Below are 288,358 nucleotides of genomic sequence, written 5' to 3'. Positions count from 1 at the left end.
TGGGTACAGTCAGAAGTGGGGGAGGGTGAGAGAATTCACCAGAGCCAGAGCGGGGAGCAGAGCAGGCAGAAGGACCAAAGCACATCGCCGAGGGGAGCAGCAGGCGGCAGGAGAGGTCTGCGCGCCATGTGGGACCCTCCTCCGGTGGCCGGGGAGCAGCCGGGGATCGAACCGGCGCCGCAGAGGACGCGGGCAGCTTCTCAACCCAGCGCTCAACCGCTGCGCCACCGGGGAGGCCCTCTCATGGTAGTTTTGATTTGCATTTCCCTGATTGCAAGTGATGTTGAACATTTTTTCATATGCCTGTTGGCCATTTGCATTTCCTCTTCAGAGAAGTTTCTTTTTAGCTCTTCTGCCCATTTTTTGACTGGATTATTTTCTTTGTTGTTGTTGAGTCTCATCAGCTCTTTGCAGATTTTTGTGATCAGTCCTTTATCATCAGTGTTGTGTGCAAAAATGTTCTCCCAGTTGGTGGGGTTTCTCTTTGTTTTTGTTATTGTCTCTTTTGCTGTGCAGAAGCTCTTTAATTTGATGTAGTCCCAGATGTTTATCTTTGCCTTCACTATTGCTGCTTTGGGTGATGTGTCTGTAAAGATGTCTTTGATGTGAATATCACGTAGTGTTTCACCTATATTTCCTTCTATGTATTTTATGGTTTCAGCTCTTATGTCTAGTTCTTTAATCCATTTTGAGTTGATTTTTGTGTATGGTGTGAGGTAGTGGTCAAGCTTCATTCTTTTGCATGTAGCGACCCAGTTTTCCCAGCACCATTTATTGAACAAACTTTCTTTGCTCCTTTCCATAGTCTTTGCTCCTTTGTCAAAGATTAGTTGACCATAAATCTGTGGGTTTATTTCTGGATTTTCTATTTGATTCCATTGGTCTGTGTGTCTGTTCTTGTTCCAATACCATGCAGTTTTGATGATTATGGCTTTGTAGTAGAGTTTGAAGTCTGGGAGTGTGATGCCTCCATTCCCTTCTTTTTTTTTTCAGGAGAGCTTTGGCTATTCGGGGTTTTTTGTGATTCCATATGAATTTCATCAATAATTGTTCTATTTCTTTGAAGAATGCCATTGAGATTTTGATTGGAATAGCATTGAATCTGTATATTGCTTTTGGTAGGATGGCCATTTTAATAATGTTTATTCTTCCAATCCATGAGCAGGGGATGTCTTTCCATTTCTTTGTGTCTTCTTCTATTTCTTTTAACAGTGTTTTATAGTTTTCTTTGTATAGGTCCTTTACCTCTTTTGTTAGATTTATTCCCAAGTATTTGATTTTTTTTGTTTCGATAATAAAAGGGATTTTTTTTTGATTTCTTCTTCTTCAGATTTATTGTTTGTGTATAGGAAGGCTACTGACTTTTGCGTGTTGATTTTGTATCCTGCCACTTTACTGAACTGATTGATGAGTTGAATTAGTTTCTCTGTGGAGTTTTTTGGGTTCTCTATGTATATTATCATATCATCTGCATATAGTGATAGTTTGACTTCTTCTCTTCCTATTTGGATTCCTTGTATGTCTTTCTTTTGTCTTATTGCTCTGGCTAGGACTTCCAGTATTATATTGAAAAGCAGTGGTGAGAGTGGACATCCTTGTCTTGTTCCAGATCTTAATGGAATTGCTTTCAGCTTTTCACCATTGAGAATGATACTGGCTGTTGGCTTGTCATAGATGGCCTTTATGATGTTGAGGTATGTTCCTTGTATCCCAAGAATTTCAAGGGCTTTTATCATGAATGGGTGTTGCACTTTGTCAAAAGCTTTCTCAGCATCTATTGATATTATCATATGGTTTTTATATTTCTTTTTGTTGATGTGTTGGATAACGTTGATTGATTTTCGGATGTTGAACCATCCTTGTGTCCCTGGAATGAATCTTACTTGGTCGTGGTGAATTATCTTATGGATACATTGTTGGATTCTGATAGCTAAAATTTTATTGAGGATTTTTGCATCAGTGTTCATTAGGGAGATTGGCCTGTAGTTTTCCTTTTTTGGGTTGTCCTTGTTCAGTTTTGGTATTAGTGTAATGTTAGCTTCATAGAACGTGTTTGGTATTGTCCCTTCCTTCTCAATTTTTTGGAAGAGTTTGTGAAGGATAGGCACTAATTCGTCTCTGAATATTTGGTAGAATTCATTTGTAAATCCATCAGGTCCTGGGCTTTTGTTTTTGGGGAGGTTTTTGATTACCATTTCAATTTCGCTGCTTGTAATTGGTCTGTTTAGGTGTTCTATTTCTTCTTTATCTAGCTTTGGGTGAGTGTAGAGTTGTAGGAATTTGTCCGTCTCCTCTAGATTGTTGAACTTGTTTCCATATAACTGTTCATAGTAGTTACTGATTATTCTTTTGATTTCTGCTGTGTCCGTTGTGATTTCTCCTCTTTCATTTATGATGCTGTTTATTTGTGCTTTCTCCGTTTTTTCCTTTGTGAGCCTGGCTAGGGGTTTGTCTATTTTATTGATTTTTTCGAAGAACCAGCTCTTGGTTTCATTGATCTTTTGGATTGTTTTTTTAGTTTCAATTTCATTTATTTCTGCTTTGGTTTTTATTATTTCTTTTCTTCTACCGGTTTTGGGGTTTTTTTTGTTGTTCTTTTTCTAGATCTTTGAGCTTCGAGATTAAGTTGTTTCTTTGAGTTCTTTCTTGTTTCTTGATGTGAGCCTCTATTGCTATATATTTTCCTCTTATTACTGCTTTTGCTGCATCCCATACATTTAGGATATTGGTGTCCTCCTTGTCATTCAATTCAAAGAATTTTTTAATTTCTTCTTTGATCTCCTCATTAGTCCAGTGGTCTTCCAGTAGTGTGGTTTTTAATTTCCATGAGGTAGGAAAGTTCCTTGCCTTCTTTTTATGGTTTATTTCTAGTTTGATGCCTTCATGGTCAGAGAAGATGGTTGGTATGAATTCAATCTTGGTATATCTGTTGATGTTTGTCTTGTGCCCCAGTATGTGTCGATCCTGGAGAATGATCCGTGTGTGCTTGAGAAAAATGTGTACTCCGTTTTTTTGGGGTATAGTGTTCTATAGATATCTGTTAAGCCCAAATGCTGTAGGTCATTATTTAGAACTTTAGTTTCTTTGCTTATTTTTTGTCTTGTTCATCTATCCATTGTTGATAGTGGTGTGTTGAAGTCTCCCACTACGTATGTGTTTTCTCTGATGACAGCAGTTGTCTGATATATTTTGGTGCTCCTTCGTTTGGTGAGTATATGTTAATGAGTATTATTTCTTCTTGAAGTATTGTCCCCTTGATCATAATGTAGTGACCGTTGGGGTCTCTTTTTATTTTTTTGAGTTTGAAATCTGTTTTATCTGATATAAGTATAGCTGTTCCTGCTTTCTTTTTTGGTCCATTTGCTTGTAGGATTGTTTTCCAACCTTTATCTTTGAGTCTATTTTTATCTTTTGTAGCTAAATGTGTTTCCTGGAGACAGCAAAAGGTTGGGTTTTGTTTCTTAATCCAGGCTGCAACTCTGTGTCTTTTTATTGAAGAGTTTAGTCCATTTACATTTAGAGTTAATATTGATATGTTAGCATCTGTATTTGCCATTGTGTTTGTCTTTCCTTTGATTTTATTTATTTTTTCTTTGAATATCTTTTTTTTTTTTTTTTTTTTGGCCTTCTTTTGTTGTTATTCATTCCTCTGAGGTTCTGGCTTTAGGATTCCTTGTAGTATTTTTTGGAGTGGAGGTTTAGTCGTAATGAAATTCCGGAGTTTCTGTTTGTCTGGGAAGGTCCTTATTCTTTCTTCATATAGGAAGGAGAGCTTTGTGGGATAAAGTATTCTTGGTTGGCATCTGTTTTCTTGGAATCTGTTGACTATGTCCCTCCACTCTCTCCTTGCCCATAGTGTTTCTTCAGAGAAGTCTGATATCAGCCTGATTGGATTTCCTTTGAATGTTATCTGTTTCTTCCCTCTTGTCAGTTTCATTATTTTTTCCTTGTCCTGTACTCTTGGGAGCTTCACTATTATGTGTCTTGCTGTATTTTCCCTTTTGTCGTGGAAGTTTGGTTTTCTTCTTGCTTCTTGTATATATCAATTTTCAGCTCCTTCTTCACATTTGGGAAGTTCTCTTCAATTATCTCCTGGAATATTTTCTCTGTTCCTACATCTCTCTCCTCTCCTTCTGGTATTCCTATAACTCTTACATTTCCTTTCCTCATGGAGTCAGATTGTTCCCGAAGTCTGTCTTCATTCTTTTTCCTTCGTACTTCTCTTTCCTTTTCTGTTTTGGTTCTTTTTATTTCTGTGTCCTCAAGAGTACTTATTCGTTCTTCCATTTCATCTATTCTGCTTTCATTGCTTTTCCCAGAGTTCTTTAGTTCCTCCACTAATTCTTTGATCCCCTGCGTTTCTTTCGCTTCCCTCTTTAAGGACTCAATTTCATTCTTCTGAGCATTGTTTTCCTTTATGACTTCTGTCAGTTTTTTAATCACGGCAATTTTAAATTCTCTTTCTGGAAGGCTCAGAAGTTCTTCCAAGTTACTGTCGTTGCAATCTGGGGGGTGGTTTTCTTTTTGTGGTGTGCTTTTTTCCTGAGGAGTTGTTAGGTTGCGTGTGGTTCTTCTACTCCCTGCTGTCTTTTTTCTAATTTGTTGTATGCATTGGGACACTGTGTTGCTGGGACTGGCCGGCATCTTGGGTGAGCTTCTCCACTCCCCTCTGGCTCCTCCAGGGGCCATCTGTCTGTTTCAAGCAGACTTTACTGAAGAAAGGTCCCTGTTCTAAAATGCCGATGTGGGGACACACTCCCCTGTGTGCTTGGTCTGCCCCGGTGGTGGGTTCCCGCTCCCCCTCTGGGTTTGGACTGCAGGCCAGAAGGGGCCTGGCGTGGGCGAGCTTCCCCGCTCACCTCTGGCTCCTGAGGGAGCCTTCTGCAGGCAGTCTTTACTGAAGAAATGTCCCTGTTCTAAAATGGCGATGCGGGGCGCACTCCCTGCACGTCCGGTCTCGGGCACACTCTTCTGCACGCCCAGTCTGCCCCGGCTGTGAGTGCCCGCTCCCCCTGTGGGCTCAGACTACTGGTCGGAAGGGGCCTGGTGTGGGCTAACTTCCCAGCTGGCCACTGGGTCCTCCAGGAGCCTTCTGCTCGTTTCAAGTCGCTAGATGGCGCCAGAGATCTCTCCTAGAGCCCTTGGGGAGCTGATTTTTCCACCTCGTGGGACAGGGAACAGAGCGGGAATGGTAGGGTAAACCTCAAGGGCTTTGGGATGCTGTGTCTGCCTTGTGCCCCACCATCGTGGAGAACCTACGCCCTGAATTTCGTGCCCCGGGTCTCAGTTCCAAAGCCCTCAGGTCCAGGACGCGGGCTGTAGCCCAGTTCAGTGTCCGCAAGAATGGAGTCTTTTGCACCCAGCTCCCGTGCCTGGGTACCTGGTTCCTGATTACTCAGTGAGGGGCTTTCACCTCAGTGAGGGTCCCCAGTGTCTCCTCGCAAGCCTATGTCGCAGGTGCGGGGACCTGGGCAGCCGCGATCCGCGTTTGCTTTTTAAGAGCGCAGTGCTGCTTTTCCGCGCAAGCTTACTGGCCGGCCCTGGGCTGTGTGCGGGTCTTCTCCAGAGTCTCTTTGTTCTCTAATGGAGCCCGGAGCTGTCGCTCACCGCCTCGGCGAATCCTGCAGGCTTCTCCACAGCTCCCGTTCACGGGGTGTGGTGGCTGCAATAGCTCCTTTCCACTCCCAGTCCCACTTGCTGCATAGTTTGTTCTTGTTGGTCGTTTTAGTGTGTTTTTTTTCCTCCTCTCTGCTGGTCGGAGAGTGCTGACCCTGTGGTGGGGGAGGGGAGCAGGGTTCTGCGCTTTCCTCCCTTCTAGTCCTCTTTTTTGGCAACTTTCTTCTTTGGGTAGTTTGCTGGAGTCGTCCGTTTATCTTCCGTGTCCCAGTTCTCACTGGGACCTGCCGCTTTTCCTCCCTATTAACTTTTTTTAATGGGAGATCTTACTCGCAGCGTCTCCTCGCCGCCATGTTGCTCCGCCCCTCTATGTATATTTTTGAATAGATGTATACTTCAAGTCTCTAAACCACTAATATATATACACATTGGGGAAGTGGATTGTATAATACTTGCATTGATCATTCTAGGATGGTGATTAAGAGCATGGTCTCAACGGGTTCAAACCTGTCTCTCCTACATATTCACCATAGATTTGGAAGAGCTTCTTAGTTGCACTGAAAAATCATAATAACAATAGCATGTTCTTTAAGGGCCTATTGAAAAGAGTAAAGAAGTTCATGCAACAGCCTGACAGAATGACTGCTTTCATAGTGAAGTAAGTCAGAGGGAAAAAAAGATAAATATCAGACGGTTTTGCTTATCTGTGGAATATAAAGAAACTGAACAAAGGGTCAGGAAGAAAACAAAACTTGCAAGCTGACCACAGATCTGAGGCCTACAGTAGGGGAGGGAGTGAAGGGGCTAAATCGGGAGGGAAGAGCACAAGGTGCTGAGGTGATGGATCATGGGTGCTTTGGTGCTGGGAGAACTTTAGGGACAGCACCTGAGGGGAGAAATAAAATACATCCAAAAATGAACAATGATGTAAGAAAATAAATTTTAAAAGATTGTTATTATTTTTCATAGCTGATGAATGGGGAATTATACTCATATATAATTTTAAAATTTACTATGGAAAAGAGTCACAATGTATTCAATAGCATGCTGCGCGGAGATCCTGAATAACAGTAATAATAGCCACTATTGCTGATTTGTCCTACAATGCATCAGGGACTGTGCATTACCTAAGTGAACTCATGTGAACTGTTTAAGACACAGAATCAAGCTCACAATTATCTGGATACAAATAGTTCAATGTCTCAAGTCTTCTTGAAAATTTAGGTCCACCATTTCATTGCAGCTAACATTTCATCCTCACCCAAAAGTACATCCACATTGAATTTTTGTGGATGTATGTCCACAGTAATCTGGATATTTGGTGCATCCACTAAAAGGGGTCATCTGTAAAATTTTCATGCCAGCTTCTCCCAACTTAAACTCATTGAACTTGCCTCCCTCCCAAACTTCACATACTCCTCATGACACCTCCACCATCTTTATCCACAGAATGTTTCCTCTTTCCTTTCTTGTGAGTTAAAACTGGTGTTCCCCATAAAAATCACTTTCTGTGGAATTCTCCTAGTGGACCTGCCTATGAACTAAAATCATAAGGATTCTGAGATTCTGGAGATGATGCCTGTTAGATCCAACTTCACATAGAAGCTTCTTGACTTTTATTTCTCTGCTCTTGGGAGAAACTGACCCTGTTCTTCTAAAGTATACACAGTTAAAGGGTGCTAAAGGAAAAGAAGATAGGAGTGATTCTGTAGTCACACCGATTTGTAAGGAAATCATGGTCTTATTTTTTACTGTCTGTGTGACTTTGGGCAAATTAACCTTTATAACTTTCAGTTACAGTTGGGATGAAATTAATAGCTACTTTATAAGGTCACTGTAGGAGTGACGAGATGATCTTACAGTGCAAAGGCTGTGCTGGCATATAAGAAAATTTCTGTGTTGGTCATTATTATTATTTTTATAGCTGATATCATTTATTGAACATCTGGCACAGATTAGAGCTGGCAAAAGTTACTTACTATTTGTTGATTCGTGTTTCTTCATTTAAATGTTAATCTATTCATTTGGGAGTATGGGAGGATTTTTTTTTTAATATGAGAGATAACAGATTAAAGCATAAAAATCTATTAGAGGTGAAACAGAAAATATCAGATAAGAATAACAGAATATGAGCGAGAATGAAACTCATGTAAAGAGTAAAGAAACTCATGTAAATGTAAAGAAAGCAACCACTGCTAGCAGAAGAAATGGTTCATGGTTATAATAGCAAAGAAAGAGGTATTTTTGTGCAGTTTTTTTTTTTTTTTGTAGATTTGAAGGTGTGAGGACTACTGTAAGACAGCTTCCTTTCCTCTTGTTTTTTTTTTGGTGGTAAAAGGCAAAACCCTTGTTTCAAAAACATGTGTGGAGATAGTGTGTATACAGAACCTTGCTTTGTGTTAATGACACACACTAACCAGCGGGATGGCGAGCTGGGCTCCTAACTGGTGGCCCCTACACAGAGCGCCTTTTCATCTTTTATTTCTTGCTCCTTCTTTCCTTCCTTCCTTCCTTCTTTTTTTTCCCCAAAGACAAAGATTCATTTAATGATCGCATCAGCACACTGTCACTTACATTGTGAGAATTTCTGTTACATTTATGAATCAGTTTTTCTAATGAAAACATTTTCAAGAAGTATAATAACATGAAATAAAAGCTATATTTTTAATTCTGATACAATGTTGCCACATGTTTTTAAAGATAAATTTTTTTGGACTTAATTTATTTATTTCATATAATTCTTACATCATTTTTCATTTTTGCACAATGTATGCATTTTCATTTTGGTTATAGTCCCCATAAAATTCCCTCCCCCCTTATTTGGACCCTAATCCCTCCTCTCCCTTCCCCCCCTGTAGTGTGTCTCTGGTTTATAGTTGCTTGTTGATTTTGATTTTTTCTTTATTATAATTAGTCTTTTTCCTGGTCCATTATTTAGGTTTTCTAAATTCCTACTATGAGTGAGACCATCTGGTATTTTCCTTTTTCTTTCTGACTTATTTCACTGAGTGTGATCCCTTCCAGTTCCATCTATGTTGCTGCAAACTGCATGAGTTTATTTTTTTGATTGCTGAGTAATATTCCATTGTGTATATAGACCACATCTTCTTGATCCTGTCATCTATTTTGGGGCATTTGAGTTGTTTCCATATCTTAATAAAACAAAAAGCCAGAACTTGCAAAGTATGGCATCTTTTAGGAAGTCAGATAATTTTGTGTAGAGTAGGAGACTGAACTTATTAGCAAATATAATAGCATTGCCAGGGGGTATTGGCTTTGGGATTATTGATCATGAATATATGATACAAACAATCTTTCCAGTTATGTGATGTTCTTCAGCAATGAGAGGGCAGATGTTGAGGTCATTCAGGGTGAGTATGAGCACACAAGAATTGGGGATGCTAGTCTGAACTTGATAATAGCCATGGATCATGGATCTCTACTGAGGTCTTTACGATGGAAGGCTGGTAGGTAGAATAAAAGGAGAATCGGTAGGTTGGTGATCTTGACGAGGCTGAAAAATTATTGATATTGTGGTACTAGAGCAAATAAATTGGAAGAGAGGTAGGAGACCAATTTTATAATTTCATAGGTGTTGCAGTTTCTGGCAATGTCTAAATCCAGACTACAGGCAAGGTGAGTGAGATGTCAACCTTTATTATTGCAAAGCCCTGATTCAGAGTTGCTTGTCATTGCAGCAATAATTGACTAATAAAAAGGGTTATTTGAAGGGTTTGTACTTCCTCCACTGAAGACGTCTCTGGGACTTCAAGGAGCACAATTTAATAGCCACCAATCCAGGTAAAACTAACTGTTTAATGAAGTCACAGTCTCCGTTATTTTCAGTTCTTTCAGAGGTTAGAATTAAAATGTAAATATGTCACCTATGGGAGTCAGGCCTTCTGCATTGTTAACCATTCTTTCCTTTCTGTGTCTACCCTCAATACAGAGATAGATACTCTGGCATGAGTTTTAAATCAGGTAAATTTCTAAAGCAGGTTCTACCTCTTTCACGTACAGCTGTGCAAAATTGGGTCAAATTTTCCCCTCTAAGCTTCAGCTCTTAATTCAGATAAATAATTGTGAAGATTAAATTGACACAATTATCCAAAGCATTGGTCACACAATACGTCAGTGATTGCATTGACTGTACCACAAGTCAGTGTATCATAGTTTTTCAGAGCAAAGTCTGTAGTCTCCTGTGTGAGTTCCAGTGACATTCTTCATCACTTACCAGTAAGTAGATTAAAACCGAATTCTTTGATACTCACTTTCTTCATCTGCAAAATAAGACAATAATAGGGCTTGCCTCATTGAGTGGTAGTAAAGATTAAGTGAATTAAGTTTTGTGAGGCTGTTTATAGTTGTAACCAGAATGTACTAAATGCTAGGTATGCAGTGGATCTTATTGTTAATTCCCTTTTCTGCTTCTTCCTTAAAATCCTCAACTTGAGCATGCAGAAAGTTATATGAAGTGTTAATAAAAAATCTAACAACCAGTGGAGTAAATGGTTATTTCCTATTTTGTTTAGAGGCAATTTAAGGCAATTGTTTAGTGTCTAACACTACCAAGATTTAACTTGGATCAAATTACTTTTTAGAGAAAGTCCCTTTGGGCTGCTGAGCATGGTCTTGTTTAATGGGCTGAGCAGCTCTCTCGGGGAAAGGATGCTGTATCACCACTGCTGTGCGTTGGGAACTAAAAGTATCTTACTCATTTCTTTGCCCAGAAAACCTGGGCTAAGTTAGCAGGGCAGGCGAGGAATGGCTGGTGTGTGGTGGAGAATGGTTGGGGGCAAGCCTCAGAGGAACCAAGTACTTTTCCTTTTCTTTCTGTTCCCTCACCTCCTGCAGTTTTGGGATTAAGAGATAACTGCTTCTACTCCTCCTCCTTCCACTCTGAGCTCTTTCACTTTTTAGTGCCTTTGCCCTTGTTATTCACTTTACCTAGAATGTCCTTCCTCTCTGAAAAACTCATTTTTCTTTCTGTCTTCAATATCACCTCCTCTGTGAAACCATTCTGACGTTCCCAGGGTCATGATTCTCATGCTCCCAGAACTCTCTGTAAACCCCCACTGGTTAATTACAATTCCATCTCTTACAACAGGCCGATGTGTCTCCTGAAGGCAGATTATGTTCACTGACAACAGTGTTAAGAGCCTCTACATCAGGACCTGCAATGCTTAGTCTGAAATGAATAAATGAGAGAAAGAATGGAATTTATAGAAATGACAGTCACAGAATTATAGTCTCCAAGCATTTTAGGGTCCTATGGATCATAAGAAAGCTTTCCTTTTTTTTTTTTTTTAAGATTGATTTATTTATACAAGCACTGGGTACAGTCAGAAGCACGGGAGGGTGAGAGGATTCACCAGAGCCAGAGCAGGGAACAGAACAGTCAGACTGACGAAATACACTGCTGAGGGGAGCAGCGGGCGAGTCAGGAGAGGTCTGTGCGCCATGTGGGACCCTCGCCAGCGGCGGGGGATCGAACCAGCGCTGCAGAGGCTGCAGGCAGCTTCGCAACCCAGCGCTCAACCACTGCGCCACCAGGGGAGGCTCACAAGAAAGCTTTTGTACAGGGTGACTGATGACAGGACAAGGTTGTGCTTTACTTGGCATCTTGTATGTTAATGGGCAATGAAATTAGGTAGAAATCATCACTAGTTGTGATAGTCACACATGCAAATAAATGCCTTTTGGTCTAGCACCCACTTGAATTCACTTATTTAAGTTAACAACAGGCTTGTGAGTTCGTGGTTCAGGATCTAATCCAATCCCCTATTTTAAAATTAATAAATTTAAGACTCAAAGGTTAAGCTCTCACAACAAATCATTTCAATTAAAGATCAATTTTGTAACGATAGAGTTTTTCCTAAATAAGGAGAGCAACAATGGTTCGTATCCTAGAGAAAGGTTTACAGTTCAGGGGAATGTTCTTAGGCTCAGTCCCTTAGTCATGGACTTTACTTTCCATTTATGTTTGTGTGGAAATAGTCTGTGGAGTTAAGGCAATGCCTGAAGGTGGTAGAGTTTCAGATGATAAGTCACTATAAAAAAACAAAACAAAACAGAAGGAAAATGTATTTTCTAGAACTGAATTTATTTGGCCAATACTGGATCTTCAAGAAACACACCCACCAAGAATAGATAACATGTCGAGTTTCTTCCTGGACGTTAGGGAGCTTACTCCCTGATGGGACAAAGGGCATGCCAGATTCTTTTCTCTTTCTGATATGAGCTTTACTTACTTTTCTAATGATAAAAATGCCAGGATGGATACATTTCAAGGATGTGAACAGTTTAAAATGTTGCCTGTTTAAAAATTAAAATTAATTTGCCCTGTGAGTTGTGAATACCATTTTAGTAGTGTCCTGAATAATTCAGGAACAGCACAGTTTGTTTGGAGCTCACGCTGCAGCTTTTTGCTCTCTTGCTTGGGAAGCAGCCATGCAGAAATGCTTAGTGTGTGTAGAGTGAATTCTTCTGGGGTCTGCCTAGCATGGAATCTTAGGTGTATGGCTCAGGAAGGTGTTGCTTAAAAGATTTTCAGGAACAGCCTGGAAAGGGCATACGTATGAATCCCAAACTGTTGGCTTATTAGAAACCACTTGGTCTGAGATATGGATGAAGAAGTTACTTCTGGATCAGCCATCTCTACTTAAACCTTTTAATTGTCCTTGGAGACTCACAGGCTAATGTCTAAACTTCTTAGCACAAAATACAAACAACTCAGTTTTCTGGCTCCTGCCTCTTTTTCCACCTTCAGCTTATGTCCTGAATCTTGGGATCCAGCTATGCTGAGCCATTCTCAGTTTCTGGGGGAATCCTGCTAATTTTCAACTTCTAAATCTTTCTTTTGCGTGGAAGACATTTCCACTCATTCTTTCCCTCTTATAAGACCTTCTTCGATGTCCTTTTTGCTTCAGCTTAATTATCATGGCCTTGGGAAAGCCTTTCCTGAAACTCTGGGCTGCCTTAAGTCTTCTCTGTATTTACCCAATGCTGTGGCTTTCTTCTCTCACAGGACGTTTTCTTCATGGAGAATCTAACCATTGTCTACTTACAGACTTACAGTTCTTACTTCTTCTTTTGAATCAAAAGTACCGGGAACTGAAAGTTATTTTCTTCATCTGACTCATAGTAGACACTCTTTAAATGCCAGACAGATTTGTTACCCTCCGACTCAAATATCTTTATCCAAGCACCAGCATGGTATTGGAAATTCAATTATTAGAGAATTATTGCTTTTTTTCGATCAAGCATTGCTGCTTGTCTTCAAATGCCCCTGGTAAATGTATAGCATACCATGGAATGTCAGACCCAGAAGGGTCCCTGAAGATTTTTTAGGCAATATCTTTATTCATAAAGATGGAACTGAAGGTCCAGAGAAAATAAAAGACTCACGCATAATCACATAGCTTATTAGTGATAAATCCAGGATTAGAGCCAGGGAATTGTGACTGCAAATTTAATATCTCTCAGCATGTGGGGGTCAAATTCTCCCATGCCATTAATTGTGAGCTCTGGGAGTATGTGATGGTTGAGAATTAGGAAAAAAGTTACAGAAAAAGAAACACATTAAATGCTAAAGACATACTACAAATAATTTTCTTGGAAACAGCCCTTGGGGTCACACGTAACTACGGGCTGTGCGGTTTTGGCAAACTGCTTTCTCTCTTTGAAGTCACTCATTAATAAAACATTTATTCAGCTTTTTAATTTGTAACGTGGCACAATCATACTGACTCCGTTAGGGTTATGGTAAAGATTAAATAAGATAGGTTGCAATAATTGTGTGACAAAGAGAAAGTAATTAATAAATGTTCATTCCTTTCCCTGAATGTTAAGAAGGGGTGGAGAGGATGAAACCATTCAGGGAATTCTAGTACAGGAAGAATCATTAAGGGGCAGGTGAGACAGTTCCATGGGCCACCATCTTCTTCCTCATCCCCACCTAAGCAGTGTAAGCCAGAGACGACTCTTTTCCTTTGAGCACCCCATCTATTTTATTTTTATATTCCCCATACAATTGCAACCCCCTTATTTTGACCCCCATCCCTTCTTTCCCTGCCCCCATCCCCCATTGTGTCTCTGGTTCATAGTTGTTTGTTGACTTTTATTTTTTCTTTCTTATAGCTGTTCTTTTTCCTGGTCCCTTATTTAGGTTTTCTAGATTCCTGCTATGAGTGAGACCATCCGGTGTTTTTCTTTTTCTTTCTGGCTTATTTCGCTGCGCATGATCCCTTCCAGTGCCATCCATGTTGCTGCAAATTGCATGTGTTTATCTTTTTTGATCGCTGAGGAATGTTTCATGGTGTATATGTGCCACATCTTCTTGATCCAGTCATCTATTTTTGGGTATTTGTGTTGTTTCCATAGCTTAGCTATTGTAAGTAGTGTGAGCACCCCATCTTTTTGATCTCTGTCTCCCACCTACCTTAAACTCCAGACATTGAGCTTCACTTCATTTGCTAATTATATATAGCTATATACCACACCCTTTTATAACTCCTCCCTTGAACATTGTCTACCTTACTTGCAGTCTGAGCAGCTGTCATTAATCTGTCAAAAGTACTAGAGGTGTCATTTCCTAGTGACGCTTTCCTTTGACTGACATTTTTAGTGTTTTTGGTTCCTTTCACTATTTTCTCCCAAAGCAGTGCTTGTCTCCCCATTAAGACTATTCGATGTTGTATTATATTTGTCAATTTATTTAATTCTCAAATTAGAAGTATAAAAGACACGAACCACATCTATTTTTCTTTGTATTCTCAATCCTTAGCAATTTGCTGGCCATGAATAAATGCTCAATGAGTATTTAAGTCCTAAAAATTGTATCTAAGAAAAAATTAGTGCATGATTGGCCTAGTTAAAGAATACTTTTAACATTTATTTTAATTTTGAATATAAAGGGGAAATCAGTTCTTTTGGCTCTAGGTGTTTTTCCTTATTTATTTATTTTTTTAAAGATCTATCTATCTATGCATACAAGAACTGGGGCACAGGCCAGAAGTGTGGACGGGTGAGAGGATTCACCAGAGGCAGAGCGGGGAACAGAACAGTCAGACTGACTGAAATACACTGCTGAGGGGAGCAGTAGGCGAGGCAGGAGAGATCTGCTGTGCCATGTGGGTAGCTCCCTGGCCAGAGATCGAACTCGTGCTGCAGTGGCTGCAGACAGGACAGCCTCATAGGTTGCACCCTAACCCCCCACACCACAAGGGAGCCCTGTTTTTCCTTATTTTAATGACCACTTTCTTCCCCTATTTACTGATGCTTCTGACTGCTTTTAAGGACTTGAAATTAATTCTCTTATTCAGCCATTCAGATGCTTCCTTTTTTTCTTGTGCTTACAGATTATAAGGCTAATTATGCAATATTAATTCATAGTGTGTTTCTGCATAGTGTGTTTCTGTAGGGGCAAAGCGCACCCTCTTCACTGTTTTTAAGGTAACGTCCCAAGCAGGAGCCACATCCATGTGGGTTGGTTCTTTCTCATACATACCAAAATCTTTTAACGAGTCTCCATGAAATCTTCTAGGAAAGCCTCAATTCAAAATATCAAATGAGCAAAGCAGATTCCTGAAGTGATTTATTCATTTACCTTTCTTTAAAAATTGTGATCCCTGGGCCTCCCCTGGTGGCACAGCGGTTGAGCGCTGGGCTGCGAAGCTGTCCGCAGCCTCTGCAGTGCTGGTTCAATCCCCGGCTGCCAGACAAGGGTCCCACATGGCGCGCAGACCTCTCCTGCCGCCCGCTGCTACCCTCAGCAGTGTACTTCGTCACTCTGCCTGTTCTGCTCTCTGCTCTGGCTCTGGTGAGTTCTCTCACCCTCCTGCGCTTCTGACTGTACCCAGTGCTTGTATAAATAAATAACTAAATATTTAAAAAAAAATTGTGATCCCAATATGAACATGTATTTCTTGGGAAATCTTCCCATTTACATCAGTTTTCTTTCTTATAGAACTTGCCCCTTAAAGTTGTATTCAACTTGTGATGCAAACAGAATGTAAACAAACAAGGAATAAAAGAAGTGCAACTCTTGGATGAATTTATTCTTCGAACTGTCTTTGCACTCAATTCCTCTTGAGTCACCAAAGATAAAACACTTTATCTGTCATCCCTTTTTAGGAAACAGCGCTGTGAATCTGAACCTCTTTAATCCAAGTCACAGTCTGAAAGATGAAGTATTTTTGGTTATCTCTTAAAGATTTTGGAAGATGCCAGGATTGCATTTTTTGTCAGTTAAAAACGTGTTTCTTTCCATAGCTGTTAGACCAGTTTGCACTCACTCCCACCAACAGTGCAGGAGAGTTCCTCTTTCTCCACATCCTCGCCAACATTTGTTGTTGCTAGTTTTTTTTAATATGTGCCATTCTCACTGGTGTAAGATGGTATCTCAGTGTAGATTCCTCAGCCTGCTAAAGATAGAGCTTCCATATGATCCAGCAATTCCACTCCTAGGTATTTACCCAGAGGACACAGAAACATTAATTCAAAAGGGCACCTGCACCCCTATGTTTATAGATGACTAGTTTCATTTTTTAGTTGAGCTACTTGCTATCTAACATATATGGAATAACTGAAGAAAACTTTTCAGTTACTGCCCACTTCCTTCTTATACAAATACCTCATTTTTCAAAAGGAAGTCTCAGAAAGACTAAAAATATCGTGACTTTGCTTCTCTATAACTTTTTCATTAAAGGACTCTATTTGCTATAATTGTTTGTTAACTAGTCAACTAAGGCAAAAATCTAACATTTATTAGGATTTAGCAACTTGCTACTAACTATCACAGCTACTGTGCACGTTTAGTATATTATTTTGACTGCTTTAAAATGGAAAAAGTGGGTGTTTGGAGAGTTTGACTGATTAGTCTCAGGATGTGCACCACTGGCAGGCAGAGCCAGGATTCAAAGTCAGGTCAATGTGGCAGCCGTAAATACCATGTTCTTTCTGCAGCAAGATAGATTTCTACATCCTAGGGGATTGAAACTTTATCTCAAGCCTTCTTGTAATCCCTCTAACTAGCAGAGTGCCCTGCATGAAGTAGGTGTTCATTAATACTTTATTTGGATTGAATTGAACCAAATGATTAGTTTATACTATGGTTTGCTTTTCTGTTTTATTCCAGTTGTATGTTTTGATTTCCCCAATAACTACAAAGACTCATTTCCCAGGACTATTTGAAATCAGGTCATCCAGCTATTAAAAGTATTTTTTCTACCTTTCCAGAATGGTCATAAGAATTTTGCAAGAACTTTCTATTAAATTTATGAACTGTGTTAAATAGGAGCTTCATGTTCTAAATTTAAAAGTATTTGAGGTAATAACACACAGAATCTTGCTGAAGAATGATTAATCAAAACATATCATAATAATGATGTATCTCTTTTAAAATATCAAAAGGTCTGGTTATGACTTCTTGGAATTAATGGAATCCTATATATTTTTAAGGAGATTGATATTTAGGGAAGGCATGTATCTAACAAACCAGTTTTAACATTTTCTTTCTATACTGACACACCTCTGTAATTTTTAATGAAATTCTGTATGAAATATTACTGAGTCTTTTATAGTTTGTTTTTTCCAGAGTTAAGAAAAAAATTTCCTTTTCTTAAGCTATGACTGGCAACAATGGTAAATTACAGCTTTTTGTGAACAGAACTGAAATGTTCTCTTTCCCTGTCACTTTCAAAATATGAAAACTTTCAGTAAGTACTCTTATAGCTCGTGGCAATACCCTTGCTTGTATATTGTATATACACCCACTCTGCAATGCACATATGGTGCTGACCTCCACCTGTGTACTCATGGCACTAGACATTGACTGCTACTGCTTGTTTTTGAAAACCTCCACCAATTTGGCATCACCATGTGCAATGATCTCCTCCCTGCACTTACCATCACTCTATATCTAGCTCACTGTCAGTTTCCTTTCAGAGTCCCACTTCCTCCTGTTAAAAAACTAAATTCATCTGAGTAAATTCATCTGAGGTCTAATTCTCTTTATTAAACAATTCTGGAATAAGGCAGCATCCCGCCTAGCATATAGAAAGACTCTGCAAGTACTTTCACAAAATGAAAGGTTTTTATAGCAAAGAGAGGGTGGGAAAAGATTAGTAAAAATAAAAGATGATTTTTTCAGGCAAAGCTACTTTCACTTAAGGGAAGGCAGGCAGGCTTTATGCAGATTATCTCACTAGTACTAGCCAGGAAACTCAATAGTGATTGCTTTCAAATTCTGCACTTGGGAGCAGCTGAAACTGCAATTAGGTGAGGTATTAAGTATTGGTAGGCCCCAACATGACTCCATTTTGGGTCTCTTGTTTCTTTTTTTAATGATCCTAAGTTGCAATTGATATTTGCACTCGACCCTTTAAGGTGTGTTTTGATACCTCTGTCAGGGTTTATAACCCAGAGTGCCTTCCACATGTGTGATCTAGGTTTATGAATCAAAATCAACAAAAAACTATGAACCAGAGACACTTTTTGGGGGTGGGGGGCGGGAGGGGAAGGATTGGGGTCAGAATGGGGCGTTTGCAATTGTATGGGGGAATATAAAAATAAAATTTAATATTTAAAAAAAAAATAAAATAAATTGAATGAGAGTTTATGAAGTGCAAGTGTAGCTTCTTCCTTCATCATTGAAATGAATGAAATCAAAGACAAGCCTTCCTCAATGTAAATTACATTAGCTCCTGGGAGAAAAGAGGGGTACAGAGTCCCTAATGACTGTCCTCAGCCATAGATAGTAAACCAGCCAAATGGTCATGTCACTGCGAGGTTGGAATAAGTTTTAGAAAAATAGCAAAGGGGTGACCAAAAGTCTTTTTTACTTGAATGCTGTCAGGAGGCAGTAGTTGAAGTATTTCATCTTAAGACACAATTTGAAGGCTCATTCATTCTGTAACTATTTATGTGCATCTAGCTGGATGCCAGCTACAGTTCTAGATGTTGAGTATAGACTAGTGAATCAAGAAACAAGGTTGCTGCTCTTACTGGGCTTACATCTATTGGGGGAAAATAATAAATAAAAACAACATCTGATCATAATGTTAGGGGGAAAGGCTGTCCTAAAGCTGATTCCATACAGCTTTGTGGAATCCACCCCCACTCCAGACCAAAGCCATCAGGACATTGGGAAAGACAAATCCCATCACCACCAAAGGGAAGGTGCTGGAACCTGAGGGTGGGGTTAAGCACCCAGGTTTGGTATAAAACCAGACATGTGGGCTTTGGGGGGTGTTCCCTTTTTTGGCTCTCCGTCAGCTCGCGGCTCTTGGCCAGCTCTGAGAGTGCCATTGGGTTTCCAGGTCGGTGGATCGGGTAGGACGCATTAAAGACTTTATTTCCCTATTTTCTCCCTGAGTTGTACATTTCCTCAATTCCTTTTCCCTTGTAAATAAACCTTTTATTAACCTTTTGTGTATGCCTGCAGTGGAGTATTAAGTCCCTTTTAAGCGTGCGGTGAGGACCCACAGCCAGGCAACCTGTTTTATATCGGGGCTGCTCTGTAACAATAACACATGCTGTTCATAGAGCTAGGAAAGAGAGCAGGTTTCAGGAGGAGAACAGGTTTCAGGGAAGAGATGGAATCAGAATTTCTATTTTAGCCACATTAAGCTTAGGATGCTTATTTAGAAAACTATTGAAGGTGTCAGATTGGAAACTGAGGAAATAGCAGCTGTGAACTTAATGTTCAAGTCTGGAGTCTAGGGAGAAGTTAGCAGCGGAGAATAGATTTGCAGTTGTCTGCATATGATCTACACAGAGCCTTCACCCTGAGGGGAGGGTAGAAAAGAATAGCGGGTCTGTGAGAGAGGATGAGATGTTGAGCTAGATGTCCATGTTTTATGTTATGCTATGTGTACCTTTATTTTTCTTTTATTATTGTATATTTTTAGTTAAATGCTGCTGAAAAAATCTTTCCTGCTCCCAGCTGGGCTGTGACATTACATGGGAAGTGGTATCCTGTGATGCCAGAGGGGAGTAACAGTTACCCTTAGGAGAAACTGGGAAAGGAAGTGTCACCTCATTGGGAGGCAACCTTGAGAGCAGCATGAGGAAAAGCAACTCAGTGTCCAAGGAGAGAGAGAGAGAGAAAGAGAGAGAGAGAGAGAGAGAGAGAGAGAGGGGGCCTAGAGGGGATCTCTGGAGATACAGCACAATTTCTGGGTCCCTCCCACATTTATTTGGGGGTCGGATTCAGGGAAGGTGGGCAGGTCTGTTGAGGAATGTGTGGAGGGATGTGAGTGGTGGGGATGTGGACTGGGGATGCATAATATTCTGCCACAAGCTTGGGGAGAGTGAATAGGGGCTGTTGCTTGTGGGGCTCCATTGTTGCTGCTGATCAAAACATCCTATCTCTAGTCCCTGTTTATACTTACCTTCCTGTCAGAGTGGTCTAGCTGGTTATGCTATTCTGGCCATAATATCTGCCTGCTGTTTTCAGCAGATATCCTCATACCAAGACTTCTGTCCTGGTGAGAGGCTCCCTGACTGACTCTACATTTAGCTTAACTAGCAGCAACTTTGGATGCCAAGCAAAATCCCTAGAACAAGGGGGGCTGGAGGATCCACAGGAAAGAATTATTTGGCAGGTTGAGTTAGAAAAGGTATTTTCCAACTTCCCTTACCCTTCTGGAAATATTGTCTTTGGGACCATACTCAAAAGGAATGGGTATTATTCTATTAAAGGAGACCTAAGTGTACTTTTCAGTGTACATGTTGTTCATCCTGAAACCACACTTTTCAAATTGCTTTTTTGTTGTTCTTTCTGAATAAACTCATTCTGTTGGTGAAATGGCTGGCAGCAGATTTGCTTGGGGTCAGCAGGAGTGAGAAAGAGGATGATACCTAGGTGACTGATCTCAGTAACCTGGCTTTTGAAGAGGCAGAGTCTAACAGACGTTATACATTTTGCAGAACCTTTAAAAGCCATGAGGACATGCTGTCAGCAGCATTTGCATTCAAGGATGAAATAATACACTGAGAATTGAGTTTTGTATCGAACAGTCTAGACAGCTTTAACTCAGGGTCTGTCAAAGCCCATTATTGTTTTCTGCTATGATGCTTGGTGAGGGAAATCATCCAGGACGCTCTGCTATAAACCAACAAACACCTCAGAGTACTTACTCCATCAAAGCTAAAGAGTGACAAGAGAGAGGATTCATTGAAATGCTACTTCATTCTGTATTTACAACCAGACAACACACATCTGTGTGTTCACACACACTCACACTCCACACTGGTGAATGGTAAGCAGTTTAGCAGGCTATATAGCCTTAGTAATGTATATTTGTCTATACATTTTTTAGTTCATATATCAGCTTTACAGCTTTTCCCCAATACTTCTCATAACCAGTGTGTGAGAGAGACAGACAGAGGTTCTGTTTTGCAAATGGGGAGACTAACACTCAGAGAGGTGAAAAGATTTGTTCCATGTGTCATGGCTGGTAAGCAATTAAGCCTGCTCTTGCTTCCAGATCTCTGTTTATGGAGCTGAAATTGGAATCACGTCTTTGGACGCAATGTCTAGGACTTTTTACTTGAAATGTCGATGCACAGGGCAGGAATGAGGAAGCCCACACAGAAAACACCAGACAATGCCAGATGGCCCTGAACCGCTGAAACTGAGAAAAACAACCTTTTGCCGCCCTGCAAACCTTTTCCCCTCCCTGCAAACCCAGTTTCCCACCTGACCTCTCCTCATCCCAGACAAAAATGGGGCGTGACTTTACCGACCCCCACCTTGGGTCTGTGAACCTCTCTGGGGAGTGCAATAAAGTTCTCTGCCTGTGAGAAACTTGGTCTGGCACTCTTTCCTTTTAAGGCGCCAATCCTTTCAATACTATTACAGAGTGTCCATTTCTCAGTCTGTTATTCACTATGTATTTCCAAAAAAAAAGGTTCTTTTTAAGCATTTCTTCCCCCCTCCCCCATAATGACTTTCATTTCATCGTAAAGACATATCGCAAACAGATCTAAGAAATCATCTATCATCTTCCTGTTCCTGTAGCTGGACATCTTAAATCTTTTTTTATCGGCCTGCTGAACTGTTCCTTTTTCAGAAACATAGATATCCTTTCCTGGTATCCTGGTTTTTAACCATTGTGGCTTGCTGAATCAAAGCTGAATTTAACAGAAGTTCAATGTCATTTCTTTTTTTTTTTTAAGATTTATTTATTTATTTATACAAGCACTGGGTACAGTCAGAAGCGCGGGAGGGTGAGAGAATTCACCAGAGCCAGAGCGGGGAACAGAACGGGCAGACTGACGAAGCACACTGCTGAGGGAGCACCGGGCGGCAGGAGAGGTCTGCGCGCCATGTGGGACCCTTGCCCGGCGGCCGGGTATAGAACCAGTGCTCAACCGCTGCGCCACCAGGGAGGCCCTCAGTGTCATTTCTGTCAAGAATTAACTCATCTCAGGCTTGAGATATTGAACAAGCAACGGTCTAGCCTCATCTAAATACTGTGCATATGCTTTTCACCCAAGAAATTTCAGATTTCAGCAAGAGACCAGGCTCCTGAATAACCACGCTGATAGGGAACTGAGTGCACACAGACTTCATCTTGTAACGGAAGCCCAGAGTAACACCCTTGACCATGTTCTGTGCTTGATTACAGAGAGTGCAAACAGTCCCCACTCCCTTTCTATGTCCCCACCATTTGTCAACATGGAGCTGCTTCTTTTTCTGTCCAAGGAGATGGCTTATAACATTGATGTTCCTGAAGTCCCTCTGCAGGGTGCCCCTGGGCCCCTTCACAAATAAGGGTGTGACCCTTCAGGGAGATGTTGACATTTTCTGGAATGTCAAAGGTCTCATTGCTAAGAATGGTCTTCATTTTTGCAGTGGATGAGGCACCTCTTAAACATTTTCTTTTACATTGATTGGAATCTATTATTGTTATCATATCCATAGATAAGTACATAGATATATCTATATATGTCTGAAAATTATATAGTTGTAGAATTAAATTTTTTTTTGTCAGAAATGACAGTAACAGTACTTAAACTTACTTAAAAAGCAAGAGAAAACAACGTTTCATGTAACTAGGAAGACTGAGATGGTTAGTGTTTCTGTCAACCTCCCCTAGATCCAGGATTTCTAATAATTCTCTCTTCCTCCTCTCCCCTGTCCTTTCTTCTCTTCCCCTCCCTTTCTCTCCCCTGCACACCCCGCTTTTCCCTGCCTGCTTTCCTCTCTCCCTCCTGTTATCCCTCATTCTTCTCACCTTTTGCGGGATAAATGAATTAATCAGGCTTTTTGTACCACTAGCCTCTGTGGCTATCACCTGTGGCCTTGATCATGTGGACATAGACGACTCGGGAACATGGGCATAGGGTATACATGCCTGATTGTGGACAACTGGAGCATGGGTGTGCATGCATGTGTAAGTGTGTACACCTGAGCCTAGAGGTTAGTACAAAGCTGCTGCAGCAGCAGCAGGAGGATGAGTGGCATGACTACAGAAGAGGTGAGATCATGAGGTGATGCATGAGAGAGAATGCCAGAGAGACCAGAGAAAAAGCACAAAGATCATGGAGTCTGGGAGAATTAAGTGCCTGCCTGCCTCCCAACCCCCACTGCCCAGCCTGTGCCCACCTCCTTGCATGCCAGTCTCCCTGCTTGGTGTGCCTGTGTACTTGGTTCCCAGAGAGAACATTAGAGCTTGAAAAATCCACCAAGAACTCCGGGACTTTCTTTAAGTTTCTGCCTGAATTCATAGCAAACCTGCTCTGCGTGTGCTGGCACAAGACATTCCACCTCTCACCCCTTTATCTCTGTTTCCTTTTGTGTTGCCTGTATTTTTTAGACAGTCTCTGTAGTTGATATGATAGTTTTGGGAGCTTGAAATTTACCTGTCTCTCAGTGTTTACAAACTCATCAATAAGGAAACACTCTTTCATCTGTGTGAACATCCTCCCAAACACTGATTTATCTTGTTTGGGTCATGTTTCCTCTTATGAGCAAATCTTGTTTGAATAGGGTGCTCTGATTTAGTGACTGGGATAAGGTGTTCAATGCTGTGGGGATGGAAGTGCCTCTCTGTCATTTCCCCCCCTCACCAAGACTATAGAATTGGAGAGTATTGTTCTTTGAAAAGAAATTGGGTGCTGTTATTTCGTAGCATGATCCCTTCTAGCTCCATCCATGTTTCTGCGAATGGCATGAATTTATCTTTTTTGATTGGTGAGTAATGGTCCATTGTGTATGTGTACCACATTTTCAAAATATATAAACAAAAGAAAACAAAGCAGAAATTGAGTGCTGTTATCAAGAAGTGAATAAAGAATTCTGCACAGGAAACACCTAGATATTTTGCCATTCTAAGAAATTTCATAAAATAGTGTTCAGCAAAGGTAAGACAACACAGGGATGCCCTCATAAATCTTCTACTCTTTATTGTATTAAATCTGATTCATAAATTCTTTGGGGGGGGAGATTTGGTGACAAGGAGTTCTTCAAATACCCCTCTGGTGACACCACTAGCCATTCCTCTGATCTACTCCAGAAAAGAGAAAAGAGAAGGGCATTTGCACTCAGATTGGAGGTGTCTGCTGCGTGGCTGCTTGGCTTGGGTTGGTCCCTTCACCAGAGCACCGTTTTCCCTACTTGAAAACTAGGTGAGTAACACGTGTACTCTCTTTCCCTGAACATGGAAGTTGAGAACATTGATGAGAGTGCTTAGGATGAACACAGACCTGGCTTTAAGTTCCCTTTGTCTATTTGGGTAGTATAACCTGTTGGCACCCTGCCCAGGTCCCTTTGAATGAAACCTTTCTATCATTTTCATGTCTCTCTTCAGGCAGTGGTTGGCTGCTGCTGCTAACCGCCTGCATCTGTGACTGCTCCATGGATTACCACTTTGGCAAGTGCTGGAAGTTACCCCTACCTGGAGGGCCTTAGTAGGTGGCTGGTAGATTGGCCCAGCTCCCATGCTCTGGGTGGTATGACTCTGGGGTGAAATTGACTCTGCAGAGCTTCTCTGTTGGATCCAGGATTTGCGTGAAGTCCATTCCTTCCTTGTCTCTATCCTCTACCCTCTCCTGTTTTCCCCACTAAGTTACTAGTTTCTCTTGGGATCTCTTTTTTAATGAATTATTTTCACATGATTCTCATCTCAAGGAGCAGAAACTTCATCTAGGAAACTTATTAATATCTAACTTTAAAGAAAGAGACTTACTCACATGGAATCTCATTTTTTTCTCATCTGGGAAAACAAGATGGTAATATGATTATTGAATCATAGCAGTTATTCAATAAATGGTAACAGTGCTTTCTAATTCGTTGTGAGAACTTCTTGGAGTAACAAGTGCAGGCAGACATAACTTTATTTTAAGGTCCACCAGGGTAACCAGATTGATCCATTCAACCTGGTGCTAATTTCCGGTTCTCTCGGCTGAATATTTTCTACTTTTAAATTCCAGCTGCCATCTCTTCTAATCTGTTGCATGATTTCCCCACCTTCCCTTGCCCTGACCCTAGTGCCACTAGTTTCTCTCCAGCAGGTCCTCTGCTTCAGAAAGGGCCTCTTTGAGCTGTTTGTGGAAATAGTATTTGCTTCAGTGAGCAGGGATCTCTCTTCCCTCACGTCCAGATTAAGTGCTTGCTGCAGCTTCCTGGGTGAGCATTGACCAGGCAAATTTATTGCTGTAGATGAACTGTGTGGCAGAACAGCTGGGGATGGCAAGGCAGCAGAGACTCCCACTTGCACAAAGCATTCAAACCCTTTCGTACCAATTTGCTGCTACCAGTGGGGAAATTGTAATGAGAATGCAAGTCCTGGTTCAACACAGGAAGACTGAAGGGCTGGAGGAAGCCTTGTCTGATCGAACACTGTGTTGCTGCCCTGCTCAAGGTGGGAAGGTTAAGAGAATATGCTCTGTTCATTCAGCTCCACACCTTGGGTGCTAGATATACATGCTTGCTAGGGGCTTTGACAAGCCCTTTCTGTAGCTCAGTGTAAGAAGTGACAGATGCTAGCAAATATCAGGTGAAAAGAAAGTCTGTAGGTCTTGACAGCTGTGCGCTTACTATGTTGAAAAAGTATAGAAAGCAAAAGACTGGAGATCATGCAATATGATGACCCACTTTATACATGAAAGAATAGTGTCCATAGAGGAAAAGGTTGTGCCCCAAAGCCACACAGTTAGTGATAGGGGAGGGAATAGAATCTAAATCCAGACAAATAGGCAAATACTTTTTCCATTACACTCTTTCTAGGGTTTATTGCTGCTTTTTTTTTTTATCTGACTTCTAACTTTGTTTCTCTGTATTATGCATGTAAGAGACACAACCTGGTGTTTGTCTTTCTCTTTCTGATTTGTCTTGATGAACATAATCCTTTCCAATTCCATCCATATTGCTGCAAATGGCCACAATTTATATTTTTAATTGCTGAGTGGTGTTCCATTGCTTATATATACCACATCTTTCCAATATACTCATCTGTCTTTGTGCACTTAGGTTATTTCTATTGCTTGGTTATTGTAAATAGTTTGCAATGAAAACGGGAGTGCACATATCCCTTCGAATAGTGTCTTTGCATTTTTGGGTAGAGATCTAGTGTTGGGGGAAAGGATGTCCTAAGCTAATTCCATACAGGCTTTGTGGACTCCACCCCCACTCCAGACCAAAGCCATCAAGACATTGGTAAAGACAAATCCCATCACCACCAACGGGAAGGTGCTGGGACCAGAGGGTGGAGTTAGGCAGCCAGGTTTGGTATAAAAACCAGACACGTGGGTCTTGGGGGCTCTCTCGCTTCTTGCCTTCATGGCTCTTGGCTCACCGCCAGCTCTCAGAGTGCCATTTGGGATTCCATGTCAGCGGAATGGGTAGGATGCATTTAAGACTTTAACTCCCTCTTTTCTTCCTGAGTTGTACATTTCCTCATCTCCCCTTCCCTTGTAAATAAACCTTGTATCAACCTTTTGTGTGTGCCTGCAGTGGAGTATTAATAAGTCCCTTTTAAGTGAGTGGGTGAGGACCCACAGCCAGGTGACCCATTATATATCGGGGCTACCCTGTAACACTAGGAGTGGAATTGCTGGATCATACGGTAGATATATTTTTAATGTTTTGAAAAATCTCTATAGTGTTTTCCATGGGGGTTGGACTAGTTTACATTCCCAGCAGTGTGCAAGGGTTCTTTTTTCTCCACATCCCCAAAAACATAGATTTTTGAAATTTTTTTTGATATGGGCCATAATCACAAGGGTGAGGTGATACTTCATTGTGGTTTGAATTGCATTTCACTTATAATAAGTGATATTGGACAATTTTTTCTGTGCCTGTGGGACATCTAAATATCTTCTGTAGTAAAGTGTTTATTTAGGTCTTTGCCTATTTTTATTGGGTTGTCTGATTTTATTTATTTATTTATTTATTTATTTATTGGTTGTTGTATAAGTACTTTGTATATTTTGGAAATTAATCCCTAGTTGGATGTATGATGTACAAATATCTTCTCCCTATTTGTAAGTTGCCTTTTTGTTTTTGTAATGATTTTGTTTAAGGTACAAAAGCTTATTATTTTGATATGGCCCCTATTATTTATTTTTACTTTTCTTTCCTTCGCCATTGCATCTCCAAATATATCTTTATGATAAATGTCTTGTAGTATATACTCTATCTTTTAAGTATTTTATAGCTTAAGTTCTTACATCCATATCTTAATCCATTAAGATATCTTACATCCATATCTCAATCCAAACTAATCCAAAAATTAGTTTTTGTATATGAATCTAGTTTGTTTGTTTCCCCCCCATCCTCTAGCCTAAACTCCAGTTCTTTTACACACAGACACAGACACACACACACACATACATGAAGAGCAAATCTAAAAAAGAGTTTGGCATTAAAATTGTATCTGTCAGGTGGAAAAGAAAAGCTCCCTCAGTTTTTTGGAAGGAATAACTTTAAAAATACTTAAATGGCTAAGTTTACTTGGTGCAGTTAAGAATTAAAACTTGTTGATTTTAACATTGCTGTTACATCTGAAATAAACTTATGTAATGTTCTGGTAGTAAAAAAAAAAAATAAAAAATTGTATCTGCCATTGGACCCAGTAATTCCATTCCTAGGCATCTAACCAAAAATTTAATAACATTTATTTGAAAGGAAATTTGCATACCCATGTTTATTACAATGCTATTTTTTATAACTAAATTATGGCATTATGGGGCCTCCCTGGCAGCACAGGTGGTTGAGCACAGTGCTGTGAAGCTGTCCGCAGCCTCTGCAGCACGGGTTCAATTCCCAGCTGGCAGATGAGAATCCCACATGGAGAGGCAGACCTCTCCTGTCTCGCCCCCTGCTCCTCTCAGCAGTGTATTTCGTCAGTCTGCCTGTTTTGTTCCTGCTCTGTCTCTGGTGAATCCTCTGACCCTCTCGTGCATCTGACCTGTACCCTGGTTTTTGTATAATAAAATAAATCTTATAAATAAATAAATAAACAAACAAACAAATAAATAAAAAATAAAATAAAAAAGAGTTTGGCAGATTATATGGATTACAGCAGATATGTGAGAAGATGTAGGCCAGCTATTACTGATATGGTGCAATCTGGTTGATTCTAAAATACTGATCTGTTATTGCTGGTTGAATAGGAAAGATTACCACTTAGACTAAACCCATACCCACAAACGAGTTTCATGTGTAGTCTCAGACTGGAGATACAGTTTTAGTGGAAGGATGTATTTGTTGGTCTCAGGGATATTCCTTCATCTTTTCTAGACCTAAGTCTTATTATTAATAATATAGCTTTAACACCTCTATCACAGGGTTAAAAAGTGTGTTTCATGTTGTAAGCGCTTAATAAATGGCAACAATGTCACTGGATACTTCCCATTAATTATTAGTGTTTTTGTAGTGAGATGCAGCTAAAAAATGAAGACAAAAAATTCTTTCAGTTGCCAAGCAGAAGAATTAGTTCCTGGACTATTACATTGCTTGAGATGTATGAATTTGTCTATACATGAAGGCTCTTAAATTACTTGGTTGCTAACTCAATTGAAGTATTTATCTGTGTTAATATCATTATAGGAGTTGAATTTTAGATTAAATTTGGATTCCTATTGATTTAAATGCCTGAAAATAATGCATTATGATGTAATGCCAAAATAAAATTATCATCTTTCTAGAAGAATGACTGACACATGCCAGGCAATGCAATGAAAAGAAATAGGAATTGCCAAATTTCTCAGACTATATCATAAAAATTTAACTAAATAAAAATTTAGTTATATGTTCGAAGGACTGTCATTTAGGTGCCAAACTGCTCTCTCTCTCAAAAGTTGTTGGCTGACTCTCAAGAAAACTGGTTTTCAGTTATGAAAGAGAATAAAAATATGAGAACTATGCAAATGAAGCATCAATATACTTTTGTATGCCTGAAAACAACACTGGTAATTCCAAAGGCTTGAAAAGGACACTATCACGAGCACAGTTGATGAAAAATCCAAAATTGAACTCCAAACTTGAGTTCTAGGTAACTGAAGAAAAATACATGGATAGATAGAGATTATTGTTAAATTTGGAAAGGTGAATATTTACATGGTTTCCCTCCATCTCCCCAGCCTGTAATTAAGCGGTGTGACTTACAATAGACAACATATCAGAGCCTAGTGTGGTGAACAGTGGCTGATTAATTTAGCACATGTACATGGATTCCTATGAATTAAGCTATAGACTTATTCTATTGAGTTGCTATTTGATGCTTTGTGTTGTAGGTCTGAGTTTTGTTGGCATAAGGCTTAGTATTTTTTTCTCTAAAGAGATAACAAAGGTAGAGAGTTATTCACATTAACTAGCACTACAAATTTGTTTCTTGATCCTTTTGAATTTTTGTAGAATTGCAGAGATGTAAATGATGTTGCTAATATAAAGTTTATTTATTAATATAAAGTTTAAATAGTAATAAATGTTAGTCAGAAAATACAAGGAGTAACCTATTCAGAAGCTGCTGGGGTCCCTGGGCCTCCAAGCCCCCAGCAAGTCTTCACTCTGGGCTTCTCTCTCTCTTCTGTCATTCTTTCTCCAATTCTCTCTCCTGCCTCTACTTGGCTTGGTGAATATCTCAATACTGGGGCCATGTTGTAACATAACTTATAATACTGTAACAAAAAAGCAGGCACCGCATCAGGCAGGGCAATCCTAATGGTGGGGAGGGCACAAAAGCCTGAAAACCATTTACCCTACACTTGGAAATGAATTATAACTTTAATATTATGTTTACAACTTTAATAAGTATAATTATATTTTCATAGCTCCCTATAAAACTGGAAAGCATTTAAAAGAGTATCTGCAATGGACAGAGAATTCTTTCTCACTCTTCAGTATGAAATTAGGAAGGTCCTTAAGACTGGGATACTATTTTTTTCCAGTATGCCACCTCTATCTTCATTATGTTGTTTCTGCAATTCCAACTCATATGTGTGTGTGTGTGTGTGTGTGTGTGTGTGTGTGTATGTATGTTATTTACTAGCCCAGATCACACCACTGTAGTCTGCTCACATCTTTTTCAGTTGTATCAACAATAGAAGAGGCTTTGTCTTATTGAAGAGTCATGGGGTCTGCAGTATCAGACTTGTAGTCAGAGAGTTGATATTTTCATTCCCCCTCTTGTGTCTCTCTTGTGGGATAGTAGGACAACAATTTCACTTTTTATTTATGAAATGGGGTTAACTACACATGCTATGTGGCTATTCTGTGACGTTTGAAGTAAATAATTTATGTTAAAGCACACTGCTTGGCACATAATAGACTTCAAATAAATGCCAGCTCCTTTTCCATTATATCACTTTTTTCTGCTCATGATATAATAGATCAAAGTTCATAATTTACAGCAAGAATTCTTTTTTTTAAATATTTTTATTTATGCATCCAAGAAGTGGGGTAGCCAGACGGGCTAGCAGTGGGTAGGTGAGAGGATTCACCAGAGACAAAGTGGGGAGCAGAACAGGCGGATTGACTGAAACACACTGCTGAGGGGAACAGCAGGGGAGACAGGAGAGGTATGCTGCTGGGTCAGCTCCCTGGCTGGGATCAAATTCAGGCCCCAATGGCTGGCCATGGTTTGACAGCACTGAGACTTTAACCTTTGTGCCACCAGGGAGGCCCAGACTTCATAATTTCTGCTAATCTAATGGATGTGAGCTTGCACATATTTCCAGGTTTAATTTACATTTTCCTCAATCTGATTTACTTATTCAATTGTTGATTGGCAACTTGTATGTCTGTGAAATGCTGATTATATCTGTGGTCATTTTTATATAAAGCTGCTTATTTTTTGGACTTTATTAAGATATAATTGACAAAATATTATGTAATTTAACTTGTACAGTATGTTGACTTGACAAACTTGTATGTGCAAAACGATTTCCACTATGGTGCTAGTAAATATCTCCATCACTTCACATAATTACAATTTCTTTTTTGTAGTGAGAATATTTAAGTTCTATTCTCTGAGTAACTTTCAAGTATATAATATTATTAACTATAACCTCCCATGCCCTATATTATTGAATGGATCCCCAGAACTTCTTTCATTGTATAACTAGAACTTTGACCCTCTGATGCGCATCCTCCCATTACCCCCACCTCCCAACTCCTGGTAACTGCTTCCTGTTTCTATGAGTTTCGTTCTTTTAGATCCCACATATAAGCGATAACATTATCATTTCTCTTCCTCTGACTTAATTCACTAAGCAAAATGCCCCAAGTCGCAAATAGCACGATTTCCTTCTTTTTCATGGAAGAATATTTCGTAATCCATATATTGGACTGTTAGAAAAGTAATGATGCATTTTTGCTTGAAAAACAGGAAAAATCTGTCATGACTTTTCTGACAAACCAATATAATATGTAATATATGTAGTGGGATATTATACTCTCTCTCTCTCTCTCTCTCTCTTTCTCTCTCGCTCTCTTTATATATATATATATATATTTCAATATATATATGCCCTCTATATACACTTAATTTTATTAAATTGTCTATGTTATCTTGTAGCTCACTGAGTTTCCTTAAAACATCTGTTTTGAATTCTTTATCAGGTAAATTATAGGTCTCTTTGACTTCGGGTTCAGTTACTGGAAGAATCTTGTGATCATGTTGCTTGTATACTTCATGGTCCGTTGAATTAGGAGTCATCTCCAGTGTTTACTATCTTTGCCATAGAAATACCTAGTATCTGCCTTGCCAGAAATTCTGAAGAGTTTTCTCAGACCTTCAATGGATATATCTATTCCAAGCTTGTTGCTCCCTCTTGTGATAGAATTTTTAAAGCTTACATGTCTTCTGTGGATCTTGCAGTGTACCAGGCCCAGTGATGAAAGTTTCTCTTTTGTTTTCCCAAAGGCAAGGCTATGCCTAAGCTTGTGGTCTTTCCCTGTTACACAGATTCTGACCTTTCTGCTTGTGCTCACTTGCATCTCCTATAACTCTCCTTCAAGTGGTCCCACAGGTAGCTGATTGAGTGGGTGTCTGAGTGTTTGAGGCAAGTGGGAAGATAGAAGTGTCTGGGTCAGTGGAGGAATCCATTGGTGGGGATCTCCTAGCAGCTCATTTGTGGGGTTCTTGGTAGGGCCCACTACATAGCAGGGTCGATGTGTGATAGGGCCCTCTGAAAATTTTGTCTGATTTCTCCTACACTCTTTGGGCTTCTCAGTCATAGATCTTCTGATTCAATATTCTGGATGGACGAGAAAGAAATGATTCTGTCTGGTGAAAACTCCAGAGCTGGGAAAAGCAGGTGCCCATTCAAAAGCCTACCTTCCTAACCACAGGCTGAGGACCTTTTTCCCTGATCCTATGCTTTGCCTTCTTGGGAGAGGGTCACCTGGATAAAGTGTAACTGTTCCTCTTACTTTAGTGCATACAAAGTTGTATTCCACCCCCACCCCCCCATTGAATGCTGGATCGTCTCTGGAAACTGGATTTTTGCCAAAGAGATTCTCCTTCATGGGTGATTGTCTTAGTCTGTGTTTTCCAGGCATTGGTCCTCATTGGAGAGGCTCTAGATTTGGCTTAGGTCACTTCAAGGTAAACTCTCGGAATTGAGGTCTATGTGCCTATTACTTCATGGACAGGTGGGTGAGAATTCTCCAGGCTTCCTTGGTTTAAGACACTGAATTCCACACATCCCATAACTGTTGTTTTGTTTATAGATGCTAAATATTTGCTGTTGGTAGGAAGGAGGGCAAAAATGAGGGATTCTTTTGCTGCCCTGATGATGACACTCCCTGCTTAGCTTTTTCTTAACGATTCAAAGGAATTCTTTATATTAGATTCAATCACATGAATTGCCAATATTTGAGTATTTTTTACCTTAAATGTGACAATTTATATGGTTCAACCCTAATATATTCTGGATAAAGTAAATTTTTAAAATAAGTATATTATGCAAGTTTATGGTCATCTTTTTATTCATGTTTTCTTTTGATACAAAGATATGTTTTAAATTATAGTGTCATCAACTAATTTTTTATAGGAGGTAACATTAGTTTACAACATTACATAAGATTTAGAAGTATAGTATCATACCCCTCATGGCTATGTTACCACATCACACCCATCATCAAGGAAATGAAAGTCATAGTCCATTGTAACTCCTTCCCAGAGTGGTCTCCCACTCCCTCCCCATCTGGTAACCTCAGTACTACAGTCAGAGTTTTAGGGTTTGTTATTGATTTTTGTTTCATCTGTTTCTTTGGTTTATTTTTTCTCTCTATATTTTGTATGTTAGTGATACCATCCATGTATGTCTTTTTCTTTCTGATCTATTTCATTTATCAGAATCCCCGGTTCCATCCATGTTGTTGCAAAAAGTAAGAGTTTATCACTTTTTACAGCTGAGTAGTATTGATTCTGTATGTATACTACATTTTCCTAATACCCTTATCTCTTCTTGTTCACTTAGATTGCTTTCATAACATGGTTATTGTAAATAGTGCCTCAAAGAACATAGGAGTGCATATGCCTCTTTGATACCTAGGAGTGGAATTACTGGATCATATAGTAGATTTACTTTTAATGTTTTGAGAAATCTCTATACTGCTTTCCATGGGGCGGGACCCTTTTACATTAACACCAACATTGTAGAAGTGTTTCTTTTTATGCAAATCCTTGTCAACACATGATGTTTCTAGTTTTGTTGATATGGGCTATTCTGTGAAGTGGTGTCTCATTGGGGTTTTGATTTGTATTTCCCTGGTGATAAATGATGATGAACATTTTTTCATGTGCCTGTGGGCATCTGCATATCTTCTTTGCAGAAGCACATGTTTAACTCTTCTGTCCATTTTTTGATACAATTATTTGTTTTCTTTTTGTTGAGATGCATGTGTTTTTGTATATCTTATTATTATCCCCTTGTCAGCAGTATGGTGTGCAAATATTTTCTCCCATTCAGTAGGATGTCTTTGTTTATTTTTGTTTATATTTTCTTAGCAGTGTTACCCTGGTCATTTTTGAAAATTATTATATATATATGCACATATATACATAGATAGATAGACAGACATTATTGTTCAAGTTTGTATAATGTTTGATTTCCCCTATCAGGTACAATCCCCATAAAATTCCCACCACCAAGTCACCCATGAACTGTCATAGGGTATCTTTGTGTTAGTGATAGTTTCTTTCACTGTGCAGAAATGTTTTATTTTGATGTAGTACCAATTGTTTACATTTTCTTTTGTTTTTCATGCTGCTGGAAAAAAATCCACAAAGGCATAACTGAAGCCCTTGTCATTGAGGGTTTTGCCTATGTTTCCTTCTATGTATTTTATGTCTTCAAATCTTGCATCCAAGTCTTTCATCCATTTTGAGTTATCTGTTGGTTATCGTGTGAGGTAATGCTCTAGTTTCATTCTTTTACCTGTGGCAGTCCAGTTTTCCCAACATCACTTATTAAAGAATATTTCCTTTTGCAAATGTATATCCTTGGCTCCTTTATCATAGTATAACTGTCCATATAGGTATGGGTATATTTCTGTACTCTCCATTCTAGTCCATTGGCCTGTGTGTCTTTTTTTGGTTGTTTCATTATCACACTGTTTTGATTATTATGACTTTGTAGTGTACTTTGAAGTTTGGAGGTGATGCCATCATTTTTATATTTTGTCAGGATTACTCTATTAATCCTCTTTGTAGTTCCCATGTGAGTTTCAGTAATATGTGTTCTATTTCTTTGAAGAAATTTATTGAAATTTTAATAGGGACTGCATTGAATCTTTATATTGTGTTCAGTAAGATGGACATTTAAGTTATATTAATTCTACCTGCCTATAAACAGGGAATATCTTTCCATTTATCTGTGTCTAGTTCTATTTCTTTTAACAGTACCTTATAATTTCATTGTATAAATACTTAACCTTCTTTGTTAAGTTAATTCTAGGTATTTGATTTTTTTTTTGAGGCATTTGTAAATGGGATTGTTTTCTTGATTTCATCCTCTTCCAAATCATTAGCTGCATATAGGAGCACAACTGACTTTTATATTGATTTTGTATTGAATTTTTTAGCCATTTTGTGGAATGGATTATTTTAGTTTTTTTTAATGAAGTCTTTAGGGTTTTCTATTTAGATTATCATGTATTTACAAATAATGATAGCTTTCTTTCTTTCCCAATTTGGATTTCTTTTATATCCTTTTGCCCAATTGCTCTAGCTAGGACTTCCTACATTATATTTAATAGTGTTCAAAGTGAATATAGTGTTCAAAGTCTTGTACTAGATCTTAGTGGAAAATTTTTCAGTTTTGCCATTATTTTGAATAATATTAACTGTGGTTTTATTATATATGATATTTATTATGTTGAGGTATATTCCACCTATCTCCATTTTTTGGGAGGTCTTCATCATAAATGGATATTGAATCTTATCTAATGCTTTCTCAGCATCTATTGATATATTCACATGATTCTTAATTTTTTTGGTTGATGTGGTTCATTAATTAACTGATTAATTTTGAAGTGATGAAACATGTTTATATCCCCAGAATAAATCCCACTTGGTCATGATGTATGGTCCTTTTAATACATTTTGAATTTGGTTTGTTAAAATTTTGTTGTGGATGTTTGCATGTATGTTCACTAGGAAAATTGGTTGGTAGTTTTCTTTTTTGTGGTGTCTTTGTTTTTTAATATCAGGGTAATGTTGGCTTCATAAAATGTGTTTAATAGTATTCCTTTTTTCTCAATTTTTTTTGAGGAGTTTGATATTACTTAATCTTTGAAGGCCTGATAGAATTCACTAGTGAAACTGTTTGGTTATGTAGTTTTGGTTTTGGGGAGACTTTTGATTAGTGTTTCAATTTCCTTGCTCGTAATTCAACTGGTCAGGTTTTCTATTTCTTCCTGATAAGGTTATGGAAGGCTGTATGCATCTAAGAATTTGTCCATTTCTAACAGATTTTTCAATTTGTTGGCATAGTGATATTTGTAATAGTTTTATGGTGCTCTGAATTTCTGAGATGTCTATTGTATATATCTCCTTTTCTATTTCTGATTCTGAATTTCTATTTCTGATTCTATTTCTGATTTTTCTCCCTCTTTTCTTTATAAGTCTAGATAAAAGTTTGTCTATATATTTTATTATTTTTTTAAAGTACCAGCTTCTGGTTTTATTTATCTTTTGGAAATATCTGATAGTAAGATACAACCTTACATACATTTGTGGTTGCATGCTGGAGAGTTGTGCTCCCTTGTATTGTCATATTTCCTTGTTGCCTGTGCTGTCATGTTATATATTTGTCTGCCCATTTACTACTTTAAATTTCTTTGTGTTAATATACCTAGAGAGTTGAGCTACATTTACATTTTCTGTAGATGGTGTTGTGGTTTGATTTGATTAGATTTTTTAGCATTTGCAAGCTTCTCTCCTAGCAACTGATATCTGTTTTGCACTTGCTGAGTCAGCAGGGTGGGGGAGGGACCTAGTGGGCTTAAGCTTCTGATGTTACTATGGTTATAGGAGGAATAAGTGACTTGTGTTTGTGCTACCACTAATATTCTTCCTCTCTGGGGTCCTAGACCTGAGGCACTGTAGTCTGCATTGTCAGTACATGAAGTCAGTAAGAACCTTGAAATGTGGGGAAGGGGAATTGCAGTTTAGAGTGCCTTCTCCTTTCCTTCCCTTACTGGGTAACGAGTTTGTGTGAGGGTGTCCAGTTCCTCTGCACGAATCTCCCCTCTTTCAAGAGTGGGTGCCTCTGCACAGCTTCTAATCTCCCATCCTCAGGTCCTCTGACTGTGCTAGTAGCCCTGCATTCTGTGTCTCCTGCCCAGACTTTAGGCCTCTAGGTTCTTTTCTGCACCTAACTCCTTTCATTGAAGCATGACTGTCCTATATTTCAGCTATTAAGTCTGTGTTGGTCTCAGATGTCCAAGGTGTACCCCCATTTCAAGGAAATCATTGGTCTCTTGTGTTATGTCCCCCACCCCATTAACTTTTCTCTTTTCTTTTCTTCTCTTCTCTTTTCTTTTCTTTTTTTTCTTTTCTTTTTTCTCTTTTCTTTTCTCTTTTCTTCTCTTTTCTCTTTTGTTTTCTTTTCTTTCCCTCTTTCCTTTTTTTCTCTCCTCTCCTCTCCTTTTTCCTCTCCTCTTTCCTTTCTTTCTTACCCTTTCCTTTCCTTTTCCTTCCCTCCCCTTCCTTTCCTGTCTTTCTTTTTTTTTTTTTTTTTAAATTCATATTATTTTCACAGTAAATAATTTTCATAAGATCTCCCCTCAGGTGTAATAAGCTTAGTTTTCCCACCCCCGAAGTGCCCACAGTCCTCCACCACACTTCACTGTGATCCCTTCCACCCCTGCTCTACGACTCTCTCTCCTTCTCCCTTTCCTCCCCTCCTGAGTGTCTCAGATCCACTGTCTGTTTTCAGGAGTCATTCTTACAGTTTGTCTTTGTCTGATCCTTTGTTTGGTTGAGATTCTACATATCTACATGAAACCACCTGTTATTTATCTTTATCCTCTGGCTCATTTTTGTTAGAATAGTACCTTCCAGCTCCATCCATGTTGCCCCAATTGGCATGAATTTATCTTTTTTGACAGCTGAGTAGTATTCCATTGTGTACATGCATCACTTCTTCTTGATTGATTCATCTATTCTGGGGCATTTAGGTTGTTTCTATATCTTAGCTACTATAAGTAATGTGGCTGTTCTTATATCCTTGTTTTTTAAAGGAGATGTATTTAGCATTTACCTTTGAGTGTGCTGCTTGTTTGTTTTGTTTTGTTTGAATAGATATATTTTATTTGTTTAAGGGCATTTTGTCCAATGCCTAACTTGTTGAGAGTTAAAAGGAAAAGAATACTTAGTTTAATTAAAATTGTACTCTGCATGTGTTTAGCTGGTATATTTTCTCTCCAAATATTTTATTAGGTGTATTCCATTTAGATATTTTTGCATTCCTAGAACAGAAGAAACTTTGTTATGCTGGCTTTTTCAAACTCTTTGTAAATTCAGCCATTGGTTTTGCTAATTTGATTTTTAATTTTCTATTCTATGCTAATGCTATCTTTTTTTAGTTTTACCTTCAAGACATCGTTTTATGTTTTATGCTCAAGAATTATTTCTTTAGATATTTATTTACAAATTTTGATATCTAGAATTGGTTCTGAGATTTCTGTTGGACCCAGGTCTATCTGACAACCCAGCTCCAACTCATAATTCTAGTAGTTAGTGACCGCTTCAGTAACCATCGGTCAAAATTCTGTTCATTAATGAAAATCCATGTCAAACTTTTATCCTCTGTAAGGTCTTTCCAGATCCTTATGACTAGAGCTAATTATTCTTTTTTAAAAAGATTATATAGGGGCCTCCCTGGTGGCGCAGGTGGTTGCGCACAGCGCTGTGAGGCTGTCCACAGCCTCTGCAGTGCTGGTTCAATCCCACTGGCCACGGAGATACCCACATGGTGGGGCAGACCTCTCCTGTCTTGCCTGCTGCTCCCCTCAGCATTGTATTTCAGTCTGCCTGTTCTGTTTCCCACTCTGTCTCTGGTGAATCCTCTCACCCTCCAGTACATATTGCCTGTACCCCAGTTCTTGTATAAAAATAAAAATAAATCTTTTAAAAAATTATACAATACTTTATTTATTTGTATATTTGTCCTTAAATTAGTTCTTCTTTGTTTAGGTATCATTTTCTGTGTAGTTTGTGAAGAATTTCAGAATAAGGATGACATCTTATCCTCTTTTGTGCTTCCATTAGTAATCTGCTTTCTGTCATATAAAGAGAGACACAACTAGGTAACGGGGAGAAAATATATATATTTATATAGTCAGCCAGGATTTGACATTAACTTTATTGACTGTGACCTTCCTCTAATTACTTAATGTCCTTGAATTTAGGTTTCATCATCTCAAAAGTAGATATTATAATTGACCGATTTCTCATGAAGATTAACATATGTTAAGGATGATGAAATTAATATCACGTATAAATTGACTGAACATAGTAGATACTCTCTACTTGCTTGGTTACTAGGCATGAATTGACCTCTTAGCAGAATCAGTTTTTAGTGGCAGATCTGGTACATCATTTTGAAATTATGTTAAAAGTTACACAAAGTTTTTCTTTAGAATCTCAAATAAAGGAAGCTGGTCTCAGCCTGGACTTGAAGCTGAAACATGAGCTTCAGGCTATTTGAAAAAGATTTTTTTCCCAGCACTGTCTGAGTTGCTGCTAAAGCTAATAATTCTGTTGCTTCTTTCTGGAGAATAGCTATAGTTTTTCTGAGAAAGAGTCAGGAGGCCTGACTGATATTTGGAGCTCTGTTGCAGTGATACTTGTGGAACCTGCCAGGGGTGCAAGTTATCTCTAAGAACATACCCAGTTTCTTAGAGAAGATCAAGGAGTTAGCACTTCTTCCATCCAGGAGCTTGATTATGACCAGGAATCCTAACACCCTTGTCTACCAGGTATGGAAACATTATATCCAAACATTTATTTAGGCATGGTTTGTTAGCTCATCACATATATCATGAAAAAGTGATCTATAATTTGGAGGTTTGGCTTAGTGAAAACACGATTCTAACACTCACTTTCTTAAGAACTTTTCAGTATCTCCCTGTGACCACTAAATAAAGTTGAAACACTAAAGACTCACTTAAATAACAACTGGACTCATCAGACCTTACATTAATGAACACTTCTCTCACTGTCCTCATATCTAGGTTCTTACTTCTCAGCATATTTTGCTGTCAGTTATAAATGTCCATCATTTTGCTCTCTCTTTAAGCCAATAAAATTCCCTGGTTGATTCTTATATACCTAGTTCAAATGTTACCTTTTCCATGTAGCCTTCCTTGATCCAACAACTTAGAATTCATATTTCCCTTAGTTATGGAACAAGTAAAGTATTTTAAGGGTGCTGTCATGTATTACACATTGAGTTGGGGTCCAAAACTGATTTCTTTCAATAAACTCAGTCCTATTGGAAGATAAGAAAGGAGGCAATAATATTGCACTGCCAAGTGTATAGAAGGTAGAAAAAATGCTAAGACAGTGTGGTAAACAGAAAATCTGCCTTCTTGATCTGTTGACCAGAGTACCTACTTGTAATTTCTGCAATACAGGATTTCCCCAAACGGTAGTTTGAGGTTATTTACAGTGTGGTATCTGAGTTTAAAAAAAATACCCTATGGAAGCAAGGAGAAATGTTATTGTGTTTATTTTTTATTTATATTTATTTTTTTTTTAAAGAAATAGATTTTTTAAAAAAAGATTTATTTATTTATACAAGAAACGGGGTACAGGCTAGATGCGTGGGAGGGGGAGAGGATTCACCAGAGACAGAGTGGAGAACAGAACAGGCAGATGGACCAAAGACACTGCTGAGGAGAGCAGGGTGGAGACAGGAGAGGTCGGCCGCGCCATGTGGGATTCTCGCCGGCCGGGATTGATCCGGCACTTCAGAGGCCGCGGACAGTTTCACAGCACTGTGCTCAACCGCCTGTGCCACCAGGGGAGGCCCTATTTATTTTTTTTAAAGATTTATTTATTTATGCATATAAGAACTGGGTGTAGGCCAGAGTTACAGGATGTGAGAGGATTCACCAGAGGCCGAGTGGGGAGCAGAATAGGCGGATCTACCGAAATACACTGCTGCGGGGAGCAGCAGGCAAGACTGGAGGGGTCTGCTGCAACATATATGGGTTAGCTCCCAGGCTGGGGATTGAACTCTTGTCACAGTTCCTGGTGATAGCTTGATAGCACTGAGACTAACCCCTGCACTACCAGGGAGGCCCCCTGTTAATAGCATTTTAAAAGTTTATTTTTAATTGAATTATTTTTTATTGAGGTAATGATTTACAAAACTGTATATGTTTTATGTGTATAGATTCATACCTCTTCACGTGTATGTAATCACACCACACCCACCACAAAAACACTTATAATCTTCCACCATACCATAGTCCATTGTGCCCTGCCCTCTTATATCCTCCCCACCCCAACTCTGATAACTTTAGTTCTACAATCAGACTTTAAGACTTTGATTTGGTTTGGTTTGGTTTGTTCCTTTGCTTTGTGTTTTTGTATTCCATAATGAGTGAAACCATCTGGTATTTGTCTTTCCTCTTTGTCTTTGCTTTAGCTAACCCATATATCCCCTCCAGTTCTATCCAGGTGTTCCATTGTGTACCTACACCACATATTTTTTATGCAGTCTTCTTTCCTAGGGCAGTTAGGTAGTTTCTGTAACTTGGCTATGTAAAAGGGGCTGCAATGAACATAGGCGTGTACATATCCTTTTAAATTAGGGTTTTTGTATTCTTTAGATAGATCGCTAAGAATCAGATTTTTGGGTCAGTGTTAGATCCATTTTTAAGGTTTTGAGAAACTGCCATATTGTTTTTCTTAGGGGCTGGACTAGTTTACCTTCCCATTAACAGCTTAAGAGTGTTCTTTATTCTGCACACCCTCACCAACAGCTCCCTGTGGTTTTAATTTGTATTTCCTTGATGATAAGTGAATAAGTGATATTGAATTTTTTTTTCATGTACCTGTTGGCCAGATGTATATTTTCATTGGAAAAGTGTCTATTTAGGTCTTTTGCCTTTTTTTTTTTTTTTTGTGATCTGTTTTCTTGTTATGGATTTGTACTCTAAACACAATTCCTAAATCACAGTCTGTGAATTTGACTTCAAAATTTGTAAAAATTGGAATTGCTTGGGAGATAGGTATGGACCATTAAAGAAAAGAGGAAATTAGATTACTTTCTGAAGCCTGGGGCAAAGAGGAGGAAGGAGAACTTAAAGCCAGCCCAGACATCACTTATCATTTTCTTATCAATGGTTGATATAGTAAGCCCTGCTTATCTTAATTTACATGTGAATATTAGTTGCATGGTAAAGAAATAAAGAAGTTTTGCTTGTCTTATTTGTTAAGCTTATATAATCAAATAAACAATTAAAGCTTAAGTCTCATTGATTTTTATTTACACTTTAGTGTCAATGAACTTAAGCAGATTGCTTCTGAAAGGGGTGAAGGAAACATCAGAGTTGGAGATTTTCTTGGGGTTGGGATCAGAGACAAAAGATAACGTTTTGTCTTCTGAATGCATTAATCAATCTTTTAGTATTTTTATTGCTTAAAGGTGCAGCATGTCCTACAAAATCTGTTCATGGAAATTTGAGTTTTAATTCCTCTTTCAATATTTAATAGCTGAGCGAATTTAGAAAACTTATTGGCTTTGAAACATCAGCTGCCTCAATCGACTAAATGGAATGATAATAGTATTTCTCTCAAAGAGTTGTTATTGAAAATTAAATATGATGTGAAAAGTTCATACTTAGCATTGTTGTTTGAGCATTTGTTCTGCATTCAGTGTTGTACAGATTATTTTCTTTATAATTTTGAGGCAGGTCGTTCAGATTCTCTGTCATCCTCCAGGTGGAACTCTTATCCTGGGAAATAGTTTTCTTTAGACTTAAAAAAAAAAAATATGTGAGCAGAAGCTTTCTATGAGAGGAATTTCTTTGGTCAATGAGTGGTTAGAAGAATCCCAGTCCTAATTACCCAAATGTGTACAAGGACTCTCCAGTGTATTCAAGAGCTCCTCTGCGCCTGGCATAATTTGGAGTGCCAGACGGTTATGCTGCTTGCATTGTGATGAGAATGGAGACGGTGGGTGTATTTAATAGTGTCTTTCTTTAGGTTCCTGCTCTCAATTATGACTAGATAAAACTTCAAACCTCTGAACTTTCCCGTGGGCTCAACACTTAATTCAAGCCTATTCCAATTGGCACAAGTATCCTGGGGATATGGCTAGGGATGAAGGTGGGGTTAGGAAAGGTGCAGGGACTTCCTTTAATAACTGTGTGTTCCTCAGTTAATGACTTCTTAACTGAACTGAATCTATTTTCTCATCTGTAAAATGAAGATAACTGTGCCTCCCTCACAGGATTGTGTGGGATTAAATAAGCAAAGGACTAGCACAGGGCGTGGGGCATCATAGGGCTCAATCAGTGTTATTTTTTCTTAGTTTCCTGTTCTCTGGTTGGTCAGCCATCCCAACAATTATGCATTAAATAGAAATTTCCTGACTGTAAACACATCTGGAATTGCAAGTTCTTTAATCAAAATTACCTCCTTTTGTTAGTTTTAGACTATCCTTTCACTTGCTATCTGTGGAACTGTGTAAAAATCCAACTTGTTCTGCATACTCAATGGTCTAATTTGCAAAAGTCTGGAAGAAGAGCATAAATATTAAATGGAGGAGAGCAGTAAACAGAATCTTTTTAATTTTTTTGAGTTTGGTTTAGATAATGAATTTATTGTTAGTTGGAAAAATAAACTTTTGACTTTAAATCTTTTTTTTGGGAGGACTATGAGGGCAAATTAAGCTTTTCTCACCTTGTCACATTTTAAGGTATTGTATCTTCTTGACCTGCCATTTTGGCATCCTAAGAATCAAATTTTCAGTTAAATCATTCAAAGTTACCTTTCTTCCTTGCTTCCTTCCTCATTTCCTAGTTTTTTTCCCATGGTCTAGTCATTATATTAGACTTGGGATACATTGTATAGCCAAGGTAATGAGAGACCATGTTATTCCTACTAGTCATTACTTAATAATTAAAAATTACTTAAATTGTCATTAAAATTATGGATACATGCTTTAAACATTTTATTTTAACTTAAAATAGTAAAAGGCATATGAAATAATCAATATTTTAATGTAGAGTAACATTTTTTTCTTTATTAACGCTGATAGCAAGTCCTGGCTATATCACTGCATAAACCACCTACATTGCATTTCTTTTAATTTCCAGATTCCACCTCTTAAAAGTAGAACTGAAAGTTAGGTACTTGCCAAACAAACCAAATGCAAAGTGTTTGAAAATTATTTGTTTCTCTTGATCTTTTGAATTTTTTTTTTCATTTTTAACTTAATAGCATTTTAAAAATGACTTACCACAAGGGCGGAGCAACATGGCGGCGAGGAGACGCTGTGAGTAAGATCTCCCATTAAAAAAAGTTAATAGGGAGGAAAAGCGGCAGGTCCCAGTGAGAACTGGGACACGGAAGATAAACAGACGACTCCAGCAAACTACCCGAAGAAGAAAGTTGCCATAAAAGGACCAGAAGGGAGGGAAGCGCAGAACCCTGCTCCCCTCCCCCGCCCACAGAGGCGGCACTCTCCGACCCGCAGAGAGGAGGAAAACAACAAACTAAAACGACCAACAAGAACAAACGACGCAGCAAGCGGGACTGTGAGTGGAAAGGAACTATTGCAGCCACCACAACCCGTGAACGGGAGCTGTGGAGAACCCTGCAGGATTCGCTGCAGAGGTGAGCTCCGGGCGCCATTAAAGAGAGCCACCCCCCCACCCCCAGGAGGAGACCAGTAAGCTTGCGCGGAAAAGCGGCGCGCTGGAAAAGCAAGCGCGGATTGGGATCGGGATCACGCGGAAAAGCAGTGCGGTTGAAAAGAAAACGCGGATCCGGATCACAGCTGCCCAGGTCCCTGCGCCTGCGACCTAGGCTTGCGGGGAGATGGGCGGAGGCCCTCACTGAGTGAGCAGGAACCAGGCGCCCAGGCACGGGAGCGGGTTCAAAAGGCGCCATTCCCGCGCCACTGAACTGGGCTACAGCCCGCGTCCTGGAACTGAGGGCTTTGGAACTGAGACCCGGGGCACGAAATTCGGGGCATGGGTTCTCCACGACGGTGGGGCACAAGGCAGACACAGCACCCCAAAGCCGTTGAGTTTTACCCTAACATTCCCGCTGTGTTCCCTGTCCCACGGGGTGGAAAAATCAGTTCCCCAAGGGCTCTAGGAGAGATCTCTGGCGCCACCTAGCGACTTGAACCAGCAGAGGCTCCTGGAGGAGCCAGTGGCCAGCTGGGGAGTTAGCCCACGCCGGGCCCCTTCCGACCAGTAGTCTGAGCCCACAGGGGGAGCGAGCACCCACAGCCGGGGCAGACCAGGTGCGCAGAAGAGTGTGCCTGAGACCGGACGTGCAGGGAGTGTGTCCCGCATTGCCATCTTAGAACAGGGACATTTCTTCAGTAAAGACTACCTGCAGAAGGCTTCCTCGGGAGCCAGAGGTGAGCGGGGGAAGTTCGCCCACGCCAGAACCCCTCTGGCCTGCAGTCCAAGCCCAGAGAGGAGCAGGAACTCACCGCCAGGGCAGACCAGGCGCAAAGGGGAGTGTGTCCCCACATCGGCATTTTAGAACAGGGACCTTTCTCCAGTAAAGACTGCTAGAAACTGACAGATGGCTCCTGGAGGAACCAGAGGGGAGCAGAGGAGCTCACCCAAGATGCCGGCCAGTCCCAGCAACACAGTGTCCCAACGCATACGGCAAATTAGAAAACAGACAGTAGGGAGTAGAAGAACCACACGCAACTAGCAACTCCCCAGGGAAAAAGCACACCACAAAAAGAAAACCAGCCCCCAGATTGCAACGACAGTAACTTGGAAGAACTTCTGAGCCTTCCAGAAAGAGAATTTAAAATTGCCATGATTAAAAAACTGACAGAAGTTATAAAGGAAAACAATGATAAGGGAAAAATAATCAACGATCAGAAGAATGAAACTGAGTCCCTAAAGAGGGAAGTAAAAGAAATGCAGGAGACCAAAGAATTAATGGAAGAACTAAAGAATTCTGGGAAAAGCAATGAAAGCAGAATAGATGAAATGGAAGAACGAATAAGTTCTCTTGAAGACACAGAAATAAAAAGAACCAAAACAGAAAAGGAAAGAGAAGTACGAAGGAAAAAGAACGAAGAAAGACTTCGGGAACTATCTGACTCCATGAGGAAAGGAAATATAAGAGTTATAGGAATACCAGAAGGAGAGGAGAGAGATGCAGGAACGGAGAAAATATTCCAGGAGATAATTGAAGAGAACTTCCCAAATGTGAAGAAGGAGCTGAAAATTGATATACAAGAAGCAAGAAGAACACCAAACTTCCACGACGAAAGGAAAAATACAGCAAGACACATAATAGTAAAGCTCCCAAGAATCCAGGACAAGGAAAAATAATGAAGCTGGCAAGAGGGAAGAAACAGATAACATTCAAAGGAAAGCCAATCAGGCTGACATCAGACTTCTCCGAAGAAACACTACGGGCAAGGAGAGAGTGGAGGGACATAGTCAACAGACTCCAGGAAAACAGATGCCAACCAAGAATACTCTATCCCGCAAAGCTCTCCTTCCTCTTTGAAGAAAGAATATGGACCTTCCCAGACAAACAGAAACTCCGGAATTTCATTACAACTAAACCCCCACTCCAAAAAATTCTACAAGGAGTCCTAAAGCCAGAACCTCAGAGGGACGAATAACAATGAAAGAAGGCCAAAAAAAAAAGTTATTAAAAGAATAAATAAATAAAATCAAAGGAAAGACAAACATAATGGCAAATACAGATGCTAAACATATCAATATTAACTTTAAATGTAAATGGACTAAACTCTTCAATAAAAAGACACGGAGTCGCAGGCTGGATTAAGAAACAAAACCCTACCTTTTGCTGTCTCCAGGAAACACATTTAGCTACAAAAGATAAAAATAGGCTCAAAGTTAATGGATGGAAAACAATCCTACAAGCAAATGGACCAAAAAAGAAAGCAGGAACAGCTATACTTATATCAGATAAAACAGATTTCAAACTCAAAAAGATAAAAAGAGACCCCAATGGTCACTACATTATGATCAAGGGGACAATACTTCAAGAAGAAATAACACTCATTAACATATACTCACCAAACGAAGGAGCACCAAAATATATCAGACAACTATTGTCCTCTCTGAAAACACACATCAGAGAAAACACATACGTAGTGGGAGACTTCAACACACCACTATCAACAATGGATAGATCAACGAGACAAAAAATAAGTAAAGACACTAAAGCTCTAAATAAGGACCTAGAGTGCTTGGGCTTAACAGACATCTATAGATCACTAAACCCAAAAAATACGGAGTATACATTTTTCTCAAGCGCACACGGATCATTCTCCAGGATTGATCACATACTGGGGCACAAGACAAACATCAACAGATACACCAAGATTGAAATAATATCACCCATCTTTTCTGACCATGAAGGCATCAAACTAGAAATAAACCATAAAAAGAAGGCAAGGAACTCTCCTACCTCATGGAGAATAAAAACCACACTACTGGAAGACCACTGGACTAATGAGGAGATCAAAGAAGAAATTAAAAAATTCTTTGAATTGAACGACAAGGAGGACACCAATATCCTAAATGTATGGGATGCAGCAAAAGCAGTAATAAGAGGAAAATATATAGCAATAGAAGCTCACATCAAAAAACAAGAAAGAACTCAACAAGACAACCTAATCTTGAAGCTCAAAGATCTAGAAAAAGAACAACAAAAAAATCCCAAAACCAGTAGAAGAAAAGAAATAATAAAAACAAAAGCAGAAATAAATGAAATTGAAACTAAAAAGACAATCCAAAAGATCAGTGAAACCAAGAGCTGGTTCTTTGAAAAAATTAATAAAATAGACAAACCCCAAGCCAGGCTCACAAAGGAAAAAAGGGAGAAAGCACAAATAAACAGGATCATCAATGAAAGAGGAGAAATCACAACGGACACAGCAGAAATCAAAAGAATAATCAGTAACTACTATGAAGAGTTATATGGAAACAAGTTCAACAATCTAGAGGAGATGGACAAATTCCTACAACTCTACAATCACCCAAAGCTAGATAAAGAAGAAACAGAGCACCTAAACAGACCAATTACAAGCAGCGAAATTGAAATGGTAGTCAAAAACCTCCCCAAAAACAAAGCCCAGGACCTGATGGATTTACAAATGAATTCTACCAAACATTCAGAGATGATTTAATGCCTATCCTTCACAAACTCTTCCAAAAAATTGAGAAGGAAGGGACAATACCAAACACGTTCTATGAAGCCAACATTACACTAATACCAAAACCGAACAAGGACAACACAAAAAAGGAAAACTACAGGCCAATCTCGCTAATGAACACTGATGCAAAAATCCTCAATAAAATTTTAGCTATCAGAATCCAACAATGTATCCATAAGATAATTCACCACGACCAAGTAGGATTCATTCCAGGGACACAAGGATGGTTTGCCATCTGAAAGTCAATCAACGTTATCCAACACATCAACAAAAAGAAATATAAAAACCATGTGATAATATCAATAGATGCTGAGAAAGCTTTCAACAAAGTGCGACTCCCATTCATGATAAAAGCCCTTGAAATTCTTGGGATACAAGGAACATACCTCAACATCATAAAGGCCATCTATGACAAGCCAACAGCCAGTATCATTCTCAATGGTGAAAAGCTGAAAGCAATTCCATTAAGATCTGGAACAAGACAAGGATGTCCACTCTCACCACTGCTTTTCAATATAATACTGGAAGTCCTAGCCAGAGAAATAAGACAAGAGAAAGACATCCAAGGAATCCAAATAGGAAAAGAAGAAGTCAAACTATCACTATTTGCAGATGATATGATCATATACATAGAGAACCCCAAAAACTCCGCAGAAAAACTAATTCAACTCATCAATCAGTTCAGTAAAGTGGCAGGATACAAAATCAACACGCAAAAGTCAGTAGCCTTCCTATACACAAACAATAAATCTGAAGAAGAAGAAATCAAAAAAACCATCCCTTTTTTTATTGAAACAAAAAAAATCAAATATTTGGGAATAAATCTAACAAAAGAGGTAAAGGACCTATACAAAGAAAACTATAAAACACTGTTAAAAGAAATAGAAGAAGACACAAAGAAATGGAAAGACATCCCCTGCTCATGGATTGGAAGAATAAACATTATTAAAATGGCCATCCTACCAAAAGCAATCTACAGATTCAATGCTATTCCAATCAAAATTTCAATGTCATTCTTCAAAGAAATAGAACAATTATTGATGAAATTCATATGGAATCACAAAAAACCCCGAATAGCCAAAGCTCTCCTGAAAAAAAAAGGGAATGGAGGCATCACACTCCCAGACTTCAAACTATACTACAAAGCCATAATCATCAAAACTGCATGGTATTGGAATAAGAACAGACATACAGACCAATGGAATCAAATAGAAAATCCAGAAATAAACCCACAGATTTATGGTCAACTAATCTTTGATAAAGGAGCAAAGACTATGCATTGGAGCAAAGAGAGTTTGTTCAATAAATGGTGCTGGGAAAACTGGGTCGCTACATGCAAAAGAATGAAGCTTGACCACTACTTCACACCATACACAAAAATCAACTCAAAATGGATTAAAGAACTAGACATAAGACCTGAAACCATAAAATATATAGAAGGAAATATAGGCGAAACGCTACGTGATTTGCACATCAAAGACATCTTTACAGACACATCACCCAAAGCAGTGAGAGTGAAGGCAAAGATAAACAGCTGGGACTACATCAAATTAAAGAGCTTCTGCACAGCAAAAGAGACAATAACAAAAACAAAGAAAAACCCCATCAACTGGGAGAACATTTTAGCACCCAACACTAATGATAAAGGACTGATCACAAAAATCTGCAAAGAGCTGATGAGACTTAACAACAACAATGAAAATAATCCAGTCAATAAATGGGCAGAAGAGCTAAAAAGAAACTTCTCTGAAGAGGAAATGCAAATGGCCAACAGGCATATGAAAAAATGTTCAACATCACTTGCAATCAGGGAAATGCAAATCAAAACTACCATGAGATAACATCTTACACCAGTGAGAATGGCACACATTAAAAAAACTAGCAACAACAAATGTTGGCGAGGGTGTGGAGAAAAAGGAACTCTTCTGCACTGTTGGTGGGAGTGCAAACTGGTCCAACCACTATGGAGAGCTGTGTGGAGACTTCTGGGCCTACTAAACATAGAGCTTCCATAGGATCCAGCAATTCCACCCCTAGGTATTTACCCAGAGGACACAGAAACATCACTTCCAAAGAACACCTGCACCCCTATGTATATTGCAGCACTGTTTACAATAGCTAAGCTTTGGAAACAACCCAAATGCCCAAAAATAGATGACTGGATCAAGAAGATGTGGTACATATATACCATGGAATATTACTCAGCATTCAAAAAAGATAAACACATGCAATTTGCAGCAACATGGATGGCGCCGGAAGGGATCATGCTCAGCGAAATAAGCCAAAAAGAAAAAGAAAAATACCGGATGGTCTCACTCATAGCAGGAATCTAGAAAACTTAAATAAGGGACCAGGAAAATGAATAACTGTAAGAAAGTGAAAATCAAAATCAACAAAAAACTATGAACCAGAGACACTTTTTGGGGCGCGGGGGCGGGAGGGGAGGGATTGGGGTCAGAATGGGGGGGCTGCAATTGTATGGGGAATATAAAAATAAAATTTATTATTTAAAAAAAAATAAAAATGACTTACCTTCACTGAGTCTCTTCCAAGCAGTCCCTTTAGTTTTATTAATATAACAGCTCTCTTTTTTGCCCCCAAAATTTAACAGATTTATATCATAGTTAAATTATGTGATTACAATTTTAAGTACAATAAGCAGAAAAAGATTTGGAACAAATACCACTGGCTCTTGGCAAATTCACAATCTAGGTGTTGAAAGCAAAAAATGTGTGAGCAGCCCACCAGTCCTTAGCAGTTAGCTTTAGTGGTCCTTAGCAGGTGATAGAGATGAATGTTGTATCCAGAGGGTTGACTCATAGTTGTTGGTTTTAAGAGCTGGTGTCCCATAAAGAGAGTGTCAGGCAGATAAACAGGAGGGTATGATGCAGTGTGAGTGACAGGCTAGTTCAGATAAACGTGGGGCACAGGGACGACAGGTAACACAACCCAAGGCATCAAGGGAAAATCTAGTTCAGCAATTTACAGAGTGGGCACTAAATTCAAATCTCCCAAATAAATATTTAAATAAATCTATCCTTGGGATTTGGACTTTAGGTTGATTTAAAGAAGAAATTTGATTCACTGTGCCTAAGATTCATCAATAGTAGCTTCACTGCTCTTTCCCTGTCCAAAGAAAGAGCAGAATAGAATTCAGCACCAAGGTATATAACTCAAACTATTTTGAGAAGAAAATCATATGAAGAAAGGTTATAAAATAACTTCTTTATTTTGAAGAGCTCATTATGACCCCAGACTGTATGTACTTCATATACATTATCCAATTTAATTTGTACAATAGCCATTACTATTATGTTTATTTTAGAGATTAAGTAATATATCTATTGTTTATCTATGTCTATGAATAAGAAACTATATACTTGTAAAGACAGGAATGACCACAGTGCAGGTTTTCTGATCCCATGCAGACTGGGTAAAGGAGGAGTTCTGGAGCCATCAGGGGTTTTGCAGGTTTTTTATTGGGGTTCACCGGGCACATGGCAGGCAGGGGTGCTGGGGGGCTGGGAGGCTGGCAGTCCTCCCAGCCCCCAGCAAATCTTCACTCTATCTGGGCTCTCTGGCCTTCTCTGCTTCTGCTTCAGGCTTCTTCTCTTTTGGCTTCTGCTGCTGCTTTCTTGGCTTCTGGTGTCCCTGTGACACCGCCCTTAAAAAGCACAGTCTTAGCGCAGGTGGACCCACTTCAGGTGCCCGCCATCAGGCATGCATTCAGGATCACAGGGTTCCCTCATCTATCCTGATGGCGGGAGGGCAGAAAAGCCTGATACCTTTTACCTTACCCTACAATACTTTTATCCCAGTAAGTCATCCTTAGCTCACCCTCCCCTTTTGTTTCAAAATTTTAGTAGCAAGCCCTCATAAGAGATGTCTGTGCTGGTGAACCCCACCCCATTTCATTGGACAAGCTTTTGTTGACCATCTGCTCTATGTTAGATGCTAACACTATAGAGATGAAGAACCCTTTCTCAACTGGAGACGCAGCCCCTAAGTAGATGATTTAAATTTATTCTAAGCAAAAAGGTTTTGTTGCTGGTGGATCATGGAGGGACCTTCTAAGCCTCTTCACTCCTTTCATTCAACAGGACATTCTGCCTTATAAAGCCACAACACTGGGGGTGCTTAGATGTGATCTGTCCCCTGGTGTGGGACATGAAATTGTTTGAGTAACTCTTTTATAGGAAGGGCATCTGGGTAACTGCTCTCAGCAGCATTTCACAGGTGAGATTGTTCCTTCTTCTACAGACCACCCTTGAGACCTCTGACCTTGGGATCATTCATAGAACAATGTTACTCTGCTTTTCATCATTTAAGAAGTCATGTGTTTGGTGCTCCCAAACATTAAAAATGAAACTGTTGGTTTGACCAAAGTCTCTGTGTCTTCCCCCCACCCATCTCTTTCTTGACAGAATAAAATAGAAATTCATGCAGATTATAAACAAAGAGCGTTAGTTTTATTGAGTTGGTAGTCTATAATGCCGTGAGGGAATGAGTTTAGGATATGTTGCCAAGAAATAAAAGCATGGAACATAGAGCATCACAATTAGAAGCATGAATTTCAGGCATAGGATGTTTTTATTTTACTAGTTTCCCAGGACTCACCACTTGGCATTCACTGAAGCTTTTAGAGACTGTCTCTCATCATCCATAAGCATGAAGACAATTAGCAAGCACTTGCTTTTTGTTAATATAGGGTCCATAAACACTTATTAAATGGAGCAGCTACCAAATACAAGATCAGTGGTCAAAGTAATTTAGATGTTACACCCTACTTCTCTGACACAATTGTTATTTCAGGTGGTGCATGAAAATTTCTTCTTTTTCCTGGGAATATAATAAAGATTCTATTCAAACTCTGAAAACATTTATTTTTAAAAAGATTTATTTATTTATTTATTTATGCATAGAAGAACTGGGGTATAGGTCTGAGGTGCAGGGGACAGAGTGGGGAGCAGAACAAGAGGATCTACTGAAATATACTGCTAAGGGGAGCAGCAGTGAGACAGAAGTCTGCTGCTTCATGTGTGAGTTAGCATCCTGGCCAGTGATTGAACTCAGGTGGTTGTGGTGATAGTGTGATAGTGCCGGTACTTAACCCCTATGCCACTAGGGAGGCCCTGAAAATGGATTTTGTTTTAACTTGGTTGCATGTGCAAATGCATACAAAGTCTTCTATGACACAAAACTCCTGTTCCAAAGGACATGCTGTAGGTTAGGTATTTTGTTGTTCTGATTACTCTGAAATTTCTGAAATGAACAATCCTGTATAATAAGCACTATCTCTGGTGCAGTAATCAATTCTCTGTTTCATGTAACAAGCCCTTTCTGGATTAAAAATGCTTGAGGAAAGTGATGTTTTGGAGTGAAATCTGTTGTGCTGACTGCCTGCCAAGCTTATAGCCTGCTGGGATACAAGCAGCCTAAGGAGGCTCCCATGCATTGGTAGAATTTTGATTCTGAGTTCCTGGCCATAGCTGATTGGATAAAGGGGGAAATCTGACTTGAGGCTGGTGTCTGAATTGTGCTATTCCCCACTTGGGTGGTGGTGATTATCTTTGACAGTAACAAGCCTGACTATAAAGTTATTTTCCAGTATGAATCTGGATATGAGACACAGCAGTTGTGAATGGAGGCTGAGAAGACAGACATCATGAGATATGTAAACAGGTGCCATGAAACAGAAGAATTCATGAGCTGTAAGAGCCAGGAATAAATAGAAGCTGGGTTTACACAGAAACCTTGAGAACAGGAAGGTGACAGAGTGTCCATTATAACAGCAGGAGCAAAATAAATGAATGAGGTGAGTGTTGAGTCACTGATGGTGTCAGGACTGGTTATTGAGGGAACAACCGTCCTAAATCATCAATGATCTTCCAATGTCCTAATCTAGTTGAGGTTTGTTTGTCCTGTAGAAATTCCCATTTTCCTTATTTTCGTTCATATAAAAGGTAGTCAGGATAAACCAAAATAAAGGGACCTAATTAAGAGGTGAAAGGTCACTTGAATAATGGTAAGGGGTGAGTCTTGCTTTTATTTTATTCTACCAATAGATTTTAACCCTTCAGTTCTAATCCTGCTTATCTATTCTAGAAAAATCTTCTATATTCTCAAATGATCTATTAGGATGATTTCAAGTAACAGCAGTAATACCGATAATACAGATGTCCTGGCACTGACTGCTGTTTATGGATGGCTAATAGCAAGCCAGGTACTTTACAACCATATAGCTAATCCCACAAGAATTTTCCAAGGTAGGAGTAGAAAAACTCACATTGCATTTTGAGGAAGCCGTGTCTTAGGGACCAGCAAAGTGCTTAAATTCACATACTGTTAGGAAACAGAACATGAGGAATCTACTATTAGGGACAGGTACCCAATTTGCTTGGCCCACAAAAGGGTGCTCTTCTCATGGCACTGCAGGACTGAGGATAGACTCTGCATGGTCTGGCTTCTCCACAACATTCATTCTCCAAATGAAATAGATGCGCAAGACAGAAAAGTAGACACTGCCAGGGCCACTGAGAGCAGCTTTGAGTTGGGAGTCGGCCGACAGCAGACACTGCCATTCCTGATAGATAGTTGATAATCCGTCATGTGCAGACGTGGTTATACTAAACAGTCTGCATTTATTAAGTTTCATGACACAGTCAGGTGTTTCATTACTGGTATCAATTTCATTTATATGTAAAAACACAATAATTTTTCTTTGCCTTGTGAGAAATGTGACAGAAAAAAAAAAAGACAAATGGAAGGTAGAATGTTCCCCAATTGTAGTGTGGATCATGGAAAATTGGACAGTTGGTCTATAGTGGTACTTCCAGCAGGAGGAAGGGGAGCAAAGTACTGAAGTCTCATTACTCCTGTTATTCAGCACAGGCTGTCTTAGGTGGAGGGAGGCTGTTGGATCCTGATTAGCTATGAAATATGCCAGCTCGTTGATCAGGGATTGATGTGACTCCAGATGACAGATGATACACCTGTGTGTCTCCATTGAGCTGACTGAAGCTTCTAAGTTTCACTTCGAGGTTGTACTTCTTCTCCTTCCTGGCAAGAGGTTGCTTGTACTTGGTAATTTGGTCCTCGTGAGGAGTAGATATGTTGAGGAGGGAAGGAAAGCTAACATGTGTGGGTAGAGTGAGGACAGGCTGATAACCAGGTGCTGTGCTAGGTATCAGGGACAAACTGCTGCCCTAGGGCCTGGCAGTTGGGACACTGAATGAAAGCAAAAGAGCACTATTACTGTAATCTTGATTCTCCAGGGGAAACTGGCCTTAAGAAAATTCATTGGCCTAGGTTTCAATTAAAAATGTGTCTTCTCGAGGGCCTCCCTGATGGCACAGGTGGTTGAGCGCAGTGCTGTGAAGCTGTCTGCAGCCTCTGCAGTGCTGGTTCAATCCCCGCTGGCCTTGGAGCAACCCACATGGCCCAGCAGACGTCTCCTGTCTTGCTGCTGCTCCCCTCAGCAGTAGATTTCAGTCAGTCTGCCTGTTCTGTTCCCCGCTCTGTCTCTGGTGAATCCTCTTACCCTCCTGCACATCTGGCCTGTAACCTGGTTCTTGTATAAAAAAATAAATATTTTTAAAAAAATGTGCCTTCTCAAACCTGTTTCATCCCCTTGTCCCCTGTGCCACCACCCCATACAGTTGGGAGTAGAGGCTTTATATTTAACATGGGCATCTGGGCAGAAAGAAGTAAACAGAGTCTTTGCTCTGTAGGAATTCGTAGTCTAGAAGGGGTGATAGACAACTGAGCATGTGAGATAATATGAGTAGTATGAGAAATACTATAAAGGACTGACCAAAGAGATTTCCTTTGGGGCCTTCCTAGTAGGCTGTAATTGTTGCTGATATCTTTGCTACCCTCTCATTTTTGCATCCCTCCCCTTTGTCATTCCACAGATGAGATAGCTAACTTTCCAGACCCCTGCACAGACACTTCCCTCCCCTTTCTCCTGTCCGAGCAAATTGCCTTAATTAGCCTGTGTTATCTCTACTATTCCTACCAAGACACAAGGTCCCATCACTTTCAGGCACTTGGTTTCCTATCTCTTTCAAAAATAAAGCCATAGTGTTGAATGTCTTTGACACTGAAAGGATAGAGTGAGTCAGAAATCTTTCCTCTTGACCCCCCCACCCCACCCCTTCATTCCATGGACTTGGGAGTGCAAAAAAGGCAGATTGTCTGCAAAGAGCTGATGAGACTCAACATAAACAAAGAAAATAATCCAGTCAAAAAATGGGCAGAAGAGCTAAAAAGAAACTTCTCTGAAGAGGAAATGCAAATGGCCAACAGGCATATGAAAAAATGTTCAACATCACTTGTAATCAGGGAAATGCAAATCAAAACTACCATGAGATACCATCTTACACCAGTGAGAATGGCACATATTAAAAAAACTAGCAGCAACAAATGTTGGCAAGGATGTGGAGAAAAAGGAACTCTTCTGCACTGCTGGTGGGAGTGCAAACTGGTCCAACCACTATGGAGAGCTGTGTGGAGATTCCTCAACCTGATAAAGATGGAGCTTCCATATGATCCAGCAATTCCACTCCTAGGTATTTACCCAAAGGACACAGAAGCACTTATTCCAAAGGGCACCTGCACCCCTGTGCTTATAGCAGCACTATTTACAATAGCCAAGCTTTGGAAACAACCCAAATGCCCAAAAATAGATGACTGGATCAAGAAGATGTGGTACATATACACCATGGAATATTACTCAGCAATCAAAAAAGATAAACACATGCAATTTGCAGCAACATGGATGGTACTGGAAGGGATCATGCTCAGCAAAATAAGCCAGAAAGAAAAAGAATAATACCGGATGGTCTCACTCGTAGCAGGAATCTAGAAAACTTAAATAAGGGACCAGGAAAATGAATAACTATAAGAAAGTAAAAATCAAAATGAACAAACAACTATGAACCAGAGACACTCTATGGGGTGTGCACAGACGCTTCCTGCGTCTGTGAGGGGAGGTCTTGGGGTCAAAATAAGGGGGTTGCAATTGTATGGGGAATATAAAAATAAATTTATTTTATTTTATTTTATTTTTTTTTTTGTAATAGATTTATTTATTTTTTTTATTTTTTTTTAATAAATTTTATTGTTATATTCCCATACAATTGCAGCCCCCCCATTCTGACCCCAATCCCTCCCCTCCACCCCCGCCCCCCTAAAAGTGTCTCTGGTTCATAGTTTTTTGTTGATTTTGATTTTTACTTTCTTATAGTTATTCATTTTCCTGGTCCCTTATTTAAGTTTTCTAGATTCCTGCTATGAGTGAGACCATCCGGTATTTTTCTTTTTCTTTTTGGCTTATTTCGCTGAGCATGATCCCTTCCAGCGCCATCCATGTTGCTGCAAATTGCATGTGTTTATCTTTTTTGAATGCTGAGTAATATTCCATGGTATATATGTACCACATCTTCTTGATCCAGTCATCTATTTTTGGGCATTTGGGTTGTTTCCAAAGCTTAGCTATTGTAAACAGTGCTGCAATATACATAGGGGTGCAGGTGTTCTTTGGAATTGATGTTTCTGTGTCCTTTGGGTAAATACCTAGGAGTGGAATTGCTGGATCATATGGAAGCTCTATGTTTAGTAGGTCCAGAAATCTCCATACAGCTTTCCACAGTGGTTGGACCAGTTTGCACTCCCACCAACAGTGCAGAAGAGTTCCTTTTTCTCCACACCCTCGCCAACATTTGTTGTTGCTAGTTTTTTTAATATGTGCCATTCTCACTGGTGTAAGATGGTATCTCATGGTAGTTTTGATTTGCATTTCCCTGATGACAAGTGATGTTGAACATTTTTTCATATGCCTGTTGGCCATTTGCATTTCCTCTTCAGAGATGTTTCTTTTAAGCTCTTCTGCCCATTTTTTGACTGGATTATTTTCTTTGTTGTTGTTGAGTCTCATCAGCTCTTTGCAGATTTTTGTGATCAGTCCTTTATCATTAGTGTTGGGTGCAAAAATGTTCTCCCAGTTGGTGGGGTTTCTCTTTGTTTTTGTTATTGTCTCTTTTGCTGTGCAAAAGCTCTTTAATTTGATGTAGTCCCAGCTGTTTATCTTTGCCTTCACTATCACTGCTTTGAGTGATGTGTCTGTAAAGATGTCTTTGATGTGCATATCACGTAGTGTTTCGCCTATATTTCCTTCTATATATTTTATGGTTTCAGGTCTTATGTCTAGTTCTTTAATCCATTTTGAGTTGATTTTTGTGTATGGTGTGAGGTGGTGGTCACGCTTCATTCTTTTGCATGTAGCGACCCAGTTTTCCCAGCACCATTTATTGAACAAACTTTCTTTGCTCCAATGCATATTCTTTGCTCCTTTGTCAAAGATTAGTTGACCATAAATCTGTGGGTTTATTTCTGGATTTTCTATTCGATTCCATTGGTCTGTATGTCTGTTCTTGTTCCAATACCATGCAGTTTTGATGATTATGGCTTTGTAGTAGAGTTTGAAGTCTGGGAGTGTAATGCCTCCATTCCCTTCTTTTTTTTTCAGGAGAGCTTTGGCTATTCGGGGTTTCTGGTGATTCCATATGAATTTCATCAATAATTGTTCTATTTCTTTGAAGAATGACATTGAAATTTTGATTGGAATAGCATTGAATCTGTATATTGCTTTTGGTAGGATGGCCATTTTAATAATGTTTATTCTTCCAATCACGAGCAGGGGATGTCTCTCCATTTCTTTGTGTCTTCTTCTATTTCTTTTAACAGTGTTTTATAGTTTTCTTTGCATAGGTCCTTTACCTCTTTTGTTAGATTTATTCCCAAATATTTGATTTTTTTTGTTTCAATAACAAAAGGGATGGTCTTTTTGATTTCTTCTTCTTCAGATTTATTGTTTGTGTATAGGAAGGCTACTGACTTTTGCGTGTTGATTTTGTATCCTGCCACTTTACTGAACTGATTGATGAGTTGAATTAGCTTTTCTGTGGAGTTTTTGGGGTTCTCTATGTATAATATCATATCGTCTGCAAATAGTAATAGTTTGACTTCTTCTTTTCCTATTTGGATTCCTTGGATGTCTTTCTCTTGTCTTATTGCCCTGGCTAGGACTTCCAGTATTATATTGAAAAGCAATGGTGAGAGTGGACATCCTTGTCTTGTTCCAGATCTTAATGGAATTGCTTTCAGCTTTTCACCATTGAGAATGATACTGGCTGTTGGCTTGTCATATACGGCCTTTATGATGTTGAGGTACGTTCCTTGTATCCCAAGAATTTCAAGGGCTTTTATCATGAATGGGTGTTGCACTTTGTCGAAAGCTTTCTCAGCATCTATTGATATTATCATATGGTTTTTATATTTCTTTTTGTTGATGTGTTGGATAACGTTGATTGATTTTCGGATGTTAAACCATCCTTGTGCCCCTGGAATGAATCCAACTTGGTCGTGGTGAATTATCTTATGGATACATTGTTGGATTCTGATAGCTAAAATTTTATTGAGGATTTTTGCATCAGTGTTCATTAGGGAGATTGGCCTGTAGTTTTCCTTTTTTGTGTTGTCCTTGTTCGGTTTTGGTATTAGTGTAATGTTGGCTTCATAAAACGTGTTTGGTATTGTCCCTTCCTTCTCAATTTTTTGGAAGAGTTTGTGAAGGATAGGCACTAATTCGTCTCTGAATGTTTGGTAGAATTCATTTGTAAATCCATCAGGTCCTGGGCTTTTGTTTTTGGGGAGGTTTTTTATTACCATTTCAATTTCGCTAATTGTAATTGGTCTGTTTAGGTGTTCTATTTCTTCTTTATCTAGCTTTGGGTGATTGTAGAGTTGTAGGAATTTGTCCATCTCCTCTAGATTGTTAAACTTGTTTCCATATAACTGTTCATAGTAGTTACTGATTATTCTTTTGATTTCTGCTGTGTCCGTTGTGATTTCTCCTCTTTCATTGATGATCCTGTTTATTTGTGCTTTCTCCCTTTTTTCCTTTGTGAGCCTGGCTAGGGGTTTGTCTATTTTATTGATTTTTTCAAAAAACCAGCTCTTGGTTTCATTGATCTTTTGGATTGTTTTCTTAGTTTCAATTTCATTTATTTCTGCTTTGGTTTTTATTATTTCTTTTCTTCTACTGGTTTTGGGTTTTTTTTGTTGTTCTTTTTCTAGATCTTTGAGCTTCGAGATGAGGTTGTTTCTTTGCGTTCTTTCTTGTTTCTTGATGTGAGCTTCTATTGCTATATATTTTCCTCTTATTACTGCTTTTGCTGCATCCCATACATTTAGGATATTAGTGTCCTCCTTGTCGTTCAATTCAAAAAATTTTTTAATTTCTTCTTTGATCTCCTCATTAGTCCAATGGTCTTCCAGTAGTGTGGTTTTTAATCTCCATGAGGTAGGAAAGTTCCTTGCCTTCTTTTTATGGTTTATTTCTAGTTTGATGCCTTCATGGTCAGAAAAGATGGTTGATATGATTTCAATCTTGGTGTATCTGTTGATGTTTGTCTTGTGCCCCAGTATGTGATCGATCCTGGAGAATGATCCGTGTGCGCTTGAGAAAAATGTGTACTCCGTTTTTTTGGGGTTTAGTGTTCTATAGATGTCTGTTAAGCCTAATTGCTCTAGGTCCTTATTTAGAGCTTTAGTTTCTTTACTTATTTTTTGTCTTGTTGATCTATCCATTGTTGATAGTGGTGTGTTGAAGTCTCCCACTACGTATGTGTTTTCTCTGATGTCTGTTTTCAGAGAGGACAACAGTTGTCTGATATATTTTGGTGCTCCTTCGTTTGGTGAGTATATGTTAATGAGTGTTATTTCTTCTTGAAGTATTGTCCCCTTGATCATAGTGACCATTGGGGTCTCTTTTTATCTTTTTGAGTTTGAAATCTGTTTTATCTGATATAAGTATAGCTGTTCCTGCTTTCTTTTTTGGTCCATTTGCTTGTAGGATTGTTTTCCATCCTTTAACTTTGAGCCTATTTTTATCTTTTGTAGCTAAATGTGTTTCCTGGAGACAGCAAAAGGTTGGGTTTTGTTTCTTAATCCAGGCTGCCACTCTGTGTCTTTTTATTGAAGAGTTTAGTCCATTTACATTTAGAGTTAATATTGATATGTTAACATCTGTATTTGCCATTGTGTTTGTCTTTCCTTTGATTTTATTTATTTATTCTTTTAATAACTTTTTTTTTTTTTTTGGCCTTCTTTCATTGTTATTCGTCCCTCTGAGGTTCTGGCTTTAGGACTCCTTGTAGTATTTTTTGGAGTGGGGGTTTAGTTGCAATGAAATTCCGGAGTTTCTGTTTGTCTGGGAAGGTCCATATTCTTTCTTCAAAGAGGAAGGAGAGCTTTGCGGGATAGAGTATTCTTGGTTGGCATCTGTTTTCTTGGAGTCTGTTGACTATGTCCCTCCACTCTCTCCTTGCCCGTAGTGTTTCTTCGGAGAAGTCTGATGTCAGCCTGATTGGTTTTCCTTTGAATGTTATCTGTTTCTTCCCTCTTGCCAGCTTAATTATTTTTTCCTTGTCCTGGATTCTTGGGAGCTTTACTATTATGTGTCTTGCTGTATTTTTCCTTTCGTCGTGGAAGTTTGGTGTTCTTCTTGCTTCTTGTATATCAATTTTCAGCTCCTTCTTCACATTTGGGAAGTTCTCTTCAATTATCTCTTTGAATATTTTCTCTGTTCCTACATCTCTCTCCTCTCCTTCTGGTATTCCTATAACTCTTATATTTCCTTTCCTCATGGAGTCAGATAGTTTCCGAAGTCTTTCTTCGTTCTTTTTCCTTCGTACTTCTCTTTCCTTTTCTGTTTTGGTTCTTTTTATTTCTGTGTCTTCAAGATTACTTATTCGTTCTTCCATTTCATCTATTCTGCTTTCATTGCTTTTCCCAGAATTCTTTAGTTCTTCCATTAATTCTTTGATCTCCTGCATTTCTTTTACTTCCCTCTTTAGGGACTCAATTTCTTTCTTCTGACCATTGTTTTCCCTCTCTAGGGACTCAATTGCATTCTTCTGATCGTTGATTATTTTTCCCTTATCATTGTTTTCCTTTATGACTTCTGTCAGTTTTTTAATCACGGCAATTTTAAATTCTCTTTCTGGAAGGCTCAGAAATTCTTCCAAGTTATTGTCTTTGCAATCTGGGGGCTGGCTTTCTTTTTGTGGTGTGCTTTTTCTCTGGAGAGTTGCTAGGTTGCGTGTGGTTCTTCTCCTCCCTACTGTCTGTTTTCTAATTTGCCGTATGCGTTGGGACACTGTGTTGTTGGGACTGGCCGGCATCTTGGGTGGGCTTCTCTGTTCCCCTCTGGTTCTTCCAGGAGTCATCTGTCAGTTTCAAGCAGCCTTTAATGGAGAAAGGTCCCTGTTCTAAAATGCCGATGTGGGGACACACTCCCCTGTGCGCCTGGTCTGCCCCGGAGGTGGGTTCCTGCTCCCCTCTGGGCTTGGACTGCAGGCCAGAGGGGGTCTGGCGTGGGCGAACTTCCCCTGCTCACCTCTGGCTCCTGAGGAAGCCTTCTGCAGGTAGTCTTTACTGAAGAAATGTCCCTGTTCTAAAATGGTGATGTGGGACACACTCCCTGCGCGTCTGGTCTCAGGCACACTCTTCTGCGCGCCTGGTCTGCCCAGGCTGTGGGTGCTCGCTCTCCCTGTGGGCTCAGACTACTTGTTCGGAAGGAGCCAGGTGTGGGCTAACTCCCCAGCTGGCCACTAGCTCCTTCAGTAGCCTGTGCTGGGGTCAAGTCACTAGGTGGCGCCAGAGATCTCTCCTAGAGCCCTTGGGGAGCTGATTTTCCACCCCGTGGGACAGGGAGCAGAGCGGGGATGGTAGGGTACACCTCAACGGCTTTGGGGTGCTGTGTCTGCCTTGTGCCCCACCGTCGTGGGGAACCCACGCCCCTAATTTCGTGCCCCGGGTCTCAGTTCCAAAGCCCTCAGTTCCAGGACGTGGGCTGTAGCCCAGATCAGTGGCGCGGGAATGGTGCCTTTTGAATCCCGCTCCCCTGCCTGGGCGCCTTGTTCCTGCTCACTCAGGGAGGGCCTCCGCCGTCTCCCCGCAAGCCTAGGTCGCAGGCGCGGGGACCTGGGCAGCTGCGATCCGGTCTGGATCCGCGCCACTTTCCGCGCAAGCTTACTGGGCGGCCGGGGCTGTGTGCTGGTGCTGGTCTCCTCCTGGGGGGGCGGGGCTCTCTTTAATGGCGCCTGGAGCTCACCTCCGCGGCGGATCCTGCAGGGTTCGCCTCAGCTCCCGTTCACGGGGTGTGGTGGCTGCAATAGTTCCTTTCCACTCACAGTCCCGCTTGCTGTGTCCGTTTTTCTTGTTGGCCGTTTTGGTTTGTTGTTTCCCTCCTCTCTGCCGGTCGGAGAGTGCCGACTTTGTGGGCGGGGGAGGGGAGCAGGGTTCTGCGCTTCCCTCCCTTCTCGTCCTCTTTTATGGCAACTTTCTTCTTCGGGCAGTTTGCTGGAGTCGTCCGTTTATCTTCCGTGTCCCAGTTCTCACTGGGACCTGCCACTTTTCCTCCCTATTAACTTTTTTTAATGGGAGATCTTACTCGCAGCGTCTCCTCGCCGCCATGTTGCTCCGCCCACCTCAAAATTTATTTTTAAAAAAAGATAAAATTAAAAAAAAGGCAGATTGTTAGTAATGTTTTTGTGACACCTTTTCTCTTTGAAGTTATGTTTGCACTTTAACCTTACCTAACTTCAATGAAGAGAGAGAGAGAGAGAGAGAGAGAGAGAGAGAGAGAGTGTGTGTGTCTGTGTGTGCACAGTGCGTGAGAGAGAGCACGAGGGAGTGAAAATGCAATGAATAAAATCTATATTCTGCTTGCCTTATAGTTAGTTGTCCCAGGACCCCAAATGTAGGGACAGGGTGGGTTCTGTTAGTGGTAACAGATTCTTAAAGCTTTGGAGACAACTAGCTTTGTAGTCACAGGAGTGAGATGACAACGTATGTCTTTAAAATGGTCATTTAGGCAGAAGTGTGGATAAAGATATGAGCTAGAAAAGACTATGAGAATGGGGCCATCAAAATAACTTCCCCTACTTCTAATTTTGTCTGAGTAAGTTCACTCGGGCATGTATTGGGAAAAAGGAAGAAAGAAGGAAAAAGTTGGTGAATATTTGAGTTTCCCTGAGAGGTGAATGGACTCATGCTATTTCTTAAATATTGTGCATTGAGCACTCTGGCTGAGACCAGAAAATACAGTCTGCCACTTATTCCTTCAAGAAAGAAAAAAAAATAAGGGGAGGGAAAAAAAGCTTTCTAGTTGTTTAATCTGCAAAATGAACTAATCCCTGACAGACCTTCCTGTGAGTGCTAAATACCAGAACAGAGCTGTAATACACAAGAGACAGTGAGGACAAGGAAAAATATTAGAATTATCCCAACTGGCCCACTTATTTCCTTTCAATTTTCAAAATAGAAATACCATATGGCTCCATGTGATAGCACGTCTTTAGAGTAGTGTTATATATAGTCTCTTTTTGGATAAGTTGAATTTTTTTGTTTGCACTTTCATCCCCAAATAATTGATGATGTATAGAGGCGAGGCCTGGGTGCTAATGCCAGCAGAGGATTTAACAGGAAGACGTTTAAAGCATGAGTTTATGTTATAGCTGCTTACTAGCATTTATTCCTCAATATTAAAGTATACATATATTTTCCTTTAAGGACAAGGCCAGCTACATAATTTGTGGGGCTCAATGGAAAATAATAATGCATTGCCCTGGAAGGACAGAGTAGTCAATTTCTTTCCTGGAGTCACCTGCCCTAACCCACCTTGGCAAACAGCACCCGCTGAGTTTGTAACCTCTGTGCAGTGATGCCATTGTATTGGGATTGGTGGATGAGAGGCTCTCTTTGAATTGTCCACCAGATTCACCGTGGTGCTTTTAACTGAGAAGGGTGGACAGAGATGGGCTTTGCCTTGCCCCATCCGAACTGTACCCTCCCCTACACTGCACCCAGCCCTCCTACAGGCAATGGAGGGAGGGGCAGAGAACAAGGTCTGGAGACCCAGGCTGTCACCCTGGTGTCAACAGCAGGCTGGGTGGGGAGGGTAAGAAGGGAGCAGAGCTCTGTGTGGGGTGGGGCAAATGGCTGGGGAAGAAGTCCAAAAGCCTGCTGGGAAGTCAAGGTGTGGCAAGAGACAGGGCCCCTTGTAAGCCGAGTTTCCCAGCCGCCTATCTAGTTTCATCAAATACCACTTAAAAAACACATCTTTATTTTTGGGCATTTTGATTGTTTCCATAGCTTAACTATTGTAAATAGTGCTGCTATAAACATAGGGGTGCAGGTGCCCTTTGGAATTAATGATTCTGTGTCCTCTGGGTAAATACCTAGGAGTGGAATTGCTGGATCATATGGAAGCTCTATGTTTAGTAGGTCCAGAAATCTCCACACAGCTCTCCATAGTGGTTGGACCAGTTTGCACTCCCACCAACAGTGCAGGAGAGTTCCTTTTTCTCCACATCCTCGCCAACATTTGTTGTTGCTAGTTTTTTTAATATGTGCCATTCTCACTGGTGTAAGATGGTATCTCATGGTAGTTTTGATTTGCATTTCCCTGATTACAAGTGATGTTGAACATTTTTTCATATGCCTGTTGGCTGGATCAAGAAAATGTGATATATATACACAATGGAATATTACTCAGCAATTCAAAAAGATAAACACATGCAATTTGTAGCAACATGGATGGAGCTGGAATGATCATGCTCAGTGAAATAAGCCAGAAAGCAAAAGAAAAATACCAGATGGTCTCACTCATAGCAGGAATTTAGAAAAACCTAAATAAGGGACCAGGAAAAAGACTAATTATAATAAAGAAAAAAATCAAAATCAACAAGCAACTTATAAACCGGAGAGACACTATTGGGCGGGGGGAGAGGATAGGAGGGATTGGGGTCAAAATAAGGGGGGTGCAATTATATGGGGAATATAACCAAAATGAAAATGCATACATTGTGCAAAAATGAAAAATGATGTAAGAATTATATAAAATAAAATATATTTAAAAAAACACATCTTCAAAGACCAAATTATTTAAAAATTCAAGATGATGACTACAGAGCATTAAATCTGCACATGCAGGGGCCCTTCTGAACAGCTATGCAGGTTGCAAGCTCCGGGATGGCTGGGCTGGTCACGACACTTCCGGCGGGGACTTGGCCAGGCAGGCGCTCAGAGAAGAACAGAGGGCGAGTGAACCAGACGCTGGCCTTGGGGAGGCTCCATGGCTGGAGTCCCGGCTCTAGCAGCCTTAGGTTGCACACCTTGGGCGCGTGGCTCCCCTGCCCGCAGGTGCAGTTCCCTGCATCTCTACATGGGAAGCTGCGAGGCCAGGATGTCAGCATGTGATTGTGTGTGTGTGTGTGTGTTTGGGTCGTGGAGATAGTGGCAGAGGAGCATCACTCTCAGCCCATGGACCCTCCCAGGTCCATGCTCTTTGTCTGTAGGAGTCACTTCTTAAGGTGACTCCCCTTCAGTCTTTACTATTTGGAACTTCAGTAAATTCGTGAACTCTCTAAATCTACCACTGAGAAATAAAAATAAAGCCCGTGAAAGTCATCTCGCATAAAATTTCAGGGGGCTCACGAGATCGGAAGCTCATCTAGGGACCAGGCTGTGCAACCCCCTCCAGGTTGCTCGCTGCCCCCCAGCAGGGCCCTGGGTCTGGCTGTGCTGCGACCACGGAGCCACCTCCGTGGCTGTCTTGTCTCAGCGTGTCATGAAGCGACAGGACAAGATTTTCTAGCTCCAGATCTCTTGACAAACGACTGCAACGTCCTGACAAATAATAGCAAGAACAACAATTAGAAAAAACTGCTCCCTGCATGTCTGACCCAAGCAGCTGATGAGCGCTGGCTCAAGGCAATCTGCCGTTGGTGGATTAGAGCAGTGATGTCACTGAGTTTCAAGAAGTTCTTCGCCATCTGCAGCCTGGTCAGAGACATGCTTTCTGCCCATATTTTCGTGATGAAAGCACATCTTCTCAGTACGTGTCCTCTGTGTGGGTCTCTCCCTGCCTGACGGCCATTCTGAGAGGAACAGGCCAGCCCTCCTGGAGAAAAACAAGAGCAGCTCTTTGGTGTTAAGATTTTTTTTGCTCCACATTACTTTTTTTATATTTTATTTTTTTATATAATTCTTACATCATTTTTCATTTTTGCACAATGCATGCATTTTCATCGTGGTGATAGTTCCCATAAAATTGCACCCCCTTATTTTGACCCCAATTCCTCTTCTCCCCTCCCCTCCCATAGTGTGTCTCTGGTTTATAGTTGTTTGTTGATTTTGATTTTTTTCTTTATTAAAGTTATTCTTTTTCCTGGTCCCTTGTTTAGGTTTTCTAGATTCCTGCTATGAGTGAGACCATCCGGTATTTTTCTTTTTCTTTCTGGCTTATTTCGCTGAGCATGATCCCTTCCAGCGCCATCCATGTTACTGCAAATTGCATGAGTTTATCTTTTTGGATTGCTGAGCAGCCCTGTGAACGGAATCCTTGAATGGGCACCTGGCGCGGCCGTGAGGTGAGCGCCGCTCCGCCTGGTCCCAGCCCCACCCGGGTGTGCGGAGCTCAGGGCGCCCCGGCCAGCTGCAGGCGGCGCAGCCCCGACAGGTGGCGGCCTTGGCCCAGGGAACACCCGCGGCAGAAGCCCGTGCTGGAGGCTTGGCGTGCGTTATTTATGAAGGAAAATTAACTTTGAAATCTTCCTAGTTTGCCCCCAGCAACATATACAGTAAACATGATTTTCTCAGTATAAGGTAACAAATCGTCTTTCAAACAAATTAGATCTATTCTGAAGTCTGCTCTCTGGTACTTTGGAGTTCTGTGTATTTGGATTTTGAAAAATTAATATTCAAAATGCCTCCACTTTACAGAGAAGCATGTTCAAGTGGTCCTGTGAGGTCTGGGCGACAAGAAAAAAAGGTGAAAATCCTGATGAAATGAAAAGACTCTCAGTCTGGAAATCTGGTTGCCAAAAAGATAATTCTCAGCGCTCTCCACGACAAGGTGTTGTTTTGTACTCAGATGGGTGTGGTTGTAAAAGCATTCTGTTCTGGAATGAGGCAGGTACAAATCTGAATTCCTTGCATTTGGAACTTGTGTGATTAATTTAAGGGGTGGAATTTCCTGAGCCCATTTCTTCAACTGTAAAATGGGCTTATGATACCTAGTTTGTAGAATTGTGTATGCTACATACACCATATAAAACAGTGGTGCAAGGTGAACATTCAATAAATACTAGTTCTTTCTTTACAACATCTTGCTGGACTGAATACATGGCAAATTACGTTTATGGTGTCTGTAAGGAATCTGCCAAGTGAGAATATGTTTGATGTTATTTGAGAAAAGTAACAGTGTTTTTCTAGAAAAATTAGGGTTTTATAAAATGGCAGGTAAGAACAGGAGCCAAGGGCCGTGTGAGTCCTAGTGGTTCTGAAGAGTGTCACAAATAAAACCAAGAACTGAAAATGATTTTTGTTAGAAAACCAGCTATATTTTGCAGGAGAGCTATCACCTAGGATTGGGTCAGATCTCAGTTACAATACTTCCTGATTAAAGCATTTCTATGACCAGGCTGCAGATGGCAAAGAACTTCTTGAAACTCAGTGACATCACTGCTCTATTCCATGAAAATAAGATTGCCTTGCGCCAGCGCTCACCAGCCTCTTAGGTCAGTGCTAGGCATGCAGTGAGCACTTTTTTTCTAGTTGTTGTTGTTGCTATTATTTGTCAGGATGATGCAGTCTTTTGTCAAAAGATCTAGAGCTAGAAAATCTTTTTCTGTCACTTTATGACAGTGTGAATTTGGGTAAACCACTTAGTTTTCTCCTTGATCTGATGCAGATCATCATGGCAATAGTCACTCAACCAGACACCTCCAAGGAGTTTTGAGTAGTGGATGAGGTCTAATCTGGCTGTAAATCGAAGTTGTGGCTGGAGAGGCTGCAAATTATATTAGGAAGAGCCATGCCAGGGGAAGCCTGAGGTGAATGTCTGGAGAAGAGGAACAGCTGCAGAGGAAGGAGAGGGTAATATGCTTGGAGCGATGGACAGCAACAGTGGGAAAAGGACTGCAGTCATTCTCCGCCTGTTTTACAAGACAATGAGAAGGGGGTGATGTCAGTTTCAGAAATGACCCAGGGTGCCAAGTATAACTGAGGCCATGTCACAGACAGTAAGCAATGAAATGTAGAGGAATCTGGACGTTGCCTAAAACTGAGCCTTTAAAATGACCCAAGAATCTGCCAGGCTCAGTCCTCTGAGTAAAACGAAGGGGTCACGAGTAAACATTTCAGCAGCATGGGAAATTTGGGGGACTGTGTGACATTACCAACTTCATTATTGTTATTTTATGATTTCTGAATTTTAATTGTTTGTCTTTTTAAAAATTTTATTTATTTTTATTATTTTATTTATTTTTTTACATGATTTTTCATTTTTGTACAATGCATGCATTTTTATCTCGTTTATAGTCTCTGTGAAATTCCCACCACCATTCACCTGTGAACCATCATTATAGTCCCTTGTGCTCTTCCCACCCCTGTTTTGATCTTACTCCCCCCCACAGAATGTCTCTGATTTATAGTTGCCTATTGATTTTGATTTTTAGTTTATTATAATTGCTTTTTTTCCCCTGCTCCCTTATTTGGATCTTTTACATTCCTCCTATAAGTGAAATCATATGATATTTTTCTTTTTCTTGTGTAAGAGATTTTCAACACTTCAGATATTTTGGGAGGGGAAAAACCAGGGGTAGACAGCTTTCTAAGGGGAAAGATTAGCTCTGAGATATGAGTGTCTGAAAACTGTAAAGTGGCACTGCTGAATCTTGAGTAGCAGCCTGAGAAAGCAGACAGAACATAATTTTGAAATCAGGTGTCTTTGGGTTTGAATCTTGCCTAAGCCACTTATTGGAGGTGACTATAAGTTGAGAGAAATCAAGTTTAGACTGAGGAGTGGAGGAACAAGCAAAAAGAAAAAAGATAATGGAGATAAGGACACCAACTTCAGGTTCAGGCCAGAGTCGGAGGAAGGAGGTCAAACAGGAAACACTGGAGGTTCCTCAAGCAATCATGTCCCAAGCAGTAAGGTCCAAGGAAATGTTCAAGGAACCTGCCCGGAGAGGTCGAGCCAGCTCTAGGAAGTCCTCTAAGTAGTGATTCTAAGTTGCCATCTGAGTTTCTTGAGCAGAGTTTAAGCTTTTGGTGTAACTGCAAAAAGCATAGGGGAGTCCTAATCTATTTGTTTACTCAAGTAGTGTTAATGAGCTCCCCCTTCATGTCATGCACCATTGTTGGGGATACAGACATAAGGCAGCAAACACCTCTGCTTGTGGAGGAGGTCTTGGGGGTGTTAATTTTATGGGGACAACACCTGAGAGGAGAAATCAAACATCATACAAAAATGAATGATCATGTAAAAATAAATAAATAAATAAATAAGAGTAAATAAATAAAAGCCACCTATCTCCCACCCAAGTGGGGAGCCCATGGTATGGTGACAGATGGGAAACAGAATTATGGTGGCAGTGATGTGGAGTATACAGATGTCAAATTATAATGCTGTACACAGGAAACATGTGCCATAAAACAATATTACCTTAATAAAAATGTATTTCTAAAATCATAAAAACCCCAAAAAACAAAAGAAAAACTCATTAGCAAATACATAAGTAAGATAGGTTAGACTCCTGGGAAAGAGACTCCGGGATGGAGATTTGTCTGCAGGACCACTCCAAGGTACAGGGTGAAGAAGCAGGATTGCGTAGTGGGAGAAATACAATGAGATCAGTCACAAAGAGGACTTGCTCAGTTCTGGCTGATGCACTAGAGTGGGGTGGTCCTTGCTCTCGTTGCAGCTCTTGTGTCCTGCGTCGTTCAGTCATTGATTTGGGCAGATGGGGAACCAGGGCTGGTGCAGGCAGCGCACTTTAGTGAAGGACAGTTCTTGTGAAGAGGCTCACTGGTGAGTGTCAGCAGCTAGGAAGACAAATGCTTTGGCCTTGAAGTAGTGTTTGGGTATCCTGCCTGGACACTCTCTGTAGTTTGCTGCTGGTGCCCTTCAGAATCCACTGGCTCTGTGTAATACCTCACAATTCACTATTGTAATAGTATTAGAACAGCTGAAAGTCTCTTTCCTGAAGATGCTGATCCAAGATGCTGGTAGTCTCTTTCCTGCAGAAAGTACATCCTGTACTTAACAGTGAATTCTCCTTATCACCCTTGGCTTTCAATCACTGACTGGCTCATGTGGGATTCTCATGTGACTTGCTTTTCAGGAAGCAGAGGCAGAGCTTTTTGTTGCTTCTGAATCTCTGTCTAGCAGAGAATAGCCTGTGCCTAATGTGTCCAGCATACATGTGGAACATAAAGTGATTTTCAGTGATTAAAAGAAATGAATTAATCATTTTTGCAGATAGTTGTACACTTAAATATTCAACCAAAATTATTGACAGCAACATCTGCAACATCTGATAACTAACTGCATTCTTATTTTTATTCTATTGAGATAGCTTGAAATTTTACAGGGGAAAAAACCTTTCATGAAACTGGCCTATGTTCCCATCCCCCACACTGCCTACTACTTCCATATTTAGTCTTTATGTTTTTCCCTAAAAGGTAATACTTTTTTTATAGAAACCAAATGATGTCGTCTCAATGGGAAAAACAAAAGAGATATGAATAAAAGGAAAGCTATGTTCTGTTCTTGGCAAGTCATACTAATTATTGTAAAGATGGTAACACTTCCTCGTTCACTTTTACACCTAGTGCAGTGTTATAGTCTTTGCATGGAACTAAAAAATTTTGAAATACAAATCTATATATAACAGTAAACAAGAGTAACAAAAAGTTTTAAAAAACATTTTAATAACAACAATGTCATTGCTAGATAAGATTTTAAAACATTTTAGAAAATAATGGTTATTAAAAATACATGACATGGAGTTGAAAATGTGATTAATTCAGAAATAGAATTAAATTACTTTAGTAAATGTTTGAAATATTTGTTGAAGGCTGACTACATCTGGGGTCTCAAGAGTTACAAGAACATTATAATAATGAGAAAATAAATGATTATTGAATGCAGTTGGGCAGTGGAATGTCAGTACAAAATATATTGATATATTACTTTGAATTCACACTTTATTCTATACATTAATTTTCAGAGGGAGCAAGGAAGTAAACATTCCTTTTGGAGTCTGCAAAAATCTGTAAGGAAGTGGAATAGTATATTTATCCTACTTTTGATGAAGGCTGTAATTTTGCAAGCCAATATGTAATAGAAGGAGTATTTAAAAAATATAAAATACAGAAAATTGGACATATGAAAATCATAACTGAGAAAAATTACTAACAATATGTAGTGACAACTTTTAGGTAATGCCTAAAAGTTTACAAAGTGCTTACCTCTTTCATTAGCTCATCTATAATCTACTCACTCAGAGTATGGTTTTCAGATCAGCAATGTTGACAGCACCTCAAGCTTATTAGACAAACAGAACTCTGGACTTGACTTCGAATTTAGTGAGTCAACATCTGATTATAACAGGATCTCCAGGTGATTAATGTACACTCTATGTTTGAGAAACTCTATTCCAAATCTTTGGAGGAAATTGAATCTTAATAATCTGTCAAATATCACAGAGGTCATGGAAAATAAAATGTTTTCCAGCTTTTCTGATTACAGATGACTTTTCAGCCAATTATTCATTTATCAATTTGACACATTGTTTGATGCCTGTTCATAGGCACTGACCAGGCAAGGGATACACCAGATAGGAATACATCAGTGCCCTACCTGCCTGATCTTCATCAGCCCTTTCCTGAAACCTATCCACATCTTCTACTTTGCCTTGATGATTGCAGTAAATTGGTCTAAGAGGAATGAGGAAGACAAGGTGTCTGTTATTACTTTCAAATTTTCCTTAAATCCCTTTAATTGTAACAACAGCTTACATCTTTCATAGCTTTTCAAAACAATTTGTGATATGAAACTTTATTTTATTCTCACAATAGATCTTCAGTGTAGAGGATACAGTATTTTTTTCCATTTTGATGATAAGAAAAGTGACAAACAGAAAGTTTATATAATCTGTTATCCACTATTATCTATTGTCTATTACTAGTGAATCAAACAATAAAGTAGATTATTAAAATACAGTTTTTACCAGTTTGGAGTGTAAGATATTTATATGTGAAAAGAACTATAAAATTGCTTGAACATTTTGATTATAATATTCCACTTTTGGAAAAAATACTCTAAGGAAATAATTTCAGTGGAGAAAAGAAATGGACATAAACATACAGCTATGTTTTTTTCTTACCATGATATCAAAAGCAAAATAATACAGATGTCCAATGGCATTAACAAATCAAGAATATGTTATGCAGCTAAAGGTTCAACAGGAAGCTGAAAACCCTTGCAGTTGCTTCCCTGCTGTTGCTAAGAGGAGAAAGTCTCCACTCCAACCTGGCAGCCTGCAAAGTGGTCTCCACCTTCCTTCCAGCAAAGATTCCTTGGCAACAGTTGGCTGCTTCCACCAGGCTATTTTCCAGTACTAAATGGCTCTTCCTTGTATTCTAACTTCCGGATGCTATACAAACCCTCTCATGATTTGCTCCCTCTCTGTTTTTTTAGTCTTTGCTCTTGCCTTTCTCCTTCATGATTCCTGCCCTGATCACACTGATGTACTAGCTAAAGCTTTGTCTAGCTAAAGCGCTATTTTGCTTCTTTGCATTTGCATATTTGCTTCTTTGCATATTAAATGGCTGGAGAGCCTTTCTTTTCTGTGTTTGCCCTGAAAACATCACTCATCCTTTGGTGCCCAGTTCACCTCCTCTTTGAAGGCTCTCAGTATCCCCATGGTATGTAATTCTATAGCATCTTACAGATCATTCGATATGGCATTTACCACATTTCCATGCTAACTTATGTCTTCTCTTCACCATTCCAGCCCCTTACCTCCCACCGTCCCTAAATGGTGAACTTTACTCCTTTATTTAGTTTTGTATTTTTGAATGTTGACAAAAGTTGCAAATTTACTACCTGTTTGATGAAATAGTGAGTGAATAGTGAGTGAAGTTTTTAAGGTAAAAAGTTACAATGTTTCTGAGATCCTGATGGGCAAAAAAATCAACTTGAGCCTTAGGTACCCAGTCTTAGCATTTTAGAAAATTAACTAGACAAATACTCACCAATCTGATTTTTCCACTATATTTATTTTTGGTATTTTTTAACATTTATTTATTGGGTTCTTACCATGGCCAAGAAGACTGTGGGTAGCCTGGCTCCAAGTAAGACTGATCAGCAGGAAGTGGGAGATCTCTTTGACCAGGTGTTCAGGGGGAACTTTATAAAGCTGGTGTCAGAGCCCACACTTGAAGGAAAGAGGCTTAGAAAGAACTGGACAAGGAAATGCTATTGCTTTCTGCAACCATTCAGATTGTGCCTAAGGACATTTCCACAAGTGGTTAATTTTATCTATATCTACTAGTCTGATAAATCTGGTCCACTCTTAAGCAAAAATCACATTTCCTAGACCACATTTCTAGGATCTATTGATCTGCTATTTCAGTGGTGCATAACCTATAAAAGTGGCAGAAAATGAGCAAAAATATGAAAGGTCTTTGTTGAAATATGCATCATTTAGTTCTTCTCTGGAGAGGAGTTGAAATGGACTCTGACTGGATGATGGGGAGGTGGAAACCTATAAAAAGGGAGCAGGAGGCCAATTATAGTGCTTCTATCATTGAGCCCTGCTGCTCTGCTATGGCTCATAAATTGACTCTCTAGAACAAGTGTAGATGTAAATATTTGAGCTAAATGCTGTTTTATGTTTTAGCTTAAGGATGTTAAACCTCTGCTTTATTTAAACTTAAAATATAGTCCTAGCTTTTTTTGGTTTGTTTATGGTCATTAGCAATAAACATGCTGAATTAGAGTGGTAGTCAGGGGACAATGGAACTGCTTTTACTGAAAATAACCTAAGACTCTGGCTTGGTTGGTGTATCAGTGTCACTGATGAGAGTTTTGTGTGCATGAGGAGCGGCCAGGGAAGGACTTGCATCTCTGTAGATAAAAGACCTTGGTTTGAAGCTTAACTGTCCGGTGGTGTGACTCTCATTACAAGTACATTATAACTTCTTCGAGTCTCAGATTTTTCATCTCTCCAACCTGATGATCATGATGTTCAGCTCTCCATCTTGTAACATGTTTTAAAGGACAGGATTATGTTGCAGTTGGTATTTCAAGATGTGTATTATCAGAGATTCCAAGCTTACATTTCGGGGCCATGAGGTACCACCTGGACAACAAGGTCAAATGAATGCTTGGAGGTGATGATGTCTTAATCATTAGTTGAAGTTTGGGTCCAAGTCCCAAAGTATACATTTATTTTATGAGCTGCACTGAGCCACAGAGGACCAACCATGTTTCAGCTGGAGTTGATCAAAGTTCTTTTTTTGTAGGAGCAGGCAAGATGACCTTGTAATCCTTTTATTAGCTCAACCCCCATACCTTGATTATCTTGTCTATTTAGATTTTGTACACATTTAAGAAAGATTTCACCAAGGTGAAATGAGGGCCTCCTCTGATATCTGGACCAAAGCTATTATTGTAATAAATTGATACATGGGAGCACCCATGCTGTGTGTGGCTTTGTAAGAAGCATAATCTTATTTAATCTTTGCAGCAATCCTGTAAAACAGTTATTGCCACGTCTACTTTATCATGAGGGATGAGGCGTGGAGAGGTGAGAGGACAAGGTCAGATACTTGTTCATCCCAGGCTTTACAGTTAACAGGTGACGGAGAGCAGATTTGAACTCAGTCACTGAAATCCAGAGCCCAAGTACGTAACAGTCTAACCACTCCCTGTGACTGTGCAAAAAGGGTCCCTGTGTGTCATCACATTTGTATTTCCAAAAGTTTGAGTGATGAAAGACACCTCCAACCCTTTTAAAATCAAAGGATAACACAAATATGTCCAGCATTACCCTTCAGAACTCTTAAAGCCTATAAAGCCATATTATTAAAATGACAGGAAACCTTTTTATCCAGTAGATGAAAACAGCCCATGAGAGCACTGGAGCAGAGGGAAGCCTCATCCTTCTTGTCGCCACCGTGATGACAGGTGTTATACTCCAGGTGCAGGAGAGATAACACGGTTGCCTCGCCATGTAATTATCATTGTTTCTACTGGTGTTATCATAAGCAATAATTATCACTAACTAACATATGGCATTTGGTAGTAACTTAGAAAATAGCCTGTCACTTTGGCTTCATAATGTGAGGTAGATGGTGATGGTATTGTGTCTGGAATCCTGCATGGCCAATTATTCCTTCTGCAAGGATCTCAAGAGGGTTGTATGCACCAGAGAAATAGCAGATCGGGCACAAAGTATCACTTTATCATTAGCTATAAAGGTACCCAGTCCTCTAATAGAAACCTCAGGTAAAGGTTGGGTAGAGACTTTGGGTCAGGCTTTAGGCCTGAGAGAGCCTCTTACTACCCTTCTTTTTTCTTTTTTTAATATATTTTCTTTTATATATTTTTTACATCATTTTTCATTTTTGCACAATGTATGCTTTTTCATCTTGGTTTTAGTCCCCATACAATTCCCACCCTTCTTATTGGCAGGCTGGACATGCGAATAGGGCAGGCTTTGGGGAAGATTGTGTGGAGGTGAGAGAACCGGGATCCCCTGAGAAGCCAGACTGTGTTGCTTTCTCACCTAATGCAGAAAACAGCCAAGATCCAAATTGCTATTCAATTTACATGCCACTGCCCTTGATAGTTGTCTGAATGTGAAGCCAGTGTGTTAGCTCCTCTACCTTTGCAGAAGATAGTGCAAGATTTATGGCTGGTGAGGGGAAGACACTGCTATAGTTTGTAGAACTGCCAATGTGCCAATGTGCCAATTTAACACTTTTTATCATTTCTTCTAAAAAAAACACATTGAGTGTATATTATCTATTTTTATTTTTTAAACAGCTCTGTAATCTTTGATAAGTAATTGATGTCTCTAAATTTCAGAGGATCATTAGGTGCAGCTTTGTACGTTCTTTAATCTATTCAAAACTTCTGTTGCTGAAATAAATTCTAGCCTTTTACCCAGGCAGGGAAGAACAAGCGGTACTTTAGGAATGGTGAGGCCAGGAAAGTTTTATTACTCATGCATGAGGTCTCAGACCTGGGTAGTCCCTTAAGGTCTGAGCACTGGTCTAGAGACAGAGTTTCTTTTATACACAACCACTTTACATTGATAAAGTTGGATAGTTAGCATACACATTCTTGACACAGGAAAAAGGGAAGGATACAGATCTTCCAGGATGGCCTGGGAGATCAATCAGCCTAGCAGGTTGCCAGACCTTGTTTAGATATGCTTATTAAGGAAGAAAACTTATTATTTACTTTACATTTCCAGGTCTATGACTCTTTTACAGGGAAAGATTTCTTTTTCTTAGCAGTTCCCTTTCACTTCCATTTTCTAGTAAACCTATTACTCTGATATTTGTTATTCCTTACTGCTTTTTTCTTTTAAAGATTTATTTATTTATGCATACAAGAGCTGGGGTACAGGCCAGAGGTGCAGGGGTGGGGGGAGGTGAGAGCATTCACAAGAGACAGAGTGGGGAGCAGAACAGGGAGAGCTACTGAAATACGCTTCTGAGGGGAGGAGCGTGGAGACAAGAGAGGTCTGCTGCCCCATGTGGGTAGCTCCCTGCTTGGGATTGAACTCCTGCTGCAGTGGCTGAGGGTAGCTTCACACTGCTGACATTTAACCACTTGCACCACCAGGGAGGGCCCCCTTATTACTTTTTTCAACAACATAAGCAATTGTCTTCTGTGAGAGTCCATTTTTCCACACAAAGCAGCAAAGTTGGTATTGCTTTACACAACTTACTTATTAGCCATGCTGAGCAAGGATGGCTATCCTTGCTTGAAGGGAAGTCACCAGATAAGGCCAGGCTTGTTCATGAGTGAAGCAATGTTGTCCTGCCCACAGGACCCTCAGCACATTGCATTCATGCCTCAGCAACAATCGCTCCTTCTATAATTGCAAGTTTTCTCTAAGGTATTCTCCATAATATAATAATGTAGAAATAAAGTCTAATCACAGGTCACAAAGTTTATATGTAGAGTTGGGGCTTAAACCCCAGCTCTTCTGAAAATTGATATACAAGAAGCAAGAAGAACACCAAACTTCCACGATGGAAGGAAAAATACAGCAAGACACATAATAGCAAAGCTCCCAAGAATCCAGGACAAGGAAAAAATAATGAAACTGACAAGAGGGAAGAAACAGATAACATTCAAAGGAAAACCAATCAGGCTGACATCAGACTTCTCTGAAGAAACACTATGGGCAAGGAGAGAGTGGAGGGACATAGTCAACAGACTCCAAGAAAACAGATGCCAACCAAGAATACTCTATCCCGCAAAGCTCTCCTTTCTCTATGAAGAAAGAATAAGGACCTTCCCAGACAAACAGAAACTCTGGAATTTCATTACGAATAAACCCCCACTCCAAAAAATACTACAAGGAATCCTAAAGCCAGAACCTCAGAGGGACGAATAACAACGAAAGAAGGCCAAAAAAAAAAAGTTATTAAAAGAATAAATAAATAAAATCAAAGGAAAGACAAACACAATGGCAAATACAGATGCTAAACATATCAATATTAACTTTAAATGTAAATGGACTAAACTCTTCAATAAAAAGACACAGAGTTGCAGGCTGGATTAAGAAACAAAACCCTACCTTTTGCTGTCTCCAGGAAACACATTTAGCTACAAAAGATAAAAATAGACTCAAAGATAAAGGATGGAAAACAATCCTACAAGCAAATGGACCAAAAAAGAAAGCAGGAACAGCTATACTTATATCAGATAAAACAGATTTCAAACTCAAAAAGATAAAAAGAGACCCCAATGGTCACTACATTATGATCAAGGGGACAATACTTCAAGAAGAAATAACACTCATTAACATATACTCACCAAACGAAGGAGCACCAAAATATATCAGACAACTATTGTCCTCTCTGAAAACACACATCAGAGAAAACACATACGTAGTGGGAGACTTCAACACACCACTATCAACAATGGATAGATCAACGAGACAAAAAATAAGTAAAGACACTAAAGCTCTAAATAAGGACCTAGAGTGCTTGGGCTTAACAGACATCTATAGAACACTAAACCCAAAAAATACGGAGTATACATTTTTCTAAAGCGCACACGGATCATTCTCCAGGATCGATCACATACTGGGACACAAGACAAACATCAACAGATACACCAAGATTGAAATCATACCAACCATCTTCTCTGACCATGAAGGCATCAAACTAGAAATAAACCATAAAAAGAAGGCAAGCAACTCTCCTACCTCATGGAGATTGAAAACCACACTACTGGAAGACCACTGGACTAATGAGGAGATCAAAGAAGAAATTAAAAAATTCTTTGAATTGAATGACAAGGAGGACACCAATATCCTAAATGTATGGGATGCAGCAAAAGCAGTAATAAGAGGAAAATATATAGCAATAGAGCATCAGATTAAGAAATAAGAAAGAACTCAAAGAAACAACCTAATCTCGAAGCTCAAAGTTCTAGAAAAAGAACAACAAAAAAACCCAAAACCAGTAGAAGAAAAGAAATAATAAAAACCAAAGCAGAAATAAATGAAATTGAAACTAAAAAAACAATCCAAAAGATCAATGAAACCAAGAGCTGGTTCTTCGAAAAATTCAATAAAATAGACAAAACCCTAGCCAGGCTCACAAAGGAAAAAAGGGAGAAAGCACAAATAAACAGGATCATAAATGAAAGAGGAGAAATCACAACAGACACAGCAGGAATCAAAAGAATAATCAGTAACTTCTATGAACAGTTATATGGAAACAAGTTCAACAATCTAGAGGAGATGAACAAATTCCTACAACTCTACAATCACCCAAAGCTAGATAAAGAAGAAATAGAACACCTAAACAGACCAATTACAAGCAGCAAAATTGAAATGGTAATCAAAAATCTCCCCCAAAAGAAAAGCCCAGGTCCTGATGGATTTACAAATGAATTCTACCAAACATTCAGAGATGAATTAGTGCCTATCCTTCACAAACTCTTCCAAAAAATTGAGAAGGAAGGGACAATACCAAACATGTTCTATGAAGCCAACATTACATTAATACCAAAACCAAACAAGGACAACACAGAAAAGGAAAACTACACGCCAATCTCCCTAATGAACACTGATGCAAAAATCCTTAATAAAATTTTAGCTATCAGAATCCAACAATGTATCCATAAGATAATTCACCACGACCAAGTAGGATTCATGCCAGGGACACAAGGATGGTTCAACATCCGAAAATCAATCAACGTTATCCAACATATCAACAAAAAGAAATATAAAAACCATATGATAATATCAATGGATGCTGAGAAAGCTTTCGACACAGTGCAACACCCATTCATGATAAAAGCCCTTAAAATTCTTGGGATACAAGGAACATACCTCAACATCATAAAGGCCATCTATGACAAGCCAACAGCCAGTATCATTCTCAATGGTGAAAAGCTGAAAGCATTTCCATTAAGATCTGGAACAAGACAAGGATGTCCACTCTCACCACTGCTTTTCAATATAATACTGGAAGTCCTAGCCAGAGCAATAAGACAAGAGAAGGACATACAAGGAATCCAAATAGGAAAAGAAGAAGTCAGACTATCACTATTTGCAGATGATATGATAATCTGCATAGGGAACCCCAAAAACTCACAGAAAAACTAACTCAACTCATCAATCAGTTCAGTAATGTGGCAGGATACAAAATCAACATGCAAAAGTCAGTAGCCTTCCTATACACAAACAATAAATCTAAAGAAGAAGAAATAAAAAAAAAACATCCCTTTTATTATTGAAACAAAAAAAAATCAAATACTTGGGAATAAATCTAACAAAAGAGGTAAAGGACTTATACAAAGAAATCTATAAAACACCGTTAAATAGAACAAGACACAAAGAAATGGAAAGACATCCCCTGCTCATGGATTGGAAGAATAAACACTATTAAAATGGCCATCCTACCAAAAGCAATATACAGAATCAATGCTATTCCAAGAAAAATTTCAATGTCATTCTTCAAAGAAATAGAACAATTATTGATGAAATTCATATGGAATCACCAAAAACCCCGAATAGCCAAAGCTCTCCTGAAAAAAAAAAAGAAGGAAATGGAGGCATCACACTCCCAGACTTCAAACTATACTACAAAGCCATAATCATCAAAACTGCATGGTATTGGAACAAGAACAGACATACAGACCAATGGAATCAAATAGAAAATCCAGAAATAAACCCACAGATTTATGGTCAACTAATCTTTGTCAAAGGAGCAAAGACTTTGCATTGGAGCAAAGAAAGTTTATTCACATAATGGTGCTGGGAAAACTGTGTCACTGCATGCAAAAGAATGAAGCTTGTCCACTACCTCACACTATACACAAAAATCAACTCAAAATGGATTAAAGAACTAGACATAAGACCTGAAACCATAAAATACATAGAAGGAAATATAGGCGAAACACTACGTGATATTCACATCAAAGACATCTTTACAGACACATCACCCAAAGCAGTGATAGTGAAGGCAAAGATAAACAGTTGGGACCACATCAAATTAAAGAGCCTCTGCACAGCAAAAGAGACAATAACAAAAACAAAGAGAAACCCCACTGACTGGGAGAACATTTTTGCACACAACTCTAATGATAAAGGACTGATCACAAAAATCTGCAAAGAGCTGATTAGACTCAACAACAACAAAGAAAATAATCCCGTCAAAAATGAGCAGAAGAGCTAAAAAGAAACTTCTCTGAAGAAGAAATGCAAATGGCCAACAGGCATATGAAAAAATGTTCAACATCACTTGTAATCAGGGAAATGCAAATCAAAACTACCATGAGATACCATCTTACACCAGTGAGAATGGCACATATTAAAAAAAACTAGCAACAACAAATGTTGGCGAGGATGTGGAGAAAAAGGAACTCTTCTGCTCTGTTGGTGGGAGTGCAAACTGGTCCAACCGCTATGGAGAGCTGTGTGGAGATTTCTGGACCTACTAAACATAGAGCTTCCATATGATACAGCAATTGCACTCCTAGGTATTTACCCAAAGGACACAGAAACATCAATTCCAAAGAATACCTGCACCCCTATGTTTATAGCAGCATTGTTTACATTAGCTAAGCTTTGGAAACAACCCAAATGTCCAAAAATAGATGACTGGATCAAGAAGATGTGGTCCATATACACCATGGAATATTACTCAGCATTCAAAAAAGATAAACACATGCAATTTGCAGCAACATGGATGGCGCTGGAAGGGATCATGCTCAGCGAAATAAGCCAAAAAGAAAAAGAAAAATACCGGATGGTCTCACTTATAACAGGAATCTAGAAAACTTAAATAAGGGACCAGGAAAATGAATAACTATAAGAAAGTGAAAATCAAAATCAACAAAAAACTATGAGCCAGAGACACTCTATGGAGGGTGGGGGGCGGGGAGGGGAGGGATTGGGGTTAAAATAAGGGGGTTGCAATTGTATAGGGAATATAAAAATAAAATTTATTATTAAAAAAAACCCAGCTCTTCAAGTACCTATCTTAAAAGCTGATACTTTTCCTTGTATCTCTTTCAGCCTAAGCAAGTAAGAAGATTATAAATTTTAGCTTCATTTTAGTTTTGTGTTAAGCCAGTTCTAAAGTTTAAATTGCCCAAATGGAAGAGAGAAGGAATATGTCAAGTCCCAGAATCTTTTCCAAGCACAAGAAAATAACTGTGGCAGAAAGGACAAGTCCATGAACTAGTGTCTCAGAGATGTAGGTAAAACAGAATGATTTTTTGCCAGGATTATTGCTCTATTGCTTTGATAGGAAAGTGAAAAGAAAGAAAAATAACTACTAAGCTAGGAATGTCGCAGCAGGTTCTGATGTATTAATAGTTCTAGTTACAATTGTACATCATGACAATGTCAAATATGTCTAGCTAACACATCTGTGATGGCAGAATAATAGGGGAAATTTTACATTACTTGTGGAATCAAGACAGAGTGCTTCAAATTTGATGTCCAATGTGAAATTTGCTTCAAGCAAATAATTTCAAACCTCAGGCATGACACGAAATTATTCTCATTTTTCTCTTTCTAATTAAAATAGTTATTTACTTATATCTGGGCAGCTGAAATAAAAGTGATATGTTTGAATGATCAACATTCTTTCTTTACATAATGAACAATCCTAAAGAGAATGCCAAACAAACTTAACAATAATTTCTGGTTTCCTATTAACCTTCTGATTTTAAGTTAATGGAAGACACACTTATCTTAGGAACCCTAAGCGAACAAGTATTTCAGGAAGGAAATAAAAAAAAAATTAATGTTATTCTTGTTCTTGACTGGCAGATCAGTGTAGAAGGGTTGAAAGTGATGTTGGACCTGCAGCCAGAGCCCCAGGTTTGTCGCTCGCTTGATATTAAGAAATATAATCTTGAGCAAGTATCCTAACACTTCTTTGCCTTGATTTCTTGCCCTAAGATTAAGCTAGATCCTTTTTATGGATTCTTCCATTATTGACATTCTGTGACTTTATGACAATAAAATTGCACTAGGTTGACTGTTGATGGTAGTGGTGTCACATAGGGGAGCGAGCACTCTCAGAATACTAAGTGGTATGAATGGCAGCTAACATATAATAGAATTGGACCTCCCCTGGTGGTTGCCGAGTGTTGAGCGCAGCACTGTGAAGCTGTCTACAGCCTCCACAGCTCCGGTTCCATCCCGGCTGGCCGGTGAGGGTCCCACATGGCACAGCAGACCTCTCCTGTCTCGCCCGCTGCTCCGCTCAGCAGTGTATTTCATCAGTCTGCCTGTTCTGTTCCCCACTCTGTCTCTGGTGAATTCTCTCACCCTCCCACGCTTCTGGCCTGTACCCCAGCTCTTGTATAAATAAAATAAACAAATCTTTAAAAAAAAATAAAATATAACAGAATAGTTCATGAAATTAGAATTTGGAGATAGAATTTTAATTAGGACTTTACTGCTGTTAACTCCTTCAGTGAAAATAACGTAGACCTTGGAGTTGGGAAGACCAGGTTCAAATGCCGTCTCTGACCCTTCCCAGCTGTTTGACTTTGATTGCTTCATTTTTAATCTGTTACTCATCTCTGAAATGGAGGAAATAATGCACGACTATTTCATACTGAGGGAGTATATGTGAATATGTGTAAGATGAATTTTTAAAATTAATGTTCTTATGTAAGGTATCAGTATGATTAAAAGGAGTAAAGAAGGAAAAGTAATAAAGCCTTGAGGATACTTTTTCAGACATGATTTAAGTAACTAACAGGAATCTTGATAAGTTTGTCATTTCTCTTCTATTGGGGAAAGGACTACTCAAAAATGCAGGCTTCTCCTAATCACAAAATGATTGACTTGCTGTTCTATGGGATTCAAATGGAATATAAAGACTTTCAAATTTTTGGGAAAAGTTGGTTAAAAATCTATGTATTTTATAAGGAAATTTTATAAAGCAGCTGTGGTGTGTTGAATACAGTGCCACACTCTTTCCAGATGTTGTTGCATTTTATTTTCACAATGACCCTGTGAAGTCAGTATCATCTCCCTGTTATGGATGAAGGGCTAAAGCTTAAAGAAGGTGAATAATTTGACTAAGATCATATCGAATCCCCAGGGCAAGTTAGGATTAATTAGGCAGTTTCAGGGACGGTGCCAGCAGGGACTTCTGGAGAGGTTTTGGGAGAAGGACGGAGAAAATTGAGACTAACTGAGACAGTGAATTTTCGGAGACCTTGGACAGGGGAAGTAAAAAAGAGAAACTCTCAGAGTTGAGCTGGGAAAATGGGCACATCTGCCTGGACGAGTATAGCCACTGGCAGAAAGAGCTAATCACAAAATAGGGTGATTAGATTTTAGAATAGAGGAAAAAAATTGTTTACAAAACCCTGGACATGGGCCCACAATGGCTTTCTTGCCCCTCCCAAGTACAGTGTACCTGGGAGTGCTTACTTTATTCCTTTAAATAAACTTTGCTTTCTTAAACAAAGCTTGTTTCTCTCTGGTTACTTATCTAAAATGTGTGCACATTCCTTTTTAGGGTTTCATGGGACAAGAACCTGTGGTGGTTCAAGGGCTAAATTAACAGTGTACACTGGGGTCAGTATGATTGGGCCAAGTCCTGATTTCAAGTAATGTTTTTCAATATCAAATCTCATACTTTGTCTTCTGTTTTATGTCAAGAGTAAAGGAAATTTTTACATAATAACATTGTGCTTCAACAATGTGATAGGCATTGGATGCTCCTTTGAAGCTTGAAAAAATCTCTACTGTTGCAATTTTCATTCTACTTTTAAAGAAAGTTTTTCTTTTATGCTTTTACTTTGTAGAATGATGGTGACATCAGTAAATTGTTTTAAAAATCCAATGAACAAAGGAAATTGAAAACAAGCAGCAAAATAAGTTCAGGGTAATAGAGTGAAAATTAATGTCCTTCCATAATATGCACACATATTTTAATATATACATATGGGTGGTAATATATATATGCTACCATTTATATGCTAATTTTGGGAATGTATGGTGCAATTATTAGCTAAACTGAAGATTCATATTTAATATATAGAGAATTAAGAATTGAAGGAAGTGGTTAAAAGACATCTGAATGGGCAATGATTTATGGAAAATCAGACTTCACCAAAACCGTTTCAAGTCATTGGCCATCTGTAGGATTAAAATGAAGTATAGAGAGAATAGTTATTATAAAAATATATGTTCCACATTATCAGATTGGGCATTTGCAACATGCTTAGCATATGATAATTTTTTAACTTATTATCTCATTTAAAAGTTAGAAAAAGCCTTACAATGTACATTTCATAATTTCTGTTTTGCCAGTTCATAACCAAAGCTTCTGAATCTGTTATGGCTGTTGCCAGTCCCTGTCTACTACAATGACAGTAACCTTCATTGAGTGCCATTTTTTTTCCCAAAGAAGAAAGGTAAGATAAACTGCAATCTCTGGAGCTAAGGTCCTTAAGAACTTTTGTATCTGTTCATAATTTTTATCTCTGTCCCAATTCCTGCTGTCATTCTAGATAACTTCATGCCCAAGATGGTGAATGAGTACCAGTGTGCTAGCAATTGTATTTTGCGATCAGTCATTTCCTACTCCATTGTCCTTGTCCTCAATGTTCAAGCAAGATGGCATGTACATGAACATTTATCTTTAAAAGATAGAGGACAACCAAGTATGCAATAGAGCACCTTGAACATTTCCAAGTGCTGAGGAAAGGTAGCAGAAAACAGGTGAAGACAGTATTCCTCAATCCATCAGAGCAATGACATTGTTCTAGGATGTAAGTAGATATTTGCTTTTGCGATTGTCTTTCTTTTCTGTGAGCTTCTCAAAGGTATGGGCCAGAGAATGTGCATTCCTTGTCACCACAAACTCTGTTTAGAAGTATTTAAACAGTGCCTCAATGACAACTTCATGTAAGATGAAGACAACAACTCATGAAGTCTCTGATGTTCCATATGCATTCTGACATGTGACACCAATAATTCCTTAGGCAACTTTCATCCTTCAACTGTGGACCTAAGAAAAAAAGGCAAAACTCTCCATCTGCCACTTATTTTAAAAATATTACCGTCTTCATTCTGCACAGTGCTGAACCTTGCTTGGTTCTACCTCTCCATTCTTTCCATAGGATCATATTCTCACATTCTTCCTTTAACTCTGGTTCTTCTGTGTGTTTACCATTTTCAACTGCAAGGCCCCAGAGCAGAGACTGTTCTCCATCATTTGCGTAAAAGCTCCTGGGGGTTGGGGGGTGTCTTTCAGTCTTTCAGCACCATTCTCTTTTCCCATCACCATATACAAAACATAGCTTTCCTTCTTGTCTTTTAAAGAATATTTGACATGTGAGACTTAATGAGGGGGTGAGACAGAGTGGGGACAGAACAGGAGGATCTACTGAAATACACTGCTGAGGGGAGCAGTGGTCGAATCAGGAGAGGTCTGCTGCGCCATATGTGGGTGAGTTCCCTGGCCGGGATGGAACTCAGGCGTTCTCAGTGATGGCTCTGAGACTTAACCCCTATGCCACCAGGGAGGCCCATGGGACTTTATGATATGTGGCTATAGCAGAACTGTGGTATATACAGTTCTGATTGAGCCCCATTCTTGAATTCATGGTTCCTCATCCATATTTACGCTGGTTATTTCTTTCCTTTTTTAAAATTTTTTCTCCCAGCTGTTATTGTAGTCATAGAAAATTGCATACACTAGTGGATGATCCAGATTAGCTTTAAATATCTTGACCTCATGGACTTCAATAATTTTGGAGTCCTTGTGTGACCTATTGATTGGTCTGGTGTCTGATTGGTTCTGATGAGCCACATGCTTTTTTTTTTAACTGCCTGTTGCCTTGGTAGTCATTGTTCTGTTGTTTTACAATAATCCCTTTAGACTTTCTTCCATCTTCAGCTTTGCTGATAACTTCTGCTAGTTTTTGCTCTTCAGTGAAGCTCCTTACACTTCGTTCTGTCTTGAATGTTAACCTTGTAGTATTTCTAATGAGGAGTCCTTTGACAATCTGATTGGTGTACTCTTATGCATTACCCTCTTTTTTCCTCATTTTAAAAATATTCTGTCCTTGCCATTGGTTTTTAGCACCCATATTATACTATGTCTTGATGTATGTCTGCCTGATATTTTATTTGGTATCCTTTGGGCCTCTTAGATTACGTCTAGTTTGTTTCCCAGACTGAAATGATTTTCAGCAATTACTTTTTAAATACGTTTTCTATGCCTTTTTCTTTCTCTCCTTCTGGACTCCCATGATATGGATGTTATTTCTCTTTAAGTTATCTCAAAGGACTTCCAGGTATTTTCATTTTGTAAACTTTTTTCTCTACACTGTTCTATTTGTGTGTTCTTCAACAGTGTGTTTTGCAACTCATGAATTCTCAACAGTGCTTCTATTTGCTATTGAGGACCTCATTTGCACTTTTAAATCAGTTACAGTGTTTTCTGAATCCATTATTTACAATTGCTGCTGTCACATATTTTCTTTGTTTGCTCTGTTGTTTTTAGACCTCTTTTTTTAAAAAGATTTATTTATTTATGCATACAAGAACTGGGTTACAGACAGAGGTGTGGGAGGATGAGGATGAGAGGACTCACCAGAGACAGAGTGGGGAACAGAACAGGTGGATATACTGAAATACACTGCTGAGGAGAGCAGCGGGCGAGTGAGGAGAGGTCTGCTGCCCCATGTGGGTAGCACCCTGGCTGGGGATTGAACTCGAGCTGCAGAGGCTGTGGACAGCTTCATAGGTTGCATCTTAACCCCTTGTGCCACCAGGGAGGCCCTGTTTTGAGACTTTTTTTTTTTTTTTTGAGTTACATAAGCATAGCTAGAACAGTTACCTTGAATTCGTCATCCATCATTTTTTGTACCTTTGCTAGACTGGGGTCCATTAGGGTTTTCTGTTCTCACATTTCTGTTGTGCCTTCTGTTTTCTCATATTTCATATTTTTTAAAATTAAAATTTTTTCTAAAATTAATTTCTTTGTTTGTATATGTTACATCAGGTGTAGTCCCCATAGAATTTCCACCACTAATTGACCCATGCCCATCACCATAGTCCCTTGTGTTCTTCCTGCTTTCATTTTGATCCTTCTTCCTCTCCCTCCCCTGCAGGATGCCCAAAAATAAATGGCTGGATCAAGAAGATGTGGTACATATACACAATGGAACACTATTCAGCAATCAAAAAAAGATAAATTAATGCCATTCTTTTTCATTTTTTTAATAGGCATGATAGGGATAGATTTTCAGACTGTTGAAGTAACCTGAGGTCTGGTACTGGTGAGTCATAGTAGGTACAAAAGAGGACTGGGACAATAGGACATTAAAGAATCACTGCCTGTAAACTTAGGAATTCAAACTTCCTACTGTTCTATCCGGGTGCCAGCACTGTTGGTGGGGGTCCACAGTGAGGCTTCTTCTAACCCAGCTCCTCAGTCTTAGTGTCTTTTATGGTCTTCTGCCCATTCCATCCTAGGCTACGTGAAAGCACTGGGCATGAATTGTAGTTGGTATGAGGTCACAGACTGGGAGTTCTCTTTTCTTTTCCAACACAGACTCTTACCCTAGAGTGTGTAATTCTGTTGTTGACAGGTATTTGAGTTCTATTTGTTCAAGGATTTCTTTGCTTTGCTTTTCGTCCTGGGATAGAGGGTTAGGGTGTTTTGAATATGCCATCCTGGGCTTCAAGTAGGAGCCTGCTTCTACTTCAAGTAGGAGTAGGTGCTCTGACTTGCTTATCTCTGCTGATTCAGGCTCAAACTGTTCTATATTGAGTGCCCCAGGCTCAAACCAGCCCCTGCAGCTCTCCAACAGTGCTCCCTCTGTTTTGTGTGCCAGCTCACACACCCTCTTACCCAATGCAGCGCTGGGTCTCAGGAGTCCTCAGTGGAGGTGTGTCCCCAAGTCAGCAGCTGTAGGGGGCTGTGTGAAGCTGCCACCCTCTGTCTTATAAGTTGTGCTGCCCATTCATTTAAATGAATTTTATTCACTTAAAATTTTCCTACCTCTTTTCACTGTACTTGCTCCTAGTATGTGGTAGGTTCATATCTTCTGCCCTTTGTATTACTGCAATTTAGTTTGATTATTTAGAGGAAGTGGCTCCTGTCCTCACTCTGCCACCATCATGCCAGGCCCTACATTCTTTTTTTTTTAATTTTAAATATTTTCATAATATTTTATTTTTTAATTAATTTTAAATATTTTGTGATCACTTAAATTGAAGTAACTCTGTGTCATAACATCATATAAGCATCATTAAAAATTAAGATGTGTATGTAATCCATAGCTCATCACTAAATGTTCAATTCTTTCCCTCACCATACAGTGGGCCCCCATCCCCCAATTTATCCACTCCATTCCCCCTTCCCTTCTGGTAACCACTAATTGGTTTTATACTCTAAATGTTTATTTTTGTTTTATTAAGTTCATTCATTCATTTGGATTCTCTACATACCACATATGAGTGGAAATCATATGCTGTTTGTTTTTTTCCATCAGACATATTTTACTAAGCATAATGGGCCCTCTAGGTCCACCCCGATTGTTATAAATGGCAGGATTTCCTCATTTTTAAATAACTGAGTATATTCTATTATGTACATATACCAATTCTTCCATATACAATCATCTGTCAATGGGACTTAGGTTTCATCCAGCTCTTGGCAATTGTAAATCAGGTTGTATAAACATGAGACTACATGTATCGCTCAGAATTAGTATTTTTGTGGTTTTTTTTTTTTTTGTGTGTGTGTAAGTATCAAGAAGTGGCAAACCTAGATACCTGATCTCTACAAAATTTCATTTACCCATCTGAAACTGTGGCTTACTGCCATAGTTCTGACTCTTAATGTGATTTCACCTCAAGTCCTACTGGTCTGCTTCTCTTTGTCCCCTAAACTTTGCTTCCATGGTACTATTTGGTTTCCTGACCAAGAGCCTGTTTTATCCTTTGTACCATACACAGCTACTTGCAGCCCCTTTACCACCTTGTCGTACAATCTTTTTAAGATTCACCTTATGTGTCACTTGTTTTCTGAAGTCCAGTTGTATCTTTGCCTAAAACTGGCTATTCCATGCAGTTGATTTATTTGCATCTGGCATAACAATGGAGGCAAACAAAACATCATCTATTATGTTCATTTGTTTACAGGTCCGTTTGCCTATTAGACCAGGAATTATCTGAGGGCGTAGTCATGTCTTATTCATCTCTGAATACACTACCTAAGACAATAGTTAGCTCAATAAATCTATGACGAACGTTAAACAAATGCAATAGATGCTGTTTTTGAATATTAGATTTTATATTCACTTAATACAACATGGTTCACTAAAGTTGCTTATAACATGTATTTGCATTTTCATTCAAATCTTTACAGTTTTTAATAAAGTCCTAGCTCATAAATAAATACAACTCTATTTAAAAATATAACTTCATGATCTATGAGCCGATTCTCTCAATCCCGGGTGTGCTCTCTGGCAAGTGTGTGATTTTGCATATATTAGTTGATTTCTCCTAGCACTTGGAGGAAATTAGGAAGAAATTCATCTTCTTTGTCTTCATAAATATAGCTTGTATAACTATATCATTAGGAAGAAGTTTTATGTAAATTTATAAGACCAGGTTTGAGAAGAAGCAGTTGTACATTATTTCTATACTGTTCAGCCTGGTCAGATGGCAGTTACTCCACTGCAAGAAAGTACAGGGAATAAGAGTCAGAGACAGGATTCAGGTACTTGGATTGCTCTTTACTGGATTTGTGACATTGGCTAAATGATATCCAATTTATTTAGTCAAAGTTTAGATCAAAGGCTATCTCGTGTAAGAATGTGTTTTGAGTCCCACAGACAACAAGGCAATCCTCAGTAAAAAAAACAATATGAGGGGAAGTCACATGGTTTGGGCCAAAAGACAAATTTCAGATCTTGGTTTTGCCATGCTTGTGTGACTCTGGGCCAATTACTGAACTTTTTTGAGGATTACTTTCCTTATCTGTGACACAAAGATAATACCTACCTTCTCCTGTTAGGAGTTGGCACCTCAACTCCATCTGGGGTTCCCAAAGACTACACGGAGCCAGAGATGCAAAAGCAAAAAGGCTTTATTGCTAGCTTAAGCTAGGGCCCAACTCTGCCTGGTGTACTGACACAGCAGTCTCATCAGGTTGAGGGAGGGACCCCCTCCCAGAGCAACCAGCTGTTTTTGTACTTTGTTGACAGGATGCGGGGACTTTTCACACCTGGGGCAGGGCCCACCCTGATTGGATAGCTCTCATGGTGCCAGCTAGGTTTCATTTACCCTTGGCTTGTGGTTTTTGCCCCAAAACGAAACTAGGGCACAGTTGTGCCCTTCAAAATGTTGTCTTTCCTCAAAATGGCTGCTGTCTTGCTATGGCTGCTATATCTAGTTCTTTAATATCTTACACTCCAATGGTGGAGAAGATTAGACAGTAATGAGTAAGGCATCTGGCACATACTTTTGCTCTATTTCTGGTGGCCAGTAGAGGGCAATAAAATTCAGTTTTTGAAATCCTGCACCCTCTACAGATGGTTTATGGATTGAAGACTGATCACTACCAATCAAGATGCATTTTTAATATGGAATAAGTCCAAGCTAGTGACCTCTGTAGAAGCAGATTAATTTAGAATTTAATGCTCCAGGAACTATTCATACTCTTTAAAAACAAAGACAAAGTATTTACTGTACCTGCTATTCTAATCTGGTATTAATAATTATTATAATTTCTACTAATTACTTAGGGCCAGGTACTGAATAGGCCCTTTTGTATACTTTGTTTAAACTTCATGTCAGTTCTGTGATGTGGGGATGATTAGCCTTTTTATTTAAAGAGGATGAAACAGTCACAGAAACATTAAACTTCATTTTTAGACTAGTGTAGGGGCAGGATGGGCCACAGAGCAGGATATCTATGATCTGAGCAGATGGGGGTAAAGGAGGACTCCAAGAGCCCTCGGTGGCTTTCTCAAGCTTTTACTGAGCTTTACATGCATTGCAGCGACCAGGTACATGGCACGCAGGGGTGCCCTGGGGCCAGGAGGCTGGTAGGCCTCCAAGCTCCTGGCATGTCCTCACCCTGGGCTTCTCTGGCCTCTTTCTCTCCTTCTCTCTCCTGCCTCTCTCCTGCTTCTGCTTCTCTTGGTGACTCTCAATACTCCTCCCATGGCCCACAGAAGTAAATAAGGCAGCATGTAACAACTGCAGGTGTCCCATCAGGCAGGGCACTCCTAATGGTGGGAGAGCAGAGAAGCCTGAAAAACCATTTACCCTACAACTAGTAAAAGGCAGGACTAGGAATGAATTGAGAATTTCTTATGATAATCCCAGTTATTTTGTCTGCTACACAATAGTGACAAATGGGCCAAGATCATTCCAACACTGTGCTCTTGCCTTCAAAATTGCAGCTGCTGAGTCAATAAATTTAGCGCCAGAAACACCACCAGTTCTAATGTCCTTCTGTGCTTAGCAGGAGTCCTCATCTTTGATTAAGTCTCAACCCTGACTCTAGACCTGGGCCAGAATATGAACATCTGGGCTTTATGCACTTGGCTTGTCTTCTACTTCTTCATTTTGGGAGTTCCATCTCACACAACCACTGATTTGTTGCGTTGTTCAACATTTGATATGTCAGCAATGTGGCTGGAAATTGCGATAGGTATTAAGGATAATACAAAGAAATTATCAGTCTTTGTCCTAAGGAACTCTGAGTCTGTTACAATAAAACAGAGATAATTATAATTTACTGTGTTTTGTGAAATCAGCAGGCATCATAATGATGTTCTGGGAGCACAGAAAAGTGCCATGGAAGATTTCCAACCAAGGGGGAGTTTTTTTTTTGACACTTGAAGATGTATTTTTCAAATACAGTTGATTCTTGAACAGAGTAATATGGGTTTGAACTGTATGGGTCCACTTATACATGGCTCTTTTCCAATAAAATGCAAATTATATAGTCTCTTCTTATGATTTTTCTGAACATTTTCTTTTCTCTAGCTTACATTATTGTAAGAAATAGTATACAATACAGGGCCTCCCCGGTGGTGCAGCACGTGAGCGCTGGGTTGCGAAGCTGCCCGCAGCCTCCGCAGCGCCGGTTCGATCCCCGGCTGCTCCCCGGCCACCGGAGGAGGGTCCCACATGGCGCGCAGACCTCTCCTGCCGCCTGCTGCTCCCCTCAGGGGAAGACTTCGGTCCTTCTGCCTGCTCTGCTCCCCGCTCTGGCTCTGGTGAATTCTCTCACCCTCCCGCGCTTCTGACTATACCCAGTGCTTGTATAAATAAATAAATCAATCTTTTTAAAAAAAAAAAGAAAAAAAATCTTTAAAAAAAAATAGTATACAATACATATACAAAATATGGGTTAATAGACTATCAACAACAGGCTATATTAATAGTTATCGGGAGTTAAAAGTTATACACAGATAACATACTGGATGTGGTTAGTGCCTCTAACCTTGGAATTCTTCTAGGATCAACTGTAATTCTGAGAGGGAGAAAAGGAAGGGAAAGCAAATGCATGCATAAAGAAATGGAGGTTGTAGAGTAAATAATTTTCAGGCTTTTCTGCCCTCCCCTGTTGGATTGCCCTGCCTGATGGGGCACCTGCTTTTTGTTACATTGTTACAGCTGTGTTGTTTACTTCTGTGGGCCGTTGCTGTAGTATTGAAAGCCTGTTCAGAAGGGACATTATCAATTATGTTGAGGTAACAAATTACTATTGTGAGCAAGAAAGCTTCTCTGACATGTTTTTTTTTTTCCTGACATGTTTTAAACATGAACATCTTAGTAGTAATTCATATAGATTGATCTGACAGAGAGCTGGAAGGGGATTTGAGGATAGTTACCAGGTTGGAGTAACTTAGGTTGGAGACGCTTAGATGCCAAAGGTCTGGTTGCAGGTGGTACCAAGTGGTTGGAAGGAAGTGGGGGTTATAATTCAGGGTGCTAATGACTTAATCTGCTGTAATTAGACAACCAGATATAAGCAGGAGGCAGCCTGAGAAGATGTGTGTCTATTATTTTTGTCAAAAGGAATTAGAAACAGAAAAGAACTATGCCTATTTGACAGGCTAGAAAAGATATAATAGATAAGGCAGGAAGTTTTGAACTTGAAGGTATGCATGGAGAAAAAATAGGTGACAAGGATGAGGGAAATCAGCTTGCAGGAAGAACAGCATGAGTCTAAAAATGGAAAGGAAGAAGTGAAAGGAAGTAGGAGGGAAGAAGGTAGACTGACAAGGAGGGAGAATGAGCCAGAATGAAGTTACAGTCACAGAAGGGCAGTGCTGACTTTGTGATCCAGTAGCAAATGTTTAAATGTGAACAGACAACACCAAACCAAAAACAAGCTCTAGAAATCTGACTGTAAAACTGAAGCTGCCAGAGTGGGAGGAAAACAGGGAGGGATGCAAAGGACTTTGGGTGCCTTGATGGTGGGTGCAGTGGGCAACATACATCTGAAGAGGTGGGATTCTGTATTTCTGAATCATACAGTATTGTAAATCAGTGCTACCTTAATAAAAAAAAATTATGCAAAAATGTGACTACTGATAACTTTTAGCTATAACATTGTGTCTGAAATATAAGTATGGAATATATCCAAACACTTTGAGTGAAATATCTTCAGAGTAAAATCTTCCATTTTCAGTGTTTTGCAGATTTCTATACTTTTCACTGAGTCTCAGAAAGGAGCAAGACCAGACTCAAACATAGATCTTTTGATTCCAATTTCAGATATTTTCTAACTGGAAATGTTGTCATATACCTCCTCTTTTAACATGTTTTAATATGTAAACAATCATGTTCCATTGTGGGGTAATCCAGGACACAAAGATGGCTGAGATGGGCTGTGATCGATTTCTTGAGGATTTTGTTAAACATCTGAATAAACCAATAAAGAGGGAACAGAAAAAATGCCCCAAAAGCATCTGTGAAAGCACATACACAAATAAAAGTATATAGCTGAGGCCTCCCTGGTGGCGCAGGGAGTTAAGACGCAACCTATGAAGCTGTCCGCAGCCACTGCAGCATAATTTTGATTCCCAGCTGGCCAGCGAGCAATACACACGGCGCAGCAGACCTCTCCTGACTCGCCTGCTGCTCCCCTCAGCAGTGTATTTCAGCCAGTCTGCCTGTTCTGTTCCCCACTCTGTCTCTGGTGAATCCTCTCACCCCCTGCATTTCTGGCCTGTACCCCAGCTCTTGTATGCATAAATAATAAATCTTTAAAACAAAAGTATATAGCTGAAAACAACTGGAGAGGCCATCCAACAGAAGACTTCACTGTGGCTTTCCTCACAAATGGGAGTGGAAAGAAATGACTTGGGGCAACTCGATGGTGGTGCTGGAAAACTACTTCAGATCTCCTAAGTGTAGCATTTGTTCCAGAAGAGCTCAATTCCTGTGTTTTCTGGTCTCTCAATCCTCTTTGAAGTCAAAGATTCTTTTTCATGACGCTCGTGTTGAGAACATATATTTTCAGTACTTAGCAAGAAGTAAATGCAGTGTTTTAAAGCAGTGCTGGGAGGAACAACCTAATGCCAAGTTACTGGGATTTGACTTACACAACAGTGTGTAGATTGGTTATGGTGAGCTTGATTTGGGTGGTGGTTTTGAAAAAGAATTACCTTCTGAAAAAACATTCTTCTCAAACAATGGGATTTACATGGAAAAACCCTAAGACTTGTGAAATACCAGGAGTTATGTAGCAGCCACAGAAAAGACCCTGAGGGTTTTTTTCTGGACACACAGAGAACAACATCAGAGCTCTGTCTATGGCAAAAATGTCTAGGAATCTATAGGGAGGTTAGCAACACCGGAGGAGAAAAAATGAAAGTCAAAATTGTGGATATGAGTAACAGTGAGTAACAGCATTCTCTGTGAGTTTATTAGTGGTTGTTTGGTAACCACCATGGTAAGTACTACAGTGACTATTACTGTAGTCAGCATTATACTCTAACCCTCTCAGATCACTTACTTCATTCCCTTTACCATCACTTGTTCAATCTATTTTTTTTATGAGATTCTAAGATAAAAAAGGGAGTCTTTGTGCTCTTTATATCCCTAGTGCCTTGCAAGCATTCTAACAAATAGGAGGCACTCAGTAAATACCGAATGAATAAAAGGCTTGTAATCTAAGTATCTGAATGACAACAGATGGTTACTCAAGGAAGCAATGCATTATAATTGAATACAAAGATAATATCTTTATTGGCATATAATTTACATGTCATAAAATTCATTTAAAGTACATACTTTAATGATTTATTATATATATGTGTAGGGTCATACAGCCATCACACAATCTAAGTTTGGAACGTGTTCATCATTCTTCAGAAGAACTCTCTACCCATTAGTAGTTACTCCTTATGTCCCTTTTCCACCCCAATAAATACATGCTCCTGCCCTAGAAAAATCACATATATAATAGTTTTGGCAGTTGCTATGCAACATAATACATACATCATTTTTTAAATAGAAAGTTGAATACTCTTGAAACTGTGGGTTTTCTTCATGGAATCCCTCAGTATCTTACATGAATGATTAGAAGGTTCTGAACCAGGCATTTTTATCTAGGGTAGAGTCTATAGAAATGTACTGATGGTCAGATGGTAGGAGAAGAACATCCCAGAAGCAGGAGTCCAAAGATTCAGAAGGAAGAGGCAGTCAGTGGAATGAAGGAAGTTGTTGCTGAGAAGAATGTGAACTCATTCTTGGGCTTTTTCAAAGGTCTACTATTAAGCTTTCCAGATTAGACAAAATTAATGAGTGAACATTGAGAATGGGAGATATCAAAAATTAGTTAGGATTTTAGGATTAAGACCTTTTGTTATGTTTTCTGGATCTGTGCTAAGTAGTCTTTGACCCTTAGGTGCTGAAGCAAGAAAGTCAGAGGACTGTGGAAAGAATATTGAATGTTTTAGGAACACTTGAGTTAATGGAAAAATCCAAAAGAAAAAAATTAATAAAGAGGAATACTAATTTTATTTGTTTAACAAATGTTTATTTGTTATGTAGTAGGTATTATTCCATGAGCTAGGTAGTCTTCCATGCGCTGGTCACAGCAATGAATAAAACAGAAATAAAAGACATTTACTAAAAAATAACCTACATTCTGAAGATAAATATAGAAAATAACTAGGATAATAATAAGAAAAGCACAGTATAGTAATGACAATGAAAATTGAAGGAGGAAATTTAAGCCAAAAAAGGGGAAAAGTAATTTAGGGAATAGGGCAGAGTGGAGGCAATTTTATTTGGTGACCAGTGGAGGACTCACTGAGAGGAGAAGTTGAAAAAGGGAACTCTTTGGGTATAGGGTGCAGCAAAACTAGTGGAGCAGGGAGATGTCTACTGTGTTCAAGAAGCATCAAGAAGGCTGGCATGGGGGCCTCCCTGGCGGCTCACGTGGTTGAGCCCAGTGAAGCTGTTGCAGCCTCTGCAGTGCCGGTTTGATCCCAGCCGCCCTCGGAGCAACTCACATGGCATAGCAGACCTCTCCTGTCTCCTTGCTGCTTCCCTCAGCAGTGTGTTTCATCAGTCTGCCTGTTCTGTTTCTTGCTCTGTCTCTGGTGAATCCTCTCACCCTCCCTCACATCTGGACTGTACCCCGGTTCTTGTATAAATAAAATAAATCTTAAAAAGAAAAAGAAGACTGGCATGTCAGGAATGGACTGAGAAGATAACTGTAAGAGATAATATCAGGAGATAAGAAGGAAAAATTGGCACAGGATCTTCTGGGACCTTGTAGACTATGTAAAGATTGTGGATTTTGCCTTGGTGTGATGAGAGCCACTGACATTTTAAATTTGTATTTTAAAATCAGCTTTATTGAGTAATACTTTACATTGTAATACAATCATTTAACCATTTTGAGTAGCAAAATTCTTACCTTACCTGAGTTCTATGTCCTCTGAGTTCCTTTGAATAAGAAGATATATGCACTCCCAGTCCTACTGCCATCAAGAAAGCACTTTTCTCTTTTTGCTCCGTTTCTAAATATTCAAAATTCTAGTGACTGGAAGGTGACTAAAAGGAAGCGGTCAAACCCTTGGTCATTCAAGTTTCTAAAAAATTGGAAAACTAGACAGCTAAGGGACTGACAGTTTTTCCCAATATTAATATGTGACTAGGGTTAGAAAAATATGATGTAACAAAACTTGCAGACTATTCCTAAAGCCTAAATAGAGGAAATAATTGTATTAAAATGAACATAATAGAAAAAAGTTGAAAATTGATTATCTTAGAATCCATTTTCAGAAGGTAGGAAATGAAATGCTTTTCTTGCATATTTACCCAACAAGAATTTGTAGTCACAGTCATGGAACAGCCTGACTGGGAGTTTTAAAATAATCACCCATGAGAATAATCCATGTGCATAAACAATAGAAGGACAAATTGTGGTATATTTTCCATGATATACAAGAATGAAAGTAGACAACCTATTGCCACAGAACAACAGATGCATGGTTTTCACATGCTTAATGTGACATTAAAAAAAGGCTGTATACAAAAGTTACATTATATGAACCTCTTTATATAAATTTCCAAGTACTCAAAATTAATCTATGATTTTAGGAATTCATTTTGGAGGAGTCTCCAAACTCTAAATAAACATTCATAAACTGAATCAAGCAAACATAAAAAATGTAATACATCATAATTAAGAAACATAAATTTGTTTACAAAAAAATCTGTGTATTTACTACATCACCAAAGTGGTGAAATAGGATCGCTCAATCACTAACTCTGTACAAAGAGGAGCAATTAACTCTTCATGAATAAAATAATTTTAAGAGATCTCAGGAGTCCATTTGAGAAGTGTCAGGAACACAGTGCAACAACAAAAAAAATACCTGAGAATAAGTGCACAAAAAGGGTGGGAAAAATAGCTCCAGAGAACACTGATAATTTAATGAAATCATGAAAACATAAAAAAAAAACAAAGGGCCTTCGGGTGGCGCAGCTGTTGAGCGCTGGGTTGCGAAGCTGCCTGCAGCCTCTGCAGTGCTCCCAGGCTACCGGAGGAGGGTCCCACATGGCGCACAGACCTCCTCTGCTGCCCGCTGCTCCCCTCAGCAGTGTTTTTCGTCAGTCTGCCTGTTCTGTTCCCCGCTCTGGCTCTGGTGAATTTCCTCAGCCTCCCGCACTTCTGACTGTACCAAGTGCTTGCATAAATAAATAAATAAATAAATAAATCTTAAAAAAAAAAAAAAAAAAGAAAACAAAGATTAACACACAGAGAAAAGTGACTAACAAAGAAGGAGAAATGGCTTTGAAATCAGCACTTGCTTTAGCTATCAAAGTTCTGTAAGACCCTGGTGGCGTAAGGGATTAAGCACAGCACTATGAAGCAATCCGCAGCCTCTGCAGCGCGAGTGCGATCCCCGGCTGGCCAGGGAGCAACCCACATGGTGCGGGAGACCTCTCCTGTCTCACCCGCTGCTCCCCTCAGCAGTGTCTTTGGTCCGTCTGCCTGTTCTGCTCCCCACTCTGTCTCTGATGAGTCCTCTCACCCTCCTGCATCTCTGGCCTGTGCCCCAGCTCTTGGATGCATAAATAAATAAATCTTTAAAAAAAAAAAGTTCTATAAGATCATGGGTGTTAGTAAACTGTCTGCTGAAAAAGTGGAAATTGCTACTCTGACAAGAGAGAATGGAAAGACTCATCAGAGTTCTCAAACAAAAGGAAATGGAACAGTTTATCAAAAAACATGAGAAAGATGCAGCTTAGGCTGAATGAGAGAAGAAAAATAACAGATAGAAAAGGATAAATAGATGACAAAATCAGATATTTTGTAGCTCATTTGGATACAATTTCAGAGTAGAAGTTGTGCAGCTTGTGTACACTTTGACTTTTTAAAGCTGTGTAGTGGAAAATAAGACATTATCAGCTGAATTAGGTACTTGTTATTTTGTCCAATTGAATAATCTTCATGGACATTCTAATCCTCTGCCAATCCCCTACCCCCCTTTTTTTGAATAAAACTTGGAAAGAATGGTAATGGTGAAAGGTAAAATTCTCTGTAGCTATAATTGTTAAAGATACCAAGACTAATAGGGCTCTGATCTTTACATGCTTTATACTGTGGCAGCCCTTCCAATTGCTGACTGAAATGTAAATATCACAAAAAAGAGCAAGATGGGAACTGTGCACTGAAGTTTCCATTACTGTTATCCCCTGCCATCTTGAAGAAACTATTGCACAATTTAGCAAAACTGAGAGCCCTGGCCTATGATAGAGTATTATCAGTGAGGCCCTAACTGTGAGATAAAAACCACATTTCTCTTCTAGATGTTACCAGCCTTTGACATTGATGGATATTCATACTGGTAAGTGGGAGGTTTGCATATTTGAAATTGTGCTTGTGTGTGTGCGCACAAAAATGCACATTACTCATAAAGAACTTTAAAGAACTTTAATAAAACATGAAAACATAAAAAATACATGGTTAGTTGTTTTATCTAAGCACAAAGCATAATCCTCTAGTAGATACACAGAAGATTAAGAACTGAAAAGACTCAAGATAAAACTACAGAAAATCTTCAAGACATAATGAAAGCAGCTAGAGGAAGTAACATTTTTAAGTGCTTACCTGTCAATAATTACTTTAAATGTAAAAGGATTAAGTTCTAGCAAAGGGGGTAGATTAGATAAATGTATAAAAAGAAAAAATTAGATTCAATTATATGTTGCCTAAAAGAGACTCATTTCAATTTTAGGGATTCACATAGACTTAAAGTGAAGGAATGGAAAAAAATTATTCCAAGTAAGTGGAAACCAAAGGAGGGTAAGAACAAATCTATTTATATCAGGGGATAAAACTTCAATTCAAAATATCTAATAAGAGACAAAAAAGATCATAGTATAATGATTCAGATAGTTAGCAGGCACATGGAAAAATGTGCCCCATCACTTATCATTAGGGGAATGCAAGTAACACTACAATGAAGTACCACCTCACACCTGTGAGAATGACCCATGTCAAAAAAGACAAGAAGTAAATGCTTGTAAGGATGTGAAGAGACAGGAATCCCCTTACACTGCTAATGGGAATGTAGATTAGTCCAGTCCCAAAGGAAAGCAGTTTGATAGTTTCTCAAAAGACTAAGTATGGATCTGCCATACAACACAGTAATTCTACTCCTATGCATCTACCTCAAAAAATACAAAAACACTATTTGGAAAGGAAACCTGCTCTCCTATGTTTATAGCAGCACTATTTACAATAGCCAAGATACAGAAACAATCTAAATACCTAAAAACAGATGAGTGGATGGAGAAGACATATATATATATATATATATATATATATATATATATATGGAATACTACTCAGCAATGAAAAAGGTAAACACAAGCAATTTGCAGCAACATGGATGGAACTGGAAGAGATTAAGTTAAGTGAAACAAAGCAGAAGGAGAAAGATAAATATCAGATGGTGTCCCTTATTGTAGAATATAGAGAAGCCAATCAAAGGGTCAGACAAAGACCAACTTTAAAAGCAACTCTTGAAAGTTGCCCATTGATGTGTGGATTCATAGGGGGAGTTAGTGGGAGAAGAAATGAGACTGAGGGGCTGGGGGAGAGCACCGTGGACTTTGGTGGAGGGCTGTGGGTGCTTTGGTGGTGAGAGTGCTATGGTGAATACATCTGGGGGGTGGATATTCTATACTGACAAAAACTGGCAAAGATAGGGAACAATGGTACTTCTAACTACAACAAAAACTCAGATGTTTTGGAAGAGCTGTTTCGGGCTATGGAATTATGCCTTTTATCCTTAAAAGTTTCATGCACTAATTTTAGCATTTGTCAGTGACTCTTGAGGGCAACAATTATTATTGTCTTGCTCTATTAATGATTCCTAATTTTTCCCATTTTTTCTTTACTTATATATTCTGTAAGGAAGATTTATCCCGCCTCCTTAATACATTAAATATGGGATTATGGCTGTTTGTGTAGTTTTAGAATCCACAAAAATAATTATTTATCTAGTTGCTCACATTACTCTAGATGAAGACCTTAGGAACTCTCAGGTCTCCTGCGTCCTTCTGATAAGTCCCTATTTAATGCTTTTTTTGAGAAATTCCTTATTTTCTGACACTACAAAATGCTTCAGCCTTATCTTTTATCTTTCATGCCACAGCCCTAGAATCAGTTATTTCTCCAAGAATATGTTTTTCTTTTTTTTTTTGTTTTCATTTAATGGGTAATAGTATTGAGATATCAAGATCAAGTGCTGAGAACATTCATTGTAATTGGTATGTCACTGCATTTCAGCCCTCTTAGTGGACAGAGTAAAAAAAAAAATGTGTATGAGTGCTAACTCATGTATACGTCTCTATATCTATGTCTCTAGTGTGTATGTATGTACGCATGGATGATCTACCTATCATCTATCATTATCTCTATATCTATGTATATATCCAATTTAAAGGTATATGTGTTCATACTGATATGGCTGACTCTAAAGTAGCACAAAGTTCTTCCTAGTCTTCTTGAAACTTTTTTTTCTCAGACAGAAAAATTGCTCTCATCACTTCAGTTTATTTCCTTATTTGCTTAATACTATAATAAATGTAGAGATGTTTCAGAATTGTTAACACAGATCCTAATGAGAAACAAATTTACCAGATAAGATTTTTATGTTGTAATATTAAACTTTCTTTGTGCTCAAAACACCGTTTTCTTGTTACTTTACTCCTTTCTCTTCCTTCCTCCACTTATTTCATTAAGATATGACATATTTTTGGTACAATTAAATTCATGTATCACAGTCTATATTCATCCAAATTATCCTGACATCATTGGCTGATTGATTAACTTGTAAGTTTTAAGAATGTGCATTTAGTTGGAAAAAAATAACTATGAGGGAAATTCAGAAGCAGATTATAGTGAAAATTGCTGGGTTTTGCCTTGAGAGGAGTGAGAGAATACAGTGACGACGAACAACAGAAACAGAACTTCAATCCTACATTTCTGGCTTCACATCCACTGTTAACATGCAGTATGCCAATCACAGGAACCCAAGAATTCTAGGATGAGTTGAGCAAAATTAGTATTTTCTGTGTCATTTGCAATCTACCCAGTGAAGGATGGACCTTTTTTTGGATCAGTCTTTGATCGTGACTTTGGCCAGAGTTGTGATCTAGTCATATCTAAGCCGTATGAGTGGAGTCTGGACTAGATCCAGAATGATGGTAAGTACCACAAGGGAGTCTGGATGGATTTTTCTCATGAATGTCTTGGTGTGAATTGTATTTCTATTATGCAGAAGTCAAAGGAACATCACAGTGTGGACAGAATGTGCATGTAGTCGGAAAAAAGGTAACTATGAGGGAAAGTATGAAGCATATTACAGTAAAAATTATTGGGTTTTGCCTTTAGAGAGGTGAGAAAATATTTACTATCTATTTACTAACAATAATTTTTTAAAAAGATTTATTTATTTATGCATAAAGAACTGGGATACAAGCCAGAGGTGTGGGGGAGGGGGTGGGGTGAGAGGATTCACCAGAGACAGAGTGAAATAAATCACACAGTGCTTAACTCATGTGATTGTTTTCAAGATTTGAATGAGGCAATTTGTATGAGGAAACCAGATTCTTTTCCTTTTTACTTAGGTTGGATGAGGGAAGAGGACCTAGCAAGCAAGTCTTCCTGAATGACCATGGGAGAGGGTGGCTGAGGTGGAGAGGAGGGAATGATCTTTGAAGAGAAGATTAAGGAATCGAGACCCCAAGGGAGTTGCATGGATGTCAGACACATTTGGTAGAAAAGAATTATTAGTTGAGTATATAACCAAAATATCAAGCAAAGGTAAATAGCTGGGAAAGAGTTTAAGGATTTGTGAGTGGTTCAAAGGTCTGATGGTAAATCCGTTAAGTTGACGGCCTCCATGGAATGTAAACTTCACGAGGGGAGGGATTTTAGTCATGTTTTGTTCACTGACGTGTGTAGGACACTACCCAGTGTGCAGTAAATGTTCAATAAATATTTGCTGAATGAACTGAATTAATGAATGGTTATCATACAGAGCCTTTTTCGACCTCAATCCAAGGAGTAGGGATTCTGTTGCAGCAGTCAGCCTGGGGGAGCTTCTGTGAAGGGGCTTGAATAACTTGTATGATACTTCAGGAAGATTTCTTCTGTGGTGGCAGGAGAAAGACACAAGTGAAGAAGAGGAAGATAAGGATTTACAAAGGGGCAAAAGCATTAAGGAGCAGAAAGGAGGAAAACGTCAGAAAGGCAGATGAAAAGTGGGTATGGAGACATTAAATTGTGCCTAATATGCATAGCAAATTGGAAGAGATTACCTAAATGTGATTATTTATTTTAATATTTGACATTCACAAGTCCTTTTCTTATAGCCTGCTTCTCCCATCAGTACCTTCTACAGTTGATTAAATACAGGAAAGAAAATGGAATACATTAGCTTGACATTTTTCTGAATTGAGGTTCTTGTCATAGTATGAATATTGTCATTTGTCATTAAAACACTCCTACCTGCATCTCCTATTGGTGAAATAACTTTTACCACCACCTCCCCCAGTCAACTGGGGGTTTATTTTGTCCTTCAAAACACAATCTAAAAATTAGCAGTGATCCCATAATTTATCTCAGATGCTTTGCTCCTTTTATTTAGATTCCAGAAGCAATTAAAATCACTTTTATACAACATTGTCCTGATGACAGATGTGTGACTGCTACTTCGACACATGATGGCTGACATAAATCATTTGACAATCAAACTGTCTGTTGACTTGCTGGTCTCTAGTTACAGCAGATGCCACCCCAGATAGACTGACAGGGACATTCTTCATGGGAGCCTCATTTAGCTAACTGCTTTACCCTGTTCCAGCTCTGGAATCTTGACAGCTTGGCTAGTTTGTGACAGCTTGGAAATTTTTCATGTGGCTTTCACAAGTCACCAAGGGTCAATCTATCCCTTATCCCCACCTCTGTAGGTTTTCAGTGGCTTTCTAGTAGGACATTTGAGGGACTTCACAATCTGGAACCAATCTATCACTTTGGCCTTGACATTAGTCATGCATCTCCTATCTCACCACCAAACTCCCCTTATCCATACACACCCCAGTCTGCTTGCAGTTCCCTGAACATAACAATGTATTTCCTAACTGTGCCCTTCTGTAGGAGGTTTCATAACCTTGGAATGATTTCCTTCTTGCATTCACTACCTAGTATAATCCTGGTTCTTCCTGAAGACTCAATTGAGTTCTAATTGTTTCTGCATCCACTTCCCCAACAACCAGTCACTCCTTACTCTAGCTTTCCAAAACGAAGTAAATTATTTTTTTTTAATCAGGTTCACTGAATTGATTAAATCATGTTCATCTATTCATGGGATTGCAAGCATCCTTGAGCAATTCTAGAGCCTCTCCTTTTACTTCACTTTATATTTTCATTCTCCATCTCAGCCTATTTCTCCTAGTCTATCTGACATGGACAGTTACTTTGATGAATTTATGTTCTAATGCACAAATTTGTGAGATTATATTGTGAAATTAACTTCTATGCATATAAATTTACATATCATATACTCAAATATATTTTCTCTACATTTTCACTGTATAATTAGATTTTTATATCTCTGTATTATTGTATATACATTTAACAGATTGCTTTAGAAAGAAATTTGGAGAAAGATAGATAAAACATTAGTATTTTCCTGATTACTACTATGTGTTGGTATCTTTTCATATCCCTATAGTCATGTCATTTTTGCCTCCTGTGAATATTAGATCTTCCATCATATTCCCATTGAGTTTTCTGCCATATTCTCCTATAGCTATGCTGAAATCCCTTAGTTTTCAGTTACATTTTTGTGTGTGTCTAACTATTCCATCAAATTCTAAGTGAGTGTGTGTTTAAAGATTGAAGCACAATTTTATTTTATGCTTTTTCTACATATCTCTGTCAGTGTTTATTAATATAGATTGAAACAATAGTATTGAATTTATATAAAAAGTCTGATTGCCTATAGTTAATTTATTGCTCATTTTATTGGAATGTGACATCTCTATGTTACTACTATATTTTATTAAACATAAATTTAATATATTAAATTATATTTTGACTGATACAAAATTGCTACTACAACTTTTGCTTGGATTACATATATTACCTATTTTTCTATCTTTTTATTTTCTACCTTGTATATTATTTTGCTTCCAAATTATTGTCAGCAGTTAATGTATTTTAGTGTCTTGTCATCAATCTGTCTTTGCCTTTTAATGTGTGTTTAACTCATTTATGTTTCTGTAATTAATACACATTTTTTTCCATTTTGTACAAACCAGTTTTATTTTTTTGAAGTACCAGTGTAGTGCTTGGAATAAGGATTTCCCCCCTTAGGCATCAAACAGGTTGCACTCCCACACCAAATTATCATGGTCTTCCAACATAGTTTTATGTTCTGTGAACTTCTCACTTATAAGAGAAAAATATTTTCCTCTTTTCGGACTAAAAAAATCTATCTTTTATATCTTTGAGGTCCTTTGGGAGAGTTTCTCATCTTGATATTCATGTTCATTAATTAATTCATTATTGGTATCCATCTTGTTATTCAAACAAGATATTGAACTCTTTATTTCACCTATTATAGTTTCCTTGATGCATGTTGCTCTTATTAATGTTCATTTTATCCCAATAAATTTGATAATATTTATTATGTCCTTTTTGAGTTAATTTGATTGGTTCATTAGTATTCAAATAATGTAGGTTGTTGATTTTTAAAATTTTTTCTTTATGTTTGTAAACTGTAAATGTTACATGATGTTTTTGGGAGTCAATAAATACATGTTTTTTATTTTTTTTATAGAAGAACTGGGGTGTGGGCCAGGGGTACAGGGGATGAGAAGATTCACCAGAGACAGAGTGGGGAACAGAACAGGCAGACTGACAGAATACACTGCTAAGGGGAGCAGCAGGCGAGTCAGGAGGGGTCTGCTGTGCCATGTGGGTCAGCTCCCTGGCCTATAATGAACTCAGGCCCTAGCAATGATAGTGCTGAGACTTACCCCTAGATCACTAGGGAGGCTCATAAATAAATATTTTTCTGAAATTATCTGCTTTTTTGGTGGGTAATATGTACTCGCAAAGAGGAATAAATTATGTGGCAAACAACTTGCTTTTGCTTTAGCCTGTTATTTCTCTCATTCTTTACACACACACACACACACACACACAAGCCATTACAACATTCATTGATTTTAGATGAATGTCTGATATCCATAGGAATCCATCTGATACCTCACTTCTGTGATATCTCTAATTCAGAATTCTGGAAAGGGAGTCAGCAACTCATGCTATTTCACTCCAAGTTGTAAACTAATCAGAAGAAGATTGACTCTAAATACATAGCTATCTTTTTCATTATATATCCCGAAGGCCAGAGACTATATCTTATTCATAATGAGCACCATATATGGACACACTGTAATCACTCATTATAGACTTATCTAATAAAGAAATAAAAATAACATCTTAAAAATAGTCTAATTCTTAGGGAATACCAATCAACACAATCACCATTAATTACAACATGCCAGAAAGAAGAATTTGATGACAGATTTCTACTATTGCAAACCTGGTTGTTCAAAATTCTAAAATTATTTTTCTTTGCTTGGTTTGGTGAAATAGGTGTGACTGACTCTTAGATAGTTAAATATTTTTAAGGTTTCAGGAATAGAGTTATCAAGACATTTCTGGTGATCTGTAGCTATCTGACAAGTGAAAACTCAAATAAAAATTCATTTTAGACTCTGTAGGACTATTTGATATTGTCTGTGGTATGTCTTCAAAACTACCATTACCTCACTTCCTACATGGTTCTCTCTGCTACATCTGTGTCTTCCTGACACTGCTGTCAGGAATACTGGAGAGGGACTCTTAGAGTAGGCAACACCAGACCTCGTTACTGGGACACGTAGATTCATTAAAAAAAAAAAAAAACAGATGGGAAATGAACAACTCAGGTACCAGAATAGCATGAAATAGGTGCTATATTTTTGAAAGAATGTGGAATATTTTAAGAATGAAGAGACAAGCTTTGCAAATGTAAGTCTGGTCCATAATCTGAAGAACAAAGTATGACATACACAGAAGGTACATGCACTTTGTCTTCTCAGAAACAGGGGACTCTCAAATATTTTGGGCAGCTCTGTGTTTGAAAATTATAATGCCAGTGATACTGTGGACATTGAATTGGATGATCAGGAGGAGGTGATGATTGGTCATCATGGAGGAATTCAAAAATCACTTCAGAGACTAATCTATCACCTCCCCCTGAGGCCATCTATTCACTGTGACCTTTCTCTTTCCTCCCTAGATGATATAGTTTAGAGCTCCATTTCTTGTAAAAACTGCTTTTCAATTTCTAAAAATTATAGTCAGCAACACCGTGGTCAAGCATCTGATCAATCATTTGACACATTTCCTATCCATCTCATGTATTGCCATTGAACTAGATCTAGCTTTGACTCACTTCAGGGAAACTCTCTCTGAGTTTGTACCAGAAAGCTATGTAACTCACGGTCAGTGTCATTTAGTGCTCAGTTTTAACTATCTATCAAGAGCGTCTCAATTAATTTTGCTAAGGCTAAAAGTCATTTATAATTACAGTCCCGTTATCTGGATATGTCTTCTTTATCTTTTACTACCCGTGCTTCATTCTTGGCTCAATTGCTATGGGTACCATTATTTTATTGGTGAGCTTTGGTCCTCCAGCAAGTAGCTCAAATTGATTAACTGCTGCTCTTCTCTCATAGCTAAAGGACATGACTAGATTTTAGATTTTTTTCTGATAGAGCTTCTATACTACATTTATTTGCTCTAATGTCTCAGGAACAGCTCTTCTACTGCAGTTTGGAATGATCAGACATTCTCTGTCACAAAATCTGATAAATGATAGTTCTCTCTTCTGGCTAATCAACAAGTCTAGGCATACTCTAGGATTGAGAATAGTCTTTATCAATCTCAGTGATTATTTTCAGGTCATGGTGATAAGGAGAGATGTATAGCTATTACATTTCTACAATTTCTATCATTCATATTCTCATTAACAGGCACAGGTTGGAAACTTAGCTCCTCTAGAATATTATGAATATTTGGGTGGTTTTACATTTCAACTTTTAAAATTTTTATTTTTAAAATTTTATCATTTTTCTTTTATTGGCATAGCATTGGTTTACCACACTCTATATGATTTATGGATATAGGTTCACACCTTTTCAGATGTAGGTTACCACACCACACCGCATCATCAAAATACCAAATAGCCTTCATCATCGTCCACTGGACCCTTTTTTCCACTTCTTTCTTTTTAAAATTCATGTATTTTAATGAAGTACCATTTTTAATTTATTTTTTGAGCACTTTAGATGATATAATATATGTAAATACCAGCAAGGTTTTCAGTTATGAGTGCAGAATCCATATCGAATATAAAAGCACAACATTATTTATGTATCCACTGAAGTTGATTGCATGGCTCCAGGTTTAACTTGGAGCACCAAGCAGCAGAAGGCATCAAGGATGTATCTGTTAATGTGAAGTTAAAATCAAAGTAAGCCTATTATTGTTGATTAAAAAAAAAAGAAGTACCATTTTAAAAAATATCCTTGTTAAAATTTTGACATAAGATTTCTACCCTCAGGAGTGGTCGCCTTAGCTCTCCCACCACCAAAGCACCCATAGTCCACTGTTCTCTCCTGTTCGCAGTTCTCACCCCCCCTTCTCTTGGGGGGTGGATCAGATTTCCCCCTTCCTTTTTCTCCCACCCCCACTATCCCTTTCTGGTAGCCTCAATTCTACAGTCATATTTCAAGGTTTTGTTTTGGTTTATTTTTGTCTCCTCCTGTGTTTTGTTTCTTTATATTCCACATGTGAATGAACTCACCCATTATGTATCTTGCTCCTTCTAACTTATTTTGCTTAACATACTGCTCCCTGGTTCCATCCATGTTGTTGCAAATGGAAAGACTCCATCATTTCTTTTTAAAGATTTATTTATTTAAGGTCTCCCTGGTGGCACCACACTGTGAAGCTCTCTGCAACCTCTACAGCACGAGTTCAATTCCCCCTGGCCAGGGATTTACCCACATGGTGCGGCGAACCTCTCCTGTCCCGCCTGCTGCTCCCCTCAGCAGTGTCTTCAGTCCATCTGCCTTTTCTGCTCCTCACTCTGTCTCTGGTGCATCCTCTCATCCTCCCATGCCTCTGGCCTACACCCCAGCTCTTGTATGCATACATAAATAAATCTTAAAAAAAGATAAAATAGATAAAATCTTAAAAAAAGATTTATTTATGTATGCATACAAGAACTGGGGTACAGGCCAGAGATGTGGGGGGTGGGAGGATTCACCAGAGACAGAGTGGGGAGCAAAACAGGCAGACTGACTGAAATACACTGATGAGGGGAGCAGTGGGCGGGGCAGGAGAGGTTTGCTGCGCCATATGGGTAGCTCCCTGGCTGGCTGAGGATTGAACTCATGCTGCAGTGACGGCAGTTAACTTCATAGATTGCGTATTAACCCCTTGCACCACCAGAGAGACCCCTAAATAAAGAATTTTTAAAAGCCTAATTTAATAGCGAATAAAAAGGGCTTGATAGCTACTAGGAAGCAAATTTCAAATCAAATAAAAAAAAAATGGTGCCACTTTCAGGGAAAAAAAAAAGTAGTTAAGCTCTCCAAATTAATGTTACAGATATTAAATAATACCTGGAAAATATAAAGTAGCAAAATGGACAAATACATACACATGGCAACTTGAGATCTCAAGGGAATATAGAACATCACAAAGAGAGATCTCTCCAAAGTCCAACCACATGGGAAAATATATCTCCTTGTTAGAGTGTTCATAACTGCTATAAAAAAACACAAAGAAATGGGAGAAAATTCAGAAAGGCAAGTTATAGTGATAGAAGAGAACTCAGAAAAGCTTATAAAAAAGATACAAGAATATTTAGAGAAACAAATGATTGAACTCATGAATAAAGTTAAAGAACAGAAGAAAGAAACTGAGGCTGTCACTAAAAAAATGCAGCTTTTTCAAAATATAGGAAATAAAAATAGTGTCTTTGTCACTGGGTTGTTTTCAGGATCAAATGAGGCAACACATGTATAGCACTTAGTACTATTTTCTAATCCATCATAAGTGATTAGTAAGTCTTTTCTTCCATGTAATTCAATAAACATGTATACTAGACTTTTTTGTATGTCAATGTTTCTGATAATTGTTGGTGATATAAATTTAAGAAATATATAGGCCCCCATTTCAAAGGAGATTATAGCTTAGTGGGGGAGATAAACGTGGAGAGAGACATTCCATTCTCTGTGACAGGTACAAACATAGAGATGGAGCAACACATGCATTAGGAACCTGGCAGATTGGTGTTTACTACTACCTGGGGAATAAATCTTTTTATAGTTGATGATAGGGGAACTGAGCCTTAACTGGTATGTAGGAAATCATCAGATGAGCCCTTAGGGATGAATGGGATTTGTGAGCTGGAGAAAAGGAAAATGCAGTCTAAGGGAATGGCATTTGTGAAATGAATTTCTCTTTCCTTCCATTTTTCCTCCTACTTCATAAAACACTCACTGAAATCTGAAGGTTAGTCATGCTTCCAATTGTGGCAAAGAAATAATACATTTGAAGATCATAGATTTTGATTAATTGTATCCCAGTTAGAAAGCAGAGGAGTATGCATTTTTTCCTCTGTAATTCACAGTGTTAATCATAATTACTGACAGTATTAGAGTTTTCAAAGTACTCTTTCCCTTATATTATTTCATTTGATCATCTAAAAATTATTATGGGGTAGGGATTATTAATCTAGTTTTATTATGAGTGAAGAAAATGCAATTTCAAGACATGCTCAATGTCTTATAAGTAGCAAACCATAGGGCCAGGACTTTGAAGTCTTTTAGAGTTAAAATTCAGTACTCTGTCCTCTACTACCAACTATTCTCTTGTCAACAAAGTCATTAAATTACTCAGAGATCAAAAAAGAGAAACTGGCTATGAGTGAGACCATCCGGTGTTTTTCTTTTTCTTTCTGGCTTATTTTGCTGAGCATGATCCCTTCCAACTCCATCCATTGTTGCTGCAAATTGCGTGAGTTTATCTGTTTTGATTGCTGAGTAATATTCCATGTGTATATGTACCACATCTTCTTGATCCAGTCATCTATTTTTGGGCATTTGGGTTGTTTCCATGGCTTAGCTATTGTAAATATTGCTGCTATAAACAGAAGGGTGCAGATGCCCTTTTGAATTAATGTTTCTGTGTCCTTTGGGTAAATACCTAGTAGTGAAATTGCTGGATCAAATGCAATGCCATTTGTGGCAACATGGATGGAACTGGAAGGAATTACGCTAGCCGAAATTAGTCACAAGGATAAAGATAAATAACACACTTATATGTGGAATATAGAGAAGCCAAACAAAAGCTTAAGAAAAAGTCAAAAACTAGCAAGCTGACCATAGAACATACAGCAGGGGAGGGGTGGGAGTAGGGGTAAAACAGGGAGGGATGAAAACAAAAGAATATGGTGATGGTTCGCAGGTGATGTGGAGGTGGGAGAACTATGGGTATTACAAAGATGTAAGAATAAAAATAAAAAATGGAAAGCCTTCCTGCTGGTGCAGGCAGTTGAGCACTGCACTGTGAGGCTGTCTGCAGTCTCTGCAGCACCGGTTCAATCCCTGCTGGCCAGGGAGATACCCACATGGCACAGCAGACCTCTTCTGTCTCACTCGCTGCTCCCCTCAGCAGTGTATTTTGTCAATCTGCCTGTTCTGTTCCCTACTCAGTCTCTGGTGAATCCTCTCATCCTCCCACACATCTGGCCTGTACCCTGGTTCTTGTATAAATAAATAAATCTTTAAAAACAATCAAACAAACAAACAAACTCAAACAACAAGCTTACGTAGCTGGTGTGTGCTGGTAGCTCTTGAACCATCACGGTTCTTGTCTCATGAAGTTGTAAAAAGGAATTCATAGACAGACTTTTAGATAAGTGGAGAGATGCAAACCTTGTTTAGAAAACAAAGGAGAAGTTTATTTAGAAAAAAAAAACAAAAGTGAAGATTCAAGGCAGCGATGCCAAGGAGGGACAAAAGCTGCCGCCTTGGGCCTTGTGTCTAGGGGATATTTAAACCTTTTTTCCTTTATTCTAAAATGTCATCATCCGACGTTGTGATGGGCTCTCTCTCCCAGTGGTTATACTCCTCTGGGCAGATGTGCCCGTTTTCCCAGCTCTGATCTTAGATTTTCTCCTTTTACCTCCTCTGTCCAAGATCTTGTTCTCTCAAGATTTACTGTCCTTGTTTATTTAGTCCTCTTGGACTTTCTGACCTCATGGCTGGAGTATGTCTTGGTTAGCACCTCTTAGAATTTACTGTCCTTATCTCAGAAGCCTCTTTAACTCTCCCAAAGTCCCTGCCTGTACTGTTCCTGAAGCTGCCTACTTAACCCTAACTTGCCCTAGAACTCACTTGTATCTGGCACAAATATTTGTGTGATAATCTTTTTTTTTTTTTTTAAAGATTTGTTTATTTATGCATACAAGAGCTGGGGTGCAGGGGGTGAGGGGATTCACTAGAGACAGAGTGGGGAACAGAAACAAGCAGAGTAACTGAAATACACTGCTGAGGGGAGCAGCAGACGAGATAGGAAGACTACTGTGCCATGTGGTTATCTCCTTGGCCAGCCAGGGATCGAACTCATGCTGCAGTGGCTGCGGACAGCCTCACAGTGCTGCGTCTTAACCCCCTATGCCACCAGGGAGGCTCAACTCAGCCCTTCTTTCCCTTTTATACACACCATGGCTTTTATGTACTAAATCCTTAGACAACAAATACTTGTAAATACTAATATTCATTTATTGCAAGATTGGTGTTGGTGGTAAAAATGAACCCTTGACAAATACAAAGGGCTCTCAGGGATTCCTTATTCTACTGCAATGTCTCCTGAAAACTTTCCTTTTCAAGGATATTTTTTTTTTTAAATAATAAATTTTATTTTCATATTCCCCCATACAATTGCAAACCCCCCATTCTGACCCCAATCCCTCCCCTCCTGCCCCCAACCCCCCAAAAAGTGTCTCTGGTTCATAGTTTTTTGTTGATTTTGATTTTCACTTTCTTACAGTTATTCATTTTCCTGGTCCCTTATTTAAGTTTTCTAGATTCCTGCTATGAGTGAGACCATCCGGTATTTTTCTTTTTCTTTTTGGCTTATTTTGCTGAGAATGATCCCTTCCAGCGCCATCCATGTTGCTGCAAATTGCATGTGTTTATCTTTTTTGAATGCTGAGTAATATTCCATGGTATATATGTACCACATCTTCTTGATCCAGTCATCTATTTTTGGGCATTTGGTTTGTTTACATAGTTTAGCTATTGTAAATAGTGCTGCTATAAACATAGGGGCGCAGGTGTCTTTGGAATTGATTTGTGTGATAATCTTAATCAAATTTTCTTTGTATCCTTGGAAGGTCAAGAAAGGGAACACTTGTTTAGATTAAAGTTGAAGAAATTGGCAAAAAACAAAAGATTGAAACAGTACACATAGGATCACCACATAATTTATCATTCAAACAACATCACTCGAGATTAAACGAACTGAGAACACAAGGATCAACTATCCACAAACTTATTTATTCAATTAACAAACAATTATTGACTCCCTACCCTGTGCAAGGCTCTGGACCACTGCAGATATATGGACAACTTTGGTAGCTTAATGAACAACATGAAAAGATACACAGACCATGAATGAATAATGCTACCAATTATAGGATATGTATATATTTTAAGAACTCTGTTAGAGGTTGAATATATACTATCCAAATTTATGCTAAATAATTCCATGAAATATTATTATTATAATTCCCATTTGGCAGATTATGAAACTGAGGTTAAATCGCCTACTCAATTATATTATTCAGGGAGCTGGTCTTCAAAATCACATACCTCTGCTTAAAATTTGAGGAAAATTTGGGTTTCCCTCTTCTGAATGAATCTCTAGAATACTGAAGTTTAACTGATAGCATTTGCTGAGTCACACTCTCAGGTAGGACTCATTGGCTTGTGACAGGAAAATCTTGATTCAACTGACATATACAATGAATAAATTTAGCGACTTACATAATATAAAATTTCAGAGGAAGAACGTGGGTATTGTGTTTAATATACAAAAGTCACCTCCGTGACTTGTTTTCCTTTTTTTTCCCTTTCCATCATTTGACTCAGTCTTACTCTATTTTGACTATATTTAGTTTTCCCTTAAGTTTTTTTAAATAGCTCTGAGCTACATCTTTCCAAATACAAATCTACAAGAAAAGAGTACATGTCTTTCTCTGCCATTGCAGAATCCCCAGGATCTGCTCTTATCAGTCCTATTTCCTTTGGTTCAGGTCATATGCTTCTGTGTCTAACATAATGGCGGGGGACCAGGTAGTTGACTAGACCTCATGATCTGATCCTGGATGCTGAAATTGGAGGCTCCACTTGAAGCACATTGTCTAATAATGGAAAATGGAATTCCCAAAATACAAGTCAGAGCGAATGCATTCTTGTTGGCCAAAAAGCAACTGACATCTACTATATTTTCTGAGCATGACAGGCTTTGAATGAAATGTACCATATAACTGTCAAGTTTCTAGACTCTAGAAATTGATGGGAAAATACTATTTTTTTTCCTTCGATAAGACCATGACCTAAGAAAGTATAGGCAAGTGCCAATTTGCCTTGGCATTCAATTCACCTATTTTTCCTTTCATGTGTCCTTGAGACAATCAGTGTTTCCAGAAACATCTTTTCTGTCTTGAAGATAACTTCCCTTTGTTGCAAGATTGATCTCTTCAATTTTCTGTTCTGTGAGGGTATATCAAGCTTTAAAACAGAACTGAAGTTACTCATTTCTTTTTATGGATAATTAATTCACTCTTAGAAAATAGAATTTATGCTAAGTAAGGAATCTAATTCTGGGTGTAGAATAATTTTCTTAAATGGGCCAAGATCAAATTTCTTCTCTTTCAACTTATGATTTTGAAAATAGTTCAATGAAGAATTAAACTCTCTCGTGTGTGATGACAAAGAATAACCACGCAATTAAATGGCATGTAAGTTTCTATGAATTTACTCTATTTCTGTGGATGTTTCATTAAGATATTATTTATTATTTTATTAAGGGCTTCAGGGAAAGTCTGGGTCTAGATTTTTCTAGGACCATGGAGAATGGTTCAACTTATTAGACTTATTAATCTCAAAGACATGTTAACTGATTTAAATGACTGAGCACCAACTTTAGAAGAGATTTTGTATCCCCACTCTGTATGCTTTTCTTTTTTTAATATAAATATTTTTTTTTTTTTAGATTTATTTATTTATTTATATAAGCACTGGGTACAGTCAGAAGCGCGGGAGGGTGAGAGAATTCACCAGAGCCAGAGCGAAGAGCAGAACAAGCAGAGTGAAGAAGTACCCTGCTGAGGGGAGCAGCGGGTGGCAGGAGAGGTCTTCGCCATGTGGGATCCTCGCTGGTGGCCGGATATCGAACCGGCGCTGCAGAGGCTGTGGGCAGCTTCGCAGCCCAGTGCTCAACAGCTGCGCCAACAGGGGAGGCCCTCTGTATGCTTTTTCTAAGCACCACAGGTAATGCTGGGACCAAACTTATCAGTCCTCCAGGGTGAATCTAATGAACTAAATGAATTGAACATTTATTGTTTCTAAATTCCATCTATTTTAAAGTTGAATTTGAGGTTGTAGGGTCTAGACTCAGATCTGTATTTTACTATCAATTCATCCATTTAGATTATTTATGATTTGGGTAAGTTACTCACTCTCCAGCTTCTCATCTTTAAATAAATTAATAATGATATTCACAATTGCATTATTGTTGTGATAAATGTACATTGAATGCTAGAAAATTCAAAATTATATTCTCACCTTTTTCAGTGTTAAAACCGTTGGTTTACTTTTCAAATTTTATTTTTTTATTTCTTTTTTAAAATATTTATTTATTTATGTATACAGGAACTGGGATGTAAGCTAGCGGTGCTGGGGTGAGAGTGGGAAGCAAAACGGGCAGATCTACTGAAGTACACTGCTGAGGGGAGCAGCGGGGGAGGCAGGAGAGGTCTGTCGTGCCATCGTAGGTTGCTCCCTGGCAGGCTGGGGGATCAAACTTGTGTTGCAGGGAGGTCCCTACTTTTCAAATTTTAACAACATTCAGTAGAAGCAAAGCTGTTCATTGCACAGATATATCAGGCTGTAGTCATATCTTTATTTTCCTCACATCTTCAGCATAAACCCAACACCACCTCAATGACTTCATTATTCATCCTTATCTTCTCATCTTCAATGACTTACTAACAGGGAGGTAATTTGAGCCTTTTATCAATTGCTAATGCTTTTCTAACACTTATTAATTCAAATTTCACACTTTCTCTCTTCACATTTATCTCCTTCCAGCCTCACTTCCTCTCCCTATGGCCATGCTTCAGCTTCAGAAAGACCACCATTCCACTGACCCTTCTGTATTCATGCGGCCATAAAATCCTTTCTATATTCACTTTCCTTCTTATGCAATCTTGGTTCCATGATGCTTTTATTTAAATAACACTTTAGGGAATGACCTAAGTTTCCTTGCTTGGCAGTGTTACATCACCACCCTCTGTCATAGCACCAAACTTGGGCGAACTCAATAAATCCAATCATTTGTTTTTTTCATTCCTCCACTAAGCAGCCAATTCTCCAAAAGAAATTTCCACTACACACAGATTTATTTCTTTATAAATTTAAGTCCACCAGTCTCAGCAAATGGGCTCTTGGTATTCCAGGGCAATCTTGTTTTTTTTTTTTTTCTAGACAACTCTTCCTTTACTCCCTGTAATAACAATTTTGAATATTTTCTCCTCATATTCTCACAAGATGACCCTAGCTCTACTTATAATAGAAAAAAATCAGGTTATAAGAGTAAGTTTTCTGGGCCTCCCCTGGTGGTGCAGCGGTTGAGCGCTGGGCTGTGAGGCTCTCCATTTTATTTCTAGCATGTAGATTTATAATAAAATTGTATGTAAAGTTTTGAGGATATAGTAGTAAATAAGGCACAGTTCTTATGCTCAAGGAGATCCCAATATAAAATCATAGACTCACATAAGTAAAGACAGGCAAAGACTCAGATATCCACAAAATTTGGAAGGAATATCAAGGTTGCTCATGTCTTATTGTATCTGGGCAGGATTAGTTATTAAAAAATTAAAAGAAGATGCCGTGTTTGAGTTGTTGTGAAGGAAGACTAGGATTGAAAAGTGACTATTCATTCCAGTTATCTTTTATATAAAGTGTTAAATAGAGAGAGATAAAAAGATCAACTGGACTTAGTAACCAGAGCCAAACTCAGGGGGGCTATTTCAGCAAGGGATGCTACTGAGGTTTCATGCCAAGCGGGACATGAAAAGAACCAAGATGTTAGCAGCTGAGTAATTATAGAAATATCAGAAATGGGTGGAATAAAACAAAAAGCAGAATTTCTCAAATAATAGCTTTTTGTCATAAGGATTTTTGAAATAATATACCATTTTTCACATGACCTTTTTTCAATACAACGACTTTTCATCATCCAATTCACTGAATCCATAAACACATCAACATTTTTTTCTGTTAAAAATGTTTAATTTACAGGGCCTCCCTGATGGCACAGCGGTTGAGCGCTGGGTTGCGAAGAAGCCCGCAGCCTCTGCGGCACTGGTTCAATTCCCAGCTGGCCAGGGAGATATCCACATGGCGCAGCAGACCTCTCCTGTCTCGCCTGCTGCTCCCCCTCAGCAGTGTATTTCACCAGTCTGCCTGTTCTGTTCCCCGCTCTGGCTTTGGTGAATCCTCTCACCCTCCCATGATCTGGCCTGTGCCCTGGCTCTTATATAAATAAGTAAATGAATCTTTAAAAAAAAAGTTTAATTTGCAGACTTATACCCTCCCCCACATGGGAAATAACAAACTGTTTACAGTTGTTAATGTCTATAGATTTGGTTTTTCAGGTCAAAAGGGTATTGATGGCAGGGCAGCTTTTATCTTACTAAAATTTTCCTATATTTTTAAATTTTTATATGAGACTGTATTAACTTTATAACAGAAAAACTGTTATTTTATAAAACACCCCGCATACTCTGAAGGAATGCTAAATCCAAAATGTTTACATTGAATCACTTTCACCTTCATTGTCAAAAGAAAGGCTGCTGTTTCCCATTTGTTTAGGAGAATTCTTTTTGTCCAAGTACTGTTTATTATCTTCATTTGAACTTGCTGTTAAACTAGAATATTTTCATATGAAGATGCTTTACTAATTTTCCATACATGACACTTCCGTGGCTGGAGCAACTTCTTGCCCTGCTTTGGCAGCCTATATTTCTGCTTGGATTCTTCTCGATTTCTTCCCTCCTTTAAAAACACCACATGGTTTCATTTATAGAAGGAAAATAGGGGAACCAAATAAGGGATCAGGATAAAAAATAACAGTAGTAGTAGTGATAGTAAAAACAACAAAACTAGCAGGCAACCAACCATAAACAAGACATTCTGTGAGGGAAGGGGAGGTAAAGGGATCAAAACAGGAGACAGAAGAGCACCAGGGACTGTGGTGATGGTTCACGGGTGAACTGGTGGTGGGAATTTCATGGGAGATACATGATGATGTAAAAGATATAAATTAAAAAAATAAATTATATAAAAAATATAAGACCACCTCTTTGCCACTGTTTTCACCACCTTCATTGGGGAGCTGAAGCTAGCTTCTCTGTGTCAAGTCGTTTCCAGGAATACAGCAGCATTCTGAAAACTACACAGGGCTTCCCAGCAGTAAGAGGATGGAGCTGTTTGGCACAGACCTGGTTGTGTTCCCAGGTTCACCTGAATGGGAACCAGGTGCTAGGTGAGGAAAAGTCCAGCCGTCCCGGGCCTCTGAGGCCATCCAGAAGTTGCAGGCCGGGTCACATTTCTGAGGTAATGGCCCTGGCCCCGGCCTCCCTGGTCTCTGCCATGGGCCCTTCCTTGGAGCCAAACTGTTCCTTGAAATGGGCGGAGAATGTCAGCTGGGTTGGCCCACTGAGGACACCTAGTTCCGCTTGCTCGTCACAGCCCTGGGGACAACCAACCTTCCTGGACAGCATGATTTATCGGTGTGAACCATCCTTAGGCACGTGGGTCTCTCCTCCAATAGAGAGTTAGACTTTTCAGAATTCTCCAGACTCATCAGTTGCTATTGCTAATATGGACCCCTTACTGTTTTCCAGCATGGATTTATTAGTTTCCTACACTACTAGTAACAAGGCACTGAGGAGTAAAGGATGGAATCTATTTCATCCATATTAGTAATGAGCTTCACAGTATGACAAAAACCATTACTTTCAAATACATTTGCTTTGGCACGCATCTTCCCCGGATGTCCTCCAAGTTTCCACCTCTGCAGGCTCTTCTAGGAGAAGAAAAATCTTCCTGAATTCTGCTGTTGAATATTAGTCTGAAACAGTGCTCTCTTCACCTTCCAGAAGGACTCTCTTGCCTGTGCCCCACTATCTGCTACACACACGCACACACACTCAGAGCTTCCCTTTCTCTATTGCAAGACATCAAAGTTTTCACTGCATGAACTTTCACAATCAAAGAGGACCTATCTCAAGCTTCCTGAGGTGTGTAAACTTATTTCTATTGTTCAGTGGTTGAATTTCTTCTACCTGTGATCATTGTTTCAATGTTTTTGGTTGAGATGAAATATCAAAGTTTTTATATTAAAACTAATATATTCTTTTATTTAATGGCGTTTCACTTAACAGCAAGTATTTTAGGAATGAGTTAAAATAAAAAAGCAAGGAATATTCATAGCCATATCTGGATTCTGAAGTTGGACTCCAAAGTAGAGTTATCTGGGGAATCTGGGAGCCATTTGGTTATAATTTTTGACAGCTAAATCCTACTTCTTTTTTGACTGCACTCTGTTTATCTTGAAGTAGTCTTACCAGTAAGTTTCCTCATCTATATGTATGAGCTATTATTAAGAATTTACAATGCTGTTGAAAACTAAATCTTCTCATGAGAAATTTAATTCATCCTGAAATTCTTTTATAGGACTATAGACTTAATTGGTTAATCCACTATTATTGATTTAATTGGTAGTCTCCATGGATTACACAGATGATGCTGGAAATGATTGAACAGATAACAAGGTTTTCTGAGTTCTCCAGCTGGACATGAGGTTGGGACTATGTACTAGTAGGAAATAAGTTTGACAAAAATATTCTAAAAAGATCTTTTGGATTACATGTGATTTGAAGTTGCCATGATCTCATTTTTTAAAAAAAAAATAAATAAAAATTTCATTGTTGTTCAATACTGTACAATATTTGGTTTCTCCCCTCAGGTGTAATCCCCATAATTCTACCACCACCACATCACCCATGAACCATCACTATAGTCCCATGTGCTTTACCCTCCCCTGTTTTGACCCTTCCCCTCTCCCTCCCCTTTCCATATGCCTCAGATCTATCCTTTGCTAATGATCTCTTAGTCAACTAAGTATGCATTTTGTTACTTGAAAATTGGTAAAAATAAAATCTTTTTTTTTCAATTCTAGTGAACAAATGACTTTAATTTTTATATATGATTAGAGAGTATTTGTATCCTTTAATTGGCATGGTTTTAGACTTTAATTCTCAGGTTTTAGATTTCTACTGACAACTCTAAATCAGTGATCTGCTAGGAATTCTGGTTGCCATGTTACCCTGAGCAATTTGTTAGACTTGACTGGTCATGCACACCTAGAGAGACAGTTGGTATTTCTGAAACTTTGGTGTAGAGAATGATTATTAGATTTTGATCAGTGTTTCTTAGATTGATGGTTTTTGGTCAATTACTATTGTTTATGCCACTTAAAAATGTTATGCCTTTATATTTTTACATTGTTTCCTTATATTATTACTTAGTGTTAAGTTAATTTCCAATTCCATAATGGAAAAAGGAGGATAGAAAATTTAAAATACTTGAAAATTGTAATATATTTTGAGAACATTGATTTATGCTGTATGACCCATTCATACATATTTTACCTTTGTCAGCAAGGCAAAGTGCAATGATACTCTTTTTTCAGTTTTCACACATTACTCCATGTCCTTTTTGGGGAGCATTTTTACTCAATTTTTAAAATATATTTTGGAAGTAGAGAAATATGATAAATAGGAGGAAAACACGAGGCTTTATATGACCTTGCTATTTTTGTTCTTGGCTATGTGTTCAAATACTTGAGAATCTGGGAAAAGATCTTGAATCTTGATTATCAGTTTAGGGCCAATGACATGATTCTGAATTCTATGCCATTGTGAATTTATCAAGATCAGAAGAAATCAACTGAATTGAATTTTATCTTTATTTCTCATGACTCTAACATTTATACTTTCCAGATTCTTCCATCTAGAAGGTTATCCTTATTTTTTTTTTAAATTTTTTTAAAGATTTATTTTTATTTATTTATTTTATTTATTTATACAAGCACTGGGTATAGTCAGAAGCACGGGTGGGGTGTGTGAGAGAATTTACTAGAGCGGGTAGCAAAGCAGGCAGAAGGACAAAAGTACAATGCTGAGGGGAGCAGCGGGCGGCAGGAGAGGCCTGCGCGCCATGTGGGACCCTCCTCTGGTGGCCGGGGAGCAGCCGGGGATCAAACCAGCGCTGCAGAGGCTGCGGGCAGCTTCACAACCCAGCGCTCAACCGCTGCGCCACCAGGGAGGCCCTAGAAGGTTATCCTTATTTGAGGCAGCTCCAGACAACCTACTCCTTCATTCATTTAGGTATTTTCTAAAATATTACTTCCAGTGCAAAACCTTATTTGTCATTGATTTCTTCCTCCATCTACTTTCCTGTGCTAATCTTTCTCTTTAGAATTCATCACTTTATAAAATGTATTCATTTGGTTTAATATCTGCTACACCCCATAGAATATAAGCTACATGAAATATGTACACACATATATATTTATTTTTCTACTCTGAATTTTGCTTTTCTTTGTATCTAGAAGAATGCTGGCATAAATAGGTATTCAATAGCTTCTTTGATGAATGAACTGCATGGGTCAACTATACACAGACCTAAGTTGAACCTGAGTTTCTATTGGGAAAGATGGGAGTCACAGATGAATCTTGGTAGTTGAGTCGAAAAAGAATCAGCATGATGTCAATTATGCACACAGAACAAATGAGTTGCCCTACCTGTGCCACTGACAGCAGAAGTCTTTTGGAAAACTGTGTGGAGATTCCTCAAAACATTAAAAATGGATCTGCACATGACTCAGCTATTCCACTCCTTGAAATATAGGCTAAGACCACAAAAACACAAATTCAAAAGGAAACCTGCACTCTTATGTTTATTGCAGCAGTATCTACAACAGCCAAGATGTGGAAACAACCTAAAGTCCCAAAACACATGAGTGAATCAAGAATATATGGTATACATATGCAAGAGACTGCTAAGTGATAAAAAAGATAAACTCTTGCCATTTGCAGCAACACGGATGGAGCTGCAAGGGGTTATGAAAAGCAAAGTAAGTCAGGAGGAGAAAGGTAAATATCAGATGGTTTCACTTATTTGTGGAATATAGAGAAACCAAACAAAGGGTCAGGCAAAGACAAACCTTGAAAACTGACCATAACGCTGGGGTACCCAGGAGGTGCAAAGGGTGAAGATGAGTCGGGGAGAAGAGCACAAGCAACTAAGGTGATGGACTATGGGTGTTTGGGTGGTGGGAGAACTTTGACGACCCTACCTGAGGGGAGCAATTATATACCGTCAAAAATTTAACGATGATGTAGGAACAAATAAAGAATCAGAATGAGAACAGTCAGGGATGAGATCATGAAAGAAAAACTGAGTTTATTGCTACTAGGAAGAGGAAATATTTTTTGGCTAGTTTTCACTGGTCTTGAGAAGCATAAAGACTAATTGCATAAAACAGTCTAAAAGGAACAGGTCATTATAGCAAGATGGCAAAGTCTCCTTGCTAGCCAGCATGTTGGCTTTGGAGCAGCTAGGCATTACCCAGTGAGGGTCCCAGGGTTGGAATTTAGCATAATTTTCTTTCTGGGGGAGTCCGTAATTCTGGGGAATATTGTTTGTTCAGGGCAGAATACTTCAAGGCTGGTAAATTAATTCCTGTCCTTGCATGTTCTGTGAGTATTTTGGAGTGATAATTTCAAAGTAGGACAAAGACAAGCTAGAACTAATCTTGAAGATTCTGGTGGCTAGTTGTGGCTTACTGAGATTAGGTCTTAGAATGAATTCTTCTCATTTTTTATGTGTAATCTGGTAGGTGGCCCAGATGACGTTCTGAGCAGCAAGATTGCGAGTTTTGCAGCAGATTGCATATTTGATATTTCAGACACAAGTCCATTAATGGTATTATTCCAGTTGACAGAACAGCATTTTCATAGAGTTGCTAGATTTGATGTTGTAAAGGAAACACACCACTTTGGAAATGAATTACACTTTGTATTAACCAAATGATATATCAATCTTTCCCACCACTGAAGCAGGAGACCGAGCAGTGAATGTTAACACAGCATTATATGGATATCATTTGCAGTTCCCACTTTGATATTCATGGGCATGGGATTCAGAAACTGTCTTGAAAGAAAGTTTAACTTGCTGTGATATTTATAGCAGTCTTTCTTTTGATATCTAGTCAATTAATGTGAGAAACTTGCAAATTCAATCTTCTTTGGGTTATTGAGTATCCCAACTTTCCAATTTTTATTTTTTATTATTTTTTTAAAGATTTATTTATTTATGCATACAAGAGCTGGGGTGCAGGCCAGAGGTGTGTGTGTGAGGGGAGAGAATTCGCCAGAGCCAGAGTGGGGAGCAGAACAGTCAGACTGACTAAAATACACTGCTGAGGGGAGCAGTGGGCAAGTCAGGAGAGGTCGGCTGCGCCATGTGGTTGCTCCCTGGCTGGCCGGGGATCGAACTCGTGCTGCAGAGGCTGAAGATAGCTTCACAGTGCTGTGCTTTAACCCCTTGCGCCACCAGGGAGGCCCCAACTTTTCAATTTTTAAAAGTGTCTTCAGGAAAATTTTCTTTGGATCTGGTTTCTTTCTTAAGTATTTGAGAATATTAAGATATCTGCCATTGAAGAACAGTCACAGTTCCTGTCAGAGTGGGAGATTGGAACTGACACAGGGTTCCAAAGATACAAACCTGTATTCCCACATCCCCCAGCTCTTCAGCCTGGGTCAGGCTGTGGAAATTGGGTCTTGCTTCATCACAGGGAAAATTAGAAAGCTGGTTTCATTTTGCAGAGAGAGAAATGGGAAATGAGATATCGTATGTAAAGGTAGTTAGCATTAGGCATATCACAAACTGATTTTCTTCTCTCTTTTGGGTGAACAGAGAGGGAAAGTGCCAAGACTAAACACACTTTTCTGGACCCTCTTCTCAACAAGGGTTTGAACTGGAGGAATCATTTTTAACAGAATAAAGGTGTTATGAAGAAAAAAAAACTTAAGCCAATGGGTTCTGTGTTGACTAGCTTATTTCCAGGCTTCCAGAATAAAGCAATTTATTATTATTGTCATATTAATTTTCCTGCAGATGGGGTTTAAAAACTGCTCTATAACAAAGGATGTTTTCATTCAGAACCCAGAAGGTAAGTGGTCTTGTGCTCACTCCATTCTACCCCACACTGCTAGTTTACTTCTGTGTTAATAGGTTGTATTTTTTCCTTTGACCAGAAATGAAGCTTCAAGATGGCATACCTCACATCGCACTCCCAGAGGCTGACATAACTTAAAGGCTTCATAAAGGGGCTTAAGGAAATGAAAGGAAGACAGCATCATGGTGGAGGGGGGCAGAGATCCTTTCTACTTTTCATTTAGGGTGATGGAAGTGGTGGGAAGGATGCTATTAGTGGACACAGAGCAACAACATCTGCTGCATCTATTAAGCACCTACATACTGTGAGCCAGACATGGCACCTGCCATTTTAATTTATTATCATTGGATACCCATAATGGCTCGATGACACAAGTACCCTGTTCCCAGTCTCTTAGTAAAGTAATAAGGATTAGTGAGGTTTCATAAATTCCCCCAAATTGCACAGCTATTGAGTGGCAGAGCTGGGGCTTCAAAGGTCTCGAATGTGGCGACCTTTCAAGCCCATGTTCTTGACCACTGCACTTGAGGACTTGTGACCAGCCTGATGTATTTGGCACATGTCAAAAGCCTTCAGAGGCCATTAGAGAAGCTTGCTTATCATGCAGAACTGGAAAAATAAACTTCTGAAGACAGGAAAGCACCATGTGAACAGAGTCTTAGCACTGTCTCCAAAGGAGGTGGCTACAGAAAGAGGTGAGGAGGGGTGTTAATTAAATGAAAGTTATTTTATTTTTAATTGTGGTAAAGAACATATAACAAAATTTTATCATGTTGCCTTTTTAAATGTGCAGTGCAGTAAAGTACATTTACATTGTTGTGTGATGGACCTCAACATTCTTTCATCTTACAAAACAAACAGTACCCATTAAACAGTTCCTCTGGTTTCCCTTCCCCGAGGTCCTGGTAACTACCAGTCAATTTGACTACCTTATAAACCTCATATGAATGGACTCTTACAATATTTTTTATGACTGATTTATCTCACTTAGCATAATTTCTTCCAGGTCCATCCATAGTGTAGAGGTGTCAGGATTTCATTCATTTTTACGGCTAAGTAGTACTTCATTGTGTGTATAACATTTTACTCATCCATCCACTGATGGGTAGTTTGGTTACTTCTACTTCTTGGGTGTATGCAATTATCTCTTCATCAACTTGCATATTTACCCAGAACTAGGTTTCTGGATCATATGGTAAATCTATTTGTAATATTTTGAAGGACCATCATCCATAGTGATAACACTATTTTACATTCCTTTCAATGGTTGAAGTTAGTTATGAAGTGGTTTCAAGGTATATATTAATACATAAGTTCTGGGCAGGGCTCGTATTGGTAAACTAGCTGAGTTGCTTTAAGTTAATGATCTTACATTTGAGATGCACAATTCTGGGAGATTTACTGGCCAAACACTGATTGGTCTTTTCTTGGGACATTACTTCTGATTAAGACGACTGGTGTTAAAATAATTTGCTTTAGGCAGTTCATATTGCACACCGTGTTTGTGAGTTATGTTGCTGTTTGATTGTCTTCTTTCCCCAGGTCACTTCCTCATGCCTCACCCGGTGCTCTGTACAACAATCTGCAGGCAGGGGTCTATGCTTCAGCTTTAGTTAAGAGAAAAAAAAACAACACAGTTCTTGATATAGTGCTTGGTACACAGTAATTGCTGATTAATTACTAGCAGTTTGCTAATAGTGATAGTTATAGCTTAGTGATCATAGTAAACGGTAATGTGGTGATTATAGCAATAATTATAGTTATAGCAGCTATTTATTTCAAGTCTGTACTTGAACTGGTCCCATTACCAATATTCTGCTATGGAAACTGATGGTTTCTTACTTAGATCATTAGTTCCCATCTCCTCAATCCTACCCAACCATAACACCGTTGGTAGAATGACTTTCCTAAAACCCAAATTTGCGCCAGTCACTCTTCTGGTTACAGCCCCCCAGTGAAACTCCCTTGACCTCAGGATAAGATCTAGGCACCGTAACATTCTGCATTTTGCCTCTCTTCCTCAGGCCTTGGCTTAGCTCTCCCACTTCATCTACAACTCCATGACAGTATTTGTTCTTCAGAGCTCTCAAATATTCTAGTATCTCATATGCCTTACACAGTATTATTCCTCTTAATATTTTGATTTGTATATATGCATATAAAGGCTTGCATTAAAAGGATAAAAGGTATGATATATTTTATGCTACCTTTAGTTCTTTTTTTTTTTTAAATATTAAATTTTATTTTTATATTCCCCCATACAATTGCAAACGCCCCATTCTGACCCCAATCCTTCCCCTCCCGCCCCCCACCCCCAAAAAAGTGTCTCTGGTTCATAGTTTTTTGTTGATTTTGATTTTCACTTTCTTATATTCATTTTCCTGGTCCCTTATTTAAGTTTTCTAGATTCCTGCTATGAGTGAGACCATCCGGTATTTTTCTTTTTCTTTTTGGCTTATTTCGCTGAGCATGATCCCTTCCAGTGCCATCCATGTTGCTGCAAATTGCATGTGTTTATCTTTTTTGAATGCTGAGTAATATTCCATGGTATATATGTACCACATCTTCTTGATCCAGTCATCTATTTTTGGGCATTTGGGTTGTTTCCAAAGCTTAGCTATTGTAAACAGTGCTGCTATAAACATAGGAGTGCAGGTGCTAGAGCACCTTTAGTTCTTTTTTTCCCTTTTTTTGCCTCCTTCTCCCTTTCCCTACCTTACTCTCCCTCTGCCCTAGTTCCATCTACTGCTTCTATAATAGCATGTAACACTTTTGGAAGCATCCTTTTGAATGTCTGTCATGCTCATATAATGGTATATAAACACACACTTTGTCTATGTTACTGAATACCTCCAGTTTCTATTGTCAATTCTTGCCAAATTTAAAACCTCTTAAACATCTCTGAGCTTTTATTTTAGGAGAGAAAATTGGATAAAATGCTATTGTTTGCCCAAGTCACCTGCTATCTCTCTCTCAGTTACTGAACTCAAGGCCCTAGGATCTGTAAGAGCTCTATGTTTTTAATTTGAAAGTTCCATTGTCATTTCTGTCACTTTATATGGGAGTGTTAAGAAGAGGTCATTGGCAAATTACTGACTCCAGAGGAACAATTTGCTCTTAATTAAAAAGCCTGATGAAACTCTCTGGGAAATGAACTCATTCAAATGGGAGATAATTTAAGCTCGCCCACTCAGCCATTTTCTTTTTATTTTTCCTTCACCTAGTACATAAAATTTTTATTTAGTCTTGTGATATAAATTGAATTTGACAGAAGCAAATTTTTTTTATCCAAACCATAAAATTATTATGTTGTCTGAGTTAACATTGTGTTTTTCCTTCAAGAAAATAATGAGTACCACTTTCCCTAGAGTGATTGTCTGACAGCAATGGCGGCTGGACAAAATTACTCCCTGTTGGCATTTCAGGATGGAAAAGAAACACTGTGTCATTAAATTCACATGGACTCTTAGTCAGAAGACTAGAGTTCAAGCCCATATGTCACTTAACAGCTGGGGGACCTTGGACAAATATCTGAAACTGGTTTTCTGGTCTGTGAAAAGGATAATTATCCCTGCTCTATATTGGTTATTTCAGGGGTCAAATGAGTAATGGCTGTAAAAAGGTTGGACAATAGCAAAGTGCAATGCTGATATATGGGTTGTCAATATTCATGCCTCCTGCAGCTGGTGCGTATGTGAGAAATGATTTCTTACCTGACAGTCTGATAGACAGTAAATCCACCACCTCGTCAGAACGTCATTAGAGTGGAAACTTTAGCCCAATAACTCCTTTCTTTACTCTAAATACCCCGAAATAAAATGAGGAATCTGAAGCCCAGAGAGGTGAAGTGCATTCATCAAAGCCACACAGCTAACTACGAGCAGCTCCAGGACCTTATATTTTACTTCCTGTGCAATAGCTTTTTCAAAATCCCTGCTTCTAACCTTGTTAAATATATAATAACACTTCAGCTTTATATGAATGGTTATCAAAAAGAGAAGTGGGAAGAGAATTGGAAGTTTGCTTTATCTGCTGTCTCCCCAGTAGTTCCTGGAGGTTCCCACTGGCACATAGTTGTGTAACAGGGTGGTCCCCGCGAAAGGGACCACCCAAAGGCATGGAGTTTCCAGGTTCCCTGCCCCACCCAACAGAGGATGGAGCTGAGCAGGGAGAAGAAGAAACTGGAGAGGAGACTGGAATAGGAAGGAAGCAGGATAGAGAGCAAGAAGGAGCCCTGGGGGAGGCACATGGAGCAGAGAGACATGTGAAGAAGCTGCACTCGCTTCATGGTCCTGGACTGGCTGACACAGATGTGGGTGAGACCCGTGGGGAGGTTGACAATGGCAGCTTTTATCTTGATTTTGATTTTGCTCTTTTCCTCCCAGACTTATCTGACTGTTTCTGACCCATTTCTATAGGTCCCGCTGGAAGTTGCTTTAGACTTGTGGCAGGCTTTGGGGCCTTGCTCTGGGCCAATCCTATTTGGGTGGACTTTTACCCACGAGGAGACGGGTAACTTTGGGTGCTTGATTTAAAAACTATATTTTCTGTCCTTTATGTATTACAGACTAATTGTATTAAAGTTCATTTCCATTAAAGGTCTTACATGTTTTATCTTGATGCGACAGAGGGCAGAACCTATTTAGAGCACGCAGGTTTGGGGTTTCTGGGGTGGCCCTCTCCCTGCCCTGTAACAGGAAGTAGTGTAAAGGAGAATTTAGAGTGAAAGAATGGCAAATTCTTGGACACAATCTACTCTCACACCCTTGTCTCTACCCTGACTATTTCTGTGATTAAGAGAACAGTAACGACAATAAGCCAATAATGACATAGTATATTAGAACTATGGTTCCCTAATTCCAGGGACCACCTGTTCCAAGACAACTGCTCAAATAAATTTTGCAGCACTGATACACTCAATCTTGGTGATTCTTACTGTGCACCTGCATCTTCAAGCTCCTAAGAAATGTCCCAACAAAGAAATATGTTCAATTTAGTTTTAAGTTGAAATGGACAAATTTGCACAGAGATTTTTTTCCCCCTTAAACATCTAATATTGTCACTGACTGATAGGAGCTAGGGAGTGCAGCAAGCAAGAAATCTGCATGTACACACAGTACTTTTGGTCTGTCTACTCTTGAGTTAATTTTCCAGCTCAGGCTATGCCTGGGGGAGTGCTGAGAACCAGAACTATCAGATACCAGACTCAGTGAACTGGGACATACCTGAGTCCAGATGTCCAGAAGAGCAACAGTGAGCTCTGGGGGAGGGGCACATGAATTCCTGACCAGAGTGGAGGCTTGTGCACTGATGAATAACTGTCTTTGTCTAACTCACTATAAAAATCCAGCTGAAGATAAAATGTTAAGGTGGTTCTTTAGGATGTTAGCCTACCAACTCAGTCTCTATAGATTGCCGGTCTTCTGAATGAAGTTCACTTTAAAGATTCAAATCCTGTCTCTACTTATTGGCATTTGGTGGTGGCAGGCTGCAGGAGCCTTAGAGTTCTTGTTACATGACTAGTCCTTTCTCTTTCAGCAAAGAAGAAAGGAATATCATTGGGTATGAGTGTCTGTCTCCATGAAGGGACTCTGAACACTGCTATCCGTGCCACCCTTTCCCTATCTTGTGCAACTGTGGGTAAATCTTGCAAGTGTAGCTGGGACTATTAAGGAGAAAGGATGTCCTGAGCAAACTCCATACAGGCTTTGTGGACACCACCCCACTCCATCAAGACACTGGGAACTACAAATCCCATGATCCCCAAAGGGAAGTTGTGAGGACCTAAGGGCGGAGTTAAGCAGCCATTTTCTCTGTTTGTTAATAAAAGCAGTCATGTGAGTGGGGTCTCGGGCACTTGGCTTGTTCTCTCAGCCAGGCGGGTCATTTGGGATGCCAGGTTGGCGGAAGGGGTAGGATGCATTTAAGAAATTATCTCCCTCTTTTCTCCCCGAGTTATACATTTCCTCATTTCTCTTACCCTTGCAAATAAAACTTTGTTAACCTTTTGTGTGTGCCTGCAGTTTCAGTCCCCTTTAAGCACGTGGGTGAGGACCCACAGTCAGGCAACCTGTTTTATATCAGGGTTGCCCTGTAATGGGATCACTTAACTGGGGACTTGCTAACACCCCATAGAGCTGGGGCCTGGTGGTGTGGGTCCCAGGGCCTGGAATGATGGTAGAGCCCTTAATATACTAATCATGGTTGTTTTAGATTCCTGGTATGATAAATTCACCACCCCTGCTATATTGGTGTCTATTTTTGATGCTTGCTTTTTCTCTTCAACCTGTGTCTTTCTGCCTTTTAGTATGCTTTGTAATTTTTTGTTGAAAGCTGAGGATAATGTAATTGGTGAAAAGATCTGTAGTAAACTTCCCTTTACTAATACAGTGGTAAGATGTGTGTGTGTGTGTGTGTGTGTGTGTGTGTGTATGTGTGTGAATCCTTCTATAGATCTATGATTCAGTTTTAGTCTTTGTGAGCCTATAGTCAGGACCTATAAGCTTTGTAAGTGTGTCTCATTTTCTCTCTCTCTTAGTTGAGTCAGGATGACCAGAGTGGGTTGGAGTTTGGTATTTTCCTTCACCCATTTGGAAGATGAGAGTGCACTAAGTTTGGGTACTTTTTTTCTGGATCAGTTAGGTCTGATAAAACCCAGTAGTGAAGATCTGATGAGATAATTTCTTTTTAGGTCAGACCATGTTAAGAACAGAATTCTGACAGGAAGGGAAATAGTAGCCTCTTTTCTTTTAACAATGAAGGTGAAAATGAGTAACTGTAAATATTTTGGATTTAGTCTTCTTTAAGACCATAAGGGGGTTTTATAAAATAACAGTTTTTCTATTATAAATTTAATGCAGGCTCATTTATAAAAAATATAAAATACAGGAAAAATTTAGTGAGGACCTGGTAGATGTCCTGCAGATAAAATTCACAAAAAATTTTCTCTCTTCATGACTGGTCCTTGCTATGGTCTGAATATTTATGTTCCCTATATATTCATATGTTGGAATCCTAATGCTAAATGTGATGATGTTAGGAGCTGGGACCCCAGGAATGTGATTAGGTCCTGGTGGCAGAGTTCTTATGAAAGACACTAGTACTTTTCTAATAAAGACCACCAGAAAGCTCTCTGGCCTCTTCTACCATGCTAGAGATAAGACAAGACATCAGTATTCTGAAACCCAGAAGAAAATATTCACCAGAATCCATTTATGCTAGTTTGAAAGACACAATATATCAACATGCCAGTATACTCTGTAGCCACCTTCTTGTTGTTCCAATTATAGGGGTGGTGGTTTGCTTATGACCTCACTTTTCTAATGGATTTAATGAGAATTGATAACGTTTTCAGTTTTTCAGTTTTTTATTTATTGTTAGGAAGGAGTAATGACTTCTAAACTTCTTAATTGCTGGACTGGAAACCAGAAGTCTTAGTTTTATATTTTTTAGATAAGAAAATAAAGGTTCAGTGAGGCTTTTATCACATAGCTAGTTACAGAAAGAACCAAAATTCAAAAGCCCATGTCCTTGCTCCATGCATTAATCATTCTCTCTTTCAACTCATTTGACATGCTGTTGTCATCTTGTAAGAACACATGAGGAAAATAGAATTGGAGCATGTCATGGGTGTTTCAAGTAAAGAACCTGTACTTGATTCATCCTTGACCTTTCTAGAACAGAAAATTGCCAGCTGTGTGTAATATACTGTAAAGAGTCTAAGTTTTGTAATCAAAGAATTCTGGATTAAAATCCAAGTGCTGTATTTGCTTGCTGTGTGACCTCAAGTAAATTGTAACCTCTGCAAGCCTCAGATCCTTCATCTATGAAAGGGGGATAAGACTATCAAATGTACATTGTGCCGTAAGAACTAGGAAAAATGAACACAGAGGCAAAAATTCTAAATTGAATACTATATGATCATTTGCGATTTTTAAAAGATTTATATTTATTTATGCATCAAGAACTGGGGTGTAGGCCAGAGGTGTGAAGGGTGAGAGGATTCACCAGAGAATGTGGGGAGCAGAACAGGCAGATTGACTGAAATACACTGCTGAGGGGAGCAGCAGGCAAGACAGGAGAGGTCTGCTGCACCATGTGGGTTAGCTCCCTGGCTGGGGATTGAACCCATGCCACAGTGGCTGGTGATAGCCTAACAGCTCACCTCCAGGGAGGTCCCTCATTTGGGATTTTTTTTCAGAAATGTAAAGTTGACTTAACATCTCAAAAATCACTTAATAAAATTTAACATGTTTATAGAAAGGACACAGGCCTTATGATCAACTCAATATATGTAAAGAAAAACATTTGATATAATTCAGCTCCTTACATAATAAAAATATTTTTCCAATATTTCTAGCAATCCATAATCTTACTTTCATATTGTTGTTATCCACTCATCAAATCTAAATAGGATTCAATAGTCTACTACAGAGAATTTGTTGATTTGACTTTTAAAAATCCTTAATGGGAAAATGAACTAAAGACACTATTTTTTTTTCTTAAAGATTTATTTATTTATGCATACAAGAACTGGGGTACAGGCCAGAGGTGCAGGGGTTGAGAGGATTCACCAGAGACAGAGTAGGGAACAGAACAGGCAGACTGACTGAAATACACTGCTAAGGGGAGCAGCAGGTGAGGGAGGAGAGGTCTGCTGCACCATGTGGGTAGTTCCCTGGCTAGCCGGGGACCCAACTTGTGCTGCAGAGGCTGTGGGTAGCTTCATAATGCTGTGCTTAACTCCTTGCGCCACAAGGGAGGCACCAAGACAATGTCTTATAATTTTTTTTTTTTTTTTTGCTTGTCTATTTCATTTTTCCTTCTAGGACTCTCGTTTGTAGAGAGAGAAAAATAAAAAATTCTCCCTATCTACCATGTCCTAGTGTTGAGATTCACCCATGAAGAAAACCAAGGCATGAATTCTGGAGCACAGTTTTGTTTTTTAACAACAGCAAGAACCCTACAGTCAATAAAGGAAAAGATTTTACACAAGCAAGTTCCTATCACATGGGAAATGGAAAATTTTTCTGGCATGCGGAGGAAGGTAGAGGTTGGTGATTAGTGGGTATAGGAAGGTAGAGGTTAGAGAATTCACCCTCAGTTTCAAACCTTAATAAAGGATTAAGAAGGCGGGTAGATATTCTCTGATAAGTTTCCAAGGAATGTAAAACACAGGGACTGGTTTCCTGTTTCTTTGGGTGTAATTCTGGGCAGACTGAAACCCTCTAGAGGAAGTTTTGTGTCCATATGTTCTAAGAAAATTTGAATAACAAGTTTGAGGAGAATACATCAATGTGTTAATCAAATAAGGCTAGCAGAATACCACACCCTCCACTGAGGTGTAAGGAAAACAGCCATTACTTCCTTTATCTCCCAAGAAATAGTACTGAGAAGATGTGTGATTAGAATGGGCCTGAGAATGGAGTAATGAAGCTGTAGGGTACATGGACCTCCTCTCTGCCTGTAGAGAGGGTTCATTCTGGAATGTTCTCCATGATGGAGTCCGCTCACAAGGGCAGACTACCCATCTGAGGGAAAGCTGATGTTGTCCATCTGTGTTAATGAGTAGGAATTCCCTACCTTTCAAAGAACCCATTGAAATCTATTTCCTTCTCTTGGTATCTGTAATGGAAACATTTTTGTTTCATATATTCTTTAGTTTGATATCTGTTCTTTGTGATTAGGTAATCTGATTTCCATGTTATAGTCTTTCTAATATGTAACGACAACTTGAGAATTTTCCTTAGGCATTCTTCAATTGTTTATCCTTTGATCTTTTTCCTACTTTTGTTTTTCAGTATACCTCACTTAATATTTGTCAATTAGTATAAATAACACTTTATGTGGATCAATATAAAGCCCAGTGGGACTGTCATTTCTTTCATTTGGATCCAACATTTCTGCTACCCTAGGTTAAGATTAAGTTAGATATTTTGATGTCACAATACCAACTCATATGGAGCTTACTGTCATCTTTTGTCTAGGATTTTTATACATAAATAGCAATTACTTACTGTCTTAATCATCATTCACTGTGTATTTGATTTTTAGAGTCTCAGTGGGTTGTTTACATTTATCTTCATTAAATTTCAACATGGTAATTTGGCTTGTTTTACAAGACTGGTGAAATGTTTCATTCTATTGTTCTCAGTAGCATACTTCTAATTTGATTTGATAATCTTTTCTTCCGAATTTTTTTCCATTGGTTTGATTTTAAAAATTCACCAATAAATAACCAAATACATATTTGTAATTCATTTAGATATAAATATGTTAATTAGCATTCTAATGCTGTCATTTATTTATTCATCCTCCCATATTATCACATCCTGCTAACAATGTAGCATGAGAGACATCAATATAACATATAGACATGGTGGGATATCTGTTAAGAATATTCCCTGTCTCCTAATCTTATAGTACTTTCAAAATAAGTATTGTTTCAAGTAGAATTTTTTTCCAGTGAACACAGCAATGACCCTTTTAATATTTTCTTTTTATATAAGTAGCTACCAACTTTTCTTTTTTTCACAATCTTGGTGCCTAATGAAGTTCTATGTCTTATTAGTTCTGTTTTGAAAATTTAAAATATGTAATGTATCTATGTCAAGTGAAAGTCTGATATGTTTTTGTAAGAATGGAAAACTTTGAAAAAAAGGTTTAAATTAAATTGCTGCTTGTACACTGATAGTTCAATTTTATTTAAATTTATTTAGAGTGACTGTCTCAACAGAACAGCTGGAAGTTTTAGTGGTAGTGTCACTGGATGCATAGTCCACAGAAAAGGTTTCTTTTCAAGGTTCTGATACAGGGCAGTAAAGGGGCACTGAACTGTCCAAGGACACTTTCTAAATAGTTAACCCATCACTCTCTTGTGTTCTTCACCCATGCGCACAATCGCAAGACTACTCAAGCTCATGGAACAAAAACAATGGGATTTATTTAACAAACTAGGGAAAAACAAAGAATTACTGAGATCAAAAATGGCTGTTTACCTCACCTGAAGCAGTGTCCTGTGTTTTTTGGTCCTAAACAAAAGCAGCTAAAATTGCATCTTCCCGCCACTGAGGACCTGGAGCACTTGGCAGCCAGACTCCAGGCCAGGTTCCAACTCACGAAGACAGCAGAAGAAACGACAGGAGATACTCCCAGAGCTGCTGTGGTGCCTCAGCACAGCACCAGACAAGTAACACCAGAGATAGCAGCTGCAGCGGCAGAATGACCTGACAAATGGCCACACTCACGCAGCTCATTGAGGCACCTGGCTCCAGGCCTTTGCATTCTCTGGGAGGAGGTAACCACAGCAAAACTGGGAACAGTTTTTTTTTTTTTTTTTTTAAAGATTTATTTATTTATGCATACAAGAGCTGGGGTACAGGCCAGAGATGCGGGGTGTGAGAGGATTCACCAGAGACAGAGTGGGGAACAGAACAGGCAGATTGACCAAAACACCCTGCTGAGGGGAGCAGCGGGCGAGCCAGGAGAGGTCTGCTGCACTGCCATGTGGGTATCGCCCCTACCAGGGATCGAACTTGTCCTGCAGAGGCTACAGATTGCTTCATAGTACGGTGCTTAACTGCTTGAGCCACCAGGGAGGCCCAAAACCAGGAAGTTTTAATTGTTGACTAATTGCAAAGCCTCCAAACTTTTCCTCTATGAGGTTGGCTGCCAGAGGCCTTCACCTTCAAAGTCCCACAATAGCCTTCTGGGAGACTGGTGTGGTGGGGGCTGTAATCTGCTGACCCCAATGCTGAAGATTCAAGAATGTTGAATTCCCAAGACTGAGTCCATCTGTGCCCCTTTCTGCAGCCCCTTATATTCTTATTGGTAGCCCCATCCCAAAATGTGATACTTTTTAGCGTTTCCCCTGGGGCTATCTATCCATATATAACAGTCCATGACCTCAGCCACCAGTTACAGTTCCTTTCTATAATATAATCTACCACTCAAGCTTACTACTGCACAAGAATCTGAAATGCTCAGATTTCACTTTGTGTCTTCTGAAAAAGTCTAGTGAAATAAAAGAAAATGTAACTTTTCAGCTCTAAGACTCAAATCCCAGCTTTGAGTCTAAAATCTGATTCACCCTGGGCCATCATCTTTAATTTTGCTGAACTCTTTTCTTCAACTCTGATAATAACCCTGATTTTAGGGTTATTGTAAAGATGAAGTGAAATAATGTATGCAACATATCTAGCTGAGTTGGGGACCCATATAGAGGCTAAATAATTGTTCATTTCCTTTATTTTCCATTATCAAAGGAAATTTGTAACTTTCTTTTTTAATTAGATCATCAGTCTGTATAAGCTCAAATATAGATTTATTTATATTAACCATGTTTCATAATTGCCATTGTACTTTTCTAAAAGTAATGATAAAGTGTCTCATATAAATTGGTGTCAACAACCACTGTTTTAATTCCTCATATAAATCCACCATTATTTCTCAGTGTTAACGACTTAGCTCTGAAAAGCTTCCCTAGATTGATATTTTCTAGTCAAATTCATAAGAATGTTTGTGCCGTGATTGGGCCCAGAGTACCTCGTAATTTTGCTATGGAAGAATGAGAGCTGTGGTTATGTAATTTGGTTAAAAAAATTCCCCACCTCCTTCTACCTATCCTCTGGCAAACTTTTCTTTTTCATACTCTCTCATATAAGCTTTCTCTTTCCTTATTGATTTAATAACATATAATTATTTTCTAACTCAATGTTAAAATTGTTATCACTATTAAAATTTTATATTCCCATAAAACTCCCATTATTGTAACTTTCATGGTGAGTATAAAAATGGTATTTAAATAGGTATTAAATATTTGATGAATTGAAATGAAAAGTTTGCAAATACCATTACTCAAAAATAACACATTTTATTAATTGCTTTTTACAGAACAACTTTCCTCCACATTGGTAGGAATAACTTCATAGAGGCAGATAAAAAATGAATGGTGAAGGACACTGTATATATGATGGAGAGAATATTTTATTTTTCATACAATGGAGAGTAATCAAAAAATTTGGAGAAAATTTTGCTGAGGGCATAAAGGTATTTTGGGAAGGTTGAAACATTTACTAGGGTCTAGATAGAGACTCGGTGAAGTTAGATTAAAGATCATTCATAAGTGGTAGAAATGGAGGGGGAAAGAAATATGACTAATGTTATGAAAGTAAATTTTGTTCATGTATTTAATAATTCAGTTTTTGGAAAATCATTTATTGATTGCTAATATGAACCTGATATTATGATTGACACTGAGGATACTCCATTGATTAAGAGATGTTTCTTGCCTTGCTTTAGAATTATGTGGACAAGTGGTTATAGAAGTGTCTTACAGTGGTTATGACAGTACAATTATGGAAACAGATGTAGAGGACCCCTCAGCCTGCAGTAGTGCTCAAAACTTGGCTTAATTATTTCATTTAAAACTTTGCTTGAAACTGAAGTTTCAAACTAGTTTTGGTTTTTGGAGTTATGAGAAAATTTTAACAAATACTCCTTTCATTCAGTCTACACCTTTGCATCAGCAGGTATGAAATGAAAACAATCGTATTAGTGGATACCATTTAAAACTTATCTGCTGGTGTGCACGACCTAACCAGTTCATACTATGTTAACATTTTGAATGTGTGTTGTTTTACTGTTATTTCACTATTTTCAGCTGCAATCAGAATGCTAGACAGAGTAGATGCTCAAGGAATGTTCATTGAAATGGCATCACAAGATTTGATGGTATTTTAATTTCTATACTATTAGTAAGAGACAGATAAATGATTAACTTTAACCCCTGTATCATAATAAAAGCCACACCATTGTAGTTTATTATACTTGCACTTATTTCAAGCTTTTATCTTATTAAATTAAGGGTACATCATGCTGTTTCTAACTGCAGCTGAATTCTTGAATTTTAAAATAAAGTAAAATTCATGTGCTGTAAAAATTCATATACTGTAAAAAAATGGCATCACAACACCAACACAATATTCACTGTTGCCATTCTTTATTTTTCTTCTCTCCACCTATTGAATGTTGGTATGTTGAATGTTTCAAGGAAACTTTTATGATTTAAAAATTCATCAACTCTACAGTCTCATTTAATTCTTCCCACTTTGGCTAAGGCTCAGGTCTTGAAAGACAAACCATACCTTTTTATATTTTCTTAAATTTTTTTTTTCATGTATCTCAGTTGCAAAATATAGGTCCCTGACCAGTATTCATGTGACAGCTTCCCGTATGAATGTTAAATAGGCAACTATGATGCTCTATAATTACAGTGCTTGAAATGATTGGAAATAAATTGGCACTCCAATTATAGATGCATGAAAGAGGCGCCAGTATATCACAGTCAGTCCATTAATTTCTAAAGTGGTTCAAGCCATTTCACTACTTCCGAGACATCCCTTATTCACGGCTGCCATGTATCACTCTGAATTGTGGCGCCTCCAAATTAACAAGCTGAAGGACAATTTTTTTTTACCTAAAATATTCCAGGTTATTTTATCCTAAGGGAAAAAGAAAAGACAGATGGGGAGTCAGGGGTATACAATTAAATTCTATAATTCTGCATAGTATTTGGAACAGTAAGGTTTTGATAAACTTTATTTTTATTCTTTCTTGTAGAAAGAATATGAAAAATTCCCTCTGAATATACTAAAGTCATAAACTTTTCCAAAACTGTCAAAATTAAATTAGCAACGTTACATTATTCAATGTTGAATTTTTGGTCTTTGAATGGATGTCAGTTTGAGTTGGTAAAATATTACCTGTTGTATAAAAGCAACCTAAGATATACCCTGAATACTTATAAAGTTGTGTCTTTAGTGACCATATGTTGCTGTACTTTATAGGTTGAAATTACTATCAATATGCTTTCAGAAATTTCTCTAGACGACTGATTGTCTTAGTGCTAACCATGAATTTCATGAAAAGTTGACCTTCATTTTGTTCTTTTATCTTCTTCCTTTTTCCTCCATCCCTCCACTATCACTTACTGTTTTTTTTTTAAAGATTTATTTATTCATGCATACAAGAACTGGGGTACAGGCCAGATGTGCGGGAGGGTGAGAGGATTCACCAGAGACAGAGCGGGGAACAGAACAGGCAGACTGACGAAACACACTGCTGAGGGGAGCAGTGGGCAAGGCAGGAGAGGTCTGCTACACCATGTAGGAATCTCCCTGGCCCGCTGGGATCGAACCTGCACTACAGAGACTGTGGACAACTTCATAGTGCTGCGCTCAACTGCCTGCGCCACCAGGGGAGGCCCCTCACTTACTGTTTTGACCTTTTGATATGGGTCATTCTCAACGGTGTGAGTGGTACCTTATTGTGGTTTTGATACAGATTTTCCTGATGTAAAGTGATGATGAATATTTTTTCATGTGCTTATCAGTCCTCCATATCTTCTTTGTGAAAGTATCTAACTTTTCTGCTTATTTTTTGATTGGGCTATTTGTTTTCTTTTTGTTTGAGTTGTATGATTTCTCTGTGAATCTTGCATATTAGCCTCTGGCTAGATGTATGTTGTACAAATATCTCTCAGTCAAGTGTCTTTTCATTTTTTTTAATATTTATGTTATATAATTCTTACATCATTTTTCATTTTTGCACAATGTATGCATTTTCATTTTGGTTATATTCCCCATACAATTCCCACCCCCCTTATTTTGACCCTAATCCTTCCTCTCCCTGCCCCTCTGCAGTGCATCTCCGGTCCACAGTTGCTTGTTGATTTTAATTTTTACTTTATTATAATTAGCTTCCATATAATCCAGCAATTCCACTCCTAGGTATTTACCCAAAGAACACAGAAACAATTCCAAAGGGCACCTGCACCCCTATGTTTATAGCAGCACTATTTATAATAGCTAAGCTATGGAAACCACCCAAATGCCCAAAAAATAGATGACTGGATCAAGAAGATGTGGTACATATACACAATGGAATATTACTCAGCCATCAAAAAAGATAAACACATGTAGTTTGCAGCAACATGGATGGAGCTAGAAGGGATCATGCGCAGCCAAATAAGTCAGAAAGAAAAAGGAAAATACCGGATGGTCTCACTCATAGCAGGAATTTAGAAAACCTAAATAAGGGACCAGGAGAAAGTATCTTTTCATTTTAATGAGATTCTTTTGTTGTGCTGAAGCTTTGTAGTTTGATGAAGTTCCATTTGTTTATTTTTGCTTTTGTTTCCCTTTTTGCTGGAGTCTAGTCCTCAAAGACATTCCTGAAATCAGTGTTGTGTATTGTTTGACCATTCTGTTACTTTAATTTTCCTATTTCATTTAAAATATTTGTAGCAGTAACTTAGACAGTTGAACTACTTTAATTTCCCCACAGGTGGAACTGTGGCTTGATTTGATTTCATTTGATTGGCTTTTGCTGGCTCTGTAGGTACTGAGACCTGCTTTTGCAGTTGCTGTATCAGCAGGGCATGCGAGGAGATTGGAGGGGTCCAACTCATGTCGCTGTTGTGCTGGGCGAGGGGACTGGCTTGTGTTTGTGACACCCTTGTTGTCCCTTCTCTCTGGGTTCCAGATATGAGACTCTTCTGTCTGTTCACTGTAAATACTAAACTCAAGCATTTGGGAGAAGTAGTGTAATCAATAGCACTTTCTCTGCTCTTTCCATACCAGGCGTACATCCTGTTTGGCATAGCCCAGCTGCTTCCTATAGGTTTCCCCTCAGTGAATGGGGTGTACCTTGACACCATGTCTGCTCTATCCTCCCCAGGCTGAGCTGACATCCCTGCCATCTCTTCATTCCATACCCCAGCCTCCAAGTGTTTCTCTCCACTACTGTGTGCACACTGAAGCATGAACATACTCCATGTCTCCTTTGGTGCATTTTGTGTTGGTCTTAAATGTTCAACATGTGTGTCTGATGTTTAATGGCATCAGTAACACTCTGAACCACAGGAATCCCAATATAGTGTCCCATTGGTTAAATGTTAGATGTTCTTATTGGTAGTGATGCAAGGAACATCCTTTATCACCACCCTGGTCAAAACCTGCAGCATCTTTTTATGTATTGATTAACTAAGTATCAATAATTGCTAGGATAATACACTTAAGAAGAAGTTTTCTAAATATGTAATAGCAAACAAGTAAGAATTTACCTGTAGCAGAGAAAAAAGGTGGGTTTGGAAATGACCACGCTTCTAGAATTTGTCAAGGCAAATGTTGTTCAAATTTGCTATTGAACAGATGTACGCCTCACAGGAGAAAGCTGAGCTGGGTCATCTTTAGAGAAACTGTCTAAAAACAACCTCTATCCTGCTTTGCCAGTCATGGAGTTTTGGACAATTTTTCCTTAATTAGCTTATTTCAAGACGGGGTGGAGGCTGTTGGTTGCCTTCCAAGATTCACTTCAAATCTTTCTTAATAACAAGTCTGGGCCCCACTTTGACAACATTTTTTTTTTTTGTCTCAAATCTTGTTATGGGTCTATGAAAAGATTTCATTTCGAAATGGCCTGTTTTTAATAGAAATGATATTGTATTTGGCTTTACATATTTCAGGTGTTCACACTGGGAATTGAGTATATATTATAATAAGTTCACTGCCAATGTAGGTGGGAAGCAAACCAAGAAGTTTTAAGAAGTGGCTAAAAAAATGTAAAAAGAATCAGTCCAAAATCAAAGAAGAAATCAAATGCTATTTAGGGTAAGGGGAGAGGAGTGGGTGCTGTGTGGGCAGAAAAGAGATGGTTTGGAGGAGGATTTGGTTGATATACTTATTTTGGACTCAATCATGGTCTCGACTGTGTTACCTTCTGAGTTTCTGGAAGAGGTGACGACTAGGTGATATATTAAATGAAGAGTAGATAATAATGGGTTGGGGGTGAGTTTAATAGAAACATAGAAGAAATTTTATGAAGAATATCATTGGCAATAAAACAGTATGAGAACATGAAAGGGAATACTTTCAAGAAGTTTTTAAAGGGTGGCAAACAGAAAATATATATTTAACACTTATCTCTGTATCCATTTTAGCTATCTAATGTAACTGGGGTGATGGTAGTGCTCTTAATTTACGTGGAGTATACAGAAGGAGGAGGACATTACTATGAGACAATGGGGATTTTAGTGCTTAGTCTGTTGAAGGAGAGGCATAGCTGGGCTATCAGAAGGGATGATGAGTGGGTAGTAGAGTAAATGCATCAGGAGCTTGGGATGAGGACTAACCTGGCAATATGGACCAGGCAGTAGGGAAGGTGGTTAAAACCACCCCAAACTAATGAGTATAGTGTGAACAGTGGTCTAGTTATTCTCATAGAAGAAGATAAAAAATGATTCTTTGTGATGACAGCTTGGTTCTCTTCTTGCATTTAGGCTGTGTACTGTGCCAACCATAGTGTAAGATTTTCATTGCATATAGAGGAAAATATGTTAAGGAAATAGAAAAAAGACATTTATAACTGGTGTGTGTACAAAGAAGATTGACTATGACTGAGAAATCACTAAGCCAAGAAACATGAGAAAAAGAGGTGATTCTTTAGCTTGGAGAAAAGAACATCTCCTGGAAAATAATAACGACCTTCAAGTATTGAAGTGTTGTCATGAGGAATCGCCACTTCCATTTTGTTTCTCCCAATTCAAAGGAGGCATTTTCTGAACATATGTGCTCTTTGAAATTGGGATGAGCTCCCTTTGGGAGAGAAAGTGTTCTCTGTTCCTGACTGATTGAGAATAAGCTACAGGGATGTTGCTGAGGCAACTGAAACTTCAGGAATGGGGTTAAGGACCAGTAGATACGTTAAGTCTAATAAAATTGTGTGGTTCTTTATTTAATAACTTTCATACTCTGGAAATTTAATGATTTATATTGGCTTCTTTGACTCTAGGATTTAATCTTTAAAATCATGGGATTTGGTTTAATTAAAGATTCTGACTCTGAATAAAGTTGCTACTTTCTGACTAAATGCTGGTATATTTTCTTTATACCTTCTTTTGTCATTGACTATAACAAATCTCTCAGTACTATTAAAATTATATTATTGAGGATTGACAGTCTTTTTTGCTGACAGTTCATGCAACCAAGAGCTTTGCAGGGTAAAATTCTAGTGGCTCTGATAAATTCCCATGTCAGAATTAGATTATTGTTAAGTGTACTGAATCAGGTCTGTAGGCATTCTAGTGGGGCAGACTTGAGGTTTCTTTATTTCATCAAGTTTCTCTTCCCTGTTCTATCATTCTTCCACATCCACACATTGGGTTCATCTGGCTTCTCCAGAGTTGGAGAGAATTGGGTTGGGGACAGAAAAAAGGAGGGAAAAATTCATGCAATTATAGGATTGCCTCAATGTCTGTAGCTGTCTGGGTATTATTAGGAGATAGAAACCACCAGTAGTTTAAACATGGGAAGTTTATTTAATAAAATAATTATTAAGTATGATTAAAGAGTAACCATAAAAGAATTATTAAAAATTATTAAAGAATAATTGTAGGGCTTCCCCTGGTGGCGCAGCAGTTGAGTGCTGGGTTGTGAGGCTGCCCGCAGCCTCTGCAGTGCCAGTTCGATCCCCGGCCACCGGCGAGGGTCCCACAAAAAAAAAAAAAAAAGAAGAATAAGTGTGAGAAAACTATGAAACCCTTGGGCTCAGGGAAGATGACTTTGGAAGGAGGTCAGACATTCTTGGAGAGAAGGAATGTTTTGAACCCCTGGATAACAGAGGTTACCTGGTTTGGTCAATCTGGAGCTGGGGGAGGTGCTGGCAGGTAATGGGTGACCTTCCAGAGTGTGCATAGGGTGGTAGCACGGTGCGTGTGGGGTTGCAGTGGCAAACCAGCACAGGTTTGGGCTGGAGGCCCTTAGTGTGTGGGCTGAGTGGGGCTCTGATTTCCAGAACGAAATGGCGGCAGGCCATTGAGGGACCGCATTCTGGGTTTATGACTGGGGTAGTTCCCTCACCGATGATTTCACACCCGCACCAAGTACCCCTGACCCCTGGTGGAAACCACAGGGCAGTCTCTTCCTCCTGTAATGTCCCTCCAGTATCCCGAAGTAAAAGCCTTAACTTTAAAGAAAAATGCTGAAAGAAATCTCATTGTTTACCAGAGAACATATATTGAAGGGGGCATTTGAAGCTAAGAGCCAGCTGATTTACAACTGACACTGACTGTGAGATTCAGAAAATGATAAAAATGGCTTTTATTTGTTCTCATGATGTGTTTTGTGTGTGCCACATGCTGTCTCTTGCCTCTTCATGTTGGTTGTTTATGACTCCTCCTCTGCCTGATGCCTTTCAGCATTTGCCACTCAGCTTTCCTGCAGCTTCAGTAGGGGCTCATCTAATACCTCTGTCCTACTTTCCGGGAAATACACATGCTCTCACTGCAGCCCTCTTTTAGCCAAAGCTTTTCACATTCAGGTGAGTCGGAAGCCAATCCCAGGTCCTTCAAATTCCAGAATACCTGCAGGCCCTTCACATGAAGTCCCCTCATCTGGAGAAGTATCCCCCCTTCCATCCTTGTAACTGCCCCCTAGCACTGATGATTCTCTCCAAGCATTTATTTACTTGCTGTCACACTCATTAATTTTCCCATGATGAAGCTGGGATGTGCATGATGGGTGAGCACTAACGAACTGATCTCATAGTCTCCTAGTATGTCCTGGGTAGGGATTCTACCTAGAAGTGTGTGCCCCACTTGCCAGCCTTGAAATTCACCCTGGAGGTCTTTCTCAGTAACAGGATGAAGGAAAAGTCACCTTTTGACACCTGAATAAAAGATCATGGTGTATGCTCTCATGTTAAGTGTTCTCACTAGCCCATCACTGTAGTTAAAAGGCTCAGTTTTTATTCTCCTCTCGCAAATCTCCAGATGGAAGCTTTGCTTTATCAACTCAAACACCTGCCCTTTTTCCTCATGTCTTTAGGAGTGAGTCTATATTCTGTGTCTTTTTAAATTTATTGTACCACAAGCTCAGTTTAAACTTTTCCCTTGAAGAATTCAATCTCCAGCCACTGGATGCTGACAGTGGGCAGTAACCATGGATACATCCGAAAGCGGGATCAGTGTCGATGAGAGGTGCTTCTACCGAGTAGCTCAGACAGATTTACCCCCAGTGATCATTGGGGAAAATGTCCAAAGTGCAGATTACTATCGAAATCTCTGGAACAGTTCTTTTACTCTATGTATTTCATATGTGGGTGAGGGTCAAATGCTGATTTTTTTTTTTCCGAGTACAAAATACTTTTAATTTGGCCTCCTAAATCCTGCATAACCTGGTCTCTGATCTTATTTGCTATAACATTCTTCCTTACTCACCCAGTTGACTTTCTGCTGCACCATTTGCATGTGAATTACTTCCTTCAAGTATGAGCATTGTTTTCTCTTTTATTTCATCAAGTCTCAAATGTGAGTTATTCTCAATGATCTATCTTCATTTTATACAACTAACATTATATTCCTAAATCCACCTACTCATTTGTGTTCTTTATGGCAGTTATCATTAATCATACCATCACTTGATTATTTTTCTCTCTTCCTAGTCAAATGCTGATATTTTATGCCTCAGTGTATCCTATTACCTCACTTTAGGGTATGGGGTGCTTGACATTTTTTAATTTTTTTCTACTTTCCAAGTGACTGGAACAATTTGCAACTGTTTTTGTAGTGGTAAAATAATGACTACTGGTTTGGAAATTTCCAATAACAAAATTTTTATGTTATATTCATGAAGAGCTGGATGACCATATTGCTAAGTAGACTGAAGTACATTTGAAATCCAAAGAAGAGCTCTCCAGTTATCACAGCGACAATTATTCACATTTTGCATTCAGCACATGGCTGGTCAGTTGACAGGCACTGGAGCTCTCAGGCCATCTGTGACTTGACTCAAATACCTATTTGAAGGCTTATGTTGTAGATCCCATACTACCGCTTCAGTAGGGGTCTTGTTATGTTTGCCAATTCGTGCCATAAATTTTATTATAACTTCTATATTGGGGATTAAGAAACACTGATCATTGTAAGCAGGAAAAACAAAAGGCTTTATTGAGTTTATGATGAAATCTTCCCATATTACCTCCCTATTTAAAGCACTATTCACCCAGAACAACACATTCTATTTCCTCTGAAAAAGATGTGGTGTTTCCCAGGTACCAGTTGATAAAGAGAGAGGGTAAAGTTTTCATATTCTTCTTTCTTGGGAACTCTAAGGAGCCGAAAAATATTAGGAAGTTCCAGAAATGGGTTGACAATACAGGAGGGCCTCCCTGGGAGCGTAGGGGCTTAAGTGCAGCTCTGTGAGGCTGTCCACAGCCTCGTAGCCGAGTTTGATCCCTGGCAGGCCAGGGAGCAACCCACATGGCGCAACAGACCTCTCCTGTCTCGCCCGCTGCTCCCCTCAGCAATATATTTCAGTCAGTCTGCCTGTTCTGTTCCCCGCTCTATCTCTGGTGAATCCTCTCACAACCCACACCTCTGGCCTGTACCCCGGTTCCTGTATGCATAAATAAATACATCTTTTTAAAAAAAGGGAAAAAAAAGAAAATACAGGAACAACTGAGTCAGAGATCATTGACTTTATGACTTAGATGCAAAATGATTATAAATTAAAGGAACATATTCAAAATATCTTTTCCTTATGAAAAGCACATGAGGAAGTCCCTGGACTTCCTGAAGGGGATGATACCTTGGTTACTGCACCATGGCCTCCAATCTGGCCTGTACCCTACTTAATACTGATTGTGTGTCCTTGTCCGCCTGACTCCTGTGTTGCCTCTTATTGGACACATTTGGAATTTCCTCCCATTCTCTTCTCTCTTACACCCCTTCATTTTTCAATACACGGCTCGAACAGACTCCTTCTGTGTGCCCCCTGGCACCCTAGGTAGAAACTGATGATCTAGCTTCTCCCTTTACTCTGACAAAACTCTTTTCTACTCTTTCATTTGAGAATCCTTTTTTTTGACCAGTTCTCTCCCCAAGCTCTCTTTCTCCCTCTCCCCATCATTTATCTGTCTCTATCATTTGTTTATTATCTCTCTTTTTTTTAAAAAAAGATTTTATTTATTTTTGTGTAGAAGAACTGGGGTACAGGCCAGAAGTGTGGGGGGATGAGAGGATTCACCAGAGACAGAGCGGGGAACAGAACAGGCAGACTGACTGAAATCCACTGCTGAGGGGAGCAGCGGGGGAGACAGGAGAGGTCTGCTGCACCATGTGGGTCACTTCCCTGGCCAAGGATGGAACTCAGGGCTTAGCAGTGGTAGAGCCGAGCCTTAACCCCTAGCCCACCAGGGAGGCCCTATTATTTCTTTCTTACCTGTTAAAATGTGAACTCATTTCATGTTGGATTTGTACTTGATTCATCTTCCTGCCCTAGAGTACCTGGTGCATGGTAAGTACTCAAATTTACTGTGAGAGGGTTTATGAGCAATGAAGTCAATTCTCAACACCGGGTATCTTGAAAGGAAGTTGTAGGTTGTTTGGTTTCTTTTTTTGCTTTAGCCTTTGTGGTTTCATTAACAAAAACAGTTGGTTCTGGCTGCTGTCAAGCTCTTTAAAGCAGGGACAAGAGATTTCAAAACAGTGTTGTATACACAGCACAGATGCTCTTCAGTGTTTTTAGCCCAAGTCCCTTATTTTCAAGGCCACAGACTTTTGCCAAGTTAGGAGGAAGCCAGCAAAAACAGGAGGCAAGGCATGTGTCCACTCAGTAGCAGCTCCCCTGATTCATGTGACTGAGCAAAAGCAAATGTCTTGGGTATTGATCCTGTTTACCTGGCACTAGGCAAAATGTCTACGTAAAAGAATCATGTGATGGGATTTTGCCATCAACGATGGGCCAGTGCAGGGAGCGCAAGGGCAGTGCTGCATGCTTATAGTGAATGATGATGGGGGTTGGATTGATTTGGATACTGAAATAGAATGTGAAGTAAACAAATTATTCATTTATTTGTCATTGCCTTAATTCAGGTCTTTTTTTTTCTCTCTTCAAAGACTTACACCTTAATTTCCACACTCACTTTCCTTACACCTTTTTGTAGTAGCAGCAAGGATTATATTTCTGATCAAAGCTGGTGGATCACAACCCAAGTATTGTATAATTTGATACCCCAATGCAGAGGGTAGAGAGAACAAGAAGGAAAAAGCAGATTTGTAGGTGGTAATTTCAGTGAACAAGAGAATTGATGTTGCCTGTGCCATGGTAAGACAAATAGTTTTCCACCATAATCCCACACCCTGCCAAATCATAAAGCTTATACAGCAGGCCTTTGAATACAATAATTTTGTTTAATGTGATCCAGGAGATTTTTTATCAACATGATGGTAAAATGACATTCAAAAATGCTGACATTTAAAGATCTGTTTAGTTATACTGGTTTAGTTTAGTCCATTTCTTAATACTTCCGTTTCAGTCAAGGATAGTAAGTAATAACTGTATAGAGCTTTAGCTATGTCCAGCCACTTATGTAAGACACCTAGTTTCAACAACACATTGCACATTATAACACATAGTCTCAAGATTGTATCCTTGGAGCAGCTTCTGGAATACAGGATCCCAGAATAAAAATCTTCTGATTGCCCTCAGGCAGTACACCAGTGGTCACATTCTTTGGACTGCCTTTCCCAATTATATCATTGCCCTGGTGAAAATCTCCATGGTTTTCCACTGACTTTCTTAGCATGACTTAGAGATTTCTGTATTATTGATTTCTTTTTTTTTTTAAAGAACTTTATTTTTTTTTTATAGAGGCATGTTTTATTTATTTGTTTATTTGTTTGTTTTGTTTATACAAGCACTGGGTACAGTCAGAAGCGTGGGAGGGTGAGAGAATTCACCAGAGCCAGAGTGGGGAGCAGAGCAGGCAGAAGGACCGAAGACACTGCTGAGGGGAGCAGCGGGCGGCAGGAGAGGTCTGCGCGCCATGTGGGACCCTCCTCTGGTGGCCGGGGAGCAGCCGGGGATTGAACCGGCGCCGCAGAGGCCGCGGGCAGCTTCGCAACCCAGCGCTCAACCGCTGCACCACCGGGGAGGCCCTATTATTGATTTCTTATCAACTCTTCAGTCTCATTATTTGTCACTCTGCCACTCTCTGCTTTGTATAGTAAATAATGTTTAAGTCTATTTACATTTGTTGATAAATAATTTAAACAGAGATGGTCTAATTTATCTTTTTCTCCCTAGCTATAAACTTACTGTTGATGATTTAGCAACCTTTGTCTTTTCCATATAGGAACGTAATTCCTTAATATTTAATATCGTGACATGTAGGTGGAGTATCTATATTATTTTATGCTTTCTCTTTGTTTCACCATTTCCATAATTTTCCCCCTCCCCCTATTATTTTTCTATCTTTTGGATAAGTTGAATAATTTTTATTATTTATGTATTCTATTTGATGATGTAATAAATTACCAAAATTTAGTGATTTAAGATAAAAAATAAATGTATACTTTTATAGTTCAGAAGCCAAAAGTCAGAAACCAGTTTCCCTAAAGTTAATGTGTCAGTCTTTATAGAACATTCAATTCTGTCTAAAACGTCCTTTGAGACATTTGGTCCATGCCTAAAATTCCTTGAAAGTTGGTACTATCAAAAATGTACAGTAGTACATTTGGCTCATAATTCATTTGATAATACAAAATTTTAATGTCATTAAAATTTTATTTATGTTGAATTTATTGTAACTCATGGTGGATTTCAGACTCTTGTTCTTCCTTATCCTCAAGTTCATCAAGTTTAATCTCAAGTCAATAAGAAATTGCTCTCAAGTATATATGATTGATTACTGGTTTTATATTTTTTGTACCAGTTAAGAATTTCATTTAAATGAATTTGATATTGTTGGTGTTGCCATTTTTATCAGTGGCCATATTTGAGTGTGACCACCAAGAACTGGTGATAACTTATTCTTTCCTTTGTTGTTTGTCTTTTTAAAAAAAGATTTATTTATTTTTACATTCAAGAAGTGGGGTACAGGCCAGAGGTGTGAGGGGTGAGAGGATTCACCAGAGACAGAGTGGGGAGCAGAACAGGAAGACTGACTGAAATACACTGCTGAGAGGAGCAGCAGGCGAGTCAGGAGAGGTCTGCTGTGCCATGTGGTTCACTGCCCTGGCCGGGGATTGAACTCGTGCCACAGTGGCAGCAAATAGCTTCATAGTGCTGCCAGGGAAGCCCCCTGTTTGTCTTTTAACACTTCATTACATCTCCAAATTGAGGGATAATGTACTACCATCAAGGTTTTGAAATTTGTTACTCCATCTTGCCACTGTGCTTAAATTGAAACGATATGAATGCATATTACAGGTATTAGTTTTTGTTGTCATACATTCACGTTAAACCTGTATTTTTTGGGCATTGTGATTGTGAAAAGCAAAGGAAGCATGCTTTTACTTGTGTATTTAGTGGAATAGTTAATCACATTCATATTTATAATCTCAAAATCCATCATGCATAATAAAGTCATGATTTCTTTCCTGTGCAAATGCAAGTGCCTTTTATAGATATAAAGTGTTATAGATACAGATATGTATCTATGTAATATAGATATATTATAGATGTCTATATGTATTTTCTAGGTTTTTTTTAATTGCAATTGCATGAATCAATGGCATAGTATAATCCAATGCTACACTATGTACAGTAAATAATTGAGTGAATTGCATGGGTATCATCTTGAAGGATCCATGACTGAATAATGACTGACACTTAAATATCAAATTTATAATTTGTGTAAGTAAGAATTCTTTTGTCATCCTTAACAATGGACAGTACATAAGAAATAGTTCTTCAGATCTGGTCACCTTATACTCCTCTAGAATTCCAAGTCTGCAATGAAGTTGGGTTTAGAAGTTGATTTATGTTTTGAATTCCACTATTTGCCATCTAGTGAGTTTTTTTCCTGGTAGTATTAACATAACCTCTACACTATGAATATGATGGAAAATTCTTCAAATTACCTGCAATGGTAGTATTTGGTTCTTTGTCTGTCCTTTTAGTCTATTCAAACCTACATCTTCTTTAATACAAGTGTTGTTTTAATGTTTTCTTTTTTAAAAAAGATTCATATATTTATGCATAGAAGAACTGGGGTGTAGGTTAGAAGCATGGGCGGTAGGTGAGAAGATTCACCAGAGACAGAGTGGGGAGCAGAGCAGGTGGATCTACTGAAATCCGCTGCTGAGAGGAGCAGTGGGCGAGACAGGAAAAGTCTGCTGTGCCATATGTGGGTCAGCTCCTTGGCCAGGGATCGAACTCAGGCCTTAGCGATGATAGTGCTGAGTCTTAACCCTTAGGCCACCAGGGAGGCCCTGTTTTAATGTTTTCTTATCTCATCTTAAATGATTGTAATGTTATCCAAATAATGAATAGTTGTGCACTGAGTACTGCAGACTCTCCTCTCTTCATAGTGCCAGTGTCTTTTACTTCTCTGTCTCTCTTAAAGGAATGGCAATGTGTGGACCAAACATCTCAGTGCTTTGGCTTTTATTTTTGGGAGTGTACTGTTTCTGTTCTATTCCACTGAGCTTTGTCAAGTAAAGGTCATTTGGGGAGGCAGTAGAAGTCACTGTTTTTTTCCATGTGAGCAATGCTTTCTGGTTACTGGTAGAGAAAACCTTACTAGTGTCATATAGATTTTTAATTTTTTACTTAACTCCTAGCACATGAAATATTATTTTATTTTTATATTAGTTTTTTACATCATTGTTTATTTATAAACAATATTTGCTTACCCCCATCCCCTCAGGTGTAGTCCTCATAGAGGTTCTTTCCCCAAGGCACCCGTGCACCATCACCTCGGTCCCCTGTGCTCCTCCCTTCTTCCCTCTGATCCCTCTCCCTCCTCCTCCCCTGCAGGGTGTCTCTCATTTATAATTGTACATTTTTGCTTTGTTGTGTTTTGTACTGTTATTGTTTTTTTACACTGATGTCTTATTTGGTTCCCCTATATTCCTGCTATAAGTGAAACCATCTGATATTTTTCTTTTTCCTTCTGGTTTATTTCACTGAGCATAATTCCTTCTAATTCCATCCATGATGCTGTGAATGGCATGAGTTTATCTTTTTTTGATTGCTGAATAATATTCCATTGTGTATATATGCCACTGCCGCAGACCAGCACAGCGATGGACGATGAGGCCGTCTCAGGGTTGAGAGATTGCGCAGGGTGGTCAGGGATTTGATGAATAAATGACACACAGACACACTTCAAGAGAGTGAAAATCTGAGTGCGTCTTTATTAAGCTAGTGGTCAGTATATATATGTTTTTCTAAAAGCATAGGAACAGTGAACATCAAAGAGATCAGTTTGCTCATAGACTTAGCTTAATTGACAGGGCAGTGATTTATGTCCGAAGTTACATCTGGACCTAGCCTCATTCCTAATTGGACAGGCTATAAATTCTTTCTATATTCTTGTACTAACTACTACTACTATTACTTACTTATGTTTACTCATAATTAATTGTCATAGGTAAATTTATATTATAATGCAGTTAATATCAAAGGTACTAAGGTTAAGCACATAATAGAAAGATTATTAAACCAACAATTCTATTATAACACAGTGTTTAGTAATGTTTCATTTGCATTAGTCTAATTATTAAATTACATATGTTTTTTAATTAGCAATCAATGACCAGAAAAAGGAAAGATTTTAGAGAGACAGTTGTAGCAGAATAAAGTTTGTGGGCCTTGAGAAAGCGAGATAAGTTTCCAGGTGGTCAGCATTTCTTTTAATCATCTTTGTGGCAGCTTCTGGTGGTCATTATTTCTTGGCAGGCATTCGGCTTCTCTGCATCTTAGGGAGTTTGCTGTACTCCCCCTGCGCGCATGGTTCCTTGCCCACGCCGGACCTCAGGGACCATGGCAACAGCCATTAGCCCTGAAGGTCACTGCAGGGGGGGAGTGCAGCATGCCACATTTTCTTGATCCAGTCATCTATTTTTGGGCATTTGGGGTTGTCCATCTTATCAAAAGCAATATACAGATTCAACACTATTCCAATAAAAATTTCAATGACATTCTTCAAAGAAATAGAACAAATACTGATGAAATTCATATGGAACCACAAAAAAACCCCACAAATAGCCAAAACCCTACTGATGAAAACAAAAGAGAAAGGAGGTATCACACTTCCAAACTTCAAGCTATACTACAAAGTGTCTTATAGATTTGGCACTGGTTTGGTTAGACTGCATCAGACAATAAGTAGTCAGTCACCAGCCAAGAGATCAATTGGCAAGTAAGCTTGATAATTGCACCCACTAAAACCTCTCCAAAGAGCAGCAGATTCTTCCTACAATCTACTGTAATGGTACCTTTATTGAAAATTGATTCAAGGGAAGAATTTTTCCTTAACTCTGGGCAGTTGGATGATTGTAGTGGGCTTCATTAGTTGCCTAGTGTCCTAGTCACGGTGGCTACTACACACAATATTATGTGGTAAGATTGTCTCCTCTGTTCTCATTCCTGGTGAAGCTAGATGCTCTGTAAAGTGCTCTGTAAGTGTATATGTTTCTGTATTTGTTACCTGATTTATACAGTGGCTTGACCAAGTTCCTTCTTTCAAATTTTACCCTCATTGAATTCTCCAGCCACATTCAACCAAATGATTTTTGACTTATTAATGCACCACACATTGTGAAATTCTATCTTCAACTTGCTGTCTTGCATTTCTCTTATTGTAGGACTCCACATATAGTTAATATAAATCTTGGTATTCTGCATGATTCAAAACTCAATTCATGTACTTAATCCCGTGTGTCATAAACACAACCAAATAATTAGACCAAGAGAAGTATTTTTTATGTATGAATTCTGTAAACCAAGATATAAATAAATGTTATGGGTTATTTGAATGCAGGGCTATTTTCTAAGCAAAAACATTGTTGGTAAGATCAAATTTCAAGGATCTTTTGACAAGGATCAAATGTTCAATGCATGTAATTTCTTCTGATCTAGTTTTCATTTCTCAACTATTCTCTTTACATATATGTTTAATCAGTTGCTCAGCCTTAATTATTACCTTTTTTTTTTTAGGAAAGCTTGCATATATGTACCTACATACCTTACTGTATAATCCAAAAATATAAGTATTTGGTTTGATGAGTTTTGACAGATGTACACACTTTTGCAATCACCATCCGAATTAGGATCTAAGATATTTCTATATCCTAGTAAATCCTAAATTCTGTTGTTCCTTTTTCTAGTCTATGACTCTTTACTGGGCAACATGGTTCTAATATTTATAACCAAATATTAGCTTGTCTGTTTTGTTCTAAAATTTTACATAAATGGCATCGTATGAACTATATTACTTTATACCTGGCTACTTATTTTCACCATATTATTTTTCAGATTCATGAATATTACTGTGTTTACCAATCATTTCATTTGTAGTAGCATTCCGTTGTTTAAGTATGCAACAATGTGTTCATCCATCCACCTGGCTTCTTTCCAGATCTTTGCAATTATTATGCTTCTTTTTTATTTTATTTATTTATTTTATTTTGTTGCAGCTATGGTACCATTTCTATTGGTTACAAACTAGGAGAAGAATTGTTAGAACAACTTATTTCAAAAATTATTCACTGGACATTTTCCAAGTGTGATTAAAAGAATAGATACACTCCAGTAAAAACACTGAAAACTTAGCAAATATGTCCATGCAAAAATCAAACAGAAGTCTGTGAAATGACATTATTACAATGTTGAAAGAAAGGTATTGGTTAAGTTGAAAAAGTCTATATCCAATGAAGAAAAGAAACTTGATATAGGCATTTCCAAACATAAAAAATTGGAAAAAAAATTTCAGTTGCTTATCTGCATTCCAATATGTACTAAAGGCTGCTGCACTTGCTGTAGCACTTGTCATAATATTTCCTCGCCTCCTCACTGCCCCTGTTCAATTGCCTGACTGGTGGGCACACCACAGGTCTCTCTGGCTATGTCCTGCCCTATCATGTTCTCGAACTTCTGGTACTATCTCCTACTACTTCTCCTGCTTTAGAATAGTTTAGTCTTACTTTCTAGGTTCTTGATTCTACCTTGACTTTATTTCATTAAACATTGAATACACATTTTTCATACTGTTTCATTTCATATCTGAGATCTTTGATCATCTAAAGAATTCATTATTTCTTATTCTGCTGAATTGATGGTGATTTGCTTCCTTTTGTGTTTATTAATATTTTATTGGTCCAACTTAATCTGAGTGCACCCTGAGGGAACAAATTGATATTTTCCTTCAAATGGTTTTATTTGTCTATTTTGAGAACTGGTGGGCACAGCTAATTTAGTGCCACAACTAGTCCCCTCTAAGCTTAAAATGGGGAACTCCCAGGTTCATTCTTTCCAATTTCATGTGGGGTCAAGATGGCACAGTGCTGGTGGAGGTATTTGTCCTAAGATTACCTTGCTTCCATATTCTCTTACAGCTCACTTTTTAAAATTCTTGTTTCATTTCTCTGCTTCATTTCTCTTGTTTCATTTCTTCCTTCTTCATATGCATACAATTTTTAATAAAGTTTGTGCCAGCACTTCTAGGAGTTAGTTACATTATCACAGAACAGTTCTTTTAGATTGACATACTGCAAAAAGTGGCAGAAAATTGTCTAACTTTATTGGCTAGAAATATCACCCTGCCTCAATTAGTCTAAATTAGATTTCCTTATGTGAAGTGGAGACACTAATGAGGTCACCTCAGGATAATGCTGAGGATTGTCAAGGGAGTGATTGTGACGTTGCTTTGCAACCATTAGGGACAGAGCAGTTAGCTTGTGAAAGATGTTCACTTACTCTTCGTCAAACTAACCAGTATTTGAACATGATGGCTCTACCTCCTGTGGACTAGAGAGAAAAAATTGGAGCATGCTTTGCAGTTTTCCTCACCAGATTTACAGAAAGTCTTGGATTTCCCCCTCCCTCTGAACATATGCTGGAAGCAAATGAGAAATTAAAAAAAAAAAAAAAAAAGATGAAGAGAATTTTGCTTGTGTATATGGGAGTCTACTGGGGATGATTAAAAAAGGTATATGGGGGAAGATGGGAGAAACATGTCAACAAGATAACGTATAAACACGATGGCTAGTGAACAGCTGCAAAAGGAATGAACACTGAATAGCAATCAGAAATTGCTTGAAAGAGAAAATATAGAAATAGGTATATGTTATCTTTTCATCTCCAGCCCCATAAGTGGTATACTTGCCTGTGGTTCTATTTGCCTTTCTCTGCTCATGAGTAAGCCACCGTTGACCTGTTAGATGCTGTTTGTGTGATTTTGTTTCTATTAACATTTTTAACACCCAGACTAGCATAACGATTATACACATTATTTTAATTAATACTTAAAATGAAACAGTGAAATGGGCATTTTAAAATTCTTCTTTCCTACAGTGAATAACTTGAAGTTACTTCTTATTATTCTTTCCTTTGATTTGCAAAATGAGGTTTAGAATCTTTCCAGTAACATATTTTTCCCTTATGTTGTCTCCCTTTGACCCGCAACTCAAATTTCTCAGGAATAATCATGGCATAAAGCAGATTCCACTTTTTCTGTGCCTGGATTCTATGATGAATTTTTATGTCTTGATTTTATTAAAGGGAATTGAGCATTTGGAGTTTAATTATTGGTTTATTTGCTTTTATTGTCTTTAGCTGACATATTTTAAAGAATCTGTTTTTACTTCCTTTTCTTTATTCCTTTTTGAAATAATATATCAATGTCCACACAGAAGACTTTAATCTTTTGGAGAAAAAAAGAAAAGAACTAAAAAGTTGTGCCAATATATAGAATGTATACCATGAAAACCATTGTTTTAAAAGTTCTGAATTTGGTAGAAGTAACCCAAGAAAAGAAAAAAATATGGTCCGTTGTGTGATTTAGAGTCCACAGGGTAAAAACAAACATATTATTTGTACACAGCTATCATAATACTGATATTTCTCATCTTTATCCTCATAAAAAGGATATTATATATAACATGGTGAAAAACTCATTCAACCTAAAAAAAAATGACAATGCACACATGTATCAAAACATTACGAGGCATAGCTTAAATATATACACTTCTACTTGTCAATCATACTTCAATAAAATTGGAGAAAAACAAAAGCATCTCTCCAGAAAATACAACTTGAGTTGATAAGGTTACTTATATTTTTGCTATATCCTTTGGGGGCTTAGGAAAAAAAAACCATAAAAATAAAGTACAATTTAATAAAACAATTCTATAGACAAATAGGATGCAGTTTAGGTGTACAGTTCTTACATCAAGTATATAGATACAAAATTTTGCACAAATCTATAATTCTAATTTATATATAATATCTACATGCATACACATGTGTCTATAAATATGCACACATTTATATGTATGTATATAAATGCACATATATGTATATGTGTATGTAATATATTTTAATTAAAATTATTGAATTATAATTTGCATAAAGTTAAAGAATATCCATTTAAAATAATAATTTTGAAGAGATTTAGCAAACTTATACACCAGATATTCATATATTAGCACAAGTTTTTTGTATCAACTCAGTTAATGATGCCTATTGGCTGGCAAAAAAGAGTTTAAATTCACAATTGGTGTTTTTAGGTGGCTACTTGGGATTCTTGGTTTGAGTGGCTGGGAGAATTGTTGATAGGGTTCATTTGATTCAGAGTAGAACCCCAATAAAGGCATCAGCGGCCTTCATTCCACGGCAAGAGTGAAGTGGCAAGAGAGTGAGCTATGAGGTCCCTAATCAAGCTGTGGAACTGGAGATGGAATTAATCATGGGAGATTCAGAAGACAACTGAGCCCAGGTGGATGTGCAGGTAAGAGCTGTTTATTCCACATGCTCTAGATAACAAGGTAGAAATATTTCATCTTTACAATGTCATCAATATTGCTATTGTCAAAGTCACTAATAACCTTCGGGTGGAAAAAGCCTATGATCTGCTTGCAGTTGTCATCTTTCTTGTCTCACCTTGTACTTTGATATATTTGATCCTTCCTCCCTTTCTTCTTGAATCATATTGCTCACTATACTTCTCAGGTATATCCATTGTGGTGGGACTTTCTTCTCTCTCTCTCTCTCTTTTTTTTAAGATTTATTTATTTATGTATTCAAGAGTTGGTGTATAGGCCAGAGATGCAGGGGCATGAGAGGTTTCACCAGAGACAAGAGTCGGGAGCAGAACAGGCAGATATATTGAAAGACGCTGCTGAGGGGAGCAGTGGGCAAGACAGTGCCATATGGATCACCTCCCTGATCAGGGATTGAACTCTTGCTGCAGTAGCTACAGAGAGCTTCATAGTGCTGCGTCTTAGGAAGCACGAAGGAAGGCCCCACTTCCTTCTATCTTGATCTCTTCTTAGTTTCCTTTACTCTAGCTAATTTTATTTTTTTGGAATAGCTTAGGTCTCAGTCTGCTTGCTTATATAATTCTCTATTGTAATACATTCTCTAGGCAATTTCAACCATTCCATACTTTAAATACTGTTAAGCATATTTTAAATTTGCTGTCAAGCATCCCAATGTATGTTTTTATGTTTAACCTTTCCATAAATTCCAGTATCATATCCTACTCAACATATCATCTGGATGATTTCTACCTTAAAATCATTCTATGTCCCCTGGTCTTCCTTTTTTTAGTAAATGATAGCTCCTATCTTCTTAGTACTGAGGATAGAAAAAATGACATATTACATTTTTTATTAGCTGAATTGTGTATCCAAAAAATGTGTATGTTGAATCCCTAACCCCTACCACCTCAGACTTTGACTGTTTTTAGAAATAGGACTTTATTGAAAGAGGTAATTATGTAGGTTAACCTTAATTCAATATGACTGGTGTCCATATAAGGAGATGAAATTAGGAAATTTCACACAAATTCACAGTCCAAAAAAGAGGTTCAGAAGAAACTAAGACTGGGACCTCCCTAGTGGTGCAAGGGGTTAAGATGCAACCTGTAAAGCTATCTGCAGCCACTGAAGCCCGAGTTCCATCCCTGGCCAGGGAGCTACCCACATGGTGCAGCAGACCTCTACTGACTTGCCTGCTGCTCCACTCAGTAGTGTATTTCAGTTATTCTGCCTGTTCTGTTTCCTATTCTGTATCTGGTGAATCCTCTCACCTCCCACACCTCTGGCCTGCACCCCAGTTATTGTATGCATAAATAAAAAAGTCTTAAAAAAAAGAAAGAAACCAAGAATGCTAATGCCTTGATCATCAACTTCCATTCTCTATAACTGGGAGAAAAGAAATTATAGTTGTTTAAATCATCCAGTCTGTGAGATTTTTCATGGCAGCCCTAGAAAACTAGTGGAAATCCAAATCCATAAGGAAATTCTGTTGTTTCTGGCTTAAAATATATCCCAAATCTGATCATTGCCACCATCCTGTGTTTCTCTCATTGTCCAAGTCAACACAACTTTAATTTGGGTGCCCCAATACCTTTTCAATTAAAATCCCTGCCTTTGTTCCATATTTTACAATTATTTCTATAAAGCAGCAGAATGGTTTTCCTAGGCCCAAAACCTTCCAGGGATAAATAATAAATGTGTACTCAGGTTTTTAAGGTCTTACACAATTTGTTTCCATATCTTACCCCAGTACATTTCTCTTATTTTTAATTAATTAATTTATTTATTTATTAAGATTTTATTTATACAAGAACTGGGGTACAGGTGAGATGCACAGAAGGGTGAGTGGATTCACCAGAGACAGAGCGGGGAACAGTACAGGCAGACCAACTGAAATACACTGCTGAGGGGAGCAGCAGGCAAGACAAGAGGTCTGCTGGGCCATCTGGGTAGTACTATGGCCAGCTGGGGCTCCAACTTGTGCTGTGGAGGCTGCGGATAGCTTCACGGTGAGGTGCTTAACCCCTGGAGCCACCAGGGAGGCCCTATCTTTGACCACTTTTAACTGAACTTCTTCCATTCTGTTTCTTGATTATTTCATGCTCTCTCTCACCTCAAGAATGGCCAACAGGCATATGAAAAAATGTTCAACATCACTTGTCATCAGGGAAATGCAAATCAAAACTACCATGAGATACCATCTTACACCAGTGAGAATGGCACATATTAAAAAAACTAGCAACAACAAATGTTGGCGAGGGTGTGGAGAAAAAGGAACTCTTCTGCACTGTTGGTGGGAGTGCAAACTGGTCCAACCACTATGGAGAGCTGTGTGGAGATTTCTGGGCCTACTAAACATAGAGCTTCCATATGATCCAGCAATTCCACTCCTAGGTATTTACCCAAAGGACACAGAAACATCAATTCCAAAGAACACCTGCACCCCTATGTTTATTGCAGCACTGTTTACAATAGCTAAGCTTTGGAAACAGCCCAAATGCCCAAAAATAGATGACTGGATCAAGAAGATGTGGTACATATATACCATGGAATATTACTCAGCATTCAAAAAAGATAAACACATGCAATTTGCAGCAACATGGATGGCGCTGGAAGGGATCATGCTCAGCGAAATAAGCCAAAAAGAAAAAGAAAAATACCGGATGGTCTCACTCATAGCAGGAATCTAGAAAACTTAAATAAGGGACCAGGAAAATGAATAACTATAAGAAAGTGAAAATCAAAATCAACAAAAAACTATGAACCAGAGACACTTTTTGGGGGGTGAGGGCGGGAGGGGAGGGATTGGGGTCAGAATGGGGAGGCTGCAATTGTATGGGGAATATAAAAATAAAATTTATTATTTAAAAAAAAAAAAGAACTATGTATCATCCTCTCTGCCTGTAGCTCAACAGTTCTTTTCTTCTTTTACTTTCTGTTAGTCTTTGTTCAAATGGTAACTCCTCAAGGGACAATCCTGACTTTATCGCATAAAAAGACATTCCCATCCACCTCACTTCACTCTTAATCCCTTTGAATGCCTTTTCTTTTTAAAAAGTACTTTAAATTGATGTATTTATTATTTATTGTTAGCTCATGCTACTAGAATGTAAACTCCAACATTGGCAGGAATCTTATTTTCCTAACTGCTTCATTGTCAGCACAACATCATGGTTCCTGGCACATGATCAATGTTCAATAAACATTTGCTGATAAATTAATGTTGACTCATGACAAGATTGGTTCAGGAAGGGTACATAGTTGACTAGTGGGGACTCTGGTACTTGTTTTTGGGAATAACCACAAAATCCAGAGAATGGCATTGAATTCCAAACTCAGTTTTAATTGGTTAAAAATTTTTTCAAAATTGGGGACCTCCCTGGCACAGCTCCCTGGTGCAGCTGGTTGAGTGCAGTGCTGTGAAGCTGTCCGCAGCCTCTGCAGTACTGGTTCGATTCCTGGCCGGCCAGGGAGCTACCCACATGGCACAGCAGACCTCTCCTGTCTCGCCCACTGCTACCCTCAGCAGTGTATTTCGTCAGTCTGCCTGTTCTGTTCCCCGCTCTGTCTCTGGTGAATCCTCTCACCGTCCCGTGCCTCTGGCCTATACCTCAGTGCTTGTATAAATAAATCTTTAAAATAAAACAAAATAAAATAAAATAAAATAAAATAAAAAGTTTTCAAAATTGAACAATTCAAAGTAGTTATCCAAATAGCTATTTGCTTGCTTAAACCAATGGCTATAGAAGGTCACTAATAATACCGCGCTCTTGGGTGATTTGCCAAAGGCAGTGGTTTTATAGGGATCCCTCCAGTTTTTGCATCTACATGTTTCCCCCCCTTTTTATTAATTCTCCTTATTAATTTTCTCCTATTTCCATTTCAGTACATGGAGATTTGAAAAAACTCTAGAAAATAGAATTGGTATCAATAAATGGAATATAGACTCCATCCCAACTTTATAAACTGCTTTCTAAAAGTCAGGACTTCTAGGGATCACTAGGCTGCATTAGCAGGCAATATGTTCTCTGTCAGTATCAGACTTGTAGTTGGAGGAACACTTGTAGGAGTATTGTAGAGGGGGAGATAATTACTGGATTTTTATTTCAGGTGTGCTTAGGTTAACTAATCCCCTTACAAGCCTTTCTAAAAGCAGGGGGATAAAAAAAGATAAAAGTAATATACCGGTTAATACTGATGGAATATAGGGTAGCCATTTATTCATTCATTTATTTATTTTATATCTAATATATATATATATATATTTTCTTTCTTTCATTTCTATGGTATGGGTTTGTAACTGGTGGCTGAAGCCAAAGACTGTTGCAGGTGGTGCCCCCCAGGCAGGGCGTGCTGGTGAGGATAGAGAGCCCCAGGGAAAATGCTAACAAAGTATTGAATTTTGGGATGGAGATTGATAAGAAGTATAAGGGATGGCCTCTGCAGAAGCAGCCCTCAGGATTTAGTGTTTGGGATTCAGCCTTTTTTTTGGATCTTTAGTGATTCCGGGGTCAGCAATTTTGGCCCCCACCACACTGATTTTCTAGAAGGCTGTTGCAGGCCTCTGAAGGACGTGGATAGGCTTCTAGCAGCCAACCTCCGAGAGAAAAAGTTCAGAGACTTTGCAGTTAGCCGAGCAACTGGAACTGTTCACGGTTCTGCTGCTGTTATCACTTGGCCGAGAAGACGATGCCTGGCTGAGCTGCGTGAGGTGAGTGTGGCCGCTTGTTCAGGTTGCTCAGCCGCTGTAGCTGCTGTTTTGAGCGTCCCTTGTCTGGGCCTGTGCTGGGGCATCTCGGCAGCTCCTCCCGAGAGCGTATTTAGTTGTGTCTTTTGTTGTCTTTGTGAGTTGAAACCTGGTCTATAGTCTGACTGCTGTGTGCTCCAGGTCCAGAGTGGCAGGAAGATGCCATCTGGGGAGCATGGCCTATTGTTGAGGAGAGGAGCTCTGCATCCTCAGTGGAGGGAAGACACCGGCTTAGATGTGTTTACTTTAGGACTTGAAAACACTGAGCGCAACTTTGGGTGAGGTTGTTAGGGGGAAATGATGTCCTGAGCTAATCCCATACAGGCTTTGTGGACCCCACCCCCACTCCAGACTAAAGCCATCAAGACATTGGGAAAGACAAATCCCGTCACCACCAAAGGGAGGGTGGCTGGGACCTGATAGTGGAGTTAAGCAGCCAGGTTGGGTATAAAAACCAGGTTGGGTATAAAAACGTGGGCCTTGGGCTGGCTCTCTGTCGCTCGCCTCCTGGCTTCACAGCTCCTGGCTTGCGGCCAGCTCTCAGAGCGCCATTTTGGGATTCCTGATCGGCAGATCGGGTAGGACTCACTTAAAACTTTGTCTCCCACTTTTCTCCCTGAGGTGTACATTTCCTCATTTCCCCTTCCCTTGTAAATAAACCTTTTATTAACCTTTCACGTGTGCCTGCAGTAGAGCATTGATAAGTCCTTTTAAGCGCGTGGGTGAGGACCCACAGTGAGGCATCCCGTTTTTATCGGGGCTGCCCTATAATAGTTTGGTGCCCAGCGTGGTTTCCAAGCTACACCCAGGGTTGACCAACCCAAAGTAACAATCCTTGGTCACCATAAGCACACTAGTTCTGCAGGACTTGCAGTGTAATATTTGTCTCAAGTCCTGAAAAGTCTGTTTTTTCCCTGTGCGTACAGCCCTTGTGGGTGCGTTTTTGACTCAAATATGGCCTCAACCATGAGCCTATACAGTTTCATCCCTAGCTTGAGTTCTTTCATTTTCCTTCTGGCCTTGAATTTAAGTAGCCTTCTTCCATTAAATATCACCACCAGTTTTATTAATGTAAATAATTTGATGAAGCCTGGTGTATGGCACGTGATTTTACTATTATGTACATACATGGGTGGTTTACAAGCCATCCCTTTACAGTCTGTGCTTCTGGGTGTTTTTTTGGTAATATGTGTAAGCACAATTTGCTACATTCTTGTTTCTGTGAGAGGTAGATGTTCTACTTCACATACTGAGAATGTGCAACAACACATTCAGGCTCTTAGCCATGCAACAACAAATTCAGGCTTTTAACGTGGCCATACAACTACAAACCCTTTCCATGAGGACTGCCAGAGGGCAGAGTTAGAAGAGGAAGAGCATCATATTTTAAATACTTTAAATACATCAGGACAAAGTCCTCTTCCATATGACAAGGCCCCTCCCTTGCAGACTCCTGAGGCTTCACAGCCTCCACTGCCCTCTGGGGAGGACACTAAAATGGCATCTCCTCCCCACACTAGACTTGGCACCCATTTTGGCAGGAAAGATCACCCTGAGGCAGGACAGTTTCCCCTTCGCCAGATGACAATGAGTGGCTTAAATGAACATGGGAGACCTGCTGGGTACTTTTGGTCGCACCATCCTTTCAGTACTGCGGACCTCCTAAATTGGAGGAGCTCTGTTCCCTCGTACCGGCAGGCTCCTAAGAGGATGGCAAACTTGTTTGCCTCTATCTTCGTCTCCCACCGCCCTAAATGGGCAGATATACAATCCATGCTGCATACTTTATTAACTCTGGATGAGCAGAGGATGGTATTCAGGAAAGCCAGGGAGGAGGCTGACCATCTCCACCAACAGGATAGGCAGTCCCCAGAGCCAGAGGTTGTTGTCCCAGAGAAAGATCCTGGATGGGACCCTAACAATGGAGGAACGGCGATGTTGGATCTGTATAAAAATTGTTCATTGGGGGCCTCCCCGGTGGCGCAACGGTTGAGCGCTGGGTTGCGAAGCTGCCCTCAGCCTCTGAGGTGCCGGTTCGATCCCCGGCTGCTCCCCGGCCACCTGAGGAGGGTCCCCCATGGTGCGCAGACCTCTCCTGCTGCCCTCTACTCCCCTCAGCAGTGCACTTCGGTCCTTCTACCTGCTCTGCTCCCGCTCTGGCTCTGGTGAATTCTCTCACCCTCCCACACTTCTGACTGTATCCAGTGCACGTATAAACAAACAAACAAACAAACAAATAAATAAATAAAAACATGCCTCTATTAAAAAAAAATGAAATTCTCATCATCACCATTAAAAAAACAGTTTTTTAAAAAAATGTTTATTGGTAGGACTGCAGCAGGGAATCCCCAAACAAAAAAACTTTAACAAAATATTGCAACTCAAACAAGGAGCTAATGAGGATCTGTCAGAGTTCCTTGAGAAGATTATTCAAACTTACACTAACCACACGGATATAAACCCAGATGCCCCAGAAAATGCTCATCTGATCACTATGGCTTTCATTACCCATAGTGCCCCAGACATAAAGAAAAAGTTAGCTAAGGTGGACAGTGTCACAGAGATGAGTCCGTCCCAGGTAGTGGACTTGGCATTTAGGGTTTATAATAATAGAGAGGACAGGAGACCGAAACCTGCGACTGCTTTCTTACAAAGAGAACACAGAACAGGGTTTCAGGGAAACAATAATGGACAGAGACGTGAACCCCTAGGAAGAAATCAGTGTGCTTTCTGTAGGGAAGAGAGACATTGGAAGTACAGTTGTCCCAGATTACAGGGAAGCGGCAGATGCAATAATTATAGAAGGCAGGATAGAAGATAGAGAACACCAAGATATGATGATTCACGTAGGGGTTACAGGAGGGAATATAGAAGGAGCACACAGAACCAGGAACCAAAGAGAGAGGAAAGAAGACAAATGTTAGCACAGAGTAGAGGCTCAGATGATGATAGGGAATACAGACAGAGAAGGAATCGAGAGACCAGTACAGAGGAAAGGAGACAAATGACAGCACAGGGTAGAGCCTCAGGTGAAGATAGGGGGGAATATAGACAGAGTAGAAGGAATCTAGAGCCAAGTGCAGAGGAAAGGTGACAAATGATAGTTCATGGAGAAAGTTCAGATGCAGAATAGGGGTGCCCGGGGGCTCCACTAGATCTAGAGAAGCCCATTAGAATAACCCCCTCAGAGCCCCGGGTAACATTCGCTGTGGGGGATTGTCTCATTGATTTCTTGGTGGACACTGGAGCGACATACTCAGTTTTGAATTCAAAATTAATTAAAATGAGCAAAGAGACTGTAGCAGTCACTGGGATTATGGGAAGGCCACAACAGAAAGCCTTCCTACAACCTTTGGAGTGCCGGCTGGGCACCACACAGCTCCAGCACAGCTTCCTATACATGGAAGAGTGTCCAATCCCTCTACTTGGTCGTGACCTTTTAAGTAAGCTCAACGCATGAAATATATTCTTACCAAAACATCAGAGGCTTCACCTACAGGTGCCTCCAGAGCATGCTCTGTGGTTCCAGATGTTGCTTACTCAAGATGTTCCACCGAAAGGTGAAATTTTACCTCCAGAAATTGTTGAAAGTGTAAGTAAGTAAATAGGTATGGGCTGATGGAACCCTAGGATGTGCAAAAATGCAGAGCCTGTAAAGATAGAAGTGATAGACGGGAGCAGAACCCCGAGGAGGAAGCAATACCCCTTAAAGGAGGAGGCCTTGTGGGCAATTGAGCCAGTATTGAAAAGGTTCCTTCAATCTGGACTCATTCGGCCCTGTCGCTCACCGTACAACACTCCAATTCTGCCAGTGAAGAAACCCCATACAGGCGAGTACCGTTTTGTCCAAGATTTAAGGGCCATTAATGACATTGTTCGGGATTTACATCCCACTGTGCCTAATCCCTATACCTTATTAACTGCCATACCTGGTGACTTTGGGTGGTTTTCGGTATTAGACCTGAAGGATGCCTTTTTCTGTATCCCAACAGATGTCCAGGATCAACCGCTTTTTGCCTTTGAGTGGCAAGACCCTAAGTCCAAGAGCACTCTCTAGTATTGCCGGACTGTGCTTCCACAGGGGTTTAAGAACTCCCCAACTATTTTTGGGGAAATACTGGCCAGGGATCTCAGGAAGGTTCAATTAAACCAGGGCGTCTTGTTGCAATACGTAGATGATTTATTGATTGCAAGTCCAGACTACAAATATTGTCTGGAAAATACCATAGTGGTACTAAACCACCTGGCAGAATGTGGCTGTAAGGTGTCACCTCAAAAGGCACAGATCTGTAAACAAACGGTGACATATTTGGGGTTTGAAATTAAGAAAGGCAGACGGAGCTTGATGACGGAAAGGAAACAAGTAATTTCAGCCCTTAAAGTCCCCAGCAACTGGCGACAGTTGCGCAGATTTTTGGTTATGGCTGGGTTTTGCAGGATTTGGATTCCTAACTTTGGATTAATAGCAAAACCCTTGTATGATGCTCTCAAAGGCCTGGACTCTGAACCTTTGTCTTGGACCCCAGAATGTCAAAAGGCCTTTGATGAAATAAAAATAAAGTTGATCTCAGCACCAGCATTAGGGCTTCCAGATCTTAGGAAGCCATTCAAACTTTATGTACATGAGAGACAGGGTGTTGGCCTTGGAGTACTGATCCAATTGTTGGGGCCAGAAATGCAGCCCGTTGCATATCTGTCCAAACAATTGGACCACACCACTAAGGGATGGCCTCCATGTTTGCGTGCTGTAGCTGCCACTTGTGACCTCCTACACGAGGCGGAGAAGTTTACATTGGGTCAGCCCATCACTGTGTGTGTGCCACATCAGGTCTTGACATTGCTGGAGCAGAAGGGTGGACTTTGGTTGACTGCCGAGCGAATGGGAAGATATCAAGCAGCTCTGTTGGACAATCCTAATGTGAAGCTGCAGGTTTCTAACTCCCTAAATCCTGCCACACTGCTTCCAAGCAATGCAGATGGACCTGAGGATGACACTTTAATCCACAACTGTTTAGAAACCATAGACACAGTGTATGCTAGCCGACCAGATCTGACTAACCAGCCTCTGCCAGACCCAGAGTGGGAGCTATTTACAGATGGCAGCAGCTTCATGGAACAAGGCCGTTGATGTGCGGGATACGCAGTGGTGACGCTCCAGAACACAGTGGAAGCCAAGGCTCTTCCGGCAGGTACATCAGCACAAAAAGCTGAATTAATAGCCCTGACCTGTGCATTGGAACTCTCGAAAGGTAAAAGAGTCAATATATATACTGACTCCAAGTACTCTTTTATGATTCTCCAAATGCATGGGGCCATTTGGAAGGAGCGGGGACTCCTTACTGCCAGTAACAAGGACGTCAAACACCCATTAGAAATCCTGGCCCGGTTAAGGGCAGTAGCTTTACCATCAGCTGTTGCAGTGATGCACTATCCTGGCCATCAAAAGGGTGGGTCTGACATGGCAAAGGGCAACAGGGCAGCCGATCGAGTGGCTAAGGCCGCTGCCCATTCTGCCCTCCAGGGTGCACTCATCCCTCTTGTGGACCTGACTCAGTATGCTCCTGAATACACCGAGCAGGATGAGGAGAGAGCTCGTGCATGGGGATTTACTGAGTTTGACCCCAGCTCCACTTGGAAGTAAACTCCCATGGGATGATACTCCTCCCGGAGGCCCAGGTATATCAGGTGCTAAAACATCTTCACGAAGGATCTCACTATGGGAGAGATGCCTTATTAGAAACAGTGCGCCCATATTTGAAGGGCCCGTATTTACACAAAATAGCACAACAGATCACCCGAGGTTGTGAATTATGTGCCAGGAATAACCCCAAGACTGACTCCCACCCTAAAGCCATTGGGATTCAATATCGGGGCAAGTGTCCTTTTGAGAACTGGCAGGTGGACTTTACACAAATGCCTAGAACAACAGGAAACTTCAAATACTTATTGGTTTTGTGGACACGTTCTTGGGATGGGTGGAAGCATTTCCCACAAAGACGGAAAAAGCTTCCGATGTTGCAAAGCAGCTACTGAAAGAGATAATCCCTCGCTTTGGGTTGCCGGACTCTATCCAGAGTGATAATGGGCCGGCATTTGTCTCTGACGTCACTCATGCAGTAAGCAGTGCGTTACAGATCAACTGGAAATTGCATGCTGCATGGAGACCGCAGTCTTCTGGGCAAACAAAAAAGATGAACCATACCTTGAAGAAAACCTTGGCAAAACTGTGCCAAGAAACACAACTTCTTTGGGACCAGGTGCTATCCCTTGCCCTCCTCCGCATAAGAGTGGCACCTAGAAGTGGGCTACAATTAAGCCCCTTTGAGATTGTGTTTGGAAGACCTTTCCAGGCCTCAGTTCTGAAAGCCAGTCCGGAAATAGCACAAGATTGCTGGATCACACAATATGTGAAACACATCCAGGAGGTTCTGGCAGTAATTCATAACTTTGCAAACTCGAGGATCTCTATGCCTCCTGATCAACCGTTGCATCCCTTCAGACCTGGAGATCAGGTCTTACTGAAGACTTGGCAGAGCAGGGATGCTCAAAACCAGCTGTCAGAAAAATGGACTGGTCCCTATGATGTCTAGTTGAGCACACATACTTCTCTGAAACTTGCAGGCATAAAGCCCTGGGTACATCATTCCAGAGTTAAGAAAGCCCCAGGAGGAACTGACCCAGAGACAAAGTCCCATTGGTCTTGTGAACCCATTGAGGACTTGAGATATTTAAGAAAAAGACAAAAACTTGAATATTACTGACTTCTTTTCCAGTTATTGTTGCAGGATACCCAAGGACTCACTTTTTCTGAAGAAACCCTGAGAAAACTAACATGCTCTAACCAATCTGCTTCCTTTCAAAGTTTAGAAGACGTGAAATAAAATAACGTCTAGGATCATGCATATGCTGCCAGTATTTTTTTTTTTTTTTTACACAGAAAGGCGTTCAATCTTGATTTTGGTATTTCTTTTTAACTTTTGTTTTTAACTTTGAGATTTTTTTCTTTTCTCTGCTTGTTTTTGTTACTTTGGCCTATGAGTGAAACAGCAGATGTGTGAGATATCCCACACATGATAAATGGTAACTAAAGAGCTCTTTGTGTCTATGTGTTGTATGTCTGTATGTCCTTTCCTTGTGTCCTTGTCTTGACCTCCAGTGGTTGACAAATTGGTACACATGTTGCCCATAGACATTGAAGAAAAGAAAAAAAAAGTCTCCAGTTATGAGGAAACACAAAGGTTATGGTTTCATTGTCAACATTGTACTACTGAACTAAGCCGGTGCCTTCATAGAGATTGAACATTGTTGTTTCTGTTATTTTTCTGATATTTATGGCAAAGCTTCCCAGAAATCTAAATTCAAGTACAAATTTGGTAGCCTGTCATTTGGCTGATGCAACGAAATTTTGTGGAACCTCAGTAGAGCTCCTGAGACACTCCACGAAGTTTCTCCCTTTTCTCCTGGGAAAAGCATTAGATGAATTTGTTCTATTTGGCTTACCTAGTAGAGTAAAACTAGAAGGGAAGCATTGTCACTTGGGAAAACGGGTAACACCCTGACCTGATATGAATGTAAATTGTCAATGATGATTGCCACCTTGTAATATTGTATACTTCAATTGCTTAATATCTGCAGGAATTGTTTCTGGAAATATAGGGAGAAAAGGTCTCAACAGATTCCTATTGATGGAACTGTTGAGAGTAAAACTTTCCTACTAAGGACTGAATAGACCTGGAAATACACCTGATATTTACTATGTTTTCTTTGACATAATACTGATAATTTTTTTTTTTTTTGCATTTTGTTTTGAATCCACAAAGTTTTCTTGTTTTGGTGACCAGGATCTGCAGCAAGGTTGCAATTTTTTTTCCAGCAAAGCTAAATTGTGTTTGCATTTTCTCTCCCCATAATACCAACAAAGCATAAAAATAGTGGTAGTAATCTTTTACTACTTATCTCGGCGTCTGTTTCTGCATAACTTCCATAGGGATTTTGTTTGCTTAAACTGAAAAAAATTGGACATAAGTTTCATTGTGTGGCTTTGTGTGAGGTTCTTCCAGAAAGTTGAAACAGAGCTGAACCAAGAAGAGGAGAACCTGTTTGCTTTGTTCATAGGGTTCCAGAGACCTCCAAAGAAGGTGAGGAAGCTTGCCTCCATTGGCAGGACTGGACAGCCCAGCCAACGAAAAGTCCCTGGTACCCTCGAGAAGAGGAAAGCCCAGGTGGAGTCTGATGAGACCAACTTGTTCCTGAAGCCTACACGGACCGGATGTCAATAGTTTGCTCTGAATCCTATATGGAGTATTTCAACAAAGCCAGCTAAAATTGCTGCTTAGTTATTCTGCCCTGTGATTTTATGCAAAAATAGGCAATGTGGTTTAAAAGTACCTTTAGTTTGCAAACTTTTGCTATGCTGTTCAAAAATTTGGGATCAAGGTTGAGAGAATTTGTTTTTACATAAGTTGAACCATTTTAAGATTTTTTTCCCTGTGATTTTGACATATTTGCTGTCTTGTTCTAGCTAACGCCTCAGATGTTTTCTTTCGGCTTAGACTGATGAACTGATTTTCCAGGACTGGAGGACTTTTGCTTTCCACAATGGACAATACCTGGAGGGACTCGTTTTCTTTCAGACTGGAACCCTGGAAAATTTTCATCTGAGACTGTATCCCAGCATCCATATGTTTGATCTTCATCACCATGGAAATGGTGGCAAAAAGTGAAAGGGGGGAATTGTTAGGGGGAAAGGATGTCCTGAGCTAATCCCATACAGGCTTTGTGGACCCCACCCCCACTCCAGACTAAAGCCATCAAGACATTGGGAAAGACAAATCCTGTCACCACCAAAGGGAGGGTGGCTGGGACCTGATGGTGGAGTTAAGCAGCCAGGTTGGATATAAAAACCAAACACGTGGGCCTTGGGCTGGCTCGCTATCGCTTGCCTCCTGGCTTCACGGCTCCTGGCTTGCGGCCAGCTCTCAGAGTGTCATTTTGGGATTCCTGATCGGCAGATCGGGTAGGACTCATTTAAAACTTTGTCTCCCACTTTTCTCCCTGAGCTGTACATTTCCTCATTTCCCCTTCCCTTGTAAATAAACCTTTTATTAACCTTTCACGTGTGCCTGCAGTAGAGCATTGATAAGTCCTTTTAAGTGCGTGGGTGAGGACCCACAGTCAGGCACCCCGTTTTTATTGGGGCTGCCCTATAACAAGGTCAACGGCCATTTTTGGCCTCAGCAACTCTTTGTTTTTTCCTTGTTATATAAACCCATGATTGTTCTCTGAATCTGAGTAGTCTTGCAATTGTGCCTGCAGGTGAAGAACTTAGACTGCTACCAGTAAACTATTTGGGCAGTGTCCTTGGCCAGTTTTAGTGCCCCTGGCAGCCCTGTGTCAGGATCAGGGGTGCTTAGTTTGCTAAGGTTGCCATAACAACATAACATAGTCCCATGGCTTGAGCAACACAGTTTTATTTTCTCATTATTCTGGGGGCTAAAAGCCTGAAATCAAGATGTTTTATGTTTGGTTTAAATGGGGTTTTTGGAGTGTGGGGTCCTTGGGTTCACTCTGGAAAAGTTTTCCGCAGAGCTCCCCTTTTGGCGGTGCGAGGCGAGTTTCTCCACAAGACAGAGACGGTAGTTATATTTAAAGAGCATGTTTATTAGAAGAGACACTTGCATAGACACAAGCGGGCAAAAAGAGCTGCTCTGAAGGGGACAGGTTTGCTGAGAGAGGCCTGCATGGTTGCAGGTGGGCAGACTTGAGGAGAGCAGCCTCCGCTGAGAGAGGTCAGTGCAGAGAAGTTCCAGCAGGTGCAGGTCACAGGCAGGCAGGAGGCTGCTGCCCTGCAGAGGGAGAGAGTTGGTGGTGAGGAGCACCTGCATAGTCACAGGTGAGCAGAGGGAGAGCTGCCCCATTGTGGGGCCTGTGTTAGGTTTTATCATCTTCAGGGAGGGCTCATCTTTGTGGATGGATGGTGTGTGCCCCTGACACTCCCTATAGCAGTCTGATAGTTTCTGGGTGTTAAGCCTCATGATCTGGGCGTTGATGCCTAAGGGTCTTGGTTTCTGTAAGTGGTTAATGGATTACGCTAATCTCTTCTACCCCCACCTCCTTTTGTGAGTTAGGTTCTTGACCTTGTATCTCCTTTCCAGTTTTTCTGTTCTTATCCTCTATCAGTATCTTCTAAGGTCTCTTTCCTTTGTAAGCATTCCAATTTTTATCCTTGCTTTTATTACCTTAGTACATCACAAACCAATCAAAGACAAAGTGACTAAATCTGATAATGCTCAATACCAATGTTAGGCCACATATGCTGATAACAATGACAGTGGGCTCCAAAGAATAATTTTCATTATTCCTTAAAAGTTAAGAATATACACTTAAAGTGTATTCTTGAAAATTAGAAGAATATAAACTAAAATTTGAATGACTCACAGATACTCAGTCTTTGGGTGCCCTGGATGGTTTTTCCCGTAGAAGAAAAAAGGTTGTTTTTCTTTATTTCATTCTTGTAGTTAGAAGTAAGGACTCTGAAGTCAGACAGATGTTGGTTCAAATAATGGATCTGTTATAGGGCAGCCCCAATACAAAATGGGGTGCCTGACTGTGGGTCCTCACCCACGCGCTTAAAAGGACTTATCAATGCTCTACTGCAGGCACATGCGAAAGGTTAATAAAGGTTTATTTACAAGGGAAAGGGAAATGAGGAAATGTACAGCTCAGGGAGAAAAGTGGGAGACAAAGTTTTAAATGAGTCCTACCCAATCTGCCGATCTGGAATCCCAAATGGCACTCTGAGAGCTGGCTGTAAGCCAGGAGCCGTGAAGCCAGGAGGCGAGAGACAGCGAGCCCGCCCAAGGCCCATGTGTTTGGTTTTTATGTCCAACCTGGCTGCTTAACTCCACCCTCAGGTCCCAGCCACCTTCCCTTTGGTAGTGACGGGATTTGTCTTTCCCAATGTCTTGATGGCTTTGGTCTGGAGTGGGGGTGGAGTCCACAAAGCCTGTATGGGATTAGCGCAGGACAGACTTTCCCCCTAACAGATCCAACAATTTCCATTCATTGGAGAAACTTCAATTTAATTTCTAAGTCTTAGATTCCTTATTTATAAAAGGGACTAAAATGAGTACATATTCCAACTTATAATAGAGTTTTTGAGACTTTTTTTGTGACAAAATACACAAATCATTCACCACAAAGCTTAACTCCTAGCAAGTGTTCAATATACAGTAGCATAAACAATGCATATTGCAATAAATAATAAGTAAATTAACATAGTTATTGTTACAGGGAGCAGATATGAAGGGTATGCATGTGGGCCTGCCTATCTGGCCTGTGAAATTGCACCAACCTTAGCCTCTGTGTCCCTGTTTCAGGTTCTGCATAGTCACAGGTGGGCAGATGGAGTGCTGCCCCATTATGAGGGATGCATTAGGTTTTATCATCTTCAGGGAGGGGCTCATCCTTGTGTGTGGATGGTGTGTGCCCCTGACACTCCCTATAGCAGTCTGATAGTTTCTGGGTGTTGCACCTCGTGATCTGGGTGTTGATGCCTAAGGGTCTTGGTTTCCGTTTGCCACGTAAATTATAAGATAGTCACAAGGCAAGAATAGCCTTGGTGTAATAAACGGGGAAATCTGCACAGGCTGCTGAGGTGGCTTTTGTTCTCATTACTGAAGAAGAAAATGTATTCAGCATCATCCAGGCCCTTTTGTGCTTACATTTCCATATTGATTAAACCTCACCATTCCTGACTTCTTCAAATTGCTCTCTCATGCCTCATCGCCTTGTTGCCTTGCCATCTGTTTAATGTGTCTCCTGCTAGCCTGATGATCTAGGCTTCATTTTTCTTTGCATGTTTTTCACAATCAATCAACTAAAAATAAAAATGAAATATGAGCATCTATTGAGTGCCTACTATATTTCTGATACTTTGCATAATGTTAAATTATTCACAGTAGCCCAATCAAATGGGTGTTATAGCTGTTTTTACTTGACAAAAGAAGAAACATTCACACAAGCATAAGGGGAGAACTGGAATTTGAACTCCATGTCTACTGTTCTTAACTAAGTCTACTTTTTCAGTGTTTATAGGCAACACCATGTGTTAGGTGATGTGGAAAAATCTGAACTAGGTACAGCAAAGTTACTGCCCACAGAGAGATTACAATTTAGATCAGGACTCAAAAAAGCAAAGGCCTATATAGCATCCTGGGAGATAATGGAAATGAATGCAGCTGGCCGTGGAAATGCAACAGTGGGAGGTGGGAAATAAGATAACTTGGAGAATGTATTTTTCTTTTCAAATGGAAAGTTGCTACTTTATAGTCATGGAGAAAGAATGTCCATTGTTAGCTTCTGAGTACTTAAGAGAAATAAGTATCTGAAATTTTGTGTGCAATATTCTTATTTAGACATATTGTAAACTAAACAGAAATAACAATAGCAAGATGGGACAAATAGAAGGGTCTCAGAAGTAGAGATCACTGTTATTCTCCAGAGATGTCTTAACCTGTAGCATTGACTTTTGTAATAATAGACCATTTCTGATTTAACCTGGGAAATAGTGTGATATAGGAGAGCTTGGCTATGTTTTGCATGGCATGTGTTTATATTGTCAATTGCAGAGCTCTGTGATTGCTGGAAACTCTAGATCAATGGTCCTTGGCACACATATAGATTAGCTTCTATGCTAAAGATGATTGCTTTGTTTCCAACAGTTCTGATGTGATTTTTATTTATCTTTTTAAATAATTTTATTTATTTATGCATACAAGAGCTGGGTATAGGCCAGAGATGCGGGAAGGTGAGAGGATTCACCAGAGACAGAGTGGGGAACAGAACAGGCAGACTGACTGAAATACACTGCTGAGGGGAGCAGCGGGCGAGTCAGGAGAGGTCTTCTGTGCCTTGTGGTTGCTCCCTGGTAGGTCGGGGATTGAACTCATGCTGCAGAGGCTGAAAACAGCTTCATAGTGCAGTGCTTAACCCCTTGTGCTACCAGGGAGGCCCTCATTTTTATTTATTTATCTTAATGAAGCTTATTTTCTTACATCATTGTTAATTTTTGAACGGTATTTATTTCTTCCCTCAGATGTAGTCCCCGTAGTTCTCTTGCCACCATAGCACCTATGACTCTGCTTTGACCTCTCTCCCTCCCCCTCCCCTGCTGCATGACTCAGATCTGTGGTCAGCTTGCAAGTTTTGTCTTTTTCCTGACCCTTTGTTCAGTTTCTCTATAATCCACATATAAGTGAAACCATATGATATGTACCTTTTTCCTTTTGACTTATTTTGCTTACCATAATCCCTTCCCACTTGTAAAGGCAGAACAGCCACAGTGCAGGTTTTCTGATCCCATGCAGACCGGGTAAAGGAGGAGTCAGAGTCCTCAGTGTATTTTTGCAGGTCTTTTATTGGTGTTCACCAGGCATATGGCAGGCAGGGGTGCTGGGGGGCCGGGAGGGTGGCAGGCCTCCCAGCCCACAGCAAATTCTCACTCTATCTGGGCTCTCTGGTGATCTCGGCTTCTCTTCAGCTTCTGCTGCTGCTTTCTCAGCTTCTTGTGTCCCTGTGACGCCGCCCTGAAAAGCACAGTCTTAGTGCAGGTGAATCCCATCTACCTAGGCCCACACCCTACTCCAGGTGCCCGCCATCAGGCATGCATTCATGACCTCAAGGATCCATCATCTATCCTGATAGCGGGAGGGCAAAAAAGCCTGACATTTTTCCTTACCCAACACCACTCCATCCAAGGTTCTGTAAATGGCATAAGTTTGTCTTTTTTGATGGCTGATTAGCATTCCATTGTGCATATGTAACACATCTTCTTGATCTATTCATCTGTTGGAACATTTGGTTATATCCACATCTTAGCTATTGTAAATAGTGCTGCAATAAACATAGGGGTACAGGTTTCCTTTCAAATTAGTGTTTTTTGTGTTTTTGATAGTGTCCTAGGAGTGGAATCACTGGGTCATGTATTAGATTCATTTTTAGTGTTTTGCGGAATCTCCATACACTTTCTGTAGTGGCCAGAACAATTTACATTCCCACCAGCAGTGTAGGAGAGTGCCTTTCCTCCACGTCCTCAGCAGCATTTTCTACTTCTAGTTTTTGTAATATAGGCCATTTTCACCAGTGTGAAGTTGTATCTCATTGTGGTATTGATTTGTATTTCCCTGATAATAATTGATCTTGAGCATTTTTCCATATATGGCCATTTCCATTTCTTCTTTTGAGAAGTGCTTTTTTTTTTTTTTTTTTAGCTCTTTTGCCTGACTTTTTTTTTTTTTTTTTGACTGGATTGTTTGCTTTGTTTTTGTTGAATTGTGTAAGGTCTTTGTAGATCTTTGATATCAGTCCCTTATCGGTTGTATGGTGTGCAAATATTTTATGCCTTTCATTAGGCAATCTCTTCATTTTGGATACTGTCTCTTGCTGTAGAGGAGCTTTTTAGTTTGATGTAGTTGCAGCTGTTTATCTTCTCTGATGTGATTCTTGCTTGCACAGATGTCATTTGAAACATTGAGGCTTTGGAAATCTTTTTCTCTGTGTTGGAGACTCTGCATAACTTTTTGCTGGCTACCTGACTATGCTGATTTTATTCTATATAAATCAAATGAGGAATTCATGTTTGATTTACCCTCAGTTTTCTGCATCAGGTATTTCTGTCAATTATTTCCTACTATTGGCACTTGCCAATACAGTGGCATACCAGGTTCATGAAAAAATGACAGTAGACTTGCTTCAGTCTGAAGGCTATCAATTGGAGACCTCTGGCTTAGATCCTCAGACAAAAGGTGCCCATTAGATGTAAAAATTGACATTCTAGAGGTGTAGCAAAAAACCATTAACGATAAAAATGGCTTCAGGTGTTTAGTTGGAAGATCAATAGCTTTGATTCTGAGAGAAGCAATGTAGTCTGGCCCTGAAAGTGTGAAATAAATATGCCCATTAGAACAGAGAAATATATCAACTGTGAAGGATACAGAGTGAGAAAGAAGGTTAAAAATTATAAACTAATTAGTGAATTTCAAGGGAACTAAAATGAATTTGGTCTGAGGGCATGGTTTCCTAGAAAAGATTACTGATGATAAAGGCCAAGAACATTAGATTATACCAAGTAGGAGTGGAAAGGTCATTTATTATTTCCTAAGAAACTTTGATTCTATGACTAATTCTATTTCTGTGATGTGCATAAGTTCCTGGAGCTAAGTACAGTATGAATTACAAACCTACTTCTTGTCCACATGATGTTTAAAGTTTAATATATGCAATAGACATAGATCACAGAAGCCCCAAATAAACACATAGTTTTGAGTACCATAAACATTTTTTGTTGTTGTTAAAGATTTATTTATTTATGCATACAAGAACTGGGGTACAGGCCAGAGGAGTGGGGGGTGAGAGGATCCATCAGAGACAGAGTGGGGAACAGAACAGGCAGACTGACTGAAATACACTGCGAGGGGAGCAGCGGGAGAGACAGGAGAGGTCTGCTGCGCCATGTGGGTAGCTCCCTGGCCGGGGATCGAACTCATTTTGCAGTGGTTGCTGATAGCTTCATAGGTTGCATCTCAACCCCTTGCATCACCAGGGAGGCCCACCATAAACATTTATGAGGGCATGTAGCAGTAGGAAGACAGATGGGGGTCTGTCGCTGAAGGTTGTGAGGTGTGTGGATGCTCTGGCTCCCTTCCCAAAGTGGGTTGGGATCTCAGTGGTTCAGGCCAGGGCTGATATATTCTTATTATACAATGTAAGAGAAAGTCTCTTGGCGATATACTTTCTAACCAAAGATATAAAACTTCTTCTGTCTTCAGTTATTATTTGCTGATATAATTGAAGAAATAAAGATTCAGTAAAGATGGGAATCATTTTTTTGCTTGAGAAAATTTTTTCTAATATATTAAACAAATTTATGATACAGTTTTTAGTTTATATTTTATCTTTTAAAATTAAGTTAACAACTTGGCCACTGTTTTAAAGAATATAAGTAAAATGATTGAATCAGAAGTATCAACATTCTGCCTACACTGTCCAAAAGACACTGTTGCTATAATAATATAAATGAGATATATTTCATAAATTCAGAAAAATAATATGTATTTAACCATATTAATAATTTTCTAAATTTCTAAATGTAGAGCTCATCACTGCTCCATAGAATCAGGGAAACAATTATATGAAAAATAACACTTCCAATTATATGAAGTCTTCTTTTTGTAAACATTTATGATAAAAGATAATATAGAATGATAAGAAATGTCCCATTACCGTATTCTGCAAGTTTGAGGAACAGACATTTTAATGATATGAGGTGAAGATTTGTTGCCTGAATTCTGTATTTTCTATTTCCTCCTATTTTGGTTTCCTGCCAAAAAGTATAAGCCAGAAAATATCGAGACAAATGGAAAACAAAGATTTACTTTATTAACGACGGGGCAAACATGATTCCAATTTAGGATACTCTGGTTAACTCTATTAAAGAACACATCTAAGTTTGGAGACAATTATGACTCTTCCTCTTGTTTTTTCATTTATGATTTATGAGGTTGCATGCCAAGAACAGAGCTCATTTGATTAAATAAGACAGTATGATGTTTAAAACAGAAAGAATGAATATTCAAGTTCCTTTGGGCTTATTGCCCAGTGTGTTTACTGTGTGGAGGAAAGAATCACAGAAAATGCAACTTGCATTTTTTATTCAATCTTGAAGGTGCCTGCAGTGGCCTAGCACATGGTTAGCTTTTCCTGAATATTTCCCTGTCTCTAGAGATATCTCTGAATGTCATTATAGTATATTCTTGATGAAGATTATTGCTTTTTCATGATGATTATTATGCAATAATGAGAATAATGTTTTTCTGCAAGAAAAGAGGTAGGTACTGTATATCCTTGAATGAACAGATTGGAGGATAAGTAAAGTGTGAGGAGGAGGACAAAACTCCAGTGGTGCAGGATCTTCTGCCATAAGCTTTTGTGGTCTATGACTAACTGCTAAAATAAAAGCCTGTCATGGCATTTAGAGAGTCTAATGAATTTCATCTTCATTTTAGTTTTCAACTCTAGAGATATTAGTCATGAAGTATGTTTTACAAATTATCCTAAAATAGCATTTTTGTTAATCAATTTGTATTCATATATATATATTTAGTTCTTCACATGATAAAATTTGCATTTCAAGACTGCCTGCTTGTGTTCAGTTCCTTAGTCTCTTGAACATATGTTACTGCAGAAGTTGTGTTCTAACTGCACCCTCATCTCTCTGACAGCTGATAAAGAAGAACATCCAAAAGTAGCATCCCATTTAGTTCCAATTATTGAGTTTGGGACTGAATAGTCTCTTCTCTTATTTGTTTTCATTCCATCACTTCACGAATCAAAACTCATTACCATAAGGGAAGGCGGTAGGACAAGTGATCAGATCCTAATGGAATTACTTTAGTCTTGAGATGAATCAACTATTACTGATAATGAAAAATAACTAGAGAGAAGTTATATACTTTAAAATTAAATCGTCTTACTTGACAATTTATTTGGCCCCGAGCTTTTTCTGATTCATACTTTAGATTTACATTTAATTACCTAACTTTTCTCATTTTCTTAGAGATTTCCTAGTGTGTTTTTTAGCAAATTTGGGGGTTTGGTAAAAAAGTAGTCATTAATTTTTCAACCTATAATCATGAATGACACAGATAAAAGAAATAAGGAATGTTGTAATTTAATTTGGAAGATGGTATGATCATACTGCCCCCACCCAACACATAATTTGAAGTTTTATATTATCCTCAGTTAAACTCTACGAAGTTTGTACTCTTACTAATTTAATATATTGATAGGAAAACTAAGGCTCAGAGAGGGTTATAAATAGAAACCAGTATAATCCTTGTTTGAACCTCAGCACACTGGTGTTTGCACCATGCAGTACTGTGTTGATCATTTATACATGCACACTATCAGAAATGGTAAAGATAATTTTGAATATATCATATATGTGTAAATTGACAACAAAATTACTAAATAGGAGTCATAGAGTCTATACTCAAGGAGGCATTATCATGAATATGTTCACCAGGCATAGGATGTTAACTTAAAATGACTCAGCAAAGTGATTTTCACAGTCCCACTTTTCTGCCCGTTCTGTCACCAAGCAGACCTGATATAATGGGTTGCCTGGCTGTGGGTCCTTAAAAGGGACTTATGAATACTCCACTACAGGCACACACAAAAAATTAATAAAAGGTTTGTTTAGGGAAAGGGAATTGAGGAAATGTACAACTCAGGGAGAAAATAGGGAAATAAAGTCTTTAATGCGTCCTACCCTATCTGCCGACCTGGAAACCCAAAGGCACTCTCAGAGCTGGCTGAGCTTCGAGCTGGTGGGGAGCCAAAAAGGGAATCCCCCAAAGCCCATGTGTCTGGTTTTATACCAAACCTGGCTGCTTAACCCCACCCTCAGGTCCCAGCCACCTTCCCTTTGGTGGTGATGGGATTTGGAGTTCCCAGTGTCTTTCGGCTTTGGTCTGGAGTGGAGGGTGGAGTCTACAAAGCCTGTATGGAATTAGCTTTAGGACAGCCTTTTCCCCCTAACAATTCTATGGATTTTATCACACTTGGTCATGATTTACAAGCTAATGCTTATAGCCACGGTCTAATCTAAGGTAACATGAATACTCTGTGAACCAGAACAGAACACTCAATAGCTAAAACCCCCTCAAAGAAATAGGGTTAATATTTACATTTAAAACATATGGCATCAAAACAAGGGGGGGTGGGAATTGTATGGGGATTATAACCAAGATGAAAATGCATACATTGTGTAAAAATGAAAAAGATGTAATATATATATATAGAATTAAAAATACAATAAAAAAAAGAAAAGAAAGGAAAAAAAAAAACATATGGCAAATGCACATCTGTGCTGAAATGTGGCTAAATCTACTAAACAAATTTGAAAGGCTTGGATGCAATAATTAACATATTAACAAATGTGAGAACATACTGGTTTCAAGGTAAATTATCTAATTAATTGATTATTTTTAACAGTGATTTATACTGTCTACCTGTAAATGGCTTATTTGCTGTTATTTTTTGTTTCCAGTTGGTAAGAAACACATTAGAAAGAGTGAAAAGGAAACTGATGTTAGCTTCCTTTATGTATATGGGATCTCTGCTATATAAATATTGCAAGCTATTATAGTAGTTGCAACAATAATCTTATTAGAAACAATATGTAGCTAATATTTGGTAAATGTAAAAACAGTTGTACCTAAAATTGGTCAAGTGACAGCCATATTCAAGCTATTTTTCTCTTGCACGATTTTATTTTGATCCTATGATTAAGTACAATTATCTTAATTCAGATGGACATGTACATTCAGGAAGATAAAACAGTTTCATCAATGCCAAAAATCCTATATGTAAAGAGACTCCAAAATTAATGCTTTTTAAATATGTTACTCTATTTTAGCTTCACAAGAATCCTGAGTAGCAACTGGATCAAGTATTACTATTTTGATATATATGTGTTCGTAAATAAAAAGGAATTATGAACCTCCAAAGAACCAATAGGATGTATATGTATGTACGTATGTATGTATGTATGTATGTATGTATGTATGTATGTATCTATCTATCTATCTATCTATCTATCTATCTATCTATCTATCTATCATGCATCTAATCTATCATTTGTCTATCTATCCACATAGATATCATTTACCTACCTATCTCTAGCTATTACATTTCTATGAAAGAAAGAGAGAAGATGAATAGATATTATGAGAGAGAGACAGAAAGAGAGAGACAGAGAGACTATAACATATTGACTCTCTGATTGTGGGGGCTGTCAATCAGAAATCTGATTTGACAAACAAAATGAATAAAAGTACAAACAAAATGAATGAAAGTTGATATTAAAATCTTGTGTCTGAAGGCTGGAAATCCAGGTAGGGTTACTATGGTGCACTCTGGTACCAGCCAGTCCTTTTTTTGGGGAAAGCTTAATCTTTGCTTTTAAAGTTTTCAACTAATTGGATGAGACCCACCCACATTACAGAGGGTAATCTGTTTTACTTAAAGTCAACTGATCGTAAATGCTAATCACACTGAAAAAGTACCCTTACAGCAATGTTTAGATTAGTTTTACCAGACAACTGGCCACTAAAACTTAGACAAGTTGGCAAATAAAATTAACATTACAATATTTGAAATCTCAAATCTCTGAGTAGAAAACTGTAGTAGGCAGCCTCTAAGAGGCACTTCAATGATCCTGGCCCCAATCATTCATGTAGTTGTATAGTTTCATACATTTTGAGAGTAGGATGGACCTCATTACTTCTTTTAACAAATAAAATACTTCAAAAGTTATGGGATGCCACTTCAGATGTGAGGTCACCAAAGACCATGCTTCCCATATTGGATGACTTCTTTTGTCTTGCATGTTCATTCTGAGGGAAGTCAGCTGCTAGGTTGTCAGCTGACCAAGGGAGAGACTTCTATCTCATAATTGTTGTTTCCAGTAAATAAATTCTGAAGACCTGAAACTTGCCCCCAGCTACAGGAGTCCTCCTCTGTTAAGACCTCAGGGTAATTGCACATGTGGTAGACAATTTTATTGCAACCTATGAGAGATCTTGAGTCAGAGGCATTTATTTAAGCAATACCTGGATCCCTAAGATAATTAAGTTCATTTTTTTTTAATATTTTATTTTATATAATTCTTACATCATTTTTCATTTTTGCACAATGTATGCATTTTCATTTTGGTTTTAGTCCCCATACAATTGCACCCCCCTTATTTTGACCTTAATCCTTCCTCTCCCTGCCCCCCATTATTTTAAGCTGTTTGATTTTGGGGTAATCCCATAACCACTGATAACTAATGCACAAACCATTATTATCTTGCCTGTAAATTAGACATGTGTTTCAGTTGGAGTCCTCCTTGCTTTCACTAGGTTTTTTAGTAATGATTTGTTGCTGGATGTGGAAATGTCATTGAGAGAGAGGATAAGGAACATCTTTCCTTGTTTGGTTTTAACTAGGAATTGTTAAGTACAGGACACTTGATAGGTACTCAGTGGGTACTTTTTAAAGTATAGCAATACGAATAGAAGTATAAGTATAGAATAAGTATAGAAATAAGTATAGAAATAAGAACCACCAGGATTAATCAGAAAGAGGTTAGTAAATAACCCTTCTAAATACCACCAACTCATGCTTATTTCTCTTCATTTTTTTCTTGTTCTGTTAAAACAATCCAAATGATCCAAAGTACAATTAGAAATCACATTTAGCTTCTTATTAAATCCAACTTTTCTCTACATACTTAAAAATTCTTCCATGCATGCCATAAATTAACTAGAGGATATTCAGTTAGATTACTTTTCACAACCAAATAATTTTCTCAAAGACTGAACATGTCATTTAAGACTACTTTTGTCTCATGTTCCCTCTGAGTTCATATATATGAGAAAAATTTAAGAAAAATATATATCATTATTTGATCTGATTTTAGAAGCCACCTGGTGTGATCTGAATGCACAAAAATATAGCTTTATATCACAGTAATGGCCCATAGGTGGAGCTACCAGATTTGGAAAAAAAAAAATTTAATTGCATTTGTGTAGAGATATGTATAGTTTTAAAATGACACAACTTCTAGATTATCTCTGGATTTCTTACAATGGGACACACCACCCTTTTAACTTTCCTACAACAAAATATGCAAGAATGGTAACAACTCTATAATAAAGACTTCAGGATTTTTGAGCAAATCCAAGCAATTCTGTCAAAATGCCATTTTCTTTCTGTTGGTAATAATGGTCCAAAGAATGCTAATGATTCCAAAATGTCCATGATTTGGAACAGATGGGATGTCACTCAAATTTGGTGTTGTGACACATTGATGTGCAAGGTCATTATGAGGTATATCACACATATATTAACTTTTATCGTGGTAAAATTAACACCTACACATGACTGATTTCTCTTAAAATAATTTTTAGGATAGTTTTATATATATTACTATATCAGTAGTAAATTAGTAGATAAAGAAAATGCATAGTAGTAAAAATATATATAAAATAAAATTTAAAAAATGCAAAGAAAAAAATAATTAGGGATATGTTTGAAGATTAATCTATTAATATGTTCATTCAAGTATTACTTGAAAAAACAAAAAGACAAAACCTTCAAAGTCCAATGTTATGGTATTTTTAAAAATCAATGGTGTACATTCACAAAATAGATGTCTACATAACCATTAATTATGATGTACAGAAATAGGCCTATTGATATGGAGAGATAATATAATCTATTTTTTTTAAATGCAAGCTGTAAAATATCCTATACAATACATAATCTCTTTTACAAAATAAATGTGTATTTGTGTAAAAAATTCTGGAATGACATGTAATTCTTTGCATATATTTTCTATTTCCATAGTTGTACTATTTTATACATTAACATATTAATAATGTATCATTAGCATATTAATTCATTAATTTGACAAATTTTAGTTGAGTATACTACTATTAGAAATTTTTTAGTTGTGAGAAATACAAGCATGAACAAGATCAGCAAGGTCTTTGACTCTCATGGAAACCACTTTCTAGAAGAAGGAACCTGACACTGAAAAAAATGAATGAAAAAATAATTTTAGTTGCTGACTTGGCATTAAGCTCTTGTTGCTGCTGTAATAACACGGACTTTTGGTTCAGTTTTACTCTCTGTGCTTGGGTGGTTTTGTCTACAGGGCTTGTGCCTCAGCCCTCTGAGTAATGCTTACTTTTACAGGAAGAGTAGCAAGTTTTTGTAATTTAGTAAATTTATCAACCTGTATAATCTCTGTAGAATTATGAGACACTAAAAATCTTTTATTTATCCAAGCTAGAGCATTTCTGTTGGTACAACATTCTCAAAAGCTTTGTGGGTGTCTCATGTATATCTGAGGGATTCAATCCATTAGACAAGAGTCTCCTAACTATTTCTTACATAGTTATTTTTACTGCTTTCTAATCAGATAGCTGAGGATATCCATGAATTATAGTGTAACAGCTTCAAAGAACCATTTGTGTGATCAAACACTCTGACATTTGGTCTTTCCAAGTCACTGGCAAAACGTGGGGAGGAGAGGATTCTGGCTAACAGTACGGTTATTGCAATGACCTAAGGTAGCGGCTTTTGTAATACATGAGGAATAGAAAACAGTCAGTGATACTGGAACAGAAGGGAATTGTTTGAGATTAGGTCATAAAACACCTAGTTATTCAAATAAAGGAATTCAGGTTTTATTTTACAAAATAAACTTATTCAGTAAAACTAACTTCATTGGATATTTTTGTGCAAGGTAATGTAATGCCATTGTCTGATATATATTTTTAAGTATATTCTTCTTATGTGTGGAATATTTACTTTAAAGAGACAAGAGAACAGGGAGGTAAGAAAAGAGGCTATCATAGTAAGGCAACAGTTTTGGTAAGAAGTCATGTTATTTTTAAACCTAGGAAAGTTGTAGGCATGTGCAGATTTTTAATTCATTTAAGAGCAACATTAACAGAATTTGCTGATACTGAGTTCAACATACAGGAAAATTAAAAGGGCCTCCCTAGTGGCATAAGCTGTTAAGCACACCACTGTGAAGCTATTTGCAGTCTCCGCAGCCTGAATTTGATCCCCGTTCAGCCAGGGAGCTACCCACATGGCTCAGTAGACCTCTCCTGTCTCTCCCGCTGCTCCCCTCAGCAGTGTATTTTAGTCAGTCTGCCTGTTCTGTTCCCCACTCTGTCTCTGGTAAATCCTCTCACCACCCGCATCTCTGGCCTATACCCCAGTTCTGTATTCATAAATAAATAATTTTTTTAAAGATTTATTTATTTATACAAGCACTGGGTACACTGTCAGAAGCGTAGGAGGGTGAGAGAATTCACTAGAGCTAGAGCAGGGAACAGAATAGGACAGGCAGACTGAAGAAATATACTACTGAGGGGAGCAGCGGGCACGACAGGAGAGGTCTGTCGCACCATGTGGGGCCCTTGCCAGTGGCCGGGGATCAAACCGGTGCTACAGAGGTATACACAGTAGTATTTACAATAGTCAATTTTTGGAAACAACATAGATGCCCACCAAGAGTTGATTGGATAAGGAAAATATTGTTTATATATACACAGTAGAATACTATTCAGCTATAAACAGAAGAAATCCTTCCACTTGCAATAACATAGATGGACCTAGTGGGTATTAGGCTTAGTGAAATGAGGTATATGTAAAAAGACAAATGGCATATGACTTCCCTCATTTGTGGCATATAGAGAAAATAAACACATGACCTACCTACAAAATAAATTAAAAAATGAAATTAAAAAAAAAAACCAACTTTAAGACTGTAAGATAAATTATTGGTAACCAGAAGGGAAGGTAGAAGGAAGGTAGATAATTGAGAAAAAAGTGGAAATTGTATTATGGAAGACAGAATTGAACTTTTAGTGGTGAACTTAATGTAGTATATTTGAATGTTGATGTACATATATGCAGTGGTGTACACCTGAAATTTATATAATGCTGCAACACAATGCTACTTTAACTTTAAAATCAGCTAATTAAACTAGTAGTCAGAGATAATCAACTTTCAAACAGGTTGGAATTTCCTGGAAGAAAAAATAGAACTACCATCATATGCTCCAGCAGTCCCACTTGAGGGTATGTACTCAGAGGAAATGAAATCAGCCCCTTGAAGAGGTATTTGGATTTCCATTTTATTTGAAATATTTTTCATAGTAGACAAGCTATGGAAACAACCTAAGCGCCTATCAATGGATGAGTAGATGAAAAAAATGCGGTTTTGTGCATGCACACACACACACACACACACACACTTGAATAAATTTTAGCTCTAAAAATAGAGTACAACTTATAACTAAAACTAAAAATAGTTCCTATGTGAAACAATGGAAATGTCAGTTAACTTTAGGGCAGAAATTATTTCTCAAAATATACATGGATCATCAAATTATAGGCCTAAGTTATCTGTCAATCATAATGCTATTTGTCAAGTATAGCCTCACAATATTAAAAAAATAGATTCTCAAAGCCTTTACATGTTTAAAAAATAAATATTCTTTTCTTTTCCATTTGCTTTCTTTTGTTTAACAAAAATCTCTGGGGAAATTCTAAGTCGAGCAGCAGTTCACAGTTACTATCATAAAGCACCTATGCTGTATCACCTATTACACTTTCATATTTCCTTTAATTTCGTTATCATTGTCATATGCCTAGTTTCCAGATAAAGAAAATGTGACTTATAAAGACATCTTAGAAATTCTTTTCAATTAAAAAGTGAGCTGTTTGCATGAATTGTACATTTGTTCCATGTGGCATGTTTGTGGACCTACTGACCTAATTCTCCCTCTTGACTTTTGATTGGAATTTAGTCAAGTTTGTTAAACATCAGGTGTTTGCTTTGTGCTGGGCAATGCATTAGTAATGATAAGTATATGAAAAAGAACATGTCCGTATCCTGAATGAGGTATAGTTTAGGGGATGAAATGTGTTGCGTATCATGTTAGCAGTATGAAACAATAGTTATGGTGAATTATGTTGCATCTTATAATAGAAATATGATAGTGAAGTATAAAGGTGGGGCACCTAATACAGTCTGTAGGTATGGGGAAAGTTTAAAAAGTATAAGAAGCTATACCTTATTTGATTCTTCAAACACAGACTTTTTTTTTTAAATAAATGAGTTAATGGGAGTCTAATTCTAGGTACTATGGGTAAGAATCTCAAAGAAATTCAGTTTCATTACTTTTAATTTTACATGCCCTCATCATTATTTTTCTTCCTTCTGCTTGAGTATGCTAAGCAAAGGCACCCAAATATTTGATCCATTTTGTCGTTCAAGACAGAACATGAATTTTGGGTCAGGGGAAGGCAAGGCTGAATGTTGTTGGTGAAATAGTGCTGAACGTCGGGAAAGTAATAGACCAGGAACATGAGAAGAGAGATGAAATAATTGAACAAATTTGATGATTGCTCATAAGTAATGTATGCCTGTCTTGAGTGTCTAGCATAGGATTTGGGGGCTGCTTAGGATATCGAGGACAAGGCAGAAAGGCAGAAAAGAAAGGAAGCTACCTTGGTCCCTTATTTCGAATCAAATTACCTTCCTAGGAAAATTAAAATTTGCATAAAACTTTGTTTTATGACAAGTAAAATCAGGTTGAAGAGTAATCTTTGTTCCTTTCTTGAACACTTCAAAAGAAAACAAGAAAATGATTTAGAAATCAAAACTAGGACAGCAGTCCTGACATCAATTAATGTATCATGTGTTAAGGAATTCTCCTGGCAGATAACACCAAGATGTTTCAGAGAATAATCTTGGATAATAAGTTGCAGGTAGTGACAGGAGAATATATTTTTTCAGATGCAAAATATATTAAAGAGACCAGGAGAGATTTAGGAATTATCAGAGGGTTTGTTGCTAAATTTCGTATCATTGAACATCTTGAATTTTTAAGGGAGAAGGACTGAAGCATCAATTCTGTTACAATTAGATGTTAGACATAGAGGCATTTGCATACACTAGATAAAATCTCAAGATTATCCCAAGGAACCAGTTATGTTCTAATGACAAAAATGACATCCAGGAAGGTTGTGAGCCTAGTTCAAAGCACATATCTGGTTATGTGAATTTACTTACCTCTGAAGAGCACACTTTTCCTACCATACTGCAGTGTTTGTTGGCATTAGAAATCATACTAGAAATACAGTTTGCAAGGCAGTGTGTCTGAATTCTGGAATCTATAAAATAACCACCCAGGAGTAATGTTGGAGGGCAGTCAGAATTTGTGCAGCTAGTTTGTTAAGGATATGAAGCAGGTGTCAATATGTTGGCAGGAATAGATTTGTCTTCAGATATGTAAGGAAAAGTGTGGAACTTTTCTGATGCATCCAATTAATTTTGGCAATTTTATAGAGTTTCTGTCACCATACTAAGCACCTCCAGGTTCTGTTCAAAGGAAATGCCCCACAAAATGTCATATTTTAGTTGGCAGACAACACAAAATATGAGGAAATTCAGGCAATGAATGTTGTACACCAGTGCTTGGATGAATTCTGCAATGAACAGTTTGTCAAGTGTCTAAAGTGTTTCAGGGCCAAGGGAGTATCTTTTTTTGTTGTTGTTATTGTTGTTGCAATTAATTTGAATACCCTTGGGCCTCCCCTGGTGGCGCAGGCAGTTGAGCGCAGCGCTGTGAAGCTGTCCACAGTCTCTGCAGCGCTGGTTCAAACCTGGCCTGCTGGCAAGGGTCCCACATGGTGCGGCAGACCTCTCTTGTCTCACCCGCTGCTCCCTTCAGCAGTGTATTTCATCAGTCTGCCTGTTCTGCTCCCCGCTCTGTCTCTGGTGAATCCTCTCACTCTCCCATACATCTGGACTGTACCCTGGTTCTTGTATAAAATAAATAAATAAATCTTAAAAAATTTTTTTTGAATACCTTTGCAGGCAGAGAGAAAGAATCCAGTAGGATCCTAAAAGAGAGAATTCTTTTGAAAGGAGACTCAAGATGTTTAGACAGAAGCCAGTAAAACAATATTCAAAAGGAAGGAAGGAAGGAGATAATGGATTTTGTTTCTCATTGACTGGAGAAAAGGAAATGAGGAAGGTAGTGGACATAAACATTGGGTTTTAAATATTTTGCTTATTTGAAAAAGTAATTTAGAGAGAAAGTAAAGCAATTCCAAAAGCTGAATAGTTGAATCTAAATGCCAGCATAATCATAAACAGAATGAATTCTTTCAGATAAGTCTAAAACCTAACTTTTTAAGTACTGGAAAATGAACATAATTGCAAAGAAATCTTACTTTTAAAATGTTATTACTGATGATAAAGCAATAAACAATAAGTGATTTTGTTGATATCTTAGCTACCAATCAGTTTGGTAAACTAAAAACAAACAAAAAAAAGAATTTATTGAAACGTTTTATAATCTAACATTTGACTTGAAAATATCAACATGAATTCATTCTTTACTTTCTCTAAAATGTTTATGCCTTACCATTTTTCCAGTAAAAATAGGCTTATAAGTGATGGAAATCCCAGTTGGCAAAAAACATGACCAGTGCTCATTTGCATCCTCTAAATCTCTCTAGTCTTCCTCTGTAAGGAAACCAAGAATGAGGATTTGGGTCTGGGGCAGGAAATAAACACAATGAGTCTGGAATATATTATTATCCCAGAAAGCAAGGAAACTTATCAGAAAATCCTAAAGATGTTTGAAGAATATCAAGTATTTGTTTACAATAGGTCTCACTTGCTAAAGATGGGATAACTTAAGTATCAAATAGAATAACAACTAAAATTGAAACATATCAAATCTAGAAAAAATATGAGTCTGTAATAAAATCAAAAAGCAAAAAAAAGGTTATATTTGGAGGTCATTTTGGCACCAATTTATTAATCTGGAAATCAGTAAAATTAATAAATACATTGATTAATAAATGAATTTTCTGCTTACCTGTATGAATGTGGAAGAAACCGTGCTAGATGGACCACACTAAAGACATTTGAGCTTCATTATCTTTACACATTTGATGTGTTTCCTAATGTTACATAATAGAAGGCATACAGTGTATCTATAAAATATGATCTACTTTTGCAAAAATGAACCAGAATTGAATCAGTCTTTTAGATACAACTATTAGCAAATTATGGGAGATAAAAGACAAAGTTAAACACTATAGAAAAACAATAAAATAAGTAAAAAATATGAGACATTATTCAGAACAAATTGTTCATTTATATTTTGAAATAATCAGCACAAAAATAAGTTTTATTAGTGATCCAGAGTGAAAGCTTTTGGATGATAGAAGACTAGGTGTTTAACAACATGTAGGTGTGTCTCAAGGTAATTGACATAAATCCTGATGGGATCCAGTACCGACAGCAAAGAGCAAGAGACTAACTAGGAAATGAGGGAGGAGTTAAAGATTGGATGTCTCTATGAAGTTAAAATGAGGTAGGGAAAAATGAGGACACAGAAAAGAGAGGAGTTTAGGAAGCCATTCTAAGGGTAAATTTTCAATAGTAGTTTAGAATACAGCTCATCCTATATGGAAGTTGCATACATAGACATGGAGAAAATCAAAGGTGATTTTAGATGAGGGTGGCATTAAATATACTTGTTACCTAAATAATGTTTTCTAACAATTATGTGAATATTTGTGTGATTCAAATTTATGAATTAGCACATTAAAAATTTTGTCTAATTCATAGTAATATATACTTAATGTTCAAATACATGTGATGAATAGTAAGTAACCTAACATTTAAAATTTCTGAGAGTTTCAAAATGGATCTTTATTGCATTGTTAACTGCCTTCAGATTTTTAAAAGGTTTTTAATTCAACTATTTTTAATAACTACTTCAAGTGTTATGTCTTTGAGGTATTTGTTGGCATGGTATTTTAAGATACTCAGAGATTTATGAAGTTTTAAATTGGAAGTGAACCTTAAAAATCACATAGCTCAATGACCTCACATCTTTGCAATTCTGTTCTTACAAAAACAACTTATAAACATTGGAGATTTACAACAAATCTGTAAAGGAAAGAGAATGAGAATCTTGGTTCTACAGCTAGGGAAACTGAATATCAAGTGGCGTTAGCAGTTTCCTCAGCTGAGGGCTGGGACTCAAGATCTTCTGACTCCAGATGACTTATTTTCATGACACATTTTCCTAATTAAAAAACTTCATGGATGGAAGAGAAAAATAATTTCTTGAGCAATATGTAGAAGACCTAATGAAGTTAATTGGTTATAAGCCTGCCATTTGGTTTAACACACAAGTAGTGAGTGATGATGGGATGAGATCAGACTTAGAATCAGGAAACTTAAGTGTCAGATCAGCTTTTTGATTCTAAGAAAGATATTTAACCATTCTGATTCTTAGATGCTTCCCATTGTGAATGGGAATATATTACCTGTTAGGGAAATATTTATCAAGCGAGCTGCTATAATATAAGGTGCTTGCAGATGACAACGAACGACCAGAATATTTGATGTTGTCACTGTCATCATCATCATTATTAGTTATATCAGCAAGCATCTAGGTTTCAGTGATTCTTTCAAATCCCCCCCATGTGCTTTCCTGTGCAACCAAAGTACCATGAGACAATAAGCTTATCTTTGGAAGAACTGTTCAAAATAAGGAAGGAATGCAAAATGAGTTCCAGAAAGCCAGTTGGAATTTAATAATGCATGAAAAATACACCAAGGGGAGAAGGGAACCAATTAGGAAGCAATTAAGGAAATTGCAATTACAATATGTCTTAATAAAGTTCAAAAATATTAGCCTACAAATAGAAGACAGGTTAGTTACCTATGGAGAAAAAGATAAGTGGAAATAAGAAAGTTTCAAGGCAGATACTATGAAAAGAGAATGGAAAGGAAAAAATATAGTCCATTACTTTCTTTTCTACATGTCCAAATCTCAAGCATCCTCCAAGAAACTAGTTTGGTAACATTCTGTTTATGTTTAGCCTCATTACTAAATTATTGGACTTTCATAATTAAAAAGCTAACCCTGATAATTTCCCAAATAGGAAGTACACAGTGAATTCTTGAAAAAATGACCAACAATCTTCGAAAACAAATAAATACAAATTCAAAAAATTAATATTCTACTTTGCTTTGAAAATTTGAAGATATGTTTAATCATCATTAGCCTGCTCCCTGTTCACACTTGCATTTGAAAATCCTAATGAACCAATACTAAGAAGTAGTATATCTATTGTACATAACTGTCAAGAAAGTATGCTGTAGAGAAAGGATCTCTGGAAAAGAGAGACCATGAAGACCTCAGCTCCAAAAAGGGAGTCATGAGAATTCCTATTTAGTGTCAACTACTATCTATTAATTTTCTTCTATGTTAGAGGTGAGAATTTTCATCTATGTTACCTAATTAATCTTTATAGAACTGAAGTACCGAGGGTGGGGAGGGAGGAAGAGGTGATAAATACAAAGAGGGAAGGAAACACAATAATCAATGGTGGTGGAATATGGGTGAATTGGTGGTGTGTGCATTACATGTTTATACCTGATGGGGGTATCCCCAAATTACCTCAATTAAAAAAATTAAAAAAAAATTTAAAAAAAGAAAGTACAGATTAATATATCGAATACAAACAAGAAAACTACCTTCAGTTTTCTACTTCATTTGTTTTGGTTTGCTTATTTGAAAAGGCAAAGACATACTGATTTAAATGATGGAAATAATGGTATGCTGTTCATCATTTTGCGAGGTATTTTCTAACTTTGGAAATAGTTCATAAAGGTAACCGACTGCCACAATTCTTTCTATAAAGAAATCTATTCTCAGAAGACATGAACTTCTTGTTGTGTATGTATACATATAATTAGGGTGCTTTACAATACCCACTATCAATTTATAATTTCAAATATAATTGTTAATTTTTCTTTAAAAAGTTGCTAGTTTTCCTTCCCTCTACACTATTTATTACTCATTAGTGCTGAAGTTGGCTTGTGCTAGAAAGGAAATCATCTACATATCTTTCCAACCTGTTTTCATATCATGTTGGCAGGCTGTGATGAAAATATTTGCATTGTGGAACTTAGTAAATGCTACAAATCAGACATATTTCTGGTTTTATTCTGAGAGCTAGTTTTAAAATTTGTGCTCACACCCTGCCATCCCAAATCCTGTCATTTATGCTTACACATTGGTGTGGACACTCAGAGTCATCAGGTCACACCTGATGTTATTAGCTCTATAGATAATCTCTTGAGTGCTCACCTTTAGTTTGGTATGTTAAGTATTTTTAGGAGACATTCTCTTCCTGGAGAAAAGAGAAAAAAAAAAAAACAGCTCTACTGAATAGATGAAATCTTAAGCATTCCTTAGTGCACAGAACTGATCAGTGGGTAGAAAATAGCTTATCTATGTTTCTGAGAGAGAAGAGATCAAGGCCCAGCTACTTCTATCTAGATTTTCTGAAAGGGAAGTCAATTGGATCAGGTAGTTTGCACTTAAGACCAAGTGAGAAGAAATCCAAAGATTCTTGGTGTAATACATTATAGTGAATTCAGAGGGAGTCTGCCAGGTGAAATAGGATTACAATAAAATTCTAAAGTTCTGTATGATAGTCTGGGTCTTTGTACCTCCTGCTCCTGATACTGGTAGCAGTTTCCACCCTGGTCACTCTAGCAGTTGGAAATTGGCAAGTGGCTGTGCGTAAGTAGCATTAGCTAATTGTGGGTTCCTATGAGTGGGCTACTGGCTGGCAATTCACGGGCAACTATGACCTATTTGCTATCTGCAAATCAGAGCAGAGCATTCCTTGATGACCTACAGAGAATAACCCGTATCAGGAGGCAGGCCTGGGCAGCCTAGGCTGCTGTTGACCTGATTATGTGATTATCTCCATGGTGGTCTTGGGATAATTCTGTCTGTGATGCCATCAAATACTCTGCTGATGCAAATGTCTCTTGATGTATGGTGGCAATGTCCCTTTCTCTGTTCCTCATAAAACCTTGTCCCCCATTCCAAGCCCACCCTCCGGACCTTATTCCTCATACTATTGTTGCATGATCAGCTTTAACTAGCCTATATGATTTCAATAAATGGCACAAGAACTTCTGCTCAAGTAGCAGAGTCTTGCCTTGCAAACCTGCTCCATGACTGTTGTGTTGCTCATGCAAAGGGGATTCAGAGACCTGAATTTAAATTCTGTACTCTCTCCTCTTGTCTAGGTAATCTTGTGCAAATGATTTAAACTTTCCAAGAAGCTCTTGCTATTTACTAAAACACTTCACAAGACAATTAAAATAACATGTGAAATAATATTAATAGCTAATGCTGTTGAGTGACACCTATTTGCTGGTACATTTATAAATGTTCTCATTGCTCACTCTAACATTTTAGGTAGATTGTCATTATTCCCATTTTAGAGAGAATTGAATCACAGAAACAAAACACTTGCTAACAGATACAGAGCATGTAAACTCAAGAAAACTTGGGTTATGGCTCAAACCATCTGGCTACAGATTTGCTCATAATCACCACTCCCCTAAAGAAATTTTCAACACTATTGGGCATTTTTGCATTGAATATTCTTTGTTATAAAGGACTTTCCTGTGCAATGTGTGAAAGATCAGTGTCTCTGGTTTCTACTCATTAGAAACCTGTGGTCACCCTAATGTTAAATGTGACAATGAAATTTGTGCTTTAGATATCTCCACATGTGCTTAGGGGAGCAAAATCACCTCAAATGTGAGAATAACTTCTCTGTTATATATTCTCATAAGAATGTATAATATATAACCTGCCCCTTCTATATACAGGTAGAAATTAATAAGAAAGCACTTTTCAGGATATTCTTACCTATTTTCTATTTTGGATACCAAAACCTAAGCAAAATTCATGTTCTTACATCTTGTATTAAAATAATGATGGATTTATTAATGGAAGGGCTAAAAAGTTATTAAGCATTTTGAGAATTACTGAAACTGTGATGAAAAATAGTTTTAGCTTGCCATGTTGTACAAAATATTTTGTGATCACAATGATATTAATGATTATGACAATGAAGATAATGATGATAGAATCTGCCAGATTTTGTGAAAAAAGTACTTTATATGTATTTATTACGTTTAATCAAAAACAGGGCTAATTATTATTACCTGAGTTTTAAAAACAATGGAACTGAGATTCAGATAGCTAAATTATCTTTCCCAAGAAAAACAAGCTACTAAGTATGGTGGAGCTGATATTTGAAATCAAATCTATGATTTTCTATTCGCTTTATAAACTGATTCTGTTTAGCTATAAATTTCTCAGTTATAACCTTCATTCTAGTTTCAGAAAAGTCGAGGCCAGTATTTTAAACTGATATATTTATCCCTTTGTGATAATATTTAATTCCTGGTTATATTCTGCATACATGCCATAGGACCGTTTTCTGCTTTTCACCACTGAATTTTGTATGGCAGCTGTACACTGGTGCATTAATTAATCTCCTTTTGTTTCATATCATGGACAGTGCACTGAATCTAGGAAATAAGGAAAGGGGGAATTACACATTAGTTCATATTATCATACTCTGAAAATCTATAAGACACATGCAATTCCTTAACAATCGTAAATTAAAGAAAACTGAAAACAAAATAAAACACATCACTTTTCTATCAGGGTTGTTTCCTGTGGATATTGGAGAACATAGACCTTGGAGAACATAGATATAAAGGTCATTAAATAGCCTGTAGAATCTTAAAATGGGCCAGGGAAATAACTAGGTAGGACCAGTGAAGTCAAGCACCCTACGATTGTGGGACTCCTCATTGGAGCCCTTCTTCAGAAAGCACCACAGCAAGCATTGCCAGGCCCTGTGGACACCACACAAGCATTAGGTTCTAGGACTCAACTCAAGCTACCCCTGATATATCAAATCCTTTTTGCTATTTTTGTTTAACGAAACTTACCACCACAACCAGCAAATACCAATTCTCTCCTCTTGGTCATTTTTGCATCCAAATCTGGAGGCTGAGTATCTTACTGGTAAAAGCAAGACATCTGCTACAATGTAGCTGCCACAGAGTCTGAGAAATGTTTTGCCTTCCTTATCTCCATAATATAAGAGAGCAAGCTAGAAGGAAGTTGAAATGAGTAAAGATCAGCCAATTTATATAAGTTGTTACAATTTTCAAATGGAATTATAGAAACAGAAATATGTCATCTTTGTCCAAGGGCAAAAATATTGAAGGCATGATCCATAGCAGTTTAATTCCTTTTTAAAAAAAAATATTTATTTATTTATGCATGCAAGAACTGGGGTACAGGCCAGAGATGCCGGGGGTTGAGAGGATTCACCAGAGACAGTGGGGAACAGAACAGGCAGACTGACGAAAATACACTGCTGAGGGGAGCAGCGGGCGAGACAGGAGAGGTCTGCTGCACCATGTGGGACCCTCGCCGGCTGGCTGGAATCGAACCAGTGCTGCAGAGGCTGAGGACAGTTTCACGGCACTGCGCTCAACCCGCTGCACCACCGGGGAGGCCCTCAACAAATTCTTATAGCTTTAGTGTGCAGGATTCTCAACGACTTGGTTAAATTTATTCCTAGGTATTTAATTCTTTTTAATGTGATTGTAAATGGGATTGTTTTCCTAATCTCTCTACCAGTTCATTATTTGCATATAGAAATGCAGCATATTTTGTATATTAATTTTGTAGCCTGCCACTTTACTCTGTTCATTATTTACAATACATCTTCATGGTGTTTTGGGGGTTTTCTGTGTATATGAGCATGCCATCTATAAATATTGATAGTTTTATTTCATTTTGCTAATTTGATTGTCCTTTATTTTCTAGTCTATTGCTTTGGTTAGGACTTCCAATACTCTATTGAATAATTGTAGTGAGCGGGGCCTCCCTGATGGTGCAAGGGGTTAAGATGCAGCACTATGAAGCTATCTGCAGCCACTGCAGCACCAGTTCAATCCCCAGCCAGGGAGGTGACCCACATGGCAAGCAGATCATTCCGGTCTCACCCGCTGCTCCCCTCAGCATGTGTTTCAGTCAGTCTGCCTGTTCGGTTCCCTGCTCTGTCTCTGGTGAATCCTCTCACCCCCCGCCCCACAACTCTGGCCTTCACCCCAGTTCTTGTATGTGTAAATAAATCTTAAAAAAATGAGTAATAGGGGCCTCCCCGGTGGCGCAGCGGTTGAGCGCTGGGTTGCGAAGCTGCCCGCAGCCTCTGCAGCGCCGGTTCAATCCCCAGCTGCTCCCCAGCCACAGAAGGAGGGTCCCACATGGCGCGCAGACCTCTCCTGTCGCCCTCTGCTCCCCTCAGCAGTGTACTTCGGTCCTTCTGCCTGCTCTGCTCCCCGCTCTGGCTCTGGTGAATTCTCTCACCCTCCCGTGCTTCTGACTGTACCCAGTGCTTGTATGTATAAATAAATAAATAAACAAACAAATAAATAAATAAATCTTTAAAAAAAATGAGTAATAGTAGTGAGAGAGAAGTTCTAGTCTTGTTCCTAATAAAAGCTTTCAGTTTTTCTCCATTGAATTTAATGTTGACTGTCAATTTGTATATATGCCCTTTGTTTGAGGTATGTTCCTTCTAAACCCATTTCGTTGATTTTTTTTTCATAAAGGGTGCTGAATCTGGTTTAAGGTATTTTCTTTGTCTATTAAGATGACCAAATGCATTTGTTCTTCATTTTGTTTATGTGACGTATGATGCTTATTGATTTGATTTTGTTGAACCATCCTTGTATCCTGGAATAAATCCCACTTGATCATGGTGCACTTTTAAAATATGTTATTGAGTTGTGTTTGCTATTATTTTGTTGAGTTTTTTTTGTATCTTTGTTCATCAAAAGTACTGGTCTGTAGTACTTTCCCTTCATATATTGCCTCTCTCTGTTTTGATGTCCTTGTCTGATTTTTAAATCAGGACAGTCATAGTTTCATAAAAAATGTGTCTGAAAGTTTCATCCTTTTCACTTTAAAAAAATGAATCTGAGAAAGATAGATATGAATTTTATGAAAGTTTAGTGGGATTCACTAGTGAAGCCTCTTGGTCCTAAACTTTTTTTTTTTTGAGGCTTCTAATTATTGTTTTAATTATATTCATGACTGATTCGCTCAAGTTTTCTATGTCTAAAATTTTGCTGTATACATGATCATAATGCTTTCATACTTTTCTGTGTCTGTTGTAAAATTTCCTCTTTTTCTGATTTTATTTTTTAAAATTTTCTCTCTCTGTGAGTCTGGCTAAAAGTTTACCTCTTTTGGTTATGTTTTCAAAAATCAAATCTTGCATTTATTGATTTCTTGAATTGCATTTTTCTATATATTAACTATTTCCTTCCTTCTTCTGACTTTGGCCTCATTATTTTTCTTATTTTTTAGTTTCACTAAGTGTAAACTTCAATTTTCAGTGATTTTTTTTTTCCTAGATCTGTATACATTGCCATAAATTTCCCTTTCCTATCACTTTTACTTTATCACATAAGTTTTAAGTTGAGTCTTCATTTTATGTGTCTTAGATTTGTTTATTTCTTCTATGATTTGTGCATTGACACAAATAGTAAGTTATTCAATATCATGTTGCCTATTCTCCCCAAATTTATGATTTTCTCCTTTCTTTTTTTAAAATTTTAGGTAATTTCTAGTTTTATACCATTGCATCAGAAATTAAGTTCACAATGTTCAATACATGAATTGGTATTATATATTTCATTACTGGATGCACATAAATGATCACAATAGTTTGATTTCTGATATTAAAAGCTGATAGTACTACTCCCACAATCCATACTTCAGAATAGGTCCACACTGATTTTTAGTTAAAAGTTTATATATTTAGAGAAGTTGAAGGTTCACAGAAAAATTAAGTGCCATAACCAAAGTCACCTAGGTTTTTTGTATGATATTTTTAATATTTAGTATTATACCTTGAGTTAATTTTTGTGCAGAGTGTGAGATCTGTGTCTAGACTTTTTTTTCATGTAGACTCCCAGTTGTCCCAGTACATTTGTTGAAAAAACTATTTTTACTTGACTGTGTTATCTTTGTTCTTTCATCAAAGATCAATTCACTGTATTTATGGGAATCTATTTCTGGGTTGTCCAGTCTGTTTCATTGATCTGCTTGTCTATTCTTTTGTCAGTATCACTGTATTAAACACTAGTTTTTAGTAAGTTTTGAAGTTAGATACTGTCAGTCCTTTAACTTTGCTCTTCTCCTTCAATATTATATTGGCTTTTCTGGGATTTTGCCCTGTCTGCATAAACTTTAGAATCATTTTTTCAGTATTCCCAAAGTAACTTGCTGGGATTTTAATTGGGATTGCATTGAATGTCTAGATCATGCTGGAAAAGCACACTATTGTTTTCATGAGTGTGTCCCATGTTACATTTTATATCTATCTATGTCCTACTTAACTCCTTGCATAGGCAATATAAATAGAAGTTCCTTACTGAAAGAGTTGCTTATTGGTTAAAAAAAAAAAAGTTCTTTAATTTAGGTAGTGATTTTGATTTTTTAGATTTTTTTTTTTAAATTAAGGTAACATTGTTTCACAACACTGTATCTGATTCAGAAAACAGGATCCCACATTTTCAGGTATATGTTACCATTCCACACCAACTACCAAGATACCCATATCAATGTTGTCATGCAGTAGTTAGAACAGATAAGAACTCTGAACAGGGAGCAATAAACAGAACAATAAATGCCTACTTACAGCCCTCTAGTGTGCTTTAAAAGTGTACATGACTCTTGTGCTTAAATGTAAGACATTACTTGTGTGTTTTTTTAAAATATTCTATTAATGGTAATGGAATAAAGTACCTGGACAGATAATATTCCTTGTCTTTGATTAGTTTGGTATGCTCTGACCTTCTGTATTTAAGAAGTTCATTAATTTTCTTGATTTTTAAAAAAGATTTATTTATGCATACAAGAACTGGGGTACAAGCCAGAGGTGTGGGGGGTGGTAAGAAGATTCTTCAGAGACAGAGCGAGGAACAGAACAGGCAGACTGAGTGAAATACACTGCTGAGGGGAGCAGCGGGCAAAACAGGAGAGGTTTGCTCGCCATGTGGGTATCTCTGTGGCCACCCAGGAATCAAACTTGTGCTGCAGATGCTGCGGAAAGCTTCATAGTGCTATGCTTAACCCTTTGCACCACCAGGGAGGCCCTAATTTTCTTGATTAAACTCTATTTTCTTTACTGAAGACATGAAATATTTTATGGGAATGGATTTTATACAATTCACATTTAGCAACCATTTTTTAAAAAAAGATTTATTTATTTTTATACAAGAACCAGGGTACAGGCCAGATACATGGGAGGGTGAGAGGATTCACCGGAGACAGAGTGGGGAACAGAACAAGCAGAGTAAAAAAGTACACTGCTGAGGGGAGCAGCAGGTAAGACAGGAGAGGTCTGCCGCGCCATGTGTGATTCTCACCGGCCGGCCGGGATTGAACCTGCACTGCAGAGGCTGCGGACAGCTTCACAGTGCTACGCTCAACTGCCTGCACCAGCAGGGGAGGCCCTCAACAACCATTTTGAATTAAATTTTGTACTAATGTCTGAACTTGACACTTTCATAAGTTACATTTTTTAGTCATAGAAACATTATATTTTTATTTTACTTTGGTGATAGAGTTGAAATTCAAAGATGTTATATTATTTGAAAAGTATTAAAACAGCAGAAGGAATATATGTGTTTATGACCTGGTTGTCAAGGAATGGTGGAAGATGTCCAAGCAGTGTATCTTGTCCATATATGCATGCTTTTTTTTGGGGGGGGGGCATTGATGCAGACAGAACATTAGAAAATGTCCCAGTCTTATGTTCCCCATTACAGTGCAGGCAGTGCTGTCAACTGGCAAGACCAAACATCACATTGTAGGAGAAGGATTCTGACCCTTTATTACAACACTTTGAAACCTAATTATAATGAAGTAAAAATCAAAATCAATAAGCAACTATAAACCAGAGACTCACTGGGTAGGGGGGGAGGGAGTAGGATCAAAGCAAGGAGGGTGGGAATTGTATGGTTCTTACCTCTAACCAATCTAGTAAAGCACCAACCATTGCTAACCTTAATTATCCATCTGCTCCATGTTGTTCACTCACTTACGATAAGAACAACAACAACAAAGTGATTAACAAGGGAGGGAAGAGCACAAGGGACTATGGTGATGGTACCACAGGTGAATTTGTGGTGAGAATTTCACGGGGATTATAACCGAGATGAGAAATCATACATTGTAAAAAAAAAATGAAAAACGATGTAAAAATATATAAAATAAAATAATAATAAAAATTTTTTTAAAAAAGAAATGTCCATTGAGAGGGTGAGGCTTTAAACCTCTGAGCTGCATAGAGAAGCTATTTGTGTACTTGATTTGTTGGAAACTCTGATGTTATTATCTTCAGATAATGTTCCACAGATTCGTGAACCTCTTTCTTACCCATAGAACATACTTATCTTTTTGGCTCCAGAAATTCTGGGAACTGAATGAGGGAAGAAGGCATAGGTATCACACTGTAGTGTGGGAAATTTCACTTAGGATCCCTGTTCACTGAAGCCAAGTCTCAATTGTCCTTAGTTTTCCCAGTTTGGAGACCTTTAGGATTATATTTTTAAAAAATATTCAGGAGTTATTTTGGAGTGGGAATAGAGAGCTGTCCAGTTATAGAGAACAAAAAGCAGGATATGCAGTTGAACTTGTTGAACATATTTTCAGAAAATTCTCTTGTTATTAGCCCCATTTTTCCCCTCTGTCTCTAACTATAATAGTGTCAATAGCTATAACTGAAACTTCTGGGAACCTTGAAAGAAAAATTAGGTTGCTAGTAAGTTTACCCGACTTTCAACTCAGTATTCAACTTTTTCAGTTTGCGGTCAATACTGCCTAGTTCATTTGCTTTTCATATTTTAAAGTTTTATCTCTTCTGTCTTCTAGTATTTTATCCTCAAGCATTGATGCCTTCAGAGGCATTCTATACTCTCAATTTAGTAGAGTTTTAGGAGGAAGCAGAGGTTAATACAAGTTTTAAACCTGCAATCTTTGTCCAGAAATGACTCCATTACTGAAGTATAAGAAATTTTATTCTTTCTTGCACCTTTGCTCTTTAATTAGCTAATAAATTACCCTGCCCAAGGCAAGAGAGGATTTCTTTCATGACAGATGGAAACTTTCCTAAGTCCTGCAAAGGACAATTGCTGAGATATTTCAGAGTATCCCGATGCAACATATTAAATTAACTTATATTGCTTGTCAACTTTATGGCAGATAATGTACTTGGTAGATAACCTTGTGCATCATTTCATAATGTAAACACTGAAGCTCTGAGAGGTTATTACTTTTCTTCAAACCACAAAGCTAGTAAGCAGTTTAGGTAAAAGATAAACCTTGTCTCCTAAATTCCAATTCTTTCATTCTAAGATGTCCTGAAGACAGGTACTTCTGTTTCTCTCTCTCTCTCTCTTTCAATCCTTTGTCTCTCCCACTTTCCCCTCCCTTCCTCCCTCCCTTTTTCCTGTTTTTATGAATACAGACTCAAGAATTATTCACCTTATTGTGAAGTTTTCAGTCATTATTTAGTAAATTGCATTTTCAACAACATACTCTCTTCTCCTTCTGGAACATCAGTGACATAAATATTAGATCTTTTGTTGTGGTCCCTCAATTTCCTGAAGCTCTGTTCATGTTTTTAAAATATTTCCCCTGTGTTGATTAGATTAGGTAATTTCTATTAATTTATCTTCAATTTCACTGACTCTTTTACTATCATTTCCATTTGACTATTGAGTCCTTCCGATGAGTTTTTTTTTCTTTAATTATGGTTTTTGTACTTTTAAGTTCTTAAATTTCCATTTTGGTTTTTGTTGTATTTTTCCCTTTGATGAATTTTTTTTATTTTAATATTTCTTTCAAGAATGTTTATATTTGCTTATTATTTTAATAGATTATATAAATTTTTAAACAAATTATAATATTTTATCATCTTGATGCTGATATCAGTTGATTTTCTTTTCTTATGAGAATCCAGCCATTCATAGTTCTTCCAGTGCTGAATAACTTCGAGTTCAATTCTGAAACTTTGAAATATTATGATATGTAACATGGAGGTTTCTTTTTTTACAGCAAAAGCTCTCCTGACTAAATGGGGAAGAACGGAGTCATTAAACTCCCAGAGTTCAAATAATATTACCAAGTCATTATAATACAAACAGCATGGTGTTGCAACAGAAACAGACATACAGGTCAATGGAATCAAGTTGAAAGCCCAGAAACAAAACCACTCATATATGGTCAACTAATCTATGACAAGGGAGCAAAGAATATACACTGAAACAAGGAAAGCTTCTTCAGTAAATGGTGTTGGGAAAACTATACTGCAACATATGAAAAAATGAAACTAGATGCTGTCTCACACCATATACAAAAATCAACTCAAAGTGGATAAAAAACTTGAATGTAATACCTGGCACAATAAAACATATGGGTTGCAATAGCAGTGGACAATTGATAAGGAGAAATAGCCAATAACATAACTACTTTATATAATGGGATTGTGATGGAGAAAAAAAAGAGATACAATGTTTAGAAGTTGTTTGGAAAGGATGTGGATTGATGAGGGTTTTAGGGAATACAATATATTAAATATGTTTGAATGTTGATTTAATGGACAGGAATGATCGAGTATGTAAAGAAAGGGAGAAATTTATGAGTGGAATGATACCTTTGCATGGGTAGAACTTCTGGAATTAGATGGCAGTCTTGTTTGTGAAGAGAAGACTTTTCTGTTCATTGTGAAAGCATATATATATATATGGTATAGGAATGACTCTGGAGCCAACTGGTTAAAGTTATTGAAACTTACATAATTCATGTGGACTCTAGATGTCTGATTTTAGGCAAGATATTTAACCTCTGTGTAAGTTATTACTTTCAACTATAACATGCTGATATTAATGTTACCCATTTCATTGAATTAATTTGAATATTAACAAAGTTATTACCTTATGAAATATTTGGTCAGTGTTTACAATGTTTGCCATTGCTGTTAAGTAGTATAATTTTGAGTACATACTTCCTTTCGCCTTTTTATGATGGATTTGCCAATTTAATCTTGAATTTTGGAGGTCGTAGCAAGATTACTTGACTGTATAGAACTGTGAAGATATAAGCTGCAAATATAGTCAAGGTAGTATCCTCAAGGACTTTGGAGCAAGTTTGATTACATTCTCTGATAATTGATTTGGTACCTGTTTGAAAATAGGAAGTATACTTAGTTTTTCCAAAACTCATCTTAAAAACTAAGGTAAATGGTTTTGTCTTCTCACCTTATTTATAAATCTAACATACCATGTTGTTATTTTATGTAAAAGTACATATATATATTAACATTAAATATAACATATGAAAAAATTTCTGCCTTCCTTTCCCAACATAGATTTTTTTGTATTCTTTATCTCTGATGCATATTATTATGCAAAATTCTGAGCAGCTCTTTCTTTTGGCTTTTTTTTTTTTTTTTTGTTGTGTTTTTATTTATTTTTTTTTTTAATAAATTTTATTGTTATATTCCCCATACAATTGCAGCCTCCCCATTCTGACCCCAATCCCTCCCCTCCCACCCCCACCCCCCTAAAAGTGTCTCTGGTTCATAGTTTTTTGTTGATTTTGATTTTCACTTTCTTGTAGTTATTCATTTTCCTGGTCCCTTATTTAAGTTTTCTCTAGATTCCTGCTATGAGTGAGACCATCCGGTATTTTTCTTTTTCTTTTTGGCTTATTTCGCTGAGCATGATCCCTTCCAGTGCCATCCATGTTGCTGCAAATTGCATGTGTTTATCTTTTTTGAATGCTGAGTAATATTCCATGGTATATATGTACCACATCTTCTTGATCCAGTCATCTATTTTTGGGCATTTGGGTTGTTTCCAAAGCTTAGCTATTGTAAACAGTGCTGCTATAAACATAGGGGTGCAGGTGTTCTTTGGAATGGATGTTTCTGTGTCCTTTGGGTAAATACCTAGGAGTGGAATTGCTGGATCATATGGAAGCTCTATGTTTAGTAGGTCCAGAAATCTCCATACAGCTTTCCACAGTGGTTGGACCAGTTTGCACTCCCACCAACAGTGCAGAAGAGTTCCTTTTTCTCCACACCCTCGCCAACATTTGTTGTTGCTAGTTTTTTTAATATGTGCCATTCTCACTGGTGTAAGATGGTATCTCATGGTAGTTTTGATTTGCATTTCCCTGATGACAAGTGATGTTGAACATTTTTTCATATGCCTGTTGGCCATTTGCATTTCCTCTTCAGAGAAGTTTCTTTTAAGCTCTTCTGCCCATTTTTTGACTGGATTATTTTCTTTGTTGTTGTTGAGTCTCATCAGCTCTTTGCAGATTTTTGTGATCAGTCCTTTATCATTAGTGTTGGGTGCAAAAATGTTCTCCCAGTTGGTGGGGTTTCTCTTTGTTTTTGTTATTGTCTCTTTTGCTGTGCAAAAGCTCTTTAATTTGATGTAGTCCCAGCTGTTTATCTTTGCCTTCACTATCACTGCTTTGGGTGATGTGTCTGTAAAGATGTCTTTGATGTGCAAATCACGTAGTGTTTCGCCTATATTTCCTTCTATATATTTTATGGTTTCAGGTCTTATCTCTAGTTCTTTAATCCATTTTGAGTTGATTTTTGTGTATGGTGTGAGGTGGTGGTCAAACTTCATTCTTTTGCATGTAGCGACCCAGTTTTCCCAGCACCATTTATTGAACAAACTTTCTTTGCTCCAATGCATATTCTTTGCTCCTTTGTCAAAGATTAGTTGACCATAAATCTGTGGGTTTATTTCTGGATTTTCTATTCGATTCCATTGGTCTGTATGTCTGTTCTTGTTCCAATACCATGCAGTTTTGATGATTATGGCTTTGTAGTATAGTTTGAAGTCTGGGAGTCTGATGCCTCCATTCCCTTCTTTTTTTTTCAGGAGAGCTTTGGCTATTCGGGGTTTTTGGTGATTCCATATGAATTTCATCAATAATTGTTCTATTTCTTTGAAGAATGACATTGAAATTTTGATTGGAATAGCATTGAATCTGTATATTGCTTTTGTCTTTTGGCTTTGATGCATACACTACTTTGATATGTTTATCTTGCTGTATATCATTTATAATACTTCTAATATGCTACTTCATGCTGAGTGAAAAGTGGAGGTGAATAAAATGCCCATTCAATTACACTGAAATGAGAGACCAAAGCAAACAAGGAGTTATGAATACATAGCTGAGAAAGTTATTTCTGTAGTGGAGTTTTATGTTGCTTTTATTGTTTTACTAGTTCATTTATTTATTAAATATTTTCAGAAAATGTTGTTAATCACAACTTGATAGAAGTGGAGGGTGTAATGATTCCAATATTTCAGATATTGTTACAATGAATTAAATTGTTAAGTGCTGAACAGTTTATACTACTCTCCACATCCATTATTATATTTACTATCTATCATGATGCAATGAGGTAAGGCAGGGCAGCCTTAGGAGAGTATCTTGAACCTAGTAAACATTATAAATGTTTGTGATGGGTTACAGATGATGGAGTCATAAAGTTTTTATTGTCCTTTAAAATGTGATTTTTAAGAGTATAATGATTTTAGTCTGTGCTATTTTTATTAACTATGCAATATTACACAAGTTATTTAGTCTCAGTTCTCTCTTTTCTAAGTTAGATATAGGACCAGTAAACTTTAAACTCTGCTCTATCAATAAATAGGTAGCTATCTATAAAACTCTCTTTCATCTGCATCCATTAGTTTTTTTAATTGAAAATTTGGGGTTCTGAATTTGCAAATGAGCAATTTTAAATGGACAGATTCTGAAATTTAACTATCCACATTCCCATTATTATCCAATGTATGGTCAAGAAGAGTGTTTTGAAAGATTAACTGAGTTGATGGTGGGTGTAGATCATTTTTGCCTGGGGAAGCCCTGACGGTCTATCTGGGATAACTTGGATTGAAATTGGATAGAAGCACGGCATAGAGTTTGACACTTGGAAGAAAGATATTGTTGGAATCTAGTCCATATGGTGATTTTAGTTCTCTTAAGAACTTGAACTGTTGGGATATCGGTGTTTCTGTTATGCCTTAGATTGAGAAAATGAGGAGAAGAACCCTCAAACACTTGTTGAGTGACTGCTTTCTTTGTTCTGCTGCAGGTTATTAGTGGCCTCCCTGATTTTCAACAGATAGAATTTGGATGTATCTATATCTTTCTATAGATTATTCCTACCTGTCTTGGGTTGGCAGTGCATATATGATTGTGGACAGACCTGTATTAAACTGAAAGCTTTATTACAGTTGTCCATTTACCTGTTTTTCTCCACCACTTAAATTTAAGAACCTTGATTGAAGACCATAGCTCCCTTATTTGTTGTTGCATTCCTGCTGCTTACTATAGTACCTGGTGATAGGTGTCACACAGTGGGCAACTGCTGGGTAAAAGTAAAATAAGCATATCTGTAATAACTAAGTCAGGCGCTAAAGGGATTCCAGTATTGCAGGGAGTCTTATTTTCATTTGTTTGTTTCTAGGTGGTGTTATAGGACAGGGAGAGGGGCAGCCCAAACCCCGCAAACCTGCCTATTCTACATGGGTTCTGCCATCCGCCGCATCAACACAAAACATAGGAGACTTTAATGGGAAGGAACTTTAATTAAACTAGGAAACAATACAGGTAAGGCAAAGAGTCTAGTTTCTAAATGAAGCACCCAAAGTTACCCATCCCCTCGTGGGTAAAAGTCCATCCATATGGGATCGGCCCAGAACAAGGCCCCAAAGTCTACCACAAGTCTAAAACATCTTCCAGTGGGGACCCACAGAAAAGGGTCAGAAACAACCAGACAAGCCTGGAAGGAAAAGAGCAAAATCAACATCAAGATAAAAGCTGCCATTGTCACCTCCCCACGGGTCTCACCCACATCTGTGTCACCCAGTCCACGACCAAAAGACAAGCGCAGTTTCTTCACGTGTCTCTAGGCTCCATGCGCCTCCTCCAGGTCTCCTGGCTCCATCCTGCTTCCTTCCTCAGTCTCTTCTCCAGCTTCTCCTCTTCCTGCTCAGCTCCACCCTCCCTTTGGTGGGGCAGGGGACCTCCCCCTTTCCTGGGGACCATCCTGTTACAATCTCCCCTTTTAAATTTTTATTCCACCATATCTATGGTGGCACAAATCTCAGGGTGTAGTCTTAGGAGACAGTCTTTTTTTGGGTTACAATGTGTGTAAGAGAAGCAACAATTAGTCAGCAGCATTGTCTATGAATGTCCAGTATGACAGTTTTTCATTTTGAAAAATAGTCCATTATGTAAGCCAAAAGAAAAAAATTTGGAGCATTGGCTAAAACAAGATAGCAAATATATCAAAATCACAGGGAAAAAATGTTAAAATGGTTCAACTTATGCAAAAACGAATTCTCTCAACCTTGATCCCAAACTTTAACAGCATAGCAAAAGTTTGCAAATTAAATCTACTTTTAAATCATTTTTCCTATTTTTGCATAAAATCACAGGGCAGAATAACTAAGCAGCAATTTTAGCTGGCTTTGTTGAAATACTCCATATAGGATCAGAGCGAACCATTGGCATCCAGTCGACGTAGGCTTTAGGTACAAAGTTGGTCTCATCAGACTCCACCTGGGCTTTCCTCTTCTCGAGGGTACCAGGGCATTTTCGTTGGCCGGGTTGTCCAGTCCTGCCAATGGAGGCAAGCTTCCTCACCTTCTTTGGAGGTCTCTGGAACCCTACGAACAAAGCAAACAGGTTCTCCTCTTCTTGGTTCAGCTCTGTTTCAACTTTCTGGAGGAGCTCCACACAAAGCCACACAATGAAACTTATGTCCAATTTTTTTCAGTTTAAACAAAATCCCTATGGAAGTTATGCAAAAACAGACTCTGAGATAAGTAGTAAAAGATTACTACCACTATTTTTATGCTGTGTTGGTATCAAGGGGAGAGAAAATGCAAACACAAGTTAGCTTTGTTGGGGAAAAAAAATTACAACCTTGCTGCAGATCCTGGTCACCAAAACAAGAGAACTTTGTGGATTTAGAACAAAATGCAAAAAAAGCATGAGTATTATGTCAAGGAAAACTTAGTAAATATGAGGTGTATTTCCAAGTCTATTCAGTCCTTTGTAGGAAAGTTTTTACTCTCAACAGTTCCATCAATAGGAATCTGTTGAGACCTTTTCTCCCTATATTTTCAGAAACAATTCCTGTAGATATTAAACAATTGAAGTATACAATATTACAAGGTGACAATCTACATACATACCAGATACTGAGAGGTTTTTTGTATACACATTTTAGAAAACTACTGTTAACATTTTTGTACATACCAAAGTTTTACCATTTTCCCAAGTGACAATGCTTCCCTTCCAGTTTTACTTCATTAGGTAAAAGCCAAATAGAACAAATTCATCTAATGCCTTCCCAGGAGGAAAGGGAGAAACTTTGTGGAGTGTCTCAGGAGCTCTACTGAGGTTCCACAAAATTTCCTTGCATCAGTCAAATGACAGGCTACCAAATTTGTACTTGAATTTAGATTTCTGGGAAGCTTTGCCATAAATATCAGAAAATTAACAGAAACAACAATATTCAATCTCTATGAAGGCACCGGCTTAGTTCAGTAGCACAATGTTGACAATCAAACCATAACTTTTTGTTTTTCTCATAACTGGAGACTCTTTTATTTTTTTTCAATGTCTATGGGCACCATGTATACCAATTTGTCAATCACTGGAGGTCAAGACAGTTAGACACAAGGACATACAGACATACAACATATAGACAAAGACAGTTTTTTTTTTTTTTAGTTATGCCACGTAGAATATGTTTTGTAACTGCAGTTTTACTCCATAGGCTCAGAAAAAAATTTCAAAGTCCAAAAAAATGTGGAGTGTTGCTGGCAGAAAAATTTCCAGTTGTCATCCTACAAACCTAAGACTTTGGAAATAGGAAGGAAAAGTTTTATTAATCACAAGAGTTACATGACCTTGTTTATCACCTTAGGGTTTTCAGTGTTGAAGACTTTTTATTAGAAGTCAATCCTGGGGTATTCTGTACAGCAACTGAAAGAATAAAAGTAACAGTTAACTTTTAAGCAAAAGGAGTCATCTCTTGTTAGCCACCAAGCAGGCACTCCTTGGGTTTCCTGGAATAGAACCTGAAAAAGCAAAATCAAATTATCAGTAATTAACTTTCAATTAAAAGGAGTCATCTCCTTACTTCTGTTAGCCACTCTGGGACAGAAGCTGAAAGAGCAGATTAAACATCTAAGCACAAATTACACCTCCCCCACACTAGGGAGGGACAACAACAACACAGGTATGAAAACCTGGTACAGTTATATGATGCACCCTAAAGAGTGCTTTCCATAACAGACCTTCCTCAGTAGGAAGCAGAAACTTAGAATCTTGTCTTACACCAGCAATTGAACAAATCCAGGATTCAAAATGGCAAACATGCCCAAAACAAATTGTGTAGACAAAATTCACAGCAGCAAATCCTTTCAGACTCAGACAAAATCTTGTTAATTTTTCTGATCCAGACTTTGCAAAAATTCAAGTTATCTCCAAGAATCCATCAAGGCTACCAGCAATTACCAGTTACTGCTTAAGGGTACTCTGCACTTAACACCCAGGCATACATTTGCTAATTTAAACACCACTGCTCCACAATTGGCTGGCAAAATGCATCAGGCAAAGAGCAGGAAGTAGCCAAAGACAAAGCAACATACCACTGAAGAACCATTATAGCCTTTAGAAATGCTAATGAGACAGTAGAGATTACCAAAAAAAAAGTCCCAAAGTCCTAGCAACAAGAACCTCTGAATTTTACAAGAGCACGCCAAGTGGCCTCAGACGCCATCTTTGATCTGGCCACATGGTCCAATGTAGTGCCCAATCTTTTGAGTAAAACTGGCACAGAACAATTTCCACAAATTAAAATCTCTTAGCAAGTCACCACAAACTACACACAAACACACAGAATCTTCACAAAGCCCAAGCCAGTTTTTCAACAGCAAATCGACATATGAAACAAACACACTAGAGAAACCAAAAATCACATTTGCGCTTATGGTAGCCAGTGCCATAGGGAAACCCAATTTCCCCATGGGGCTGACTAACCATAGATGGCTCTGTCCTAAATCACGTTGGACGCCAAATCTGTTATAGGACAGGGAGAGGGGCAGCCCAAACCCCGCAAACCTGCCTATTCTACATGGGTTCTGCCATCCGCCGCATCAACACAAAACATAGGAGACTTTAATGGGAAGGAACTTTAATTAAACTAGGAAACAATACAGGTAAGGCAAAGAGTCTAGTTTCTAAATGAAGCACCCAAAGTTACCCATCCCCTCGTGGGTAAAAGTCCATCCATATGGGATCGGCCCAGAACAAGGCCCCAAAGTCTACCACAAGTCTAAAACATCTTCCAGTGGGGACCCACAGAAAAGGGTCAGAAACAACCAGACAAGCCCGGAAGGAAAAGAGCAAAATCAACATCAAGATAAAAGCTGCCATTGTCACCTCCCCATGAGTCTCACCCACATCTGTGTCACCCCGTCCACGACCAAAAGACAAGCGCAGTTTCTTCACGTGTCTCTAGGCTCCATGCGCCTCCTCCAGGTCTCCTGGCTCCATCCTGCTTCCTTCCTCAGTCTCTTCTCCAGCTTCTCCTCTTCCTGCTCAGCTCCACCCTCCCTTGGGTGGGGCAGGGAACCTCCCCCTTTCCTGGGGACCATCCTGTTACAGTGGGAAGGTGAAGGCTCAGAAGGGTGAAGATACTCATTGAAGAAACAAGGGTTGTCACTGTTTCTCTCTGTAAAGGAAAGAACACATTTTCTGTATAAATAACAAGAACATACACCATTGAATTATTAGGTTTAAATTTTATGTTTTTTAGGACTTATAAAAGGAAGAGTAAGCAAACAAGGATGAAGAAGCAAAATATCTGTCAATTTAAAATGGTAGTTGTTAAAGCGGGTGAGGAGCACTGCAGAAGAGGGAAGGGAGGTGGTGCTGGTTGAGGATTAGCTGAGGCAGCCAAGGGCACTGACAGCATGATTTTGGCTGACACAGCAGACACAGCATGAGCCAAAGTCAAGGACAAGGGAGGGAGGCAGAAGCTTAGAGATACAGCCATATACCTCCAGGTGGCTAGCGACTAGGAGATCAAGACATGTTCTTACTGATAAGCAGGGTCAATGCAAAGGTCAGAGCTTTGATCATGAGAAATTTTAATTACTCAGATATTGATCAGAACACCTAGTAACCAACTACAGAAAGAAGAATTTGAGAATGGGAGTTTCTTAGATTTATGTTGGGGGACCTGATTGTTCTTCCTATGCTGTGGTCAATTGCTATTCTAAGTGCATCCTAGGAAAAAAGCCAAGAATGATAATGGGCTAGACTTTGTGGAAAGGCAGTGACCACAGTATTATTAGACTTTAAATGCTAAATGGAGGAAACATTAAAGGAAGCTGAGTTTGAAGGAACACTTGGAATGATCTAAGGACCTTTGATGGAAATTTTATAATGTGAAGAGGAAGAGGGGAAGAATATTTGAAAATGAATTGAAGTGTTTCTTTCAAATCAGTAAAGAAAATTAAACCTCTTTAATGATCTCAGAACAGTAACAGTCTTAGAGGTATGGTATAGCCCAATGTATCAGGGGTTCTTCGGTGTTTGAAAAATTTTTTTTTGTGATTTTACACATCTTGTTGAACAAATGGACCTTTACTTGGGATTTAGTCTCAGTGGGTAATAGCATATCAACAAAAATACCCTAATTTAGGTCCTTGCAATCTTCACCTATACTTTGTAATGTCCCTATAATTATAGTCTCTTTTCCAAATCTTACCTTCACTGCAATATATCTCCTGCCAAAACATCAGCGTGCTATTTCTAAGAGATATGTTCAAAGTTTCACATTTTTGAAAACAATTCTCTGAAATTTGGTCTTTGTTATTTGATCTCGATGTTTGCTTCCCTCTCCTTACATGTATCCTGTATTTTAACAATATTAAATTCTTTTTTAATTAAAAATAATCTGAAATTTATAGAAAAATTAATAAAAATATAATAGCGCTCCCATAGACCCACACATTTTTTTATATTGAGCACCATACATTACCATGGTGCATCTGTCAAAACCAGGAATCAAATGTTGGTACATTATTCATAATTGAACTCTTATTTCATGCACATTTCACCAGTTTTTCCATTTGTGTTCTTTGCCTATTTCAGGATCCATCCACAATTCCACGTTGCATTCCTCTCTCCTGAGTCTCCTTTGGTATAAAAGAGTTTTTCAGTTTTCCTTTTTTTATTATCTTGAGAATTTTAAGGAATGTAGGCCAGGTATTTTGTAGTTGTCTGTCAAATTGGGTTTGCTTGATGTTTTTCTTCATGATTAGACTGTAGTGAGGGGTTTTTGTGAAGAATACCAGAGAAGTAAAAATGCCCTATTTATCGCTGCGTATCAAGGGGGATATGCCAGCAATGTGACTGACCTCTGTGATACTAACCTTGACCAATAGGTTGAGGTAGTGTTTCCCTGTGAAATTACTAATTTTCTCTTTCTCAACTCTACTCTTTGTCAGTGAGTCACTAAGTTAGCTCCAATACTGCATTATTTATTTTGTTGCTCATCATGTTCTAGCTTTTGTTCCTCCTGACAGAAAAAATTTAATACCTCTATTAGTAAGGACTCTTAACTATTGCAATGAAATCAGTTTTAGTTCAAGCCAGAAAGGGGAGTTTTCTAACAAGGATATTAGAGCATTTCTTAAAACCAATGAGCTAGGTTACATCTGGAGGTTAAAAGGACTAGAAGGATTATTTGAAGCGCAGTCAGGACCTTTACTTCGCTCTTCTGCTTTCCTTCATGTGTCTAGCTCATTTTTTCCTTCCTCTGAAACCTTAGACTACATGGAGGACATAATTGCTGCTGTAAAATCAGTAACTTTCTGTTTTAAATTTATAGCCATATAAGGAGAGTGATATGAGTTAGGGTCCCACATCAAAATTACTTAGGAAAGAAATTGTATTTGCCTAACTTTGTATGCACATTACTGGTCTCAGAACAGGTATCCCAAGGGCGAAAGGATGGAAATGGAGTGGGGAGGGAGCACACTGGGCTGGGGTGGAGGATTCTGGGTGCCTTGCTGATGGGTTGCTGTGGTGACACCTGAAGGGGGAAGTCCAATAATTTCACAACACTGAAAAGAATGTACACCAATGGTACATTAATTAAAAATAAAATAAATAAAACTGAATTAATAAGTAAAAGAAGAAGGAGGAGGTGGGGTAGGATGAGGAGAAGAGTCATCCAGTAAACTGAACTTCACAAAAAAAATAAAAGGAGTTCCGTCATTGTAGGTTAAATGGTTTTCAGGCTTTTCTGCCCTCCCACATTAGGATTGTGCTGCCTGATGGGGCACCTGCAGTTGTTACGTTGTTGTAAGCTGTGCTGTTTACTTCTGTGGGCCATGGCTCAGGATTGAGATAGTCCCCAACAGAAGCAGAAGCAGGACAGAAGCAGGGAGAGAAGGGGAGAGAGAAGGGCAGAGAACCCAGCCCAGAGTGAAGACTTGCTGGGGGCTTAGAGGCCTACAGGCCTCCTGGACCCCGGCATCCCTGCCTGCCATGTGCCTGGTTGCTGCACTACGTGCAAAAGGTCAGTAAAAGCCTGAGAAAGCCACCGAGGGCTCCAGGACTCTCTTTTTCCTGTCTGTTCCCATCATAGGTATCCTGCTCTGTGCCCTTCCTGCCACTAGTCATGAAGAACAATCTCGGCTTAAGTGTCCACACCTCTATCAGTATCACAGGTTAGGGAGACATTTGTCAGAGAAGGGTGGATTATTTTGAGTTTTACAGTCACCCCTCAGGGACTGATGTAAATGTGTGTGGCACTAGGAATGCTGCTTCCTTTACCCTAATTGCACTTTTACCTTTGGTCTGCACAGAAAGTTCCAGATAATTATTTCTCCTAGGATATCATCTCAGCCCATTTTCTACTCTTTGATTTACTCTCATGTGATGACCTATGCAAATTTATTATTAATAAACATTATTTATCATGCAGTATCTCATCACATATTCTCCCAAGTTCATCTCTAAGATCTATTATATAGATTAGTACATTATAGGTTCAGTTAATGGTTGTAGGAGCAGGAAGTTGTGGAGGCAGGAAGGGCACGGAGCAGGTTTCTATGATCCACGTAGAGGGGGTAAGTAGAGTCCTGGAGCCCTCAGTGGCTTTCTCAGGCTTTTAAAAAAAAAAAAAAAGATTTATTTATTTATTTATACAAGAATCGGGGTGCAGGCCAGATGCGCGGGAGGGTGAGAGGATCCACCTGAGACAGCGGGGAGCAGAACAGGCAGACTGATGAAATACACTGCTGAGGGGAGCAGCGGGCGAGACAGAAGAGGTCTGCTGCGCCATGTGGGACCCTCGCCGCCGGCCAGGATCAAACCCACGCTGCAGAGGCTGCGGACAGCTTCACAGCATGGTGCTCAACCACCTGCACCACCAGGGGAGGTCCGGCTTTCTCAGGCTTTTATTGACCTTTACATGTAGTGCAGCAACCAGGTACATGGCAGGCAGGGCTACCAGGGGGCCAGGAGGCCATGAGGCCTCCGGACCCCAGGCAAGTCTTCCCTGTGGGCTTCTCTGGTCTCTTTCTCTCCTTCTCTCTCCTGCTTCTCTCCCGCTTCTGCTTCTCTTGGGGACTATCTCATTACCCCTCTCATGACCCACAGAAGTAAATAACACAACAATGTAACAACTGCAGGTGCCCCCATTAGGCAGGGCAATCCTAATGGTGGGAGGGCAGAAAAGCCTGAAAATCATTTACCCTACAGAAGGGCACAGAGCAGGTTCTCTAATCCGTGCAGATGGGTAAAGGAGAGTCCTGGAGACCTTGGTGGCTTTTTCAGGCATTTACTGAGCTCTACATGTATTGCAGCAACCAGGTACACGGCAGGCAGGGGTGCCAGGGGGCTGGTAGGCCTCCAAGCTCCCAGCAGTTCTTCACCCTGGGCTTCTTTCTCTCTCTTCTGGCCTTCTTTCTCCCCTTCTCTCTCCTGCCTCTTCTCCTTCTGCTTCTCTTGGTGACTATCTCTCAGTACTACTCCCATGGCCCACAGAAGTGAAGAAGATAGCTTACAACAATGTAACAACTGCAGGTGCCCCATCAGGCAGGGCAATCCTAATGGCAGGAGGGCAGAAAAGCCTGAAAATCATTAACCTAAAATGTTTTTTGAATGAATAAATGACCAAGCATTAGTAGGTTATTGTAGTGGCAGGAAAGGCCAGAGCTGGTTCTATGATCTAGCAGACAGGGGTAAAGGAGTGTCCTGGAGCCCTCAGTGTCCTTCTCAGGCTTTTATTGAGCTTTTGCATGTAGTGCAGCAACCAGGCACAGGGCAGGCAGGGGTGCGGGGGACCAGGAGGCTGGCAGGCCTCTAAGCCCTTGGCAAGTCTTCACTCTGGGTTTCTCTGGCGTTCTTTCTCCCATTCTCTCTCTCTCCTGCCTCTTTCTCTTGCTTCTCTCAATGAATCTCTCAATACTGCTGCCATGGCCCACAGAAGTAAAAAACATAACTTAGAACAATGTAACAAATGCAGGTGCCCCAGCAGGCAGGGCAATCCTAATGGCGGGAGGGCAGAAAAGGCTGAGAATCATTTACCCTACAGTTATATATTTAATTATAGTAGAACTAAAGGCACTGACATTAGAACACAAAATTAATGAACTTTAGTTAAAAACACATTAATAGTTGCTGATAAAACAGTTGAAGAGGTAATTTTCTCTTGACCACTCCCACAAAGATGCTTTAGAAAATAGTACACTTTAAAAGAAGTCCACATCTTTTCAGTGATGGAAAGAATTGGGAAGACACAAAGGAAAATAAACTGAACACATTTTTAAGAGATAAGTGGGAGTGAAGGGAAAGAAATAAAAGAGTATTAATTTGCAGGACCTAATTCAATCAGCAAGAAAGGATTTCTCTAAAGTATTTGTAGGAGACAGACAGCAAAGACAAAATTGGTGCTGAAAAATGAGGTGGGGAATTTGAGACATAGACTAAGCAAAGGGAAATTTGTCCAACAGCTGCATTTTTGCTTTGGTCTTTATGGATCTGAGAAAGATAAGGAATCACTTGTAATAGAAATCCTAGCTCTTGTTTAAAAGTAGGCAACCATAGTTGGGAGAAGGTGAAGACTCCGTAGAGGAGGACATTTGAAGGGCACACAAGTTCAAATTTTACTCTGTCAAGGCTCCTTCATGACAGAGGCCCTCGTCCCAGGCACTCAGACTTAGTCCTGTCTGGTTTCTGAATTTTCAGACAGTGATCAATACTCTGGTGTGATTTTAGGAAATGGACTTGGAATTCTCAACTTGCTGCATTTGACCCAGGACTAGAATGTTGTACTGAGACAGTACAGAGGATGAGTCAGAGTGAACAGGAATTCTAGTGTGGGCTTGGATATATGCGTTTAGATTCCAAAATTATGTATAACTAAGACTTTGACAGTAGGAGAGGTTAATTAACAAAATCATATGTAGTGAAATAAGCAAAGGGCCAAGAGTGAATAAAGAAGAATACCAGTAAGGAGGATGCAGGAGATTAGGAAAGTGTGGTATAGGAGGTAAGAGGGAAATAAGGAAGATAGTTTAACGGGAAAAGAGGGAAGAGATGGTTTCAGGGAGGAGAAGGTGGTCAACGGAGTCAAATGTTGCAGAGATTAAACACTGCTGTGTTTTAAAGGGGTCCTTTGTATTGACTATTGTTATATCCATTTTTAGGATTTTATTTGTATTGTCATTAAAAAAATACACGACTTTGCTCTGATTTTCTTTTTTTATTTTTAGTTAAAGGCAAGAGTTTACCTTTTCTAAGCCCTAAACAGTAGTATTTTCGGTGTGGAATGTGCCAGTAACATTCTTATATTTTAATATCTTGTAAAATGTCTTTGCTACTTTAATTTTCCTTGATACCATTACCACCACCACCACCACCAACAACAACAACAACAAACAAGTCAATATATGAATATGATCAGTTACCTATTGGTTACTATTGTTTAGAAGAACATTCAGGTGAAATATTAAGTAGAATTTGTTCAAAATTAGGGACCTATTTATAGCAATGTTGATTCAGGATCGTTGTGAGTGATCACACCTTCAGAATCACCTCCCCTATGAGACACTTTCTACACTAGTCTAACTTGAGTTCTCTCTTTCTTTCCTTTATTCCACCCTCACTCAATTTGTTTTCCTCCTTTCTACCCACATGTATTGAGTGTCTGTTAGATTGTAGACCTTTCTCTCAAGAGAAATAAATTAAAACTCAAATTCTATTTTCAAACAATTTTAATGCATTTTCACATAGCAAACAATTTTAATATAGTTCAAGATATTTTGACAAAGGAATGCACAAAATGCTATTGAGGAAGGTAAAATAACTCAATCCATCCGAGGAGAGAGAGAGAGAAAGAGAGAGAGAGAGAGACAATGTCCCCCCAACAGAAATAAAGCCACAAAGAGAGAGAAAGTTTTTTAGTAGAGGTGATTAAGTAGTAGTTCATGAGGACTGAGGAAATAGGACATCTCAAGAAGGAAGCAATATTTATACTGAGAATCAGTTAGGTGTTCAAGGAAAGTATAGATTTGTGCCATCCAAAATGACAGCCAATAACGACGTGTGACTACTTAAATTTAAGCAATTTATATTTAATAATTTATATGAATTCATTTGAAATAATTAAAATGAAGTAACGTTAAATAAAAGTCTAAATTCCTTTTTTAATTATACAAACCACATTGTAAGTAATAAAATAGTCATGTGTTTCTACAGCATAGATATAGGGCATTTCTGGCATCACTGAAAATTCTGTCAGATAGCACTGGTCTAAATGTTCACAGTTGTTTTGCGAGCAGAGGCCACGTTTTGGAGGAATGGCTCATAATTCATATTGCTTATGATAAAGAAAATGAAAGGACACATTATAATTAAATTAATTCTGCAATTGACTAAACACCTACTGTTTCAGACTGCTTTTTTGATACACATACCTACTTATATTTTTACTTATGAAAGTGGAGACTGAAGTTCAGAGAATGTAAGTACCTTATTCAAGGTGACTTAGCTAGTTGGTGTCTTGAAAAAAAAGATTAGACCCAAAGTAAATGGGTATTTAAGAAACTTGAATTGTGTATATTAGACAATGGGGAGCAATGAACCTTCTAAGGGAAAAAAATGATATGACAGGAATAAACTGGAGGAAAAATATTCTTGTGATATTGGCTTGGTGGTTGGTATGTCTTTAGTGAGCAGATTAGTTTTCATCAGATGTCTAAGATTGGACCTCAGCATATTTTAGAATTTATTGAATTTGCTGAAAATATCAACTGAGGAGTGTCTTCTTTTGTCTAGGTTATATCAAAATAAAAACTAGGATTATCAGGAAAATATCGCAGATTATCACAGATGCAAGAGTGTTTTTTAACATACAGACCTCTCATGTCTCAGGAATTATTGTCATCCAAGATATTTATGGCTTGTGACAGTCTTTAAATTTTTGTATCGGGCCTCCCCTGGTGGCGCAGGTGATTGAGCACAGCGCTGTGAAACTGTCCACAGCTCCTGCAGCATCGGTTAGATCCTGTGGGTATCCTGGAGATACCCACATGGCACAGCAGACCTCTCCTGTCTTGCCCACTGCTCTCCTCAGCAGTGTATTTCGTCAGTCTGCCTATTCTGTTCCCCGCTCTGTCTCTGGTGAATCCTCTTACCCTCCTGCACATCTGGCCTGTACCCCGGTTCTTGCACAAATAAATCTTAAAAAAAAATTTTGTATCTATTTATAATTATATTATTTTGTACATATTCATAATCCACCTCCATACCCATACACACCCACACACATCGTCCTCACCTCCTCATATATGTCTATCCTCATAAAAATCATTAATGTTGAAAAGTGGAGGTTTTATTTTGACATGTATTTTAGTAAAGCTTTAGTAGTCTTAGCTTTATTTTTCATTAATTCATTCAGTGAACATTAATGAAGCTCATCTGTGCTAGATACCATTGCAGAGGTGCAGTGACACTTTAGTTTACCATCTCGCAGAAGATACAGAAAAGAAATCACGCAATTGTAACACTCAATAAAGGCTGCAATGGCAATTTGTTCTCTTGCTGAAGCGCAGACCTGAATGTTGCATTGTCAATTGCTAAGATGGTGAAAGATGTTCCTCTCTCACATCTGTGGGCAGCTGGGTTGTTCTCTCCTCCTTACAAATCCTCCTAAGGCTGTGAAATGTTTTATTTATGAAATATTGCTGACAAGGGAGAGTTAACAATTTAGAAATAGTTGAAAACTGTGGTTAAAATTTGAACAATGCCAGGGAACTCACTCCACATAAATATAATTTGAGGAAAGCAGAACCTGAGATAATCTATTTGTATAAAAGAGTTCACAGTGGTTTTAGGTTATAAGTATGCATGATTTTTAAGATAGCGTTATGGGTCGCTGTAAGAAAGACAAAAAGTCACTCTTTTTGGATTTTGACAACAAGCCATGTATGGGATCACAATAAAAGTAACATCATAATAATGATGGACTTTTCCCTTCAGAGTCTAGGGACCTTTGACCTAAATGTGACAAATTCTTCTCTGGGTTTTGCCAGAAATTTAAGTATTTTTCCAAAGAAGTGATTATAGTTTCTCTCTGTCTTAGTGAGTTTTGGAGGACTTCATAATAAGGTAGTAATAATTTGAAATGCATCTTTTCATGCAAATAATAACCTCTGCTATTCAGACACTATGTAGGATTCTGGCAAAGCCAGTACATATAATTAGATCAACCCTTCCATAGACAATGAGTATTAATTATGTAAAAAAATATTCAAAAAAAAAAAAAGAAAAGGAGAAACACGTAAAGGAACTTGAGCAGTCCAAAGCAGAGGCAGACCAGAGTCCGACCTTAGAGGAAAGAGCAGCACTGAGTCAATTTCACTTTTTTTTTTTTTTTTTGCACAGGAAGGTATCTTTTATTAGTTTTACTCTTCATCCACTATTTCCAACTTACAATGAATGTAATGAATTAACTTTCAAAGAAATAACAACATGTGGACAGATTATTGCCTAACTAGACCTTCCTGAAAGGCTGCTTTAGCATACAATTTGGATTAGTTAGTATAAAGTGGAATTTTGGGAAACTTAAGATGCCACCTTCAATTCCAGGGACCAGGTCTTTGCTTCAGGAACTTGGGCCCTTAAAAAAAGTTTCTCTGCTGCGAATCAAACACACCAGAATCTTTCTTTTCTACACTAGAATTCCTAAATTCAGCCTTCTCCATGTCAATGGCAATATCAAATAGCACATGCAGGAAATAAAAAGCAACACAAAGGTTTTCCTTCTGAAGGAACCAAGGTGAGTACAGTAGAAGGACATTGCTAAAACAGATTTCAGATTCCTGACCATCCCCAAATATCTTTCATTCATGGATATTTAACGGAGGTGATGAGTAACAGAACTCATTATCTCAAGAAATATAAACTTGAATTTTTAACACTGAGCAGGTCTGATAGCCAAGACCCACCTTAGCTGCTTTCCTCTCATGGGTGCTTATAGAAAGTTTTATGAATGATTTTTCTTTGCCTATAAACCCCAATCTGAGGATGCTACAAATACCAGTTAAAATGGGGTGCCAGAGAGCAGCTACATCTATCATCCCATTTTGCAGATGAAGAAACTTATATCCTACACACAAGCATATAAACAGAAAGATTTTCTCAGCAGGCTGAAAGTATCCAGAAGGCCAATAGATGCATGGAAAAATAGCCATCTCAATGAGAGCAGTGCAGGATAAAACCTTGATAAGTTATCTCACACCCATGTCTGCTCCATCTGTACTTTCAGCCTGCTGAGAAAATTTCACTTTTTTTTAAAATGTCTTTTAGCCTGAGAGCAAGCCTCATTCTCTGCCATGTGGGACAGCTAAAATCTATAGTCTTACCCTCTTCAAGAATAAGCAGAGTTCAGGCAAAACAGCCATAGAAAGTGACAGTGAATCTCGGGAAGGAAAGAAACAGAAAGAGATCACAATTTGATGTAAAATCTCTGCACAGGTCTCTAGCAGATACCTGAATCAAATTTGTGCAACACAAACTCTAAAAACCCTACTTAAGGGTAAAAGAGAAAATAGAAAATGCTTACCAAAAAAAAAAAAAAAAAAGAAGGATACGTTCTGCAGTTTGTGTCCAGTTAATTAATTGGCTGTTCACACACGCACACACAAGCATTTTTCAGAGAATATGAAAACCCAGTCTTATACAACTCATAATTCCATAATACAAGCTGAAATTACCTAACATATTAAAAAGTAGTAAAATATGATCTATTCTGCAGAGAAAAATGTGTTCAGCAGATACTCTGAGATGACCCAGATACAGTGATTAGTAGATAACGATTTCAAAACATCTGCTTTGGGTTGACTTGTATTCTCTCCAAAAGGCATACTGAAGTGCTAAGCCCTGGAACCTCAAAATATGAATTTCCTTGGAAATAGGGTATTCACAGATGCCATCAAATTAAAATGAGGTCAATGTAGTGAACCTAATCCACAAATAGCATCCTTGTAAAGAGGAAATTTAGATACAGAGCCACATGCACCTAGGACCCCATGGGAATCTGAACGTGGAGTTCAGGCTCCTGGGTTTCCAAGCCAAGGAGTGTTAAAGATGCCAGAAAATGCCCAGGAGCTAGGAAAGAAACAAGCCACAGGTGCTCCCTCGTAGCCCCTGGAAGGAAACTATCCTGAGGATGCCTTGAACTGAGAGAATAAAATTTTTTTCTTGTTCAAGTCACCCACTAGGAATGTTTTGTTACAGTAGCCCTAAGAAACTAGCACACCAGATGTCATAACTGTGCTCAAAAATGGATCTGTGACATCATGAAATAGTGTCAATGTAATTAAATGTATTGAAAATAGATACCACAGAAAAATTAACATCAGTAGCAATAAGATAGTCAGAACATCTCCCCCCCCCACTAGAAAATTAACTAATGCTCTGAAATATACTTCATTGAACAAAGCAGAATCATAAGGGAAATTAGAAAATTGTTTGAGCTGAATGGTAATACAAATATAACATATCATGTTCTGTGGTATGTAGCTAAGGAGGACTTAAAGGCAATTTAGATCTTAAATGCTTATGTTAGAAATTTAGAGAGCGGTGCCTCCCTAGTGATGCAGGGGTTAAAGTCTCAGTGCTATCAAGCTAATGCCAGCCACTGTGGCATGAGTTAGATCCCCGCCCAGGGAAAGAACCCACATGGCACAGCAGACCTCTCCTGTCTTGACTGCTGTTCCCCTCAGCAGTGGATTTCAGTAGATCCTTACTCCATCTCTGGTGAATACTCTCACCCCCTGCACCTCTGGCCTACCCTTCAGTTCTTGTATGCATAAATAAATAAAATAAATCTTTTTAAAAAAGAAAGAAATTTAGAGAAAAATCTATACTTTTAAATGCTTAAAAATATCTTGAATAAATAACATAAAATTCCACCTCAAGAAGCTAGAGGAAAATAGTGGAGGAAAGTAGACTGAAATTATGTAGGTAGAAGGAAATAGTACAGATAAGAGCTGAAACCAAAGAAATATAACACAACAATAAAGTTAACTAAGTTGGATCTTCTGCATTTGCTTTTCATTGTTAGAATTTAACCATGCAATCCTGTTGGCATTGGGACCTAGAAGAGAATTTTCCAGGGTTCTAGAACCTATGAATAAGGAAGGCTTAGAAGGATACAAATGGTGCTAACCTCATATATATTGATCTGTATATCATTCATTTCAGTTTCAAGCTCCACTCTGATATAAACCCACCAACACAGGAAATCTGTTTTTTACTATTTCTCAGTCTCTAGTACATTGTGTGGCACACAGAATTCACAGAATTCACTGTCCAGATAGTAGTAATATATAGGGTTGTTTTCCTCAAATTCTCCTGTTGGATATATCATCCTAGGAAAGGAACATGGTCAAAGGCATGGGCCTGGGAAATAGTCAATGTGTGTGTGTGTGTGTGTGTGTGTGTGTGTGTGTGTGTAGCCTTACCTGATACCTGATTATGGATTTTGAACTTTTCTGTTCTCTCTGAATGTTCTTTACTTTCATGATAGTTGATATAATTTAACAGGAGCTGTGACACATCTATTATTACCAACAAATGTTAAATAGAAAGCTATTCTGGGAAATAGACTTTCCATAGGTAATCAAAATTACATGAATGCAATTGTCCAAGTCACTAATTATAAGAGAATATAATTGATTCAAATATATTACTTTGTGATTGCAAGATAAAGATGCTGGTAAGATTCAGAAAGTAAAATCTTACTAGTTTTTACGATGATGTCTACATGGAACAGTCATTTGTAATAACTTTATTATGACTTTTTAATTTTCTAGAACCCACTTATCACAAAATAATGGTTTTCATTTTCTTCATGGAAAAATTTCAATTGTAATAGGACAGGTGTTATGTTGCGTAAATTGGGGGGCATTGAAAGAAAGCAAAATGACATTTGATTTTTGGCTTTTAAGCAAATGTATTAGTAAGAACACTTGACATGAAATCTAACCTCTTAATAAATTTTTAAGTGTAAATACATTTTTGTTAATTATGGGTGCAATGTTTAAATAGCAGAGGATAAAGAAATATAAGTCATGGGAAAACGACTATGAGAGATAGTTGTAAGATGTAAAGTCCATGTAAATTTGAAATATTTTTATAATTGGGTGTAGCAGATCATAAGAAGAAAAGGTAGAATGGAGTGAGGATTATGAACTGTTTAGAGACTAGTGTTTATTTGGCAGAGTTGTCTATCTTTTTGTATTTCAGAAATCACTTTTGCTCAGTCCACCTAATACCCCACTATATCTGAAAACAAGTTAATAGACATTTGGCTGCAAAAATTGTATTGCTTTAACTGGCAATTTCCTAAATAATCACCTAACTCATACAACAAAGAAAAACTGATCAATGACTAAACATTTGTTTATATTTCTCAACACCTGGAATGAACAGTGAAATTATATTCCTGGGGTGCCTTTGGTAGGCAAAGTAACAATGCTCTTGTCAAAGATATCTATGTCCTAATCCTTGAATCCTATGACTATATTGAAATGCTTGGCAAACAGAGATTAAGGTTGCTAATTAGCTGAATTTAAAGTGATTAGTCTGGATTATCCAGGTTCGCACAATATAATTAAACATTCTTTAATGTGTAAGAGGGAGGTAGAAGAAGAGGTTGGAGTCAGAAATTTGAAGCTGTTGTACTGCTGGATGAACAAAGGGACTATAAGCCAAGAAATGTAGGTAGCTTTTAGAAGCTGGAAAGGGCAATGAAATGGTTTCTCCATTTGAGCTCCCAGAAGGAATTCAGCTTTGTCCACACCTTGATTTTACTTCACCAAGACCCATTTTGGAATTCTTATCCCCATAACCCTAAGGTAATAAATGTGTGTAGTTCAGTAATTAAGATTATGGTCACTTGTTACAGCAGCAACACCAAATGCACTTAATGCTGAATAGAATTTAAATAAATCAAATTGATCTATAGATATATTTTATTTCTATGAACTCCTGGAGCACTGTGTCTATATGCATGTCTCTATTTCCCATTTGTCTCTTTTGTTTTCTGTTGAATCTGCAGCATCTGGCATAGCACATTGTAGGTGATCAAAAATATGCTGATGAAGCTCATGATACATGAACATCTTCCTCTAATCTAAATAATTCAAATATATTTATTGACTATCCATTATATGTTTTTTTTTTTTCTAGGAGCTAGCATTAGAGTGCTGAATAAAGCACAGAACTTTATAATGAGGAAACAGCTATAAATAAGTCTATAATACAAGAGGTAAGATATATCACTAGAATTTTGAAAAAATTGTATTGGGTATATAGAATAAATGGTTATTTTTATCTCTCCAAAAAAGAACAGTTCTGTGAGACTTTGGAGTAGAAGTGACCTCTGAGATCAATTCCAAAAAATAATTATGTAGTTTCCATTCAGTCTGCTTCTGGGCAGAATGAATAGCATTTGAAAAAGAACAAAGATGTGAAAATTCAAGGCACCTTTAGGAAAGGGCTAGTTGTTCAAGGTGGGTGTGTGGGTATGTGAGTGAGCAGAAAATATACTAGAAAAGGGATTTGTAAATAAATGTCTCATTGCTTGATATGAATTTTATACTGAAGGCATTACATAGAGAGGGGTAGTTGTAACATGAAGAGTGATGTAAATAGATCATTATTTTAGAATGTTAACACTGACCACTTGTGAAGGAGGTATATGATTTAGAGGTAAAAGACAGGAGGCTGTCACCACAGTTAGAACTCAATGTGATGAGGGATGAACTGGAGTAGGTTCAAGATCAAGATAGTTTTTTATTTTCAAGTTTTTTTTTATTTTTTACATCATTGTTCATTTTTAAACAATATTTGCTTCCCCTCACCTCCCTCAGGTGCAGTCCCCATAGAGTTTCCTTTCCCAAGGCACCCCACCCGTGCACCATCACCTCAGTCCCCTGTGCTCCTCCCTCCCTCCCTCTGATCCCTCTCCCTCCTCCTCCCCTGCAGGATGTCTCTGATTTATAATTGTCCGTTTTTGCTTTGTTGCATTTTGTACTGTTACTACATTTTTCACACTGATGTCTTAATTGGTTCCCCTATACTCCTGCTATAAGTGAAACCATCTGATATTTTTCTTTTCCCTTCTGACTTATTTCACTGAGTGTAATTCCTTTTGCAAGTGCTTTCGTCTTTAAATGTGATACTTAAATTGATGACTGGCAAGGGTTGAGGATGGTGAAGGAAATGGAGTTGTAATGTATATTCTGAATTGAAGTGTCTGGGCAGGTATTATTATTGTGATCTGTGTGCTATCCAGGAAAAAAAAAACCAGAATGGCCAATGAAAATCTTGTAGATACTGAGTTTGTCAGCAAGACATTCAAGTAAAATATGTATTGGGTAGCTGGATTTCAGGAAAGATATTAAGTGTAGAAATACTGATTTGAAAGGTCAACTGTTATTATACCATTGTCTTCTGATTCTATGATAGTATGTAGAAGGTGAATAGTCTTTGCAAACTTGGACTTGGACCTTACACCTGTCATTCATTACTGAGGACTCTATACCTATCATTCAAATCACAACCACTCAGGTGTGGAGTTAGGTACAGAAATACAAAGCTCAAAGAATTTTGAGAACTGAAAATATAATGATCATAAAATACCTAAAGCATGTTATCTGCTCAGAAATACTTGCTTTCTTCTTTTACTGATCCCTTTGCCCTTTACTACCTCTTTATTTAATTTTGATGTACTTGATAAATGAATTCAAATTTTATTAATCTTGGGCTTCCCTGGTTGTGCAAGGGGTTAAGATGCAACCTATGAAGCCATCAACAGCCACTGTGGCACGAGTTTGATCCCCAGCGAGGGAGCTACCCACATAGCACAGCAGACCTCCACTGACTCACCCGCTTCTCCCCTCAGCAGTGTATTTTGTCAGTCTGCCTGTTCTGTTCCCCACTCTGTCTCTGGTGAATCCTCTCACCCCCCAAACGTCTGGCCTGTACCCCAGTTCTTGTATGAATAAATAAATAAACCTTTAAAAAATTATTAATCTTATAAAATGCATTGTAGGTACTCAAAAATAGCAGTTGAATTTGATTTTTAAAGCATGGTCTTAAAAAATTACTATTTCACAAATATTTTGAAATGCCATTTATAAGCAAATAGTTAAGGTTTCATTGTCTCCAATATCACCTCCTGTAGGTGATCATTATTAAAAATTTTGGGTAAATCTCTGCACTTTATTTTCTTTACATATATAAGTAGATAATGGGTGTTTGTAAAAATGATGTCATAATGCATTGTCCATCAATTTGTTTTAGTTAGTTCTTCAATATATATTATATGTATGGTAGATATCATGTCGGTATATTCCTCATTCTTTAAAATGATTTGGATCTATTTCAATGTATAATATAATTTCATTTTTAAACCATTCCCTTAATGACATTTTCATTTTTTCTGATGTTAGGTTACTAGAAACAATATTGGAGTATATATTATTGAGCATGTTTCTCCATATACTTGTGAAAATATTATGCCGAGTATTTATGTAGTTATAGAAAAGTGGAATTATTTGGTCATCATGTAAGCATGTTATTTAATTTATTATTTTTTTCTGTCAAATTTTATTATTTCTTTAGAGATAGATCCTGTTACGTATGCCTCAATATTGTTATTTTATGTTACCTTTTATAATTTATTTTTTCTTGAGTTACCTTTGGTGTACTACGTTGCAGATGATTTAGAGGTATAGAATCATAACTTTCTGGTATAAATTACCACAATATCCATACTACCAAGGTGCTGAGGTCCTTCACCAATGGCCTTTAGGCTCCATCTCCATTTTGAGCTCCCCATTTTCCTTCCCTGTTGGGTAGCCTCAATTTTACAGTCAGATTTCAAGTGTTTGTTACTGATTTTGTTTTATTTGACTCTCTGTTTTGTTTCTCTATATGCCACCTATATGACACAATCCAGCATGTGTCTTTCTCTTTCTGACTTATTTCACTTAGTATAAATCCCACCAGGTCCATTCATGTTGCTGCAAATGACAAGCATTTACATATATATATATTATACTATCATAAAAATATTATATCATGTAATATATAATAAAAATATACTATTATATAATATTATAAATACATGATATATATATTTATATTTATATATATTTTTATTTGTGAGCCTGGCTAAAGTTTTGTCTATCTTTTTTCAAAGAGCCAGCTTTTGGTTTCATTAATTGTTGAACTGTATTTTTGATTTGTATTTAAATTTTTCAGCTTAAATTTTTATTTCTTCTCTTTCAGTTGCATTCAGTTTGACTTGTTCATCATTTCTAGCTCCTTAAAGTGAGAGATAAGATTATTTATCTTGAGCTCTTTCTTGCTTTATTGATGTGGGCCTATCTTGTTATATACTTCCCTTTTAATTCCACTTTTGCTGTATCACACAGGTTCTGATGGGTTGTCCTCATTGTCATTTGTCTCAAGGTATTTTTTTAATTTTTCTTGGATTCTCTCATTAATCCAATAGTCACTCACAATTGTGCTATTTAGTATACACACATTAGAGGTTTTTACTGCTTTCTTTATGTGGTCAATTCTACAGATAACTATGTGATCAGAGCAGATACCAGTTATGATTTCAATCTTTATGAATTTATTAAGGCTTTTTTAATGACAAAATAGGTAGTTTATTCTGGAGAATGGCCCATTAGCAATGTTAACGTTATTGTTTCCTCATTTACTTTCTGTCTGATTGATCTGTCCATTGGTGAAAGTGAGTTGTTGATGTCCCCAGCCACTACTGTGTTGTTACCAATCCCTGTTTCAGATTTGATAATAAATGCTTATTATTATCTATTTTGATACTGGTTCATTTGGTTAATATATATTGAAGTGTTATGTCTTCTTTTTTTTTTTTTTTTTTTTTTTTTTTTTTTTTTTTTTTTTATAGAGGCATGCTTTATTTATTTGTTTGCTGGTTTGTTTGTTTTGTTTATACATGCACTGGGTACAGTCAGAAGCGCGGGAGGGTGAGAGAATTCACCAGAGCCAGAGCGGGGAGCAGAGCAGGCAGAAGGACCGAAGTACACTGCTGAGGGGAGCAGCGGGCGGCAGGAGAAGTCTGCACGCCATGTGGGACCCTCCTCCGGTGGCCGGGGAGCAGCCGGGGATCGAACCGGCGCCACAGAGGCCGCGGGCAGCTTCGCAACCCAGCGCTCAACCGCTGCGCCACCGGGGAGGCCCGAAGTGTTATGTCTTCTTGATGTATTATTCACTTAATCATTATATAGCCTCTGGACCTATCTCTTGTTAGCTTTTTTACCTGGAAATCTAGTTTATCTCATATAAAAATGGCTGTCTTTGCCTTCTTTTGGTTCCCATTTGCTTGTAGTATTGTTTTCCAACCATTTACTCTGAGCCTGTGTTTATCTTTGGCACTCATGCGTACTTCCTGGATACAAAAAAAAAAGCTGGATTTTGTTTCTCACCCAACAAGCCATTCTGTGCATTTTTGATTGGTACATTCAGTCTGTTTATATTTAGGGTGATTATTGAGCTTCTTCTGATGTCCTATTCCCCTCTCTCCATTTATTTTAATAGACACTGATCACATTTCAAAGTGGCTATATATATAAAAGCTCATCCTTTAACTGTATAAAGTAATACCAAGTTTTTCTGTCTTTGCTAACACTTTTATTTATTTATTTATTTATTTATTTATTTAAAGATTTATTTATTAATTTATACAAGTACTGGATACAGTCAGAAGTATGGGAGGGTGAGAGGATTCACCAGATCCAGAGCGGGGGATAGAACAGGTAGACTGACGAAGTGCACTGCTGAGGGGAGCAGTGGGTGGCAGGAGAGGTCTGTCAGTGCCATGTGGGATCCTCACCAGCGGCCGGGGATTGAACCAGCACTGCAGAGACTGTGGGCAGCTTCGCAGCACAGCGCTCAACCGCTGCGCCACCAAGGGAGGCCCAACACTTTTATTTATTTAATAACCAATATGTAAGCAACTAACGTTCAATCATAATTTTACTTTGTGTATTTAAGTTTTAAGTAAGATTAGGTCCCTTTTTCTGTTTACTGGTAGTTTTTATGCAGTTTTAAATCTGTGAGTTGCTGACTCTAATTGTCTATTTTGCATTTTTATTGCCTTCTAAATGTAATTATAAAGGGAATTATTTTTGAACATTTCTCTAAAAGAAAGGACTGTAACTGTGCTATGCATATATGAACAACCTACTTTGTGATATACTATATCAAATTTCTGAAAATAACCATTAATAGTAATGTGTGTGGTGGTCATTTACCACTTCACAGGAAATAATGTTGTTGAGTAAATGATACGCAATTAGAACTCTTATACAATATTAAAGCAGAAAGAAGAAGCAAATATTACTGAGCTATTACTTAGTGCCATACTTATTACACATTTTATCCTATTGAATCATAGTACTCTCATTAATCCCAACATTTTACAGACATATACTCAGAGGTACAAGGGTATAAATTAAGTTTCTCAAATTCATAGATTTTCTTATTTTTTGTTAACCTAAATTTTCTTTTTAATTTTTTTTATTTTTTACATCACTGATCATTTTTAAACAATATTTGCTTCCCCCCACCCCCTCAGGTGTAGTCCCCATAGAGTTTCCTTCCCCAATGTGCACCAGTGTGCACCATCACCTCAGTCCCCTGTGTTCCTCCCTCCCTCCCTTTGATCCCTCGCTCTCCTCCTCCCCTGCAGGATGTCTGATTTATAATTGTCTGTTTTTGCTTTGTTGTGTTTTGTACTGCTATTATTTTTTTACACTGATGTCTTATTGGGTTTCCCTATATTCCTGCTATAAGTGAAACCATCTGATATTTTTCTTTTTATAAAGATTTATTTATTTATGCATATAAAAACTGGGGTACAGGCCAGAGGTGTGGGGGGTGAGAGGATTCACCAGAGACAGAGTGGGGAGCAGAACCGGCAGATATACTGAAATACACTGCTGAGGGGAGCAGCGGGCAAGACAGAAGAGGTCTGCTGAGCCAGGTGGGTCACCTCCCTAGCCAGGAAAGAACTCGTGTTGCAGTGGCTGTCGATAGCTTCATAGGTTGCATCTTAACCCCCTGTGCCACCAGGGAGCCCCTCATACATTTTCTTAATGCTAGCTTTGAGCTAAGTTTTATTCCCTGCTAAATTCCATATTCTTTTCACCATAATATAGGGCATCATGTTTTTTAAATAAACATATTCTGATAATTCTAAGTAGCAGTATCCTAATGCACAGGGATTATTCTAAAAGATGCTTAAAGGAGAGTTTGATTTTCATAAAAAAGGAAGTAAAATATTGTATAAGATAGTAAATAACTCTCCAGTGAGTATTGCATATGAGCAATCTTGTTATAGCTTAAAAGAGGAAAAGCAAGATTTCAGCAATGGTAGTTCTCTATCAGGGCCTCAGAGAAAGAACAGGATTAGAGTATTTTAAAAGGAGAGAGCAGTAGCAGCCCCTGGTTAATTATTGGTTTAGGCAAATATGTGTTGTGTCTTACATTATTGTGGTTCCAGCTATAGACAAAGATATTTTGCAGTTTGTTTGACTAAATAGAGTCATATATGTAAAGATTAGTACTCCAGTTTTCCCTCAGCCATATTAAAGGTGTTGCAATTACTTGGTGCTTAAATATAAACTTCAGCCTTTACCTACTTGTTTTAAGTTTTCAGATGTTAACATTAAATATTTCAAGTAGAAAGAGCACTGCAAGTAAAACAAATAGTATTCCACGCAGTGTCAAGTGATACAAAGATTTACTCTAATACTTTATACATGTATATATATATATATACACACATATATAATGAAATTACATTTTTAGCAGAAGAGGTGATAGGAAAAAAATCACTCAAAATCAAATAAAGGACAATACAACCAAGGTTGCTTTAGTGGTCATTAAATGTGTAGAGAGAAAAGACTATTTCACAGAGATAAGGAAATGGCATTCGTGCTTTCTGATACAGAGTCATCAAAATCTATTTAGTTTTTATGGCCAGATAAAGCTTCTGACCTTCAAAGACAGATAAGAGGATAGATAAAACACCCCAATGGAATTTAATTAAAGCTATAATTACCATTGGTTTTGTGTTATCTAGATGAATTTCTAGTCTCTCACAATTTGTGTAACATTGGTAGATTTCACAAGAGTCAAGCTCTTGCATCTGGCTGTAAGATATTTGCTGATGGTGTGTCCAAGGAACAAAGGAAATATTTGAGTCTGTTTAGACATGAAGCATTTTATATTCTTTGAGACCATAGTGATAGAAAATAAATGAAAGACAAGGTTGACTATTACAAATACTAAAAATCATACAATAGTATTTTCTTAATACCTATAATATATTGAATGCTTATTATGTGCCGGGGATATTACATTAATTGACTCATTTACCCATCATAAGGCTCCTATTACATAGGTAGAGACAATTATTAACTGATTTATAAGTGAAGGTGCAAAGATCTAGAATAGAAATAAGTAAGTTCATTTAGATGGTGAATGGCAGAGATGAGATTCAAATCCACATTTGGAGAGCACAGTATTGTGAACTCTAACTGCTCTGCTATACTGGTTTAAGTACTATATTAGACATTATCTAGTTCCTTTTGGTAGGAGTAGATGGAAGAATAGAACACTGATCATAGCATCATAAGATCTTTGTTTAAATTCTGGTTGTGCTTCTTAATAGCTGTTTAACCATCAGCTGGATCATCTGCATGTTCAAGACCATCTGGAAGTTCAACTGGATTTATTCATATGTCTTTGACTTTGAAGACTAATTTATTTCTGTCATGTCAATTCCCTCTGTTTTACTTGTTGAATTTGTTTATTCCTTAAAACTGTCCTAAGCCTTTATTCTAGAACCAACAGGTCAACTTGATCTTTTCACATTTGTACCCTTGAATAAGTTATTTGTTTCTCTGATAGGGATCTCTCATTTTTTGACATTTTTAGTATTGAAGTAAAGGTCAATATACATCAATGGATTAATATCAAGTGTTGAAACCACAACTTTCTCTTTTTCTTCTTCTTCAGAAACTAGACATTGTCTCAGCAGTAGATGTCTAATAAATGCTGATGAGTGAATGTTCTCTATATAAGAGGAAGGCCAGCCTTCCTCTATAATATTTTAATGGCCAAGAATTTATTTATACAATTACACTATTTATCAAAATAAAATCACCGAGTGAAATCTGAGGGTGAGTCACAAACCCACAAAATTGCCTCGTTAAAGCAGGGTGGAACTCTCTAAGTGTCTTTATATTTTACTCTTTTCCATTAAGGGATATATTGATAATACCCATGTGAATATCTAACAGGAGTTGAAAGAATTATTGTCTCTAACTAGCTAATCTAGAGGCAACAGTGTTTTACTTCCCCCAAGTCTATATATTTACTTAAATAGGCACCTAATGATAGATTCACCATCATTTATTTACTCATTGCAGAAACATTTATTAGGTAAATATTTATGTACTGAATCCTGAGAATAGAGATTAAAATTAAATAGTGATTAATGAATAATTATGCACAGATATTGTTTAGAAATAGGAGAGACATGAAATAACAGAGGCAGATAATACAATTAAATGAAGGACACAAATGGGATATGAATGTTTAAATGTATAAGAGAATGTTTTATAGAAGATGTAGTAATTGAATAGTGTTTTGAAAAATGATAAGCAAACTGCTGGAAAAAATGAGGTTGGAGAAAGAAAAGAATATCTTAGGCAGAAGAACAAGATGGATTCATAGACCATCTGCACATCACACAACATCTTTAAATTGGGAAGCCATATAGAATTTAGAGGAAGAAGAAAACTATGATCAGATTGTGAATTACAAGGCAAATATAGATTCTTACAGAAAAATAATTACAGGGAGGAAGAACAGAAGAAAGAAAATCAATTGAGAGGTTATTGAAATAGTTTAGGCCAACAGAAATGGGAGGTATGAACACAAGCAGGAACTGTGGGAATGATAAACTAAGGATACCTAACAGATATATATCAAAGTAGGGTTTATGGTATTTGGTAGTGAATTGTAGAGTGACACAGAGAGAGTAGAAGAAAAGGCATATTCTGTGTTAAGTTATGCATTTTGCTGTCTGGAGAAATAGCAGTGGTGTTAACAGAGTTTCAATACGAAGATAAGATAGACGCAAAGATAAGTTCTCTTTTAGAAAATATATTTGGAAATATATTTGGAAAACACATTGGTAAATATGATTCTTCTACTGCCAATGATGCTCCACTGCTTGATGGGGAGGTCTAGTCTTCCTACCTCATAATCCAAGCAGACAACATCTTTGGAAATCAATTCATAAATTTTAGGGAAACCCAGATGTTATGGCAGTAGGAGCATATTGCAAGAGGAATTCACATTTTATCAAAATTGACATCCAATGGCAGCAAATAACATAATTTCCATTCTGGTAGGAAGACAAGTCGGTACTGATTTGAGGGCAATATTTTGGGATCTGTATCTGGACAGAGTCTGCCTCCACAGATGAGCACAAATACAGTACACCATCTTCAGTGACGAATAATGCCTCCTTTCAGATTCTGTGCAAAGTTTGCTTGTTCATTTTCTTTTCTGACTTTGGCATTTTGTGTGTCATCAAAACTCCCATTCCAGCTGCAGGAGAATCAAAGCCTAGTTAATCAAGCAGAAAATTTACATACGGGTTTACATACAGATTTACAAAATAAATTAAAAGGACAAACAAAAATGATGCAACAGTTATTTCTATATATACATATGTGTGTGTATGTGTGTATATATGTATATAAAAAGAAATTTATATACACGTATAAAGAAATTTATATATACATATATACACACATATATATAAATTGTGAGAGTCAACATTTGCTTCCTTGATGGTAACTTTTTCTTATTTTTATAGATATTGTAGTTGTTAGTTTATTTCTAAACTCATTTTCATCTAATTTTCCACTTCTTTTTATTCATTATGTATGCATTATGAAAACCTAGATTGGAAATAGAGTTCCTTCAAGAAATCACTCTTGTTTGTTGAATTTGCTATTTTTATTTATCATGTTAATACTATGTGAGCCATAGTACTCAGGGGAGTAGAAAAAAATCACCGTAAGTTATGCTTGAAACATTCAATATACAAAGCCATCTGCTAGATTCAGAAGAGGCAGGATTGATAGACAGGGTATGGGGAATTACTCTTTCATAAATGAATCCCACAAGAATAGACTTCCAATGAGCAAATAAGATTTTCTGCTGGTTCCTTATGGGACCTGGCAAGTTTGTTTGCTAAGATTATGAGAGCTCAGGGATTTGTTAGGTGGTCATTGAATTTGTCAATCAAATGTAATACAAATGGATGACTTTATCTATAGAGAAGTGAAAGGAAAGAGGATAACGTTAATAGAATGTTAAAACTTCAGAACATTGTATTAAATATCAATTGTTTGCATCCAAGTTTATTTTTTATTTTTTTAAAGTTAAATGTTTTAAAAGATTTTTATTTATTCATTTATTTATTTTTGAATAGAAGAACTGGGGTACAGACCAGAGGTGCAGGGGAGGGCCTTGAAAGGATTCACCAGAGATAGGGTGGGGAGCAGGACAGGTGGATCTACTGAAATAAACTGCTAAGGGGAGCAGCAGGCGAGACAGGAGAGGTCTGCTGTGCCATATATGAATTCGCTCCCTGGCTGGGGATCAAACTCAGGCTGTAGCATGGTGGGACTTCTTGGGGGTAGCACTGAGACTTAACTCCTAGACCTCCAGGGATGCTCCCAAGTTTAATTTTTAATTGCATTATTTTTATTGAGGTAAAGTTGGTTTACAACTCTGTATATGATCTAGAGCTATATATGCACACTTCTTAGATGTGTGTTATGACTGCCCATCTATCTCCAAAGCACCAATAATCCTCACCACAGTTCATTTTCCCCTCCTTCTCTGTTAGCCTCAATTCTAGTCAGATTTCTAGGGTTCCTTTTGGTTTAGATTTGACCTTTCCTTTGCTTTGTTTCTCTATATTCCACATGTTTATGAAATCATCTGGATTTGTCTTTCTCCTTCTGACGATGTTGGTGAACATAACCCTTTCCAGTTTCATCCATGTGTCACAAATGGCAAGATTTCATTTTTAATGTACAGTTAAATAGTATTCCAGTGTCCATATATACCACATCTTCTTAATTCAGTCAGGTAAGCATTAATATTTTTTCCCATAACTTAACTACTGCAAAAAGTGCTGCAATGGGCAGAGAAGTGCACCCATCCCTTTGAATTACTGTTTCTGTATTCCTTAGGAAGATACATAGGAGTGGAATTACTGGATAATTTGATAGATCTGTTTTTATGTTTTGAGAAACCTCTATATTATTTTCCATAGAACTACATTCCCACCAACAATATTAAAAAAAAAAAAGTCTTGGCATCTACTCTTTAAATATTGCCTGTGGCAAGGAACTCATATTTTGGCAGATTCTCTGATGAATAAGTTCTTATACTAAAGGCTTTCTCTTGTTTAAATGTCCTGTGACTCTACTTCATATTTTATTTTAAAGATTTATTTTTTATTTATACAAGAACCAGGGTACAGGCCGGATGCGCAGGAGGGTGAGAGGATTCACCAGAGACAGAGCAGGAACAGAACAGACAGACCGACAAAATACACAGCTGAGGGGAGCAGCGGGCAAGGCAGGAGAGGTCTGCGGCGCCATGTGGGTTGCTCTGAGGCTTGCAGGGATCGAACGGGCACTGCAGAGGCTGTGGACAGCTTCACAGTGCTGCGCTCAACTGCCTGCGCCACCAGCGAGGCCCCTCTACTTCATATTCTTTAGCTTTATTTTATTAAAGTAAGTCATTCATTCACTCAAGCATTTTTTTTTTCATTGATCAAAATATTTGTTGAGTGCTTAATCTCATCTTCATTGTAAACTCTAAGAATGCAATACTAAACAAAGTAGTACTGGTTTATGCTGTGAAACAATTTAGAATATATGGGGTGAAATCAATAGTAATTGTAAAATCTCATAATTTACAATTTCAGATTTTAATAAGTGATATCATATAAAAATACAGGATTTTCATGATACAGTATAAGGCAAACTGACCAATTCTGGTGGTGAAAGCAGTCACAGAGGTGATGATGAAGACACTTCCTTAGGAAATGTTACTTAATTTGAGATCTGAAGAATGAGTCATCATTAAATAAGTAATTGTTGGGAGTAGGAAGGCTCATTCGGATTAAAGAATGACCTGCGTGAAGAGTTTCAATTAGGAAACACAGAGATAAGATTAGAATGATGATAATTACTCTTCCCACAACAGTGCACTGCTATCCTCTTAAATCTTCTCAATCTACACACCTTTGTGTTCTTCAGCCATTTCTCAAAAGACGTGAGCTCCAGACCTCTTACCCTTCTTCCGATTTCCCTTTGCTGTGCTCCAGCTTCTCTTTGACTCTGATACAAGTGTTTCTGCCAACACAGTGCATAAAAGTCATGTAGGTGTTTGTCAAGTGAAAAATCGATACCTCTGCATCCCAAACTGGGCATGGAGGAAGTTAAATTGAAGTCCGACAAGAAATGTCAGGTGGTCCAATTTACTTAAGTGGCCCCAGAATCTTGGCCGGGGTGGCAAGGTAGCTGCTATTTCCTAAACTTTTCTACTTTACCCTGTCATATCAATATTATTTTAAAAGGTGAAAAATAAGCAAAGATGATATATTTGGAATCAATCATTAAATGACTTTGGCCAACGTAAATAACAGTTTGATGTAGGACAGAAGTGATAGAACAAAAGAACTCTTCTATTTCTGCAAGCTTCATATTGTAACAATATTTTTCTTTGGATTTTATCTTTCTCTCCACATGAAGATCCTTGGGACCTGTTTCTCTTCATAAATAGCCTCACCTAAACTGGAAAGTGTCACTATTGGTGATATATCACCACAGGTGGCTGAAGTGTCAAACAATTCCCAAAGAGCCCTGCAGGCTTCAGTTCTAAAGAATAAAAGAAAATATATGAAAGGGAGAAAGTTGATCCTATAAATGACTTTGACTGGCATTAAGTATTTAACATGGTGGTTGGCTCCATGAGGGCCATACATTAACTGCATAATGGCATAGCATCCATTCAAGTTTTACTATAAGTCTGACAAGCCCCAACTAGGCTGCATGGCATTAAATTGTAAGTGACAAGTTCTGATAGACCTATCAACTTCAGAAAGTTTACTTTAAAGCAAATAGAAAAGATTGCAGATTCCTTTATTAACAAGGCAATGTTCAGTTGGAAAAAATAGGAAGGCAATATGATAGAGTCAAAGGCATGTGACCAGATAACTTTGGAGTCGAACAGACTTAGGTTTGTTTGACCCGGGCTATCGATGAATTACTGTCCCTGTTGCCTATTGCTGTGTAATCTTTGAGAAAATTGCTTCACCACTCTGATTTCAGCTCATTACTGAGAAAAATGGCAATAACCTGTATTTCATGCTTGCCTTCGTTCAGATTCCTCAAGGGGAAAAAAGCACGGGGGTGAACACATTTCGGTCATTTATTGGGAAGTATTCCTGGGAACAGTAGCCACCATGGAGTGAGGGATACAGGATCAGGCAGAGGGAGAAGTTAGTTTTCTTCCTTTTAACAGTTTACAGTGATAGTCATTCATCTGAAAAACAGCTCTTAAATACTGCCACTGGCAAGTTTCCCTGGCAAGAGAATATACAATGAAACTTAGGGAGCATGAGACTTTCTAAACCATATGGCATAACAGTGGTCTTACCTTTTTCTGAATATCAGTGCTAATTACCACTGCCAGGAGAGTAATTTCCTTTCATTAATCCCTGATATCTTGGCACAAGGAATCCAATGTACCTGGGTTGTAGCTTTAGGTGGGGTTTCATGAAATATATTCACCTTTTGAAATCAGTATCCATAGAGCTACAGAAACTAGAAATATGGGGATGGTCAGTATATACTGTATTCAGCAAAAGGGTATTGGCAACCACATTAAATGGGGCAACTTCTGATTCTACCCTTTGCTTCTTAGACCTATGTATGCAACCTACTTGGGATCCAGCACTGTGTAATAAATATTGGTTTAGGGTACATTCTTCATCCTAAAGGACTGAAGCTCAATACTTCAAAACTATTACTTTTGAGGATCTTCATATGTTTTATTCTTGCTTGGTCAGGTTAACAGCTTCAGGGTCCATGACACATAATAGAATAAATGGATCATTGGGACTCAATGGAACATATTGCTATGCCTCTTTCGATGTAAAGTGCATTCCTTAGCATGATGTGATATTATGAAGAACATTATTGCTTGTAGATCAACTATATATTAACACTTGGATAAAAATGCTGACCGATAAAAAATGCAAGCTCATCTCTATTAATGTTTTCAATACATTCATAATCATTGCTGTGTTCTGTAGTCTAGAAAGAACCCCAAAACAATCAATGTATGTCTAAGTGGTTGGTCATTTTCCATGATGAATGCTTGGATATTGGGAAAATATCCACAATCTGGGAAAGTCACAGTGTCTGTAGTAGTAATGTTTGAGAAGGAGAACTAGGGAATTTCCTGTAACAGTAAAAATTCCATATATTGATAACTGTGTGACTTAGGTAGGTGTATTATGTTTTTGTAAATTACTCTTTGAACAGTACACTTAATATTTATGAATTTAATTGTATGTTATGTAACCTCAAAAAGAAAAGAAACAAAGGCAGGAAGATAAGGCAGGAAGGAAGGGCAAAAGGAAGGAAAAAAGAACTGTGAGTTACCACTAGAGAGGCCAGATCTACAGCTATGCCTGTCTCACACATAATCATAGCAACAACCTCTAAACTCTTTTTTATTGATGCAGCTCTTGTATTTGTACAAAACTAACAACAGTAAGTCTGTAGAAGGTGTGATATGTCTTGAGTAGTTGGATTGTTTCTTACCTGATGCCTACATGATCTTTCAGATATTTACAGTAATATTTTCAGCTAACAGCAAAATATTAATAAATTCCCACTGGTTTCCATTATAGGTTATTGGAATTATAATCTTTCCTTTTGATGATCTAGAGTTACATGGTCTCTAGGAGTAATCAAATAGTAAAAGACTAAGTAGATTATTCTGAATATACAAATATACTCTTTCAATTTGACTGTTTTCACTAGGTTGCATTGCCTCCTAGATAGGATGGCGTCCTTGATTCTGTCACTCTCATTGATGGTCATGTTCTGATAAATTAAGGAAATCAAACTATGTGTTGTAAGCAGACAAAGAAATCTTTTACTCTGCAGGGTATCACTTTATGTGTGTTAGGATGAAGTGAGGAAAGCAACTATCATTTGTTAGTCTTCTATCTGCTAGGTTCTCAGGTATGTCTTCTTCCATCTAATTCCCATAAATTCTTAATGATAACTACGTTTACATTTAATTTAGTGTAGACACAAGAGCTTTAGAACGTTCTACTCTAATCTCAAGATTGTCTTATTCAAACCTAGTTTTATCCATATCTGAAGTCTGATGTCTTTTCTTTTCCATTTCACTTTCTCTGTGTTTTATTTTGTGTGGATTTTTTTTTAAAAGATCTATTTATTTATGCATACAAGAGCTGGGGTACAGGCCAGAAATGCAAGGGGTGAGAGGATTCACCAGAGACAGAGTGGGGAGCAGAACAGGCAGACTGACTGAAATACCTGCTGAGGGGAGCAGCGGGCATGGCAGGAGAGGTCTGCCACGCCATGTGGGTTGCTCCCTGGCCTGCCGGGAATCGAACTTGTGCTGCAGAGGCTGAGGATAGCTTCATAGTGTGGTGCTTAACCAGGGAGGCACCATGTGTGGGTGGTTTTTATGACTCTGACTTTTTCTTTTCATTATTACTCAATATGGTGCTACAGCACAGAAGCAATGCTTAGCTGGGCATATTTGCAAATAGGCCTAATCTCATAAATTGGTTGAGTGGACATGAATTACAAGACACAGATAGATGTCATTTTCCTTGATTATTCTGATGTGGTTTAAGAACACACTTTTACTCTGAGGAGCAGAAATGTTCTCTCTTTCTCTCTTTCTGACAACTTCATATTTTTTGTCACATTCTCTGCTATCAGTACCGAAAACTACCTGTCTAGAAATAAATTTTATGATTTGATTTTGCTCTCTGTTTTCTACTTTTATTATGTTAGTCTTTCACTGAAATTTCATATCAACAGAATTGTAACAGTGGGTATATCCATATGTGGATATACAGTGGGTATATCCAAATGTGAAGTTGTGTTAGTGTTAAGGGGGTACTGTCTGTGTCAGTGATGACTTACCCGGGATAGAAAACTGAAGTGCCATTTGATACATTAAGGCATAAATATGAGAAAAATACTTTTATTATTTATAGAAATAATCACAGTTATTTCTATAGATCACTAGATCTGGGCACACTCAACTGCACAACAGAACCAGGAGCAGCAGCGTTCCTGTTACAGTTCTCATTATGCTAGAAGGGCGATTGTTTGAGCCTGGGTGGAAGTCTAAAGCCCTGTGCTGCAGGGACCAGGAAAGGAAAATCAGGGAGGTTATTAGGAAGGATTTTTAAGATGACCCATATTTGTTTTTTTTTTTAAAGAAGGAAAAATATGAAGTCATCTTAGTAGCCAATTTGCCTAAAAATCATATCCCAAGCCACCATCCTGATTGTTCTCTGTCCCCTGGCCTTTTCTTCATAGTGTGTATGCAAAACAGATTTACTGTACCAAAAATTGAAACGGTGGTTACCAGAGTCTAAAGGGAAAGGGAAGGCTATCAATAATCAAGGGGCACACATTTTCCAAAGTAAAATTTATAGGGCCTCCCTGGTGGCCTAGGGGTTAGTCTCAGCACTATCACAGTTAAGGCCTGAGTTCTATCCCCGGCCAGGGAGCTAACCCACGTATGGCGCAGCAGACTCTCCTGTCTCACCCGCTGCTCCCTTAGCAGTGTATCAGTAGATCCACCTCTTCTTCATCCCCTCTCTGTCTCTAGTGAATCTGTCTGGTGAATTCACTTTGCCTTTGGTGAATCCTCTCACAACCCCCACACCACTGGTCTACACCCCAGTTCTTCTAATTTAAAAAAAAAAATTAAAATTACAAAGTAAAATTTATATACTCATTCTTCAAATGCAGTGTGTATGTGTGTCTAGCAATTTAGAAACATGTTAAAGTAGGCAGGAGCAAATGAGTGACTTGAATATCTTTCAAAATAATGAGAGAGACAGTGAGAGAAGGCCAATGTCTAAAAGTTTTCATTTCGGTTTAACTAGATTATACTGAAAAATTTGTCATTCAGTCGATTACTTCATGTAGGTAGATGCAATTTACAGCTATGTTATAAAGGTCCCTAGTGCATTTTTGATTTAATCTACAATAGATTGAATTGCTGACTAATTGAATACTAGATATCTAAAAAAAAGATACCTCTTGAGTTTTTCTTCAGTGTTTTTTTTTCCCATTATGTCTTAGAAAAAGTATTTGTATTCCAAAAGAAAAGAGGGTACATAATGGGATTTTAGGAAAGTGAAATATAAAGTCAAAACTCGGGAACAACAAAAAGGACTGGATTCCAGTGCTATGTTTGGAACACATTTTTGGATCCAATAAGGGAAATCATCACTTTTATAGAATCTCATGTTTTTCAGATAGGGGGAAAAAGGCAATGAAGGGGAAAATCTCTTTATGGGCCTCTGCTTAACCAACTATTTCAGTTAATCATCTATCTCCATATCCTAAATGAAATATTGTTAATTCATTTTTAATTTGTTCTAGGCTCTTGGTGCTGGTAGACTACTCTCAGCATACCCTTACACTTTTCCCTGCAGAAAAAAATAATTGCCTGCTAAGGTTCAGTTGTATGTGTGTGTGTGTGTGTTTAATGTTTTTCTCCAAAATCTTTTCATGTGCTGGTATTTGGCAGTGTAATAATATAATTTAATTACAGATAAATAAATCAATAAAATATGAACATACAAATAGTTTTGATTCATCAGAAAGGCTATAAATAGAAACCATAAAAATTATATAACTTTGTATGGCTAAAACAATGGAAAATGATTTGAAATATAAATATCTGAGTAGTCAGTCACACAAGTATTTTAGATTATCCTTGCATATCAAAATAACATTTATTATCCTTTTTGTACATGCAGAAAAATTACTTTTTTCCAATATTATTTATATATACTCAGAAAATAATACCAATTTCTCAATTTGCAGCTTTTAGCATTTGACAAATTCTCTTTCTATATTTCAACTAAAGCAGATAGCATTTATTGTCTCCATGTCATAATATAGAAAATAGCCTATAAAGTCTTACCCAATTGTGCAGACACACTATTAGTGGCTAAACTAAAGCAAAACCTAGTCTGCTCTAATTTCTTCCATAAATTCTATTCTATTTGTCTGTGATTATTCAGAATATAGTTTCATATACAGAATTTCTTCCTAAACTTTAGAGAAATGATTATATTATATTTAATTGCAGTAGTCCTAAAGTCTTCATTAAAATTTTGTTATATTGTAGTTAAAATATGCTCATATTTCTAGCAATCCTTAATGTTTTTGGGCTATTGAGTTCCCAGAGGAGCTGCTGAAAACATTTAATTAAGAGATAATTGTATATGTTAATTTTTACATTCTTAAGTGTTTATTAGTGTAGATGCTGTGTCAAATCTCCCTATCTCCTCTTTATTTAAATGTTAAATTGCCTTGTCTTCATTATCTTGTGGGAAGCATTTTCTTTTGCTTTACATCTTAAAATTCTATTCTTCTTGAAGTCCCCTTAAGAAATGGTGCCTCATCTAGCGATAAGGAAAAAGGCCAAACAAAGAGAATCTTTCATTCCTAAATTACCCCATTTTCTCTGCTGTATGTAACCAGAGAATTAATCCAATGTGCCTCAACATGTTCTGTATAAAGAAAAGAGTTTCATGGGCAACTATGTTGGGATGCAATTAATACAACCCACTTATTTTTAATATTTTTAATGTAAGTATTAGAGCACCGAGAAGAGTCCTACTAAGAATTCAGTCAACTTTTAAAATATCTTAAAGACATAAAATGTTGTTTAAAAATGTCTTCAAGTACATAAAAAGTAACAGAAATCATTGTGAGAATGTGATGAAAAACCAGAAAAACAGAAAATTATTTTACGCTAATAGACAATTTTGTTTATATACTTGGGTCCAGTAAAGAAACACAGTGAAATCTTAAACAATGATCTTATTTGTTATAAAAGTAAAGAAAATATAAGCTAACAAAAATTTTGCTACATTAATCAGAGTAAAAGGACATGATAACACTCTACGGCTATTAAAGCTAATTTGTTCAGGTGTAAAAAAAAATGTTATTCAAAAGGTGTAAATGTGAATATTTAGTATAATCTAATTTACCCAAGTACACATTGAAGATTAGAGTTTTCTAGGTTAGAGACTCTTATACTTCACAGATGTGCATTAAATAGGAATTTAAGATTTGTAGGCGTGAGGAAAGAAGAGTTAGATCAAGAACCTATAGGTAAGCAGATAGATCAAAATTTTGCCTATCTAGGGAAGAATTTCAAAAAAGTTGACGTGCTCTTACAGCTACAGCTATTCTTTTTTTAAATTTTATTTAATTTTATATATTTTTACATTATTTTTCATTTTTGCACAATGTATGCATTTTCATCTTGGTTATAGTCCCCATATAATTCCCACTCCCCTTCTTTTGATCCTACTCCCTCCTCCACCCCCCATAATGTGTCTCTGGTTTATAGTTGCTTGTTGATTTTGATTTTTACTTTATTATAATTAGTCTTTCTCCTGGTCCCTTATTTAGGTTTTCTAAATTCCTGCTATGAGTGAGACCATCCAGTATTTTTCTTTTTCTTTTTGTCTATGGCCATACCACCCTGAAAGGGCCTGATCTAGTCTGATCTTGGAAGTTAATACAGCTGTTCTTTACTAAATACACTGTAGATTCCAGACTATTCTAAATTCTTTAATATATTTGCTTATTGAATTTTACAATAGTTCTCTGAGTTTAGCACATTCATTATTCCTCCTTCATTGATGAGAGTACTAAGCATGGAGCGGTTTCCCAGGTCATGTAGCTTTTAAGATATAGAAACAGAATTTGAACCCAGAGACTATCTGCCTTCAAAACCTGTTCCCTCAGCCCTTGCTAGTGTTAGGGGGAAAGGATTTCCTCAACTAATTCCATTCAGGCTTTGTGGACTCCACCCCCACTCCATACCAAAGCCATTAGGACATTGGAAATGACAAATCCCATCACCACCAAAGGGAGGGTTGCTGGGGCCCGAGGGTGGAGTTAAGCAGCCAGGGTTCATATAAAACCTGACACGTGGGCCTTGGGTCCCTCTGTTGGCTTCACGGCTCTTGGCTTTCCGCCAACTCTCAGCTGCCATTGGGATTCCAGGTCGGCAGATCGGGTAGGACATTTCAGATTTTATCTCCCTCTTTTCTCCCTGAGTTGTACATTTCCTCATCTCCCCTTCCCTTGTAAATAAACCTTTTATCAACCTTTTGTGTGTGCCTGCAGTGGAGTATTAATAAGGCCCTTTTAAGCATGTGGGTGAGGACCCACAGCCAGGTGACTCTTTTTATATTGGGGTTGCCCTGGAACAGTAGTATTTACCCTTATGCGAAAGAGAGTTACTCATCTCTGAGACTATTTCAGGCAGGAGTTTAAGACTTACTTGCTAGGCATTTTGTAGAAGAAACTCAGCAGTCATGGAAAGATAGATCCAAGCCTAAATTTCTGATTTTATAAGATTCCTAAAATAAGAGATCTTCAGAAAGAAAGAAAAAACAAAAATAATCAAGCTTAATGATTCTGCACATTGTTGACTATCATGGGCTACAGTGTTCAGCTCTCCTGGAGCTTTCACTGTGCTTCAAAGGGAGCTAGACAAAGAGCAGTCAGAAATACCCACTATTAAGGGAAAATATTTCTTTTTTATCTGTCATTAAAAGAACTAAGTGGGACCAGGTGCTGTTTCACTAAATTTCCTCTGCTGCCAAATTTATTTTATTTCCATCGCATTTGCTATTTACTGTCTTTGGAAGGCAACCTTGCTATGCATTTCCATCATTTCCCTCAATCACGCATACCTTATCCTGTTTCCTCTCTTCCCTGGCGCTCCCCTCTCTCTGTCCCTCCCTCCCTTTTTCCTTCCTGCCTTCCTGCCTCCTCATCTTACCTTCTTTCTCCTCCCATCCTCCCTGCTTCTCACCTTCTCCTTTCCCCTTTTTTTCTCATCTCTAAGTTTCTCCTTCATAAAATAAAACATTCATACAATGCAGTATCTTTGGGCCAAAAAAAGAGTGAAATGCTGACACATGCAGCAACAGGGATGGACCTTGAAAATATTGTAGGGCCTCGCTGGTGGCGCAGCGGTTGAGCGCTGGGCTGGGAAGTTGCCCGCAGCCTCTGCAGCGCTGGTTGGATCCCCGGCCTCAGGCAAGGGTCCCACATGGCGCGCAGACCTCTCCTGCCGCCCGCTGCTCCCCTCAGCAGTGTACTTCGTCAGTCTGCCTGTTCTGCTCCCTGCTCTGGCTCTGGCTCATCCTCTTACCCTCCAGCACTTCTGCCTGTACCGGTGCTTGTATAGATAAATAAATAAATCTTTAAAAAAATTATTGTAAATAAAGAAAGTCACTTACAGAAGGCCACATATTATATGAATCTATTGATTGAAAATGTCCCAAATAGGCATATCGAGACAACATTAAATTAGTGGTTGCCTAGAGCTTGGAAAGAGGATATGGTTTGGGCAGGGAATGGGGAATTATGGCTGATGAGGATGGAGTTTTAGGGGAGAGGTAATAAAAATGCTTCAGAATCACTCACGATGGCTATAAATGACGGTTGAACACACTAAAAAAAACCCCACTAAATTTTCCCAACATGAAATTGTTCCAAGTCTATTAGTGGTTTTTTTTTTTTTTTTTTTTTTTTAGTATATTAACAGTCTTATTACCATCACAACTAATTCTGAAACATTTTTATTACTTCCCCCAAAACTCCATAGTCATTTTCCATTACCCAAAATTAACTCAATAAACCTAATTTAACCCACCCCCATTAAATCGTGCATTTTAAAAGGGTGGAGTTTAAGGTACATGAATTGTATAAATAAAATTATTATTGAAAAATAAAAAATATATGTATGCATGTATAGATACTGGTTTACTGAATATTTATTTATTTAATTTTTTGTAAATCTATTTATTTAGGAGCTTATAGAGCATGGTCATATATTTTCTTCATAAAGAGTTAAGTAGGAAATAGAAATTTTCCCAGTAGAGTTGGTGTTACTAATTTCTAACATGAACTTATTTGAATTTATAAACAAAGTATAAGTAGTTATCTAAGGTTTCTCATCATTTTTTATGCATCATTATGTTAAACACACATGTCTTTTATATTCTCCAAAACTCTGAAAGCTTTTTAAATCAGAAATACTTACCTTCTAAACTAAGCTCTGTCACTAAATGTGGGTGTGACTTAGCAAAATTACTAACTTTTCTGAATTTTCATTTCCCCAGATATAAAATGAGTATAAAAATTAAATTTTTGCAGGCATTATATGTTAATACAGAGTATTCTTGATGAGTCTTCATTTATCTTTTCTGAGCTGCAAAAAAGGAAAAAAATATTTTCTGAGCTTCAGAAGTAATGACATAGATTATATATAAATAAAAACATTAATACCTCTAGTTTATTTATATAACTTAAATTAAATATTGTTATTAAATCTCTGTGTATAGCTTGGCATAATAAATGGAGGTTTTGATATAATGATAAAAATAATTTTGTGTTTATTGTTGTCATTCATTATCACAACACAGTTCATCTCTTACACATAACACTCATATTCTACCAAATATATCCTTTTCAATCTTTCTGTCTGTGTCCTTTTGAGTCTTTTTTATCCTATGTATTATGTTGTACATCCTCAGCTTTGTCTTTTGTAGACTGTGACTGAAAGAACTAAATTATGTGATGTTCCTCTACAGACAAATGGTGACAAGCTTATGTACAAAGTTCTCACTGTGCTAAATTGAGTGCAATATGGAAGTTTTTGAGTGACTTCATACAAAGGGTCTACTTTGTGGTTGGGGGATAAGATACATACACAATAAGTATAATATAAGTGAAAGTTATCAGTACCATGTAGAAGTGTAAAAAAAAAAAAAGAAAGAATTTAGTTATAACTGAAGTGAAGGAATAGGCCTGGGGAATTAGAGAAATTTATAAAGAGACAAAGAACAGTAGGCAGAATAATGTTATCCAGAGATGTTCATGTTCTAATCCCTACAATCTGTGAAAATTTGTTTTTAATGATAAAAAGGAATTAAAGTTGCAGATGGGATTAAGGTTGCCAATCAATGGATCTTAAAATAGAATACCTTAGATTATCAAATGGTCCCATGGAATCACAAAGGTTAAAAAGGAAATCGAAAAAGAGAGTCAGTCAGAGGAAGATATGATTGCAGTAGAAAGGCACAAACAGATGCAATGTTTTCAGATTGAAGATCAAAGTGGGTTATGATTCAAGCAAATGGGAAGACTTTACAAACCAGAAAGGGCTTGGGTATGGTTTTCTTCTACATCTAGATCCTCCATAAAGGCATAAAGATTTGCCAACTCCTTGATATGTGATAATTCTAACATTCATACTGTAAGATCATTTTTTTCTTAAGCTGGAAGCTTTTGTTTATTTCTTACAATGGCAATAGAAAAGTAATACAACAGTTTTATAATGGCATAGTCATTATCTGTGGAAGTTTGTATTTTTAACATAAAAATCACTCATTCATTCAACCATTCATTGAAAGAATAGTTGTTGAGTAATTTTCCAGGTACAATTTCAGATGCTAAGATGTAAATGTTGTCAGATAATTCTTGATTCTGAAAGTTCAAATATTAGTGGAAGATAGACCATAAACATATAAACATTTAAATCAGAAGAAAAGTAAAAATAAGGACACATGTACCTATTCCATGAACATTCGCTGAGAGCCTAATATGCAACAGACCTTGTGTTAGCCTCAGAGTGTGACTGATTAAATGCAGCAAAAAAAGTTCTTCAAAGCAGATACCCTGGAGACTCACAGTCTTGTTTCCATTCTATGTTTCCCACTTATTAGTGATGGCTCTGGGCAAGTTATTTAATCTCTATTGTTTTAAATTCCTAAACTAAAAAATAGAGATAATAATAGTTTCTATATGACAGGATTGTAATGAGGATTGTGTGAGTTATAATATTTAGAAACCACTTAGTATAATGGCTGTCAGACTACATATACTGCAAGTGGTAGATAAATTAAAGAAAGTTATGATGAAGCCAAGAGATGTGAAGAGATGTATAGATACACCAAAAAATTTTATGCCCACTATGGCAAATATAACATCATAAAGTTAATGAGTTGGAGGCTAGAGTACCAGGGGCTTATTGAGAGTATGTTTTTCTAGAAACATGGAATGCCATACTTTTATTCTAGGAAAAAGAACTCTTTTCTTTAAATGGTTCAAAGCACTCTGAGAAAGTAGCTGACTTGGCATCTCCCAAGCAGTAATGGGTGACAAGATCATGACACAAGTTCTTTGTCATCTTCTCCATGATCCAGAATATAAGAAATGGGAAAAAGACAAATCATTTTTCATAGCTCCTTCATGAACTCTTTGTGTAGGCTGAATTCTCTGAAGCTTCATTTCAAGCAATTTCTACTTTCTCTAGGATCAATATTTCAAACAATAGATTCTGATGTATTTTCATTGCGTTGATGTGTGTTTTATTGTGCTCCATTTTAAACTTCTGTATTGAACCTTAAAAGTGCAGGTGATCAATAGCAAAGTGAATCCCATTAACTTACAAAGGATGAAACTACATCAGAAAAAAATAAGATGGTGGAAGAAGCAGAAAAATAATATACCCTGATGATGCCCAGTAACTGACTGAGAATCTTCCATGTCTGCTGACTTTTTTCTTCTTTTATAAAAGTACAAGAATGTTATTCAAGATACAAATATAAGAAATGTTTAAGCAAGCAGCACTTTGACCATAAATGCCACTTCAGCAAAACGAACTACCTTTATGTCCTCCTATCCCATAAAGAGTGTGTACATTGCAGTTGAGATAGTAGGCAGGAAGTAATAATAATAATAATAATGAGTTTCTGGTTTCTTGATTAGTGAAACTTCCAGAACATCTGTGTGTGGAGATTAGCATACCCTTTTTCTATCAAAATAGCTATTTAATTGTGGAAAATTGTTTGTTAAAAAAATCATCTTTGGGGGCCTCCCCGGTGGTGCAAGAGGTTGAGCCAGTGCTGTGAAGCTGTCAGCAGCCTCTGCAGCATGGGTTCAATCCCCAACTGGTCAGCAAGGGAGATACCCACATAGCATATCAGACCTCTTCTGTCTTGCCCGCTGCTCCCCTCAGCAGTGTATTTTGTCAGTCTGCATGTTCTGTTCCCCACTCTGTAACTGGTGAATCCTCTCACCCTCCTGCACATCTGGCCTGTACCCCAGTTCTTGTATGCATGAATAAATAAATTAAAAAAAATCATCTTGGAGATTTACCTAAAGATATGCATCTAATAAAGAAACATCAATACAAGAAAATCTACTAAATCTTGGTAAGAAAGTTAGAGTCCATGACTTTTGAACTTTGACCTGTTCCAATTGCCTGAACCCCCAGTTCTATGTTACAGAAGTTTTACTTCAATGAATGACCAGACAATGGCCACTCCTCCTTTCAGATCTTAGTCTAGAGATACGCTTTTTGGAGAAGGGACAGGTAACTCACACATATCATTCTGCCTGTCCCCACCTTCATGTTGCAGATGCTCCGGTCTGAGTGACAGTGATGGAGTCCTCTATCCTAAGTACACATGGCCAAGATACTGTGGTTCTGATTTCCTGTCCTGCTGGTTGCGTTTAGAGTTGAGGTTTCATGTCAAGAGGATAAAATAAGAAGACCAGAGGCTACAGTTTGTTCCATTAAACAATCAGAGTAAAGGTGACACTCTAGCAGAAGAGAACACCATCCCACCTTCAGTTCCAATGCAGTGGGTTGAGATCTGATCAAGTTCAAGAGGCATGACTGAAGGACTAGTAAGCCCACAGCTATGCTTGAGGGCATAGACTTTATTTGAATCAAGGCATAGAACATGGATTTCTTATGCCTACACCAGGGTAAAAGATATCTCCTGGAATTATACCTGGAGCTCTAGGAGCTGTATCAATCAGATCAGAAAAGTTTAAAATCATTAAAAATAATTTTCTATGCAACTGTGGAAACTGGTTGAATCAGATTTCAACCTGTCTCTAAGAATTCTGGTTGTGTTACTGAGATTTCTGACTCATAAATTCCCTGTTCTCCTCTTATCAGTGACTAAAAAAGAAACAGTAAACCATCTGCTGATTGTTTTAAAAGATTCCACTATGCAGCTTTATGTCTGAAGACTCCCATCAACCAATTATAAAAAATACTGAATGAACTTAAGAACTAATCCAAGAAGTTTCAAAACTGACTCAGATTGCTGGTTGCTCTTTAAATTTTTTCTATTCCCAGACTATGGTGGAATACACTTTGGATACCCTTTGGACTTAAATCAGGAAACGTAATTTTGATTAACACATTCTTGATTATATCACGGTCTGATTATCACTGTTGACACCACATATTAATTCAAGAGATAGGGTACAATTCTTACTATTTCAAGGGAATCTAAGAACATACTTAGATTTAATTGAATGTTGGCTGAATAATAAACTACACTGACCTAGGAGTGACTCCAAGAAAACTAGGCTCAAAAATAGGTCTATAGGCATCTGTGGTGGTTTGGAAGGCTGAGCACATGCCCAAAGTTGTACCCTTTCAGGAGCAACCAGAGAGGAATTTTTTGACCTACTGATCTCCAGCTGTAAGTTAAAGCTATGAATTTATCTTCAAATCACACAGTGATCCAATGATAAAGGATAAAGGAATTATAAAGGAAGAAATATCGTCTCAGGTGGCATTAGCACACCTAAACAGGAGGCCCAACGCTGTTGCTATTGCAAGTCATGACTGTGTTTAAGGGCCAACTCGGGTGGGAACCGTGGAGAAAGAGGCACATATGTGTAGCTTGTGGGCTAGCCCCCGAATCCGGTGGTATTGGTCTGAACTGCTCTGCAGCAGCCCCAAGGTCAGCCTGGTGGTCACCAAAAGTAGTACCTGCAGCAATTGCCTGCCCAGCCTCAGTGGGCAGGTTTGGATAGCTGACTGGAGTTTCACTTTTGAATACTGTACCAGAATTGTAAGTGGACTAATCAGGTTTGAGCTGAATGGTACCATTCAAGGATTTTGAAACCATTTAGGATTATAAACAGAAGAATCTGATTCAAGCTTGACTGGTGCCAATAAAAGAACTGAAATTATAAACAGACCAATCAGATTTGAAAGGCATGTACCCTGGAGGAGATATAAGCCAAGGTTTTGGAGGGCTTGGGACTTCATTCATCAGATAGAGCCAAAAGATTCATCAGGAATCAGACCTTCACAGGCAGACTCATTGAGGAGATTCACTGGACCTTCGAATTGACTGTTGCTCCTGCCTCAGGACCTGGCTCTGACAGTCTACAAAATAGCACCATTGGCCTGTGCCCAGTGTTTCTAAAAGTCTTGCTGTTGGCTTATACCAACAGCTCTCTAAGAAATGTGATATGCCTCTGGCAGTGCCACCTGCTGATTGCTGCTGACCAGCACTGTTGACCTGAGTCTGGCCATCTCTAAGAGCTGTCAACCAGTTCTGATCCTTCTGCACTACCTCCTGCTGCTGTTACCTCTGATGCCATCCAGTCCAGTGTCTGGCACTGCCCAGCTTAGTCACCAGCTTGGTGTTGCTGGCTACTGTGGTGCAACCTCAGCAGCACCACATGCAATCACCTCTAGCAGCCACTGTGAGTTGGATTCTGTTCTACCACTTAGTGGACCAAGCTCTCATCAAAGGGTCAGTGCCATCTAGTATATGCAGCTTTGATTTGGACCACTGGACACTGAAGTCACTATCAGGGGTAGGACAAATGACGATTTGAGGCCTTAGAAACGCTTTCTATTTCCCTAATTACCCCTTTGTTAATAAACCCTGTTGTCACCATATCCTAAGCCTGATGGTATCTTGCAGTTGTGAGCATGCATGTGAGAACCCACAAACAGCAACCTGTCTCCCATGTCCTTGCATTGTTTTACACCTTTGTTGTATAAGCACAAAGTATTTGAGTTTACCTAAGTATAATCACAAGGGAGAAAAGTTAAAGTTGTTAGAAAATATCCTACATTATACCAGCTATTCGTCTATGTAAATAAGCAAAGAGAATACAGTAAAGGTAAATAATACAAAAGTATATAATAGCATTTTTTCATTTCTTATTTTATTTAAAAAGAAATTGCATAGAACAATATCTATATTATTGGGATTTCAACAGAAATATGTTTAACAATTACAGTACAAAGAATTGGTTGGTATGAAACTATATTGGAATAAGGATATTGCTAGATGGTGATTCAAATCCACCTGACTGCCAGAGGAACAACAGGATACATGAAAAGTTGATTATTTTATAAAACAGAAACCTATAAATATTGTACAGTCATCCTTTGTTCTCTTGACTTCCTTGAAGTACATAATAATGATTTTCTTTAAAGATTTATTTATTTATGCATACAAGAACTGGGGTATAAGCCAGAGGTGCGGGAGGTGAGAGGATTCACCAGAGACAGAGCAGGAACAGAACAGGCAGACCGACGAAATACACTGTTGAGGGGATCAACTGGCGAGGTAGGAGAGGTCTGTGCGCCTTGTGGGTTGCTCCTCAGCTGGGCCAGGGATCAAACTCGTGCTGCAGAGGCTGTGGATAGCTTCATAGCACTGTGCTTAACCCCTTGCACCACCAAGGAGGTGCCATTAATGATAATTTTTTTTTGAGATTCTAATATATATTGGCTTAATATATATGAAAATAATAACACAGATAAACAAAAGAGAATGGAACTATACAGAAGTAATGTTTCTAAGTCTAACTCGAACTAATTTAGAGTAAATTTGAAGCAGTAATCATGAGCCACATAGAAAACAAAAATCACACAGGCAGAGGGAAACTCAAACAAAAGAAAGATTGTATTTAATGTGAATGGCTTAAACAACCCAATAAAATGTTAGAGATTATTGAACTGTATTTTAAAATCTATTAAGTGTTGTTTACAGGAGACATACTTTAGATTCAAGTTACAAAGAGCTGAAAGTTAAATGATGATAAAAAGTAGGGCAACTAGGGTCTCCCAGGTGGTGCAGCGGTTGAGCGCTGGGTTACAAAGCTGCCCGGCGAGGGTCCCACATGGCGTGCAGACCTCTCCTGCCGCCCGCTGCTCCCCTCAGCAGTGTGCTTCGGTCCTTCTGCTGTTCTGCTCCCCGCTCTGGCTCTGGTGACTTCTCGCACCCTCCTGCCCTTCTGACTGTACCCAGCGCTTGTATAAATAAATCTTTTTTTTAAAAAAAAGTAGGGCAACTATAAGAAAATTGGAGTGGTTTGCAAATTGATCTAATACATATTTACTTTGGCATGTGGGATATTTTATGGGATATTTTGAATATTTTTTCTTTACCTATCATTGCACAATTTTCTATCATATCTCTAAGGAAATTTTCCCAGAATTCTAAGACAGGTCATTGATAGTCACTCTCAGAGGTGATCAATGAGTCCTTCATGATATTAATTGCAATTAATTAAGTAAATAATTATGTAACTAACTTGTGTTGTCTTCCTCATCTGGTAGAACGGACACCATTAAGTGCAGGGACTGAGTTGATCTTGTACTTTTAAGTATCTCCTGCATCCAGCATGGAGTCTGGCATGTATTTACTATGTTTATAGAAAACAGTGAATAAAATAACATGGAAATGGCCCCAGGGGCTTGTAGGAAATTTACCTTCACCGGAGTAGTGGCTTCATTCCCTGACACCTGCATTCTGCTCCATGAGCTACAAATTGAAAAGGTAGGAGTTCTTCTGAGTAAGTGTTTCTTAAAGGGTCTATTTTTTGAACAGTTATATATGGATTGATGAAGTCACTGGTAAAAAGCAGATTCCCAGGTCCTGTTATAAGCGTATTTTAGTAAACCAGGATGGACCTATGAATCTATATTTTGCAGAATATCCTATGGTATTCTTTTGCAATTTCACTATACCCCATGTACTCATCAACATAGACAATCAAAAATATTTGTAAGTCTTGATTAAAGAATGGGTACCAGGCAGACAGAAAATGAGAGAAAAAGACATAGGAGTCAGAATTAGCAAGTGCAAAGGGATAACAGCAGGAACTAATTTGGTAACTTTGGTGAACTGGAGCACACAGGTGCAGTTAGATGACCACAAAGATGAAACAGGGCATGAAAAGAGGATACAGAAATAGATGTCCTGCAGGTCGCTAACATGTGTAAACCAGGTGAAGACATTTAAATTACACTATACAGATTTCACATAAAAGCACAAAAAATTCAGTTTGATAACCACAGGGTAGAAGGACTGACTTTGACCTATGACCACTGTTGCAACCCCCAAAAATGCTAATAAAGAGCAACACAGCTGACAGCCATGACTGAGAGACTTCATTGCCAGAAGGAACTTTTGAGTCTATTCAAACTTCCCATTTAACAGTGAAGGAAACTTTCCCAAGATGGATGATTTTCCAAGTATTCAATATGTTTACATTTTTCTGAGCTGGGATTGAACCCAACTCTCTTAACTCCTGATCCAGTGCTTTGAGTTGTATATGAATCCTTGTAAATAATATTCTGTATTCATAATCATATTTCTTCAAAATCATGCTTGTGTCAATTCCTTTCACCCTTTTTAATCATTGAAAATGTTGGTGCTATTTCCAAAAGTATCTCAAACTAACAAAACTTGTGAGCACTAAGTACTTTAGGTTAGATGTTGTCCTAATTGTCCTGTCAAATATTTTCCCAAATGACTTACCTTATGAAATAGCCTCGAGAATATTTTATTTTAAACTTATACTTGCGGGCATATCCTTGTAAAAATGAAAATTCTTATAATATTGAAATAAAATTTAAACCTGCTGAGACATCATATTTATGTTATCTAAATATATAATCTAATATTTATATATCTATATATTACTAACAAATGTCACATAGCTTTAGCAATAATAAAACATGCAAATTAGTGTCAGAATTAATGCTGTATGGATATAACCATAAAAAAGGAATCTATTTTATTACATAATAAAATGTTTAAATTGTTGGAATAGAACAGCTTTATTATAAACAATTACTTTTGGAAATAGCACCAGCCTTTCCAATGATTAAAAAAAATGTTATCAGTCATAGCAAGACTGAAAATCAACTAAAGAATAACACTAATGAATGGGTGAAGGAAAGTGAAAGGAAGTGACAACAGCATGGTTTTGAGGAATTATAATTATGAAGCCAGTTATAGCAGAGAGAAACACATTCAGCTCTTTGAAGTTAGTTGTTTATATCAAGAGCTTGGAAGTGTTAACTTGTGTTTACATTTTAACTCAGAAGTGAGTACTTCTAGTAAATGACTAAAACAAATTTCAAACAATATTAAGCTAACTTATTTTTTCTCTTTCTCTTGGTACTTTAATTAAAGATATTTTTGATGTTTTTTATATATATATGTCTTTCAATTAAAATCAAAGACAACCTTAAGTAGGGGGTTTCTATGTTAATACAGTGACTTTTTACACAAGTTTATATATATATACAACTTTACAACTTGCAGTAAGAATAACAATTTACATGAAACTTTACTTATGATGTACCAATGCATTATAAAAAATATTGCTACTCTTAAATTTTATGTTTGATTCTCCCTCCCCAAGAACTGCATGTGTTCACTCATTTGCTGATACAATATTTATTGAGTGCCTGTGATATGTCAGGCATAATGTTTACAAGGCACATCTAGTCCTTGAAACTAATTAACAGATATGAATGAGTAGTCAAAACCAAACTTTGTGTAATTCAGGGTTTTTATTTGTAAATGGAAGTAATGCTACCTGATATTGTTCTTCCACTTGTCAAAAAGAGATGATTTTGATTATGTTAAAAAAATTAAAAGTGAGATCAGATCAAGATAGCATCAGAGGAAGTTATTTGCTTTTTTCCTGGGAGAATCATTTGAAAGTTTACCAGACCCCAGTTGTACCCAAGGTGCCAAGAATTGGGACAAATTGGAGAATCTCTTTGACATTGGATATCAGCATGGACAACACTAGAAGGGTGTTTCTTCCTTGGAGAAATGCCTATTTATTTATATCTTCTGTCCATTGTTTTGATGGGTAATGTGTATTCTTTTTGTTGGGTTGTATGAGCTCTTTGGAGATTTTTGATATCAGCCCCTTGCAAGATATAGGGTGTTCAAATATTTTCTGTTAGTCAATAAAGAAGTATTTTTGCCAGTTTGTTTCTTTTGGTTATTTATATTCCACACATGAGTGAAACCATCCAGAAATTTATCTCACTTTCTGACTTACGTTACTAAGCATAATCACCTCAGGTACTATCCATATTGTCACAAAAGGTATGATTATTACCTTTATAATAGTAAAAACTGTGGTATCTTAGTCAATTTATGCTTTAGATATATGTGTGCCTAGATTTACTATCCTGTATTTCAATTACATTCATGGGATGTTTCGCAGTATTTTTAGAGAAATGATTTTTTTTCAGTTGTATTTTTGAGTAGATAATTTAAATATTCTTTCATCTTCCAACCTTTATAGAGCTTCAGAAAAAAACACTATCTTCATCTCTTTGTCATTATGAAATGTAAAATAATATTTTTGTATTAAGCAGGTTAATATTCTTTTTTATGGTATGGGCTCATTTATTTTTATTTTATTTTATATGTTTGTACATCATTTTTCATTTTTGCACAAGGTATGCATTTTCATCTTGGTTATAGTCCCCATACAATTCCCACCCCTCTTGTTTTGACCCTAATCTCTACCCCCCTCTCCCCCATAGTATGTCTCTGGTTTATAGTTGCTTGTTTTTTTTTTTTTTTTTGATTTTTTTCTTTATTGTAATTAGTCTTTTTCCTGGTCCCTTATTTAGGTTTTCTGAATTCCTGATATGAGTGAGGCCATCCTGTATTTTTCTTTTTCTTTCTGGCTTATTTTGCTGAGCATGATCCTTTCCAGCTCCATCCATGTTGCTACAAATGGCATGAACTTATCTTTTTGATTGCTGAAAGATAAAGATATACATATACCACATGTATATGTGGTACATATACACTGTGTATATGTACCACATCTTCTTGATCCAGTCATCTAGTTTTGGGCATTTGTGTTGTATCCATAGCTTAGCTATTGTAAATAGTGCTGCTATAAACATAGGGGTGCAGGTGCCCTTTTGAATGAATGTTTCTGTGTCCTTTGGGTAAATACCTAGGAGTGGAATTGCTGGATCATATGGAAGCTTTATTTTCAGTAGGCTGAGAAATTTCCACACAGCTTTCCATAGTGGTTGGACCAGTTTGCACTCCCACCAGCAGTGCAGGAGAGTTCCTTTTCCTCCACATCCTCGCCAACATTTGCTGTTGCTAGTTTTTTTTAATATGTGCCATTCTCACTAGTGTAAGATGGTATCTCATTGTAGTTTTGATTTGCATTTCCCTGATTGCAAGTGATGCTGAACATTTTTTCATATGCCTGTTCGCTGTTTGCATTTCTTCTTCAGAGAAGTTTCTTTTTAGCTCTTCTGCCCATTTTTTGACAGGATTATTTATTTTGTTTTTGTTGAGTCTCATCAACTCTTTGTAGATTTTTTTGATCAGTCCTTTCTCATTAATGTTGTGTGCAAAAATGTTCTCCCAGCCGGTGGGGTGTCTCTCTGTTTTGGTTACTTTCTCTTTTGCTGTACAGAAGCTCTTTAATTTGATGTAGTCCCAGCTGTTTATCTTTGAAAGGAGGTTAATATTCTTTATTTAAAACTAGAGAATATTTTAAAAAGGATTCCTAATTTTCATCATCTTCAAGATCTTCATGATCACACAATTTATGATTCATTGAATAGCTCTGATATTTTGAATACTGATAGATTTATTAAAATGTATAGTTATAATTTAATGGCTGGTTAGTTGGCACTGTTTCTTGTGTCCTCTTGAACTTTAAAAATATGTTTTAATGAACAATTATCATTTTTTGTTCAAAAGTACATTGTTGAGCAAATAGCTAGAAAACATTTTAATACCTAAACCAGGGATTTTTTTTTTCTGGTAGTACAAATATAAGTATTTGTCTCCTAAAATCCAGACATATGACCAGTTTATATTTGAACTTCTTACATAGCTTCAACTATACCAAGTAAATGCATTTTAGTGATCATTTATGGTTTAATTTAATTAATTATGTGACTTCCTAATTCTATTTTCCTATTCTATTTTATGTTCATCCTTTTAGTTTAATAAATATATAATTATATACAAATATTATATTTATAATATTTACAATATATTACATTGTAATTATATATCAATTATATATATTTAATATAAATTATATAGTTTGTATATTAATTATATATAAACTATGCTAAAATGATAACTGGGGTCAAAATAATTTAATTGCATAAAATGTGAATGTGTAGTATTATAAGGCATTGTGGAAAAATAAGACAAGTGAACTATTAACACTAGCAAAGAAGTTGAATAGGGTCAGTTATAGTCGTAATGTAGAGCAATATAAGATTTGGGGGATTAATATATAGAACTCTTGTGTCATATTCCATGTTTTATTAAAATAATGATGTTGATAAGTATGTGTTTGGCTTTAGATTTTTAGAAATTATATCTGTTTTTTAGTGGTTGGATTGATAAGTTAGTCATTTAACAAGTTTTAGAGTGATTTTTGATTTATTATTATGTAGTCCAGTGAATGTCAAATTTGTCTTCCTGGGGCCTCCCTGGTAGTACAAGGTATTAAGTTGCAGCACTATGAAGCTGTCTTCAGCCACTGCAGCACAAGTTCAATCCCGGGCCAGGGAGCTAACCCACATGGCACAGCAGGACGACCTCTCCTGTCTTGCCTGCTATCTCTCAGCAGTGTATTCCAGTCAATTCGCCTGTTCTGTTTCCCCCGCTGCCTCTGGTGAATCCTCTCACTCTCCACACTTCTGGCCTATACCCCAGTTCTCGTATGCATAAATAAGTAAATCTTTTTTTTTTTTTTTTTTAACAAGCACTGGGTACAGTCAGAAGCGTGGAAGGGTGAGAGAATTCACCAGAGCCAGAGCAGGAAACAGAGCAGGCAGACTGACGAAATACACTGCTGAGGAGAGCAGTGGATGCGGCAGGAGAGGTCTGTGAGCCATGTGGGACCCTCGCCTGGTGGCCGGGGATCGAACTGGCACTGCAGAGGCTGCGGGCAGCTTCGCAGCCCAGGGCTCAACTGCTGCACCACTAGGGGAGGCCCAAATAAGTAAATTCTTAAAAAAAAATTTGTCTTCCTTCTTTCAAACTGTGTTTCATTTTATGCATGGTTACCCAAAATCTCTCAGTTTATTTCAAAAGCACAATGAAGATCAATCAAAATAATTCTGTGTGTGAAAATGAGAAATACAACCATTTACACAGTTTTGACCAGGTATGAAATCCAAAGAGGTTTGACTGTCACTATAGCAAATCTGTCTCTGTCTCCTTCTTTCTCTGACACATCTATAAAAGTCAAATCTTATACTCAAATGAGGATTAAGAATCTGAGATTTTTTTTTTAAAGATTTATTTTATTTATACAAGAACCGAGGTACAGGCCAGAGGTGTGGAGGGTGAGAGGATTCACCAGAGACAGAGTGGGGAACAGAACAGGCAGACTGACGAGACACACTGCTGAGGGGAGCAGCGGGCGAGACAGGAGAGGTCTGCTTGCCATTAGGGTTGCTCTGAGGCCGGCGGTGATCGAACCGGCACTGTAGAGGCTGGGGACAGCTTCACAGTGCTGCGCTCCACCACCTGCGCCACCAGGGAGGCCCCAGAATCTGAGATTTTTTTAATGAGTGCACTTGTGTGGATTAGAGATATTGCAATGAGAATTGAGAAAGTGCATTATAAATTTTCCATGCGTATATATCATTTAAAAATAAAAAAGTTCTAATATGTGTTTATTGAGTATTTTGATTTATTTTAATGGTAAAACCAAATTCTGCATTCTGAATTATACATAACAGTTATGATATATAAAAGATACAATTATATATAAATATAATTATAATATATAAATATGCAATTATATATTTTCCTGTTATGGTTGTCAGAACTAACATGAAATAATATATCTTTTCATATTAGTTCTGATAAGCCATAACAGAAAAATCAGCATAACAAAGATGGGATTTTATTTTCTCTTACATGAAATAAGTCCGGAAACATACAGGTCAAAACTAATGCAGTAGCTAGAATGATCAAAAACCTATGCTCTTTCTAGCTGCTGTGCTATCCTAGTGCTGACTTTTAAAAAGCAATTTAGGAATACCTCATGTTTCCGTAAGGCTGCTGGAGTTCCTGCCATGTCATCCATATTATTTTAAGGATTATGAAGGAGAAACGAAGGGAAGGGAAATGCATTTCTTTCTCTGGAAATAATCTTAGCATTTACAAACAAATCTTTTACTCATTTTATTTCATTGGCTAAAATTGATCACATTTCAACAGTAGTGGCAAGACATAATATTAAATTCAATAGCTAGATGCATCACAACTCAAATAAAATAGACTGTATTTAACAAAAGTTAGATTTTGCTTGGGAAATGGCAATTTTTACCATAAATGGATGCCATAAGTGACACCGGCAATAAAGATATTTTTCTTATCTTAGGTAATATTAAATAAATAACAACATAATAGTTTAGAGTTCAGCTTAGCTATTTACTTCTCAGTGCTGGCGTATCCTCTTGGCCAGTTACCCACCTGATCTCATTTCCAGATTTCACATGCAAACTGCCATGTGCAGAGGTAGAAATAGAGATGTTCTCTCTGTTTAGGAACCAATGACAAAACTACCCTGAAGTTTCAAAGCAATCTTTCATCAGGTCTCATGGCCCAGTGCCTGCAGGAAGAACTACTTAATTTGCAGGACTCAAGTAAAAATGAAAGTACGGGGTTACTGGGCTCCCCGGTGGCACAGCAGGTTGCACGCTGCACTGTGAAGCTGTCCACAGCCTCTGCAGCACAAGTTTGATTCCCGGCCGGCCTGGGAGAAACCCACATGGCGTGGCAGACCTCTCTTGCCTCACCTGCTGCTCCCCTCAGCAGTGTCTTAGGTCTGTCTGCATGTTCTGTTCCCCACTCTGCCTCTGGTGAATTCTCTCACCTTCCCATGCCTTTGGCCTGTTCTTGTATAAATAAATAAATCTTTAAAAAAAAAAAAAGAAAGTGCTGGGTTCCTTGCTCAATATTAAGAAATTTCAAGACAAAGCTAAGAAAGCACTAAATCAAGTCATTCTAAGTATACCCAAGAAGTTCATCCTTTATGCCTGACCATATCAGAGGGTCAGAAGCATGAATCAGCATGATTAGCTGGAATCTATGGAGACTTAAATCTGGGGTTTTAAAGAGCTTTCCTTTCAGTAGGGATATGCTCTGTGTAAAAGAAATAAAGCAAACTCAGGTTCTGTAGTGGAGGAAATTAAGACCAATTCTTGTTGCATAGACAATCCTGGTTTGTCATCCAGAATCTCCTGAGTTTAGAGCTGTGTTCTCCTGTAGGGAGAAAAAAAGTGTTGTTCAATAAATATCATAAATCATATTGAAAATATATTTAAGTGCTTAAACAACTTGTATTTAAAAAAACTTTGACTTTTAATTATCTATAAACCAATAGTGATTAAAGAATATGCACTGGTGTACTCTGGGTAATGGCATAGTTAGAAAGACTACATCCTTATATCTTTCAAGATGGATGATAACCACAGCTGGGTTGTGATCAGTCTTTTCTTAAAAGTATTTATTTATTTATATATATTACATCATTGTTCTTTTTTTTTTTTTTTTTTTTTTTTTACAGTGTTTGCTTTCTTTTCTCAGGTGTACTCCCCATAGAATTTTCACCACCACTTCACCTGTGCACCATCACAGTAGTCCCTTGTGCTCTTCCCACCTCATTTTGATCCCTCTCTCTCCCCCTCCCCTGCAAAATGTCTCTGATTTATAGTTGTCTGTTTATTTTTGTTTTGTTTTGTTCTGTTTTTTTAATTATTATTTTTTCCCTGATGCCTTACTTGGTTTCCCCTATATTTCTCCTATAAGTGAAACCATCCGATATTTTTCTTTTTCCTTCTGACTTATTTCACTGAGCATAATCCCTTCTGGCTCCATCCATGTTGCTGTGAATACTATTCAGCAATCAAAAAAGATAAACCAATGATGAGTCTGTCTTTGAGGTGGATTGCAAGCCTCCCTGAGCAGGAGAATATTCCAAAGCAGATATCAACAGGTGTTGCCAGTGGACTTCATTTTGGTGATATGAAAGTTTGATTTACTTTGCCCCATTTAAGAAACTGTGTCAAATGTGTAATTGTGACCACACAAGGAAAAGGAAAGAAAGACTACCTATTGGATATCTGTTATCTATGTGAGCCTTCATCTATGCTGTTACATTCAATGCAGACAAAAATATTGTGAAGTGTATTTCATTACTCTCATCTTATGGATAAGAAAAAAGTTAAACACCATTTCCAAGAGTGACTAAAACTCTTGTCTGCCTCCAAAGACAAAACTCTACTCAACTGTATAACAACATGATATTTAAGTTCCAGAATCCTTTTTATTTTTTATTTTTTAAGATTTATTTATTTATTTATACAAGCACTGGGTACAGTCAGAAGCACGGGAGGGTGAGAGAATTCAACAGAGCCAGAGCGGGGAACAGAACAGGCAGACTGACGAAATACACTGCTGAGGGGAGCAGCGGGCACGTCGGGAGAGGACTGTTGCTCCATGTGGGACCTCGCTGTCAGCGGGAGATCGAACCTGCGCTGCACCACCAGGGAAGGCCCTCCAGAATCCTTTTCAGAAATATTTTATCTAAGGCTTCCCCTGGTGGCGCAGTGGGTAAGCAATGGGCTGCGAATCTCCCCTCAGCCTCTGCAGTGCCAGTTCGATCCCCAGCTGCTGGGTGAGGGTCCCACATGGCGCGCAGACCTCTCCTGCTGCCCGCTGCTCCCCTCAGCAGTGTACTTTGGTCCATCTGCCTGTTCTGTTCCCCGCTCTAGCTCTGGTGAATTCTCTCACCATCCCCCGCTTCTGACTGTACCCAGTGCTTGTATAAATAAATAAACAAATCTTAAAAAAAAAAGAAATATTTTATCTAGGATTGTGGAAAAGTATTACCTAATTTGGTGGTCTATCTTTCCAAAACAGCTTTTCTTCAATTTCAGGAATATAAGCAAAAGTTCAGTTTTACTATAAGTATGGAAAAACTTGAGATGGACATTTTTTAAAACACATCCAATAAAGTGTTTCAGGGAAGATTTAGCAAGAAAGATTGCAAGAGCACAAAAGCATAAAAATGGACTGAACTTTGGAGAGTAAGGTCAAAAAGACTTATCTTCATGATGCATATAGAATGCAACTGATTTTTTAGGTCGATTTTAGAGCCTACTACACTACTGTTTTTAAGAGTTTTTACTGGAGTTTGTCTATATTTGAAGAATACTAGTGAAACTATGATAGATATTTTGTTGAATGTGTGTATTGCTTTGGCTTTTGACCATTTTGACAATGGTCTTCCAGTCCATGAACAGGGGATAGCTTTCCATTTCTTCACTGATTAGATTCTTCTTTTGATCTGTTCTTCTTCCATAGATTCTTTTTAAAGAATATTTTACCTCTCTCTATTTTTTTTTTACAACCTCAAAATGTCATTTCCTTCAATTTCTATTTTGCTGTCATTAATTTTATTTCTCAGATCATTTACTTTTCTGAATTTTTTCGGTTAACTTTTTTGACCTTCACTGATTTCTGTATTTCTGGAGACTCCAATCATGCAGTTGCTGAATCAGGAGTTAGAGGAGGTTGTCTGGAAGGGCAAATTTGCTGATTGGAAATGCTGGGAGTGCTGTCTTGTACTTGTGGTACCTTGATGTCCCTCCTCCTCAGGGTTCCAGACCAGTCTCGAAGACTGTGTGATATCTGTGCACTCCATGAGGTCAATAAGAGTCCTTAAAGGAAGGGGAGAGGTAGTACGCCTCTCACACTGTCTTTGTATTTTCACTGTGGACTTGGCCCACTGTGAGTACCCCAGTTCTTCTGCACAAATTCTCCCTTATTCAAGGGTATGTTCCTCCAAATCACCTGGCTCTCTCCTTTCCAGAACTGCCTGTTGTCCTAACAATGCATTTTGTGCGGCAGACATCTTGCCTCCCGCCCCCCCCCAGACCACAGCCTCCAGCAGTTTCTCCTTACCTGCTTCTTGTTTAACGATACACGACTCCCACCCACTGCTCCTTCTGATGCAGTTTGTGCTGGTCACTGATGTCCAAGAGGTGCTCTAGTTTCACCCCAAGTCTTGGAATCTTTTAGGTGTAATGCCAGTCTTCTTAACTTTCAAATTGTTCCCCTAAGAACAAAGCAAAGACCCTCCTTCCATGCCATAATTTTTCAGTTAACCTGCTTTTAAATATATCCATTGAGTTCTTTATCTTGGCAGTATTTTTTCACTTCTCACATTTCGATTGTGTTCTTTTTCAGCTCAATTGTCACTTTTTGTAGTTTCCAGTTTCATTTTGCAGTTATTATGCTTGTTTTTAACTTCTTGAGATAACATACAACATAGTTTTAATCGTGAATTTGCTAATTGCAGTATTTGGATCTATTTCTGGCATTTGTTTACATTTCCCTTGCTGATTTTACCTCTTTTTACCTGCTTCCTGGTATGCCCCATTAACTTTGATCTTGTATTTAAAGTTTTGTTTCAAAAATTAATTTGAAAACATAATGATTATGTCACATAAAAAAGAGGAATGTCATATTTATGCTTACAAAGTACCTAAAGACAATGGCAATGTGGACAAATATTTCCAAATTCATAAGGTTTTTTTCAATATATAAGACAATGTCAACCAATGAATAGAATGTGCATGAGTTGAATTTTGTTTGTTTAGTTTATTTCCTTGTTTGTTTGTTTAGGAGCCATGAACTCCTTTCTGGCCTTATCATAAAACACAGACTCTTTTTTAGGCATTATTGTACAGTATTTGATTTCTCCCCTGAGGTGTAGTTCCTGTACATATCCCACTACCATATCACCTGTAAACCATCACCATGGTCCCTTGTGCTCTTCTGACCTTTGTTTTGATTCCTTTCCTACCCTTTTTCCTGCTGTGAGCCTCAGATCTAAAGTTGTCTACAAGTTTTGTCTTGTTTTGACCCTTTGTTCAGTTTCCCTATATTCCTACCCTAAGTGATACCATATGATCTTTTTCTTTTTCTTTTTTTCCTGGCTTATTTCACTGAGCATGATCCCTTGCAGCTCCATCCATGTTGCTTCAAATTGTATGATTTTATCTTTTTTGATTGCTGAGTAATATTCCATTGACTATATGGACCACATCTTCTTGATCCAGTCATCTGTTTCAGGACATTTCAGGTTGTTTCCATAGCTTAGTTATTGTAAATAGTGCTGCAGTAAACATAGGGGTGCAAGTTTCCTTCCAAATTAATGTTTTTGTGTGCTTGGGTAGATTCCTAGCAGTGCAGGCACTATTGCTTTTGTCAGGAGATTGTAATTTCATTACCTAGGCAGTCCAAAGTAACATAATGGTCACCCAGATACTGCTTCTTTTATTTTTTTTTTTTTACCTGAAGAACAGTATTTATTTATTTATATTTATTATTATTTTTATTTTCTTGAGTCTTTGTTCATTTTTGTACAGTAATTGGTTTCTCCCCTCAGGTGTAGCTCCCTGTAGTTCTCTCATCAACATGTCACTGGGGAATTACCACAGTGTTCCCTCGTGTTCTTCCCTCCTCTATCTTGAGTCCCATCCCGCCTTCTGAAAGGTCATCCTCGGTGCTGTGCTCTTCTCTTTAGGAACTGAGCATCTCCAGGGTCTTGCTTACTGTTTGGTTGGTTTGTTGATTTTTTTTTTTTAGAAAATGCAGTTTTTATTTCATTCATCTTTAAACAGTATCTTCAGTGGAAGGTTTGCTTCAAATTAAATAGTCTGCAATTATCCAAACCAGGAAGCTTCAATTTTCTTTCCATTAAAAAATGTTCAAAACTTTCTTGAAGATTTAGATAGCACTACAAAGCAAAAAACACTTTCCAGTTAATTTCACTTTCTGACTTTTTATAATCTCATTTTTTTTCTGTCTTCATTTAAATAATAAATCCCTCAAAGTAAGACACTTCATTAATTGAACTCGCTATAACTTTCATGATCTGCACATCTAGTTTTTGCTTAATAAATGAATGGAAGGAATGATTGAATTGTCAAATGAAGTCTAAAGTCATAGTAGAATTATGCAATTTTGCCATCCAAAAGCCTAAAACACTGGAGGAGAACAGGCAGTAAAATTACCCTACCCTTGTTTTTATTACAAAGGAAAAAATAAATGAACAAACTAGTATCAGTATGTTTGGATGCCAGATATATTTTCCATTACCTTTGTATCTTAGTGTAACAATCTGACTCTCTGAATTTTCATATTGTTGAAAGACCAAGGGTCACCCTAAAATTTCTGAGTAATTCAATATTTTTTTCATAATCTGCCTCTAGCTTTGAGACCTTTCTCATTTGAACCAACTCACTTAATATATCATCTATTTATCCTTTACACGCTCTCTATCCTAGCCACAGAGATAGGACTGAGGCCTTTCTGCTCAAACACATCCTCTCTCCAGAAGCATGGTTTTATTCAATAGACATCATACTGTACATACAAATTTGTATCCTGCTATTTTCTCACCTAAAAGTTTACTATGAGCTTTTTCCTTGTGTCCTGAAATGCTATTTGAATACATAATCTCTGCATCATATCTATGTTATAAGTGTACCTTAATACTTTTATGTTAAGTATTCTATATTTGGGAAATCCCTCTTTATTCTTAATATAAATAGCTATGCAATATTGGTGTATAAACCTTTTAAAGTTTTTACCCATTTTATATTGTAGAAATATTACTGGACTTTTAAGCTAGTTATCGTATGAACTTATTGAAAAATAAGTTCTCATACATTGTGAAGAATCATATACTCTCCAACAGAAAAAAATGCCAGTTTTATGCTATCATCAAGAAAACTATTTTTTTTTTTAATTTCTAATCTGAGTAGATTGAAATTCTAGATCACTGTTTGAATGTACATTATTTTCCAACATATTTTGTTATGCTTTGATCTGGTAAAATAAGTTGTAACTTTGTAAATAATCTGTAATCATTTCATAATGAATGCTAACAGTATGGATAAGTGGATAGGTTATGGAATATAATCTTTCATCCATTCATACATATTTAATTGACAAAGATAGTTAGAGGATTCATGGTGTGTGTATGTGTGTGTGTGTGTGTGTGTGTGTACACCTGAGTAGTGACTGAACAGTGAACAGAGCTACTGAATTTGTGTGAGAACCAAATTGCCTTATTTAAGACCTTGCTCTCAGGTGACTCTCAGAGGAAATCAAATATTTGGCTGAGAATATGATGAAACTCATGTTCTCAGGACCATAGAATTTTTGAGAAATAAAAGGAAATAACTTCTAATAAAAATGGTTTCATAAGGAAAGGGTGTGTTTGAGATTGCCTATGTATTGAATATAAAACTGCCCTTATCCTAAATCTTTGCGATGCCTCCAGTCCAACCTGGGTTAAATCATCTCAGCCTCAAGTTGATCTAGGTAATGTAGTCACTTCTTTCCAAATATATCTGAATTAGTCCTCAGACAAGCAATGAATTCAAAAGTGCTCGGATTTTGCAAATAGTTAGAAGTTTATTTAACACATGATATATATATATATAATGTATGCAATATATATATAATGTATGCAATATATATATATATAAAATGTATGCAATATATATATATATATATATATAAACTGTGACTGTAATTTTTTAAAACTTCCCTAAGTTTTCTTTTTTCACAATGTCAGATACAGAAATAAATTTGACTTCAAAAATAAAAAGAGAAATTAGATCTAAACCTTATCTCTTAACTCTGTCTCTTTTAATTTATAATTAGGTTGATTCTTATCCTTGCTCAAAACTTCAGTTTCCAAATTTAAATGTGAATAATGACATTTTCCTTGCCTTTCACATAGGATTACATTGATGATCAAATATAACATAGATAAGAAAACATTTCATATTTTGAAAGCATTTAAGGAACTTGAAACACATTTTATTTTTCTTCATTTAGTCAGAAAGTTATTCATTTGGCAAATAATAGTTTACTGTGTTATAGCCATTAAGATCTGATTGAATAAAGAAACTGTATCTTTGCTGTATGAAGGCATAGTTGTGAAGACTTCAAGCCATTTCATAAAGGAAAAGGCATGTGATAGCAATAGACTGTGGACCCACGGAGCTTGTCTGCTTATTTTTAAATACCATGTTTTAAATCTCTTTGTGCATGTGAAGAGGGTGCAGAAGTGATTGGAATAACACTGACCTATCACTTTGACATGGAGACATCCCAACAGACATTACCGCAGGGATGGATAATATTTTAAAATGATCACATTGCTATGAAGCCGGTGCTGAGCATTCTTACTTCCTGGGACAAAGACAATGCAGCAGCTGGAATTCAGAGCCAAGTCTGGGCATCCAGCAGGTATTTCTGACACATCACGTGTCTCTAGAACCGCATGGTTTTCTTTGATAACAGATGATACAAAGGCATCCTTCCTACAGGGAGGGGAAGAGAGATAGTCACTCTGAAAAGGAAAAAAAAAAGGCAGATACCTTCAAAGATAGTTCTGCTTAGCCTAACCTTCTATTTCTGTGAGCAAAGAGAAAAAAAATTACCTTCCATATTTTCAAACACCAGAGGTTTACTATTTTTTCATTAAGCAAAATCCGCTTTGTACAATTTCAATTCTTATTTAGTAGGCTATGGAAATTCTGGAACAGCACCAGTATTATTAAACTTTTGTTTGAAGAAAGAAAAGATAGGGTGGTCATTTTCATTTGTTCTATAGAAAGCTGTATGATGGAACATTTGAAAGAGTCCAAATAAAATATGCAAATCATTTCTTTGAAAGCTTTCTTGCCCATTAGTTAAAGTTTCATTTGTATTATCAAAAAAAATTTTTTTTTGCTTTACAATCTTTTCATTTGAGCCATTGCTCCAATTCCTTCCTACTCCTCCTACCCTTTCTTAAGGCTAAAAGCAATTCTGATGTCCTACATTATAAAAATACTGTCTTTTATTCTATTTGTCCTTCAAGCACTAGAGTAAATTGGCTTATATATGAACTTCAGAGTCTAGCTTATTAGATTTGAGAATCTCATCAACACTTATAATTTGTGTGATTGTATCTAATGTCCCTAAGATTTAGTTTCCTTATCTGTAATATGAGATGATGATAATACATACTTCATATAGTTAGAGTGCTAAATAGATACTGGATACAAAGGGCTAGGTACAGTGACTGTCTCATTTAAGGTTTTTTTTTTTCCTTAATTCATCATTGTACTTACAATGTAAGGCGTAGGATATTCTCGTTTGCTTTATTTAACGCAATACCCACATTGCTTTAGAATAGTGTCTAGAACATAATAGGTGCTCAATAAATTTTTCTTGAATGAACAAAGAAAATGGATGAATAATCTCCATTGATAATCTTCACATTATTTCCTAACATTTTCACATCCTTAGGAAGGGAGAATGCTTAATACATTGCTGAAGAGCGAATTTTCCTGTTCTTGAATCTCAGGTACACTACTTAAAAATTGTAAGACCACAGACAAGTTTCTTTATTTTTTTCTGACTCAGTTTGATCATCTGTACAGTTTGGATGATATATTAGTCTCTATATCATAGGGCTGTAAGAATTAAGGAGTTAATACTTTCCTAACATTAAGAGCAGTGTAGGTTACATTATAAATACATGAAAGTATTTGCTATCATAATCTGATTCAATCAGAATGATGTTCATTATTCCTTTATACAAATTCCTGTCTTGCATAGATTTTTTTAAAAATGTTTTTTCATGTCTCTGTATTGTTGAATTTTATTTCTCCAAACTGTTCAGTTTGTGGAACTGCACATGTTAACTGTTAAACTTTTCAAGTATGCACTTCAAATGAATATTCCTTCCTGTGAACTTAACTTCTTCAAAATATGCCCTGGAAATCATGCCCACTCCTATTCCCCCAGAACATCCCACATACAGATATCTCCCTTTTCCAATCAATTGTTGATTTCCAGTAGTCACTCAAAAAATTCACTGTATAGACTTATGATCTCCAAAAACACCCATTCACCAATGGACAGGTCAACCAGACAGAAAATAAATAAGCACACAATAGCATAAACCTCAAGGGCTTAATAAACATTTATATGGCACTGTACTCAAGAAAAGCTGAGTGCACATTAATCTCTAGAGTATATGAGACATTCCATTCTACAGGATTGATCTCATATAGGGTCATAAAGTAAGTAACAACAAATTCTTGAAAATTGAAATCAGACCATGCATCTTCTCTGTTCATAAATGTATGAAACTAGAAATCAACCACAAAAAGAAGGCAGGAAGACATCTAATATGTGGAGACTCACCAACACTACTGAATGGCTGTTGGGTTAATTATGAAACCCAAGAGGAAATTAAGCAAATACTTTGAGACAAATAACAATGAGGAAAAACCTTCCAAAACAGCAAAATCAGTACTAATAAGGAAGGATATAATAATGTAGGCCTAAACAAGAAGCAAGAAATTGTTCAAATAAATAAACTTATCTTTCACCTTAGGAACTAGAAAAAGAGGAGTGAATTGAAAAGCCAGAAGGAAGGACATAAAAATTATAGCATAAATAAAAGAAATAGAAATCACAAAACAGTCCAAACTATTAATGAAACTAAAAGCTGGTTATTTGAAAAGATAACCAGGCAGAACTCTAGCTAGAACCACAAAGAAAAAAAAAAGGATAAAACTCAAATAAGTAGGATCAGAAATGAAAGAGACATTACAACACACACTGCTGAAATTCAAAGGATTATAACAGATCACAATGAACATTTACATGCAAATAAGTTGCATAAACTAGAAGAAATGCACAAATTCTTAGATTTGTTGAGCGCCTACTAAGTTTTGTAACTATGAAGTTAGAGTCTGGGAAATTATCCCAGATTTTTTTTTTACTTTTTTTTCAATTATTATTTTATTTTATTTTATATATTTTTACATCATTTTTCATTTTTGCACAATTTATGCATTTTCATCTTGGTTGTAGTCCCCATACAATTCCACCCCCCTTATTTTGACCCTAATCTCTCCTCTCCTCCCACCGCTGTAGTGTGTCTCTGGTTTATAGTTGCTTGTTGATTTTGATTTTTTCTATATTATAATTAGTCTTTTTCCTGGTCCCTTATTTAGGTTTTCTAAATTCCTGCTAGGAGTGAGACCATATGGTGTTTTTCTTTGTCTTTCTGGCTTATTTTGCTGAGCATGATCCCTTCCAGCTCCATCCATGTTGCTGCAAATTGCATGAGTTTATCTTTTTTGATTGCTGAGTAATATTCCATGGTGCATATGTACCACATCTTCTTGATCCAGTCATCTATTTTTGAGCATTTGGGTGGTTTCCATAGCTTAGCTATTGTAAATAGTGCTGCTATAAACATAGGGGTGCAGGTGTCCTTTTGAATTAATGTTTCTTTGTCCTTTGGGTAGATCATTAGGAGTGGAATTGCTGGATCATATGGAAGCTCCATGTTTAGCAGTTTGAGGAATTTCCACACAGCTCTCCATTGTGGTTGGACCAGTTTGCACTCCCACCAGCAATACTTTTCTTCCTACGACCAAAGCATCACAATATCACATGGTTTTTATCTGATCAACATCTATTCCACCCCTTTCTTCCTGTAAGTCTGTTTCATGTACTTATTATTATTTGTGAAGCTGAGCACAATCATGCCTACTTTGATTCACTCTACCCACTAAACTCCCCATATAACTGCCAAGAGACCATCATCACTATTAGTGTGATCATACCTGCACACATCTCCTCAACTAGTTCTTTAAATCTCCCTTCCCTTCTATCCTAGTGGTTTTCCCTACACTCATACATTTTGTCACTATTGTCTTTCCATAAAGTAGAAATAAAGATCATGCTTTTATGATTCTCACATCTCTGATCTTTGTTAATAGACTTGAATTTTCAGTTTTTTTTTTTCTTTTTAAGAACCACTATGTGATTTTTTTTTTTTAAAGATTTATCTATCCATACAAGAACTGGGGTATAGGCCAGAGGTGCAGGAGGGTGAGAGAACTTGCTAGAGACAGAGCAGGGAGCAGAACAGGCAGACGGACCAAAGACACTGCTGAGGGGAGCAGCGGGCGAGGCAGGAGAGGTCTGCCATGCCTTGTGGGTTTCTCCCTGGCTGGCTGGGAATCGAACCTGTGATGTAGAGGCTGCAGTCAGCCTCACAGTGTGGCGCTCAACCCTCTGCGCAGAGGTTTTTTTTTTTAAAGTTCATAGCAATATTGAGCAGAAGGTATAGGAATTTATTCTACTCAACACCTTCATATCATTCCCCATTACCAATATACCTCACCCCAGTGGTACAACTGATGAAACGACATTGACACATCATTATCACCCAAACATCCTTGACATTTTAGTTTATAGTTCTCCATTTGATAGTTTCCTGGCTTCTTTTGTAGACAGGCTATTCCTATATTACATTAAAGATCCTATTTAATCCATTAAAAATTTCCCAACTGAGCTTTTTCCAGCCACCATTTGAAGCACTGGGGCTAAAGTATTAAGCAAACAGATACAATCCTAGAATTAGGGTGTTTGTGTGTTAGTTCTTGATCATAGACATTGGTCTTATGAATTAGTATGGTGAAGAATTGGTGTAGATTACAAAAGTTTCAAGGAAAGGGATTGCTTATACAAGTCCCTAGTATCCTCTCCCTCTCTCTCTCTCTCTCTCTCTCTCTCTCTCTCTCTCTCTCTCTCTCTCTCTCTCTTTTTAAAATGTATGTCTTCAGAGATGTCTACTGTCTTCCCATAGAATCCTAAGACTGCCAGGGGCACACTCTGACTCCTTGGCTACACTCAGATCTCTACTTGGATCCTTTCATCTATTAGGTCTGTGTTGATCAAGACCTGTGCCCTTGCTTGACAGCTCAACTTGCAAACTTGCCCCATATTCCATAATCTAGTCACAGTCATCCAAGTAGCTGATATCTTGGATGGGGGATTTGGGGGGAGGGAAGGATGTTTAAGAATTCAGACCTAATGCTCTCTCTTTTTTTGTTTTTCCAATTGGCTTACTTCTTGTACTACAGCTGTATTTCCTTAAAACTTCAGTGACACAGTTTTCCTTTGGCAAATATTTCACCAATTTAGTATAGTCTCTGGAATTCTGCATGTGAATTACGTGTAACCTATTCTGTGGCACTGTTTTGGTTAACTCTGGGCTTAATTGTAGGTCCAAAACACACCATGTTCTCCAGGCCTTTCCACTATTTCATTGCTATGAGCAATATAACATATTTGAAATCTGGAGAACAAGCATTTTACCCTTTCCCTGCCCTTTCTGTTATTAATAATCACCATGACTTTTCAAAATCTCACCCTTCTTCCTCCACCCACCTCTCCCTGGAAGTGTCCTGTCTCCTGTCTAATTAATGACCATAGTTTACAGACAGTGCAGCTGTCTACACATATGGTTCATTACCCTTAAGACAGAAAACGATGTAAGAGTTGAAGGTTTTTTTCTCAGGGTTCTTTGGGCAACTATGAAGGATGAAATCATTAGCGTGACTTTTAACTAAAATGGTCTTGTGCTATTGCATCATCTTGCAATAGCACACACGGTGCACACACAGTCATGATAGCTTTTGAATCAAGGTTTATTAACTATTGTTTATAGCCAAATTTGCTTGGCACCAGAGACAAATGAAAAATAATAATAAACCACTTTATATTGTACCTGAGTTTTCTAAATATCTCATTTGGGTGACAAACCAACAATAAAATGAATTAATTAGAAAAGAGGACTCGGTGTTTTCTTAGAAAAATAGCAAGCTAATTATTAGAGCAGCTGACGTGTTTTACAGCAGGGTGGCATTTATTTAGAAGCCTTAAAACAAGGAGCTCTTTAGTGTTTCAGAGATTTTTTTTTTATTCTTTCATATAACATATTCATTTATACAGTTTTTCAGAATTGTTGTCCATGCCAGGAACTAGTGAACAAGAATGACTTCTTACCCTCTAGGAAATGAGGGGGTGTCTTTACTCTCTTGGTACTAATTAGATTGTTTTGCCAATTTCTCAGTCCAGTTTCCAGACTCTCACAGGAATCTCAAGTAATGGCGACTACTGGTAATGGTGTGAAACAACCTGCACCTCCCTGCTTTTGCCTTCTGCCTTCCACAGTCTCTTAAGGTGGCCCTCAGTACTGACATGTGACTCCTGCCAGCTGGCTTCACAGCAGCTTCTGTGGCCCCACGACTGCCAGCCCAGAGCTTTCTCTCTTACTCACAGACTCACAAGGAGGAAATTAATGATGGTCTGTGTACCTGGGAGGTTCTCAAAAATGGGTGCTGACTAAAAGTCTTTGTTTTCCACTGTGTTGTTGCTTTTGTCTCTGGGTCTTTTCCCTCCACTCTGTCTTTTCTGAAGGTTTTCTAAACTTTCCAACTCAACTAGGACTTTAGCATTAATGAACTGCTTCATTATCCAGGAGTCCAGATCTTCTCTCTCTAGTCTCTGATAAGGTCTCCTCTTCCTTTTCATTTATTTCATTTATTATCTTTTTTTCTGCTCCACCTTTAAATCAGGGATTCAAAATCTGTTTTCAGTGATCCTTGAAGGTCATTTCCTTATGAAATCCACAGCTTCCCTATAATTGTATCCACAGATTGTTTTCAGTGTGCCTAGAGGTTTTCTGGAAGCTGGTTTCAGATTCTCAAAGTCATCCAAAAATATTCTCTAATAAAACCTTGAACATCTATGGTTTTTAATCTATGTTTTTGTCTTTTTCTGAGCTGTTGCCTTTGGGCTTACAGTATTCATTACCATGTATTAATTACCAGGTGAAACTGTATCTCCAAATGATAATTCTCTCCTGCTCAACTTCAACTACTCACAGGACATCTTCCCCCTAAAAGTCTCATAGCCTACTCATGTCCATGCCTGACCCATTGTCCTATTTTTTCCTCACATTACTCTTTTACCTATTTCTTCTGATTTTTCTTTGATAGAGTTATCTTTATCCAAGACAGAAGAGACAGAAATCTTGAACTCTACTCTTTATACAATTTGTGGATACCACATATTGTATTGATTTTTAATATACCTAAATCTTTCTGTCCCTGTGTCCTTTGTCACTGCTATTGCTTTTCTTAGAACCTTCATTTTATGACTCAGCATCTCTGTTCGTATGTTTGATTCCTTCCAAAATTATCTTCCACATAGATCCTGAAGCTCATTCTCGAAATCACAGATAATCAAGGCACTTCATTGCCTAAAAATGCCTCATCATGTCCCTCACCTATGAGATGAGATTGTATGAGAAGGCCATAGTGTGGTCCACAGTGAGTCCCTTAACCTGGCTCACACTTGCCTGACTGAGCTCATCTCTTGGTTATCACTCATGTATGTTGCTGTATCCAAATCTTTAATGTTTTGTGTACTCATGCAGTGAAGTGTCCTCTCACTCAACATGGGACTCCTTTACTCCTTGATTCTTTGTCCAATTATGTGACATGATTTCATTAAAAAGATATTACCATATACGATGGAAACTACTTGGCTATCTGGCCTGATTTGCTTTTGTGCTTTTTTCCATCATCATGAGAACTATATGCCTTGTCTACCCTGCTGGTCCTTGGAGGGTAAGGATGAACAAATGGGACAGAGCTGTTCCAGCTAAGTGCACTGCCTAGAGCCATCTGTAAGCAGAGTCCTGCAGATTATTGTTGTATGCCTCTGAGTCTGGGTAGAGTGTGTTGCATTTCCCATAAAGTTTTTTGCACATCGGTCCAATTCAATTGCTCAGTGCAACTCAAATCCATAAAACTATTCTCTTATGATTCTTCACTTTATTCCATTTAGATCCTTACCTGCCTAGTGAATTCATACTTGTACTTTAAGACGTAAATCAAATAGTTCATATTTCATCCCCTCTAAAGTCAAGGAAGTTGGCAGTGTCTCCTTTAAACCATGTAGCACTTTTCACATCTTAACCTGCATTTTGTAGCTTTTCATGTCTTTTTTTTTTTTTTTTTCACCTGCAATTCTGAGCATCCTGAGGACCGGATTATTTATTAGTTAACTTCAGGCAAGATCACAGAAGCCTCTCCAGAGGAAGACAAACCTTAGTTGAACATAGATGATGAGGATGAACGAGTGTACTTGAAGTGAGTCAGGACAGTGTGAGTAACTAGGAGACAGATGAAACCAGAAATGTTTGTAAATAAATAATCACATTTTTCCTTCCTCTACCTCCTACGTACAATATAGTCTGTTGTTCAAGGCAGAAGGAGAATTATTCCAAAGACATGGTCTCAGATATGCCCTGGAAAAATGTGATTTGCTTCCCCTTGGTCAGCAAGACCATGTGCTGCACGGTCAGCACCTGTTTTTCTCAGGGCCGTCTGTCCAGCTGTCCAGTCTGTGAGAGATGGTGACATTTACAACATTACAAGGCAACTGTCCTGGCCTGTCTGCCACAATGGGACCCAGGGCCAAGTGGTTACCATCTGGCAGGACATCTGTTCAGCCATTGGGAGGGCTTTGGAGGCAGTAACAAGCCTACAGAGAAGACATTGAACTCTGCCCTTTGGGGAGGAGAATACATTTGCATTTCCAGCCATGCAAGAGTTGGAGTGAGAATAACCCAGAGGGGGCATTTCCGTTGTGCTGTGATCCTTCATAGCCTTTAGGTTTGGGCCCCTGACAATATGTTTAGAATATATTTGATGAGACCATGACCTCTGTGCCAGACTAACTCTGTCTGCATCCTAATGTGACTCTGGTCACATCACTTTACTAGTGACCTTGGGGTAAATTGCTTAACCTCTCTTTGACGAGTGCTGAGTGCATGCTTGGTAAATGTCAGCTATTTATTTTTAGACAGAACCTTGGGGTTTGTTATGTGCTCTGGAATGCTGAGGGAGCCTTGAATCTCTGCACAGTTTCTTTCAGTGATGCTCAAGTCCTGGTCCAATGGACACATTTACTCCAGCCATGCTGAATACCTGTAATTTCCTGAAGTTTTCTCTACTGGAAAACACTTGTTCTCTCTTTATCAAACTAATTCCTGATCATTTACAATACCTTTAAGATGTTACTTCTTCCTGGAAGCCATCCTTGATTATCTCCAGTCTCTGTGTTGCCATGTCCTTTACTGCACTGGCCTCCGATATCGGATGGATGAATGGATGAAGAGTGGATGATGCCCTCATACATGTGATCTCCAGTCATATCTCATTTAATCCTTACACAGTTAAATTAAAGCCTATATTGTCTTCTTTTTAAAACCATCTATTTGTTCTTGTTTCAAATGCAGATTGTAGCCTACAAGAGAGGTAGTTGAAAGCCCAATTCCAGAGAATGAGATAGGAACAATCGCAAACTACTTTTTCATCCAAATCTCCTCCAGTCTGTGGTTATATGCAGCCAAAATGAGCAGCTGGAAAGAACTGACTCAGGGAATTGGTGTTATTGGTCCAATATAGACCCTTGTTTGGCTGAATCTAATTATGCTTAAAATGATTTTAGTTAAGAGGAATTGTGTGTACATGCTGTTACTGAATTTGAGGATAAAGATGAAGCCATTTAGTCCCTGAATTTTTTTTTTCTGTCAATGAGGCCAGCAAGTCTCTTAGACAGACAAGTGGTTGCCTACTTTATGTAATTTGATGAACCCTATGAGGTTTACCAGTCCAGAAACAAGTCTTTTCCAACCTGAAGTTGAATCTGATATTCTTACCAGTTTAACCAGCCCTTGAGTTAAAGATGTAGCTTTAGAAAGTTATTATAGAAAGATAACTTTGTCAAATGGATAGTAGTATCTTAACCAGTGCCATGGATGGCATAAATTATTGGCACAACTAAAAGCACAGAGAACAAAAATTAGCACAAGAACAAGTTTTAATAGTGTGGTTTGGGGCCCAAACCTGAAGCTATGAGAATCCAGCACAATAGAAAAGCCCCCCTCTGGATTAACATATTTGTTCATTTAACATACATTTATTTCATATAGAACATATTCTAAACACTCTTCTATTGGACACATGTTTGGGGCAGATCCAATTCCTGCCTTCTAGGACCTCACAATCTGTTAAGAGGACACAGAAACTAGTGAATGAACAAATCTATACCTATACCTATATCTACACTACATCTATATCTATACCTATCTCTCTCTCTCTCTCTCTCTCTATATATATATATATATATATATATTCGTCTATACACGCATATATATGCTGAATGCAAGGAATATTGGATAGCAATAAATGCTATGGAAAATTAAAGCAAATGAAGCTGCATACTTTGATACTTTATATATAGCCATTCCACAAATATCATGTGATCCTTCTACATATCTTTTTTTTTAATATTTATTTATTTATTTATACAAGCACTGGGTACAGTCAGAGCACAGGAGGGTGAGAGAATTCACCAGAGCCAGAGCGAGGAACAGAACAGGCAGACTGACAAAATACACTCCTGAGGGGAGCAGCGGGTGCGGCAGGAGAGGTCTGCCGCACCATGTGCGACCCTCGCCGGCGGCCGGGATCGAACTGGCGCTGCAGAGGCTGCAGGCAGCTTCGCAACCCAGCGCTCAACTACTGCACCACCAGGAGAAGCCCTCCTTCTCCATATCTTGATATAGAGAGAAAACATACTTTTTTTTTATTTCATGGATTGGGAAATTGAAGCAAAAAGACTTGTCCCTTCATTCTTCCTTGTACCTGGAAGTGTTTGACAACATCTGCTAACTAGATTTAACTAAAAAAATAGGACCCATCTTAGAAACAGAGATTTAAATAGGTCTAAGAAAGCACTCTTGCAGTGTCTATTAAATGACATTGGTTGTGGTTTGTATCAAATTCATATACAAGTTGTAGTCACAAGGCACTTCTTATCCTTTAGGTGAAGGTCTAATTCTTGGTTGTAGATTAGTTCTAGATACTACTAAAACTTGTTCTTATCTAATTTTTGTTCTCTGTGCTTTTAGTTGTGCCAAATGGAATTTGGCTAGAATGTTCTTCAGCACCCTGAACGCCTGATTCTAGGACTTAAAATCTTTTCCCTGAACCTCATTTCTGATGGCAAATACATTATTGACAGACACTCTTGGTTTTTAATTCATTTAATGAATTTAAACATAATGGCCCTAGGAATGAAATAGGCAGGGTAAGAGTGGAGTGTGTCCCAAACCAGGACACAGACAGGAGCACAGAACAAGGGCAGATAAATAAAAGAACCAGAACCCACAGTAGCAGGTAAACAAGTGATATGAAGTAGATAACATGAAATTAATATAGAGGAATTATAGTAATTATTCAAGTGCTCAAATGATTAGTAAGAAAATGGTAATCACATTAATAATTTGCTAACCCTTTGTTATACTTCTCTATATTCCACATATAAGTGAGACCATGTGGCATTTGTTTTTCTTCCTCTGACTTATTTTGCTTAACATTATCCCTTTCAGTTCCACCCATATTTTCACAAGTATAAAGAGTTCATCTATTTTTTTTATAGCTGAGTAGTATTATGTTGTAATATATACTGCATTTTTTCTGATCCATCTCTCTGCCTTTGGACACTTAAGCCATTTCCATAACTTAGCCATTCAAATAGAGCTGCAATTAACAGAGGAGTACATACACCTGAATTACTGTTTTTGCATTCTTAGAGTAGATACCTAGGAATGGAATTGCTGGATCATATGGTGGATCTATTTTAATATTTAGAGAAAATGCTAAGCTACTTTCCATACGGATTGGATCTGCCTACACACAATAATATACAACAACTCCTTTTTCTCCACATCCTCACCAACTCCTGTTTCTGTTTTTTTTTTTTTTTTTTTTTTTTAATGTGGGCCATTCTTACACATGTGAGAGGGTATTTCATTGTGGTTTTGAACTGAATTTCCCTGAAGATCTGAAGATAAGTGAGGAGGAGAAATTTTTTCATTTGCCTTTTGTTCATTTCTGTATCTCCTTTGGAGAAGTGTGTATTTAACTTTTTTGCCCATTTTTTGATCTACTAATTATTTTATTTTTGTTAAGTCGCATGAGTTCAGAAACTTTTTAGTTTGATATAATACAAGTTGTTTATATGTGCTTTTGCTTCTCTTGCCAAAGGAGATGAATCTCCAAAGATATTTCTGAAGCCAATGTTGTGAATTTTTTACCTATTTTTTTCTTCAATGTATTTTACATTTTGGTCCAAATCTACGTTTTTTAATCCATCTCGAGTTAATTTTTATGTTAGGTGTGAGATGGTGACCTAGTTTCTTTCTTTTGCGTATTTCTTTCTTCTGCAGTTTTCCCAACGCTATTCATGGAAGAGACTCTCTTTTCCCCAGTGTATACTCTTGGTTCCTTTGTCACAGATTAAGTGTCCATAGATTTGTGGGTTTATTTCTGGGTTTACATTTCTATTCTGTTGGTCTGTGTGTCTACTTTTGTTCCAGTTGCTATACTGTTTTAATTGGGATAGATTTGTAACATAGTTTGAAGTCTGGAAATATGATACCACCTCTCTAGCTCTTTCTTTGACTAGTTTGGAGTCTTTTGTGGTTCCATATAACTGTCAGTATTGTATGATCTATTTATTTGCAGAATGCTTTTGCAACCTTGATAAGTATTGTCTTGAATTTGTATCTTACTTTGATTAAGATGACCATTTTAACAATGTTTGTTCTTCTAATCCATGAGCAGGGAATATCTTTCCATTTCCTTGTGTCTCCTTCTATTACTTTTAGTAATATTGAAAAATTTTCATTGTATAGTTTCTTTACCTCCTTTGTTAAGTTTACTTAGAAGTATTTAATTATTTTTTTTTGCAGTTGTGAATGAGATTGTTTCTTTGATTTATTTCTCTTCAAACTTGTTCTTTTCATACAACTAATTTTTGCAGAAGATTTTATACACATCCACTTAACTGAACTGATTTATTCTTTAAATTAGTTTTTTAGTGGAGTCTTGGGTTTTCCATATAAATTACTGTGTCATCTGCAAATAATGAAAGTTCTCTTCCTTTCCCAATTTAAATTCCTTTTATATCTTTCTCTTTTCTAATTTATCTAGCTAGGACTTCTAGTATTATTCTGAATAATATTAGTGTTATTATTATTAATAGTAATATTAAATTAACACTATATTAATTATATTAATAATAATAATATTGATATCAATGTTAATAATAATAGTATTGCTCTGAATAATACTAGTGGGTAAAATTGGATATTATTGTCTTATACCAGATTTTACAGGAAAAGTTTAATGTTGTCTACCACTGTATAGGATGTTGACAACATATATGTCAATATATGTTGATATATATATATATATATATATATATATATATATATGGCATTTACTATTTTGAGGAATATTCCATCAATATCCATTTCCCCCCAGAAATGTTGTTGAATCTCATTAAATTCTTTCTCTGTATCTATTAATATAATTATATGATTTTAATTTTTCCTCTTGTTGATATGATGAGTTATATTGGTTTGAGTGTCCCTTGTTGAACTGTGGAACAGACTATGGTCTCACAGTAAATTATGTTCCTCCTTTCATAGGCTGGTGGGAGAGCCTGGTGGATTACTAGCACCAATCCTGATATATTGTTTCCCAGTCTTTCATTTCCTTTCTGATGTTTACTGGCTGTTTTTCTTGCGGAGACACTGACATTACTTAGCTTTGTTTTAGATGTTGCTGTTCCCTCTATGCACTTATATATACTTGGTATTCCTGGGGAGAGTGGTGTCTGGATTATTTACTTTGTTTTTGTTGAGTCTCATCAGCTCTTTGTAGATTTTTGTGATCAGTCCTTTATCATTAGTGTTGTGTGCAAAAATTTTCTCCCAGGGCCTCCCCAGTGGCGCAGCGGTTGAGCGCTGGGTTGTCAAGCTGCCCACAGCCTCTGCAGCGCCGGTTTGATCCCCGGCTGCTCCCCGGCCACCAGAGGAGGGTCCCACATGGCGCACAGACCTCTCCTGCCGCCCGCTGCTCCCCTCAGCAGTGTACTTTGGTCCTTCTGCCTGCTCTGCTCCCTGCTCTGGCTCTGGTGAATTCTCTTGCCCTCCCGCGCTTCTGACTGTACCCAGTGCTTGTATAAAAAAAATAAAATAAATAAATAAATAAATAAATAAATAAATAAATAAATCTTTAAAAAAAAAATTTCTCCCAGTCGGTGGGGTGTCTCTTTGTTTTAGTTACTGTATCTTTTGCTGTACAGAAGCTCTTTAATTCGATGTAGTCCCAGCTGTTTATCTTGTCTTCAGTATCACTGCTTTGGGTGATGTGTCTGTAAAGATGTTTTTGAGATGCATGTCATGTAGTGTTTCACCTATATTTCCTTCTATATATTTTATGGTTTCAGGTCTTATGTCTAGTTATTTAATCCAAACTAGCAACAACAAATGTTGGTGAGGATGTGGAGAAAAAGGAACTCTCCTGCACTGCTGGTGGGAATACATACTGGTCCAACCATTATGGAAAGCTGTGTGGAGGTTCCTCAACCTGCTAAAAATGGTACAATATGATCCAGCAATT

The sequence above is a fragment of the Talpa occidentalis genome, unplaced genomic scaffold, assembly GCF_014898055.3.
Source record: "Talpa occidentalis isolate TD23 unplaced genomic scaffold, MPIMG_talOcc4v2.1 talOcc4.3, whole genome shotgun sequence".
NCBI classification, from domain to species: domain Eukaryota; kingdom Metazoa; phylum Chordata; class Mammalia; order Eulipotyphla; family Talpidae; genus Talpa; species Talpa occidentalis.
The sequence above is the reverse complement of the archived record's forward strand: the minus strand, read 5'-3'. Positions refer to the sequence as shown.